At 50.0% G+C, this 241637-nt stretch overlaps 11 protein-coding genes across 22 annotated transcripts; 5 read left to right on the forward strand and 6 right to left on the reverse strand.

Annotated features, from left to right (window-relative positions):
• The first annotated feature begins 428 nt into the window (after positions 1 to 428).
• On the forward strand, positions 429 to 17855 carry PSMD11 (proteasome 26S subunit, non-ATPase 11). Its single transcript, XM_034070101.1, has 14 exons — positions 429 to 571; positions 2498 to 2599; positions 7616 to 7740; positions 9841 to 9912; positions 10383 to 10440; positions 11457 to 11651; positions 12149 to 12293; positions 12506 to 12566; positions 14191 to 14253; positions 14820 to 14945; positions 15443 to 15478; positions 16613 to 16664; positions 17343 to 17485; positions 17564 to 17855. The coding sequence occupies exons 1-13, from the start codon at positions 481 to 483 to the stop codon at positions 17483 to 17485; spliced, it is 1269 nt and encodes a 422-aa protein (XP_033925992.1). The 5' UTR covers positions 429 to 480; the 3' UTR covers positions 17564 to 17855.
• Positions 17856 to 21064: 3209 nt separating this feature from the next.
• On the forward strand, positions 21065 to 23357 carry CDK5R1 (cyclin dependent kinase 5 regulatory subunit 1). Of its 3 annotated transcripts, none has more exons than XR_004550366.1 (3): positions 21065 to 22055; positions 22486 to 22640; positions 22739 to 23357. XR_004550366.1 is itself a non-coding variant. In XM_034070356.1 (2 exons), exons 1-2 carry the CDS (start codon positions 21172 to 21174, stop codon positions 22547 to 22549), a joined length of 948 nt encoding a protein of 315 aa, XP_033926247.1. In that variant the 5' UTR covers positions 21065 to 21171; the 3' UTR covers positions 22550 to 23357. The 3 variants fall into 3 exon arrangements, 1 of the variants encoding a protein (XP_033926247.1); XR_004550367.1 differs by having other exon boundaries at positions 23014 to 23357; XM_034070356.1 differs by having other exon boundaries at positions 22486 to 23357.
• Positions 23358 to 24116: 759 nt separating this feature from the next.
• MYO1D (myosin ID) lies at positions 24117 to 122885 on the reverse strand. 2 transcript variants are annotated; one of them, XM_034070197.1, is made up of 22 exons: positions 122764 to 122885; positions 99515 to 99723; positions 98569 to 98662; positions 97715 to 97880; positions 96158 to 96211; positions 95134 to 95229; positions 94671 to 94787; positions 93284 to 93487; positions 92061 to 92206; positions 91868 to 91982; positions 91018 to 91188; positions 87792 to 87862; positions 87045 to 87119; positions 85422 to 85554; positions 79655 to 79821; positions 75675 to 75882; positions 67951 to 68174; positions 66687 to 66831; positions 65858 to 65962; positions 65261 to 65374; positions 61470 to 61624; positions 24117 to 26221 (listed from the first exon to the last, which is right to left on the reverse strand). In XM_034070197.1, exons 1-22 carry the CDS (start codon positions 122856 to 122858, stop codon positions 26065 to 26067), a joined length of 3021 nt encoding a protein of 1006 aa, XP_033926088.1. In that variant the 5' UTR covers positions 122859 to 122885; the 3' UTR covers positions 24117 to 26064. The 2 variants fall into 2 exon arrangements, with proteins under 2 accessions (XP_033926088.1, XP_033926089.1); XM_034070198.1 differs by lacking the exons at positions 24117 to 26221; positions 61470 to 61624; positions 65261 to 65374; ... (1 more) ...; positions 66687 to 66831; positions 67951 to 68174 and adding an exon at positions 74403 to 74446.
• Positions 122886 to 138862: 15977 nt separating this feature from the next.
• Positions 138863 to 162887, forward strand: MAP3K14 (mitogen-activated protein kinase kinase kinase 14). 4 transcript variants are annotated; one of them, XM_031042389.2, is made up of 17 exons: positions 138863 to 138925; positions 139163 to 139267; positions 146337 to 146609; positions 147168 to 147237; positions 148133 to 148346; positions 148474 to 149085; positions 150102 to 150239; positions 151787 to 151916; positions 152644 to 152775; positions 153182 to 153286; positions 153942 to 154105; positions 154486 to 154636; positions 155233 to 155568; positions 156670 to 156776; positions 158123 to 158267; positions 158742 to 158842; positions 159676 to 162887. In XM_031042389.2, exons 3-17 carry the CDS (start codon positions 146357 to 146359, stop codon positions 159838 to 159840), a joined length of 2823 nt encoding a protein of 940 aa, XP_030898249.1. In that variant the 5' UTR covers positions 138863 to 138925; positions 139163 to 139267; positions 146337 to 146356; the 3' UTR covers positions 159841 to 162887. The 4 variants fall into 4 exon arrangements, with proteins under 4 accessions (XP_030898249.1, XP_030898248.1, XP_005141667.1 ...); XM_031042388.2 differs by lacking the exon at positions 139163 to 139267; XM_005141610.3 differs by lacking the exon at positions 139163 to 139267 and having other exon boundaries at positions 148136 to 148346.
• Positions 162888 to 163820: 933 nt separating this feature from the next.
• Positions 163821 to 180653, reverse strand: FMNL1 (formin like 1). Its single transcript, XM_034070295.1, has 27 exons — positions 180572 to 180653; positions 174956 to 175039; positions 174648 to 174731; positions 174494 to 174567; positions 173860 to 173943; positions 173509 to 173649; positions 172295 to 172403; positions 172013 to 172089; positions 171842 to 171935; positions 171513 to 171587; positions 170761 to 170871; positions 170505 to 170654; positions 170310 to 170411; positions 169991 to 170207; positions 169725 to 169780; positions 169456 to 169593; positions 169220 to 169351; positions 168585 to 168787; positions 168102 to 168336; positions 167942 to 168010; positions 167736 to 167816; positions 167086 to 167215; positions 166830 to 166993; positions 166513 to 166614; positions 166242 to 166334; positions 165928 to 166051; positions 163821 to 165238 (listed from the first exon to the last, which is right to left on the reverse strand). The coding sequence occupies exons 1-27, from the start codon at positions 180614 to 180616 to the stop codon at positions 165135 to 165137; spliced, it is 3078 nt and encodes a 1025-aa protein (XP_033926186.1). The 5' UTR covers positions 180617 to 180653; the 3' UTR covers positions 163821 to 165134.
• A 4336-nt stretch (positions 180654 to 184989) lies between these two features.
• LOC101881229 (myosin light chain kinase, smooth muscle-like) lies at positions 184990 to 188808 on the reverse strand. Its single transcript, XM_013130808.3, has 10 exons — positions 188629 to 188808; positions 188073 to 188234; positions 187614 to 187704; positions 187288 to 187491; positions 186880 to 187097; positions 186372 to 186495; positions 186143 to 186295; positions 185863 to 185983; positions 185693 to 185783; positions 184990 to 185384 (listed from the first exon to the last, which is right to left on the reverse strand). Exons 2-10 carry the CDS (start codon positions 188086 to 188088, stop codon positions 185149 to 185151), a joined length of 1254 nt encoding a protein of 417 aa, XP_012986262.3. The 5' UTR covers positions 188089 to 188234; positions 188629 to 188808; the 3' UTR covers positions 184990 to 185148.
• Positions 188809 to 197672: 8864 nt separating this feature from the next.
• LOC101879903 (HEXIM P-TEFb complex subunit 1) lies at positions 197673 to 198973 on the reverse strand. Its single transcript, XM_005141609.3, has one exon. The coding sequence runs from the start codon at positions 198789 to 198791 to the stop codon at positions 197874 to 197876; it is 918 nt and encodes a 305-aa protein (XP_005141666.3). The 5' UTR covers positions 198792 to 198973; the 3' UTR covers positions 197673 to 197873.
• Positions 198974 to 200187: 1214 nt separating this feature from the next.
• On the reverse strand, positions 200188 to 207965 carry ACBD4 (acyl-CoA binding domain containing 4). Its single transcript, XM_031042400.2, has 11 exons — positions 207838 to 207965; positions 207619 to 207739; positions 207450 to 207534; positions 207252 to 207372; positions 204576 to 204668; positions 203725 to 203831; positions 202782 to 202932; positions 201417 to 201586; positions 201008 to 201052; positions 200620 to 200726; positions 200188 to 200515 (listed from the first exon to the last, which is right to left on the reverse strand). The coding sequence occupies exons 1-11, from the start codon at positions 207905 to 207907 to the stop codon at positions 200494 to 200496; spliced, it is 1092 nt and encodes a 363-aa protein (XP_030898260.2). The 5' UTR covers positions 207908 to 207965; the 3' UTR covers positions 200188 to 200493.
• Positions 207966 to 214372: 6407 nt separating this feature from the next.
• NMT1 (N-myristoyltransferase 1) lies at positions 214373 to 228784 on the reverse strand. Its single transcript, XM_005141608.4, has 12 exons — positions 228598 to 228784; positions 224284 to 224395; positions 222837 to 222981; positions 220500 to 220618; positions 219864 to 219955; positions 219126 to 219242; positions 218489 to 218659; positions 218020 to 218128; positions 216771 to 216941; positions 216349 to 216516; positions 215835 to 215972; positions 214373 to 214675 (listed from the first exon to the last, which is right to left on the reverse strand). The coding sequence occupies exons 1-12, from the start codon at positions 228723 to 228725 to the stop codon at positions 214655 to 214657; spliced, it is 1491 nt and encodes a 496-aa protein (XP_005141665.1). The 5' UTR covers positions 228726 to 228784; the 3' UTR covers positions 214373 to 214654.
• Positions 228785 to 232337: 3553 nt separating this feature from the next.
• RNF212B (ring finger protein 212B) lies at positions 232338 to 236709 on the forward strand. 5 transcript variants are annotated; one of them, XM_034070185.1, is made up of 10 exons: positions 232338 to 232439; positions 233207 to 233259; positions 233363 to 233437; positions 233510 to 233625; positions 233945 to 233993; positions 234100 to 234128; positions 234209 to 234255; positions 234326 to 234368; positions 234475 to 235263; positions 236214 to 236709. In XM_034070185.1, exons 1-9 carry the CDS (start codon positions 232340 to 232342, stop codon positions 234641 to 234643), a joined length of 681 nt encoding a protein of 226 aa, XP_033926076.1. In that variant the 5' UTR covers positions 232338 to 232339; the 3' UTR covers positions 234644 to 235263; positions 236214 to 236709. The 5 variants fall into 5 exon arrangements, 1 of the variants encoding a protein (XP_033926076.1); XR_004550362.1 differs by lacking the exons at positions 232338 to 232439; positions 233207 to 233259; positions 233363 to 233437; positions 234326 to 234368 and having other exon boundaries at positions 233486 to 233625; positions 234100 to 234255; XR_004550361.1 differs by lacking the exons at positions 232338 to 232439; positions 233207 to 233259; positions 233363 to 233437; positions 233945 to 233993 and having other exon boundaries at positions 233486 to 233625; positions 234326 to 235263.
• Positions 236710 to 236921: 212 nt separating this feature from the next.
• On the forward strand, positions 236922 to 240242 carry HAUS4 (HAUS augmin like complex subunit 4). Of its 2 annotated transcripts, XM_031042392.2 has the most exons (9): positions 236922 to 236931; positions 237587 to 237627; positions 237710 to 237849; positions 238238 to 238342; positions 238474 to 238539; positions 238633 to 238899; positions 239493 to 239623; positions 239866 to 239934; positions 240010 to 240242. In XM_031042392.2, the coding sequence occupies exons 2-9, from the start codon at positions 237597 to 237599 to the stop codon at positions 240191 to 240193; spliced, it is 993 nt and encodes a 330-aa protein (XP_030898252.1). In that variant the 5' UTR covers positions 236922 to 236931; positions 237587 to 237596; the 3' UTR covers positions 240194 to 240242. The 2 variants fall into 2 exon arrangements, with proteins under 2 accessions (XP_030898252.1, XP_030898254.2); XM_031042394.2 differs by lacking the exon at positions 236922 to 236931 and having other exon boundaries at positions 237336 to 237627; positions 239476 to 239623; positions 240010 to 240151.
• The last annotated feature ends 1395 nt before the right edge of the window (positions 240243 to 241637 follow it).

The following is a 241637-nucleotide window of genomic DNA, read 5'->3' on the forward strand; positions in this document are numbered from 1 at the left end:
GTGGGAAGGGGAGGTGCGAACGGCGGCAATGGGGGGGGAGACGCTCCAAGGCCTCTGCCACCGTGTGCTGCCCACCAGGACCGGTGTCGGTGCCCACCCTGTCCGCAGCGCCCCCGCCTCGGGGGGAGCACTCACTGCAGCCCCCCCGGGGCCGCGTGGGGCAGTTCGGGCCCCGGGTGCGGGTGTCCGGATGGATCCTCCCCCCCCCCGTGCCCGGGGTCTGCACCGACAGCTAGCGGAGCCGCCCGCCCGTCGCTAGAGGCTCCAGGCCACGCCCCCCAAAACAGACCACGCCCCCAAAGCACAGACCACGCCCCCTCACTCCATGTCTCCGCCCCCAGGGCCCCGCCCCCTCCTTCCCGAGCTCCCTGCTGCCAGGACTACGACTCCCGTCATGCCTCGGGACTCTCCCCCGGAAGGGGCTTCCTCTCTCCGGCTGCTTCCGGTGTGGCGCCGAGGAGGGAGTGAGGGAGCGGTAAGATGGCGGCAGCGGCGGTGCTGGAGTTCCAGCGCGCCCAGTCCCTGCTCTCCACGGACCGCGAGGCCTCCATCGGCATCCTGCACTCCATAGGTGAGCGCCGCCGCCGCTGCCCCCTCGCCCGCCGCCGCCGCCCGCCTGCCGCCGCCTGCTGCCCGGCGCCGCCGCCGGCTGCTGACTCACCGTGCGAGCCGGACGAGAGCGAGGCCTGGGCCCGGCTCCACCGGCACCGGCCTGGCCCAGCGCGCTCCACCGACGCGGGGCCTGCACCCGCAGCACGGGGCCGCGCCGCTGCCCGCCGCCGCTGGGAGCTGCCGGGTGGAGCGGGCGGCCGAGCCCGGAGCCTGTCAGCGGAGCCCCGCGGCTCGGGCCGGCTTCTGCTCCCGTTCAGCGCGGTGTGTCCCCGGCGCAGCGGTGTGTGAGCCCGTGAGCCCGGGGAGCGGCGGAGCGGTGCGGGCAGGAGACGGCCGCTGCCGGCTCTTTGCTGAGTGGCTTGCGCTGCTCCAGCGTCCGGGGTTTGCGGCAGGCCCTCAGCGTGCTGGAGGGGGAGAAAGCTCTGCTGGGAGCGATGTTCCCTCTGCTAACGCTAAAATCCACCCGGTTGTTAAATTACCTTCTCGGCGCCGTGCGGGAAGTTTTGGGGAGTTTCTGTTGTGCTGTGTCTGGAATTTTAACCTGTGTTTGTTTCGAGACCGATGCTGTTGGCATCAGTCACCTTGTTGGGATGTCCCAGACATTAGTGGTGCCAAGGTGTTGGTGCTGCCCAGTGGGTTGTAGGCATGGTGTGGGTATCCCTCTTTATCAGTGTGTACAGGGCAGGGAGAGGGGCTGCGTTCGAAACTGATGTTGGAAAGAGAGATTCTTGCTTCTCACATGTGGTGACTGTGGTGAAAGGGTGTTGTGAGCTGCTGTCACCCCAATGCGGTGGGCAAATGAGTGGTTCCTGATGTCTGTGCTACACCGTGAAATGGGAATGACTCTATGGTCCGTGCAAGTTGCTCACCCCTCTCGGTGTTTGGCTGGTTAATTAGTAGTTGGTGTTCCTGAGCCTGTCAACACACCTACAACCGGCCAGGCTCAGGAGTGAATCAGCTTGTGCTGCTGGGCAGTGGGAGTTGGAGCAGGCCCGAGAATCCCTCAGTGCTGGGGTGCTCTTCTTGAGAGCAAAGTTATTGTGTTGTTGACACCTCATGTGTTTGGTTACAGGGTTGAAAGCTGCAGCCTGCACTCAGCGGATCCTGGCTCCCTTTGGAGAGGGGGGCAGTGGAGTTGAGCGTTGTTTGTGGACAGGTTAGATGGTGGAGATGAATTTTTCCATGGTAGTAGGTGGCAGGGAAGAAAGTGGTGTTTTGTGGCTCACTTACATGAAAATCCTGTTGTATAAACACAGGTTTGGTGCTGATGTGTGTCATTTGGGGCGTACTTCAGAGGCAGTTACATTGGTACCCGGTGCTGATCAGATTGTTGGAGTTCAGTGTGGAAGGGAGTGCTGCCTCCTGCTGCAGTTGTAACACATGATCCGCTCCTGAGCGAGGAGCACAGACTCACCCAGCTCACAGAGCTGAGGTTGTTCTTGTGCTGCATTTGCACCACGGGATCACAGCTTGATACACAAAGCAGCAACATGAGGAATGGCCAGACCAGCACACCCGGCCCTGGAAATCCCATTGCATTTCTTCCATTGGGTTTTGTGCCTTCAGCAGGGAGGGTCTGTTGCGTGGTGATGCTTTTTAAATGAAACTTGACTAGCTGGACAAGCTTAATGAGAATACTTCAAAACCTAAGTTATATTCAAGTTGGAGCTTGCAGCTGTATCTGTCAGATGGATTAAAGCCTTTGTGCAGTGCAGATGAAGCACTCGGAGTTACACCTTTAAACTTTTCACATAATCTGCTTTCCAGATCTCACTCTAGCCTGTTGTAACAGTTACTTTTGCTGGTGCCTTTCATGGAGCTGATGGGTAATGGTTATCATTTAACTGAAACAGCATTAAAAGTAGCTTCTCAACTCTTTTCCTAGTGAAACGTGATGTCCAGGAGAATGATGAAGAAGCGGTGCAAGTCAAGGAGCAGAGCATCCTGGAGCTGGGCTCGCTTTTGGCCAAGACTGGGCAGGCAGAAGGTGAGAGTGAAATAAGTAACTGAGGTAATGGGTAAGAGATGCATACATTCAGATGAATGTAGTCTCCTTATTTGATAAGATGGAAATAAAAGCAGGTTTTGGCAGGGAGTGTTCTCTTTGAGACAGGACTAGATAAACAACATAAAATACTGTCCTGGGTTCAGCAGTAGCAGTCATTTTTTCTCCTTGGTAGCTGGTGCAGTGCTGTGGTTTGACTTTCAGGCTGGGAACGGTTGCTGATAGCAAGTATGTTTTGAGTTACTGCTCAAATGTTTGGTTTGTCCAAGGCCTTTTCTGAGCTCATGCTCTGCCAGGGAGGAGGGGAGGCCGGGAGGAAGCAGAGACAGGACACCTGACCCAGGCTAGCCAAAGAGGTATTCCATACCATAGCACATCATACCCAGGATGTAACTGGGAGAGACCCGGAAGGGCTGGAGCTCTGGGGGGATGGAGGAGGTATAGGTCGGTGCTCAGTTGGGCAGGGTGGGGTGAGTTATGGTTGGTGGCTGGTGAGGTGTTGTATTCTCTTCACTTGTTGTTTGCTTTATCATTATTATTATTAGTAGCAGTAGTGATTTGTGTTATACCTTAGTTATTAAACTGTTCTTATCTCAACCCGTGGGGGCTACATTCTTTGGATTCTCCTTCCTAACTCTCTGGGGGTTGGGGGAGCAAGGGGGGGAGTGAATGAATGAGCTGTGCAGCTTTGTGTTTAAACCACAATAAATACTAATCACATGTTACTTGTCCTGGTTTTCCAAAAGATTTCTCATGCATTGGGCAGTGTAGTTCCTGACTGTTTGATATGTGACCATTTTAATACAGGTGGATAAAGTTTTGTTATGTTTGAGATGAGAAGTTTTTCAAGGCCTTGTTTCAAATTAGAAGGTTTGTCTCAAAACATCCTTACTCACCAGCAGCTTGCTTCTTGATTGAATTGATGTGAGACCCCCCCTGCAGTCCTGATCCAGCTCTGGGGCAACAACACCAGAGGGATGTGGAGCTGCTGGAGCAAGTCCAGAGGAGGCCATGGAGCAGCTGCGAGGGCTGGAGCAGCTGTGCTCTGGAGCCAGGCTGAGAGAGCTGGGCTGGGGCAGCCTGGACAGGAGAAGGCTCCTGAAGGGGAGACCTGAGAGCAGCTCCAGTGCCTAAAGGGGCTGCAGGAAAGCTGGAGAGGGGCTTGGGACAAGGGCCTGTAAGGACAGGCCAAGGGGAATGGCTTTAACCTGCCAGAACAGGGGAGACTGAGCTGAGCTCTGAGGCAGAAGCTGTTCCCTGTGAGGGTGCTGAGGCGCTGGCACAGGGTGCCCAGAGAAGCTGTGGCTGCCCCATCCCTGGCAGTGCTCAAGGCCAGGTTGGACACAGGGGCTTGGAGCAGCTGCTCCAGTGGAAGGGGTCTCTGCCCATGGCAGGGGTTGGAACTGGAGGAGCTCTAAGGTCCTTTCCAACCCAGACAACTCTGTGATTCTGTGATTTATCTGCTGAAACATTGCATCCTTGCCCAGTTGTACACGAGAGCAAGACTCTATAGTCCTCTTTGTGAATGTATGAAAGGACAGAAATGGAGTAGAGTTTCCTATTCCACAGTTTTTCTTATTGGAATCTGTTCATGTCTCCTGTTTCCTGGAAGGCACACACAGGGCAGTGTGTGTGTTCTCTTGTACTCAGCAGGTTGGTTTTGTTTCTTTTGCTGCCCTTTTCTGATCTTTTCTGCAGCACCTTTCACCTCGAGCGCTACAGAAGCTGTTACACCACATCTGTACAAAGTGTGTCTGCCCATGGCAGGCAGTTTGCTATAGTATAGCCCTGATGTTTTCTAACCATGCACAACAGTGATTCAGAATGTGAAGCATGTATGTGTTTAACAGTCTGAAACTGGTTGAGGAAAACAGGCAGCAGAAGGTTTAATCAAACTGAGGTTCAACTGGGAGATGAGAACTAATGTTGGAGTAGTTTATGGAGAGCAGTGTGAGGTCTCTGATACCCAGTGATCAAGATCTTAGTTTTACCTTTCTTCTGAAATGCACACTTGGTGTCCTGCTGTCTTTGTAAACATCTGTTTTGACCTGGCCATTCATCTGCCCATGTCTGCGTGTGTTTGAGCATTCTGGACACTGATCCCCTTGCGATTTGCAGTTGAACAGAGCCTGTGACAAAGTAGATGACTTGCACTTAGATTAGTGCTGGAAACAGAGATGCTATTCATCTCACCTAACTATAGCTGTCCACGTTTGGTTTCCTTTTGTGACCTCCTTATATAGTCGATGGAGCAAAATAAGCCTTTCCAGCACACAGTTCGTCTCTTCCTACAGTTAGAATTTGGAGCAAATAAAGCTTGCTGTGCAAGTGCCAATTTCTCTAATTGAATATTAATTGACTTGAGGTCTTTTAACTCAGTAATAGGTGTCTGTGCTGTACAAGTGCCCTTTGCACTCTCATGTTTGTTTCTGTAGAGATAACTAAACTTGGCTTTACTCCTGCACCAGGGAAGATGAGTGTGTTTGGTCTAAAAAGGGGGAAATCAACAGAAGTATCTTCAAGTAAATGTGTGGATGTGCTGCTGGTGTGGAGAAGCCCCAGATAAGAGTTGTTACTGTTGCAGAACTTGGAATAGTTTTGAGATTAAGCCAAAGTTTTACATGAGTATAAAGACCTTCAGTGTATTCTCATAGCTAGCTAATAGATTATTTCTTTTTCTTAAGGTGAAGGCTAAATAATTGAAAATGTCAAATGTTAATTCATGAAATCCAGGTTTATGAAGAAGCAAATGTGAAATATGCTGGAAATCTATTAAAGGCAGCACTAAGCTGCAGATACGCTGAAGAAAAGGAATTTGGCAGTGCTGAGAAGCCAGTTGTGTGTGTGTAGATCAGAGTGGGATGACCAGGTTGTGCTTTCTGGAAACACATGGTGAGGATATGGGATGAAGAAAGAGGTTACCACAGCTCAGAGATGTGGGAAAGACTGTCACCTTTCCTTTCTGTGTGCTTTCTAGGATGAAGCAGGCTGTAGGAGTGAGGAGCAGTCAGGGGCAGCAGCATCCTCAGCAGGTACAACCCTTCCCAAAGATGCTAGCTCCAGGCAGACACACAGAGCTCAGATCCAATGGGAGTGAATCCAGCGCTGCTCAACCTCACAAAGAAGTGACTGAGACAGAGCAGTTTCTGGCCCAAATGAAGCAGGTCCACTCATTGTATCTCTTGCTGCATGCGGTTTAGTTGTAGTGAGTGGAATTTCTTTGATGGATCTGAGGTGTTGCAGTGCCTCATCGGCTGTTCTCAAGTGATAACTGCTCAGAGATGAAGGGATCTGGGAGAAAATCAGCTGCACTCTGGTGGGGTTTGAAAGTTCAAACTGACTGGCTGAGAGTGGGAAATGAACGTGTAGTTTTTAGAGGACTAACCTCTATTGATCTACTGGCTTTATTTAACAACAGTAATACAAGTGGCCTCTTTATCATCTGCTTGGTAGAGATAAAGGGTTGAACTTGTAAATTAGTTATGTCTTTTAGGACAGTTCTAGATTTTTATAGCATTGCTTAAAACAATAGGATTGGAAAAACTTGGAGCAGGGATCTGGGTTCATGGCATGTTAGCTGTGGAAGCACTTTCTATGAGGGTGAGCAGCAGAGCTGCTGCTCATCACTTCTCTGGAGCTGTCAATCACATCCCTTTACCAAGCAAGTAAAAAAAAACAAGAATCCTAAAAATAGTTGACAGTTACATTGGTGGGAAAGAGAAATTTCTATGGGAACTTGGAGCTTGCATGGCTAAATGTGCAGATATATTCTAGCTGTTGACATCAGATCTGTTTTCCAGTGAATTCTTGGGCAAGTGTTGAGCGAGTCAACAGAAAGGGAGGTACTGCACTATAGGCTTTTCTTTTCCTGAAGTTCCTTTCCTGTAGGGAAGAATGTATTTGGCACTAAAAACATGATGTGGTTGATTCTGAGGAGCGGGTGTAGTGCAGCCATGTGCTGTAGGAAGTTTGTACCTCGCAGTAGTTGAGAGTTGTTAGATCTCGTCGAGAGTCTCTCTGCTTTGATGACAGACTGAGAACTGGCAGATGCTTACTTAGAGCTCAAAGCTGTAAGGATATGGTGCTGTGACCTGACAAGAAGCCAACCTGTTCCCTGTGCTAAGTGCAGTGTTTTCAAGTGTTTGTGTTACTTGCATCAGGGAAGAGCACAAGAACCAGCTTCTGGGCAACTCCAGCTTTAGGGCTGCTTCTGTTCCAAGCCCAGTAAGACTACAGGGGGGACGGGTCCTCCCCAGAGCGCTGCAGAGGGGGACAGTCACCTCCCTTGACCTGCTGGAGAAGGAGAAAACTTCTAACTTGTGCTGTGTGATTCCAAGAAGTAACTCACTTCTGCTCCAATGGATGTGGAGTCCTGAAACTGCCAAGACGTTGACTGCTGCGTTCCTCTGCTCTGTAGGAATGACACTTTAAGTGTGTTTCTTCATAAGGAAAGACTTTTCCTTTGTGGGCTTGAGACTAGCTTTGTAACTGTAAGCTATTAACGGGAGTAGGAGAAACAGCAATCTAGTTAAGTAAGATCTAACAGGATGATGGGGGTAGTTGCAGTGTTAAGAACTGCCATTTGCTCAGCAGCAGAGCGCAGGGTGTATTGGACTTTGTAGGGCTCGCTGGTATGGCAGAGTGAAACATCATGCTGTGAGTCAGTAAAAACATACTTAAGCTATAAACTCCATTTTATAGAAAAATTTCAAAGTATTTAACAGATTCCTCCATTTTTAAAGCACGCCTGAGGCAAGTGTAGTTACAAATGGTGTTATAATTGGGTGAAATGAAGTAACGGGAAATGTGTGCTGTGCGGGTGAGACAGGAGCTCAGCACTCACCTCTCAGTTGCTCCTTTCCTGTGAATGTGTTGAGAGACTGCTTATAAACTGTTTGATGTAATAAACAGTTTAATAAATACTGCTGCGTATAGACACATCAAGTGGAACTTGTGGCTGTATGGTTGCATTTCATGATTGTATTTTGCTGTATGCAGAGCTGGGAGGACTCCTGAAGTATGTTCGACCCTTCTTGAACTCCATCAGCAAAGCAAAGGCTGCCCGCTTAGTGCGATCCCTGCTTGATCTGTTCCTTGATATGGAGGCAGCAACAGGACAGGAGGTGAGATTTATATTTCATCAGTAGTCTGTCCCTCAAAAGCCTCTAACACCATTATCTGACCCAGTTTGCTCCACACTGAAGAATTTTTCATGTCAGGAAACATTAATTTAATGCATTTGGATAGATTCTATTAATAAAACATTAGATAATTTAATTCGCTCATAATCGTGTTTCTCTGCAAGCCTTATCTTGCTTCAGGTTAGGAGTAACTCTTGCCCTGGGCAGTTTGATTTGTGTTGCTTGCTGTTAGGGACACAGCATCAGTAGTAGTTTGTAGTGTGACATTACTGTAAATGGTGACAATCTTTTGCTCCTCTTCTTTAATGGAAAAGGTTAAGGGAGGTGGGATAGGATGTACAGGGGAGAAGGGAACCACTGGAGACATTGGGAGAAAATGACTTCACACTTCTTCTAAAGGTAACTTGATAGAAATGATGGTATTTGGATACAGTCCCAAAAGGTGGCTTTTTATGGTGGGAGAAGAACTTGGAGTAACAGCAATGGAAATATGGCCAAGTTAGTAAAATTGTTTGCTTTCAAGCATATTCCGAAGCCGACCCCAAAACCTCAAGTAATTGTGACACCTAACCTGTGATGTTCTTGATGAAGCAGTCCTTAGTAGTTTCCATGCCTGTTCAGAGGGACATTTGCTTCCTCAGTGAGATGTATGTTAAGACAACTCCCAAGAGTCCAGTAAAGCAATGAAATTAGAGTTTTCTCCAGCTCCTAATGCTCCAGCTATCACTGTGCAATAAATTGAGACTTCATAATGGCTTTTCATAAAGTGTCCCCATTTAATAAGCTGTGTTGAGCAGCTGACAAGCCCTGCAGTGTGGTGCAGCTACAGAGCTGCTCCAGAAAGAGCTGTCATCCAGAGATTTGGGAAAAGGCATTCCTGAGCCTAGGACCTCAGAGTGACTTACTGTATATTACTGACCAGTACTAAATTGACACCCTCTTCTAATGGAGTGAGAACATGACTGCTTTATTCATCAAGAGAATCACAACAGTGTTAAAAGCATGAGAAGCCACTGGTGCGTTTGCTTTGAAGCAGTGGATGAAACATCCAGTGTCACTTGCTCACTGGCTCCTGGCTCTTGACTCTGCTGCAAACAGTGGAGCCTAGCACCTCTGTTGCTTAGTACTGCTAAAGGACACATGTGATATGGCATATTAAGCCCTAGAACACGTGCACTTTATTTTGTTTTATTTATAGAGCAATTGAAAATACAGTTTTTTCTATAGCTGAGTGAAATGGAGTAACACATACTGGAAGGGACCTCAAAGTCTTCTCGTCTATCCCTTGCCCTAAGGCAGAATTAGTTCTCATGTACCCAGATGGTTTTGGTTCCAACAAAAACACAGCTGCCTCAGAAATGCTGTTAGGATTTCAGCAGTCATTTTTACTGTTAAAACTTTGGAAGCCAAATCTTTATTTTCATATTCCAGTGTGGGAGGGTTGTCCCTGGTGGCCAGAGAAAGTTGTTGGAAGCCAAACACATTAGAAAAGGAGTTGAAGAAGGTGGTCTGTTGGGTTTTGTGACTGCTAAAGCTTAAATTCGACCTTAGTTTGCTTTCTGAACTTTACTTCCTCTTGCAGTATGTGTTATAAGTGGTGTCATACCGTGAGTGTTGCTACAAAGTGCAGGAAGTTAATCTAGCAAATGGAATATGAAAATCCATAGCACAATTTAGCTGGTCTGTGTCATTTTGCACAACATTTCTGTGAGTTTAAACTCTGGTTTCAATGCGATGCAGCCTGAGGCTGTAGTGTTCCATGTGTGGTTACCAGTGAGTCTTTGGTGAGAAACCCGTTAACCTTGCACTAGTGAACTGCAGTTCTCATCAGTGATGAACTATAAAACCACACTTACCTTGCTAGTATTGAAAGAGGTGTTTTAGGTAGGCACTAATGCTGAAGGTTGCCAGCCCAGGATAGTGCAGCATTTGAGCAGGGAGTGATTTTGCTTCCTTAAACTACATTGTGGAGATACAGGCTTTGTTGTATTTCTGTTGCTTTGTAGGAAGTGATTGAAGCATACTGCTGTTTTAAAGAGGGGCAGCAGAAGGCTTTACACATTTCTTTCTTCTCCCTTTAAGGTTGACCTGTGTTTAGAGTGTATTGAATGGGCCAAATCAGAGAAGAGGACTTTCCTACGTCAGGCTCTGGAGGTATGTTACATTGTGGATCCCAAACCTGTGTAATAGGGTCTTCCCTTTATCACATTTAATACCTGTAAAACTTGTAGTGTGTTGTCCAGGTCTTTGTACATGTAATGGATGGGTGCTAAGGCCAGGCTGGATGGGGCCTTGAGTAACCTGTTTAGGGTGAGATGCCCTTGCCCATGGCAGGGGGCTGGAACTGGTTGATCTTAAGGTCCCTTTGAACCCAAACCATTCTATTGTTCTCTGATAAGTGATAAGTTAGTGACTCTTCTTGAAGAGGCAGGATTTTACCCGTTGTCTTTAGACTGGCTGATCTTGCAAATGGTAGATCTTGCAGAACTGGACCATATAATTTAATGAACACAAACGAATTTATTGAAGTCTGTGAGATAAGAATATGAAGTTTCATTTTACAAAATAAATCTGTGCTACCTCTCTTTGGCTTCCCTCACAGCAGTTCCTTTTCTGTTCTCCAGGCGAGGCTGGTCTCTTTGTACTTCGATACCAAGAGGTATCAAGAAGCACTGCAACTAGGTGAGTCTTCCACTAGGTGGTGGTAGTAGATCTTGGCTTTGAGGTTTGTCTTGAGGCTGACAAGGGAAATAATGCATCGTGCCTCTTAAGTTTTGTAGGACTCGACCATTGATTTTTTTCAGAACTGTACCTGTTCTGCCATGTTTTGCTGTAGCTTGATGATAACAGCTTTTAGACATCTTTTTATTCTCAGCATTTGTTCATTTCCAATGATTTTGGAAGCAGAGACAAGCTGTATCCTGTTAAAGGCCATCAAATTTGTCTCCTGCTGGAACATACATAGCACAATGCTGTGGTCAGAGAGTTTTGCTCAACTACACAGTAAAAGCAGTAGTAATGCAAGGAAATGGCAAGCCTCTAAGGATGTAATTAGACAAGCTCTTGTGCAGTAGTGTAAAGGCTTCAAGAATTTGCTTCTGCACTACCTGAGATGGGGTAATTAACCCTCCTGTTCTGCTGCAAGGCAGAGTGAAGCAGGTCAGCTGTATGTCCCAGCTCCCTTCAGTGTTGTTTAGATGCTCATTTTGCACATGACTGTGGTATTGTAAGATGAGGTTTAAGCTGGCTTGTACAGACAGCTCTGCCAGCTCAGTATGTGGGTGAGCACTGACATGTACAGAAGTGTTCACCCATCTCACCAGGGACTTGTAACTTCTTAAACACTGTGGTGACAAGAGTGTGTTGTGTCCAGAGTCCTGTGGGTGACTTGGATCTGATCAAGTTATGTGAAGTGCACAGAATTAACTATCAAGTTAGAATTGGTTTGCATACAGATGTGTCATGAACTCAGGTTTAAACTGATCAGACTCCACACTCCAAAGCTGTGCTTCAGTAAATTAATCACTTGGATTATGGGAGTACAGCATAGGGAGCTGTGAAGGCTTGCCATAGGACAGCCTCCCTTCCTGAAAGCCTGCCCTGCTGGGGAAGAAGGGTGTCATCTGGAAAGACTTGGCTTGTGTTGTTGTTGATACAGAGCAGATTACAAAGGTAATCTTGTTCTTTCCCATTGCTAGGCTCTCAGCTTCTTCGGGAATTGAAAAAGATGGATGACAAGGCATTGCTGGTGGAAGTGCAGCTGCTAGAAAGTAAGACTTACCATGCCCTGAGCAATCTGCCAAAAGCAAGAGCAGCCTTAACCTCTGCACGAACCACAGCCAACGCAATCTACTGTCCACCCAAGCTGCAAGCAGCGTTAGACATGCAGTCAGGTAAAGCCTTTCAGGAGGAGGGCAGGTTCTGGGCCTCGTCATGATGCATTGGTTGATTGATATTTGTTCTTTTCCTGAGTGAATCATAGAAAATGATGCTAGGTGGGACCTGAATACCCACAAGTCTGCCCAGCTGCCTTTGGGCAGGATGAGCTGTAATTACATTGCTCCTGACAAATGTTTTTTTCAGCCTGTTCTTGAAAGTATCCAGTGACAGAGGGTCCATAATCTCGCTGTGCATTCACAGTACACTCTGTTAGTACAACTGTAACATTGTTTTTGACCTAATTTGCAGGCACTTACCTGGAGTGCTTTCAACTGTCCCCTTAAGAGAGGGCATAGATGTTCTCCTGGTAGAGATAAGGTAAAGGGAAGCACAGAGGGAAAGATTCCCTCTACTGAAGTACCAGATAAAGCACTGGGTATCCAAATTGTTCTGTCTTTTTCCTCACATTCAGAATTAACTCTGATGCCTGCCTTTTTGTTCTTCTCTACAGGTATTATCCATGCAGCAGAAGAGAAAGACTGGAAAACAGCTTATTCATATTTTTATGAGGCGTTTGAGGGATATGATTCAATTGACAACCCAAAAGCCATCACTGCGCTCAAATACATGTTGCTGTGCAAAATCATGCTGAACATGTACGTGGCAAATGGTTCTGTGAAGAATACTTCTTACATCTAAATAGGAAACGCTTTTTGCTTAAGACTCTAATTGTCTTTATGACCTAATCAGTGCTTCTGATACAATGTTACTTGAATTGTAGTAATCTGCTGTCAGTCGGGAATTTTGGAGACACCCTTAGGTTAAAGCTGTGTTGTTGAATAAGTGCTCTCTTCCCTCCCCTCTCTAGCCCAGAAGATGTGCAAGCATTAGTGAGTGGGAAGCTCGCTCTGCGGTATGCGGGAAGACAGGTACAGAAACTTCATCCTTTCTATCTTCCTGTTATCTCTGACAATATGATGTCATGCTGTTTGCCAAAAACATTGGTCTTTTCATCCCAAAATACCCTTTGCTTCTGAGTGTCCTGAATGAGATCCAGAACTGATTAAATTACCAGGAGTGATTACCATAAGTCAGTTGCCTTCAAAGGGAATACAGTGATTCTCACAACCTGGCCTGCTGTTTTCTGTTTTTCTCCTCCCTGCTTTCTTCATGAGCTACGAAATGCCTAATGCTCTGAGGTACTCGTGTCTCAACCATCGCCAGCTCTGCAGCCATGGAGCTGATGGATTTAAATCCAAGTTACTCATTGTTTTTACTTGTGTTGTAGCAAGTCCTGAAAACCCATTCATAGCAGCATAACTGAGCAGCTTGAGACCTAGATGACTGCAAGCTGGAAGCCAAGCAGCTGGGGAGCTGTTAAATCAAGTGTTTATTCTAACATGTTAACTTGCCAGTCTGTGAAGTTGTCTCCGTATTAAATCCAGGGATACTTAAGTAAGTACAGGGCCAAAAGCCAAGCGTGCCAGGGTCTGAGCCAGGCTTACACACTGATGCCCTCGGTGGCTTTGGCCAGCCAGTTATTTACTTTGACGCAGGAGCTTATACTCATCTACTTCACAGAGGACCAGGGAAGCTCTTTAGTAGAGGTCGGTGAGCATATGTGCTAGAAAAGAGTCTGGAGTGGGGATATCCCTGCATTATCCCTGCTAGATCGTGTAGGGCAGCTCTGGTCCTGCTTCATCTGCTTCCCCTGGGTGGCAGCTGGGTTGGAGGCATCTTTTCAGAGCATGAGGGCAGTGCTGTACAGGAAATCTCATCTGGTCCCTGCCCTGGCCTCCTGATTCAGCACTGATGGCAAGTTCCTGCAGCAGCTGTGGAAATGGAGCTGGGGGAGCAGAGGCAAAGTGGGCAGCCTTGGGGAAGCTTGCTGGGAGAGGTGGTGGCAGAAGCCTGGGCCTGGTGCACCACAGCCACTGGGCTGTCCTGCTTGTCTCGTGAGCTTGTGCCTCTCACCACTTGGACACTGTTCTTCTAGAGGTGTTCCTGTTCTGTTCAGTATAAATATGGTAGTTTGGTTGAGGCTAAATTTTGCTTTCTTTCAGCAGCTGTAGGGTAGACAAGAAACACTTTCTGATGCTGTCCATGACAGGGTGTCCAGAGGACTTCTGCCATGCTTCTGCTTCTCAGCAGGGGAAGTGGGACATGCTGAAGGAGACACAGCTTATGAGCTGAAAACAGCCATGTTCATTAAGCAAGTGCCAGAATGTTCACTTTACTGCAGAACTGGATCAAACTTGCTCCCAACATGCAACCTGATAGGAACTGCAGCTGGTGTTCCCAAACCTTGCACAGCTCGAGGTCTTTGTTTCTGTGGAGCTGATTTCATGCTGTGTCCTGCAGCTGCTCTGCATGTTCTCCTTACGAGCAGCTGTTCTTACTCTGCCTGTGTGGAAGTCACACTGACATGGCTTTGTAGCAAGAGGAACATTCCCATTTTCCTGCTTAAGCACGTTTCCAGTGTACTGCACAGTTGGCATAATAACACTGAGAGGAGAACCCAGGAAAATAACCTCTCATTTTCTTTCTCTGCAGACAGAAGCACTAAAATGTGTGGCACAGGCCAGCAAGAACCGATCACTGGCTGATTTTGAAAAGGTGAGTCAGGAGACAGAGAATGGGGCCTGCCTGGAAATGCCACGTTTGGAGAGTGTTTGGAGCCGTTGCATTCCACAGCAGGAAACCGTAAAGACAGTCAAAGAAAGCAACAGTGCATCAACACATGCCCCACCATAGTTAACTGGCTTGTATTTTGCAGCATGGGGAGTGATAGCTGGCTGGAAACTAGGGGGGTTTATGCTTTTCTTTTTTAAAGCTTTTGGTGCTGTTCACTGGGATGTGTGTTTTCCTACTTTTTTTCCCCCTGGCTTCAGCAGGAATACCACAGAGATAAGGGGGAGCATTCCCATGTCAGGAAACAATCCTGTCTCCTGAGTGGAAAGCAGAGAGATTTTCTTGCTAAGCTTCAGCAGTGTAAAGATGAAAGATGCTTGAAAGGCTGCCAGGCTGTTGTGACCTCCTGGCCTTTTAGCTAAGCTATGGGATTGGATTAACCACTGATACTTTGCTGGGCAGGGAGAGAAGACTGTTTCAGACTTAGAGGACCTTAGGGACAGGAGACCTGTTGCTACATCAGTTATTTGATCCCATTGTGTTTTCTGCAGGCTCTGACAGACTATAAGGTGGAGCTCAGGGACGACCCCATCATTAACACTCACTTGGCTAAGCTCTACGATAACTTATTGGAACAGAACCTGATCAGAGTCATCGAACCCTTCTCCAGAGTACAGGTAAATATTCCAGCAAGCACAGCAACACACTGGCACCTCTGTTCCCTGCTGCAGGGGGTGAGGGATTTGTTCCTATGCAGAACACTTCTTATTTGGGAGTGACTCAGCAGTTCCAGAGCTCAGGGTTCATCATGTTCAGCCTAAAAATGATAAGGAGAGAGCTGAGGGGAACTTTGGAAACCCGCATTTTGGAGTCATTGCCCTTTCCACCTGTTTCACTTAGGGTCCACCCTCCACACTGAAGGTGGACAGAGTTTGGCTTTTCAGAGCTCTCGTGTGGTGTGGGTAAAGCTTCAGTAATCTTGGAGAAAACCTGTTATTTCATGTTTCAGAGTGAAATGGGTTTAGGTGTCTAGTCCATCTTCAGTTAAAATTGGATGTGAAAGCCTAAGAACATTAAGCTGCAAAGCTATTGGATATGGAAGAACCCCATAGCCGGTATTGTGTGTCAGAAATGCAGCTAAAGATTTACTTAACTCTATTGGTCTCTCTTATAGATTGAACACATATCCAGCCTCATCAAGTTGTCAAAGGTAAGAACATCACTAGAAATCGGTGGCACATCTTAAGAGGGTAAAGAAATTGAGATCAGATGGCAGTTGCCACAGGGAAATAAGTGTAGGCTACTAGGTCTGGCAGATCAGCTCCACAGCATTCGCAGGCAAATCCCACTCTTGGAAACTGAACTTTAACATGCACAGTCCCCAGGAGGCATCAGACTGGCTTCCTCCACAGTGGACTTGTTACTAGCTATAACCTCACCTTCCTTCATGTGGGTTTTACTCCTGGTGTTAGTACTTGCTTTTTACTGGAGGCAGACTTTCCTCTGCTGTAGTAACAGCTCCTGTTGTGGCCAGCTCAGTTTTCCCTGCTGACCTGTATTTAATACTGATGAGTGCACCCAGAGGAGTCTTTCTTAGGCCCTTAAGACACAGGATCCAACTAATCCCTCTACAGTTTCATTAAGGACTCCTGTGTCACACTAACTACTGCAATGACTGCTTTACAGATAATCCCAACCAGATTAAGTTTTAGGAAAAGCCACTGTAGTCCCAGCCAGTTGTATCCCAAAATGCTGTTGTCCCATGTTGGCATTAAGGCCAGAGGTGTGGAAGTATGCCAAGCTTTGCCCTTATGGTTGTTATGTCATCTGTCTTCTTTCTCTCTCTGTGCAGTCTTTCCCTAGGCTTGCCCTTGGTGTCTAACACAGCTTGAGTAAAAGCTGGACAGCAGTTTACCTGCAGAACTAGCACCCCCTCCTGCAGCGAGGCCTGGGCAAGGGGTCACCCTGCTGCTGAGTGGCATAAATGAAGCTTGGCCAACACTTGACTAAATACTTGCTGAACCAAGTGAGAATGCTCCACATTCCCTAGTGAGTGCCTGGATGAGATGGCAGATGCACCCTCTTCTGTGCAGCAGGGGGGCAAGACATCCTGGTCCTCTTGTCATTAAAAGCTACTGCTTAATTTCCTCTGTCATCTAAAGCATATGGTAGTATCAAAGCAACTTGCAAGGAGAGACTTGTCCTGACGCCATGTTTCAGGGATAAAATAGCTGGTGTTAGGTAGTGCATATATGCCACCAGGGCTGTTGAGTGTGGTGTAGTGAAATTCACATTTATTTTTCATAGTTCTGTGAGATTTTTAATGTTTCTGCTTCAATTTCAGGCTGAGGTAGAAAGGAAACTGTCACAAATGATCTTGGACAAGAAATTTCATGGTGAGTCTCTGCTTCCTTCAGTCCTGACTGCCTCACAGCTCACAGCCAGGCTGTGTGTAAGCCAACTGATGATAGACTCCTTATCACTGTACCTCTGAGCCCCATGTGTCCTCCTCAGACAGCTCTGCTCTGCTTCAGATGGGGGACGTGCAAGTTAACAGTGTGGGAAGAGTAGAGAGTGGTGGGTTTATCTGTTACTCTGTTATCATGAAGGCTGCTCCTATCACTCTATGAATTTGTTGAGCTTGAGACTTAACCAGAATTGCCTCTGCTCATGTTTGCATTGCCTCTAGTGTCAGTTTAGTAACCCCTCTTTAGTAACCAACCTGTGGCTGAAGGAAGCACATTGGTTAGTGAGCAGCTTGGGAATTGTGGAATGCAGCCGTGGGGCCCATCTGGCACCTGGAAATAGTGTAATTATCAAAGGGTTTTGTCTGAGCACCCCCTGGGCACAGGTATGGTGGCTGTTGGGGAATGTGCAGGCACAAGGCGCAAGCAGCTCCTGGTGACTTGTCAAGCTCCTCTCTGGGATGATTTAATTTCTCTGGGGAAGCTGCAGCTAATGCAGTGGTGCAGTGCAGCCAGAACTCAGCCAGGGCTGTTGGCTGGGCAGAGCCCTGCGTTCCTGCTGTGTGGAAGCTGTGATGCACTGGGATAACTGCAGCGTTGTGCCCACAGGCATCCTTGACCAAGGCGAGGGAGTCCTCATCATCTTCGACGAACCCCCTGTAGACAAAACATACGAAGCAGCCCTCGAGACTATTCAGAACATGAGTAAAGTAGTGGATTCGCTCTACAACAAAGCCAAGAAGCTAACATAGGTGAGTGGGGGCAGAGCTGTGTCCTCGAGCCTCGCTGCGTCTCCTCTGCATTGACATGGCTCTGTTTTGTCTTTGCAGAGCTGAATTTGCTGTCATGTGGAGCGTGTGTGTGACAGGAGAGTGAAACCTTTGGGAAATGTTAGGAGACTTGATTTTTTTTTTCCTTTTTTTTTTCTTTCCTTTTTCTCTTTGTTCTACTTTTCGCTCGGAAAGTTTTTAAACTTCCTCATCCAGTGCATCCTGTATCCATATGATGCGTGTTCCAGTTCCCATGTAATCTTTACTGGCCGGACTTTGTATCTGGGGGGGGAATATTGTTTAAACAAAGAGGGTATTCTAAATAAAAGGAAAAAGGCTTACGCTACCTAAACATGTGCTTTCCACTTCCTGAGGGATGCAGAGAGTTAAGCAGGGACAAAGTTTTGTTGCCAGTAGGTGCCCAGAACAAGTTTGTTTCATCTCTCCCTCTGCTCTCAAAGTTGAGACTTGCAGTGTGTAACAGCCAAGTTGATTCCATTTGTACTGAACCAAAAAAGACCCAAAATGTACAGACTGGTGGTTTGTTTTTGAATCCTGAAGGCCTCTGATCCCCTCAAAAGCAGCTCTGCAGGGATGTGCCCTATGGCTTCTGTGCCCGAGGACCGTGCTGCGGAGCTGCTGCTGCGCCAGCCCGGTCCTCTCCAGCTGCCGAGGCTGGGTTGTGCTGCAGGAACCAGCTCCTCCCCGAGGCCTGGTTTGCATGCTCCTGTTTAGACTAGACTAGAGTGTCCGTGTTTATCCTTCTCCCCACCCGCACTGGTAGGAAGAGCAGGAGTGCAGCGTTCCCAAGGCTTCACCTCCCTCCAGGAGCCAGACCCTGGTGCACATCAGCCTCCCATTGACCTCTGCTGCTGCTGGGGTTCTTTTATGTTCCCAACAGCTGATGGGAGACAGGTTGGAATGTCCCAGAGCAGCGCCCATGAGGAGCCAGGGTTGGTAGGTGGGGTGGAGCAGGGCGTGCTGCAGCATGTCACTGTCCAGTGAGGTTCAAGCTGGGTTCAATGCCATTTGGGCAGTGTAAGCTTCCACGGCTCTGTCCTGCTCATCTCCATCTCCCTCCCTCTGTCTCTCTTTCCCTCTCCACGTTTTTCTTACAAACCCCCTATTTTGTACAAGGGTTCTGTTCTGGCAGGAGCTATTTTGCCTTCACTCACTCTTTAGACTGGCTGATTCTTTTTCTGCTTTTCTGTTCACATTTTAACCTCTCCGCATCTCATGTTATGATTTTCTTCTTTGTTTCATTTCCATCTCATCCTGTCGGTCGCTGTTTGGGTTTTTGGCACCATCAATATCAAATGTACAAACGGTTCTTGCTAACCAGCACCAGGTATATCTGATGTTCAGATGAGTTCCAATAAAATACGTTTTTTTTCAAGCTTCTGTCTCCTGTCTTCAGCAGAGGCAGGAAAGGGCACGGGCAACAGGCTGGAGCTCACAGAAACAGCATTTGGGGTGTTGTTTGAGATGTAGAATGTGAGGGACCATGTTTTAAGCAGCACATTCATGGGTTGGGACCTGTTCCTGGCACGGCAAGTACAGTTATAGGATGAAGGTGTATTATAAATTATGAATTATTATTATAGCTTTGTGCTGTGGTTGACACACTGGAGGCAATGGTGGGAGCCAGAGGGACCTGGGCAGGCTGGAGTGGTGGGCTCGTGTGAATCTCATGGGGTTCAACAAGGCCAAGTGCAAGGTCTGAATTTAGGATGGGAGGAAAAGATGGATCAGGGCCTCCCCTGGTTTTCACTGCATGGCTCTGAGTGAATGCCTGGCCTGGCTCAGCACCAGCCCTGGTAGAAGCAGCAGCGTCTGCAGAGCTCGGGCCCAAAGTGAGGTTTTCTTTACTAAACCTCAAGTTCATGGTGGGCTGGGCCCAGTGGTGCCCCTGGGGTCACCGCTTACCTCGGGGGTGCGGTTGTGGCTGCGGGAAATGGGAGATGTGGAGGTTCTGAAGCCTTTGCGCCGTGTGAAGGGGACCGGCTGCCGCCTGCAGCGGCTCCCGTGCAGGGAGGGTACAGACGGGCCCTGCTTCGGCCCAGCCCCGATCAGGCGGGGGCCGGGTGAGGTTTGCCCCGTTCCGTTGCCGTTGCAGCAGCACCGACCCCGCTTCTCCCGCAGCGGCGGAAGCTGAAGCCTTGCAGCCTCCAGCGGTTGCGCTGCGGTCGGGCCTGAGCGGCCTCGGGGGGTCGCTGCGGGGGCTCCGGTGCTGCCGAGCTGGAGCGGGGCTGAACGGCGGCCCTCGGGGCCCGGCGGCGCTTTCCCTAACCCCGGTCCCAGCCTTTGAAACGCCGCAGCGGAGGCGGCGGTGCGGCCGCTGGGCCCGGTGCAGACGCTGAGGCCCGGCTCTGGCGCTGGGCCCCGGTGCTGGCGCTGGGTCCCGGTGCAGATGCTGGCCCCGGTGCAGATGCTGGGCCCCGGTGCTGGCGCTGGGCCCCGGTGCAGATGCTGGGCCCCGGTGTGGGCGCTGGGCCCGGTGCAGATGCTGGGCCCGGTGCGGGCGCTGAGCCCCGGTGCAGATGCTGGGCCCGGTGCAGATGCTGGGCCCGGTGCGGGCTCTGGGCCCCGGTGCAGATGCTGGGCCCGGTGCAGATGCTGGGCCCGGTGCGGGCTCTGGGCTCCGGTGCAGATGCTGGGCCCGGTGCGGGCTCTGGGCCCCGGTGCAGATGCTGGGCCCGGTGCGGGGGCTGGGCCCCGGTGCAGATGCTGGGCCCGGTGCGGGGCCTGGGCCCCGGTGCAGATGCTGGGCCCGGTGCAGATGCTGGGCTCCGGTGCAGATGCTCGGCCCGGTGCGGGCTCTGGGTCCCGGTGCAGATGCTGGGCCCGGAGCAGATGCTGGCCCCGGTGCAGATGCTGGGCCCCGGTGCAGATGCTGGCCCCGGTGCAGATGCTGGGCCCGGTGCGGGCTCTGGGCCCCGGTGCAGATGCTGGGCCCCGGTGCAGATGCTGGCCCCGGTGCAGATGCTGGCCCCGGTGCAGATGCTGGGCCCGGTGCGGGCTCTGGGACCCGGTGCAGATGCTGGTCCCGGTGCAGATGCTGGGCCCGGTGCAGATGCTGGGCCCCGGTGCAGATGCTGGGCCCGGTGCTGGGGCTCCCGCGGGGGCTCAGGTTTTGTTTCTGGTTTTATCTGAGCTCTTGGTTATTGTTCATCATTTCCCGTAGGGAGGCCCCGGGCAGGGTCCGCAGCCGGCGGCACCGGGAGGGCTCCTCCCGGCTGGGAACCGGCACCGGGGCCGCCCGGGGGGCGGGGCCTGCTCTCCTTGGGTGGGGTCATTGCCATTTAGGGATGCGCTTGGGGCGTGGTCTGGGCGGTGGGGGGCGTGGTCTGGGCGGCGGGGGGCGTGGTCTGGGCGGCGGGGGGCGTGGCCTGGGTTGGGGCTGCGGTCTTCCAGCGCGGCCAGCTGGGGGGCGTGGCCTCCGGGGCCTGTGGGCGGGGCCTGCCCGCCCCTTTCCCCCCGGCGCGGCGGGCGCACGTGGCGGAGAGGGGCGGGGCGGCGGGGGCGCGCACTGCGCCGGCGGGAGCGCGCGCGGCTGGGCGGGGCCAGGCGCTGAGCGGCGGCGGCGGAGCGGGCAGCGCGCGCGGGGCCGCGACGGGGCCGGGGCCGGGGCCGGGGCGGGCGGCGGGGCCCGCCGGGCGGCCGGCGCCATGGGCACGGTGCTGTCGCTGTCGCCGAGCTACCGGAAGGCCCCGCTGTTCGAGGAGGGGGCGGCCACGGTGGGGCACTACACGGCGGTGCAGAACAGCAAGAACGCGAAGGAGAAGGGCCTGAAGCGGCATTCGCTGATCTCGGTGCTGCCGTGGAAGCGCATCGCCGCCGTCTCCGCCAAGAAGAAGAGCTCCAAGAAGGTGCAGCCCAACGGCGGCTACCAGAGCAACGTGACCCACCTCAACAACGAGAACCTGAAGAAGTCGCTCTCCTGCGCCAACCTCGCCACCTTCGCCCCCCCGCCGCCCCCCGCCGCCGCCGCCCTCGCCTCGGCGCAGAAGGCTCCGCCAACCGCGCCCGCCGCCGCCGCCGCCACCCCGCGCCGGGTCGTGGTGCAGGCGTCCACCAGCGAGCTGCTGCGCTGCCTCGGCGAGTTCCTCTGCCGCCGCTGCTACCGCCTGAAGCACCTCTCGCCCACCGACCCCGTGCTCTGGCTGCGCTCCGTGGACCGCTCGCTGCTGCTGCAGGGATGGCAGGACCAGGGGTTCATCACGCCGGCCAACGTGGTCTTCCTCTACATGCTCTGCCGGGATGTCATCTCTGCCGAGGTGGGCAGCGACCACGAACTGCAGGCGGTGCTGCTCACCTGCCTGTACCTGTCCTACTCCTACATGGGCAACGAGATCTCCTACCCGCTGAAGCCCTTCCTGGTGGAGAGCTGTAAGGAGGCCTTCTGGGACCGCTGCCTCTCCATCATCGACCTCATGAGCCCCAAGATGCTGCAGGTCAACGCCGACCCGCACTTCTTCACCCAGGTCTTCGCGGACCTCAAGAAGGAGAGCGGCTCCGAGGAGAAGGGCCGGCTCCTCATCGGCCTCGACCGGTGAGCGCCCGCCCGGGCCCCGGCCCCGCTCCCCGGGGCTTATCCCAGCGGGATGGGGGGGGGGGGTGGTGGGGCCGGGAGCTGCCGCCGCTCCTGGGCCCGACCCTGGGTTGGGGGGAGCGGGAGGCTCCGCAGCCCCCTCCGAGCGTTGCCCCCTTCTCCATCCCGCTGATTGAGGGGGACCCCCCCCCACAGCCCCGGAGCGGGCGGAGCGGAGCGGGGCTCCGGCGGCCGCGTCCCCGAGACAAAGACCCGGGAGGGAAAAACGAGGGGAAAAAAGGAGAAAAAAGGAAAACAGACAAAAAAATGAATGAAATAAAAGGCGATTGCTCCGAAGGCTCCAACGGAGGCCGCGGGGGCCGAGCGGCGCTGCCGGGAACGGGACAGCGGCGGGCCCGGCCCCCCCTTCCCCTATTTATTTTCTTTGAAGAGACTCGAAATTGCCGAGCAGGGCCGGGGGGAATCACCGCAACTGTTCCGTGAGCTCAATGTGAACCGTCTCGTCCCCGTCGTGCACTGATCATGAGTATTGTGCTAAGGAGCTACTTGAGTGTGCAAGGAGAGAGCCACATGCTGCTACCCGAGGTACTTTCACAACAAAAACCCGACAAACTACTAACCTGCGGGGGGGGCACATGAAAAACCCACCCCCCTTCTTTATTCTTTCATTGTTGCTTTGCCAGTGGTATTGCGCATGCGAACAGGAGCATTTTGTGTCTTCAGAAAAAAAAAATAGAAAAAAAAACCACAAAAAGGAAAAAAAAAACACATTAAAAATAATAATAACCCGAAGAAAAGCCCTTCCTGAGCGATGGCTGTAACCAACCCCATGCACAACGCACGGCCCCGTGCCGCTGCTCCCCGATGGGGACTGACAACTCCTTCTTTTGGGTTTGATTTTCCTTTTCTCCTCCATCTGCACCGGGCTCGTTCCGTTCTGCTCCATGGGGCGCTGCAGTGGCGAGCGAGCAGGAGCAGCACCGTGCCATCTCTGACTCCTCACTTGAAGCTCTCCATCGCTGTACAGTGGGACCCCGCTAATGATACATGTGTACGTCCAGGTTGTTTTATTTTAGTGCAATCTCTTCTGTAGCTCTTTGTTGACCAAATTGGTGGGTTCTTGTTCTTAATTTATATTTGTCTCATTTTGTATGTGTGTGTATAGTGCGTTTGTACGTATGTGTGGTTTATAACCTGACCGCCTGTGTCATGGGGCTCAGTGTGCCTGTAATTTAATCCCCTCCCCTTATTTTTATTTATTTTTGTACTGTGCTGATGAAATAAAAATGCACTGACCATCCATTACACGGCAGCGGTGGTGGCCGAGTCGTTCCTGCAGCGCTCAGCGGTGATGGAAGCGGGGTTTAAGGCTGGTTTTAACATGGGTTTAAGGCCGGTTTTAACATGGGTTTTATCGTGTTCTTGGTGCTGGGGTCGCCCCTTGGCTGGGGGCTGCTGGATGTGCAGGTGAGGAGGCGCCTCCAGCGCACCAGAGGGGAACAATCAGGTTATCAGGATGCCAAAATTCCACTTCCCATTGTGCGGACGAGCTGCCGTGGCACTGGCAGCTCCGGAGCAGGATGCAGTGCATGGGGCTGCTTTATTACAGCGAATGATGTAAACAGAGCCTCAGGTCCATGAGATTTGGGTTTGCTTTGGTTTTCTTTGTCTTTTACACATTAAAACATCAGCAATTAAAAAGAAAAGGGTTCATTTCATCATCACCCCAAGCTGCAAATCAAATTCAATTTAGACATAGTTAATTTATGGGAAAACCCAGGAATATATATATATTTTATATATATTTTATATATATATATATATAAAACCAGAGCAGGAACAAATACTGTATAAAGACACATTTCATCACATACAATATTGCCATCTCATAGTCTTAGGAATCTCCCAGCCCTGCGATTTCTTGCTGTCCATCTTAGAATCATAGACTCATGATTCGATGCAACCACTTTTCTGGAGGGACAGCGACTTAAAAGTGCTGATTAAAACTCCTGCCCCTACCTTGCCTCAGGTTAGAGTTGCGGGGGGGGGGGGGGGGGGTGAGCTGGGGACTAGTAGATGTAAAAAGCAAGAAGTGCAAATAGAAAGGCACAGCAATGGTGAGGGTTTTCCTTCGGGTGCTTCTCCAGGGGGATGCAAACAGGAGCTGTGGTGGCCAAATGGGAGCTGGAGTGGCCAAACTGGAGCTGGGGTCACCCATGGCTTCAGTGTTGGCATTGCTCCTCCTGAAGGTGATGCTTCGTGCTTGTGTGCGCGGCGAGGTCTGAGGCTGCTGCATGGGTTCCTTGTCACCTCCAGGTTCCCGATGGTCCCGGTGGTGGTGGGTGAGTTGTGTTTGCAGCATCTGGAAGAGCTCAAGGGCTTTGGGCAGACCCCATGTGCAGAGCCCTCTGGAGCAGGAGTCATCCCAGAGCTGGTTACTGGTGTTTGGGATGCGGCGCTGGGATACTGGTGAGGGATCCTGTCAACCACAGGGCTCCAGTGTGGGGCCTCCCTGGTGAAGAGCACTGGGAAGCTTTAAGCTTGTCCCACTTAAATCCAGAGCTGAAGCATCTCTGTGCTCAAGGTACCCCTTAACCTCAGTCTGGGTTGTTGTGGTGTGGTACAAATGCTGCAGTGACCTGTCCCTGCACCCCACGTCCATGGCATGGCTTTGGGAAGCCGTCCATTAACAGGTCGTTGGGTGAAAAGCCTCTTCCAGTCTCTTTCCAGCTCCCTGTTTGCCTGCTGGGTGACAACACAGACCCCCTATGTCCAATGGGCTGGAAATCCTGACCTGACCAGCAGTGCCAGGACTCTGAATGTCCAATCCCAACAGCCCCTCAGTGGCACGAGGCCACCTCTGCTCCAAAGCCCCAGAGCAGCAGCAGCCTGAGACATGGTGGAAACCAAAAGCCAGTCAGAACACACATAAACACCAAGCTCAGGGTTATCTGAGCAGGGCAGACGTGGGCACCATGAGGCAGGGAAACGTGATGCCACCAGACAAGCCAAGTGATGCACGGACTCCCCAGCATCAACCCCTAAGCTGGGAACGCTCAGGGAAACAGAAGGCTGCAGCCTGGGTATCTGCAGTTGGGGTTGTGCTGCTGCCCCTCGCCTGGTGCGGACGGATGTGCCAGAGTCAGTGTTCAATAGTGCAAAGGAAGGGAGCTGCAGCTTCAGCCACCTGAGCTCCATGTGTTTCCAGACTAACCCACCTGCAGTGGGTCCTTTCAGCCCTCTCTGCACCTCAGTGCCTGGACTAACATGAAGCCACGTGGAGCATCCCAAATTCAGCAAGGCCATTTTGGTCCTAATGGGAATTCACTGGATTTTAGATCCCTGGAGAGGGCAATTAAGGCAACAGCAATGCAGGATTAAAATAAACCTCTGCATTGTGAATCCCACTCTCCTTTCTGCTGGTGGACCTTGATCCAAGTGTTCATGAACTCCAGGCAGGAAAGCAGGAAGCCAAGGGGTGTATCTCCATGTACTATCCCAGCTCCACGCGTGTGGCAGGGCTGGAAGAGTGTGGAGCGTCTCCTTGGCATGGAAAGCCAGGGGTCCTTTGAAACCTGGCTCCAGTTCCACTGGGATTTGGTCTCACAGAACCAGACTCCCTGAGCTGGTTTATCTTTGGTTCCTGCAGTGAAGGCTGCATAATATTGCAAACCAGGACACACAAAAGGGAACACAGAAGGGAACATGGGAGAGGGTTTAGGAAATCAGTGTGGGAAAGGGTGTAAGTACCTATAAATGCTTTTTCTGCAGTAATTCAGAAGCACTTTCCTGACATTCTGCCCTGTTTTAGAGGATGGATAACAGGTCACTGGCTATTTTAAGCCTTTGTTGCATGTGGTAGTAAAACCCTCTCCTGACTTTGGGTTTGCAGCTTTAGAGCTCAAGCCACAGCTGAGCATCTCGACATGAGTCCCCTTGAAAAGTCCAAGGCCAGGGAAGGGCGCTGGAAGCTCCAGCCCATGTTCCCTGCGCCAGGCAGAGGGGGATGCTAATTCCCTGGCACGCAGAGGATGAAGCCGGAACGATGCTTGGTGAAATCCGGTTGGGATTGGTTGATCCTGGTTTCCACAGAGACGGTGCATTTCCGTCCATGCAGGCTGCACTGCACCGGGTTGGTGACGCTGACTTGCAGAGTGCGCTTCTCACTGCAGTGCGAGAGGAGAGAGAGGAGTCAGGGAGGGATGTGCCCGGATCCCAGAACGGAGGGGATGTGCCCAGAGCAAGGCGGGGACAGGGGGTTTGTGTCAGGGATGCACAAGCTGAGAACGCTGTCGTTAGCCAGGGCTCAGCTCTAAGCCCAGCTTTTGGGCTTGGTTGAGCATGTGGAAGACTCCCAGGCAGGGAAATGAGCCCCCATGGACTTTGACATCGGGATGGGAGCTGATGGAGGAATAGCACTTCCTGGGAAGAGGAAAGGCCGGGTTGCAAAAGGCCTGGAGTCTGATGCCAGCTCAGCCACCTGCAGTGGAATGATCTAGTGAGCAGTCACTCCTACCTCTATAGTGACAATGACAACGTCATCCCTTGATCTGAGCTGAGAGAATAGAAATACAGCACGAAACAGCTGAAAGAATCACAGGAAGGGTTGGTTTGGTGTTTTAATTCCCCCTCCAGACACACAGACCATGAAGCCTTGTGGGGTCAGTGCAGCATCGAACAGCAGCACTGGGACAAAACTGTGTCACCAGGAGCCATTCCTCAGGTTTTTAACCCCTTAAACCCAGCTTTGGTACTAAAAATCATTCCCTTCCCAAAATCCCTCCTCACCTGCACTGCCAGTTCCTGGATTTCCAGCATTTCTTAGTATAGTAATAAATGGTATTTTCACTGCTGAAGCACCAGCCCCTCATGCAGCTCAGGTTTAGTTTCTATTTCATGAACAGTGTCCAAGACACGACACCTCACATAAGCCATGGTTTTATGCAGCTTCAAAGTGATTAAGAAGATGTTCATTGCTTCCATAAAAATGACTGGTTGGCTGGAAGGGTGCTGGCAGGGCATAGCACACAAAGCCCTCACGTTGTCTCAGGTATTTAAGGCTTATTTACTCTTGCCTTAGTGAGTTGAGGCTCCAATCCCTGCTTAGTTTGCTATTTTTACCATGTCTTAGCAAGAACGAGCTGCATACGTGGAGGAGCTTCCTGACAACTTGTGCTTGGAGAGCAGGTTTAGCATCAGGTGTCTATAACAAGGATAAGTGCCAATGACTTGGCTCCTCCTCTCCCACAGCCCTCATCAAACCACAGGTAAGAAGCTAGAGGGTCAGTAGTTAATAGTCAAACTCTGTTGACCCTTTTGCCCAAGCCAAGGGAGTGGAACGTCATTAACCTGGATTTTGACTGCAGGCTGGTGTGGGAAGCAGAAGGTCCTTGATGCACTTTGAGCAATGTGGCTGTAGGACCTTCAGCAAGAAGCTGAATCTTTCCCATCTGCTGCTGAGAGGAGCCTCAAGCTAACGCGGTCTTGGGATGGTGGCTTCTGGAGAAGATGCTCTGATCTTCACCCCATGTAACATTGTCATTAACTGAGGGCTTCACTTCCCCCACTGTTTTCCAGGTCCCACCACATCACTTCTCATTCACTCCAGGTCATGTGTTGCTTTTCTTCATGTGAGAAGAGGTTTCAGCCTCAAAACCTATTGCTGGGGGAGCAGGTCTTGAATGGCATCCAAAGAGCAATCCATGCAGGGATTTCCACATCCACATGGGGATTACAAACCCCATCCTTGGTCTTCCCTGCGAGGCAACACAACACTGAGCTTTGCCACCAGCCCCATGAGTAGCCTGACCTGCTGGGACCTTGACCCTCCTGGGTGCTGCTCCTCTGCTTGGTCAGTCTCCAGCTAGGAAGAGGTTGGAGGAAACGTCAGTTTGGATTCCAGTCCATCAGTCACATCAGCATCACACCTGATGGTGCAGCAGCACAAAGGGGAGATGACAGCTGCTGGCTGCCCTGGAGTAAGGTGGTTTATTCATTGACTGAGGGGAGAAAACAGCTGCCAACATCAGCCAATAAAACAGAACAGGAAACATTCTAAATCTCACTGCTACAAGGAGACTCTGCCAGGGAAGAAACACCAACCCCCAGCATGCAGGAGTGAAATGTAAAGGGAAAAGAGAGCTTGCTTGGGAAGCTGGGATCTACCTCAACACTGCTACAGTCCTGCCAGGAACTACAGGATCATTTCTGTATATAATAAGCCACAGGATAATTTCTGTGCATAAAGAACACCAAAGTGTTGGTGTTTGCTGAAAACACAGGGTTTTTATACAACTTTAAACAACTGTTTTTTGGTGGCAACAAAAAACCCCATCTCCTTCCATCCCAGCAGTGCAGGCACAGCCACTGAGCTCAGCTGCTCCTGTGGGCTGGGGCTTCTCTGTGCTCTTCCGGATTTCGTGGCTCAGTGAACTCTGCAAGATCAGGTGATTTCTCCTCCTTCATCTGCTCCAAGCCATCATAGCATGAAACTGCCTCTACCAGCTCATGCTGCTCATCTAGTGTGTCTAGAGGAGGTAATGGCAATAGGCAAGGTGATGGCTCCATGTGTGAGCACCTGTGTGTGCAAAGCACCATGAGCATTGTGTGAACAGTGTCTGTGTGTGAGAACCACATCCTGGAGCGAGAGCATCGTTAGATGTGGCTCAAGCTGAGGAGATATCTGGGCAAATGCTGGCAAAAGGGAAACCCACAGAGAAGAGATGACTCCAAGTGGAAGCTGACTACTGGCCCATGAAATATTACAGCTTTGACTGAGCATTTAATCTAGGACCTCAGGGAAAACACAAGCCAAGTAGCGCATAAATGGCCACAGACAGCTGTCAGCGCTGTTGATAATACAAAAGCATCTATGTCGCCAGTAAGTGGTGGGAAGCAAAACAAGGAAGAGTGGAAAAAGATCAGGGGAAGTCTGGGCAAAGACAGCAGAGCCAGACTAAAAAGTTACCTAAATGAGTTGTTAAATACATGTTAAACATATGAGAAGCTTAAGAGCCACCACTGGTGATCTGGAATACTTTGCAAGGAGCTGTAATAGGCACAAAAATACACTTGTCAATGAGATATTCCATGTCTGTAGCTGTGAGCTCCACCAGGATGCACAGTGGGCTGCGGAGAGCCAGGAACACGTAGTGCCTGGGGACAGCGGTACCCAACAGAAGCCCAGCCTGCGCTGCAGATGCAGCACCATCACTCACAGGGATGGAGCTTACTCAGATTGTCCAGGGTCTTAAAGTGCCTACGGATGCAGCGAGTGCAGCCAGGGAGCAGGGAATCAGTTGTTTCAGGAAGCAAAATTTGGGTAGAAGCAAAGCTGAGTACAGGAAGTGCCTGATTTTCATGACAACAAACCAGAGGGATTTAAATGAGGCAAAGCTTGCCGTGTGGTGTGAAAGGAGGGCTCAGAATGGGATGTATTCCAGACGGGATTTTCCTAAAGGATCAGCTCTTTCTAGAGTTTAGATCAAGGATTCTTTCTGGAAAGGCAGGCATTGCTGTGGACTGCTTGGTTAAGCCTTCAAGAAAGCATGGAGCTGCAAACAAGATGTTTGGAAGCATTAGGAGCAGGATGGAGAATACAGAGGAAATTGTAGCACCTTTTGTAAGTCTCATCTGGATACTGACCTCTGAGGGGGTTCAGTGATGGAAAAATAACAGCAAAGTGCCTCAGAGATGAAGGGAGGCTGAAAAAAGAAACCTCCAAATCAGCAGCTATGTTCTGCATGAAGGAAATATGTAAGAAGCCAGAGAGAACCTAGAGAGGCCTAAGAAAAGTCAGCTTTCAAGGCTCAGCTTCCTAACAACAGTAAAGAGACCAACAGCCACACAGAGTCTCCAGGCAGTGTGTAACCCACTGCTGTGGATCACCCCATGCTGTGGTGCTCACTGCTGGGTGGCACAGAGGTGAACAGAAGTGAGCAGGAGCTAAAAAGATATTGGATATAACAGAGGTGATAAACATTTACATGTCTGAGTTACAACAGTGTCATTTTTGGAGATGATAAGTGTCTTCTGCATGAGGATTTCAAGCACACTGGCTGTGCAGGCTGTGTGCTTGGCAAGGGAGGGATGGAGGAGATATATCTTGCCTGACCACTTGTGGTTTTCTGCTGCTTGCAGAACAATGATACCGGGGATATTTGGGCTCAAAGGAAAACAGTAAAGAGTTCTCACTGTGAAAATTAAGCCCATACTAGCTTAAATGGAGGCAAAAATGGGAATATCATCTAGTTTCTCAACATAAGCAAAACCTGCACTGAAAACCTTGTGTGTGTTTTGTGTCACCTTTGCTTCAAATGAGGAGTAAAGCACTGACTAGCTGTGCAGAGAAGCATCCCCTGCTGTGGGGAGCTGGGGCAAGTGCTGTCTCTGGGGAGCCATGGCATGAAAGGTATCCCATGTCAGTAATCCTGGGTGGATGTTTCATTCCAGGAAGAAGGATGTCCTGCTGCAGGCACTCAGAGCCCATGGCTGCTGCTGCTCCGCTTCATCCTCCCGGCTCTCTGGCTGCATGTCGGGGGGACAATAACATCTGAAGTGTGCACAGCTTCAAACACCGGATCCACTTCCAGGAAAGACTTACACACTTGGAGGGTAAATTTCCCTAAGTAAGATGCAGCTGATTCTGACAGCATCACCCCTGTGACTATGTGGTGCAATTCATCCTTCTCTGCTCCACTGTCAGAGAGAGAAAACACCTTTTTCCATCAGCTTCTATTAAAACACTGTGGCTCATGTAGCTACAGGAGGTTAAAAGCAATGATTTACCATCCTGTGTATCCAAGAAAGTAATTTAATGTCCTCTTTGCCTCTTCACACTAGCTACTGGAGTGTATTAGCCCCACCAAAGGAAATCCCCCTCCTTCCAGTGGTCCCTTTTTAGGGCTGCCCTGGAGCTGCAGCTGGCAGCACTCCTTATCCCATGGGTTTGGTTACAAGCACTGAGAAGCCCGGAGTGAGGAGATTAATCAGGATCCCTTTTCGGTGCAGATCATTCCTCACTGTTCATAACTCAAGAGCAGCTGGGTGAGCAGGAGATTAGCACTTGTGGCAGGTAGCGTGTGCCTTATTCATCATATGCTGCATTACTTACACGTGCACCAAAGGGACATGACAACATCCTAAACCACAACGGGTTTTCAGAATCCGCCTTGTGAAACCCTCTCTGAGCAGAAGCAAGAGACAAACAAGATGTTTTCCCAAACTGTTACTTGCTGTTGGCATTGTAGAGCTCTTCAATATCAGGTGGCCTTGGCAGAGATTAGACATTAAGATGGATCAAAGCTGTGGAAAAGAGACACTACAAAGAAGGCAAACACGAAGAAAGGAGATCTCAAGCCAGGATCAAAAGGCAAATTTCCATAGTGGAATGTCAGAACAAGTCCTCCAGGCATGTTAATGCCAAGAAAGGTCAGTTAAACATGGCACTGGCAGGTCCTTTCTCACTGGGTGATTTTATGATCTACAGTCAAGTGACACTTCATACTGTGAATTTCTTTTTCAGCCTTCAAACCCAGCAAATACTTGCAGCTTATTTCTAACCCAGTTTTGTACCTTGTGGTCTATGTTCAGGTGAGTCACCTCAGGAACTGGGAGAAGTGGCTTTTCAAAAGCAATTCCTTAATCTGCTAGAAAAGGACCAGGCTGCAGGTTGTAATCCTGCATCGTTCCACTGAAAACTCAACCACTCCACTTCAGAAGCGGCATTCAATCTTCTCTGGCTCAGACTTGCCCATGTACCATTTCTCTCTGCAGCTCACATTGACATCTATTTACCAGCACAAACCACAGAGCTGTTTGCCTTTGGTTTGGGAGCCACGCAGTGCCACGTATTACAACATCCTGCTTGCGACTTGCGTCAGCAGCTCTATTTTTGCCCTTGTAGAGAGAAACAAGATTTGTTAATATCGGTATGTTCCCAGTGAAAACCATTACACATATCCAATGGCATATAGCAAGGCAAGAGCAAAGTCACCTGTTAATACCCTGGTCTGCCACGTCTGGCCAGTGTATTGAGTCGGTTCCTTTTATTCACATAAAAGACACTTTCCTAAGAGGACAGCAGCTGCCACAACACTGATGTGCTTTCTTCAGGACATGCCTGTGGTAGAACCAATAGATTCCTTCCCCTCTCGCTGAGGTGTAAAGCCAGTCCATTAAACGTTTGGCTCTCTTAAAATGTGTGTATTCCAACTTGAAAGCACGGTCAGGTGGTCCCAGAGCAGCGCCAGCGAGCTGTGCTTCCTTCTTCATCTGTTTAGTAACTGGGGCATTTGTGACCCATCCTCAGCAGCCAGAGAGCACTTTCCAGAACACCAGTGAGCTGTAAAGTATCCCTGTCTCTTCCAGCAAAACTGTTTGGTTCATGTGCTTCAGGGCAAAGGAGGATCCCCAGGGCGATGGGGCAGGGGCTGCTCCTCCCCTGCCCTCTCCAGGGCTGTTCCCCTCCATCAGGAGCTTGGGATAGGAGCCAGATTTCAATAAGACACCCGAGCAGCTAAAAAGCAGACTTATGCAAAACATGTGGAAGTCAAATGCTGGGTTGCATCAAAAGGAGCATGGCCAGCACGTGGAAGGAGGGGATTGTCCCTCCCTGCTGTGCTATGGGCAGACCCCCCTGCAGTCTTGATCCAGCTCTGGGGCAACCATTCTGTGATTCTATTATTCTACGATTTACAGACTGGTGATATGCAACAGTGTTATGGAGGAAAGGAAAAGGATGGGGAGAGCCAGGCACAAGAGACACGATATCAAATACCAGACGCGGGTATTTGTGGTACCCGCTGCCGGGGTTGCACAGTGGCAGAAGGAAGGTGCCCACATCACTTCCATCCTCTCAAACACCCATGAGGTTTCAGCAATAACCTGAGAAGAAGAGTCCTGCAGGGCTAACCCAGCACATCTGCCTCTGCATAGAGCAAAACCAGCTTGGAAGCCAAAGCATGCAACAAGTGCTCTGGCTAGGTTACGAAATGCTTTCTACGGCTGTGTAACATCCTCACCACCATGGCCTGTCCTGCCCCCACGTAGTTCCTGTGTGCTTTGCAGCTCAGTTAAACAGAATTGATGATTCTATGATTTAGTTTATGAGGATGATGTTCACACACATCCAGTGACACACGCCACTTGCCTTCACTTACTCAAACCAACCCAGTTCTCAACAGCTTTCCCAGGGTGCAGCACCAATACATAAACCAGAGCTCCTGAAGCCTTCAATTAGTTGTATTTTCTCAGCTATTGAGTCCTGGCAAAGCTTTTGAGAGCCAGCTCTCATCCGGATTCTGGCATGAATTTACTGGGAGCAATTGTGGCCACAAAACACTGGAGTGTTCCATATCTTATAAAAACCACTATGCCAAAAATATGATTCAAAGTCCTTGGCTGGAGACGCAGTAAAAGCAGAACATCGGCTCATTCACAGGGTAATGCCAAGTATCCTGCATTAGAAATGCACCAGCACATAAATAAAATAAGACCACTTAGGAAGATGAGCGCAGACTTGCCTCCCATATCAGACCTTGATTCCTGCTCAGGCAGAACAGCAGCAAAAGTCCTTCCATGTCTTTCCTTTTTGGCCCTCAGAATCACCCAGGCACTGGGCTGAATTCACAGGACCCTGCCTGCTGGGGCATACACAGCCCAGTGTTCCTCCTGAAGAGATCATAGAATCAAGGAGTCATAGAATAGTTTGGGTTAGAAGGGACCTTCGAAGCTCATCTGCAGGGACACATTCAGCTGGCTGCTCTAGGCCTGCCTAACAGATGCTACTAACATTTCTGAAGTTTAATAAAAGAAGAAAACCTACTTCAAAGAGAACCAGCAGCTTCCAGTCACCTGGGATGTATTTATCCAGCTCCTGCAAGAATGCGAGGCACTGGGAGCCAATGGGGAGGACAATAAATCCGGGATTACTCAACTCTTTACCACTCCAATTTACATGAGGCAAAATTTTCTAGCATCAGACAGTGGCTGAACCAGCTGATGGGTGCGTTGTGTTGGAAAACGATGGCACAGCAAAGTGCTGCTGTCGCTCTATCACCTCCCTTTGATACAGACATAAACCAGCGTCATCCTGATGGATGAGCAGCTCTGCTCTTCCCACTGCTCTGTGCAGGGCTGGGAATTAAACAGAGTTTTAGAGTTTGGCAGAGATCTGAAAGCACAAAACAGGGGAAGCTGCCATGGAGCTTCAGAGATCCCCTAAATGATTATAAAATAACCAAAAGTGTGCACTCTTTTTGGGTTATTCTCCTCTTATATTTTTCCCTGTTATTCTTTGGGATTGATGTATGCCAGGAAGCCAACTCAGATAAGTGGAGGGCAATTTACTAAGGTGAAGCCACAAGCCTGGCTTCTGCCTGCACTGGTGGCTGTGATGCCACTGGAGCCATGGGAAATGAGTGGATCCAGGGGCTGGCAGCCATGAGGATAACGGCACCAGGGCTCTCCCCAGGCAGAAGGGCTGGGAAGATGGGCTGTGCCATTGCATCCCATCCGCAGCTCCAACAGCTTTGGTTGGATAATGCCTCCAAGGGGTGGCTGTGCCCAGGACCTGGCTGTTGTTGTCCCCAGCTGCCCTGGCTGTGCTCCTGCCCTGCAGCCAGTGACACACAAACAGCACAACTCCATTACACTGTGCACACAGCGCCGCTGAGCTCATGAAAGCTGGAGCCAGGGATTTAATAGGAGGGCTCTGACATCCCAGGAACATCCACTGCTGCTCACTCGGCCCCGCACCGCAGGGGCACAATGCACCCGGCTCCCTTGGAGTGGCGTGTGCCAGCTCGTGTATGCGTGCAGCGAGGATGGAGGTGGTGATGGAGACTCACTGCTTTCAGCACTACAGCTCTTGGTCACTATAGCAACCTGGATATTCATCATCCCATCTGATGCTTCATTTCTGCCAGCCAACCAGGGCTGATGCAGAGCAATGAGAGATGGGTTCGTTCGCTGCCTGCTCTGATGGCTGCACTGTGCACCCCGGGTAACCCCTCTAGAAGCTCATTCTGCATGAATTCCCCTTGCTGAGGGGGTTATAAGTGTACCAGGGATGGTGCTGCTCACACCACTGCAGTAGCAGAAGCACTGGTGCAGAGGACGTTTAGGCAGGGTGTCACCATGACCTACTTAGTGCAGGAAGAGGTGACATCATGTTAAATTGCTGGTGGCTTCCCAGTTCTCTGGACCACTCTGTCCAGTAGCAATGCTGAACTCATCTGACCCCTCAGGCAGGCTCTCGACACTGAGGCACATACCTCTGGCTGTCGGGATAACCTTGCTCTGTCAGCACAAGACATACCTCCCCTCCTCAGCATCTGTGACCTGGAACAGCTGTGCTTAATCCTGCCTCTATTTCCAGATCTGGTCTGAAAACCTAGATTTGTCTCCTTTTCCAATAGAAAAGAGAGCAATTAGCTACAGCTTGAGGGGATACAAAAATGCCATTAAAAAAATAAGAGGTGTTACTGGGCTGCATTCTCCTGCTGCTTTTGTCTCAGAGAGAAGCAATGTTCCTGTTCACCCTCCCTGTGTGAAGCAAGATTTTTATCACATCGTGCCTGATAAAAGGTCACATTTTCACCCACAACCACAGACACACACGAGCCTTTTCCCTATGGGTTTAGGCAGTGTCAGGGCTCTCCATCCCACATTCTCCATCTCGTTCCTGAAAGCTAACCTGTGCAGTTTTATCCAAGGGGAATGCAGAGGAGTGGGGTGTGTGCAGGTTATCACAGTGTTGTGCCAGCCAGGAGGAGGGCTCCTCCTCTCCCAGCATCCATACCATCTGAGCTGAGGAAGCTGAATCATCCTTCAGTTCATGACAGGCTTTTAACCTGATGTTGAGGAGTCTCACGGAGGACAAGAACACCTCTTCCCATGTCCAAAAGAAGAATCACTTGAACATGGTCATTTCTGCCCCCACCCCTGGGGCCATTGATGGGGCAAGACCTGGTCTTTCCTGCAAACTCATTGCCCTGCCTGGTGCCTCTCACACCAAAGGCAGGTTAAAACACCGTACAGGACCCTGAGGAACAAGGCAGGCAAGAATCATGAGGCAAAGGGTGATGGAAGGGAAGGGGAAGAGGAAGCAACAAGTCAGGGTGAGTCAGGGCACAGACATCTTAGTTGCTCCATCATCACATTCAGGTTTTAGCTAATGAACCAACTACTTCCCTCTCATTTTCTGGGACAAAAGCACACCCAGAGCCTTTGGAGGAGCCTGAAGAGATAGAATGAGTGCGCAGGGCTTAAAAAGTGGGTTTAAATACAAGAGAAAGTCAGAAGAAAGCTGAGGAGCAGGTTGTACCACAGTTGATGCTGCTGAAAAAACACTGATAAGAAGCTGGGGACTCAGGAGGAGATCCCAGATCATGGAGCAACTTGGTGCATTTGGTTCTGGCTGGTAACATCCCTGTGGGCTACTGAGATTCACAGAGGTGGATGGCATTTTAGGGATGATGCTTGCACAGGTTTACAACCAAAATACCCCAGCAAGGTTATTTGGTTTTTAAAGCCTTGAGGAAATTTGGCCTCTGTTTCCCAGCACAGTATGTCCAGAAGATGGGATTGGTTGAGCATTAAGGAGAATTTGGATTACAGACATGAGAAGACAAGAAATAACTGCAGCAGGCAATCATGAGGTGGGCAAATTAAGGAGGAAGTGAGGGATTTTGGAAACAGAAGGACGGAAGAGGATGGTTGGATTGTGCTGGGTGGTGAGCAGCCTCTGTTCCCATAACATTGCTTCTACTGCCTCAAAAACGCCACTCAGGTGGGAAAGCCCAGGTAGAACCAGTACTGACATCACCTCTGTATCAGCATTACAGCATCCCAGTGACACATTCTGAGTCTAATGGAATTTCAGGTGCGATGAAAGTCATTATGTTCTGTTTGAAAGCACCAGGGTGAATCAGGGACAGGAAGCCTGGTGAGAGCAAACAACGAGGCAGATGTTGTAAGAAAGACTTTCCTTCCATTACCAAACTTTAAAGCCATGAAACAAAGTCCTTCCAGTAGCACACAGCACCACAGAGGTATTTAAAGAGGAATCTCATTCTGGACTCCTAATGTCCTCCCCAAGGACCAAGAGCAGTCAGATTAGCCTAAACCAATGTGACAGTGACCTGCCCGGAGCTTAGTATCAGCCACAGACACTCCCTAACAAAGAACCAAGCTGAAAAATATAAGCCTATGACTAATGATTAAAGGCAGCCTGTTTCTCTGTGTTTCAATCCAGATGATTCCTAAGAGCACCAAACTTCCACCATGTTTCCTTAATATTGCAGATTCATGATGCCCTGTAAGGCATCAAGGACCTGTCGTCTCAGAACTAGGACTTGAGCTATATAGCAGGAAATCAATTGTGTATGTGATTGCAAATGACGGGCAGGATTTTAAGTGGATCTTGTGTATTCAGAGAGCCTGGGCAGGGTGTTTATTATTTCAGGAGCATTTGATGAGCTGTTCCAGAGTGGTCTCAGTATCACTTCTGCAAAGTAAAGGGCTCTGAAGCTGCAATCCTAGAATAAAAATGCTGGCACTTCTGCTTCCCTTTGTTCTCTTGCCTTTATTCACTGATACATTAGCACAATTCACATAGGCAGGAAAAAAGGCAACTTGCTGTGAAGGGACACAACCAGCTGTTATTGAAATACCTGACCTATTTCTGCTTTCCCTTTGCCTAACTTACTCAATAAGAAATTTGGATTTGCAGAAATAGCTGAAATAGGTGCACTGGATCATGTGGAAAATGCTTATAGGAATGAAAAGTCTGGAAGGGAAATTCACATTGCCGGGCTGATTCCCACTAGATTCATCACATTTTCAATGCAACAACATATCATTTTCATGTCAGAGTATTACATGACTGCTGCAGGACACCACCTATGCAAACACAATGCGGACATGTTAATCAAACCTCTCTCATCATCTACCCAACCTGAAAACACAGCAAATCCCTCCTGCCTGAAATTCAGGCTCTTGCTTGCCAGCAAGGGTGATCCCACCCTGGATCTCACAGTATCCATATCCCTGCCCTGCCCTCTTAGGTGGGGGTTTAACTGCTCTCATCACTCAGCTTTCAGCAAGGTGAGGCCAAGGGAAGGTGCAAGCATGGAACCACTGCTCATGACCCGCCAGCATGGCTGTCAGTGCCTCCATCCCTCTGGAATAAAAACGGATCTGTTCCTGAACAGGCTTAGGATGCAAGCTTTAGAGCACAGACACATTACTAGGCACAGTAAAATGCCTTTAATTACAGTCTGGCACAGTTTGCATTCTCAGCTGCAGAAGAATCAATCCTTCTTCCTATTTTCCCCTGCAGTGGAGGGTACAGTTTTTACTTAAATGCTATTTCTGTTGATGAGCCTCTGCTGCTTCATGTAGATTGGAACCAGCCAGAGGCTGAAATTCCTGGCAGTCATAGGCAGCACCACTTTGGGGACTGTAACAATGCTGCCATTATAGACAACATCCCAGGACTCTCTGTGCCTGTGGCTTCATCCTTCTCCTTTGCAAATAACCCATGCCACGATTCACTGCCATGGATGCAGGAAAATGGAGCTGGTGACCCACGGGGTTTTATGCCCCTGTATCATTTTATCCAAATACAGGCAAATTTGGCAAAACAGAGCTGTTATTTCAGTACCTAAAGGGGCTGCAGGAAACCTGGAGAGGGGCTTGGGACAAGGGTCTGCAGGGACAGGCCAAGGGGAATGGCTTGAACCTGCCCAAGAGAGGGGAGACTGAGCTGAGCTCTGAGGCAGAAGCTGTTCCCTGTGAGGGTGCTGAGGCGCTGGCACAGGGTGCCCAGAGAAGCTGTGGCTGCCCCATCCCTGGCAGTGCTCAAGGCCAGGTTGGACACAGGGGTTGGAGCAGCTGCTCCAGTGGAAGGGGTCCCTGCCCATGGCAGGGGTTGGAGCTGGATGAGATTTAAGGATCCTCCCAACTAGTCTGGGATTCTAGGAATAAGACATGGCATGATATATCCTCAGCTTTCCAGTCTAAGAGGGATACTAATGGCTTCACAGGGCTGTGATAAGGACAAATAACTACAATCCCTGAGCCATGTCAAATACCATTTGGAGGTACCAAATGATGGTAGGCTCACCATTATCTCATCCATCTTTTCTTTGGCAGAATTATCAATATTTGATGCTTCTCTATTTCAGAGTCTGTGCTAGGAGAGCTCAGCAGATTTACAGTGAGAAATTTGCTACATCAACCAAATGCCTGCAAAGCCAAAGCCATTAACAAATCAAATACCTACAGCTTGAGCACTTGCTAGTGATTTATTTTGCTGCAGTCATTCCAGCTGAGCAAAATATCTCTCCCCCTCCCCTATTTCTAATCAGCTTCCATCCTCCTCTGGGCTTACCAGAGTTAAATCTTTCCCATTGGTCTCTCTGCCAAATTGAAAAGTTGAGCTGCAAATGGGGGAAAGTGAGTTGCAAAGCAAATGCTTCCACTAGTAACAGATTAACTCTTTGTTCTGAGGCCATCACAGCATTTCAAGAGGTTTCCTGTACATCTTCTGAAGAGCCATTGCAGCGATGAGATAAGATACCACCACTGTGAAAAGAACCATTCCTCTGGTCTCCAAGGGTATCCATCCTGGGAGCCAGCTGTAGAGCTCAGTGTAGCACTACCAAAATAGCAAACTAATCCCTCATCTCAGGGCAGCACTTGCACACAGACTGTCTGATGCTCATCCTCACACTTCCAAGTATTTTCCACTAACATCCCAAACCAGGAATATTCTTCAACTTCCTTTAAAACTGCATTTTAGAATCTTGGGGTTTTCGCATGCTAAATGTTTGCTGGTGAGTGACAGAGGCAGCTGATGGGGTTTGCGTGTCTGTCGGTGAATTAAGATAAAACCAATCTTTTTGCACATGTCCTCAGTCTCGTGACTCTCCCTTCCTGCCTGCAGCAGACTGAACTGCCCTTCTTCCCCTTCACAGTGCTATAGCTTTTCTCTAGCTCCAACAGCTCTATAGACAGAACATCCTAATGGGAAAAGAGCTGACAAGATCCAGGGTACCTGTTAATGCAACAGCTAGGAAAAGAGCCACGAAGATGACAAAAGGATGACATGGCAGTCAGATCTAACGATACACGAGGTCACTGGACCATAGAGTGTGGAGATGTGTTGTTCACAAGACTAAAAATCCATTGTAAAAAGGCAGAGGGTGAAAAGGAGTGAGTGTAGGTGCAACCCTCAGCAGGAAAGTGCTAATGCTCTCCCCAGCCTCATCTGCCTTGGCACAGATCCTGCTTCTGTTGAGGCGATGTGCTGAACGATGTCTGTATGATGCCAAGAGTTCGGTATTAAGTGATCTTCACTAGTGCTGGGTGAGCTCACATAGCTTGTGCAGTGACAGCGATTAGGTTGGATGATTAGGAAGAGTCTGCCTGACCTTGGGATCAATGAAAGCCCTCCTTAAGTCATGCATGTTTCTCCAGGGCTAAAATCCTGCCATGGACAGGGAGAGCCAACAGGCTTATGCAGATCACCAAGAGACAGAGGTTACAGCAAACCTCCTGCTGCCAAGTGCGTCGCAGCACTGCATGACAGCCAGCATGAGCTGCTTAGTGAGCCCATCTGCAAGAAACCTACCTGAAAATGACCCGGCAGCTTATAAATCTCCTTTGGTGCCCTCACGAGGCACTGGAGCCCTGCTTCTACACAGTGAGGTCAGCTCATGGTGTGTTAGCGTGCCCTGGTCCTGATGCTGATGCAGGGATCAGCATTTCCCAAAGGTGATGACACTCACTTGGCTCTCTCCTGGGTGTAGGCATCTTCACATGACACATTCAAGGGAAGAGCTACCTTTAAATTGCTGCACATCATTCTCTGGAATTCCTGCAGCACAAGAGGGAAACAGCTGGAATGACTGGCTCCACATGTAAACACTTGTGACCAGGAGAAAGCAAGCTGCTGACAGGTAATGAAGTACTCCTCAGTGAGTGTAAACACTTAGGTCACTAATTGGAGCTGCTTCTTACTCTTTTGCTCTTTGTACCACTCCCACAAGGAACTGATCTGCTGCCAGCAAAATGTCAGCAGAAGGAAGGTTCTATACTCAGAAATAAACCCTGTGCAGTGATTTTTCCTATCCTGTTCACCTCTGAGCTCTCTGAAGCTGTGGCCCACATGTGCTGTTGCAAGGATGGGAGGTGAGGTTAGTTGCTGGAGGAGATGTGGTGATACAGGAGCAGAAGCAAAGCCTCAGAGAGCATCACCTCGAATGATTTGGGTCCTGACAAGTGAGGCTGCAGGCAGCACTTACCAGCCTGCACATACTGCTATGCCTTTCAAAGCTGTGGGTTTGAATGTTACCAAGTTCTGGTTTTAGCTTTATAGAGGTGGTCTTCACTGTGCACACAGGCAAAACCTCCCTGGACTGACACAAATATAGCACAACCCAGTGCCCTCACTTTTCTGGAGGTACTGCTATCCCCCAGCAGGGGCTGTATTAACTCTCCCAATAAGCACAATGCCCCGTGCCACCAACACAATCCAACTGTAACATGTACTTCAGTATTCTGGTGCCAAGCAGACAAGTCATACATCCAAACACTTACAGTTACTAGGATTAAGTGATTGAGAATGGAGGTGTGAAGTGAGAGGGAGAAAAGTTTTACCCTGTGGATTCCGCTCTGCTCCTGGGGTGAACCCTGGCTAATTATTACCTTTTCCTTTACACAGACAAACTGTAGGACTGAACCACTCTAGATCTGCTCCAGAGATAACTTCCACTGGAGATAATGGAGCAAGTGGTAACAGGAGATGATTAACAACCTAACATGGAAAGTTAAGGGACAACAGCCTGCTCCAAGACTCAGACTGCTCTCTGGAGAATGCCACAGTAGGAGCCCAGCGCTGATTGCAACAGCTGTTAGCAGTGTGAGGAAGCACATTGAAGAGGTGTATTAAATTTCAAAGGCATTCTGGATGAAACTGGCCCAGGCTCCTGTTCCCATCTCTGCCCAAGTCTCCTGCAGTCTCCTCAGAGGCAAGCACGCTAGCGCTTGTCTGTGTGAGAGAAGATGTAAGACAGTCAAAGGAATGATCAGAGGAAAGAAGTTAACTTCCTGGTGAACTCACGGCCTTTCTGCCCCCCAGAGACAAGTTTGACAGCCAGGCTCAGCAGTTCCTTCCAGCCCTCCCTAAAAATACTCACCAACAGAAGGCATGACTGGAAACCATAACTCAAAGCCATGAACAAAACACAACTCTTTGCATACAATGTCAATTTAAGAGCAGGCAGTTGCTTTTTGGAACTGAAAAAATCCTGAAGCAGATAGGAGATTAGAATGAAACCCAGAATCCCAGATTGGTTTGCGTTGGAAGGGACCTTGTAGTTCATCCACCTCCAACCCCTGCCACGGGCAGGGACCCCTTCCACTGGAGCAGCTGCTCCAAGCCCCTGTGTCCAACCTGGCCTTGAGCACTGCCAGGGATGGGGCAGCCACAGCTTCCCTGGGCACCGTGTGCCAGCGCCACAGCACCAAGTTTGGGACCAGGCATAAGCAAATCCTGTTACAGCTGATGGCTTGTGAAGGCTGCTCAGGGCCAGCAGCTCTGAAGTGCCATGGCCAGCCCTGGCTGAAGGCAGCCACCACGGTGCTCTCCAGAGACAGGGATGTGCCAGTGCTCATTCCTGAGGTCCTGACCATCTGAACCAAGAATGACACCAAAGGACGCAGGGGCAGGGTACAGCCATGTACCCCAAAGAGGGTCACCAAACTGGTTTTAAACTCGTAGGCAGAACTGAAGGCTCTAAAGGATGACCAGAGGAAGAGGGATTGCTGGCATCTCCCCTGTGAAACTCCAGCCTTGGGGCTGATCAGAAACTAATTCCTCTATTTGGTGCCTTTATCTGTTCTCTTCATCTGCAGAATCCAAAGGAGATGAAACACAAAGAGCTGGCTGCTGCCTGCTTGCACAAGGACACAGACAAAACGGAGAAGAGGGTGCTGTGCTATTTAAAGCTGCCTCCTCCTCAATTCCTAGGGGTGGAATTTTACCTCTTGAGTGTTGATTGCTTTGTAGGAAGGATTTAAAGACAACTTATACAAAAATGATCATTAAAACCTAAGCCTAGTCAATACTTCCCATTACAATTGTTCTCAAACCTCAGAATAACATCAGATTTGCCACAGAGATTTACTGCCATTTTCTGCCATTTTACTAAAGCAAAATCAAAGTGCTGGTTTTAAGCATTGTGTGTTGAAAGCCCTTTTGACAATAAGCTTCCAGCAGGATTCCTTAACTGCAGCATCAAAAGTGACTTCAAATGAAAAGAATCTGGAAGTACTGTGATTAGTTTGATGACTAAATCAACAACTTGATTTAGTAAAATCACTGGCAGCTCATAAAGTATCAGCAAGAACAATTAACAAGTGGTGGGGGGGTATGAGTTGTATTTACACACTGAACTGAGGCTGGAATAAATACAGCTGAAGTCCTCACTCCTCTCATCTTTTTAACCTGGTTTTACTTTAGCAAGCTAGCAAATGGCACAGAATAAGCAGCATATACTCCCCAGGTTAATGCTACTTACCTGTGCCAAAATGCCTTCGACAAATCAAGAGTCAGAAAAGCATTTTCCAACAAACTTGTATTTTTTTATGTCCAAGATGGCTTTTAACCCCCCAAATAGACTATTCCAGCCCATGTGTCCTCGTGCTAGGAGACAGGAGAAATTAAATCATCACTTGGATGCCTAGATTAGAAAACTGGGGGCATAAACCACAGCAGGGAAACAGCATGTTGGGAACAAAGACGCCTTCAACAAAGCACGTGCTGGTTCAGCACTTGCTCTGGTTAGTTTTAATGAGTCACTGGGTTTTGATCACGTTAAGGCAATTCAGAGTGTGCCTCTTTCTATAGTATTAAGTGTGAACAGATTTCATGAATAAGCATTTTCAAGTCATAAATGGTCTCCTTGTTAATAAAATGTGAAGTTCTAAGTTGCTGTAGCTATGGTGATTGATGGCGAATGCCACCTCTGGAGCAAGAGGACACTGGAGAGAGGGAACCACTTCCTCAACATGCTGTCCTAATGCTGTGGGACTACAGAAAAGAACTCTATGCTTTCCCACCTTTCTGTTTGATGCTGACAATTAATGTTTATCAGATTCAATGCAGAGAACATCTACGCCATGTTATGCTTCCATTCAAACAGTTGTTCTATCAGTGTCAACCACATTGCCTGCAGCTCCCTCTGGGATTACCCTGAGGATATTAGAGGTCGTCCATGCGAGTTTACGTTTCACAAGGGAAGAAGGAAAGCAAACATGATCCGTGCCACGGGGCAGAGCTGCCACTGCCAAACCCAACCCGCTGGGGGATCCTGCACAGACTCTTGTGTGCACATGAAACTCTGCTTTTCTCTTCAGCAGAAATTTCAAAGCAACAATATGAAACAAACCTCAGTCTTCTCTTCCCTGTCCGGTGTTTGTTCTGAACACTTCACTTCCCCAGCTCCTACACAGAACAATTCAGGTTGGAAAAGACCTTTAAGATCATCGAGCTCAACCATAATGCCAGGTATAAGGATTTGTAGAAGCTTCCAAGTGTTTTGGGGAAGGCAGGAGTATGAACAAACTTCCTTTGGGAAGTTCAAGGTCCTGTTTTGACCTCCTGTTTGCATCAACAAACAGGCATTCAATCACTTTCACATATTCATGCAAGACACTGCTAAGCAAACGCTTAAATAACCAAGATAAATAATCTACTGTGTGTTCACAAGTTCTACTCTACTTAAATCTGACTGTAGCAGGCAACCAACCAGAGTTTGACAACTGATCTTTTAATTGTGGAGTTTACTCAAACATGTTGATGGGAGGAGACAAACCCCAGAGCCACATGAGGGAGGATGCTCCGAAGAGCTGAAGCAACAGGTACAACCCTACCAAAATCCTTTCTGGAAATACAAACCAGAAACTAGGCAAAGCTTGGCCCAGCACTAAGGCAGAGATCACCGTGCTGGGCATAACTTCAGCACTGCCTGACAGAGAATAATAAAGCTAAAGAGAACTTGGCATAACCTCAGTCATCACAGGAAACTTGGCTGGGGAAGCACCTTCCACCGAGAGATGTTCCCTGGCACTAGCTTATCCAAAAGGCTACTGTGGCTATTCATTCAGGCAGCCCAATCCAACCAGCTCTACCTGTACTGTGTGTTACCATCCCAGCATGTGATGTGCTGTGAATTGCATCTGCAAGTGTTTCAGAGAGGAAGGATGATGCATCTGAAGCCATCGCTTCTCTTTGCCAAACCTGCCACCTGCTTTCATCCCAGCATAGTTTTATTCACAGGTCAAACCAAACAGACTGAGTTAATTGCAGGGAGAGGAAAAATCACCAGGGGAAAATACATGATTTCACCAGGCCTGGAAAGCACAGGGGTATCTGTCATCAGATGGGAAAATAATGCAGACAGACATGGTAATGTGAACAGAAGAGAAACGACAGGATAATAAAAATGTAGTATGGACTGTATAAAAATAGATTTCAGTTTACATCTGAGCATCAGTTTCCCCTTGCTAGATACGTCAGCTGAATGCAAATGTGGTCACAAAGGTAAGGGGTGTGTTTTGAGTGAGACCTTCTATGAAGATAGAATCATAGAATCCCAGACTGGTTTGGGTTGGAAGGGATGTTAAAGCTCATCCAGTTTCAACCCCTGCCATGGTCAGGGACACCTTCCATAGAGCAGGTTGCTCCAAGCCCTGTCCTACTTGGCCTTGAACACTGCCAGGGATGAGGCAGCCACAGCTTCTCTGGGCACCCTGGTCCAGGTGTACCACGAGGGGAGGCAGAGGATACTCTGCCTTTCCACTCCATACAGTTTCTATGAATATACCACAGAATTCAACCCAACAGAAGCAATTTGACAGCAAGTAAAACATTTCCACCTTGAAGCAAAAAGGACAAATACTCCTGTACGGTAACCTGCTGGTACCACTGCTATGCAGCTATGCCTGATGGCAGGCAGGGCTGGCAAAGACCTCCCCATGGGGACATGCTCCCAGAGTTCCCCAGCATTCAAGAAGCTGCACTTACAAACACACGGAAGGGAAAATCTTGTGCTCCTTAGTCTTAGGCCCAACACTGAATTCTGAAATGAAATAAGTCAATTAAATAGACTTCAAAGTATTTATTCTGTCTTCGCCTAAGCCATTGTTCTAATAATAGGTTTGCATGCCAAGAGTTTAATAGCTTCAGCAAAAATAGCTAAAACGTACAAGATGCTCTAAGCTCCTGTAGGAGCCCTGGATATCCAACCATGTTCTAATAATAAACTGGTTCAGGCTTTCATTTGCTAAATTGTCTGTGTACTTTGGAGAGAGGGTTTCTTGAACCTGCCGCGTAATGAAAGACTCCAATAAATCCTGTCAGACCAGACAAACAGACCAAAGTTTCATTTTACTTTTAAATTGCAGCTTCCTGCTCCAGCACATGTATCTTTTTCTGCCATTGCCCCAGAAGTAAAGTGGAGGAGTTGGCTTATTTTGAACAAGACAGTGGCATTGTCCTCATGTGCTAGCTCTAAAAGATGAACCTGTATAGATGCAGAACTGCATTTGTCTCCCCTGCTTGAGCTGTGGTCAGTAAGGGAGAGGAAATATTACAGGAGGAGAAGGGAGAAAAGTATTATAACAATTGGAAAGGACACTTTAGCCCCATAAGGCTCAGCATGGACAATCACTCTACATATTGCATCCTGGTGCTGCACAGCCTTACAGAGCAGCTAAAGCTTGGCTGTAGTTTGAGAAACAAGACGACTTCTGGTGTTAAATCACACACTGCAAAAGAAACAACTCAGTTCCTGGTACTTGTGAGAAACAGGCCTGTTGGTGCTGTCTCCCCATTTCTGTATGGTCTGAAGAGCCGCCATCAACTCAACACAGCTGCATCTGACGAGGGGGAGTCTGCAGAGCACTGAGTAATTTCCATGCTAAGGGTTTCTATGCACAGTGCTAAAAATAAGAGAAAATGCCCTCTCTTGCAGCCCACGGGGATGCAGACAGGCGCCTTTCTCCTCCCCATAACCGCTCGAGCCTGGCTGCCATGTGGAGAAAGGGGCAGCAGTGACCCCACAACCATAACCCACGGGCTTCATGAGCCCCACCTCTGCCACTGAGCCATCTTCATATTTGTATTGCTCTTATTATTTGTGAGGATTTGCTAATGAACCCATTAAACCACCAGAGCAGTGTGACAGCGAGTGCCTGCGATGCTGCTGCTGTTGCCATGGCAACTGTCCCCTGCTCGGGGACCTCACTGGCTCCAAAATCACCATCACCCCGAGCAGCGTGGGCAGCTTGTCCAGTGGTCAGCATACAAAGGATGATCGTGTTCCCCTCCTCTTCAACCATGGAGCCCCCCTCCACATCCGTATTCGAAGCCCAGACTTCCCCCCATCCCCCTTCCTATCCCTCCCTGCTGGCTCTGCTCCAGCTGGTTCCTAGAAAGGCTGAAACAAAAGATGCTCTGGCTGTGTGGCAAGATCCCTGCAAGGCATTGCTTTGCCTCGGCCTCTCTGCCGTGTGGCTGATGCTGGGGGTTGCTCCCCTCATGGGATGGGCAGCAGCCGTCGGAAGCACCGGGCTACCCAGAGGAAATACTCCTTTCAGAGGTGTACCTGGCATGGGCTGCACTCCTGTGCTCACAGAGTTAATAAAGACAATTAATATTCTACAATATAGAGGGCTTAAAAAGCCTCAACAAATCCACAGCTTGAATTTGTCTTTACAATTAAAGGTACTTTAATTCCCACACATCTAAATTAAACTGAGCACATGGAGAAATGCAGTGGAATGTGTTGGACATACCAACACATCCCTGCAGACAGGTACAAAAGGAATGCTTATGCTAAAGAGGGGACTGCAGGCAGGACAGGCAGATTGCAGGCAAGACAGGCAGACTGCAGGCAGGGCAGCAGCTCCTTACCAACCTCCTGCACAGCCCAGCCTCTGCCTCCATCCTGAGCTGAGTCAAGGCTGCAGAGGATCATTCAATCCAAAATATTAAAAGCCAATTCTGTATGTAAGCTCTGACAACTGGCCCATGACAAACATGAGATGGAACTAATATCATGCCACTTTACAGATAAAGATCCTCCCCAGTTAAGGTTATTAATAGCACTGAAGTAACCAGCATCTTGTTGACTAGCTCAGAAGTTTCTGGTAGTACCATCTCTGGAGCTGGGATCAGTTCAGTTCTGCTGCCATATGAGGAGGAAGTGACACATTTGCAGAAGCTAAAAATGTTCTCCTTTAACATGCAGGGATCTGAAAGTGCAGCACGCCCCCACCACCACCGGCCTCACCACGGAACATCCTCTCTCTGCTGCATCACTTCTATTTGTGCTCTACAGCACCGAGCCTGAGTCATGGCAGAATAGAACAGCTTTGCTTTGCAGAAATACATTTTTCCACCACTTGCAGTTCCAGGATGTGCCCCACTCCTCAAGTCCCCTGAATATCTTTAATGATGCTATAAAAGAACAGTTAAGCCAGGAGTTACAATTAAGATGCCCTCAAGCATCATTCTTACTTGCAGTCAGACCTTGACCTCTAATACCTTTACTCTGGAGCTCAGCTGAGAACATGCAGCAAGACCCAGCGCAGGCTGTGGCCGCTGCAGGCAGCTCCAAGGGAAGCCACCCCACCAGGAGCTCCTCAGACATTTCTCTTTAGAAGCTAGTGTTACAGCTTGACATGGCACAGCTTTAACGTGTTGCCTTCCATGGGCTGGTGAAAGCCCTCTCCAAGACAGCCACGGGAGCTGAAAGCCTGTCAGCAAGTGTGGCATGTCTCATGCTGACAAGCAGCCTCAGCTCCCTGGCTTTTCCTGCAGCAGCATTCTTGGCACTCCTTCACTGAACACTCCCAGGGCCAACCTTGCAGCAAAGTGTTGCTCACAGCCTGAGCAGAAATGCTGCAGGGCCACTCGCTGGAGGATGCTGCTGCTGCCCTGAACCTCCTGGATCTATTGGTGCCTCTCTCCCAGTTCCTGGTAGAGGATGCTCTTCAAATGAATATTTAATCAACTTGAAAGGAAATAGTTGATTCTTAGGTCAGTTCTGGACCACCACATATGTTATTCCACAACAGATGGAGGGAGCTCCCCTTTTCTGTTCCCAAGGCCTATGCCATCATCCACACCATGCAACAGCAGCAGTGCAGAGCTCTTTCCTACCCCTATTTGTCTACCAGCAGGGCCCTGATGCCATTTCCCTGCTCCTGCTCTTCCAGACAAAAGCAGCATCTTGTGTGAGTCCCACTGCAGGATCTGGCTCAGCAGCGTGGAAGCCGAAGCCATCAGCTGCAATTACTTCTGATGGAGCTGTTCCCGAGCTGCTGCTCCTCTCACAGACTGTGCTGCTGACTCTTTTCCAAGCCTGCTGAACTACCTGAGGATTTCAGGATCTTACAGCCTCCCCCCACATCCTCAGACAAAAGGTTTTCCACTCATTTTTGGTCTCCTCCCTCATCCAGCTCATCCAGTTTCTAGCTTCATCTGCAGACCATGTTATACAAAAGAGAAAGACTAAATTTAGCTTATGAGGTCGCCATGATCTGTCTGTGTTTATCGCTGCTGTATTTAATTGCCTGCATCACAGGGATCAAAGACGGATCAAGTGACAAACAAACGCCAATATAATTTGATGGGTGACTTTCTGCTCACTGCTTTATGCTCATTAACCCAATTCCTTTGAACTCCAGCAGGAGATGCAGTAACGTATCTCCCAGGGATGCCAAAAGGGATGAGTCCCAGCTGAGTTGGAGACAGACGAGTTTGATGATGGTGGAATCTCCCAGCCTACATGCAGGCAAGTGAGGGAGAACTTGAGGAGCGCTCTCTGCTCTGCAGAGGGCCACTGACACAGGGAACCATGCATGAATGCTGAGTCCCAGGCACATTCCTTTGCATCTCCTCCTCTTTCCTTAGAAATGAGCTTGGGAGTTTGATGAACAGATTTATTGTTACTCTGCAACATCACCTACAACATAGGTAAGATCAACAACTTTAGAAACATTTTCTGTATGATTTAAGAAGTGGCCCTACTGCTCTGAACCTCAGAGCAACTTCTGCAAGCCACAGCCAGGCACAACACACCTGAATTGTGCATACAATTCCACCCTAGAACGTTGTCCTTGTGCTAATGTATACATGTGGTATAAATCGGGTAACACAGATGAACAGGAACCCAAGCTGATGATAAAACTGTCCTGCATCCTACGAACACAAATGGAATCAGAGACTGGTCTTCAAGTCCACAACAGGAAACATTGCTTGGGGTGACTTCCACTGATGAGGAGGATGTGAGCTCAGCAGGATGAGAGCTGGCTGTGGCTCGCTCCATCTGATAAATGGCCACAGTGTCAGAGGTGCCAGTGTGATGGAGAAATGCAGGGAGAATGTGGCTGGATAAAGCCTAAAAACAACCCCATCTCTTCCTGGTCCCTGCCACCATCACCAGTGACAACACCCACTGCACTGGCCAGCAGGTGTTTCAGCTCACACAGCCAAAGCCATCAAACTCATTAGCAGTGAGGGTGCCTCCGAAGCTGGAGGAAAGGCAGAGCTACACATTCTTTCCTCACATTCATTTCATCACCTCCACCTCTTCCTTGGTTTGTTACCTTTGTTTAAGAATGTATACAGCTCCTGCTTAACCATTCTGGTGTGCTTTGCTTACGGGAATCTGGGAAGACGTGACCTGGGACTTTATGCATATTTAGGGATATTCCAGCTGGGCAAGTACCTTGAAAAAGCAGTTCTGAGTCTGTTGGAAATGAAACAAGGAGATGACAGAGCTTCAGATAAAACAACAAACCAAAGCCCATTAGCCCTCTTTCAACAGCACCTGGTAAAGCAATGGCACACCTCAAATGAGATGGGGCAAGCGCGTCATCCCCAGAGCCACAGCTCAAGATCCTTCACCAAGTGGCTACTTAGAGCTATAAAAACCCACCTCCGTTCACAACCTGTCTAGACACAAAGGAACTCCATTTTAATTAAACTTCTTTAGCTAATCCAGTGCAAACCCTGTGGAGGCATTCAATTCAGTAAGGCTTAGACTAAATGCAAACCTGCCCAGGAATAGCTGTCAGCAAGGGGTGGGAAGATGCACAAAGAGACTGACATGCTGCTGAAAAATACTTTTTATATAGACACAGCTGTATTGGCACAGCTCTTTGGCATGGGGGAGTGAAATGTGCTGTTCAAGACAGTTGTCCTCATAGATAAAGGGAACAAAGCATTCAGAGAGATAGATGTTGTTCCCTTCACAGCAAGTCTCATCCACTCCAGAAAGCATCAACCTTTCATCTTCCCTGACGTTTATACCTGCAAAGTAATTTGAAATCCAGTCTGGATGCCCATGTCTAGTCAGATCACTGCTCTGAGAAATGAAGATAAGCAGGCTGAGACTGAGGATGTATTCGAGGGACAGAGAAAATTATACAGCAACCCAAGAGATGGTTCTAGGAAGACCTTAGAGCAGCTCCCAGAGCCTAAATGGGCTACAGGAAACCTGGAGAGGGGCTTTGGACAAGGGCCTGCAGGGACAGGCCAAGGGGAATAGCTTGAACCTGCCAGAGAAGAGACTGAGCTGAGCTCTGAGGCAGAAGCTCTTCCCTGTGAGGGTGCTGAGGCGCTGGCACAGGGTGCCCAGAGAAGCTGTGGCTGCCCCATCCCTGGCAGTGCTCAAGGCAACTTCCAGGGATGCACCGTAAGACTCCTGTACAAACCTGTACATCAATAGAACATCTCATGCTGGCAAAGCAACCCATGCAAACACAAATATAACCTATTTCTGCAAGAAAGAGACTCCTGAGGCCTGAGTGCCTCATTTGGTGAGCAGAGCACGTGGGGATGAAGGCAGCTCTGTAAATCTGGCCTTAGTCTGCCTCATGGGACTGCTTAGCAGATACCCTGCCAGGGCAATGGAGAAGGATGAACACTTTTACCTTCTCCAATGTCAGCTCATCTTTTGAGTTCACACAAGGAAAAGCAAGAAGGGGTAAAAAAAATAAGAATCTTTTGTGCATTTAATTCAGAATCTAATTACTTTGTATAAATTAGTGAGCTGGCTTCCACCTAAGGTTTAATATGTAATAGCCTATGAATCACATCTCTGTTACAGGATATATTGTGCCATTTATATGTAAAAATGCTTTATGCAGGGCACCCTGTAGACTAGGGATATCAATTAATATAATGGGCTCTGGAAGATAAAGTGAAATCAAAGAGATAAGGAGATAAGACACAAGTGCTGATCAATGCTTCTTAACAAGGAACATGCTCTACATGCATTTTAAGGTGACATCAGCTATCAGAAGCTACGCATCCATAAGGTTATAGGAAGATGGTACATTAAAACCCCACTGGTTGTAACAAAGAATCTCTGGTCAACAAAACCAGTTTCCTCCTTCCTGCTTTGCCAGCTGCTGGCTCCGTATGCTTTTAAATACACCATTTAGTTTCCCTGGGATAACTCCCATGGACACAGACCCAGGCAGATTATTTCTCACTGGAATCTTGATTCTCTCCCTTGCAGCAAGCCACAGTTTGTGGCAAAACCTTTTCTGGCAGCTCTTCCAGTCAATCCCTACTTGTCTCCCGTCAGTGTGCGAGTGCCACAGGGAAGATGGATGAGGATTATCATGGCATGCTCCTTGTGCCTGAAAACAGGAACATGCACCCCAACTTTCCTAATGAGGAAACCTGGTGCAGGGGGGAGCAAGGCGGAACATCCTATCCTTCCTCTGAAGGAATTTGTAAAGAATAAAACCATTAGGGAGAGGTACAACATGCACAATGCTGATGATTTCCTGCAAACTCAGGTACATACCTGACATATACCAGAGTAGGGTTAAAACTGCTGTTAAATAATGATCTCTATGGGATCATTTTCATCAGCAAAAAGAAGGATGCTCAGTGTAGGCCCCAGCAGCACAGCTCAGCCTCTCTGGGACGGAGCTGGAAGCCTCATTTTCCTAAAGAATAAAAACCCCAAAGATGAAGGCATCCTGTGATTTAACAGCAGCTCTTCAAAGAGCAGCTCTGCTGCAATAGGAACACAACGGCTTCTGAGCAGGGAGAGCAAAGAACAGGAAAATCCATCACAAGTGGGGGGGTGGGAAGGAAAGTCTTAATGATGCAATAAGAAAAACAAACCACGTCTTGTCAGAAAGGGCTGTTAAACAAACGAGAGGCCACAGTCTGCCTTCATTAGCATTCTGCTACAACTCCTGGGAGACTGCGAGCCAGACACCACTTCAGCACACACACTAACTGAGGATGAGGAAAGAGGATTTTAAGTAGGTCACCAGTAAATATGACCGGGATGGGGTTTATTTCATGTTGGTTTTTTCCCTGTCAGTCACTGGAATCCTTATTTGAGAGAAATGCCAGAGAAAAAAGGAACTCACACAATTCCCCACCAGTGAGGGCAGCATCCTCAGAAGAAAATGTGTTACCTTTCTGAAACCAGCCTTGTACCTCACCACGTCCCCAGTATCGCGGCTGCCTGGCCTCCCAGTATGGAAGTAGGCATGGAAAGGATCATGGGGAAATGCAGATTTTGATTTTATGCCAAGGGATTTAATGGAATTGGAGCATTAAGCTCTTTCCTTTCTGGTTTCTTTTCCCATCTTTCAGGTTTCTTGTGCTGAACAAATGAACTTCAAAGCCCTCCTGCCCCAGTTCCCACCTGCCCAGCTCCACAGTGGGATCTGAGGGGAAAAAATCAAGGACAAAAGAGAGAAGTGGGCAGAAACCCAAAGTGTTCCAGGAGCTCTGGGGAGCATTATGTGCTTGCACGAAGATGGAAGACAGAGGAAAAGGAGGATGCGCATGCAGTAGCTGCCTCCTCTCTGACACCACTTTCTGTACTATACAGGGAAGCCAAGGCCAGGAAGGTGAACAGAGGAACATACTAAGGCCAGAAGAAGAGCTTCACCATGTAGATAGAGATCCAAACTGCAGCGGCCACTCAAAGCCCAGAAGGATGACAACCCACCAAGCCAAGCTGCAGCATCTGCCATTTTCTGACTCTTCACTGCAGAGCAGTCTGAAGTGCTCTCACACACATCCAAGTGCAGGACACTGGGCTGTGTCTGGCACAGGATCCCACTGGCTTCAAAGCCAGACCACCACCACAAGTTGCTCAGCTCCTGTGTTGTGGCTGCTTCCCCTCCAGCATATGAATACCACGCTCTACCAGCCTGCATGGGCTGACTGGGATGTCAGCTGAATGGACATGGTTGATGGATTGAGTCCAGAGGAGGCTATGGGGATGCTGCGAGGGCTGGAGCAGCTCTGCTCTGGAGCCAGGCTGAGAGAGCTGGGCTGGGGCAGCCTGGACAAGAGAAGGCTCATGAAGGGGAGACCTGAGAGCAGCTCCAGTGCCTAAAGGGGCTGCAGGAAACCTGGAGAGGGGCTTGGGACAAGGGATGTAGGGACAGGACAAATTCATCTGCATTTACCACACAGCACTGCAGCTCCCAAATGAGATCCTTGAGAGAAACTACCGGTAGAAAGGTAGAAAGAAAGAAAGAAAGAAAGAAAGAAAGAAAGAAAGAAAGAAAGAAAAAGAAAGAAAGAAAGGAAGAATCTACCCTCACTGCCCCATCACAGCCAGGCTGCAGTGGGAGAAGGGCTCTGCAGACAACCCCTCTCCCCTGGCCTGCACGGTACCAAACCCCGCACATGAAGCAGTTTCTGTTGGCTGTTGATCAAAGCAGTGAGTGTTGCAGGAAGAAAACGTGTCATTGTTTTCCTTGGGGTGCAGCCGGGGGCTCAGCATCACAGCAATGCCGCTGGCACCTCTAATTGCAGGAATTCTCATGTGAGCTCCCAAGAAAAGCCAGGTTGTGCCCAAGGGAACCTGTGGAGCTGCCCTAGGGCTGCTGGAATGCCGACTACAGCACAATTAGGCTCCAGCTCAGTGGCAAGATAAGTGCTGGAGTCACCGACTGAAGCATTAAAGGACTGTTATAGCAGATCTCCTTGCAACAATTCACACACCACTGTTGAGGTTTGAGCTCATTTAGTCCCTCCAAAGCAAAGCAGCAATTGTGCTGTGAGTTGTCTGCCACCTCTCCCCACACACACATCCCTGAGTACTTGATGTTCTGCCTCAAAAAGATGGGTTTTAAGGCAAAGCAGCATGTCACTTTGATCACTTCCAGGCTTTACAGCTTTAAGCATGACCTGCCCCATTAGCCTGTAAACAGCAGCACTTTTCCAGGCCAGGTTGTTTAAGGTGACTATTTCTAATGTGGAATAGTTGTTGATTTTTTAAAGCATCTTGAATTGATAACACAGCTCATAGCACAGCATGGTGCAGAAATGGGGAGCAACACAGCTCCTGTCAGCATTACCATTTGGAGGGTATCCACAAAGGCATAATCCACCCATCACATCTGGCAAGGAGAGCAGTCTGAACTCCAGCTGGCTCCAGGAAGCTTTCTCCAAATAGCTCTTTCTAAAACTGAAGATGTGTAGTTAAAGGGAAAAGCTGTTGATGAGCCTGAATCTGGTGCACAGAGCTGATGGACAGCAGCCACCACCAAGAACCTTCACCAGAACTAATGAGAGTCAAGGTAGAAAACCCAGGCTGCAAGTGACTCACTACAGACAAATGAAAACTGCATCAGCTTCTGATATTGTTTAAGCATTGCCTGTGAGACATTTGTAACCTCTGGAGGTTTGTAATCAGAGGTAGACACAGAGGTCTCCTGGGTGCTGAGAACCCCAAACAGTGCCATTGTCAGCAGCATCCCATGGTTCAGGGAAGGAAACAGGTTATGGCTGAGCTCTGGTGGTCAGTGGGAGAGCAGGCACCAAACGCATCAGGATTTGCACAGGTTTGAAGAAGTGCGTCCCTTTTGAGTCCAAATCTCAGGTTTTTAAAAGAAGTTCAGTAAACCACACTGATGTAGATATGCCAGACACAGGCTACAATGGAAACATAAAAGATTTCTTCTCTAGTCACTTGTTTTCTAACATAGCATCCCTTCAGTTAAGCACAGGAGGCAGATGGCATGAATTACAACCCCCTCCTCAAATAAAACCCAAATGTAAAAGTTTGATGTGCCTGAGATGTGCAAAGCAGGGAGGTTCCCAGCACACACACTGCTGCATGCCAGGACAGCTGCTTGGGGCAGATGGGTCCTTTGACAGCTTGATAATACTGACTTGCTGGTGAAACTAAGCCTGGGTAAGGCCAGCCAATGTGGGGCCATCTGTTTACTGGGGAGGAAGGGCTCCTGGAACAGCAGGCAGCCAGTGCTTTGGTTGAGAATTAAACCAACAGCAAGATCATCACTATCTACAGCCTTGTGCAACCACATACGTGTGGCTGGCAGCGGGATGCTGCCACGTCAGCCAGCTCCTGTGGTGCCATGCTCAGGTTCAAGATGTGGCTTGGGATTTTTGTATTATGGCTTGTACCACTGAAGGGTCTTCAGGAGACACTTTCTGCTTATGTTAACAGTGGGCAAGGTGGTGGCTCATGTCAAACTTTCAGTCTTGCTGAAAGCCAAGAGCTGGATGAGCTTTAAGGTCCCTTCCACCCCAAACCATTCTAATTCTATGATGATTCTACGACAACTTCTCATTCCTACCACGATCTCCATCCCAGGAGGACCCTGAACATTTGGATGGAGCTTTAGCCTCTAGCTGCTGCTCATAGAAAGAAAGAACTGAAGTTACACTGAGAGATTGGTATAAAGTGACTTGAATGTGTTTCTGCCAAAGCAGAGTCCTCCTTTCAGTGGATTTCAGACAGAATTTGTGCTGACAATGGTAGTAGGACACGGGCAGTCCAGGGAACTAAAACTGACAATAAAACCTCTTCATACTCAAAGGCGTAAGATACAATAAACTGCTACTATTCAGGTTATCAGACAAAAGAATTGACTTTTTGATGTAGAGGGCAAGTACCCAAATAAAGAATCCAAAATTGGCTGCAAAAATTAAACTCAGCCTCTTGAAAGCCCAAGCTCGAGTGTGTTTTGTTCTCAGTATCACAAATCCAGGACTGCAGGAGACAAAGGGTTTTTTCCATGCCAGGAACATATTGAGAAGTGTAACAAAAAGCTACGTGAGCTGGGGAAGGGAGCCCTGGCCAGGGAGCTCAGGACCCATTTCAGAAACAGGGAATTAGCTCTGCTGCAGCAGTAGCATCACGAAGATGGAGTTTAAGGAAATTACCTTCTACCAGGATCCTCTACAGGTTCCCCTCTAGCAGGTCAAATGTTTGGAAAGCTCAGTTGTACCAAGAGCTGAAGAAAGGGTTTCCAAAGCATAAAAGCATTAAAAAGAGAGTGGGTTTCATCAGGGGGCTGTAATTCCAGCCCTTAGTGCCCAGGAGTCACTGAAAGCAACACATCTTTACAAAACGTTTTACAAGGAAAACTCATTTCTTAGCCCAAGTAACAACTCCGAGTGACAAACCTACACAGGAAGTACCAGATTCTGAAGATCATACATTAGTCAGAAGTAAATCTCAGTGAAATCCTAGGAGATTTTTCAGGTCATTGAGACAAGCTGAGAGAATTAAGAACATTTTTCTAGTTTATGTGTTTCAAACAGTTTATTCTGTATAAGGAATCTCTTTTTCCTGTTGCCACTCCCACAGTGTAACTGGTGTGTAAAAGCCAGCAGCTACCTGTGGGTTAGGGCTCCCCCCCAAAAACACCCTGAATTTTACTGCAAATCCATGATGAAATTTGTATCAAATCAGAGCTCAAGCACTGAAAGAAATGTTAGGGAAGAGCCTGATATGAATAAAGTCTGGTCTTTTGTCAGCTCCAGCCGCTGCTAACAATGGTGTCAGCCACTGGCATGGCTGAATCAGAGCTAAACACGGGTTAGTTGGCAGCAGTGACAAAGGACAAATCCTATTAAATAGCAGTTTAGAAGCAGTTTCTGCCCAGCCTGCTTTTTCCAACTCCTTCTGATCCCGTTTAGCCTACAAGAACCCACCAGCATCAATGGAAACTTCCAGTTAAAGAGTGCTCATCACTGGTGCTGCTGACACCCACTGTCAGGTCCTGGATAATTTTCCTAACATTCCCAAAGCTGAAGTGACAGATTAATTTAATAGCAGCGGTGGTAACACCCTCCCTTTGTGCAAAGGCTTTCTGCCTGAGGAGATGGTGATTTCCTTGCAGTGGGGTCGCTCTGTGAGCACCACACTGGTGTTCTCAAAGATCAGTTTGGGCTCCTCTTTCTTTCTTTGTCCCCAGAACCCAAGAGGATGAATTCCCCATCATCTCCCTCAGATTTCACTGACTACAGACAAGATGCTTTTGTTTAAAATCACATGTAAATCTATTCATGTCAGCAGTTAACCAAGGTTTCTACAAGAAAAAGGCAAACAGCTTTAAAGGAATGATTTTAAACTGATTAAAATCAGCACAGTTTGGATGTCAAAGAGCAACTTTAGGACAAAGTGAAGGGTTTTAACCTCTTGCATGATACCTGGTTCGTTTCTTCATATCAGTGGAAGAAATTCAAACACAAAATACCAAATTGATTTTAATCAAACTGGACTCTCCTTCTTAATTATTTGTGCTCCCCTGTGCTCAGCACTGAAGAGTTTCTCCTAAACCAGCAAAACCAAAGCAGGTTGAATCACCTTTGTCATTTTCTTATGGACAGCACCAAAAAGATATAAAATCCCTGTCCTCACTGTTCCCAGTGCATTGAAAATGTGTATTTACAGAGTGTTCCTTCCCATCTGGCTGACAAACATCTCTGTGTTCATACTATTACCAAAAATCACCCCGTGGGCAGCGCTCTTGGAGCTCAACCTTAAACACCACTATTTAGATAATGGCAAATTTAACAAGCTTTCACTTAAACATGTTTGCAGGTAGCTTTGTTTGCCACAGCTGTTGCAAAGAGCAAAAACACAGAGAAAGCATTTGTGAGCTCTTCTCTCTGTACCAAATCTGTTCAGTCTCCCCAAATTGCCTGCAATTCTAGTAGGTTTATTCTGACACTTGATTTATGGAGTTCAGGGGGATTAAGGGAATACTGCACTCATCTCAAGTTTTAAGCAACTCTAGTAAAAACAGTGTTTATGGCTGAAGATGTGAATACCAAGAAAGTAGTCAGAGTGCACTTTTCCCTTCCAAATAAAGGTTTTTAGGATGCCCAAAAGCAGTCTCCCCTAGGCTGGGCATAACCCAACCCCAAGCCCAGATTTGTTCTCAAGTCCAGACCATGCAGCCTCTGCTCCCTCAGTGCAATGCAAACCCACTGCTCCCTGCCCCCCCCCCCGACTCTGAAGTCTTTGGACCAGGACCTGCTTGTTTATAGCATTTAGCATCATAAAGCTTTAATCCCAGATATATCCCCTGTGTGTATCCCCATACACTGCTGAAGGCAGGTAAAGAAACATACTGAAGGCTGCACTTCCCCATGCAAATCTTCCTTAGGTACCTTACATCAAACATTAATCATAGAGTCATAGAAAGGCTTGGGTTGGAAAGGACCGTGAGATTATACAGTTCCAACCCCCCTGACATGGGCAAGGACATCTCACACTAGATCATGTCACCCAAGGCCCTGTTCAGCCTGGCCTTGAACACTGCCAGAAATGGTTTAGGTGCCCTCAGCATAGATGACACCACCAACCTCCCCCTCATCTTTCCTACCCACTTATACAGAACACCACAGGATTCTACATGATTGCATTACACAGATAGCTGAAGTACCATTACCTATCACGCTGTACATAACCAAGAGGAGCTGTGCAGCCTTACCCTTGCTAAAACCCCATAATAGGGGCTTCAGGACTGGGATTGAGGTGGCTGGAAATTGCTTGGTATGTTGAGGAGCTCAAGTGTAACCCAAGGAAGCAGCTCCCCATGTCCTTGTGGGAGCAGAGCTCTGAAGTCCCATTACAGGGTCACACAGGTTGAACTTTGGGGCTCAAAATTTTACTGCTGAATCCATTTTCTTTTCACAGCAACAACTTTCTTACAGGCAGGACAGAGAAACCTGACACGTGCCATGAGGCACACAGTGACTTTCAGCTAATCCCATTTCATGAGGAATTCCCAAAGTGCCTCTTAAGCAAGGGGTCAGCTAATCCCATTCACTGACAGGAGATTTTCCTCTTTGAAAATGGAAAGTGGCTGAAAACCAAAAATATTTCCTTTTATTTTGATTTCCAGATACTGCTTTGAAGAGGGGAACCATTAGGAACCATGACATTTGGGTATTTGGAAAACTAATGGGAGCTGTTCCTGTATATTACCATGAAACCAGTAGTTTTTATTGGATGTTGGAGAAATATGTCCTTTTAGACCAGCTCTCCTGTTGAATGAGTTGTGCTGAGATTTGTCACTCAAAGTACTAACCCTAATATATATATTAATATTCCAACCCTAATTTTGTATGATTCTGTGATTGTTTAAAGTGAAGATTAAACAGCATGTCAGTGTACGTCTTCATTCTTCTACAGATGGGGATTAGATAAAAACTAATTCATCTTAAAGAGAAAAATGTCCTTGTTAACATCAGTATAAGAAATTGAAGATCAATAGTTTATATCCTTATAGGAAAGGTGCAATACTTTAGACTGATGGCCATACAACACAGCCCCTTAAAATGAAGAACAGGTGCCTCCCACTGGGACAAAAAAGATAAGTGCTTTGAAGGAACATCTGACCAAAAGGCACAGCAAACCAGGGCAGTCTGAACACTGAACATACAGGGTCTGGATTGTTACCAAGGGTTTTGCAGCTCTTCCCAACATTAGAGATGTGTTATAAAACACAGAGGAACATCAGCTGTCTCAAGATGATGTCACCTGGAATGAAAGGCCTCCAGCTACTTCACAGGGCTCCCCAAGGGAAGTGTGCTGCTTTACAATACCCATCATCTCCTGAGCCTTCAAGAGCAGCTACCTTTGAAATACAACTACATTTAGGTAAAAGCAAAGAATGTTTTATGTGGCTTTTCAGTACTGAATTGCCCAAAACAAATTTTGGCAATGCAGAGAATTAATTTCTAGTGAACTTGGCACCTATCTCCAGCGGGACAGACAGCAGTGAGCTTCACACGGTGACAAGTGGCTAAATCACCATGCATTCATACTGAAAATTACTCAGGGACCTAATATAACCTAAATTCATTCTCTTTGTCCTGACACTTGTAGCTTGGCATGAGTATTTACCTGTAAAGCCTCCTCTGTACAGGTCATAAAAGGAACATGACATTGTGAATGGCAAAAGGCTGCAGGTGATGCTGATCAACATCAGATCTCGTGAGGATCTGTTATGGGAAGTTTCTGCTTTGACATGTTTTACATGTTTGGGTTTTCAATAAAATCTAATCCCAACACTGACCTCTTGAAGTGACTGGCCAGGACTCCCACCAGCTCCCCAATCCTGCTGTCATTAGAGGGCTCTTTACTGAAGAGACAGACAATGAGATCCTTGTTGTCTTTCGTGTGGAAGACCACGAGCTGGTCCTTCCCATTGGAGACACTCAATCCTATCAACTGTGAAGAAAAAGCAAGAACAATGTTATATGCGTTGATAGAGCTTTGCTACTCGTCAGGTGTGGTTTTTCCTCTCCAAGATGCCCCCACTCGCTCTCAGCTTCTACTTAGACCCCAGAGCTCAGGGGACAGCAGCAGGCAGGTCCTCAGTACTGCTTCCACAAGCTGAAAGAGTCAAGGTGAAACAGCAGCAGGGTCTGCACTCTACAAAGAAGATGTGGACAGGTTGGAGAGGGTTCAGCTTGCTTTCCCAAGGGAAAACCGACAATAACCATGTATTTGGCCAACAACCACTTTCAAATTCATAAATGCAGCACTGGGAACGCAGTGACAGGCAGATAATAGAAGAGTGAGTCTTACTGAAAGCCCAGACATCTTCATGAACAGTATCAGCTGCAAACCACACAAAGCTGTGAGGATTCCAATATTTAGGCATGGATTAAGTTCCTGGGTTTTGGACAAACTAAAAAGGAGTGGGGTTTAGGTTTGGGGTTTTTGTGTGTTTGTTAGTAACTGCTCTTCGGCACATTAAAAGCTTTGTCTTCATTTCCCAAAACCAATGCAGGGAATTGAGGAGTGGCAATCCAGGTATGCAGGCTACCCACATTCTCCTAAAAGTGAGAGGCACCAACATACCATTTTGTGGGAATCAGAGTCTTATTATTCCCTTCTTTATGAAAGGAATCTTCTATGTTACCCCAATGCCTGCATTGGAAAGGATATTAGCACAAATGAAGCTGGAGACTACTCACTCCTTTCAGAGGCATGAATCATACTCAGACACAGCCCGGATCCCTGTGTTTGCTTTAGCAGTCACAGCATATTATGTCCAAGAAACCTGTTCTAGCTCTGGATGTGTAACACACACCAGACAGCAGTGTCCTCCCAGAGAAGCACAATAAAACAGCACAGAGCAGTGCAGTGGATGAAACACTACCCAAGAATCACTTATACTCAGAATCATAGAATCCCAGACAGGTTTGGGTTGAAAAGAACCTTAAAGCTCATCCAGTTCTAACCCCCTGCCACGGGGAGAGACAGCCACAGCTGCTCTGGGCACCCTGTGCCAGCGCCTCAGCACCCTCCCAGGGAACAGCTTCTGCCTAAGAGCTCAGCTCAGTCTCTTCTCTGGCAGGTTAAAGCCATTCCCCTTGGCCTGTCCCTACAGTCCCTGATGAAGAGTCCCTCTCCAGCATCCTTGCAGCTCCCTTCAGACACTGGAAGCTGCTCTGAGGTCTCCACGCAGCCTTCTCTTCTCCAGGCTCAACAGCCCCAATGTTCTCAGTCTGTATTCATATGGAGGGTGCTCCAGTCCCCAAGTAACCTCATCCTTATCATGTTGTTGGTTAATTATCACAGCACAACAGCCTGTCTGAACTACTGTAACTGCTGGTATCTGCTGTAACTAATTGGTCTCTGCAGAGACCTCCTGATGCCAGTTGCATGATATCCCCAACACAGGTGTAGTTTATTCTCTACTGTTCATGCTATTTTGAGGTTAGGAAATACTTCAAAACCAAGCTACACTTCTTGCTCACATATTAACAGCTCCCTGGGTTTATAGTGTCCCTTAAAATTAATTTGCATGCTTAAATACCATCCTGTGAGCACAACAGCACCACAGGGACTACTGCCATTGACGTTTCAAATGTGCACTGAGTGTGAAAGATGAACAAGTTGAAATGGCTGGAGTTGAAAAGCCTATTTAAACATTAATTATTCAGCAGAACTGTGTGAGGAGCCCAAGAGCCCTTGAAAATATTCCTATTTCCCCCCTCCCCATCAGACTCAAATAAACAGAACACAAAAGAAATCATTTCAGAGAAGGGGCTTATCTCAGTATTTACAAACACTCTTATTAACTCTGCTTGAAGATCAGCAGAAAATGCTCAGCAGCCACAGAACATCCTTTATTGTGCTCAGAGCAAGGGAGCCACAAGATCCTTTCTGCTGCTCAGTTGCCTTTTAATTCCTTTCTGCCATTCTCTATTTCTCTCCAGGTAAGAACAAAAAGCTAATTGTCTGTTGGTGCTTCTGAGGCAACTGCCAGAACGCTTGTACAAAGCAAACACCCCAAAGTAGCGTTGTGGTACAGTGAAATAGGGCTGAGAGGAAACCTATTGCTTTGTCATCATTTGCACAGAATTCCAAATGCCTCAGTCAGGATACAAAGCACCACAAGGCAGAGCCAGGGACCTGAGCAGCATTCCAGGCTGTGCTTAAACCATGTACATGTCCCCACAGTTGAAGTACATGGGCACTGTAGTGCGGTTTCTTCAGACGAAAACAAGTTTATGGTCCTAACATACATCAGCTGACTGTCTCCAATGAGATTTCCATGGAAACACCATCCCTAAGGATGCTGCTGTGTTGACAGGGTGCTTTTGGAATGCTGACAGTGAGCAGCACAGTGAACAGGCAGATGAATTTCAGCTGGGTTCACCTTTACATATCTTAAGGGTGATCCATCTTGTCCATCCCAGTTCCCTTTGACACTTCACAAACCCCACCCAGCCAGGAAAAGCACTCTGCTCAGAGCCTCTGGAGTTCAACAAGTCATTTTGCACAAGTGAGAATCAGCCATTTAGCACAGAATCTGCTGACGCTTCCATTTTGCACAATTAAGAGACAATGTCAGTGGAACAGAACATCAAGGATGACCTGCAGCTGCTGCCTGCCTGGCAGCAATGTCTGTTCAAAACAAGAGATGCTGCCAGGGAGAGAGATGTTGCTTTGCTAAAGGCAGTGCTCTCGCTGGGGACAAGCGCATCACCCCAGCACGCTGCGGTGGGTGACGGGTGCATGGCCACCAAGGAGAAAACCTATAAGATCAGCACTATGCATGCAGTTGGAGCAAATCCTTCACTCCACACATTTCCAGACTGGATTCTAGCATTACCCTAATCCCATCTCTGCTCTTTTAGCAACAGGGAGATGTCACATTTGTTATTTCTCCAAATGCAAATATCCCAACAAATCTGCATGCATTGCCAAGAAACTCGGCCAGGTTCTGCAGGTTTAAGATAACAGTGGCAGTGTTACCTCAGGCTGAGGAAAACAAACAAGGAGTTGAATCCACACTCCAGCATGCTGAAGAGCTAAGATGAGGTTTTCTACCATCCCCCTTCCTCCCAGTGACAATCTGATGCATTGTCACTGGCAGCTAAACTCTGCTACCCCGAAGGGCACATACCTCACTGTAATTCCAAATTTAGCTTTGACAAGATTTACATTAAACATGAACAAATACATTAAAAAAATCCAAACATGCCAGGAAGGATCAAACAAACCCCCAGAGACACAGAAACCGTGTCAGGAGATGCTGTGAAATGCTACCCCCATTATGGGGCCAGGATCTTGCAGCACACAACAAATAAAAACCAACAGAAGAATGAGCAGAAGACAGAGTAATAAATAGTTTGGGTTTTAGCTTTTATTTTATGCATTGAACTTAAAAGCTAATATGATGCATTGGTGTTGCAGTTAATTGCACTGTAACTATTCTAAAGACATTAAATATATTAAAAAACCCAAGGTCTTTTTCTGTTTTATGGGGATGAAAATGGAGCTAAGAAGTGGATGCACCCTCATGACTAAGAGAGCCCAAGTATGAGGTTCCCCACTCCTTGTACTTACATTATAGAGGGGGATGGTCTTCATCACTTTGTACTGCTTCATAGGGTCCATCTTATACAGGTGTCGGTCTGTAATGAAGATTGCTCTGTTCTCCACCTTATTAAAGCGATTGACCTGCAAAGCAGCACATCTTCAGTTCCACTGATGCAGGAACATGCAGAGTAGAGCTCTACAGCAGTAAATATAACAAACTCACACAGCAAATGCACAAAACTCCCAGAGCTCTTCAACAGGTTTTCTCCACTGATTTCCAACCAGTGAAAAAGGGAAGAGGGATCCCATTTTACAACTAGAGAAATACAGTCTTGGAGAAGCAGCATTCCCAGGGTTACCCAGCAGAGCTGTTGGCAACCTGGGAAGATCCATGTCTTCAATCAACTCAAGGACAGATGCTTTTCCCTAGCAGTGTTCAAACTGCATCTCTGTTCATCAGCAGACACCGTGCCCGGGCAGATCGCTGTTGCTCCTACATTGTGCTGCCTGTTAAAGCATCTCCAGGATTTCTCCCTCAACCTGGGCTTCCCAAGGATTCACCTTCATCACAAGAAGCTTCCCCAGACAGCCCATGTGCCTGCAGACCACACACAGGTCCATTACCTTGCGGACGTGACAGGAGAAGAGAACGTTCATGTACTTGTCCTTCCGTTTCAGCTCGTTGGCAACAGGGATGAAAGAGCCGGTGGTCTGAGGGTTGTCTGGTTTCTGGAAGAGCAAAGACAGGCACCTAACTTTTCTTGCTCACCACAAGTAATTGTGTTACATCCCTGCTGGCCTGAGGACTGCAGCTGCACTAGCTTGTCCAAAGGCTTCCTCCAGCTTCTGCCTCAGCAAATTGCTGCAGAGCATCTATTTGCTTTCTGAAAGAAAACTCTGAACAAAACAAACTGCTTAGAAGAAGGATGGAGAAAAAGAAAGCAATGCAACTTGCCTAGAGAGAACTTCTTTGTTCCTTTTCATTTTATGCTATTTCTTAACATCCCATTATATCTTATCCCTTATATCTTAGCTTTACATGGATTTCTTCCCTAGCTTTAGCCACTGAAGGGCCAGCTGATGGCATTACTCATCTTTCCATGCTGCTTGCAATGCTCTAGCTAGGCTCAGCATTCAGGAAACCCACTCCTAGTGCAGTAGAAGTCAAAGATTCTGAAACTACATAAACTCATTTACAGAGGAAATGTCAAAGTACTTCTTCCCCTTCAAGAAACCAGTAGTTACTTTTCCAAGTGGCAGCTGTGCAGTAGCAGTGGCAAGAATGGAATCCCAGAATCCCAGACTGGTTTGGGTTGGAGGTGACCTTAAAGCTCATTCAGTTCCAACACCCTGCCATGAGCAGGGACACCTTCCACTAGAGTAGGTTGCTCATTTCCACCCTTTTAGCATCCTAAGCCCCATCCACTGTATTGATCATTTCACTTGTACTCACCAGGGCGATGTAATTCCCCTCCCATGGTCTTTGTAAGCCAATATCAGCTCTGTGACCCTTCAGCACTTCCATGGCAGCAACCTTGGCCCTCAGTTGAGGTAGGACTTCTGGTGGGACGCTCCGGATGAGTTCACCCGCTCTCCACCTGCCACAGATCACTTGAATCAGTTCCACACTGTACCACACACCACAGGGACCTCTCCCAGATCAGCACAACAAGAACAGCCCCAGCCTACCAATGTCAGGAGGAAATGAAGTCCCTCCATTGCATTCATAAAGGTGGGAACGACAGCATTTTAAAGTCACATAATATCATCTCTGACTCCTAACAGATTTCGTGAGTACAGTCCCCATCCCATATCCAGAAGCCAACTACTGGCACATCTTTTTGCAATAAAGTTCTTGAAAGCCCATTTTTGGGGCTCATATACAACATCGTTCTCCTTTAATAGCTGAATGTGGCCCTGCAATCGAAACTTAACCAGCTGTAACAGGCAACAGGGCAGGGCAGCCCATCTGTTACTCCATACCATACTCCAGTCTTCAGCAGCAACACCAGATCTCCAGGATTAATGCTATGGAAAGTCTTTTAGCAACACAAAAGTTGTAGTTATGGTAATTGAGCTTATTCTGGAAGCAGATAGGCTGTGGATGGCTTTCAAGAGACAGCTGGGGGAAAAAAACAAGGCTGACTTGATCTAGTACTGGTGATAATTCCCCTTCAAGCAGATGGCTGGACTGGAGATATCTGGAGGCCCTACCCAGACAACATTTCTCCTGTTCAGCAACTTCCAGAAGTTGTCATTTCTCAAACTGGAATTGTAACTCCGTTGCCTACAACTTACCAGGGACAAAGTCACCAGCTTTCAGATATCAGGTTGCAATAAAGGCATAAAATACTTGATTTTTATAGAATGGAAAATGAGTGAAGAGGGGAATATTGCTTAATCTACTGCAGAGAAACACTGGCTTACTGTAAGAATTCTCCAGGAAGTCAAGAATCCTTTTCTGCTCCCCCTCATTTAACAGCACCAGCTCCTTTCTTTTAAAACCAATCAGAAAGGGGCCAAGGAAGGAAATACAATGCCCATCCTGACTAGATCTTTGAAACAGAGTGATTACTTGTGTGCTCAAGGGTACCAAAAGCCACTGACATCTTCATCTGTGACATCCAGTTAATGTTCTGTCATTTTTCCAGCTTTCCTGGAACAAGCAGTAGCTGTTCTCTAGGTTAGACTGAAAAGACAAGAGGTTCCCTCTGTACCTATGGTAAATGGTCTGAAGGGCCTCTTCAAACCGGCGCAGCACCTTGGGTGGGGTGGGCCATGGCACATGCTTCCCATAGTCCTTCATCTGCCTCACATTGTGGAACCGCCGCGCAACCTCCCGGATGTAGGACTTCACTTTGTAGCGGCGGTAATACTTGAGGATGGTGAGGGCAGCCTTTGTCCTCTTGTAGCGAAGGCGAGCCAAAGTGCCCCTCCAAACCTGGGATCAGGGACAAACACGTTTAGCAATGAATGGCAGGGCAATTTATCCTTTCTGTACTCCTATTCTGCTGAAATCCATCAATATATTAGTTTTATTGTCAAGAAAGTGACCTCTCTGGGTCAATCAAATGCAGTTAAAACATCACTGAAAAACCCACTGTTGTGTACCCAGAAGCAGTTTTAACTCTGATTAAAAAGAAAAATGCTTTGAACATATTTTGGGGAATATCTATTCTGGCTGTGCACTGAAAAGCATGTGCTTGCTCCCAGCTTGCTGCATGCAGTTGCTGCGGGTCATCTTTGTGTCTGGAAAGCACCACAGGCAGAGAGCACCCATGTTACAAGAACCTATAGAGACAGGACAAGAAGAATGGCTTTAACCTGCCAGAGGGGAGATTGAGATGAGCTCCAAACCCCCTCTCCAGCTTTCTTGTCAGCCCCTTTAGGTACTGGAAGGTGTGGACTGGTACTAAAAATCTCAACACTACATGCATATAAAATCATATGTAACATTTCCTTACTTATTCTTTGGAGTTATTGGACAGTTTGAGGGAAAGCAGCATCCTCTGCATCACACATACTGTTCTTAGTAGTCACTTTTAGCACACTCAATTGTAACTGTGGTTTAGTTCCATATAAGCTCCATATCATAAAGAGACACAAAAACTTTGCCATACAAAGGGCATCAGTGCTCCTGAGAAGCTCAGGGCTTCCTGAAACCACAAGCTAAAACCAATTTGCACAGGGCAAAGATTTCACCTGAAGTGCATGAGGCTGATTAAAATCTAAGCAGTTCCAGGTCTGAGGGCAGATATATAAACTGTATGAATGAGACTGAATCAGCAACTAGGACAAAATAACCTAAAGAGCACCAAAGTCATTTGTGCCCTTTTCAAAAGAAAAGGGAAAATGACTTGGATTGCATGAGACATTTGAACAGACTCAAGAGTCACTGTACCTCAAGGAAAGTGTGGTCAGTAAACAAGATAAACTGGGTAAGAACCTACCAGCTTCTCCTGTTTTCATTTATTAAGAACAGAAATGAGGAACAAAGGGTTCCAGTGGTAGCTGAGCAGTCTTCTGAACGTTACAAAGGAGCTCAAGACAAAAACTGGCACGGTGAATTTGTTTAAGCTGTTGCAGGCTTTGTAGAGCTTCACTTCTGTCCGTTCTCCCCCAGAACATTTTGAAGCATTTTATAGATATAGAACAAGGTCTTGATCTTGCTTCCTTGTGCTGGAAGCAGGCATGCTCTTAAGGAAAGGCTCTTGCTGGGGTTCTTCTTCACACCAGTCAGACCCCCAGAGAGCAAAGGCACGCTAACAGATTACCCCAATGTTGTATCAGCTGCATCACTGCAGAACTTGACTTCCCAGAGAGAAGTGTCACAGTTGCTCCAAACACCAGCCTTCCAAACCCAATTATCCAGCCGAGGCATGCTCCTTGGCTGCATGCAAGCACTGCATTGTTCACAAAAATCCTGCCCTCAAATCAAGTTGTCATAACTGGATAACCTCACTCCGAGTATGGCGCTTCCCAACCACCACAATAGCAGCACCTCCAAAAGAAAGCCAAAGAGAAGAACAAACTTTTCCTGGAGAATGGGGTACAAATACCTTTAAAATGGATTGTTTTCCTGGCTTGGAGCTTTCCTTCTGAAGCCCAGGCTCATCTGTGCCCTCACATCCCGGCCATGCCCCCTCCACACAAAATTCCCCCATGAAAACAATATAAGGGAGAATGGAAAATGAGCACGTGGGCCCTGCAGAGCACAGGGAAAACCAGCAGGCCAGCCTGGAATGCCGGGATCACCTCGCCGGACTTCTTCCACGGCAAAAGGGATAATCTACATTTGACCTAAATGCCGCAGTCTCTGCGTGTGAAGAAGAAAACCCACCCAGCATACAAGGGAAACATATGAGGGAGCAAACAAATGCCCAGGATGCAGCAAACAAACCCAGCTCATCCAAATTACAGACCAGGGTTATCTTTTCTGAGCAGTTCTGCAACAAACTAAACCTTGGAAGACTATTTCATGCTGGCTGGAACACGGCACATCTCCTCCCACTGGGCCTCCTTCACACTAGCCTGAGCTGCTGCGTGATCAATATTTCATGCTGCCCCAGCACAAGCTGCCCTCTAGGCATCCAAACTGCAAAGAATAAACCAAAACCCAGCTAGAAATCCACACAGGCGTGAACCTTCCCGCACAGCTTTAAAGGAGCTCAAACAGGAAAGGTTATGAAATATTTAAGTCAATAATGCAGGGCAGAAGCTGCACTAGGGCTGCCCCAGGCTCCTTGGAAGCACCGCACTCTTAACTGCTCAAAGCTGAAGCAGGCTTTAATCAGACTATTGCTGATTGCCTTTTGAAAGGGGTCACCTCCTTGCAGGGCACGGATAGGATGGAGCAGCATATGTTCACCCACAGCACCCACCACCCTGTCCACCCATGACTTATGATCTGTGTTTTCCCAGTTCAAACCAGTTCACATTCCAGCAAAGGTCTGAGGCAAATTGGTTTAAACCAAAGCCTCCCCATTCTCACAGATCACGTTACAGAGCACGTAAATGGCGAGTGGGAAGAGCTGTTTCATTTACTAAAATCTATTTTCTCTTTTCACATGACTCAGCTGAAAAACCTTCATTCTATAGCTCTGTTTAAGAAAAACAATATTCCATAAGCCAGGAAAGTGAGAAAGATCCCATTTGGAGATTAATTAGATTGTACTAACAGGACGTGTTCAATAACACACAAAGGAAGGTGTTGTGAGCAAGTGGCACATGTGAACCCCATGCACGCTCCCTCCATGCTTCTGCAGAGCCACTGGGCTTTCTCCTGCAGCACCTTCTGCTGCTCCACAGTGGCTGCAGCCAATGTGTTGCTGCTCCCAGCCTCCTGCCAGGCCAAATCTGAGCTGCTGCTGCAGCTCAGCCTGAAAGCCTGCAGAAAACACTTCACCACCCTACTCATGTGAGTTTCCAGGTCCATTTGATGCCCCTAGCAGTACCATGTTGGCAGTGCCCCACTGTCCTGACAAAGGGCACTCACCCCACGGCTCCATTGTGGTGGCACTCTACAGAGTATCTTGCATCTGGCAATGAACAGGGAAGGAAGATGCTGGGAGAAAAGAGGTAGCTTTAGATGAACAGATGGAGAGAACTACCAAAGCTCCTGTAATAGGGAAGCAAACGTTGCAATGACCGGAACAACACTGCTGCTATTAGAAGGCAGGAACCTTCTCTTATCCTGTGAAAACCCCAGGTACAGTTTTTCATGCTGAAGACGTCTAATACAGGTCATTTCACCATCTTCAGTGTTTACTGCTGGTAAAGACCACAAGGACAATCAGAAGCAAAGAACAAACTCCAAACATGGAGCAGTTAAGTAAGCTAGCACACTTCTCTGTGGGAAGAGAGGACTTGAGAGGGGAAGGGGCAGAAACCCATGAAGCCCTGTGTGAGGGGAGGCAAGCAGCGTGGGAGAAGCAATCCATCAGTCTGCTGAGAGATCAGCTTGGCTATAAAGCAACTGGCACTGTCAACACAGGGGATACATCCAGCTTTCCATTTTCTTGGTCCTTCACAACACCCACTGCTCCCCTGGAAGGAACAAATTCTCCCTGCCAAAACCCCTCAAGATCACAGCCTCAGTTCACACTACAAATCCACATGAAATTATATACCTATTTCCACTTATATTCAGAACTTCACAATTCCCTCAGGATGGTAAATGCCCCAAGTCTGGATGGCAAACACATTGCATCACCTTTTATTTGGGTCACTGAATGAAACCCACATCAGATTGCTACTACCCATCCATAATCTGACATGGAAACGCCTTCTTTGTCAGAGCAAAAGCTTCCCTTTGCGGTTAGTGCTTCTCCCTGCACTGTGCTTCAAGGACTCATGGGGCTGAGAAGAAAGGGCAGGTGAAACATTACATGATGACAAGCCAGCCATGGCGCTCTCCCTGCTCTTCCCTGCTGGGGCTGGAGAACGTTGCCATGGAAATCGCAGCTGCTACTGACAGCTCTTGGGATGGAAGCTGCTGCAGAGCCTGCATGGGGATGGGATGGAGATACCACTCAGCCACGGTGGGACAACCACGGCGTGTGGCTTTGTCCGGCTGCACCGCACAGACCCCTACATCTGGAAGGGCTTCTGGGACCTCTGGCAAGGAGGTACTGGGCTGCAGGGCAGGGACAAGTGCTGCTTCCTCTGCATTAGGCAGCAGAGATTTAGTGAAGCGATTACCATCCGCAGCTGTAGTGCTCTGATAAAATTACACTGAAATAGTGCACTAAATTATATTGACAAGATACATCATCTTTGCATTCTGCACGTGCTGGCTGGGCTCTTTTCCTTGAACAAAGCACTGTTCTGCAAAGCTAATGAATCTGTGGGAACGTTTCCAAGGGCAGAAAAAAGCAAAGGAGGTTTATGGCAGCTTTATTTGATTTTATTTTCATCATTAACATTAGAGCTGCTCCATTTGCATTCATGAAGGTGATCATAGAGATGGCAAGACCATAAGTATAGTAAATAAACTCAAACGCAGAACACAAAAGATGGGGATGTTCTCAGCTGGTGCTCCTAAAATGACCACTCGATTTGACTCCAGCAGTGCTGTCTCTACTGCCATATGGGTTTGCTAATAGTGGACACAGCTCTCACTTGGTAAATTCTCCCGGAGCCAGCAAGTTGCCACAGTTAAATCACATCTGCTTACTGACTGGGTTTGGTCTGAACTAAAATGACAGCCTGGAATCTCACTAACATTTGATCACAGAAGAAAAAGGAGCATTGAAGATAAATCTAAAGGAGCAGCCATTTAGGAGATGTGGAACAAAGGAAAGCAAAATTATCTCCTTCCACTGGAAGTCAGTTTTAATTCAATTTAACCAAACTCATAAGCAGCCAGCTCTTATCGTCATTAAACAAAGGAACCAGCATCATGTTAAGGGTTAAGGGTTACTCACATGGTGAAGCTCTTCAGATAATTACTGAATCTCTCTTTGAAAGGCTTGTGATTTGTATGACAGCAATAAAGCCCTTAATATATGTAATTAGAAATGAAGACGTTTAAAGAAATGTAGACATTTAAAGCTACCAAGAAACAGAACTGCTAAATGCAGAATCTTCTTCCATTTAAAATCATTCCTGTGCAGACAAACATTCCTGGAGCCCAGCCTGTGATCAGCTGCTGTGAGGGCTACGCCTTACATCTTCCCTCAGCTTTTATCACACAAGTACCTATTGTAACAACACCACATTTTATCTCCAGTTGTCTTTTTCTTTTCCTAAACTCAAATGCAACAGAAGGCTCAATTATTTCTTTTAAAGATCAATTTAAACTCTTTGCATTGAGATGGAATCACAGTTTGCCTCACTCAGCCTCTGTTGCTATAGGCAAAACTAAAGGGAAAAGCAGCAAGAATTAAATTTCCATGTGTGTTTTCAATGAACAATTGAAAGCAAGTAGTGAACAGACATGAAGATACAGGCAAAACTGCCTGGAGGTTTGCAGAGCACGGAGAAGGCCTCTTCACATCCTTACCCCGGTTTGATTTTGTATTGTGTTGATTGTTTCTTTTGCAGCACTGCCAGTCTCCAACTGCCCCATCTACTGGCAGCAGAACGTGGCGGGTGCATGAGCACAGGAGTGACCTGACACTGCTGAGAACGAGATCTAACAGTAAATCCAGAAGACCACAGAAAGTGGAAAGAAAATGGAAGCATTTTCCAGATTTAACACTGTACGAGCTCTCTAACTACATACTTCCAGACATAACCCAATGCCCACTCCTTGGTTGACGAGCTGTGTGGTCAGCATTTCCTCATTCATGAGTTTCTTGGCATTAGTTGCAAGCTCCAGGACTCTGAAGAGCTCCTCTCCATCACTCTGCAAACACTGCAGAGCCTGGCTGAAGAACGCTCAGTATGAACAGAGACACAGGTGAACCACAGCGGGCTTCAGCTCCAGAAAAGGAGCTCTGGACACCCTGCTTTCTCCAAAGTCTTCAGTATCTTGAGCACTTGCCTTTTCCCCACAGATCTTTTATCAGGCAAATTAGAATCTCTCAGAGAAAGAGGACAAAAAGATGATGCTACCTGTCCTGTTTCAATTGTTTCGGCAGAAGAGAAAGATGCTTCCATGCAGAGTTGTATTAGTCTCTCCGCTCCAGTGAGAGGAGAACAGAGGGCAAGGGGGTGTGGAAGCAACAGGACAACAGGCATCAGCAATTAAACTTTCGTCACTTTTGTTGACTGTGGAACAAGAGAAACCCCAAAAGCACTGTAGTTATTCTATATTCTATCTATAACCCAGCATGTCCGATGTCACACAAAACCACTACATCAAAGTCCCTCACAGAGCCAGAGCTGATCCATTATTCCTACCCAGGTACTTATACAGGCAAAAATCTTCAGCCCTGCTCTCCAAGGTCGCTGAGCCCAGATCACAGCCCAGACCATGCAATTCTGAAGCTGCCATCTAAAGAAGAGGCCAGATGACTCACAGAAACTGGCATGCTGCTGTTACATTGTGCCTCACACTGTTTGGTGGCTTTTAGCTGAAGGAGGAGCTCAGTGCTCACCTTGTAGCAAGCCATCATCCGTTTTACAGCACAGCCAGGCTGGGACTTTCAAATCATTCTTCAGTAAGTGCATCTTTCACTTGCAGCAAAGGTCACCTCTTAATTCCTCAGTCTTTTAATATGAAAACCAGGGTCACCTGGGAGCAAGGTGTCCCCCCTGCAGCTTTATTCAAGCAGGAACTCATTAGCTTGCTCATACCAGCACTGGAAGAATAGAGGGACTCCAGATTAATGGCATGACCCAGTGAACTTGCTGAATGAGGCAAATGAGACCAACCTGCTTAGGAAAGTGGCTGCAGATGGGGAACTCCTCCTGAGAAACCAGAGTGAGTGTGGTGGAACTGCAGCTAGCAATCCAGAAGAACGTACCAGAGGTGTTTGAGAGGGGTCCCACAGAGCAGACCCACTGCTCTCCAAAAGAATCACAGAATCCCGAGGGTTGGAAAGGACCTCAAAAGATCATCCAGTCCAACCCCCTGCAAGAGCAGGGTAACCTAGAGTACATCACACAGGAACTTGTCCAGGCGGGCCTTGGATATCTCCAATGTAGGAGACTCCACAACCCCCCTGGGCAACCTGTTCCAGTGCTCTGTCACTCACAGTAAAGAAGTTCTTCCTGATGTTAACGTGGAACCTCCTGTCCAAAGCCCTTCTCCAGGTTTCTTGTAGCCCCTTTAGGTATTGGAAGACTGAATTCCGTGTCTCTTCCCTGGAAATGGCAGCATGCTTTTCCAAAAGCTTATTCTGTTTTATTCTTTCACTCAGTAAAGAGTGAGTTTTTTAAACAGTAACTGACAAACTGATAGGCCCTACAGCCCACAGCACATCACACTACATCCAGAGACAGGCAGTTTAAGGAACTTGAACTGAGGTTTTTAAAGCAGTAAACAAAGCTTTACCTTCTGTAGGAAGAGGACAATCCTCACAAGCATCTTGGCATGCAGCTCCTCCAAGGTGAACAGAGTTCGAGGTGTGCGGATGAAGATCTTGGTCTTGCCATAAGCCACATCATGCTGAAATCCATGGCACTCTATGAGCTTCTTCACAGCATCTGTGTCTGAAGGGAGGTCATGGTTTGGCCAAGTGAATTCTGAGATCATCTTGTACCTGGAATTACAAGGTATGTTTTACAAATGTAAACCTGTCATCCAGGTTCTCAAGGCCAACCTTCAACAGATTTTAGAAATAATTATGATATAAATCCTAATAAAACTGATTACAAATAGAAGAACCTCAAGACATCCTCTGCAGGAAGTCGGGATCCTCAGAATCCAAGGAAAATGAATACAAGAGGCATGATTTTGTGAAGAGTTCACTTCATCAACACCAAACTGATGGAACATGACAGACCTTACCACTGTCTTCCTGCAGGTTTGGCAGTTCCTTTGTTCACACTCTCAGCGTTCTATTTCAATGTTATTTATTTTTGGTGAGAAGAGCAGCTTTGGTGTGCTCATACTGTGCAGTAGCAGCCAACTGCAATCAACTGCCTTGTCAGAAAGCCTACATTTAACAAGCCTGCAAAGAATTTCTCTTGTTCATCACTTTGGCAGTTCACATTTCTAACATCTTTCTCTGGTTCACCACATTTCTAACATCTGTTATTTATGAAGGTAGCAGATAGCTGACTGCCACAGTTGTGAACACCACAACTGCCTGGAATTGTTATGTCCCATCCTTACTCTCCAAGCTCCTTTTGACACTGGGAGAGGGAATGCAGATTGGAACTAAGAAAACTACAAATCAAGCATGAGATTAACTAGATCCCACTCAGCTCTGTACAATTTACCAGCCCAGCAAAGAGCTGATCAGGTGAACACTTTGGCACAAAGCAACAATGAATTTTCTAGGTAAGATTTATGGACATAATAAAAACTGTAATAGACATTTCCACTGTAATAGACATTTTCACTGTAATAGTACCCACATTCCTGTTCTAAATAAAATAAGCATGCAGCAATCTGAAGCACTCCTCTGTTTAAGAGCCCACAATCCAAGTCAATCATCAATCTCAATGGTTCAGACATGCAGAATTTTCAGCTCCTATTAAATGGGTGCAGAAATAAACCATTTTACTGGGGAGAAGGTGCACTGCAAGGAGTTACTAAATGGGCTAAAATCAGCCTGAATGGAAATAACATCACCCTGCTGCTTTCATTCATCAAATTTACCTTCTGGAATAAGCTGTTGAAGGATGTGGGGAAAAAGGAGGTGCCTATGCAGGGAACACCATCAGTGTTAGAGTTACACCACACAGATATGGGATCTTACTGGTTACTAGAACAGGAGTACTTAAAACCATTTTCAGATTCACAAAAGAGGATTTTGCATTTATACTTGGTTAGTAGAAGCATTCCTTCTCTCAAATACAGGCACACACAGGGCATCAATATTTGCCACTTGTTTCTCTTTCCTATTCTCACCAGGAATGATGTTCCTGCAATCATTAATTCACTGGGAAAATCCTCCACCTTAAGGCAGTTACACTGGGGAAAAAAAGACAAGCAGAGCAGCAGCACAAGCCCACAGGGGCCAGAAAAACATGGGGAAGATGTTAAAGACCTGACAACCTGCCCAGAAGAGATAGGAAATTCTCTTCCTCCTTCACAGGTCACAGCTAGCTGGTGTCTTTTACAGGCTATGTTCAACACAGCCTGGAAACAGGCATGTGGATGCCATGACTGTGTTGGATTACACTCGCCCGTGGCCATGGCTGCAGATGCCTCACAGGCGCTGTCCTTCCCCCTGCCCCACACACACAGACCCCTTACTGAAACCCAATCAGCTTCTTTTTGATAGTCAACTATATATTATATATACATATATGTATATATATAAAAAGAATGCAGCACATCTATTTAAGACACATGGCCCTCATGTGCATTCCACCCAATTGGAAGGTGCAGTTACCAAGTGAACACACAACATCTCCTGGTCTAACAAAAATATATGTGGGCTTTACTTACTACAAACTTGCCAGGGCAGAGTGGTGCACACAGAGCTCAAATGAAATTTGGAAAGGACATTTAGTATGGTCTTAACTGGGCTTTGCTTAGTTTCCTACTGACAGATATATCGACTACCTTACAGTATTGTAGGGCTAAATAGCAACAAACTCTTCTCACAGAAAAGAATGTTATTTTTAGTGTGATTTCACATACACAGCTACATACATATATATATATATATATATAAACGTATACATGACATATATATATATATATATCTTTTGTCTCTATATATCTTGATATGTATCTCCCTGTCTCCTCTCAGAGGAATCAGCAAAACAAAGCACAGGTACCTGCTTTGGGCTCAGACAATCTGAAAGCTTCAGGGGCCTATAAGGGAGTTAAACACATTTATTGGACTGAACTTTCACAGTACTTATGCCAATGTAAGCAAAGAGGTGACAAAGTTGTGTCCCAAAATCACCTCTCACTGAGTGACTGTGGATCTGTGTTACGATGTGCCAAAGATGCGGTGCAGGAGTCCAGAGCTGAAGGGCCTGGAGCTTCCTCCACATTCCCAGTTTCTCAGTGAGCATGTTAAATATAAAGGAACAGAGATCCCTTGTGATCCCAGTTCACAAACCACTCAGACTGTACAGCTTGTCTCACAAATCATCTCCCCCAGCCCCTGTAAGAGGGTTTCTCATCCAAAGACGAGGAACAAAGAATTCCGGTAAAAATAAACCCAATATCCAGGCCAAGAGATTGTTATTTATTGGGTTTTAACTTAGAAAAGGCAATACCATTATATGCAAATACAGTGTCTGAACCCACACACTGGAGATGATTAATCCCACTGCAGGGTCCAGTAGAACAAACACTACAATAGCCTGAAAGCTGAACCAGTTGCCATGAGCTAATTTGGTTTACGGGCTGTAAACATGACTTCTGGTCTTCGGCTTACAGGAGCTCATCAAACCTTCATTAAAAACAAAGCAGCTGTTTATATTAATAGTAATCACACAAATCTGAACAGTAAGTTTTAATGAACTCCACATGTGAGGGTGAAAGCATGCTCTAACCACTGCCTGATGTTGAAGAAAGCTGATCCACAGCCCTGCAGGCTGTATTTACTGAGCCAGACCCTTTCGTTCCACTTCAGGTATCATGAAATACCAAGGCAAATTTCCACTGTGAACAGCAAAAGATCTTTTAGCAGCATTTTGTTTCTAATGCATGACATCCCACCTGCTCAAAGAGTTTCATGTTCTTCTACACTCACAGCCTTTTTCTCACCTGACTCCACTACAGAAGTGAAAACTCAACTCACTATTTCATCAGCACAAGGTGGAATTCTCACTACTCAGGTTAATTCACTGAAGCCACAAGAAAAATTCCAACCTAAAACATTGGTCACAAGTCTGGTAGGAATTAAGAGGGCAAGAAGTATTAAAGCCACATTTTAATGGGGTCACATTGCTATTCCTCTTCTGAATTGCAGTTCTAAAGTGCAGAGGTTTTCTCCTGTGCACGTGTCACTGTGCATCATCAAGCACCTCCCAAGACACAGTGTCTGTCTGTCTCTCTGCAACAATTAAGCAATGTTCAGAGAGAAAACATAAGTTAATTAGTTCTGGTTTGAGGGTTATACTCTGGGGAAGAACTTAGTGCACTTTCCTGCTGCAGAGAGTAATACAGCAAATGGATTTTAGCAGAAGTGGAGCCTCTACATGCCTCTACACACATCTGCTGCCACAAAAGGAGAGCAGAGTCCCTGTTAGACCCATGTTATCACACTCAGTCACACAAGTTGAGAGCCCACAGGACTCAAGACTTACTCTTCACTCGAGGGGAGACAGCCAAATCCCACACCTCATTCCAACACCTGAGCTTGAGTCCTACCAAGAGCTGGATGGAGTCACCCCTCCTACCTGTGCAGAAACTTCTCGTAGGTCTGGCGGTAGGCGAAGCCGGCACGCCGCACTCGCACGTTCTCCAGGAGGCCGAGGTACTCAACCTGGTGCCTGCACCGCTCCTCATCAAACAGCTGCGGTGACTTCTTGTCGTTGGGCTTGATGCAACGGACGTAATAGGGCTCCTGAGGGGCAAATCAAAGCAGGTTCAGTGCCTGCAGGCACAGCTGCTGCGCATGGAGACAGCTGAGGTGTCAGTGCACTCGGCATCTGAGGGAGGTTTGGTCACTTAACAGGAGTTACAAGGTTAGAATGGAAAAGACACGAGTGGCACATAAAATGTTCCTCCCCTTCACACACTGCAATGCATCTGTTGATCTGAATCCATGTGTTACACATTTGAGTTTGATTGACCTTGGCTATGTATCAGAACCAGTTCCACATCCTCCTCTGCAGACAAATGATAACAAGAAGGAGCTTCATAAAAGACAGAAAGCCCAATGCAACTCATTGTCCTGACTGTCAGATATGGCTTTCCCAGTATCAACATCTAAAAGCAGCATGGATTACTCCGTAATTTTTAAACTATGCTGAGTGAAATCCTCTACAGTCTGTGCCAACAGGCTTGAATGGTGGAATTCTCTGAACACTACCATGTACAGGGCAAAGCCCATCTTACTTCCAGACCACACCTTCCACAGGACAAGCACAAGCCATCAGCATGTGAGTTCCTCTTTCTGCAACCCTTGAATTTGCAGGCAGCAAAGAACATTGGACAGGGACTGGTGGCTTTATGTCACAATTGAGAACTGAGACCCCTGGACCAGATGAAATGTGGTTGTGAAACCATCTGTAACAGTGCTCTGAGCAAACAGAGGCTCCTTCTCAAAAGGGAAACCCCTGGGTTCTCCAGTGCCTCTTCTGGTCCAGGACTGCCTGATGGTTTCAACCGTGATTCCAATGAAGCAGAACAATGTGGGTGCCAAATCTGGAGACAATACACAGCTTGAGAGTGCAAGAACCCACGACATTAACAAATGGGAGGAGTGGTTTGGGAAAGAAAAAAGGGAAAAAAGCTTAATTTGGTGAGGGCAAATGTAAAGCTCACATTTAGGCAGAAACAGTTCAATAATAAAAGAATGAAAACCTGATTTACACTCATGCTAAAGAGAGACCTACAAGTTGTAGCTCAGCATGAGCCAAGTTCATATTTTTCTAAAGAAAGGGCACAAGAAGAGGAAAACTGGAAGACAAAAAACCCAGCAAGTTTCTACGTGTGTGCACATCACCTTTGGTTTGGGGCACTGCAGCTCCAGCAAGGTGTGGATGGTGGTGAGTCAGTTGAGGGAAGAACAGGCAAGATCAGAACCCCAGAAAAAGGTGACTCAGAGAAAACACAGCTTGAGTCTCGAAGGACTGAGAAGCCACAGAAGCATCCTGATGTTAGATGTGATGTGTTTGAAGGGTAGATATGAAGAAAAGCAAACATTCAGGTTTAGGACAAAGAAGCTTTTCCTACAGTATAAAAATTCAGCTGATGCATTGGGTAAAGAAGGAATGGGAGTGAGATGCCTGTGGAAAGAGAGGGAACCTCCTGCACTAGAGAGGAACAGCCTGAACAACCTCCTGCAAAGAGAAGTGGCAGAGGTGTCTTCAAATGGGATATGAATTAGGTGCATTCCCAAAGTCCCTTTCAGCCATATTTTCTATGATTTGTCTATGATTTAGCCCTATTTTCTATTATTTTAGGTCACTTAATCTCAGGATAATATGAATGGCCCCAGAGTGCTACTTTGCCTTCGGCAGCATTGATGAAACAGGACACTCCTTGACTCTCCTGGCTAGTCCTGGGTGACCAGCACTAACAAGAGGCACACAGAGCTGTTGCTCACTAAGGAGTGTGAATAGACTGAATATGGATAAGGAACAGGCTAAGATATGGAGGCCTTGGAAAAGCAAACTCGTATCCTAGAAACCGATATGAGCCACTGGATCTTCTGGGGAAGATACTGGCCTGGAAAGTTTCCCTGCTTTTTTAAGCATGCAATCAGCATCAGGCTGTGCTTTTCTGCTGGAGGGCTGTCCTTGGGGCAGGAATATATGGCACCAAGGAGAGTGAGTAAAATCTAAGTCAACCACCCCTACAAGTGCTGGCAGCATCCCTGTCTTGCAACCATGGAGTGTGTAAGTAGGTATGGGAAATGTGTGCATAAACGGAAGTATGTGTGGACAATGTATGTTCTCACATAGCATTCCTTCTCCCCTAGTGACTTCATCTTTCCCCACAAAGTGCATCAGGGGTAGTTCTGTCACAGTCTTTTCTGGCTCCTTTCCTTATAGGGAGACTGAGGCAATGCTGGACACAGTGCAGAAAACTGCCCTGTTCCCAGAGGAGCTGAGCCTGTGGGCAGTGTGTCAGTGCTCTCTTCATCCTGCTCTGCCTTTCAGATCCTCAGAGAGTGGTGGTCTCAGGAATGGAAGGAACACTGAGGACAAGGCTTCCCCAGGGCACAGGCAGCAATGTTAGCTCTGGTCTGTGTGAGGTTTTCTATCTCACAGACAGAATGGAAAGGAAAAAACGGTGAAAAATAACATGCAGATTCAATTAAAAGAGTTTTAAGAGATTACATATTAACTTTTTGGTCTTCCTCCTGAGAATCCTCTCTGCTCTGAAGGTAAGAAGGTTCACACGGGTCTTTATTCACTTGACAGTCTCCTACCAGCTCCCAGAACGTGCCATCTGTGTGGGTGATGATTTTCCTTTCAGCTGCAGAGCTGGGCTGTGCCATGGGAACATGCTGTCATCGCCACTTTCCATGCTCTCAGACACTGGGTGTCAAGCTACGAAGGCAGAAGCAGCCCTTTCAGAACTTCACATCAGCGTTGAAGTGGTTTTGATGTGGCCATGGCAGCTATAACTGATGAAGAGTAGGAGTTTGCTGGACCTGATGCCTGCAATTTATAAACTCTGTATTTTACTCTTCAGTTGTATGGCAAAAAGTGAAGGCCAGGTTGTTAATCTGCTAGAACAAGTCTCTGATGTGATGGGGAATAAGCTATTTAGGGAAAATGCAGGATATACAGAGAACTCCCTGAATTACAACTCAGCTTAGAAGCTGTGAAAAAGGCTGCACTTGTGGAGGTGAATGGTCTGCAGTTCTGCCCATCCCCTCTTGCTAATATTCAGCTAATATCTGCCCACACATTAGTCACCCTTAAGGACAAACCTATCCCAGGTTTAGCAACAGGGTAACATCAGAATGATGCCAGACCATGCCAGATCTGCCCACAGTACTACTGTGTTGCATCTGATTCTAAGATGAAAATAATTCCTTTGATGAGAAGGATATCACAAATAATCCACATTCAATCCACAGAACTGCAACATCTTAGATGGCTGCCCCATCCCTGGCAGTGTTCAAGGTCAGGTTGGATGGGGCTTGGAGCAAGCTGCTCCAGTGGAAGGTGTCCCTGCCTGTGGCAGGGGGGTGGAACTGGAGGAGCTTTAAGGTCCCTTCCAACAGAAACCATTTGATTATTCTATGATCTTGAGAACAGATGAACCAAATCAAAGAAATCATTAGGAGCATGAAGTCAAGAAAGTACATCCCACCCCTCTGCCTCAAACGGAAATGGCATCCCCTGTTCATTACTGACATTACAGCCCCTGCTTCCCAGCTCTTCATTCCTGCTAACACAAAGTCCCTCCATCACTGCAAAGCTGCCTGATCAGGTTGTTACTCATGTCTTTGTCATGCAAAAACACAACAAGCTTCAATGCAAAAGATCTGTGACTTCCAGCTCAGCACAAAGAGGAGTCCTGCGTCTGCCTTCAATATCAAAGGCAGAAGTCAAGGTGCTGCTTTCGTTTCAGAAAACAGAAATAGGAAGTTCCTGCACAGACAGGAGATCATCTATCAGAGCAATTACAGTGTAATTAAAGCCTCTCAGCAATGACAGCTATCAGGGTAAATTCTAAAGCAGATTATTCCATGCTTACAATCCCACCAGCCTCAGCTCTTCAGGGGGATAATTATGCAGCTCCCACTATTGCACCACGAGGCTGTCAAGCCCGGGAGCAGCATTTTATAGATGGGAGAACTGAAATGCAGAGGTGTAAAGGCCCTAGCTCTGAAAGCCAGTTGGATGCCTGATGGCACACCTCAGGTTTTGGTGGTTTCTTTGGTTTTTAAATCAAGCGGAGCGATTTTTAGGTGTTTAAGTATTAAAAAGAAAATGAAGCAGTTTCAAGCCATTTCTCTCTAAACAAACTCCTCCTCAAGAGGTGTCTTCTCCTCTTGAGCTCTTTAGATGAGAGCAGGGATAGGACACATGACTGACAAATCTGTGTTGGATAAGTTCAGTCACAGTGCTGACATTATAACTTTCTAGAGATGAAGCCTGTCAAGCTGAATAGGAAGAGAGCTATGGAAGGAAGAAGAGTCAAACAAAGGGGGTTACAGAGAAGGAAAGGGGAGGTGTAAGATATGTAGGTTGAGAGAGTGTTCCTGGAGAAGTTCATCATTCACAGCCATGCCAGGCAAAGAGTTTCCTGGGTCAGTATTTAAAAGAGAAACCACCCAAAGTACCTTCCAACCCAACCCATTTCATGGTTTTATGAAACCATCAGCTTGAAATGCCACAAAATTCAGGCCTATCCTCATTGAGAAACAGCTGAGGAAAACATAAGGTGCTGTTATGTCTCCCTCTGGACCCAGAGACCACAGCAGCTCACAACACTTGTGCAATGTGGTTTGCAGAGAGCTGTTTTTGTCAGTTGTTACTGCAGGCTTCCCACAAACAGACCTGCAGGGTCCAAGCCAGTCAGACACTAGGCGTTGTTACTGTGGATTCCCAGAAATGCAGCTCTTGTCCCAGGTTAAGCACAGGAAAAACGAGCAACATGCCCTAAGGGAAGAATCTCAGTACTGGTAACTGCAGTGAGCAATGTCCCCAAAGGAGACAGTCTTTTTACCAGCCCAGGAACAGCGACTGTCACCCGCTATCCAGCCCCCAGCAGAACCTGGGACAAGTATCCAAACTGGCAATGACTCAGAGGCAGAGCAACCCAGTTATTTGTGCATAACCAGTGTCTAGCAGAGCATGGCTTCAACACCCTGTTGTTAGCTTGCTAATAACATGCACATAGTATTAACTCTCCCAAGACTCACCTCACAATGATCCTGGGGACAGAATGGCCAAGCAGAAGCACTATCTTTCTGCACTGTTTCACCATCTGAAGTACACAACGCTTATCTAAGGAATCGCTTATCTACGAACCCTTATCTAAGCAACCTCTCTTTTCTAGAACACACCAAAATTCAGATCCCTTAAGCTTGACTTCAGGACAGGTCTCACCAAATTTGGGAAGTTTTTAAGATGTAGAACAGCAAGATCTCCATTAAAAATAGCTAGAGCTCAATCACGTAAGTTAGTTTGCAAACTTCAGTACCCACAAACACTGTTTTGCAAGGAGCATTAGCCACGGAAACTTTTAAACAGCAGACTCCAAAGCGCAAACTTCACTCCCTTCATTCCAGCTCTCCAAAGGTTGGCCATAAACATCTCCTTTGCTACCACAACTCCTGAGAAGATACTCACAACACTTTGCCCTTTACCACTTCATTATTCTAACAACATATCCCACTCGTCTGGGCTCACTGTTCACGTCTCATGGACCACATACCCCTTCCACAACAGCACCAAGATGCCAGGAGTGCAGCAAGGTCACCCAGTCTCTCCACAAATCAGAAGTTGGAGCTGATTCTGCAACAGAAATATTTACCTTCGATGCCAGGTTGTCCACTAGTGCAATCATGGAGTTCTTAAAAAGAGTAGCAGCTGTCAGAGGTCTCTTGGTTACCTCAGTGATGCTCAGTTTACCTTCAGGCCACATCATCTTCAACACAGGGTTAGAGCTGCAAGGAAGTCTCTTTAATTTCACAGTCTAACAGCACTCAATTCAGAATTCAACAGCTTGCTTTTGCCCAGATCTGGTGTTTTCAGCTCAAAGCATATCAGCCAGGCCAGAATGACATTCCTGGGAAAAATATCTCTTGCTCTTGAGCAATATATGGCTCAAGCTGAATCCACTTGAAAAATGACAAGCGCATTCTCCTTCAGATAAAGATGTGTGGTAATGGGATAGTGAAAATCCTGCAGAGGTGATCTATCAAAAGCAGAGTTGGCCTTTCTGACACAAAAATAAAGGATTTAATCAAAATAGTAATGAGTAAGACCATAGCCCGCAGCGTCCTCCCTTGGAATGTACTATCTGATTTCAAGCTGTATTTCTGCACCATTCTTACTATATAAAATAATGTATACATTTTAGCCTGTATTTTCTTGAAGGGTTGAAGGTGAGGTAGAATGCCCATGATGGATGGCAAGAGCTCTGCAAGAGACAAAAGCTGAAAGCAGCTACAGCTATCTAATAGCCAATCTATCACATGCTGTAATATGGTGCAAGTCATCTTTGGGAGCAGCCTTTTACCAGGGACTTAGTGGAAAACAGAGGTTGCATTTGATGAAACCTCAGGACAGCAAATATTTTGCAAGTTTTGGTTAATGTGAAGCCTTGAAAACACAAACAGCAAAAGTGTTCAAGGGAGGACCCTGAGTAAACATAGCTGTCAACTGAGTTCACAGTTGCACCAGGTTGTAAGGGAAGTAGAGCAGTGCTGTCCATGCAGCTGCAGGTTATTTCATGCTGACTTCTGCCTCTGAGCAAAATCTTGGAAAGGTTGAGAGAGGCCACAGTTACAAAGCATGAGACCACAGCCAGTGCCAGCTGCCATGGAAAACAGCTTTCTGGGATACTGATACATCCACACACATTCTGAGAGGAATTCTCATTTGCTCCAAAGGCAACTTTGACCTCAGGAGTATTTCTAAGACGTGACTGCATAGTTTAAATTCTTCATGTCACTGCACATATGAAAATGATTCAAATCTATTTGCCTGGCTTTTCCCCTCACCCCTATACCTTCTCCTAAACCAGGAACTTGTAGCTGGGGCCAATGATGTCTGTTGCTGACTATTCGGTATCCTTAGCATTGATTAAAGAGAGCTCAGCAATGATATATCTGCAACTGCTCCAAAAAGCTGGTTAATGACAAATGAAGCAGCACAGGTAACCTCTGCACAGCTATCTTGATTGCACAATGAGTTGTTTTCAAACCAACACTTTAAATTGAGTTCAATTAAAGGTGATCAGAACAAACCCATCAGACTAAGGACTTGATCCTGAAAAATCAAACTATGCAAAGCTCAGATCCCAAACAGAGTGTTTATTCACATGCATTGCACACCCAGCAAGGGCAGTGTCAGTGCAAACATCAGCCTCTTCCAGCATCCACTCTCTGACAGCTCAGGTTTAAATTCACCTCGTTAATATTTGTATTCCTACCTGTTGTACATGAGGCGCTTGAAGTCTTGAAATAAAGTGTCCTTGTTTTTGTCAATAAATCCAGTGACTGAGTAACTAAAATAAAGGAAAAGAGAGTTAATTGTAAAGAAGCAAAGTCTGTCTTTGAGCTGCTGTATCAGTGTGGCAGCAGCATCCCTGCACTCCTACAGACACAGCAGCTGCTAATCAGGAACCCAGCTCTGTTTTCCAACCTACCACTAATTTGCTGCATGAGCACTGTTTGAGACTGAGCTCTCAGCCCGGCTTCCCACCTCCAGCACAGAACACACCCCAGCCAGGTTCAGAAAGTGACCTGAACTCTGCAGCACCATGACCCAGACACCCACCAGCACCTGAACAACTTAGAGTTACACTCACAGATTCTGCCTCCAGAAGCCAGAGCTTTATATAATCATACCAGTGTCTAGACCCGATTTTAGTAGCTCGGTACAGCTTTCTTGCATGAACAGTACTGGCTTTCCTTTCCTCCTTTTTCTTGAAGCACTGCTCTCCCCTCACCCTTCTCCCCATGTTCTTTTGTTTCCACTTCAAGTATAAAATCCCATCCTGTGTAGCAAGTAACCAGCAGAAGACTGAATTGATACTGCAACTGCTGCGCTCTGTAATTGTGTATGCCAGGTCTTCTGCTTCTACCAGCAGCAGCACTACATTAGAATGTTGTACCACTTCCAAGCTGGCTACAAGACAAAAATAGAAGGTGCAACTTCCTTTTGGAAGAAACCTTACATCACATCTCCAGCGTAGTGTTTGATCCGGAAGTCTCTGTCGAACTCCAGTGTCTTGTCAGTTGCACAAAGCTGAAATCAAGTCACATCCATTAAAACATCACCCCTGGCCTTTCATGGAAGAGCTCTATAGGATTTTTCATGGATGCATTAGAAGAATGTCTATTTGTACAGAATCAAGTTGCAAAAGGCTATAGTAGTAAATGCTCCATCCCTGGCAGTGTTCAAGGCCAGGCTGGACACAGACTTGGGCAACATGGTCTAGCGTGAGGTGGAACTGCCCATGGCAGAGGATTAGAACTAGATGGTCCAACCCAAACCAGTCTATGATTCTATGATCTTCCTTTATATTTTTTCCCATTACACCATCACTCCTCAGCAAAGAAATGAAGCAATCAAAAAATGATAGAAATGCAGCATAAATACAGTAACACACACACAGAAAAGCCAACATCTATAGTAAATGATGGGTCCAAACCTCTCCCATTCCTAACCCAACAAGTATCTTAACTACCTTCCATCTCAAAAAGGACACAGAAGAACTAGAAGAGGCTTGCTGAAGGACAAAAGCAATCAACAGTACTGACTGACTGCTACAGAAGGAAGGATGAACCAAACTAAACCTCTTCAGGTTAAGAAGGGAATGCCACGAGATGGTGGAAAATTACATGGCAATGATGTTTTTTAAGACAGCACTCCATGTTTTGCTGCTCAAGAACTAGGAGGCAAGAGATGTAACCTAAAAGGGAAGAGTAAGGAAAATGGGAAGAAGGGAGCTCTTCACGTGAACAGTGAAGCTGTGGAATTCTGTCAATTAAAAAATAAAGAACAAACCCCTTTAAGGACACCAGCTCTGATTCAGGAGGCTCCTGGACTGCAGCTCACTGGAGACTGGGAGCATAACACATCATCATCACATCTTTCTGATATCCTCTTCTCACTTTGACATTCACTATTGCCTACTACCTTGGAAGATACAGCAGGTGGACTAGAACAGACTTTCTGATAGTCTGCCCTTCACAATGAGCTTGAGATTGAAACCCTCAAGAACCTGAAGATTCAGCAATTCACAGCCTGTCTTCCTTCAAAATCTATCTGTCTATCCTTCAAAAGTATAAGATCAATTAAAAAGCTCAGAACTTAAGGAGGTTGAGAAAATGAACCTGTGATATTGAGAAGTACTATCAGAACAGTTTGCACATCTACAGATCTAGATCAGCATTAGCCAAGTCAGAGAAGGACAGCCCTCTTCTAGGAACATGAATTTTGCTTCTATTTTTCCTGGTTTACTTGGTTTTCACCAGGACAACCAAGCAGACAGCAGCAGACCAGACATACAGGACATAAACTAGGACACTACTATTTAGGGCACAGCAGCCCATCTGAGCTTATCCACATGGAGCCAGTGTGCAACATGCTCTACAGGGGAGCAGCGAAGCATTAACTCAGGCTGAAAGATGGGAGCTATTCCCATAACACATCAGCACACACTTTAACTCTTTAGGAACAGCTCTGATCTATGCTGAGCTTTATAGTAGCCAGACAGTCTACAAAAGCAATGATGAAATGAAATCAAGTCCTTTAGTTTAACTCAAGCTAGAAGAGGCTGGCTTGGAAAGCTCAGATTTCCTACAGTAGTTCTGGATGGGATGGAAGAAGACCCCTTAGATACAGTAAAAGACATCTGCAAAGACACAAGAGGGGGAAAAATAATTATGATTTAGAGAGTTTTATGGATCAATATTTTCAAGGCTGTATTGATCTGAAATTAGCAAGCCATGAAGATACATCATACCCTCCCTCACCATTACTTATAGCAGTATTCCTTGTTCCCCTGTCAGGCTGGGCAAACAGTTTTCTGACAATGCCTCCTCCTGCTGAGGGACTCTGCAACTGGCAATATTTTCTTTTAATGGTTCCTATGCTGCACAAGAACTGCTGAAGGTAAAGACTTAAACAGATTCATTAAGAATTTTCAGTTTACAGCATCCCATATGAAATTCAACCATCCCATTCAACAGCATCCCATATGAAATTCAACCCTCTTCCCCCACTGCACCAAAGGACTTCCTGCATGGTGGAACCACTTCACCTTTGCAGCCATGGAACCAAGGACAGATCAGAAACTGAACTCCTGTCTCCACCACCTTACATCTGTTGACTAAAGAGCTTCAGAAGCTGGACCACTTCCCACACGACCCCACTGGGGAGGATTTAGGACTCCATCCCCCAGGGTTCACTGTATTGAATTCACAACACACTGTGCCTAACTTATCTCCTGCTTAAGCATGCAAAACCTAAGCTAACTCTGAGCAAGGTGCCCATTTGCCAATGTCAGGTGAGATGTCAGGTGAGCTGCAGCTAAAGGGCACTTCAGGAAAGCCATAGCTGGGAGGGAACAGTGGTTATTCTATTCCCATCCCAGCTGTTACCCAAACAAGCCACATCCAGACCTATTGTTTATCCTGAGCCTCCCTGAAGCAGCCTTTAGCACAGATCTTACACAACCATGCTAATTTTGTATTTCTGACCTACATAAAACATTGTGCTGGGGTGGAAGGAAGAAGGGGGGATCAGCATTCCCAATGATGCATTTCGAATGCTTCTGAACTGAGAGACATCAATAAACTAAAGGTCTTTATTTGATTCTGTAATTAATCAGGCTGGTGACCATGATTTCAGTATGCTGCCAAGCCAGGAATAAATAAAGCCTTTTCATCTGTACATTCTACCAAAGCTAAAACAAGGCTAGGGGCCCGAATGCTCATAGCAGCAAGAGGAGACAAGTGCGTTGTGCAGCCAATGGTGCTGAACACCAACCCCTCAGTGATCCTGCAGAAGTGTGAATAATTTCACTGTCACTATGTATTAGAGCAGCCTGGGCAGAGTACCACGTGTGCTCAAGCTGCACATCCATTGGCCACAGATGACATCATGATATGTCAAGACACAAGCTCACACTGCTTTTATGCTTGGAATAAAACTGATCTCACATTGGACATGCTGGAGCTCCCTCTGCCGGGAATGGAGCTGCGAGAGGTGACCTAAACCCAGACCAGCTCCATGGGCTGGAGCTGCTGCAGCTCTCAGGCTCTGCATGATTCCAGCCTCAGATACCCTTCAAGTGGCTTTTCCTTTAAACCATTTTTACTTACTCCATTACACCTTCAAACTAGAAAAGGTACCACACAGGAAAGGAAGGCTTGATGGTACAGAGAGCAAGTTACCTTTCTGCTGGAGAAGTGAGCATGCTTCCCTAGCTTGTTGTTAAGGGCCTCGAGGAACATCTCATCTGTAACTTTTCCAACATTCATGCAGGCATCATCCAGAATGGAGATGATCCCTTTGTGCTGCTGCTCTACCAGGTCAACAATGACCTGGTTGTTGAAGTAATCAATCTGTAACAAACAAGAAATTTGTGATTTGGGTAGCAAAGAAGGAGCACAGCAGTGCTGGCCTCTGAAGAAAAAGGTACCTTGTGTCTGACTAACAGCACAGGGACACTGTTCACAGGGGAAGGAAGCAGCTTTCAGTATGCCAATCACTGATTCAGAATCAAGCCAGCCATTCTTTAACACCACAGAGCAGAGAAGGAGATTATTCAAACTCCTCACATAAATCTCAAGACCTTTGCTAAAAAACAACGGTGACAGAATGCACTTTGAGGTGTCTTTTGAAATTCAGATGTGCACAGTCACCCCAGTGAAAACTGACATTGTGAAAGGCACTTGAACAGGACAAATGAAGATCTTTACACTTTAACTTCTACAACCAGACAACATACACAAGCACTCAGAGCAGAAGCACTCAGTGACGTGTGCGGCATCACAGAGGTGCCACAAATATGCTTTAACTCAAACCTGGAGTCACTCATTTTCCCACACCACAGCAAAAAGAAGTGTGGTGAGGTAATTGTGAGCTTCTGCAGCCTGCTTTCCAGATAGCAAGTCTGACAGTGCAGCCGGCACACATGGCCTGTTGACTTCAATAGGAGCCTACATGTAGAGCAACTGTAGATCTCAGCCTTGCGCTGGTACACTGCCCTCAGACCGATCTCTCTCCTGCCAAATCACTCACATGCTTCCAGGGAATTCCCTCTCGCTGGTACTCTTCCTGCTCCTGCTTTAGAACCAGCTGAATAAAGAGCTGCTGTAGCTTTTCATTGCAGTAATTAATGCAAAACTGCTCAAAGCTGAAAAAAAAGGGAAAAAAAGGGATGAGTGTTGTGGGAAGGGGGAAGGTATCTAACTGCACCTCAGCAACAGCTCACCTGTTATTGTCAAAGATTTCAAAGCCATAGATATCCAGGACTCCAATGACTGTGTTTTTGCCATGTACTGTAGTGTCATAGTTCTTCACTTCAATCACATCATTGATGTGTGTCACGATCCAAGCAAAGAGGCGCTCGTAGATTGCCTGCCAGGGAACAGACACTGAGGAGTTCTGCTACATCTGTTGTAGCTCTTTCTGGTAAATGCAACACGTGGTGCTACAAAGCCTAATTCAAGATGCTGTCCTAACCACACAACAGCTCCAGATAACATTCTGCTCAGAGTGAACAGTACTGACATAAAGAAAGTGTTTCTTGTCTTCCCGAACTCACTTAGTTGCAGTCTCAGCCCCAGTGGGGTCGGTAGGTACAGCAGCTCCCCTCAGTTGATTCCAGTCTGCTTTTCAGCTGCCTAATAACTTCCATTCTGAGAATTACTTAACAATATTGAAGAGCAAGTGAGAGGTCAGTTACAACAGTAACAAGTGAACACAATGGCAGAAAAAATATTCCTGTTCAACTCTGAAAACGTTCTGTAGGCACAGGTATCTTTGAAGTCTCTGTGTTCAAAATGTACTGGGAAGCTGTACAAACACACGACCTTCAGAGAACAAGTTAATAACCAAGGATCTTCATCACTTCATCTAATCTTCCCTTGATTTCTTAGCAAAGGAAAGACAATTGTCACTCCTTCTCTCATCAGTATCCTCTGCAAAAACAGAAAGCACTTAGGGTTTCAATCCTGAGCTCAAGGTGTTCCACTCTCTGCTCTCTGAATTCAACTGCTAAACAAACTCCAGAATCACGTTGCACAAAACATTCAGTACAATGGGTTCCTGTTGCAGGGACCGGCAAGCCAGGCTGGCAGCTCCCTCCCCTCTGCTGGCTGGGGTCAGGCTGCCTCAGAGCCAGGGAAAGCGCTGCTCTGCAACCCTCCTATAGAATACAGAAGCACATACATTCAGGAATAAATCCACATGAAGCACAAGCTTCCCGTGTCTCAGCAAGCACTGTACTCCTTGAATCATCCAGGAGTCCTACAGGGACCTGAGCACTGAAAAATGTTCAATTCCACAGGCAATTCAATGCTGAACACCTTCCTCAAGCATCACCATTCTTTGCTGTACCAAGTACAACTCAATCAAAAGGCAAAATCAGAAGAAATGCATCTGAGTTATTATCACATACAAAACTGGATGCAGAGAAAGGAGATTTAAACTCACTTTTGCAAAGGCATCTCTGCCATAGGTGGCTTCTTGTTCAGTATGCTGTTTGTCAATGACATCCCGACCTGTAGCTACAGTTCTGTACAACAAAGCCTTCTCCACCATGTCAAATTTTGTTGACAGCAAGTCTGCAATGATGGACACAACCTTGCTGTTCTCGATCACAGGTGTGTCACCATCCACAGAAAACTTCAGGTTTCCCTGCAAGAAGCACCAAGAGACTCAGTTTCTCAATCTTGCCTTTTATTAACACAACCCAGTGCAGCCCTAGCTCACCAGCTGCTATTCAAGCCAGGAAATCTAACACATCAGAAGGGCTGGCCATGCAGAGCCACACAGAGCTCCAGCATCAGTGGGAGCAGCAAAACCTGACTCACAGCCATGCATTCCTGCTCAGGGTTTGGGAAAAACTCTTATCAAACCCTGCCTCAAAGATTCGAGTCCAGCCATGGGAATTACATGAAGTATCAAGCACTGGATGGAATGTTTCCTTTCCACTCCAGCTCATCACAGAAGCATGAGGCTGCATTGTTATTGCAGTGTTACTGCCCACCAAAGCAACGTAAATATTCCAGGGAAGCTGACCAACGAGCAGTGCTAATGGGACTGGACTGACAGCAGCTGCCATAGCAGAGCTGGTACTGCATACCTGCAGTGCCAGGAACAATTAGAAACACCACTGCACTGGGTGCTCTCACCCCCTGCCTACATGGCCTGGCTCTGCTCTGCTTCTACTCCTGCCCCAGCACTGGGGCACAACTGCCCCAAGGAGGAGGAAGAATTGGGAATTCCCTCATCTTGCCTACCTGCAGTGCCTCTCTCCTCAAGGAAGCACGAGAGCTGAGCTACAGGGACACTTCACAGAATGGGAGGCTCTGTGGGTACCAGGAGAATGCAAGTGAAGGAAGGATTTCCTCAGCATCAGAACACAGAGGATTAAGAGATCTCCTGTATCTGGCTGTGCTCAAGTTTCCATCACAGGTGAAGCACCATCTCCCCAGCAAAACCACAGTGGTGATGGTAAGCATGAGGGCAAAAGGGGACAGAAGGATTGTGAGGTGAGAGTTCCCTACCCCCTCACTGCCAAACCCACGCAAGTCGTTTTCAGAATATTTAACAGCTCCCACTACTCAATGGTATGTCTGGTTTGGGATATGGAATATGCAGGAATAAATGTCAACTTCCATCAGTACTGCAGTGCCTGTTTCGTCCAGGAGCTTCACTCACCACTGGAACAGTTCAGCTGTAAACTGTATACACTTTTCCAGTCAACAGATCTTCCAACTGCTTCTGCAGCAAGGGACCTGGAGCTGCTGGAAGCACAAGTGCCCTGACCCCTACTGAAGACCAGCCTACTCCTACCTGCAGAAGGCAGAGTGCTCACCAGGTGAAGGATGACAGCCACAATTTTGTAGACAGTCTCAATCTCCTCTTGCTTGAAGCCTATCACTTTCATGGCATCAGCTACTGCTTTGAACTCTGCACCATCATTGATGGAACACTGAGGGGAAAGAGATGTTTGGGACATGAGTGACTTAATGGAGGTCAACTGAGAGAAAGCAAAGATTTTTACAAGCCCATGAGAAATATGTACAAAGGTGATGTCTCTCCTACTACATTTTCCTGCTTTTTATAAGCAGACACAAATGCAGTATTTACATGTACACACACACTTTGTCTCTGAGGGCCAGAAACTCCATTGCAAATAGCACACTGATGTCACTTTTCCATATTTATCTTGCAAATACTGGTCTCACCTTCTGCCAGTTCAGCAGTACTTTGAGTATTCCAAGAAGCATTTACAATTTTAAGCCAGGTTACCCCTGACTCATTAACAACACCCTCACCTTTATCTGTGCTCCAGGACAGATGTATTTGTATGCAGACGCATCCTTCTGTAGATGCAGAGAACGTAACATCTGGTCAGACCCCCCCTGGAGCAGCTGCACAAAGAGCAGTTTAAGAAAAGGTGAATGAAAGAAATAAAATCCTTCCTTTTTCTCTTTCTTATTCATCTGCTTAAAAAGCAAAATCCCAAAATCATCAACTTAGTGCTATAAAAGCAGCATCTGGAGTGACAGCACAACACATGCAAAACACACAGTCTGCATCGTTGTAGGGCTCTGACCATCAGCAAGTGGTTTCCCAAATGACTGTCCTTTTGGGTGACACAACTGTTTAGAAACCCAGCCTGAACCTCTTTACAGAGCAGACACTTCTCCATCTGTGACATGCCACAGCTGTGTCTTGGCAAGCACAACTACTGCTATTCACAGGGGCTTGCCAACATGGAAAAGGCACATGAATGACAAAGGTGCTAACATGCATCCTGGAGTAAAGAGTAAGGGGGAAAATAAACAAACCTGTGTTTGCCTTACTGCAAAACTGAGAATAAAGGTTATACCAATATGTTATAGTAATAGGCCAACTATTTCCCCCAAAGGACACACAAGGGAACCACTATACAATATGAAAGACATTAAAAAGACACACACACACACACAAAAGAAGAAAGCCATCTTCGTGTCATAAAATTACTTCCATATGGACTAAAAGCCTCAAGAGAAAACAGAGGAATTAGAGTTATTACAATTAAAACATTGAGTCAAAGTCCAGTATTCTACCAGATTTGTTTAGTTAGCCGCCTTTTAAGTTTACAAATGTGTTAATATGGGACTGGAGGATAGAAGAAAATAAATCTTCCCATGCTCCTTCCCCAGACCAGGCCTTGTCAAGGAGCTCAAGAACCTCAGCTCACCCAAGATGTAACAACAAAGGAACCCTTCACAAAGGGGGTGAAGGCTTTAAATATTCTGTGTGTCGTGTGGGAAAGGTGAGGAAAGTCACTTGTGTCAGCAAACCAATACAGACCTGGTAAAAAGAGTGAAAGCTTCTCTCTCCCGCCTGCTGCACAATCACACGAGACTGTAGGGAAACAACACAGAGGTGGGTATTCCTGGACACAGGTATCCTGCCTCCCAGCCACCTTCTCCTCAGCCACCAATGCATCGCTTCACCGCTGCCAGGACACCCCCAAACTAACCTTACTTCTTGGGAAGTCTGTAACAGGCACCATTAGCTATTTGCGACCATGGAGATGGAAGTCTATGATCAAAAAGACCAGCTTGTGGAACATCTGCAATGTCCTACTTCCAGTCACATGGGGCAACTTGAATTGGATTTCACTCTTCCATGAACTGCTTTCATGGAAGAGTCAAAATGTCATTTTAGTTCAAGAGTTATTTAATTGCTGGGAATGAAAACAAAAGGACTGCAAATAAAAGCCCCATGGGACATAGGGTAACCACTTCTACAGCCCCAAGACAGGCTGGGCAGCAGCACCCAGACATTGTATGAGCAAATGCTCTCTCTACCAAAGGGCCCTGGCTTTAGGGAGGAGGCGATAGCTCCATCTTCAGAGCACTCATTCCAAATCAGTGTAAAACAGCACAAATAAGCAGCAGAAATTCAGTCAAGCAACATTACCTTATTTCGTGCTACGACTTTGAACTAGGGAGAATGACACTCTGTGTGTTCCTGCAGAGTGCAAATTCACTGCCTGGTGACTGCTGCTGCTTGGACCAGAACCTCAACTGCTTTCAAAATGGAAACCAATTTAACTTGGTAGAAGTCAAGAATATGAAATAAAAGATGAGGATTTAAGTCACTGCAGCCCTACCCCTTTTTTGCATTAGAGTATCACATGTTACATGTTTGGGTTTGTTGTTTTCTCAACATAAAGTGTTTATTCTGAATACAGACTGCAGGGAAATAAAGGGAAAAGTAAAAAAGACAACCAATCAAACAAACAAAAAAGCATGTTGTGAGCAGATGCAGTCAAAGGGATAAATGGAAGCCAGACGTGTGTCTCTCACATAAACAGAGCTGTGAATTGATCATGCCCAGCTTCTCTGGGGAGTTTTACATATTCCACTGTTTTCAGCCACCACCAAATGACATGAAAAAAACAATTATGCTCAGGATCACTGGAACAGATAGAATCAAAATCCCTAAAAGATCACACAAGGTTATTCCAGAAGAACACTCCTCACCCTGCCCTCGCTGCTTACAGCCCCACGTATCAGCTGCTTCTATTCATCACTGAGATCCCAGTGGGGGGAACTTACAAAAGAGTTTCGCAGATCTTAGGTTAATCTCAGCTTTTGTTCTGGAAACAAAGCACACAGACTTATGTGCCCATAGGCTTTCGAGGAACACTAGTCCCTTAGAAGGTTATAAAATAAGGGGGCACTGCCAGTGCTTCAGCAGCAGTTCAGTTACTCTTGAGGCAAAATGAAGCCTTAGACTGAAGGAGCTTCTCTGCTCTCATGTCACCTGCTGACACCACCTTTGGAAGGCCTGTCTATTGGCAAAACACACATTACATAGGTAATTACACAAAAGCCTCTAGAATTGAGGGTGGTTTACCTTTTCTAGTAAGTAATTATTGATATGTCCCCCTATTGGGTCTCCTTTGAAATCAAAGTTGATATCCATGTATTTCCCAAACCTGCTGGAATTGTCATTCCGGTTTGTTTTGGCATTGCCGAAGGCCTCTAACACACAGTTGGATTTCAGCAGAATGTTCTTCACTCTGAAACACAGATGGATGGAAAAAAGAACAGGGTAAGTCCAGACTTACATATCCAAATCATGGCAATCCTTTTCTGCAGCATTTCTCCAGCAGAGATGGGCTTCGATGGCAAAGTTCAAACTTTTCCATGTGATTTTAGCAATCAATGCTGCAAAATTCCCGATGACCAGGGATTTGAAGTCAGATAAATGCCATCAAAATCAGCACCTAATTAGTACAAGAGACCATCTAATAACATGGTGCTCACCATCATAGAATCCCAGACTGGTTTGGGTGGGGAGGGACATTAAAGCTCATCAGGCAGGAACACATTCCACTGGAGCAGGTTGCTCCAAGCCCCTGTGTCCAACATGACCTTGAGCACTGCCAGGGATGGGGCAGCCACAGCTTCTCTGGGCACCCTGTGCCAGCGCCTCAGCACCCTCCCAGGGAACAGCTTCTGCCTCAGAGCTCAGCTCAGTCTCCCCTCTCTTAGGCAGGTTCAAGCCATTCCCCTTGGCCTGTCCCTACAGGCCCTTGTCCCAAGCCCCTCTCCAGGTTTCCTGCAACCCCTTTAGGCACTGGAGCTGCTCTCAGGTCTCCCCTTCAGGAGCCTTCTCTTGTCCAGGCTGCCCCAGCCCAGCTCTCTCAACCACAGAAAGAGACCCACAAACAGAATAATTTAATTCTTTCTGTTCAAAGACCTTACCTTTCCACCTCAGCCCTCTGCCCTGGGTTGGTAATGGCTGCTATGTAATGCATAATATATTTACTGGCCTCAGTTTTCCCAGCCCCACTTTCACCTGAGGGCATAAACACAAAAGGTGACACAGCAAGTGGAAAACAGCAAAGCAAATGAACAGCATCTCTTAATTCTACCCCAGAGCATTTTGGGGTTTTGTGTTGCTTGGATTTTTTAAAGCAATTTTATTTGTATGCACTTTGCACACAAAGTGCACACAAATACTTTTCTAAATACAGCCATCACCTGCCTGGTTGTTGCTGCTTTGCTGACTTAGAAGCAGTTAAAATGCAAGGTTGGTAAAAGGCCTGCGGATACAAAGGATCAAAAGGAATATTGTTAGAGGAGAAGGACAGGCATGCAGAGGCTTGGCCAGCAGCAGCTCTGGGAGCTGCAGTACAAGAGGCTACTGTTGAGCACAGCAGCTCTGGTCGCTCGCTTTTCAGAGCTGCTGGAGCACAGGAACACCGAGGAAATGAAGTGCCAGGATCCAGATAGCGACCGTTCATGGTACAAGCCCTGCTCCCACTGTTTGGGCCACGACGAGTCACCAGTCTGGCCCTCGAAACAGAGAACAAAACCTCAGCTTGTCATCTAAGGAACAAAAATCAGCAGTTCTCTAAAGAGACAGGAGCCGTGCTCACACTGATCTCCATTTACCCAGGCAGGGTAAGCAGAGGATGTGCAAGTTATCGCTCTGCATGCATAGGTTAAGCTCATGACTGACACCAGCTCTTGAATTAGACCAGAAATAATTGTTAAGGTCTCCACAGACAGATTCAGATGCAAATAAGCAGTTTTAAAATTCATGAAGTTTTCTTTTATGAAATGCTGCCATTAGCCAAATCATTCTTCTGCTGCTGCCTAGAACTTCACAAAGTGTTCATCCTCATGCAAAGCTCTTTCAGCTCACCTGATATCACAATGCAGGTGTCTTTGGATCGTCTCTTCATCGCCTTGTAAGCAGCATCAGCAATGGCGAAGAGGTGAGGAGGTCTCTCATACAGCTCTCTTCCTCTGTACTGCTCAATCGTATCCCGCCCATAGATGTTCAGGTTTTTGTAAGGATTCATGGAAACTACCACCTCCCCAATGAATGTGTAAATCCGGCCTTTTTCAAACCTACCCGGGAGGAGACACAAGGGAAAAGGGAATCAGACACAGACATCAGAATATGGCTTCCAAGCAGCTGCCATCACCATCATTTCATCAGGTGAACTCTTGAATCCATCACCCCACCGAAACTTCACAATAGAGCATTTGCTATGGATATGAGCTGACCCGCTTGGCCCAGAGGGCACATTAATGTACCACATAGAGCTCTGATGTTACAAGCACTAAGAACTTGGGCTCCCTTTGAATCTTCAAGGTCTGATCACATTTGGAAGATAACAAACCAAGATACAAGCCAAAAAGGAAAGTATGGTCCTACAGCTCTAGCCATTACCTTCCACTCCACCCTCTGCACAAGAAAGCACTTTGATATCACCACTGCTGCTAAACCAGAAGATAAAGTATTGTGAGAACATGTGGAAACAACCAAAACCTACCCTTTACCTAAGCCCTACCTGGTCCTTCGTGATCCTTCTGCAAACACAACAGACAGTAACTTGACATTTGCTTTTAAAAAGGTGCTAAAAGCTGTTTCCAAATGAATTCCTATTTCAGTTAGCTATCTAGCAGGAGAGCACAGAGGGGATCTCAGATCAACGGCTGAAGGATTCATACAGCATTTGCTTCTCAGCTGGAGAAAGGATGACAGCAGATTTAGAGCTCAACAGGCAAACTGCCATTTGTACCATTAAATACCTGTCTGCGCCCTGTATTTAAATCTTACAACATTAGATGGCACCACACCACCTCTATCGAGTGCGGGGGCCTTTCTAAGCCTTAAGGGACTCCACAGTTTCTAGCGTTCCTTTATGGAATTTATTACCACCCCCATGTGGTGACAGGCTTGACATTTCCTATTGTTCACTGGAGAATTTCCTGCAGCATCTTGGCAGTGTTGGCTGTTAGCAGGTGTAATAAAACTCCAGCAATCCAATCTAGCAGCCAGTATTCCACTTCCTAAAAGTGATTTTGCTTCTAATTCCAGCTTTCTCCAGAAAGACTTCACCAAGAGACACAGCAATTGCAAAGTGTCTTTCAGTTTTACCTGCAGTCAGTCCTGATACACATGTGCCAAGACATTAGTGAGCTTCAAATACAAACGTGTTTTCTGTTTTAGCCATATATGCTGTTTGAAAGCTATAAAAACTAGTTTAGAAGACCTAAAGCCATTATAATTACCAATACTGACTGCAGCTCAGCAACTCTCCCAACAAAGGGTAGTGCACTGCACAACATGAAGCAACCAGCACAGAAGCCTGGTGTGAAATATGGAATCACAGCCCAATTCTTAAGGCAGGCTCAGGTCCCCAGAAAGTCTCACACACTCAGTCCCTGTCATCTGCCACCCCTAGTTTGAATTCTTTGAAGCACAAAGCACCTGGGAATGGTGGTAGTTGGAAGATGCCAAACAGGCAGAAGACACACGTGGTGCAGACACTGGATACCAGGCTGCTCATCTCCTGCCCTCTCTGGAGCACATGAGGAACTCTACATAGACATAGGAGAGTTCAAGGAAAACCAAACGCACACAACCCCATTTCTAATAAGGAGATCAAATCACACTGGGCCATACGTATGTAATAGAAACTGTTACAAGGACATCAAACCCAGCAGAATCCTGCCCATCTTTTTGGAGACAGGACATTCAAAAAGGGCCGCTTGCCCAGTGGAGAACATAGACTGCCCTCCAAAAGTCACTGCATAGCAAGCACATAACCGTGACCAAGGGCACTATTAGTGATGATAATAAAGTTACAGCAGCCTCTGGATGAGGTTTTAAGCCCCACCACACTGCCAGACACTTGGCTGAAGGCTCCTGGTCAGCACAGGGAGGTTGACAGGGAGTGTTTTAGCTGCTGAGAAGAAAAATATAGTAAGACCTCCCTAATGAAGTATTGTGCCAAGTCACCACCACAGTACCCAATACTTTGACCTCTTCCTTAAGTAATGAATTATGTAAACTTCCAGCAGCAGAGCACAGTTTAAGTTTCCTCCCTTGGCAGTTCAGTGGCCCCAAATGCCTCGTAAGCAGAACCTCCAGATTTGCCTCGGCCCCACGGTGGGATCCTCCTAAGAGCCCCAAGCAAGGCACAGCTTAGCTTTGGAGGGTCATTGCTGCAACACCGATATGTGCAGTGGCTTGACGTACTGCTTGCTTTCTTCCCTGACAGCTCTCTGACAACAGAGCTCACATTTGGCCTCAAAGTCAAGTTTTAGAAGGTTTTACTAGACTGACAAATTGTGGCTTCAATCTGTGGCAAAAGGCAGATGGAGATGAGGGATAAGGAGAAGAATACATTTCTGGGCTTGCAAATAGGCAGTGCTCAAGCTTGGCTATAAGGGTATAGAATTTATGAACAACCAACACCCACATTTACCTCTCTATTCATTTTTCTTTACTTCTTAGCACCGAGCTGTGCTTAGATGATCCTAAAAGGAGCTGTCGCTTCTCTCCCCTCTGTGCTGATAAAGCGTCTTTTCATCAGACAGCCCAGCTCAGCACAGCAACAGGCCAAGAACAGCAGAGGCTGTTTTCCTGGCTGCATTGCTCCGGTGTGAGATTCCTGCCCAAGAAGAGCTCATGAAAACCTAAGAAAACAACTGACAGCAGCAGTCCAAGCTGGGAGGTACAAGCTGTGTTAGACTGGCTGTTCTGCACGGCAGGATCACAAAGCCAGATGACAAAGCCACCCAGTGCTTTTGGGAAAGGCTCATCCATTGGACATCACACTCCACCAAGGGAAAGCTTATCAACATAAAGAACAGCGTAATCCTTCACATAGGACTGGATTTCTGTCATTAAAAGCAATATACAGCGCACCTGATAGAACCCCCGTACCTACTCCTGAGCGTCAATGCCCTCCTGGCCAAACCTTGCTTTGTACCTATCAGGAAAATCAGATCATCTTGTGCTGTGACACTGAGAAGACTTCCCTGCGATGATTCTATTGGAGTAACTTGTATCAGCATCTTCTGAATCTTCCACTAGCTCAGCAGCCAAAAGGAAAGTTACCATATTCAATCCTTGTGTGTTCTTTTGAGGAGGAGCAACAGCTCTTTCATGAGAAGTTTTGAATACCAGTTTTTATTACCTTGTTCAGCCATCAATTGATAATGAGAAACTACAAACCAGTAAGTCACAGAAATTATCTAAAGGGATAGAAATTGTTGCCTAAGAAGGACGACTGCCAAGGCAAGAAAAAAGGCTCTTACTTTGTTTTGTAGCTGTTATTTTTAGGGACGGGAGTTGATAAAAAAGAATGTATCCCAAAATCCAGACATCCCATGTTCACATCCAACTGCCATTGGAAAACACTGCAGAAACCAGCCAAGTGAAGCAGAGATCTTCACCACCAGAGAGCACTCACATTTAGGATTTCTCCCACCTGACAAACACTCCAGTCAAAAATAAAACTGCTCTTACCGAGGAAATGATGCAACTTCAAATGCACTCAGTACAAATAAAGAGCTAGCTGGCACCACTTGGAACCCATACTGCAAACCAACATCTGCAGCATGCAGCCCTTTGCACAGAGGCACCAACCATACGATCGCCACTCAACTGCTGCACTTCAAACCAGACAGGGAATTTCTGATTAATCATTTACATCCTAACTCCTCAGTACAGAAAGATAAACAGAAACTTATGGGGCTCACAGCAGCTCTGCTGTGTCCAGAACTAAGCTCATGCTGAGATCACCTGTGCCAGCTTCCAGGGAATCCGTCTGCAGCGAGATCCCAGGCTGGGGCATGCCACGGCGCCTTAGGAACACATTTACCATCTCTCCATCCATCTGTCTAATGTCTGAGGAGCAGAGCAACTGCTGGAAAAACCATGTCAGGTCACCAGCTGTCTCACTTGAAGGGAGCTGAAGTGTAGCTATTGGCATTGTGGGGCTGAAGTGTAGCTATTGGCATTGTGGGGCTGAAGTGTAGCTATTGGCATTGTGGGGCATTTTCTTCTGGGAAAAGACCTCTGAGCTGGAACTACCCCTTTCACCACTGCTCCCAGACTGACATCCCGTTCTGCTTTACCTGCGGGTAAACACACAAGAGCTTTCCAGCAGCAGCAGCAGGTGCTCAATAGAACTCCTTCCTCTCACCCCTCCCTGCTCCCAATGCTATACAGATGCTCCAGAAGCAGAACATCTGCGCAAGTCACAACACAGCCACGAGCTGGAGACAGCCTTCATTTCACTGTACAGCAGGGGCTTACAGGAAAGGAACTGTTCACAAGTGTAATTCCAGTCATTCAGGACAGATACAGGAGCACTACAGAGGCACCAGCCTGCACTGACAGACAACAGCAAACCCAGTACCCCTCAAATTTAACACAACTAAAGCTGATGGTTTCAAACTATTACCTGTTGCCAGCTTACTCAGTAACTCCAAAGCACAAACTGAAACATTTCCTTATGAGCATACTGCTTTTCTTTCTCCCCCCTTTGTGCATGGGAAGAAGGATCCAGCAGCTGCACACCTCTGGTGTGTGAAGAGGCACAATTCATTTTCTGGATGCAAACACCCTGTGTGGTTTGGGTTATTCCCCCAAAGGGGTGCATAGATCTTAAGTTATTTTTTACCACCATATATATATATTTAAACCCCATTTCTGCAGGCTTTGGCTCTGTTCTTATTGCAAACAGGCACAGAGACATCTAATTAAAACTCATGTTCATGGACAGTCAAGGATGGGCCTTTAGGATGTGTTAACTAAGGAAGGGAATTCAAGTAGACTTCTGGCAGTGAAACTGTATTTACCTGGGTTTAAATGTAAGACTGCATAGCCAGCTGTGCTGATGCAAAAGAACAACTACTCTACTTTGGGAACTGACTTTGCTTTAAGCATACCCTGTGCGTGTCAGACAATTGTGTCTTTTATATGCAACACCAGGTCTCTCTGCTCAGATTTCAGGGCAACATAAAGACTTTATTTTAGGTAAACTGCAATAAACTCAGCTGTCAAGTGGGAAAAAATGACTTTTAAGTCTTTCAGTAAGCTGCTCATAAACTGTATTACAGCGAATCATCCTCAGCACAAGAGAACTCAGATAAACAGGATTTGTGTTGGCAGAACTAGAGCTAAAATATTCTGCACTTGGAAAAACAGAGCAGAAAACTGTCCAGTCAGTGTTACCTCCCTGCGCTGGGAACAATCCAAGTATATCACAGCCCAGAATATGCATGTCTACAATGCTGTGATCCATCCTGAGGGACAGAAAAATGGGAAATGAACTTCATTTAGTGCGCAGGTGAAGATTTTCCTTGCATTTGTGCTGCACGGATCAAGCTTTCAGATGGTGCCAGTTGAACAAAATAGGAAATGCCATTCAGCGCATTCTGCACCACTCCTTTCCTGTGCGGAGGGAGCAGAAAGGGCAGTTTGCAGTCAGCTTTGAAAAGAAGGTTAAAAGAGTCCTTTGTAATGATGTCATGGGTTTTTTGGTTGGTTTTTTGGGGTTTTTTGAAAGAAAACAGTAAACTCTGAGTGACTGGTGCCACATCTCCTCAGCAAACCGCCATCTGAGCACACTGGAATTTGACAAGGCTGATTCAGCTCCAGCACAGCCGACCCTCAAGTTGTCCACAGAGCTTTGCAAACCCACTAGGTAAGGTGGGGGAAAGGAAAAGAAAGATGGATGCTAAGCTAGCTCTAATGAGTGCTGAGCAACAGCTAAAGCTGTGAAATGTAGTTAGAAATGGGAAGCATATTCAAATCCCGCTCCTAAAACGTAAAGTTAAACCTTGCACTGAAAAAATGCCAAACCACTAAACATGGAAGTCACTGAACTCTCACTGCTGTTTGCGTCAGACAGACCGAGCTGCCTCTCATCCAGCAGGGAAGAAGCTTTGCGTCCTCTTTTTACATGTCTACAAGGAGAGCAGAAGGCACAAGCAGCCTTGTAACAGATAATGAGACAAATGCAGTTCTTCGGAAAGCTTCCAGAGATGCATCATGTAATGCTTCGTGGTTTTATTCCCCTCCATACGAGAAAGTTGTTATTGAGCCCAGGTGGAAGGAAGCAGCTCACTCATGATTTCTGTATCGAGCAGTAAAACTCACATATTCCACATGAACACCATAAAATCCTGGTGCAGTAAATTATATTGCTCTGCTCTGAGCAGGAGGTTTCCCTGAATGACCTCCGGAGGGTGAATTATCCAGTGATCCTATATCTGACCAGGAAAGAGTAAAACAGCTTTGGGAGAGCAGCAAAGCGACTGCCATGTACCCATAACCTCTAACTTTGTAATCTGTCAAATAAAAGCACATGATCTCTAGGACAGTAAAAGAAAAGCTCAAAAGTCAGGTACCTTGTGTCCTGGGTTCAGCAGCAGCAGCCATTTTTCTGCTTCTTAGTAGCTGGTACAGTGCTGTTTGGACTTCAACCTGAGAAGAACGCTGATAACACTAATGGTTTTAGTTGTTGTATGTAACCTTTACTCCGATCAAGGACTTTCCAGTCTCATGCTCTGACCGTGAGGAGGGGCACAGGAAGCCAGGAGGAAGCAGAGACAGGACACCTGACCCAAACTAGCCAAAAGGGTATTCCATCCCACAGCACATCATGCGCAGGATAGAAACTGAGGGGAGTTAACCAGATGGGCGAGATCACTCCTCGCATATCGGTTGGTGTGTGCTGAGCACTTGTATTGTGCATCACTCGTGTTTATTGATTTATTTTCCTGTTTCCCTTTTAGTTTTATATTCTCACCCTTATTATTCCCCTTATCGTTATTATTGCTGCTGGTAGCAGCAGTGGTTTCTGTTATACCTGAGTTACTGGACTGTTGTTATCTCAACTTGTGGGAGTTGTGTTCTTTCAATTCTACTCCCCTTCCCCCTGGGCAGCAGGTGGGGGAGGGAAGAAAAGAGGGAGTGAGCCAGCAGCTGTCTGGTGTCCAGGGGAATGGCTTTAACCTGCCAGAGGAGAAACTGAGCTGAGCTCTTAGGCAGAAGCTGTTCCCTGTGAGGGTGCTGAGGCGCTGGCACAGGGTGCCCAGAGAAGCTGTGGCTGCCCCATCCCTGGCAGTGCTCAAGGCCAGGTTGGACACAGGGACTTGGAGCAACCTGCTCTAGTGCAAGGGATCCCTGCCTGTGGCAGGGGTCAGAACTGAATGAGCTTTAAAGTCCCTTCAACCCAAACCAGGCTGGGATTCTATGATTTTGGTGGCTGCCACTAATATTCATTACCTAACAAATGATACTTTACAGAAGTAGAAGCCTGCCTGGATTCTTGGGCTAATACATCGTCCGAAAAGATTCTGTTTTAAATCATTTCACAGGGCTCTGAGTTCCACTGGCCTTGAATCAAAAATAGGACAGTGTGGTCACAGTCATCTCGGCTGTGGAAGATGAACAGTAGATATTTTACAGGTTATCTACATAGGAATTGTGAGTGGTACTTGTGCTGTCTCACAGTAGTATTTGAGTTGTCTCTCAGCTGCTGAGTGGGAGCTGTCTCAACAGAACACCCATGTAAAATCAAAAGGAAGTAAATGAACAAAACCTTTCCAGTGAGAATTTAAAAGGAGAAAACCCCAGCATGTAAATCAAGTGATCTGTTTCAATAATCAAACCCTGTAAGTCCTTCTCTACATTGCTAATGTTCCCCTTGCATTATCAGGGTTTAACAGCTCATACTGTTGGCATTTAGAAATTCACTCCTTTTGCAATGGATGATGAATGCATAAATAACAGCACTCCTACTGCTCAGATGGTTTTCCATTCCAAGAATGTAAAGTGAAGTACTTAAGACTGTTGTGCAAATACATTAGCTTATCTTGCCTACTGTACCCTGCATTTCATAGGCTCATAGAATAGTTAGGGTTAGAAAGGACCTTAAGACCATCAAGTTCCAATGCCCCTGCCATGGGCAGGAACACCTCACACTAAACCATAGCACCTAACTATAACATAGCATCTAATTTTATTTGAGCTCTAATATTACCGCAGGGCTAAACAAGCCTTTGGGAGTGCTTGCAGATGCTGTGCTGTATCTTAACACTGCAAGAAGATTCTTGGGGTTTTGGAGGCCTGTATCAAAACAATGCTGTATTCAGGATACTCCAGCAGCATTCACAGCTCAGCACTGGGCACAAGCTTAACAAATGCAGAACAATGAAGCATGTGAACATCAGTATCTCAGGGCAGCTGACTGCAGATGGAGTCTCCAAGCATCTACAAAGGAAACCTGTGAAATCCCATGTTTGTACCTTGGCACCACGGCTTGTGGGATAGATCAAGGTGTAGTTAGCCATGAGTACAGAGTTCTGTTAATTGTGCAGTGTATGCAGAAAACTGGGAAGGTGCTATAGGATATCATGGATGTGTGAGAAGGGGGTAGTGCAGAAAATAAGGCTGAAAGTCATCACCATGCAGTTGCTGATGAGGCTTCAGGTTATGTTTGTTTATACAGGACATGCTGTGTCAGGGTCAGTAGCAGTGATGGGAATAGGCTTTGTTTCCTAGAATCATAGAATGCCAGACTGCTTTGGGTTAGAAAGGAACTTGAAGCTCATTCAGTTCCAACCTTTGGACACCTTCCACTGGAGCAGGTTGCTCCAAGCCCCATCCAATCTGGTCTTGAATGCTGCCAGGGATGGGGCAGCCACAGCTTCTCTGGGCACCCTGTGCCAGCGCCTCAGCACCCTCACAGGGAAGAGCTTCTGCCTAAAAGCTTATCTCAATCTCCCCTCTGGCAGGTTCAAGACATTTCCTCTTCTCAAAATACTCTGTGATTTGGAAAGCGCTGGCAATCCATGTTTAGATGTCTACTAGTGATCCACAGCAGAATACAACTGTCAACCATGATACACCATGAGTTCAGCTCTGTGAAAGCCATGTACAAATGAATGCTTACTCAGTGGGAAGCAGCAACTCTGTCAACACCTCACCCTAAAGTGTCCTTCTGTTAGCTGAAGAAATCCTGTGCAGGTCTGGCTCAGGAGTCACACCATTTACCACAGCTGTCCATAACACACTTTAAACCCTCAACATACACAACCCTTAGGACTTGAATTTTAAGCACTCAATAGATTATAATGCAACAGTCACTACTACATGGCTCTGAGTGTACACGTCTAAATCTACACTGAGTACAGTATTTCCATTATATATATATATAGGCATAAAACTTTATTTACACAAGGCTCCTCCTAGCAAATACAACACAGGCTCTTCTGGCTTGCTCTTCTAACTGAAACTGATGAATAAAGTGATCACTTATACAGTGCTGTAGGAAAATGCATCTATAGCTTTGGGATACAACTAAATGGTCTGATAGACTTGCAGATAAGGACAGGGCTCAAGTGTTTCACTCGCAGCACTTTTATGCAGTGCCAACAAAATGACTATAAATTCTGGTTTTGTCCAAAGGAGAGTGGAATGTATTTATGAAATTACTCTTTTCCTCCTAAATACATTCAAGAGAGACTTACAGGAAAAGAAATAAAGTTTAGTTATATCCTGTTTTCATCCCTGGCCTTTGAGAACAAACCACGGGGGGATGCAGAGGGACACGGGGGAATCTGAGACCGCATATCAACAAGCACCCATTCTTGAGCCTTTGAACTGGAGCAGGCTGGCATTAACAGGTAAGGAAATGGCCCTACACATAGAAAACCCAGCCAAGCAAACAACAGGAAGTAAGGACTGTTATTAACATATCTTCAGTCTCTCAAAGTCCCAGGTCAGAGTAGATAAAAACCAGCTAATTGTATTTTCACTTCTCTTGTGCAAGCAAGCTTTGACTTCTGAAGCTACTTGCTTGTGCAGTGAAATGTGTGTCTCAGGCCTAAAAGAAGTACAGTTCAGCAGTAAAAATGCCAATGGTTCCAGGAAATGGGCCATGCAAAACTCTTCTGAACTGTGCAGTAACCCGAGACAAGAAAAATTCTTTCCTCAGTCCAGATTTGTTGATGGAACCTTAAGCAAGACAGACCAGGGATCCAAACCAGTTTAACACCACTTGAAGAGGCAGTTCACCTGAAAATACCTCCCCTGGGCTATGGCTCATCCCATTCTGGAGAACAATAGGTACCCACCAGGCAGAGGTGTGCCAGGAGGAAGGATTCCTGCATGGCCTCTGGAGACACTGAGGGGAAGCCCTGAACACAGGATCAGCATGCTAAAACAAACCTGTGTCAGCATCTCAACATCCTCACAGGGAAAAGCTTCTTCCACAGCACGTATGATACCATTGTCTTCACAATATATTGACCAAATGTTAATGCACAAGCTGCAGACACACACCCTACAGCATGTTCCAAACCATGCCCCAGAATGTGGGACTGGTTATTTAAACACAGGCTCTTGCTCCACAGCACCAGTTGCTTTTGACAGTGAGTAATTATAAGGCAAAGGCTAAGAAGATGGGCAGAAGTGATGCTTTCATCACATGCTGCTCAGATCTTAGCAGTATATAACAAAACAAAGCTATCAAGGTAGGCATGGTTTAGTGTGAGGTGTCCTTGCCCATGGCAGGGGGGTTGGAACTGGATGATCTTAAGGTCCTTTCCGATCCTAACTATTCTATGATTCTATATTAAAAGCTTCTAAATTCACCAGCACACTGGCCAAGCAGTGGTACCATTTTCAAATGACAGCTTGTTGGATGCCAGTTTCTTCACCACCACTGCAATTGCTGAGGCTGTAATCTTCAGTTTGCTGAGGAGCAGCTAAGGCTTATTCATTAGGTTTTGCAACGAGTAAAATGACCCAGAGAAATAATCACAAATTCACAAGGGATCAATTCCTCCTGTTCAGACTGAAAGGACTGTCAAAATATCTAACCCGATTAAATCAATGGTATCAGCCAGTAACATACATTAGCAGATTGCAAGCCTTTACAAGTCATTGCTCATTTATAATAGCAGCTTTATTGCTGCTTCATGAACCCTGGAATTGGTTCAGGCCCCCCTCATGGTCCTGTTTCCCCTCACACGGGGGAACTAACCCACAGTGACCAGCACGTACTGTACTGTGCTGGAAAGGGCAGCCCAGGACCCAAGTGGGCCACAGCATGAGCAAAGGCAATTTCTTAGCTGTGATCATGGAAGCAGCCAGACAAGCAAGTGGGATTTCTGGCAGCACCTCTCTGCTGCCAGCTCCAGGATCAAAGTATTATTTCAGCTACTGACAGATCATTCAGTGAAGCATCCAAACAAAAGTCAGTTTTGAATAAAAAAGTCTGACATGATGGGCCTCGTGCTGCCAGAGCTGCTGCTACAGGCACTGCCTCCTTCACAGCTGACACTCACTACCTATGAGCACAATAGGACATGAAAAGGAACAAGCATCCTGGAGAGATTCGAAGGAAACAAATACAATAAAATAGCTGTAAACTAGTTCCAGTGACCTGTGGGCCACAGAACTCTCCAGCAGAAAGACCTGCACCTTCCTCCATAGCAAAATAAGTCTGTGTCAACCTGGTACCTTCAGTAAAAGGGATATAACTTTGAAACCCAACCCCTCAGCTTGTGCTGCTGCTCTGTCTGCAGCTCACTGATGTGGTTCATCCCTTTAGTGCCTGATAAACCCTAGTAAACATATGACAAGTAGTTTGACCATATGATACTAATCTGACCTTTCCCAGGTTGATGCCACCCCATGGAGTACCATAAAAGCTTTGAGCAGGAAAACCACTTATTCCAAATGATCTCCTCCAGCACTGGTAGCATCCTCTACTTTGTGTTAGAGCTGAGAAGCTGGGTGAAACTTTGACACAGGTACCAAACCAGAGCACTGCACTGCTCTTACAGAGGGATCTTTGTGCCAGAGCGTTCTCTATGACTGCTCCTGGGCAGGGAGGAAAGGCACATAGATTGAGCAGAGGGCTCAGGTGACATGAACTCAGCAACGGAGCCCCAGAACCACCTTCAGTCCCTGTTCACTGCTATGGGCATGAACACTGGAGAACACAGAGGAAACCAAAGTTTATATTCATCAGTCACAAAACATCAGCTGAACAGTTCATACAAATGACTTAAGGGGAGGAAAAGGAAGTAAGTTTCCAAACCAGGATTAGACACTAACGTGAAACTCCAAGTCACATTCACTGCTCCTGATACAGTCTAGTTCTCATCAAGCTTTGCATTCCCAGGATTTGAATGTGTGAAGAGGTCAAGAATGACCCAATCAGCAGCTGCTCTCCAGAGCCTTCCCTAGTGCTGCTCTAAGGCACAGTTTCACCAAAACTTAAAATACATCCAGGATCTTGAGAAATCCTGTGCCTACTTCAGGCAACATGGAACATTCTCAGTGCCAGACCTTTTCTCTCCTGCTACAGCTGAGCAGGATGTAAGAACAGCATTAGCCCTTAGCAGTCACCTGCCACTGTGCTGGGTACAACCCCCTCTGCCTCAGGACCTCCTCACCCCAAGAGCTGCTTCTGCTGCCCTCCTGCTGTCACCTCTCCAGAAGCAGTCCAGTTTAGGGTATTTTCTGGGTGAAGTTTTGAAGACACACGAGGTTTGTTTCATCTTCAGAAAACAAGCATTCAATATCTTTATTCTATCTGGTGTCCCCACCACTAATACCAAACAGTTTAAGGATTCCCTAAATGGAAATGCAACAACACAAGGCTTAAAGGTCATCTCATGCTGCTTTCTGTACCTGATCAGGCCAGTTTGTGCTCTCTGGGCAGCCCTCATAGCACAGTTTCCAGACTGTTTTCTCCCTAGTGCCCCATCCCATCAGCTCAGAGATCTGCACAGCCCACAAGGAACACAACTCTATGGCAGTTCACCAACACAAAACCAGGTCTTTCTGCAGGTGTAGTTTTGCAACAGTGAAACCATCTTTGCAAAGGAGATTACCCAGGGACTATCTAGGAAGTGAGAAAATGGGCCTGATGTGGCTCCCATTGACCATCAACATGCATGCTGCAAGCAGGAGGCTGAGGTCTACAGAAACCAGCCAGAAGGTAGAGGCAATGACAACAATGACACATTATTGCTTTCTGAAAGATCACCTTGGGCAACTTCCACTCCCAGTTATAAAATCAAGGCAGATGGGAGAGCAGGACAGCTGCAAAAACATTAATGGAGCCACACTCAAGCTTTAGTTGGGGTTTTGTTTGTCTTTAGATGGACAAATGGGGGAAGGAAAAGCAAGCTCACAGATAAAGGCTACCAGTTAAAGTTCAGTTTACTGCATAAAATACTAAGTAGCCTAAATAATACACATTGTAATGGCATGTCCTATTTTTGCTGTATGTGGATCTGGCAAATATGAGTCATCTTTGGAGGAAATCCCAAACTGCTCTCCTAGCACAGTCATATCTGCCCATAGAAGAGAAGGAACAAAGTCCATCATAAAAAAAGCTACCTTCATGTTAACACTGGTGTTGGCCAGATTTGTCAGGGAATTGCAGCTGGACAATGACGAAGCAAATGTTGATTGTAATCACAGGTTGTCATATTTGGAATAAAAGGAACAATCTCATGTTCTATCTTCACAAGTATGATCTAATAAGTAAGTTTTTGTGAGATCCCAAAAGAAACACTTGGTGAGATAGCAAGTCAAACCAAGACAAATAGATGCTCTGTATTTCACAGGAAAGTAATATATTATCACTATTTTATCTCCTTCTCTATGATGTAATTCCAGGCAAATCTAGCAAGAACAATCCAAGCCACACCAAGAATGGCAAGGTACACTTGCAAATGTGAAAGCCAAAAGCAAAAGAGTGACAAACGCTGCAGTGGGGTCCAGAACCACCAGAAAATGTGTGTATTGCAGAACATAACAGCAAAGACTTGCATCCGAGAAATACGAGTGATGCTTCTGTGGCTTCCAGAGGGTCAAGTGCTGGCTAAACAGCAAAGCCCTGAAGAACATTTCTGAAGGTTGACATGTATGATACCTATGCTAGAAAGAAAAAATAAACACAAAAGTGCTCAAGAAAAGAGGGTTTCCATGGACACCTTCTATGAGCTGAGTTCTTGGATGGAGCAAGGAGGATCAGCAACCGGACAGGAACCAAGTGCTGAGGGAGGCATAAGGGGGTCTGTCACCCCAAGTGAGCAGGAGTACTGGGACCCCCAGCATCACCTTGTACCATTGGTTCCCACCCTGGAAGGCTCCTGAGGATTCCAAACTGAGAAACAACAGATCCAGCCAAATCAGTTCCCAGGCTTCAGCAGCAGCACCTGCAAGTGCCAAAGGGCAGGGGCATCCCTCCTGAAAGCCCATAGCTCTTCCATCACTGTGAAGTTCCTGTGAAAGGGAATTCTGACATTATCTGCTCCACAAAATCCTTCTGTTGCCAACACCTTCTCTGTGTCCACACAACACTTCTGTGGGGCTGAAAGCTACTCCACTTTCCACCCTGAGTGCAAGATACAATTGCAAAGGCAAAATCCTTGGTGTGAAAACTCTGTGGCAGGACAAGTCAATACAAGTTAATACTGGACAATCCAAGGGGTTACCAACAGTGACAGCACCACTGAGCAGGGAGGTAAACACAGGCAAGACTACAGACAAACAATATTCACCACCAGCACTTGTGAGTTATTCCCTGTGTCTCATAACAACTATTGTTTGTCTTAAGTACATGCTCCTAGAGTAGAATGAATAGAACCATATTTATCCTTATTAAAAGAGGTTTTTAGCTTTCATCACTGTGAAGAAAAGTTTGAAAGCAACCACAGCATTAAGCCCAAAGACTTAAATGTCAGAAAGCAGGAAACAAAAGCAGTGAATGGTTGAATTTGTCAGTGCTGTTCACTCATCACTTCCATGCAGTGAGTGTCCTGACGGTTTGTACATGATATGGAGTAGCAAGTTTTTTCATGTTATTTCCTCCCCATATATTAAACAAAAGAGGACAATTTGGCACCAGAGCACCAAAAAACCCAGGTCAAAACTAGAGAAAGTCTTCAGTGTTTTTAGTTTGCAAAACATCCATTGCACTCTAAGTCGGAGAAGATAAACTGAGGGTATGGAAGGCTCCCACCATCCCTGTGGACACCCAGGGATGACCAGAGGAGTGGGCAGAATTGTGCCATTTTCCTACATACAGCTACACAGCAAATCACTTAGGATCTGGCCGGGGCTGCTATCAGTTTCCACATCAAACGTCACATTAAGATAAAGAGACTGCTCATTTATCTTACATTGTTCTGGGCTAAGACAAGCCCATAACATATCCATATGAAAGGTTAGAGGGTTGAGGGTTTTCCTCCCTCCCAAAACCTTCCCCAGATTGGTTATGGGGCTTCCCATGCTTTTGGCACTTGAGGTAAATCCCTTGGCACTGCACAAGTGATGTGAAAGTGGTGTAGGAATTACTACTAGCACAAGATTTCAGCCACATAACTGACAGGTATGGACCAGCCTTTGGAAAAGCAGCAAGTGTCTTCATACAACTAACACACAATGCTGATCCTGACTACTTGAATATATGAGCACTCCAAAGACCTCCCACATCCATAGTGAAACAAACCAGACCTACAGACCAAACCAGGCTTTCTGTAAGAACCTGTTCGTTTGTTCCATCCTGCAATGTATCTTGGTTTAATAGTGTACATTAGTCAGTGTAACCCTAGCTAGCTTTTCCTTTAATTTAATCAAGGTTTTACAACAAAGTGTCTTTAAAATACACGAAGTTACTGTATACTGGGAGCAGGAGCACTCAGCATCCAAACCCCACAACACCCAGTGCTCCAGGCTGACTGTACTGGTCATCCCTCACTACCCACAGAACTGGGGTGACAGCACCTAAAAAGAACGAAGGCAGCCAAAATACTTTAGCTAAAAGCAAGACTCATTTTGACAATAAGCAGCTACCCCCACCTTTAAGTTTCCCAAACTGTAAGCCCTAAACAGAAAACATGTTTTCTATCAACTGATTGGAAAAATTAAGCAAAATATGCCAAATTATTCCAAAATTCTTCAACTTGCCTTTGATTTCCCATCAAGTCCAGCTTGGCAGTTTTACACCAGGTTTTAAAAGGTTTCTACGTGTCTCCTTTTTCTTGGCATCTCCTCAGAGGGGTTTAAGTTCAGGACAACTAATATAGATTTGGGGAATGAGCTGCCAGAGACTGGAGATGTCTAGCTTAGGAATGTCTGCATCCTTGGAAGCCAGGATGCAGTACAGCCCAAAATCCAAGCTAAGAACAAACAAAGAGAAGATTTCTATTGTTTGCTTTGCTAGAGCCATAAATGCTACATTTAATAGGAAAGAAAGGGAGATGAACATCCTGCTTGTTCTATACTGATGCCTTCTTAGTGCTCTCTTCACCTGAAGGTCAGGAGAGAAACCACATAGAGCAAAGTTTCTTTCTTACTGCGACATAGGCAAAACTCAAAAAGGAAACACTTTATTATCAAGCAGCATTGTCCAGAGTTACACATCTATCCCTCATTCCTATTTTAGAAAGTCTCCCTGGTAATTTGCTTGTGCTTTTGCAAAGCAAGTAATGTGTTTTGAATTATAAGAGGTTACAGGGACATTTTTGTGGTGAATTTGGACTTTCATTTGCAAAAAAAAGCCCTCAGTGCTACAGAAATCCTTTCGGAAATAACATTTTTTTATCATTGCTAAGCACTTTTCAACAAAGTTTAACAGCTACTGCTCCAAGGAGCTGCTTACATCCAGCTTTAAAAGAATACTGGGGTACTTGTGCCCCTGCAAGCAAGAGGAAAAGCAGCATAGCATCTTTCCCATATTTTAGGAAGCAAAGGAGAGTATATTCTCTGTAGTATGCAGGGACAACACACGTTCACTTAGAGACTCCCAGTGCTCAGGGTCTGGGATTCTGGGATTTTGCTGGAGACCTAAATTGTACTTACAGCTCTTTCAATCTTTTTTCATTCATTCCCCTGGTCTTTACAGTCAGGATCAAGAAGGCACCAAACTCTGGTATTACGAAGTGGAAGGCACTACATCCAACCTTGGAAGTTTATAAACTCCATATCCAGTTGCTTTATAAACAGTGCAGGGGAAGAAAGGCCTCAAATGAGAGTAGCTGGATTTTCCTTTGAAGGTGAAACTTTACCATTCGTTCTTGTAAACAAAATAACCTATTTAGTGGAAGCTGAGCAATCCAAATAACAGCAAAAGTGTAGCTGTAAGCCTCTACGAGATGTCTCAGCCCATGCAAGCCCCATTGTCCTCCTGATAACCTGAGGTTTTGCAGGCTGGCACACCAGATTTTAGCACCTCAACATACCATAGAAGAGCTCTCCCTAAAGAAAGCTGTGTTATTCCTACAGTGGGAAGAGAGAACTTGTTGATTTTGTTTTTCTTTGCTATTCAGAGTGAGACAGCCATTGCTGCCATCCAGTAAGCTGTTAACATATGGGTTCTCATTACTCCTTGGTTGTTCTGCTTCCTGGGAATTGCTCGAGCTCCCTTCGGTTTTCCTACTGCAGGTTCATTCTAGGCACCATAAATAAAGTCCAGGACAATGCCCAGTCTGATGCTTCTAATGGAAGCCAGGTATTAACCTTTTCAGGAAGTTTCAGCTGGTTCCCCAAAGTGTAATCCATTTGAGGAGCTTATCATTAACAACTGTTTTATTCATGAGGTCTTTACATGCTACCCCTTCCTCCCCACTCAGCTTCTCATATCTGAGCTCTGACAGCATGTTACTTGTTGCCCATCTACACTGCTGCTCACACACAGAACTGGTCCCTGTGCAGTGCCAATGGGCTCCACACAGACCAAATGAGAACAACCGTGGCTGAAATAAACCCCAGGAACTAGGAAAATCTCATTCAAAGCAAGAGATAAAGACTATCTGAGGAACAGTTCAAGATTCAAATTTGAAAGAAAAAAGTCTTTTCAACAGGTAGATTTATCTAATGCCCCTTTTCCTCTGAAACACAGAACAGCCTCATGCTCAAACTATCCTTTTAGCATCACAATGAAAACTTACCTCTGTTTAACAGAGAGAAACATCAGTACACAACAGCAAATCTAGCCAAAAAGCCCTGAAAGGATCAGGAATCTTCCAGAAACTATATTCGAGAAGAATACAGTTTCTAAGGTCTGGAAATGAGTGTTTGCTACTCCCTCACTGAGCACTCACAGGCAAACCTGTGTTCAGACATCTGTTGTCTTTTCCCCACCTCGGAGTTTCTTCATTCCATAAAAGACTCAACCATGACCCAAGAACTGATGATGTAACAGTCAAATATCCACCCAGATCTGCATCTCCAAAAGGAATTTAAGTAAATATGAGCGAAGGGGAAATGTTCAGGTAGTGTAAAAAAAGCTTGCTCAGCCTGAAAGAAATGCAAGGGGTGGGTGAAGCAGTAGAGCAGTAAAACCACCTAAAGATGCAGATTTTTGAACCGAAGTCAATACAAAGGGCTCTTGACTAATAGAGACCACAAGACTCATTGGAAATATTAGCTAATATTTACTGTAAGACTCTGGCAGCCATCCTTTAGTTAGTGAAATTCAGAAGGCGATGATAAATGACTTCAGGTAGGAGGATGCAGGTAATACAAGCCACCTCAAAGGGACAGTAGTCAAACACAAGAGCAGGATTCTACTTCACAGCATCACAAATCACTGCCCACTCGGGGTATCTTCAGGACTCATATTACCTCATGAGACTCTACAAAAGAATTGTAGAGAAGAGGCAAGGATGAAAGCAAAAAGGTTGCTGAGGAATTCCTAAATGACCTAGTGTAGATATATTGTATATATAGATATATTGTGTAGATATATAGATATTCCTAAATGACTTTGTGTAGATATACTCTGTGCAAACAGCATACAAAATGATGCAGTGAGGAGAACCTTCTGTTGAGCTAATTCACACTAGTGCTGGTTACAAAACTGATTCTGGGGGGCTTTTTCTTCACACCTGATGCCATGCAACATGAATGTCCCTTCCCAGTTTGCTGCTTGCTCACTACCTACAATTGCATTCTGTTATCTGTGCTTTGACAAGCACCATAAATGCAGCTCAATGTCAGCTGGCAAGCCAGGACACCAGGCAGGTCTGGGGCACAGCATTCCCAGCATGAGGATTTAGAGCTGTAAGGTACCCTGAAAGACTAATCTCATTCATAAATCCAACCTAGTATATTATTCAACACCCATGTCTTAAAATGTACTAAACACTACCTCACCCACACTGCTATAAAAAGACTACTGTAAAGTTTCTCTCTGAGAACAGCAGGTATTCATAAGGCAGGGAAGGACAGACATGAAAAAGAAGATTCAGTGAAACTATATAAATTAAGAACACGTGGAGGCAAAATAAATCCCACGCCAGGTTCATCTCATTCAGTGCTTTTTGTTAGGGAATGCTGAGCCCACCTGTAGCAGCCATCGGCTCCATAAGCTGAATGTCCAGTCCCTGCAAGATCCAAAAGCTGGCCTCGAGCCTCCCTTTGCTACTGCTCTGGTTGGGATTTGTTTCTAAAGTGAGATCGATGGCCTTTTCCATTCACGAAGATCAAGCTGGCCCCCATCCAAGCCTGGAACTCTCATTTTGACGGACTAAGAGGAATTTTCATTCCATTCATTCCTAATTCTGATACAAGACAGTTCTCTGCAAGCTGAGCAGTTCAGAAGAAGCCAAGAAGAGCTTCAGAGACTTAACTGCTGACCATCAGAGCAGTGAGGAATGTCCTACAACATCTGTGGTGCAGGCACTTCTCTTCAGAAGCAAGCAGACTCCTCCCAGCCCCTTTTGAATTCACTACCACATGAACAATTCAAATATTCATACCTATTTAAAATGAGGAAATTAAAATAGCTTAAAGGCATGAAAAGCATGTTTATTAAGCATGAATATTTCATTACCAAAAGCATGAATAAAACCAAGCATTCACATATTTCCTCTGCTGGGATTAAAGACACTTCTCTACCTAGTGTGAAGCCAGACCTCTCCTACCACAACTTCAACCAGAAATCTGAGTGTTTCAGATGGTACTTGAAAGGTAAGAAAGCTGGTGTAAAATCATTACTACAACACAGACAGCCCTCCTTTGCTCCAACACTTTAAGGAAGATTAAGTCAACAGAAGAGCAGAAAGGTGCTGTACAGGTGAAGAATCTAATGCTATCAATGATCCACATCCCTGCTGAGAAAGAACTGTTTCTAATGATTTTATGGCCCTTGATCCTGTTAAGATGAAGATGGGAGCAAACTAAAGTGTTTGATCAACCCCATGTTCATGCACGTGTTGCCAGACCTCTTGAGGACAGTTGAAAGGAAAATAGTCCAGTCTCCAGATCTAGAGGAGACTGAACTGAACAAGAGTCTGGTCTTTCAGAACTGCAAGAGTGAACCTCTGTCTATTTACACACAAAATACCCTATGATGTCACCTATAAAAGGGGCCGCTAACAACTGCATTAGAGCTTCTTCTCAGCTGCTTTTGCAGGCGATTATGAAGTCTGTGCATTTTCAGCACCATCTTCAGCTCTTTGTGTCCAAAACTGCCTCCACAGGAGCTCTGAAATCACTATGTGTGCAGGTTAAGTCAAAACCACCCACTGAAATGAAAGTGTTTTAACAAGTCCTGAGCAGGATGTTCTCCCTTAGAACAGGCAAGTAACACTCAGAGTACAGCCAAATACTAACCCTTGATTGCTAGGGAGGGGACCTGAGAGCTGTTTGACTTTAAAAAGATTCCCTGTTTCAAGGAGTCCTTCAGCTAATTGTAGGTCCTCTGATAGGAACTGAAATGCCAACTGCTACTGAGGTAACCAATCTGCCCACAAAGCTCAGCAGGGCTCTGATTAAAGGCCAGACTGTGTCACTGGTACAAAGCCCACTCAGAACTAAGGAATCCAAGGAGCAGGTGACTTTAATTCACAATTAACACGTAACATGCAGTGACTGCCTGAGTGTCCACATGAAATTGCCAGTTTGTTCAGTAGTTGTAAGGCATGGCTATAAAAAAATACATACTAACACTCTGATATCCTTGCTGAATCACTACATAAACCTACAAACAACAGGCATGAAGCATAGGGACTGGGAAATTATCTAGTAAATGCACACTGCATCCATCCACCTCAACAAACCAACCACACTGATCCAGCCCAGGTCAACACCACTACATCAAATATTACAGGAATGAAAAGTGCAACTTCACTATTTCTCTTTTTCCTACTAAAGACATCCTTGGGGAAATACCCTTGCATGCACCAAAGCCAGTATGATTTCAGTTCCACCCACATCTGGTCTCACTTGGGAATTAAATCCAGCACAACCCGTCTTGGGTCAGGCAGTGACCCTGGACAAAAATAGCTATGGCAGAAAGCTGGACTTATGGAACAGGGTGTAGCTCATCCAAACCTGCCACTTGGAGTTAATGACAGAGAAGCAACAACTTCTTCATTCTGTTCAGCACATGATGAGCACAAAGGCAGCTCGTGCCATCTACACAACGTGAGATAACCAACCCTTGAACAGGTCAGAGCCTCAGCTGTGATCTGGGTCTGTGTCAGCAGCAAGTTAATGACCATCTCCAAAGCAGTAAAAGCAAGAGGAGCAAATGTTGCTGGAGCACTGCACTAACCCCCGAGCAAAGCTGGGTCAGCAGGCCAGTGCTTCAGTGCTACTGGCAGCGTTGAACAGGGCTGAGCAGGGTTCAGCACATTTACTGGAAAGCCACACTTTTAAGCTATCTAATAATGCTTTTCCAAAGCTTTAGACTTCTAGTACACATTAACCAATGAATAAAACTCCAAGAACAAACTACTACATGCAGGCTTCCTCCCAATTACACTGACTTTGGGAGCCTTCTGTAATATAATTAGAGTGTCATGGTGTGCATCAAAGAAATACAAGTTTAAGCTCTCAGAGGCACCGCAAAATGTGCTTAAATTAATTCACTTCCTTATGTTCAAAGCTCAACAGTTCACATTATGTTTTCCTTTGTACTTAAACACAAATGCCCTCCCTACCCACAGATAAATCAAAACCATGGAAGAAAACTAGTATCAAATACACCAGTTACTGTTATAACCCTGGCTGCAGGATCCCAGCCCTGACCTTGCAGCACCACAGAACAGGGGCACACTCAAATAGCCACTTCTGTAGCACAGAACTTCCAGAGCGCTCAGTGGCTGATACAGCCAAACCCCCCAAAACCTACAGATTTCATCCAGGGGAGACATCATAATCACCTGACAAAGCTCAGTTCTCCCTTTCCTCAATAGCTTCCTACCAGCTGAGGAAGTTTATCCCATTGGCTATGGCCAGAGGTGCATCCAACAACTGCACAGCTCTCACAAGTGACTGATTCCAACCTACTCCACAACAGAAGCGGCAGAAGTCAGTAAAGCCTGAGCCTAACTGGGGACACAGGCGGAGGACACAGCCAGTAAGTTGTGTTTCTATCCCAAAGGCTTCTCTTTGGTAACTATCAAATCCTTGCACAAGCAGGGGCAGAAGAACTTATCAGGAAGAGCTCCCATGAATCTTTTATAACGGAAAGTGAAAGGCAGCCGCGGAGTGAGGGTCCCCACCGGCCGCGCTCCTATCAGTGCTGCTCGGGATTTAGTTGTGCTTCCCAGAGGAAAGCAGGGATGAAACCACAGATCCTCCCGAAGCCCATTGTGGAAGGGAAATAAAACCATAACGATCACGAAACGTTAACGCAGCTCCGGGGACGGCGGCAGCAACCGTGGACCTGGGGACTCTTCCTGCCTTCCTTCCCTGCCTTCACCTCGCACGCATGGCAGCACAGCAGGCACCTGTCCCGGGTGTGCGAGGAGCAGGGCTGAGGAGCGGGACAGCAGAAGGGTTTGCCATGGGGATGACAGGCTCCGAGCGCTCCCCACCGCTCCCTCACACCCGCTTGTCTGACAGAACCCCCCTGCTTTGGGCAGGGGTGGCTCCCCTGCGGTGCTCCCTCACCTCACAGCGGGGCCGCCTCAGGTCACTAAACCGGCACCCCACACCCGGTAACCAAAGGCGTGTGGAGAACGGGGTAGACGAGGCCCCCCAAGCCCTCACACCCCTGAGGAAGCGCAAGGAACGGGGGAAGGAGGCAGGGGGCGAGGGCTCCACCGCCCTCCCCGCCTCTCGCACCGACCCGTCCCTCCCGCGCCCCGAGCACGCACCGCAGGCGGAGGTTCGCCATGAACTCGGGCATGGTGACGGCATCCATGAGGACGAAGTCGGCTTTACCGAACTCCAGGCTCTCCTGCTCCGCCATGACGATGGTGCCGCCGGGATCGCGCCCTCCAGGAGCGGAGCGGGGCGGAGGGGGCTGCCGGCCCCGCCTCACCTGAGCTGAGGCGGGCGCTGAGCGGGCACCGGGGGCGCCCCCTGGCGGCTGCAGGGAGCACAGCGGGGCCGCCCGCCCCGCCCCTCGCCCAGCGCGAAGAGAGGGAGCGAGAGAGCCACCTGCTGGAGAAGGGCTCACACTGCACCCGTCAGGGCGGGGGGGTCACATCGGGGGCTGCGCCAAACCCCACACCCCATGTCTGCATCCAAGCACCCCCCCAGAAACACCTCGAGAATGGGCCTGAACCCCGAGAGTCTCCTCTGTAGGGTGGCAGGTCCTGCACCCGGGGGATCTCCCCAGACCCCACCACGCAGCATCAGATCCTGCACCCAGCACCCCTGGGTGCCCTCCCAGACCCTGCTCGTTCTGGCTCTTAAACAATCCCCAGAAACCCTCCAAATCAATGCAGTCAAAAAACCCCTGCAGGTTCCTAAGCCCTGGTCCCCCACATTGGTCCAATCAGACTAATGGTGCTAATAAGGGCAAGGAAGGTCGAGGGCCCTGGGAGCAGTCCCAGCCTCACCAGTAAGAGCTTTGTGGGGAAGAATGGCTGACTGGGAGCAGGAGCTAGGGGTGCAGGTGTGCGATGGTGGAACCATCCCCTTCCTTGTCTCAGTCTCCATCCCTACAGCTTGGTGGGTCCGGAGGGGCTGCAGCCCACAGGTGGAAACAATGAACCCCCCTGGATATAGGCAGCGGTTCCGAGCTCTCTGCTTGCTCCTGGGAACCACAGGCCTGGAGTAGCTTTTGGAGGTCAGCTGGGAGGAAAAAGGTTTCCCCCAAGTATTCTGAGTTTCCCTATTTGTCCTTTGCTTTCCTGGTCGTTGCTCTGTTGTGGGGGGTGAGTTCTGGTCTTGTTTCATACAAGGTGCTGAATATTCATTTGTGTTAGTGCAAGTGCCTCATTTGCATGATGCTCATTAAATGCACTGGGACATCCGGGCTGAGGTGGAGGTGCTGGAGGTGAAGGCAGTGTTCTGCTCTCCCTTTCCTCAGCAGGGCCACAGCAAGAGTGGGCAGCAGCAATGGAGCCTCTGCTCCTTGTCTCCCCGAGGCAGAAGGCAGCAGTTGGGGGTGCCTGGCAGAGCCTCCTCTGCCTCCGTCCCCGCAAGCAGAAGAAGAAGGTTGCTTATTCCACCTATATCCGCAAGCTCCTAAACCAGGTACATCCTCATGAGGCTTGTGTGGAACCGCTGCTTTCCCAGCCCACGTATCCAAGCCTGCATGCCTGTGTGTTAGCTGAATCTGGGACGTTTAGCCCTAAAAGTTGTGGATGGGGCTGGGGAGCCCTGCCTGCAGCCGCACTGCCAGTGTACAGCTGCACTGATGCTCTGTGCTTGCTCTCCCCACAGACACGAGCCACCGGAGCCTCCTGCCTGGCAGCTGCTGCCCTCGCCAGCCTGGGCAGCCCCCGGCTGCTTGAGGCCGTGGCGCTGGAGGCTGCGAGGTTCTCCCGCTGGGGCAGGAGGCGTCACTTCAGCCACCGAGAGGTTGTGCTGGCCATGGAGCTGGTGCTGCTGCAGGAGCTCTGCAAGCTTCCTGCAGGGCCCTCAAGCTGTGAGCTGCTGCTGAGGGGACAGGCTTGAGAGGACATTTTAATGTGGTTTTGATAAATAAAGTATTTATTGGCATTGTTTAATGGAGACTCCTACCTGGGCTGGCAGCTGCTGGGCTTGGACCACCATGGAGCTGGTCCCTGTGTGCCCCAAGAAGGGAACAGGAGGGAAGGTTGCTCATACATTCACCTTGAGGAGTGTTTGCAGAGCAGCCTGCACGTGGGTGAATGGTCCCTGGTGGTCTGCAGGACGCTGCCTGGCCAGAGGAACCTTTCTCTGCCAGCCAAGGCTGCCTGGGGCCTGCTGGGCACCAGATTTGGCCAAGAAAGGGGAGAGGAGGAAAGATGGTTCTTACTTCATGTCTTGGGGAAACGTCAAGCTTGGAGAGCAGCAGCATCCCCTGGTGATGCTGTGTTAGGTTGTGGCACTGAGTGACTTGATTCCAGGCTCTGGAACCTCTTCACTGCAGCACTGCTGTTTAACTTCTTTAATGCCCTTAGTAATTGTGTAGATGATCTCTCCAGCCTAGAAGTAAAACTGAGCCTAGATCCATGGCCAGCTCTCTAAAGGAAAGCAGCTGGAGCAGAGGAATCACCAGGGAGGTTCCTGGAGAGCAAGCCCAGGACAGGTGAGCAGATGTTATCAGTGCAGATTTCTCTTATCTGAAAACCTACAGTCATTCACACTGATGCAGCTGTGTTGGCCCCTAATGCAGACACAAAGTGCTGATGCCAATGCAGCCTCAGTCCTAACTGAATGGATCCTCAGATCTCTAGGATCCATGCTTCAGTCCCTTATTTTGTTCTTTTTTCCCCTTTGTTTTGCCCTTATAGTCCCCCTGGGTTTAGAATTGAGAGTTCTTGTGTTAGAAATAGGGACCCAAAGCACAGGGGGAATTAAGTGACTTTCCAGGAAAATCTCCTAGGTGGTCTGGTTTGGGGGAAGAGGGAAATGTGCGACACCGAACCCATGGCAGCAGCAATTCCTCATGCATGGGTAGCCCCTTAACACAGGTTCACCCCCAGCATGGGCTTGATCCCCCTGCACCAGACCCCAGCAGCCACATGAAAAATCCCTACTGTTGGCTCTCCTGCTCTTGCACTCTATTCTCAAGTGCAACCTCCTCCTCCAATGGGAAAACATCTGGATGTGAAGCCTTGATTCAGAAGTTGAAAGCAATGAGGTGTCCTGTTGAGGCTGCACTCGCCATGTGGACACCCTTTGAAAATCCTCTGTTATCCCAAACAGCAGCTTTGGTAGAAGCAGGAAGATGAACCCCAAGTAACTGGGCCTGAAAGAGCTTCAGGATGGGTTTTTTCTTTTAAGTTCTGCTGCTGATAGAAGCCCAGACAAAGTGAAGAAATCAAAGGGTTAAACATGAGGTGCCTTTTTCAGTCTGCAGATGCAAAATCAACAGAGCAAGACTGCTCTCCTTCAAGAGTTCTGAGGGAGGACCTCAGCTTTCACAGTCTGCTACTCTAAAGGATGGACTTGTGCCATTTGAGTTGCCTTTGCTCAGGATCACAGTTGCCTTTCCAAAAACAAGATCTGAAACCAAGCCACATCTCATCTGCAAAACACAGCTGTGGGGTTTACAGCTCTGGCTGGACACTTACAAGTAGATGATCCTATATTAGGCAGCAAACAGCTTTTGATAAACACAGCAGTGGAGCTGCTTCACACTCAAGCATAGCATGGTGGTAAGGACAGGGAAAAGCCACTACAAGTTGCTGTTTCTTGTCCCACGTGTCCTGCCACTGGCTGCTGCAAGCTGAGAAACTGCAAATGGGCTTTGGAGCCTGTGCCTGGGCAGGAAACCTGTCAGAGAGCCAAAGCTTTTAGGTATTTGTTTGTGTTTGCCTAACCACAGAAATGAAGCGGGACAGGACTGGGGCTCCAGGAGCTGGAGTGAGCTGTGTGAGAGGTGTCAGCCATGTGCCTGCTCCAGGTATTGGCAAAGAGCTGTGTCGTGGCCAGCTGGTACCTGGGAACAGCAGAAGGGATGTGGCTTGATGCCACTCTGCCCATGCAGGAGTCAGGAGCAGCCAGGGCACAAGGTCCCCACGGATGAGGGGGTTGTGGGGGCTCCAGGATCCCTGCCTGCTCCTGCTTGGGTCCAGTGGGGTGAGGTCGAGGCATGCAGCTCTGCCCAGCACAGGGATATGTTCCCTGTAGGGCACATGCTGGCAGCTGTGTGCCACAGGGCAGTCGAGTGCAGTCAGTATGGTGGCCTTACAGTCCACCCAGGTGAGTCTGGACACACCAAAATCACATCTCTGGAGCACACCAGAGGCTAGGCACAGGCTGCCCTGAAAGCTCCATGAGATGGAAGGGTGGAACTGAGGCCAAAACAGATAGATACAGACATTGCTTGTAAGGATGTCCTCTGATGCCTTAACTAATCATCTGCCTTTAAAGCACAAGTTTTGCTTTTGGTAAATTATATTGATACTTCATTTCTTCCTTTTCAGCTTCCTCTGATAGTTCTTCTTCTATTTTATTCCTCCAGTCACCTTCCTCCTTCCTACAACTTCACTGCTGGTAAAGGGCCCCCATGGGCCTCTGCAGCAGTAACCATTTGTGAACGGACGCTCTTCCCTCTTCTGTATTTTTCCAGAAAGGGAAGTCGGAAAAACCCCTCCACATCTGATCAGAATTTCCAGTCTATCACAGGCACAGCAGTGTTATGGTCTCTAGCCAGTGAGGAGGATGGGAAGCTGTAAACAAAACTAAGTATTGAGTCCCCAGGCTTTGTGTAATTGTATGAAGTGGATGCTGTGTATATGGAGTTTTCCGGGAAACATTATAAAGACAGAAATGAGACTTCCCAAGTCTCTAATGTGACTGATGCACAAATAAGTAGCCATATATATTGGGAGAACATCACTGACATCCCTGATGCACAAATAAGTAGCCATTTATATTGGGAGAACATCACTGACTTCCCTTTCAGGACATCCTATAGAACAAAGCAGATAAAGGAGCCTTGGCTTTTATTAAGGGCAAATCTTTCCCAAACATCTTCCTGAGAATCCTCTTGAGGATGTTTTTCTTTCTGTGAAGAGAGGGTGGAAGAGTTGGAGAACTCAGAGGCAGCATGTTATGGGACTGCCTTGTCTCTCAGCAGCACCCAACATGTTTTCTCCTTCCTGAAGAGGAAGGAACCTGCCCTAGGGCAAACGCCTCACTATGAGCCACTTTGTACCTACATATATCCTTGTGATTCCCCAAGCTGACAAGAGATGGGAATCCAGCCCAAACCACCAGACTCATCCAAACAGAAGGGAAACCTCTTGAGGTGTCCACCAGTTCTGACTGCAGCTGATTTTCCAGCAGCCTGGGTACAAATATCATCCCTCCTTGCCTATAGATGCGGTGTGAGCCTGAACAACCAGTCCCTACAAGCACAAAAGTGATGGAAACCCAGGCTGATCACTGAAACCCCAACCTCACACAGTGTTGTGCGGGTTAGTTGTGCTGTTACCCCATTGCATGACATCCAAACAGTTTTCATCAAAGCAAGTAGAGAAGCAGAGGAAGCAGAACTGGAGGGGTGCCCCATGCCTTGATGGATTGTCTCATCACCCTGTCCCAGCACAGGACAAGTGCGACTTCATGATGGATGTTTGTCTCATCTGTCTTTTCTTCCCCCTGGAACTTTCACTAACAGAGACTTCCCATCAGACAGTCTGTTCTGGCGCATTGCTGTATTTACATGTAGCCAGTCCCCAAATGTCTAACTAAAGCTCTCTTACCGCAGCTTCATCCCGTGATCTCTCATCCTTTCCAGGCAGACAGAGAGGAGAGTTTACTCATGTCTTTTTATGGCAGCCTTTTATTTATTGGAGGGTGGTTATCACAGCAGTGCAGGAAGCACAGCTGCTGAAGGAGAGTCTGGAGGTCAGTTAGTTCACAGCTGGCTTGTCTTCCCCGAGGCTCTGCTCCTCTGCACTTAACAACTCAATCCTTTAATTCTTCCTTCATAGATCACAGTTCAATTCTCACTAATCCCTGCTGCTAACAGAAAAGGTTTTTCAAGACCAGTCATAGGAAGGAAGGAACAAGCCCCCACTCCTTGAAGGTGAGGAAAGCCTGTAGGGGGATCTGCAAAGGGACTGTAAACTCTGCATGGTATCAACATAACTCAGGGTGTCAACCACCCATTCACCATCAAACGCTCCAGCAAAAGAGCTCCTGAGGGCATGAACCTACAACTCCCAACTGCTGCAAACACAGCAGCCACCAGCCTGCAGCAACCCTGCCTGTGGGAGAATCGTCTCAGACATGAGTCAGACAGGACCAAGGCCAGCAGAGCCTGTTAGCAATGACCTTTCATCCCCCTGTGCTCCGGTTCCTGGGAAAGCTACACATGGCCATGTGGAAGAACCAAGAGAACCCCACCCAAAATCAAGAGCTAGAGCTGGGTGTAGCTTAGCAGAGATCCAAAGGAATTACAGCAGCCAGAGAGAGCTCCTGGATGTCCCCTCAGCAGCATCCAGCTCAGTCGGCACAAAAGTCTTCCCTGGGCCTTGGAGCTCAGGACTTGTCTGACTTGACTTCAGTGAATCTGTGCTGGGCTGAGGGAAGAGTTCTGTGGGTTTCAACAAGTGAAATGATTGAGTGCATGCTGTTAGTCCAAGTGACAGCCAGCCCCTTCACACAAGAGCGGGACTCAGGCACTCCAGCCCCACCAGCCATTTCCTTCATGTCTCTGTGTGCACAAGGCAGCCAAAGCTTGGTGTCAAGGACATAAAGTGTGTTATGGAAAGGATACAAGGATGCTGAGTTTGATCTAGAAGAATCCAAAGGCCAAATGGAAAGCAAAAGAGAAAAAGAGATGTTGAACTGCACTCAGTTCCTGCCAGCACATTTCTCCAGGTCCCTCTGGATGGCAGCACGACCCTCTGGTGTATGAGCTACTCGACCGGTTTTGTGTGGTTCGTAAACACTGTGCCCCATCATCCAGAACATTAATGAAGGGTTTTTTCCCTGCAGGAAGCTCTAGGGAAGAGCAGGAGCTCTTGTTAACGTTAGTAGGAGTCAAGAAGAGGGTACGGGTTTGTCGTGCTCCAAAATCAGCCACAATCACCTGAGTGTCACTGAACGAGTCCTGCCAATTGCTCAGCCAGGGACTCCTACAGTCTAACACTGCTCTTGTTCCTGCTACAGGCATCTGCTTCCCAGTGTCCCCATCCCTCTGGATTGCCTTCTACTCAGGGACCTGGCACCATGCAGATGTTGTCTTTACACTGGCCACCATGCGGGACTGTGTTCAACCACAGTAAATGGGAAAGCATTTATCCTTCCTTGGTAAGAAAGGTGGGAAAACCAAAACATACTTGATGTTTCAGGGATGCTGCACTCCCCCTGCCCGGGGTGTTTCTAGTTAACAGCTTCTTTGTGAGCACGACCATCAAAACTGGCAACCAGGGAGGGGAACCGCAGCTCCGGCTCCAACACCCTGTGCCAGTGCCAAGAGCCTGCACCTTGCCAAGTGTTTACAGTAACCGTTGGCAGGTACCCAGGGCTTCAACAAAGACATCTGCTGATCCACAGAAATGAGCTTTCAGGGAAGAGAAGCTGGAAGGTTTCAGGAAAGCCGCTCCCACCAGCCTCTGCGTGCTGCAAACCTGCCTGTCGCAGCCAGGGAAGCACACCTGAGGCTCTCAGCACTGGGATTTGTGTCAGACAACAGTTCCCAGTAGGTTTCCTCACTTGGATTAGTTATTCTGCAACACCTGTGGCTTCTGTCCTTGTTTCCGCAGCCTCCTCGCTGTGCCGGGATCAGAGGTGATCCTTGTGAGTTGTTCACGTGGGATGCCAATTGGGCCAGGCCTCAAGGCATGAGCAGAGCTGCTTCCCCCTGGCACGTCTGTCCCCTCAATCATGAGGCTGTAGGAACATGGGACAAGGAATGTTGGTGCTGGCAAGAACCTGGGTGCAGAGGAGAGCCTCATCCTGCTGCTATAGGCCTCAGTGGCACTATTTGCCCCATAGGTCTGTAGCTGTATGTCCTGAGGTGTATGAAGTTTAGCAACCTGAGGTGTCCTTGCATCCCTGTGCCTCAACACACTAAACCAGGAAGGTGCATCCGCTCTGCTACAATCCAAACTGTCTCTTTGGAAACGTAAATCAATACTTTTTATGGCTCCAAGAGAAATAAGCTGACTTCCCAGGAAATGTGCTCAAAATCTAAAGACAGACCAAGTTTGAAGTGTTTTCCCTCTCAAAGTCTGCAGCCTGCCTTCCTGCACTGGGCTGTAGAGGTCACATCTCCTGTGGCAGGGATCCTGCTTGAGCACAGCCTCCTCAGAGAGCAGATAGAGCCTTTCCTTCTGAATCCCAGCTGGCTTTTGCACAGCATCCCTCCCTCTCCTGGAGAGGGGCTCCTTTCAGTTTCAGGGCTGGAAAATCACATGCTTGATGGCTTCAACCTGCTCTAATAGTTTTGGGAAGACACCCGAGCAATGGTTAGGTTTGCTTGTTTTCCAGCACGCACAGAGGCAGGAAAGGGGCAGATGGTGGGGCTGTGACCAACCTGGGCTCCCTTCCTGCACCCCAGCACAGCCAGTGCTCTTTGGAGTTTCTAAAGCAGCCTGTGCAGCCCACTGGTGACTCGGGCAGAGGAACACTGCTTTCTGCTTGAAGGATGGGGAAGAACTGGTATAGCTCCAGGAGATGCAGCCCTGGCCTGGCTGGCAGCACAGGCTCCATTACCCAAGAATGAGTGTCCTGTGGCTAGGAGGGGACAAACGATGCTTTATATTCACCTCAGACCTGATTTTCTTAAGAAAGACATCGGTGACTTTTAAAGTTGTGCATTTCCATTACAAAAGAACCACCCATTTCTTACCTTCACAGGGTAGAAGCTGCTTTCTATCTAATACAGGACTTGCTGCTCTTATCTGTAATAATTCTTTGATCAGTAAGACATGTCTGAGCCTGCACAGGTGGAGAACAGAATCAGGCTGCCATCCAAACTTGGCAATGTAACAGGTTTTCCCCATGATGTCTGTTGCAAGAGCATCTTGGGATCCCATCAATGAATAAGGTCTTTCCACATCTGGTGTTACAAGACCTGAAACAGTTTGTCTCTGAGTCAAACCATGTATAGCATAACAGGACACAAGGCAAGGAGAGGATATTACAGTTTTACCTTTTGCTACAATTCCATACTGTGGCAAGAGCCACTGATTTCAATGTAGGAATTACTACAGGAGATGGTCAAGCCTGTAGCTTGTACACATGCTGCATTGGATTTGAGGACTTCACTGAAGCTTCCATTTGCCTCCTTCCTCCTCCTGGCTGTTGGTATATGTGATTCTTTTATTTGCTAAAATAAATATCCTCTAACATCAGAATCTTCAGTGGAGACTGTGACTGAGTCACTCCTTAACAAACTCCATATAGTGCTGCTTTAGCCTGGCAGGGGCTTTGTCACACCCCCAGTCATTCTTGGGCCTTTTCCAGTTTTGTGGCAGTGGCACCATAAGACCTGCATCCTCATTCCCATTTCCCTGTGAGCAGGTCTGGAGAGATCTCTTCTGATTGCATTCAAGGGTCAGGCTGAAACTGGTTTAAACACCTGACAGTATTAGAAGTTCACTACTGAACATACCCTATCCTCTTGTGGTCCTGAGTCCACCTGCAAAAGCGACCTGCCGTTCTACACAAGTACAGCTACAGGCTGGGCAGAGACTGGGTTGAGTGGCCCTGAGATGGACTTGGGGTGTTCGGTGAGGAGAAACTCTCCATGACCCATCTTCAGTATGAGCTTGAGCCCAAACCCCCCCCTGCCATGTGCTGGGCTGCACCCCCAGAGCATGAGCAGCAGGTCAAGGAAGGGATTCTTCCCCCCGGTGCACTCTGGAGAGACCTGAGAGCAGCTCCGGTGCCTAAAGTGGCTGCAGGAAACCTGGAGAGGGGCTTGGGACAAGGGCCTGTAGGGACAGGCCAAGGGGAATGGCTTGAACCTGTCCGAGGGGAGACTGAGCTGAGCTCTGAGGCAGAAGCTCTTCCCTGGGAGGGTGCTGAGGCGCTGGCACAGAGGGATGGGACCCCAGTGGGATGGGATAGGAGCATTCTCATCTGAGAATGAAGTCCTCTTGATACACACAAAACCTGCAGAGTATCAGCTCTGGCTCCTTCTTCTGCTGAAACACTTCAGGCCTGATCTCCACAGCAGCTGCTACAAGAGGCATCTCTATCAGCTCCTCTGTCACTGACTTCTCATCAGTGAAGACAAAGTCCCTCTTAGGAGCCAATCTGAAAACCTAGCACAATCTCCCCCCCACCCAAGAAAGCACTGGATGTGGATCTAGGTGCTGCTGGGATGTACTTTTGACAAATGGCTACAATGGGTTGAATTAGAGCCAGTTCCCTGAGAGGAGCCTGCTGCTCACTTTGGGTTAAGGAGTTACCAGTTAAGCAAAGAGTATTCAGTCAAAGTAGTACTGTCAGCCTCTCCATTGCTTAGAATTCATGAGCTTGATCTCTCCAAATTAGATGGAATTTCTTTGAGGAAAATGATGTTTGAATTTTTGATTTACTGCTTAAAAAAGAAAACCCCACATTGATATTGTAATGTTCTGACTAAGATTTTGTGCTTATTTTCTAATACGTCCCTAAACATCTGAGCTGCTGTAAGGCTTTGGTGAGTGGCATCTCTGCTTCTGCTGCAACCTGGCACTCTCAGAAAGTCATTTTTAGAGAGCTGAGGTTGGAGAGCTTTTAAGCCTCCTGCCAGAAAGAAGTCAGCACTACAAAAGTAGTTCTGTAACCTACAGGAAAAAGAATGCACAAATTCCCTTGAACTGAGCAGCCAAGTCCCAAAATCAGAGTCTGCTTTTAATAATCTTGGCTTTATCTTTCCAGTGCTCATTTCCTCTTTTGATACACTACTGCCAGTGCCTCTGCAGAAGAATATGACAAAGATTCAGCTTCACAAAGTCATTTGGTGAAGTGCTGAAATCCTCAGCTGACCTCCCCAGCAGAGAGGCAAATAGCAGTGTTTACCTGCTACTCCTACCCGTAAATGGGCAACTGCTGGCTTGCCTCAGCCTGGCTCCCTGCGCTCCAGCATTCGTGGAGCTCACTCCCAGCAGCACACATGGCTGTTCAGCTGCTGACATGTGTTTCCTGATGATAGACTGGAGCCAAAAGCAGACCTTGTTCAGAAAGACAAGCAATTGAATCATATTTTGGCAAAGATAAAGAGGAAGCTGTACAGAAGCATATTCCCTGCAGAGGCCAAACTCCAATTCATTGGAACTGCTCCTTATTCAAAAGAGCTGATGTAAATCTTCTGAACACCATTGAGGTTGGTTTCACTGGCACAAGACAGGAAGACACCAGTCAGTTGAAAGGAATTTCATCAACATTGTGTAACCGGGAGCAGCATCTGACCCACTCAACAAAGGCCTAAATTTGCTCTCATCTCTCCCACCCCAGTGAGGTAACAAGCCCTTAAACCCAGCCTGTTTCCAGCATAAGGACTCATTTCTGCAGACCTCTTCTGCAGTCTTTTAGCACCAGAGAAACAACCATGTGCCAACATTATACAAATAAGGGCTTTTCACAGCCTGGGTTGGGTTGGAAGGGAGCTTAAAGCTCCTCCAGCTCCAACCCCTGCCACAGGCAGGGACCCCTTCCACTGGAGCAGCTGCTCCAAGCCCCTGTGTCCAACCTGGCCTTGAGCACTGCCAGGGATGGGGCAGCCACAGCTTCTCTGGGCAAATCTGGGGCTTCCTTCCTGTCAGAGGTAGGGCTTTGCTAGCCTTGCTCAAGTTCAAGTCTGGGTATGATGAAGGGTGTGCTTAGTTAGCTTATGAAAGAAGATAGGATAAGATGATTTTTAAATCTACCCATCTAGGTGTCTTCATCTCTTTCTCAGTAAGAAAGGGATATTATAAACCTACTGCCATCAAGCTATATATGTATATATTTATGTATTTATAAAGGATACTCATGAAATATCAGCACCTAAGCACTTTCACCAGTGAACCCTACAAAGCCAGATCCCAATTTCTGGTATATTCATATACACAACGTCTAAAGAATGAGAGAAAAGCAGTAGCATCTGGTTTACATGGGACTGAAACCAAGGAGCTAAGAAATTTGTCAAGGATCATAAATCAGTAGCAGAATTGAAAATTAAAGCAAACTCCCTTAAGCACTTCTTTTGGCTTGGGCAGGAAAATGTTCTGAGATCTGTTGATAAGGCCCATACAAAGCACTGTTATTCCTAAGGCAACATCTTGAGCCATGTGATATCCAAAGAGCTTGAAGAAAGGACTTTTTCCATACTAAGGGAAATCATTCTGGGTGCAATTCTACTCCTGTTTAGAGCAATTCACACCAATTCACAGGCTGCAGCATGAGTCTGTCCCTAGAAGAGGCAAGTTCCTTGCCTTGTGTTTAATCAAAGACAGCTCAAGGGTTAAGGCCCAGAGCATAGAAGCTACAAAGCATGTTATGTCTCATGTGTGGGAGTAAACATCATATCCCACTGCACAGGGTATTTATAGAACAGCACTATTTGGGAAGTGAAACTTTTCAATCGTGAAATTTTCAAGCAGTTGCTTCAGGTTTAAGTTCTGAAGAATGAAACAGCAGAGAACCCTGTTCTATACTTTCTGGCTCTAGTTGGCTCTGAACCTTACAAGGAAACAAGCAGGGTCTGAGGCTAGTTACCTCAGGTTTAAAAGCTCCAGGATCCACACTCAGGGAGTGTTTCTGCAGCTGACACATCAATCCTGTGCCCCCATCAAAGGACAGACACTGCTTTGTCACTGTTACCCGCACTACCTGCTGGAGGAGCCATTCCCACACGAGGCACACTACAGTCCCCAAAGGGTCACGCATCTGCAGGCGTGCAGCTCCCAGCAATCTGTCTGGCTGACACCCACAAACCACTCCACACAGGTTCTCCAGTGCTGCTGTCCATGGCCAGACACCAAACTTCACCGCAAACTGAAGGTGACCCTCTTTTCTAGGAGAGACCTTGACCTTCTTCCCTTTGAGGGTGCTGAGGCGCTGGCACAGGGTGCCCAGAGAAGCTGTGGCTGCCCCATCCCTGGCAGTGCTCAAGGCCAGGTTGGACACGGGCTTGGAGCAGCTGCTCCAGTGGAAGGGGTCCCTGCCCATGACAGGGGGTTGGAACTGAAGGAGCTTTAAAGTCCCTTCCAACCCAAAGCAGTCTATGATTCTATGATCCAAGAGCAGCAGCTCTGGGAAAGCCAGCAGTGACACAAGGCAGCTCAGCAAGGCACAGGAGGCTGCATCTAGGTTTCTAGAAGAGGGATTTAGATGCAAGAGCACAAACTGAAGCTGCACAAAGCCAGGGGTGGTGGGGGGAGGTAAAGTGGTCCAAATTCTCCTTTATTATAATGGCATCATACTACCACAGGGCTGAAGCTGAGTTGGTGGGATGAGGCTGAAGATGAGCCAGGGTGCTACAAGCCATTCTCATCTCTAGGTCCAATATAAAGCTCACACTGCCAAGAGTCCACCTGATGTAACTTCTTATAAAACTCCCTACTTGTAACACTCTGCTCATGGTTCACACACAGAGTGAGGACCAAACATGGAATAATAGATGGGAAACACCAAGTTAAAAGCTTTTCTTGATCAGTAGTCCCAGAGCAGATCACTGTGACTAGGGCAGGCAGAAATAAAAGGCCTTTTGTGAAACTGTGGTCTCTGAGCTATAACCATAATCACAGCACATATTCCAAGAAGTAGGTCCTGACATTACTGGGTCACACAAAGGCAGGGCTATGCGTATTTTGCACCAATTATTAATACAGCTATTTGTGTTAACTCTCCAAACTGAGTACCTGAGACACCCTGTGCAACTGACATAAATAAGAACAGAGTTATATTTGCATTAACTCTGTTTGTACTCACATTGATAACTACTTCTGGGTTTTCTTGCCACAACAGAAACCATAGCTTGGCTGTACATGACCCTGTGACCACAGAGAAGGTACAGAACACAGGCTGCACAGCCCAGGCCTGTCCTCCAGCCGTGCCTTCCCTAGGTGGGGTGCTTCTGCTCTGCCAGGTCAGACACAGTGCTCTCACCCTCCTCCCAACACTCTCCTGCAGAGGTATCAGAAGCACTCTGACAGATCAGTACATGCTTGTATTATTTCCAACAAATGGACTCTTTGCATCTCTGAGCTATTACTGTACCCCAGGAACACTGCTTGCTTGCTGGAACACTCATCATTACATTTTTTTACACTTTCTATGTGCTTTTAAGACATTCTTTGCAGCTTCAAGAGTGGCATACCTCTGCTAGTAAGCTGAGTGACACCATTGATTCATTTCACATAACCACAAGAGGAAAGCGGTATTCTGGATTTTAGTATTGGACTTGGGCTTGTTACAAGTTCCATGTGTGCTTCTCAGACTCAGTCCTGCACATCCCCTATCCACCCTCTTCAGACAACAGTTACAGACCACAACTTCAGTGCAAGGTGTGGCTTGTTCCAAGCTCACAGAACCAGTACTAAGGTCCACTACATTTTGTCAAAAGCTCTGTTTGATCTTTCCACTGTGAGAAAAACGCCGAGGTCACAAATACCTCTAAATGCAAAATTCCAAGTGCCTCAACTGCTCTGGCAGAAATAACCTAAAAAAAACTTACTCAGATTTTTAAAGGCAGAATTGGTGTAAGATTCTTTCAGCTTTTGAAGAGCATTGCCTTGTAAAGATCTCTCCAATTGTTCTTTATCTCCACCAGCAGACACCCCACATTCCTTAAGCGAGCATAAAACAGCAAGGTTGAAGAAGACATGACCAGTCATGACCAGAACTCATTCTTCACTTGAGGCTTTCCTGCTACTTGAACAAAAGGATGATGCTTTACTCAGGGGACATTAATGTAGATCCTGAGTTCTGTGAGCTTAACACACACTGCCAAAGCTTAGGAGCACCCAGAAACACAAATCCAGCCCTGAAGCTCAGTACAGCTGCTCAGAGTTGATCACAGCTCAGTTTCTCCTGGAAGGACTGAAAGCTACCTGTTCATTACCAGCTACTTCCTCACAAGGGCTGACCTGATCATAGCCATCCCATTCCCAGCATTTGCTATTCTCACTTCAATCATTATCAAGCTGGTGTAATCGGCAGCACAGCCCATTGACCAGAGCACACCGTGTTCCACAGTGACCTACAGTGGCAAGTTCATTTAACTCTGTTTCATACTGTAAATGGGCAACAGGGGATTATTCTGCAACATAATCCCAGTCTTTTAGGAAAAAGCTTTCAGGACTGGAAAGCTCTTTCAAAACTCGTGTTGTGATTGGGGATAAAAGGCTCATCCCGTCTCTCACATGGACTTGGCGCAGCCGAGGTCAGACGCAGAAATCCCTTCTTGCAGCCCTTCCCTTGGTGTTTGACTGGTAAAAGCTAAGAAGGGAAGAAAAAATAAAGCAGTCAATAGCCTCAGCGCCCTGCGCCCAAACCAGTTCAATGTGTACATCTCTGAAGTAGCAGCTTACAGACAGACTGCTGCTGCAGCAGCCCCGGCCTCCTCATCCGGAGCTCCTCCAGTACCGGCGTAGGCAAACCCCACCGAGTTCCCTTGGGAGAACTCGTAGACCCGCTACAGCATCGCACCGTGCGGAACAGCCGCACAGAGGCAGCCGGCGGCTCCGGCAGCACCGGCAGCACCGGCAGCACCGGCAGCACCGGCAGCTCCGGCAGCACCGGCAGCACCGGCAGCACCGGCAGCACCGGCAGCTCCGGCAGCACCGGCAGCACCGGCAGCACCGGCAGCACCGGCAGCTCCGGCAGCTCCGGCAGCTCCGGCAGCTCCGGCAGCACCGGCAGCACCGGCAGCACCGGCAGCTCCGGCAGCACCGGCAGCACCGGCAGCTCCGGCGGCTCCGGCAGCACCGGCAGCTCCGGCAGCTCCGGCAGCACCGGCAGCTCCGGCAGCTCCGGCAGCTCCGGCAGCACCGGCAGCTCCGCCTCCCCTCCTGAGGCGAACGGGACCGGAGGGCCGGGTCCCGAACGCGGCTGAGACCGGACCGAACCACAGGGCGGCCAACAGCCGCTTACCACACACACCTCCCCGCGCCTGCGCACCGAGCGCTCCGCCTTCCCCCCTCCCACCGCGCCGCCTCAGGCGCATGCGCAGCTCCGCCCAGGGGGAAGCGGAGGACGCGGGTGGGCGGGGAACCCTTGGCAGGAAGCCCCGCCCACTTCTGGGAAGCCCGCCCCGCCCCCTGCCCTTCCGGCCCCTCTGGGCGGTGGTTGGGCTCTCGCGGGCGGCTGGGCGGGGCGAGGCGGGGCGGACGCGGCGGTGATTGGCTGGCGCGGCGGCTCGGGGGCGGGGCGGGCTCCGGCCATCGCTTTGCAGTGAGCAGGGCGCCGTGGAGGAGGCTTGAGGTGTTGCACGCACCGGGCTCCGCTGGCCGGGCCGTACCGGTAGGTGGGATCCGAGATCCGGGGCCGGGGTCTGCTGCGGGAGCCCCGGAGCGCATGGTCCGGTGTGGCCAACCCCCGGAGGAGGGTGTGAGGGAGCGTGCTGGCCGGCCCAGCCGGTGCCTCCGCGGGGAGGGCTCTGAGAACACCGGCCAGATTGGAGCGGCTCCTCCCGCCGTCCTGCGGCCGTGCTCCCCGTGTGCTCTGTAGCAGCCCCGATGTCCCTTCTCTGCCCCGCAGCTCCGCTCCCCGACCCCGCAGCTCCCGGAGCGAGAGGTGATGCCGCAGCCTTTGCCGTGTCCAGGGGTGCCGCTCTCAAGAGCCGCTTCCTGCCCGGGAGAACGGGTGGGTGATCCCAGGCTGGGAGCAGCTAATAACAACGTACAGCTAAAACGTGAGACTCGCTGGCCGTTCGCCTCTCGCATGCAGCCGAGGCGCTCCTCTTTGACGCGATTCTGCTTTTCTTTCTCTGCAAAAGGTTAAACCGCTTCTTTAGTGATTAGTAAGTTGCTGCTGTGGTTGATCTCAGTTGTTTCCTGTCTCCTTGAATTGGTTGCATTAGGAACCAATGTGTTCGGCGCTTTGCGCATGTAAGAGGCAGCAGTCTGAAACCAGCATCCATAAACAATGTCTACATTTCTTTTTCAGCTGGCTCTCTGAACTCTTTGATGAGTAATAACTCGCACCTTCTTTGCTGTAACATTAGTGATAAGAATAATCGAATCAGGCTTTAAAATCCGTGTCTGGTGTGCTGCTTTATTGCATTTTAACTGAGTTAAAATTTCGTATTGGCACAGCCACCAGATTCCTTTGGAATGAATCATTTGCTATTAACTATTAAATTTTAACTGTGTAAGAGAGGGAATCTTTGTATAGAAGCTGTGAAGAAGGAGCAGAGCAAACAAACATCTAACAGCCAAAAAACCTTAAGGATTTCTGGGACCTGATTTGACATCATTGGAGTTAATGAACTTTGCTGCTGTCCTGAGTCTTATTTCAGTCTTAAACTGTGAAGGTCGAGCTGAGCCTTAGTGGTACCAGAGATGTGGTCCCTGCTGCTAAGAGGATGGAGGCACACATGACTGTGTTGCCTCTGACTTTCGAAGTTTGCTGGCAAGTGTCAGTCAAATGTGTTGGTAGAGACAGAGGGACAGCGATCTGGAAGACACAAAGATTTCCAGGTTCCAGGAAGAGCAGCTGACGGAGAGTAAATGAGACTGGAATGAGGGAACAGTTTGGTGATGCTAGAGGTCAGGAGGGTGCATGGGGGGACCAGGAGAAGGCCTGTGAGGACTAGATATGTCAGACTTAAGCCTGTGGGAAACTGAGCTTTGCTGCTCATTCCTTAGTGGCATCAGGACCCTGAAGAGTATGGCCCTTGTCTCATCTAAAAGGTAGTTCTCTTCTGCAGTTAATATGGAAGTTTATCTTGTGGAAGTTTGCTCAGGATGGAGAATAAGAAACTACTCTGGTCAGTTCATATTTCTGTAGTATAAAATCATCGCATTTGAATCCACAGGACCAACTGTAAATTAAGATTACATAGAAATACTCGTGTCTGTACTGAATTGAACTAAACTTTTGGTTTTGGCAAACATTGCAGCCTTACTGCTTATATGCTATTTTATAAATGTGATTGAACATTTAAAGCTGCAAAGCAGTTTGTAGCAGCAATAACTGCTGAAAATTCAGTCATGCCAACTTGGGCAAAATTGATTTGAATGCACATTTGTGGTTCATAGAACCATAGCCTGTTTTGGGTCAAAAGGGACCTTACAGCTCCTTCAGTTCCAAACTGCTGCCATGAGCAGGGACACCTTCCACTAGAGCAGGCTACTCCGAGGCCCTGTGTCCAGCCTGGCCTTGAGCACTGCCAGGGATGGGGCAGCCACAGCTGCTCTGGGCACCCTGTGCCAGCGCCTCAGCACCCTCACAGGGAACAGCTTCTGCCTAAGAGCTCAGCTCAGTCTCCCCTCTCTTGGGCAGGTTCAAGCCATTCCCCTTGGCCTGTCCCTACAGGCCCTTGTCCCAAGCCCCTCTCCAGGTTTCCTGCAGCCCCTTTAGGCACTGGAGCTGCTCTCAGGTCTCCCCTTCAGGAGCCTTCTCTTGTCCAGGCTGCCCCAGCCCAGCTCTCTCAGCCTGGCTCCATAGGACAGGCTCATATTTAGGAAACAGTTTCATTCCACAAGTAGGTCTTAAGACTTAGGATGTCCTGAAATCTGTGTATGATCATCTAAGCCAGTCGGAGAGCAGAACCTCATCCAGGTGAGGTTTGTTCTGATGCTTTTTCTGTTATTCTTGTTTACAAAGCAGTTAGGAAAAATTAGCCACTTCTTTTCCTGAACAGGGTTTCACTGGTGTTTAGGAACTCTGGGCAAATGGTGTTATTCCCATCTTTGTTCAACAGCATGAAAAGAGCTGTTCCAGGGTGAGTTGTTTCCCAGCTCTTGCTTGAGGACATGGAGAGGTGTGTTTAGATGCTTGCAAAAGTTCTCCTGATGATTAAACCTAGTCGAATATTTTCTTCCATAGTTTGTAACCAAACCACTGCAATATACTGATGTCAGGCAACTAAAGAGACAGTTAAAGCTCATTATCCTGATGTTTACAGTAAGCAATACAAATGGGTGAAACAGGATTTTGAAGTATTTACTATCAAACCACTTTAAAGACTGTGTTTACATACTTGCTGTTTCTTGTAACAACTCCTGAACAGAAGGCTGATAGTGAAATCCTTCAAGCAGGCAGTTCTGTGGTGGTTTGGGTAGAAGGTTTCACTTTACCTGCTGATCTTCAGGTAAACCTGTGTGCAGCAGCACTTGACAACACACCAGGGGCTGAGAGGAGCCCAACATGACTATACAGGAGCCTCTTGCACACACAAGTGGCTAAAACTGGTTAAAGAGGAGGAGGTTGAAGGCTGTGAGCATCCTGGAATAGCAACTGGTGGTCTGACTCACCAGTATTTTAATCAGTCAGGCATTCTATTTATTTTTACTTTGGAACTCTTAGATACTCAAGGGAAATCTGGTTTTTTTCTCTCTCTCTCTTAAGCATGTTAACTTCAAATGGCATTCAGTGGTTTAAGGTGAAGGTGTGTGTTGAGTGCTACAACTGGGGTTTTTTTTGTCCCTTCTGACACAAACTGAAAGTTCTCCTTGCTAACAGCACCCAGCGTGTTCAGATAACCACTCCAGGCCCATGCTCAATAATATACCTTAAACTGACATGGCTGAAAGCAGAGGCAGCTTCATTCCAGTTCCATCTGAAACACGGGCAGGCAGGAGAGCTCATCGGTAGCATGGAGTAGAGCAGGGCAGCAGCAAAGAGGCAGGGGCAAGGAGAAGTGGTGCCTGGGGGCTGAAGGGGTTCTACACATATATCTGCTCCTTGGACCCCAAACCAGATCTTTAGTTCATTTTTTAACAAGTGTCTTTTTCCCTTTGTGTTTTGCCAAGCTGGGATGTCTTTGTGTGGTGCTTTTGTAGCTCATATTCCAGATAGGTTCTTTTGGCTGCAGACCAGGCACTTTCTTGAATCCTTCCTGACAGTTGTTAGGACTGGGAGGTCCCCAAAAGGTGTATGTTCTTCTCAGCTGACATTCCCTGTTCAGTGATGCATAAATTCCTGGCTCCTCCCAGCTGTTGCTTTGTTGTAGTGCTCAGCAAAGCAGCATTGCTGAAATGCTACTCGTGTTGTTTTAATAAAGCAGTAGCAGCTGCAGAAGAGGAGGCTGCCTAAGTTAATGTATTGTTCATCAAACTCTGCTCAGTAAGGAAGTGGGAAACCTCACTGAGACAACATGACTTTTTTTTTGTCTTCAGACTAAATGTCAATGTGAAACTGCTGCTGAACACTCACACTCAGACCAGGAGAAGCACTTGGCATGCTTCATTAGCTGACTTTGGAAGTCTTATTTATATTTTAGAGCTCTTTCCCAAGTCTTTTTTAACCAAATTTATGGGCTACTCCACACTGAAATTCTCCAAGAAGTCATTGACAAAGGAGATCTGAGCCATGCAGACCAGGCAAGATGTCATATGAATGTGTACTGCAGGGTGGGTTAGTGCTGGAGAGGTATTTGCATTCCTATTTTACAGGTACAAGTCTTTCTTTCTATATGCATAGTAACTTCATGAAACAAAAGAAATGTTCTTTTAAGGTCCCTGCTACGCAGATAGCTTCCAGTTGAGATGGAAGAGCTGAAGAGGGACTTGTTTAGAGAAGGGAAGGAGGAGGAGGCTTTAAAGGAGTAGAAAGCACACGGTTATCTTTTCATTAATAATATTTGAGTGTCTTCTGAATTCTGACTCCCTTTAAGTCCCAAATCTTTTATACAGTAGGTTAGCTTCTCACAGGCACTGTTTGAAGGAGGAGTTGCCCCTGCCTCCACAAACAACTAATAAGGTGCTTGGCTTTCATTCTGTAAAAACTCACTTTCTTTTTTACAACAGTGAAGTCTGACATCAGTTAACCAGAGGGGAGTGTCAAACCTTTGTGAAGATGAGGAGGAAGTCGTCTTTACCACTGCTAGCAAAGACCCATTGTAGGTTAGGTGTGTCGTATTCACTTTTATCTACTGCATCATTACCCATCTTCCCCATTTCTCCTTGAAAATAATAAGCCCATAGACACATCTACAGAAGGAAGAAAGGGACATTGAAATCAAGAATTACAGTTGGATCTAAGTGACGTGGATGAGGAAGAGAAGGTTTGAAAATCAGAGAAGCAGTTTGGGGTATGAAACAACCACCCTCCAGCTCAAGAACTTGAAGCTATGTTGCACATACATAACTTGTGTCTGTACAGGAAGCTGTGCTCATCCTGGAGTGGTGGCAAGTAAATAGGCAGCTGAAACCACAGCTCCAACATGTCTTATGTGGGTAAATCCTGTTCTTAGTGGAACCTCAGGTACCCATTTACTGCTCCGAAGGCTCCCTTTCATCTAGAACTTCCCTGAGAAGGGCTGAGCACAAGGCCTGGGCCTGAGAGACCAAGTGCCTGCATCCACATTAATGGGGCTTATGAATGCTTTGTGCCACCCCTCCAAGTCCATTGTGCTGAGTCTGCCCTGGTCAGTTCTGAATACATAGCTTCAAGGGAAGAGATGCTTCCAAATGGATCACAAAGTTCTGATCATTGCTTTTAATCTGCCAACTATGCTTTGTCATGTGTGCTGTAAAAACAGCTGGCATTTTGATTCTTCTAAGGACCTGAAAATTGTGCAGCAACACTTAAACTGGGCTGGGCTTGCAGCTTCTGTGCCTACACAGCCTTGTCTACCTGAATCACACATTCAACTGTCTGAGTGCTGGTGGCTGCTCTGTTAGAGGACGTTGCTTACAATAGCTACCTCTTATTTTTGTTTCAGTCAGCAAGTGAGGTATGTGCTTTGTTGACTTTAATCTCAGTAATGTTTCCTTGTTACTCTTTTCCATTTCAGAGGGTGACCAAGGACACACAGTTTTGCTTCTCCCCTTCTCCCTCTGTTGTCTTTTAACTAAGCTGAGGAGTGACTGGTAGAATTACGTATTCTTTGGCGATGGGGATGGGTTTGTGCTGCAGACCTTGAAGGTCCTTGAAGGGGAGGGGAGGGCAAGGAGAGAGAGAGTTAATGAACATCAGGAGAGAGTGAGTATAAAAATAGCTCTCAACTTGTCAGTTTGGTCACTGGTGGCTTGGGTTAGTCATCTGGCAGGCTCTCTTTCTGCTGCTCCAAGGGATTATTTTACAGCACTGAGATTTGACATAATTTCTGTAGAGGAGAGGGAGTGGGACGGGTGTAGTGAGTGGGATACTGTCATCAGCACTTGTTTTGCACAGCAGCTGTTCTCTGTGGAGAATGAATGTGGTCATTGTTGACTTTCCTTGTCTACCTGCCAGGTTGTTAGGTGACTCATTTATACATCACACCAAGGTTCAGGCACTTGGCTCTCAAACAGCTCCCTTCCCCTTTTCTTGGGGGTCCTTTATGGAGCACCCATTGGTTTAGTCATTCTCCTGACTGATCTATCTGTTGCCAAGAGCCTGTTGGAGTCAGTGTCCTGTTGCCCCAGGCAGCTGTTTAAAGCAGAGGGGAAAAAAGGAAGAGGAAAATCCCTGGTGCAGATTTAAACTGATGAGCCTCAAAGATGTGCTCTTATAATAGATCTGAGATCTTGGCTTTGCTGGCCTCAGTTCAAATGTCCCTGCTCCTTGTCTTACACTGTGCTTGTGGTACTTAACACCTGTACGTGTTTACTGAGCTTGCTGAGTTTTCATGGGTGTTTAATAGTGGAAATGTTCATTGTAAGATCTTGCACCTGAGCTGTGGGAGCACTGGCTCAGGGAAGTGACCTCTGCAGGTAAAGGCCAATAGAGCATATTCTGGTTGAAAGGAAAACAACGGGTTTAACTTGTCTAGAGTCAGAGGTGAGGAGCGCAGGGGCTAAACCAGTTATACGTCCCATGGGCTCGTATTCAGTGTGGTTGTAGGGAACTCTGAACTCTCCATGTTCCTGCTTTTCACCTGCAATATCCCACAGTATCTTACTTCCTTGCTTCTTTATGCTTTTCCTTTTCCATTCCTGGCTCTCTTCCACCTTCCTCTGTGATGCCAGTTGGCCAAGATTTGGCATGTGCTAGGGCTTGTTTGGAGCTGCATCTCTGCTCAATGGTCAGCAGCCCATGCTGACTGACTTGCCATGTGCTGCCAGGCGGAGGGATCCTCTGTTCAGCCCTGTCCTCCAGCCAGCACCAACTTGCATTAATCCTGTGCCCTATAAGAGCTCTGTTTTTGTTGGGCTTGACCAAGGATTTCAAAAGCTATTGGTGATTAAGGGGAAGGAAGCGAAGGGAGGGAGGAGCTCTGTATGGGCAGGCTGCTTGTCTAGCCTGGTTTCATTGGAAGGAGAACTGAGAAAAGGATTTGAGGGTGACTAAGTACAAGGAAGAAAGCAATGAAGAGGATTTGATGGCCATTTTGTGTGGTATGAGAGCACAATGGAACTTCTCCTGGGTGCGCTTTGGGAGAAAATCCTTCATGTCTATTTTTGTCTTTATTTTTGGTGGGAATATTCTTCCTGTTCAGTGACACAGGGGTTCCCTCTTTTCTGTGGTTTCACTGTTTGTATTTAACTAAGAGAATATACCAAGAAATAAATTTCCCTTTGAAAACTGTGTGGTCTCATTTTTAGTACTGGGAATAATGTTGATTATTCAGCTCTCCAGTGATGCACGTGGGGACAGGGAGCTGACAGTCTTGGGTTCTTTCTCAGCACCATGCTCAGAGGTTGGGTAGCTCCTTGATTTGGTATAACTTACTTAGTGATATGATACCTTCAGCTGTCTCCTGCTTCGTGTGAACTTGAAGCTGCTTCTGCCTGTGAAGTGTCTTTGACAAGTGTTTTGCTCTGTTTTTTCTGTTCTTCCTCAGTGACTCTCTGAACCTGGGAAATGGCAGTGATGGGAATTACGTGCCAGGGAGCTCCTGATCCAGCCATCAAGCACAAGAAGGAGCTCACGGCTACCAAGGGGCTGAATGAGACAGTGAGTGAAAAGCAGAGCAGTGTTTGCAAAGTAGAAGAGTCAAAGAAGGTCATCTTCCACAGTCAGTGGAAAATCCTGAATGATGTAATCACCAAAGGAACAGCAAAAGAAGAAACAGGAGGAGGATGTGCATCAATTTCTATTATTGCCCAAGCAGAATGTAAGTAGGAGGGCAGTCTGCTCTTCATTGAGGAAAAGGAATGTGTAATGCAGTGTGAGATTTCACTTGCTTTGCACTCCTGGAGAGCTGAGATGAAATCTATTTGTAATCCCAAGTAGGGTGGAGTAGGTGACACATCCCAGTCTCTATTTAGGAAGCTCATGAAATCTCCTAATAATGTGACAACATCCACTGAATAAAACATAAATAACAGAATAGCGTGAGGCCACTGCACGAAGCTGCTTTGAGTATGCATCAGTGTCCTGCTGGGTCATCTGTCCTGGGCTGACTTCTGAGAGGTGTTTTAACAAAGGGGGAAAAAAGAGAAGAAAACCAAAGCTGTCAGGTGGGAAAGAGTTGAAGGATCAGGAGATCACAGTGCTGGGAAGCTAAACAGTGCTGGGGGAGGAGGGATGTAGTGTGGGTGGTGTGGCACGACTGTGGTGATTTGTCTGGATCATTGTTTCACAAGTTGGTAGGATTGTTTCTTAGTGCAGTTGTTACTAGGAGACTTTGCCTGACATTGAAGACGTGATGATCCTGTTTTCTTTCACACAGGTGAAAACAGTCAGGAGTTCAGCCCCACTTTATCAGAGAGATCCTTTATTGCTCATAGTAAGCGTTACAGGTGAGAGACCTCTTAACACGAATGCCCACCTTTACTGCTATGTCTGAGAGACCTCTTAACACGAATGCCCACCTTTACTGCTATGTCTGCTGGCTGGTTTCAAATCATGCCAGCAATGTGTGCTTACAGTATGTCTTTCCAAAAGCCCTTCTGTTTGAATGAGCTTTACTCTCTGAGGCTCAGGAAAAGGGTAGCTTTCCTAAACACCTACCTCAAAACCTTTTTGTGTTAGGAGAAAGCATAAGTTTAAACACAAGCTTTGCAGCGTCTTGTTGTCAGTTTTGTGCTGATTTACTGGCCCTTGCAGTCTTCTACCTCTGTTTCTGGGTGGTCAGATTTGTTTTGAAGTGACGGAGTGATTTGTTTTGAGGTTCATGGGCTAGAAGTTGAAGGACGCAAGGGAAAATTCTCAGTCTGTAACTGAACTGTCCATTGGAGCCAGGTTACACCATTGTCTGTGAGAGTTGTGGGAAACTTGGGCTGCTGCCAGAAGTAGTCCTGAGAAAGAGAAACTGCTTCTGGGGAGGGTAAATAAAGGGGGCTGAGAAAAGAACCTTTGTTTAATGACAGCATCAGAAATAGAGTTGTGAAGAGAAGCTAGAAGTGGTAAAGGGGGAGTAACAGTTGTGATGGAAAAATGGTGACCTGGGAACAAGCCACTTCTTCAGGAAGAACTTGTGCCCTGTTGGGGCACGTACTGGAGCTTTCTTAAGCTGCTCCAGCACTCTGAAGTGGCTGACTGAGATATTAGAAGGCAAAATGTAATGTTCTAGCTCTCTGTTCTTTAAATCTCAGGAGGCAGAATTGCTAGCTCTTGTTCTGTGGGTCAGAGTTATTAACCGGAGGTGTACTTTCACCATCAGATCTAAGAGCCTTCATGCCTTTTGGTTTCCAGTAGCCGCTCAGACAGTCTTGACCAAATCCCTAACAATGTGGCCCATGCAAGGGAGGGAAAGATGGCACCTACCTGCTGGAGGGGGAGGCAGCGCGGGAAGGCGAGAAGGAAACGTCACAAGAAAAGATCCAAGCTGAAAATACAAACAGTGGCTGCTGGCAAGCGAGGCCCCAGGACTCCAGAGCAAGAGAGCTGCACTCCAATTCCTGTCCAGGTGAGAAGCCTTAAGCCTTCCTTTTGTACTGCTGAGACCCCTGCAAGTTCCTAGCAGGTCTTGGCTAAATTTTGGGTGGCTGTATTGAGGTTCCTGCTCAGCTCTGTTGTTTGGTTTTATTTTCTAGGAGGACGAATCACACCAAAATATTCTCTACAGAAACAGTTTTTGGGTTTCAGGATTTAACAAGGACTCTATGCTCCATGATCCATTGTCTTTTGAGAAACCTGAGAAAGTTCTGTCTACAGGCCAACTCCACCCCCCAAGCAGCCAGTACAAAGCAGAACTGCACAAGTTGATAAGCCCTATTCAGTGTCTTAATCATGTTTGGAAACGGCACTATCAGAGGGACAGTGTTCCACAGCCTGAAACTCTCCGTCCTTTTCCCTACAACATACGACCCCCTCACTTCCCACATCTGGACAGTTCTCTCCATGCCATGAAATATAATGCCCTGGAGACATACTTTCATGGTGATCTCAACTATCAAGATGGTGAGCATCAACTATCTGGCCTAAACTTAGAATATAGTTTCTCCAAATGCATCAACCAGTCCATGAAAAGCAGCTCAGACAAGATTTCTGTGGAGGAATACTTGGTGGATGCCTTGAAGGGGAGCGTGAGTCTTGGTGAACCCCAGAACTTAGCCAGCCTAGCCAAGACGTGGAGAGAAGGTGGTCTGGACCTGAAGGAACAATGTCATGAAGCAGATGAAAATGAAGGCGTGCTACTTACTGAGGTGATCTTCTGACCCTACACACGAGTGTGGTGGAAGGCAGAGCTTCTCCTGGGCTTCAGAAGGGAGAGAATCTGCATCCACATGCTAGCTTTTGTAACCATCCTGAGTTTTCTGAATGGTTCATGAGATGGTGGAAGACTGCCAGTTAAAGATGTGCTTCTGGTTTTTGAAGGATATAAAGCCCTGCCTTAAACTGGTGGCCCTAATTTGTTTGCTCATTCACAAAATATTCATGCTTGTCTATGGAAGTGTTTCTGTGCTTTGTCAGTCTTCAGAGAGGTCTTCTCTGTTTCTTTGTGAAAGAACCCAATCTATTCAGGTGAACAGGCTGCAATATTTCATTGACTGTAGGTGACCTGGACTGTCACATAGACAGAAACCAGAGACATGGAGATTGTGAAGGTGCAAAAAGCATGTCTGCTGCCTGTGGCAGGAAGCCAGCAACTCACCTATTGTCCCTTGCCAAGTGCAGGGCTTGGGCCTATTAAATGCATGTAAATCTTAGAGGCATGATTTATTTCTTCTGAATTCAATTCTGTCTTGCCACCTTCAACTCCTCTTAGAGGTCTCTTTGGAATCAGTGTGACCCTGTCAGTATTGTCAGTGAAGTTCAGGCATGATATCAGTCTGCGGGCTGTAAAAAAGGTTTAGCTTACATGTTGATGTCTACATTTAGTCAGTCTTGTTTTGCTGATTGGATTTAGCTTTGTAGTTATGTCCTGCATGTGAAAGGAATAGTTTGGCCCTCCAAAGCTGTTCAGATACTGGTGGGCTTTCTTTACAGCAGTGCTGTGGACTCATTTAAATCAGAGCCCACAGAAATCAAGTAGGTTCTCCTATCTTATCTCAAGCCTGTGACGGAAGTAATTTTGACAGGGATTTTTTGAGAGGTGCAGTGCTATCTTTGTCTGAGAATGTTGGTCCTTGTGGAGCGCCAGGATTGAACTGTTCCTTTCCTTGCTTCCTCTTGTTTTCTGATCTTCAGAAACTAAATCATCTCGATTTCTGATTTCCAGAGACTAAAGCCAGTGGATTATGAGTACCGAGAAGAGGTTCATTGGACCAAATGTCATGGTTCTTTGGGCATTGGCTCTTTTGGAGAAGTGTATAAAATAGAGGACAAACAGACAGGCTTTCAGTGTGCTGCCAAAAAGGTAATTATGTGTGAGAAAGCAGGGGGGGTCCTGACACAAGAAGGCTTATGGAGAAAACCTCTCCTTCCAGCTGCCATAGACTGAAGGTAGCTTATTATACAGTCACTGTGAAATGCTGCTGTGGTTCTGCCCAAGTTAAAACTGATGGCATGGAGAGAAGCAGCAGTTGGAGAACTTGTATGTGTACGGGTGGGGGTCAAGCTTGACAGCCAGAAATGGTTCATTTGGCCTTCAGAGTGTGCTGCAGGAGATACGGGGTTGTGTGCTGAGACGTGCCAAGAGAGTCCAGCTTTCAGAAGAATTGGAAGTATGTTCCTAGTGACTGTGGGGGAGAATCAGCTGTGGGAGCTGTTTGCTTATCTAACTGTTCCCATTTAAAAACATATCTAGTGTAAATGGTGACATGGCAGGTGCTTCTTTGTTGAAAAATGAATAAAGTAGGACAAAATAAGACAGTTGGTAGGCACTTAAATTGGAGAGAGCTTTCATCTGTTCAGTAAGTGTCATATGCAGTACTGCACATTATAATGAGGTCATTCTGTTCTAGATGCAGCAGAAGATGTGTATTTTTCCAAAAGCTGGCATGATAATCTATTGTGCACCAAGATATGCAATTGTCCTACCATGTATGAAGTACATGGAACATAACTGGAGTCAGGGTATTGGTTTGTAGGCATCCATGGAGTGCCTCAGAGGTGAAGGCAGAGTGATAATGCAAGTAGATGATGAGAAAGTAAACCACTCGGTTTGAACTTAACACTTGAATAGTTTCACCACTTCTGTGACCTGATGGTTCTCACATTACTCCAATAGAAAACTTCAAGAGGTGTGTGGGAAGCGTTTGTCTCGTATAAAAATGTTCAGTGCAAAAAGAATCGGAACTTGAGTTGTTCAGTTTAAAACGTTTGCTTTTTCTTGCTTGCATTTGGGCTCAGCTTGCTGCATTGCATGTGGAGAGGTAGAAGTGGCAGGACTAAGCCAGCTTGTCCAGTATTTTAACCATTTCATTTGCCAGCTGTATAGAAGCAAACGCATTAAAAGCATACGTATTTATTTCGTATTCTGCATCCTCATGTTTTAGATGTGGGATTTTGTGGCAACGTGACCAGCTCGTTTTCTGACAGGATGTAACTACCTACATTTCTTATCTAGTTTTCCAAATACATTCTTAGGAGAAATAGCTGTATTTTCAGTAATGAGGAGTGGTTTTGTTTTAATGGAGCAGCTATCCTCAGCTCCTGCTGTCTGCCTGTGTTAGAAGGGGACTACTTCACCTTTCACCATTCTTGGTGTTGTAAGCACCTGCTCTCCAATTCTAAAGAATAAAGAAATCTAGCTAGAGCTGGATTGCTGACTCGCGTCGTCCTTGTTCAGAATCATTCTGAGTGTTCCCACATATTGTTGTAGCCACTGATTTCTGTTAATGAAGGTCATCCTTCTACCTCTGCTGTTGGCCAGTGCAGGACACTCTGACCTGAGCATCTGAGGTACAGCTCAGTCAGGATTCAACACAAAATCTGTTCAGTGCTGCTTCTTTGTTTTTGTAGGTACAAGTTGAACACTTCCGTGCAGAGGAGCTAACAACATGTGCTGCAGTAACAAGTCCTAAAGTTGTCCCCTTGTACGGAGCTGTGAAGGAAGGACCGTGGGTGACCATCTTCATGAAGCTGATGGAGGGTGAGAAAGGAACAACCACAGTGGAAGTCCCATTGTAACCACTGAATGCCGCAGACGTTGATCTCCCCTTCTGCCCCAGTTTTAAATCTGTTAATTCTTTGATGTATCCAGAGTATCCCTAGTATTCATTCCTGAATGGGTTGGGATAGGTATTGTGTAATCCTTGCTGGTATGTGGCGATTGTCTTTCTGGAGGGAGAAAAATTCCCAGTCCTGCCTCACTGCAGTACAAGATGCACATCTCTTGACCAGCAGCTGCAAGTTCTCCCTAAAACACATCGCAGGTGCTGTTTCTTGCTTTCATGTTTGTTTGCATGGCACCATGTAAAGCACATTGTACTGGAAAAGGGGATTCTGTATAAGCAAACCTCGGTGCTGCTGTTGCCTGATCCTCTTTTTCTAGCAAGGACCATGGAAAATAGAGCCTGTGAAGAGTTGGCTGGTGATCAGTAGCACCTAGAAATGTCTGATCTGCTCACAGAGTAGTTGCTGTTGATACAAAGCAACACCATTAAACTGATGCTAAGCAAAAGGCTCCATGGAGGAGGCCAGTTTCTGTGGGCAGTAAGAACTCTGGGAATAACTAAAAGGAGCAGGCCCAAGTGTAGAAGATAAGGGCTGTCAGACCTGACAGTTCTTGTTTCTTCATGAGAAACCATGAGGAGTCCTGATGATGCTGGGAAGAATTTAAAGATAAGCTAACATGGACTCTCTGGATTCCTTTCTAGGTGGCTCACTAGGCCAGCTAATTAAACAGAGTGGCTGTCTGCCAGAGGACAGAGCCCTCAGTTATTTGGGCCAGGCATTAGAAGGCTTGGAGTATCTTCATGCTCAAAACATTCTCCATGGAGATGTAAAAGGTAGGCTGGTACTTAAGGTACCCTGTTCTTCCCTATTTCTTGGTAGAGACAAACTGCTTAGAGATTAAATTCCTCAGTGGCTAAAGCTTATTTACCAGATTTTCAGCTCTGCATTTGAGGTTAGAGCTTAACTTGGTTCTCAACAGCTGAACATATCATATTTGTCACCTTTTTCTGTCATCCAGTGGGTCTGACAGGCTGTTTGCCCAGGCTGCCCACCACTGGGTAGAAGAATTTCCAGGGCACATAATTATAGTTGCATACTTGCTTAAGCCAGTGTGCTCCATAGGAGTAACAGACCTTGGTTAAGGCTCAAAAACCCTGTACTTCTGTGGGCTTTCATGCTTTTTTTCCATCTCAGTGACCGTAATACAAAGGAGACTAATTGAAAGCTTCTCATTGCCAGCGGAAAACGTGCTCTTGTCTGATGATGGAAGCAGGGCTCTTTTGTGCGACTTTGGCCACTCTGCTCACCTCCATCCAGATGGCCTGGGAAAGTACCTGGTCACAGGTAAGGGTTTTCTGCTGTGATTGTAAAGAATTGCTCTGCTGACTCATTCTTTCTTCTTTGAACATTTACATTTGGCTAATTTACAAGCAGCTGTATTTTCCAGACTCAGTGTCGCTCGTAGTGTCACATTCCTTTATCTTCCTGCGATGTAGCCCACTGACAGCTAAAATAAACTTCAAGGTTGGAAGATGGTCCTTACCTGCCAGCCTAGACCTGGTGTGGGGTTTTGTCAGCATACTGTGTGCTGTGTTTTGTCACTTCAAGAGGCCACATTGAAACTTCAAAATCTTGCGATGTAACCTCACTGAACAACTGGGGAAGGATCCTAAAGCAAACTTCCATGCTGATTTTTGGGTAAACTTTACAGTGCTGCTTAATGCAGCCGTTGAAAGAGAAGGATGTTTTCTTACAGAAGTAAAGTATCATGTTTCCCCTCACAGATTGGCTTGGAAGAGGAAATTAATACCTATTCTGTGTGTAAAGGATGGGACTGATATGGAAATGTAGCCTATAAGCTTATAAGAGCACACAGCACTTCTTTTAGGATTAAGATGACTTAACTGGAAAGACAAGGAGGCTGCCTAAGCTTCCCAGCAGTTGCATTAGAACAATTCTCTAGTTTCCATGCAGAGAGTTTTCATTTTAATTGTTTTAGGGAACTATGTGCCTGGCACAGAGACTCATATGGCTCCAGAGGTGGTCATGGGAAAGCTGTGTGACTCCAAAGTGGATGTCTGGAGCAGTTGCTGTATGATGCTGCATATGCTTAATGGGTGCCACCCTTGGACCCAGTATTACAATCACCCACTCTGTCTAAAGGTAAGTGACCTAAGATGTCTTCAGTAACAGGTACAGATGCCTGCAGATTCTCATGATACGTAGGTAGAGAGCTGTTGTTTCAGGAAGTCTGGCTGAGAGCCAGCTGGGCATCTAAATGATGCCAGCCTTGCTTTGGAAGTTAAGAATGTCTTACGCTCCTTCGGCTTCTGGGTATTACACATGCTAGGGCTGTTTCTTCTGTATCCTGCTCATTACTTGGGTTAACTTTTTAGACATTCACCTGTAATAAACCTACTGCTCAGATCTCTTGTTTAATGCTGTCAGTTCAGTTGGAAATGCTTTCAGGGTGGGAAGAACCTTTCTGAAATCAAACGAAGCTTCTCTGGTCTAACCTCTTTCACTTCCTGTTTGTTACACAGATAGCTAAAGAGCCACCTCCACTGAGGGAAATTCCACCTTCCTGCAACCCTCTCACTGCTGAGATAATTAAAATGGGTCTGGAGAAAGAGCCTGTTCAGAGAGCATCTGCGTCTGAACTGAAAACAAAAACCAGTGTTGCACTTGAAGAAGGTAGAAATGTCCTGTGTCTAAAGCTTCTTATCCACACTGGTACAGTAGCCAGTTGCTAATTATGTCAGAGTGGCCCTATGGGAAATGTCAGTGTGTTTTACTGTTCAGGATATCATTTGCACAGGCTTCAGCATTGATGGATATTTTGGGGTTCATGGCTTTTGACCACAGCCACGTGTTTCTCACCCAAAATTCCCTGTGTGCTGTCACCTGCTTGAAGCAGCCAATGTTCTGCTCCATGTGGGTTTATTAAGGTGTGTGCTGTGGCTGGGCTCATGTTCAGCTGAAGTATCACCCACTGAGCTGGAGCCTGGTATGAAGCAGAACTGAAAGCAGGGGTTTATTGCATCCTGAACTGTAACTCCTACTTGTGATCTGGTCTTGCCTCTTAAGACTATCCATCATTTATTTCAAGTTAATCCTGCTGTAAGGTTCTGCAATACAGCAAGAATTCGTAGAGGTGGTCTGGGTTTGTCTGTTGAAGATGTTGTGTATTTTATAACAAGATGCACTTCAGAAACTCTTCATGTGAAGGAAAACTTTTACCTCGTTTTGTCTTTAGTTTATAATGTTTGCGTGCTGTTTGCTTTTTGCAGTGGGAGGTGTGACAAGCCCCTGGAGAGGTGAATACAGGGAGCCTAGGCATTTGTCTCTGAACAAAGAAAACACTCCCCAGACATCCCTGTCGCCTACAGTGAGCTCAGTTTCTGAGACTGGCTCTGACCCAAAATTGGCAGTCAAAGTTTCTTATGCAAGCCCTGTGCTACCACCACCATCTCTGGACCAAAGAGAGGAGGTTGAGGGAACACCTTTGAATGTGTGCAAGGAGTTACCTGAGGCCTGGGATCCTCCACCTCTTCCCCTGAAGAGCTGCAGCCATGTGGAGAGATCAACAGCCGTTTCAGAGCAAGAGCTTCAGCAGCTGGAAATAGGTAAGCAGTGGGCTATGGAGGGAATTCAGCTTTTTGAGCATGATCAAAATCCAGCTGCTTTCTGTTGGCCTCTTGACAGTTTGTTCTGGGGTTTGAGCTTGGATGTCATTTTTGTTCATAGTTCCTCTCTCATTACACAGGTTGGCCAGTAGTAGTTCTTAACCAGTTAAATATGCCACAAAGGTAATGATCAGGATTTCCTTCTACTCTCTGAACAGTGAAGGGAACTTCTGTGAGAGGTGCAAGAACCTCAGAAAACCATCAGCACCAGACTTGTGCTCTTGTGCACCATATAAGTGGGGTCTGCATTCCAACTTCATGTGAAATTTTAGGTTTTCAAACATTATTCTTTTGATAAAAGGATAAAACTATTGGATGGGAGATGTCAAATGAAGTAGTATAGTTAAAATCAGTCTGCAGCTGTTTTGGTGCATTGGAAAAATTAGAGCCACCAGCCAATGAGTTTGATTACCAGCAGCAAACCAGAACTGGAAAACCTGCAGTTTGGAAATGGGGGAAGGAACAGTCCAGTTCCATTGCCCCAATGTGACTCAACCTTTACATTGTTTTAATTCCATATTTTCTGGTCTTTGGAAATGAATTGAAAACTTCAAGCTAGGAAAAAAGTGTCTTGAAATGTAACTTGTCATGGAACCCAGGAATGGCATTCTGGGGGGTCGCTGAGGGTTGGCTGTTGTCTCAAATGGCTTTGGATCTTCAGCAGCCTTGTAAGGTCTGGATATTATCCGTGCAAGTTACCACAGGAGTTGAATGTATAAGTTTGACCTTTCTTTGGTAAAATGTGGATGAATCTAGAGTGAAGATTCATAAGTGACATAATAGGCAAGAACCAGGAAATTCTTGGCACTAGTACTGCAAGTCGTTGCACAATTCATCTCTCATTTCTGGCTCAGTTTCCACAGCAGTGGCCATAGCCTCTGCTTAGCAGAGGAATTGTGTGCCATGTGTTTTGTGGACACCAATATCAACATTCATTCAATAATGCTGAAGAAGCTTTGGGTATTAATTGCAGTAATTAGAGAAGGGAGGCAGGAAAGGAAACAATGGAAGTGTCTTCTTCCTCTTTCCTTTTGTTTGCAGAACTGTTTTTGGACAGCCTTTCACAGCCTTACTCACTGGAAGAGCAAGAACAAATGCTTTCATGTCTCAGCATTGACAGCCCATTTGTGTCAGATGCCAGTGAGAAGGTATGTGTAGATGGATGCTGAGGGGGCTGGGGGTGGCAGGGTAACCATCTCTGGTTTATGGGGAGCTCTGACCAGTGCACATCTGGAGTTTCTCATGTTTGTTGCTGCTTTTTGACACTGAGTTTGCTGTAGAGTGCCTTGGGAAGAAGCCTTTGTCCTTGGACACTTGAGTGTTAGGATTGTGGCTGTTCCATTAGTTTATGGTCCAGCATGGATCCCTTTCCTCCAGTTGCTCTCCTGTGCTGTATACTTACAGGAAGTGTCCAGTGTGTGGATATGGAAAAATCTCAGGAGCTTTGACTCTCTCTATGCAGAAATAGGGAAATGAAGAAGCAGTGATGAACTTGGACCAGATAGGTATGCAGCCCAGTGTCAAAGGATGTTTAGGGGGAAAGACCAGAAGAATAGGGCAGATGAACAGAGACCCTGATCCCGGGTATTCATTCCCAGCCTAGGGATCTGTTCTTCATAAATTTTTTTTGACCTATTTATACTTATGATTTAAATAGTCAAAGTTACTTAAATACTAAGTGTAATGTTGTTTGCTCTATCTCTGGTGTTCATAAGGTAGGGAATATCAAGAGAAACACTGAATAAGCCTTGCTGTAACCAGGGAAGGACCTAAGCCCTTCAGTCGTTGTTTTCAAAACCAGAGTCCACAGTTGTGTAGCCTGCATCTGCAGGAATCATTTCTGCCTGTGACCATCTCTGTTTCCTATTTCTGTTCCTCTTCTCAGCCTTCTAATGCTTTTTGAGGAGGATTGAGCAGAGTCATGTCCAGTAGCTCAGCTTTGACACAGCATGGTGTGTGCAGCTGGCATGTGACTCCGGCTTGCTTTGGTTCTGTGTTTGGTTTTATTTTCCCCCAAATACCCGACCCCAATATTTAATTTTACTTGTTTTCTGGTACTCACACTCTGCTGATGATGTCAGATTGACCTCTGATGACTTGAGGGTAATACAGACTTCTCCAAGCTGTCTAGCAGTGTAGGATCCAGAGTTATGTACAGTTCACTGTTCTTCCTGTGTGTTACTTGGCACTTACTGACATTAGAAACCTATCTCACACTTTATTCTTTCACTCAGTGAGCTAAACCCCTTTTTTCTCGTCCAACTCTGCCACTGCTTATTGATTTGCCCTTTGAGTTTATCTTAGTATGTCTGCAAAATGTTTCATTGCTCTTCATGTCCTTTTCCCCATGGCAGGTAAATGTTGACTAACTCAAGGCCTGGCCTTAGATCCCTGTGGATTCCCACTTTTTTCTTCATGAGGTTATTTTAATGTTTATCTCATACAAACTCATTTTCTTTAGGAGCCTTTGCCAAACTTATGCTTACTTCTACAGAACTCCATGAAGGCCTCTCACAGCTTGAGGGACAGTATGAGCTCTGGGATTCATTCCTGGAACAGCCAGGCAGATGGACAGAGCTTCAGCTGGAACAACCTACGGAGCCGCAGTCGGCACACAGACACTCCCAGCTATTTCAATGGTGAGTCTCAAGTGCTACGTTTTTATCAGGGAGAACTTCCTCAGTGTTTAGAGGGTCTGGGGTCTTGGAGCTCTTCTTATTCTTCAGTTGGAGGCCAAGTCTGCCCCAGTGATGAATGGGTGGAAGGCACTTGACTCTGTATAGTCTAGGAAAAGCCAGAGAAGTTCCTGGCTGAGCTTTGTATGCCCTGCCTTGTGCAGCTGCCATGTGCAAGAATGTCTAGAAAGTACTTTTGAGGGCATGTTGTGTGAATCAGTACATCTCTTCAGCTGCTTTCTTGCTAAATCCAGCTCTGCCCTGTGAGTCATTGCTGTCTTCAGCAAGCCTCCATGCTCAGCGGAAGACCTACCTAAAATTAAATGCTTAAAGACAAAACTGAATGTTGATATATGTGCCTTGCTAGTCAAGTTTTCTGTGTTGGACTGAGAAGTCGTTTTGCCTGCAGAAGTTAATGACTTCTCTTGCACGTTTCAGGAGTGAAAATTCAGATCCAGTTGCTAAGTGGAGAAAATTTACACATCAGGGATTTCCACAGGACAAAGGTGGGAGACATTGCCACTGGGATAAGCAGCCAGGTGAGACACAACACAGCTTCATAATGCCTTTAAACAGTGACCTTGAAGTCCATCCCAGGATCCTAATGACACATTTAGTAGTGCAATTTCAATGCTGCTGTTAGGAATGTGATTCCCGAAGAGTTTGCTGAATCATAAACAGTTGCTAATTGTCAGAGGGACCACAGGGATCTCCATCTCAGAAGGTACCTGTGCTGCAGCTTATAGTCCTCGACTGTAAAGATAAATTCTTTCCCCTCTTCCTGTAGAAGAATCACTATATGGCTTTTTCATCAAGAGCAGTAATATCAGCTAAGGGAGATGGGCTGTGTTTGGCTGTGATGCTTCTAACTGTCAGGTTGGAGGAGATATTGGCAGACTCCATGAACCTCACTGTCAGCCTCTTTGGCAGTCTGTGAAAGAGCTCCTAAGTGTTTGTGGGACTGTGACTCATCTAAGTGCAAAATGTGGTGATCATCTCTAAACAAAGAGGTTGCAGAAGTCCAGAAGATGTTTCAGTGGTGCTGGTTGTTTTGGCATACGTTGTTCTCTTGAACATAACAGAGCCTGCAGAGGAATTCACCATGCCCAAACATAGGCACTTCAGGAACCACCAGCTCTGGTCAGAAACTCATGTGAGGCAATTTGGCAGCTGGGCGAATGAATGCTACCTAGTCCAGTTTCTGACACACTTTCTTAGGAGAGGAGGCTTGGATGTTCCTGCCAAGAACAGGCCTTTCTGCAGGAGTTGGGGTTTTTTTGATTGGGAAGTTGATTGCTGTGTTTGATAGAGGGATATCATGTTCTGAAAGAGACTTGAAATGCCACTCAAATCTACCTGTTCTGTTTCACAGATACCAGTCCCTGCTTTCAGTCTGGTTACTAAAGAAGGCCAGCCAGTTCACTACAACATGGAGGTCCCTGACTCTGGCATTGAGCTGCAGTGCACCCTTGCCCCTGACTGCAGTGTAAGCTGGACATGGCGAGTCAAGCATGGTCAACTGGAGAACAGGCCATGAAGCTGTTCCTGTTTTGGAGGTTTTTACTTTGTTGAAAGAAGGAATTGCAAAAGCTTCCAACCACCACCCCTGCCGTGGAGCACCAAGTGCAGTTGCTGGTGTTTTATGCTGAAGTAGAATAGCGGCTCAGCGGCTCAGCAGCTCACTGCTCTCGGGCCTCACTTCTGTTGTCTGTTCTGATCCAGTTCCAAGACATGTCCTGAGCTTAGGTGTTCCCCAGAACAGTGGGAATTACTTGTTTTGGGTGTGAGTGTTAGGTTGAGCTTGAGAATGGTGGGTGGAAATTCCTGCTTTTCAGAGGAATGCGATTGTGCTTTTCAGGAGCAGAGGGGGATTGGATGAGAACTTGTTGCTCAGCCTCCAAGGTGAAGCCAGTAGCTGCTGGGCTTGCCCAAAAGAGGAGGTTGGGTATCTTCAGTGCAGCTGTAGTTGGTTGTGCCAGGGGGAGCTGGCTATCTTCCCTCTAGCTGGAGAGAAAACTCAGTGTTTCTGTCAGCTTTGGGTAGCATCATCTCTACCTCAAGCCTTTCGCATGGGGAAAATCAACAGCAGTAACTGGCTGGGTTCTTGGTTTCACCTCCCACCCTTTCCTGCAGACACTTCCTTCTTGAATCAGAAAAATCTGTCTTCCCAGAAAGAGCTTTGCTTGCAGCTCTCATCTTCAAGCTTCACTCCCTGGCTTAGGAGCTGGTGCTCTCTCTGGTGTCACTTCCAACTCTGGCAGGTAGGGCAGGAGGAAGGTATGGTATGTGTTGGTGGGAAGGGTGGAGGGGTTGTATTCCTCCATCCTCTTTCTACCGCTGACTTGGGACTCCTCGTGGACTGTCCCATGCAGGCAGCTCCCCCTGGAAGGGGAAAGGGATGTCAGGTCCTCTGGCTCAGACAAGGGCTGACTTTGACTACAGCATTTATAAAAACCTCACTCCCAGTTACCACCCCATCTGGCCACTCAGCCCCAGGGTGGGAGCTCAGTGCCCCACGTGTGCATGGTGTGAGCTCAGCCTGCCCTCACCGGCACTCAGGGACTGGCACGAGGCCTCCTGTCACTGTCGTTACTGCAAGACGTGTGCATTGAGTGGGGTGGGCAGCTGGGCCCAGGATGCCTTAAGCTTTCAACTATTTTTTTACTGATGTGTCAATTGTTTTGAGTGTACTGAAGCAGCATGGGTCCCATTCTGATGGGCTGGTGTTGGTAAGCCTCCTGTAAGCCAGAACAAAGGCAGAGGGAAGTGTAAGCTAGGCTATATTTATTCAGGACTGCTCAAAGCCCTTACACACCTGGAAATCACTTGACAGGGTGCTGTTGCTCTTCCAGTGTTGTAACTGCAGTGACCTCTGAGGAGGGGCTGTCTACATCCAGGCTGAACAGAGAAAGCAAGGTAGGCTCTGCCAGATCCATGCTGGTTCTGGGGGCACAACGGGACAGGAATGTTGGCAGTTTCCTCAAGTGAAGTTCACTTAGGAAATAGCTGGGAAAGTTACAGCCTGGACCTCCCTTTCTGAGGAGCAATGCTCCTTTAGGAACTGATACTCCTTCCCTTTGGTCTCCCAGAGCACGGTTTCGATAAGCTTGGCAGTGACATTCCTCATCAACAACTAAAGTTGTGATCTAATAAACAAGTGGAACTCTTGAGGAAAAATGAAACCTGTCACCACTATGGGTACAGTTTTTATAGCACTTTTTGTTCTTGGCACTTAATATGTTGGCCAAAATAGGCACCTGATTATATCTGCAATGCCACATGAAGAGGCTTTTTAGTAAACAATTAACACACTATGCACATGTCTTCAAGGAAGGAGTGGGGGCAGTGGGTAAGTTGGCTTGATTGCTGTTTCTCAGATGCCATAAGCTACTAAGAACTGTAAGCTCTGGAGCAGGAGGATCAGAATGCCCCTCCAGGGCTCCCAGGAGCTTCCAGGTACAGAGTCAGTGCAGTGATCAAACTCCCCACATCTGGCGCCCTTCCTGGGCTTCCTGTGAGGCAGGGAGGAGAAAAACCTGTTGGTTGTTTCTAAGAAGAGTCTGTTGGTGATGTGTCAATCTGAAACACGAAAGTAGGGTCTGTTCCCAAAGGCTGCATCTCATGGCTTTCACTGCAGAATGCTTCCATGTACAGTTGTTTCGTACATGGGTGAGAGAATCAAGTTCTGCCAAGCTGTAGGGCAGGATGCAGCAGCCCTCTGTTCCCAGGACTTCTGAGCTTCACACTTCATTTATAGCATTAACATTAATATCAGGCCACCTACAGAAATAGAGGAAAGGTAGTGAACTCTCGTGAACCCGCAGTGTCTTTACTGAGTAGATGGAGACATCTGTGTTCTCCTGTACCCTCACACCAGCATTAGCCAGTATCTCCATCCTATTTGTTTTGTTCAGAACCTCCAGTCCTGTCTTGCTGCCACCTCAGGTGAGAAAGTGAGGCTGCAGACTTCCACCTCACACATCTTGTACAAGACAGGCTGTGGCATCAGCAGGCACTGCCAAGTGGGAAAGACTCTGGCTAATACCACAAACCACCGGTGCTTTCTTACTGTCCTGAATGTGGTTCTCCAGGGTTTGCATGGTTTTACTGCCAGCTTGAGATGTCCTCAACATTCTCCTGCTACCGGGACAGTTTCATTTGGCTGGTCATTTTTGCTGTGACAGGCATGAAAGTCCAGCTTCCAGATGAAGGTTTGCTGTGCAATGCTGACAGGAGACAAGCAGGAAAGCCTTTGGTTATCCACATTAAAACTGGGCTGAAAATGTGTGTAATAACAAGTGGTCTTTGGGACAGAACCCCAGGTCAGGCTACGAAGGACAAATAACAGTAGGAGTCACAGAAACAGATGGCTTTTGTTGTGTTGATCCTTCCAAAGGTATGGGAAAATCACTGTTGGAAAGCAGTATGGAGCTGATCACCTCTTTGGGATGGGCAGTACCGGTGAAGGCGATGGAATAATGAGCTTGTGTTGAACGAATGACACTTCATAAAACTGTGATTTCTTGAACATTTTTGACCTGCATTTTCACATGGAAAAAGAAATAAAGCTGGACAAAAATATTATTCATTCTCATTGCTTATGGTTGAGACCTTGTCCCAGAGAGGTGCTGAGTAACACATTTGTTAAGAAGGGAAGCCTGGTGTGACTGAACTTTGCTGTGTATTACCTTTGGGTTTGGAGGATGCAGGGAGAAGTCATTTTTGGGTGGGAAGAGGCAGCAATAACTTTGATGAATCTAAGCACAGGATTTCTTAGAATCATGGAGTCCCAGACTGGTTTTGGTTCTGGCAGGGACATTGAAGCTCATCCAGTTCCAACCCCCCTGCCACGGGCAGGGACCCCTTCCAGTGGAGCAGCTGCTCCAAGCCCCTGTGTCCAACCTGGCCTTGAGCACTGCCAGGGATGGGGCAGCCACAGCTGCTCTGGGCACCCTGTGCCAGCGCCTCAGCACCCTCCCAGGGAACAGCTTCTGCCTCAGAGCTCAGCTCAGTCTCCCCTTGGGCAGGTTAAAGCTGTTCACTGCTGTGGAGGGCAGAAGCTGTGACCTTCCTGCCCAGGGTGCCCAGCAGAGAGGGTACGTGTCTGTGCAGGTGCCTGGGGTACAGTAGCCTTCTTAGGGACACTTGCATGGTAAGAAGTGGGGCTGCTCCTTGGCAGAGTCACAAATACTGGCTTTTCCCTTGTTTCCTATAGCACTCCTATTCTGCACGTTTTCACCCATTCAACCCCACCTGCCCAGAGGTGGCCAGTACTGGCTCAGCTGCAGGGCTGAGCAGAGCCTTGAAGATCTCCTACCCCCATCTGCAGTCACGGGAAGGTCAGAACCATCTCCCACTTAAAATTACTCAGAGGAGCAGTCGCTGCTTCTGGCAGCAGCTCCTTACACAGGCCTTGTTAGTGGAGCAGTGAGCAGCTGCTCCTGCATCCCTCCCTCCATCTCTTCCTCCATCTTAGCATCTCCCCCATGTAAAACTTCACCTCTTCTCACAGACAAGTGCTTTATCCTCAGAGTCATTTTATTACCAGTTCTGCTTTAGATTAAATGGACCTTCAGTATATAAAAATAATGTATACAAATGAGCAGTTAATGTTTTACATTCCTGGCTTAAAGTCGTTTATAAGTTACATATTCATTTCCCTTCCCTTTGAGCTTGCGGGTGGTACCGAGCCGGCGCTTAGCATCTTACTTACAGCAGGAAACAGCCACTGCTCGAGCTCTGCAGCATGGCTGTACCCTGGTCTAAGAGCTGGGGCAAGCAAGGCCATTTAACAAAGTAAATGCATTAAAGGTTAATTGTGAAGTGCGTTGTCTGGAGTTACTCAGCAGCAGCAGCAGGGCAGGGGAGGAACTGAGTCCAGTGCAGTATGGGAGGCTCATGCAGCTCCTGCACCATTGCAGCAGTGACCTTGCAGTGGTTTAGGGTCATGGTGGTTGCTCAAGGGCTGGAGGCTGCCCACTGCCTGCTGCGGACCGTGGTCACTGTTGTCTCAAGATGCTCCAGCCCGGACAGCAGAGCCGGGTGACAGGGGGCAGAGCTGGAGCCACCTCACAGAGACTTGAGGACAGTAAATCCTTGCCTCTGCTGCTGATTATTGTAGCTACAGAGCCTGCTCTGTGGTGAGGAACAGCCCCGTGCTGCTCACCACAGCCTTCAGATCCCAGTGAGACCTTGTACGTGGGTATTCCAGCCTCTGCTCCACAGCACAGAGAAATTTAAAGGAAGACATATAAAATCACTGTAAAATAGCACCCCTACCAGCCTCTGGGGCACAGGATGTGCCCAGGGTGGGATCTTTGCAGCAGGCTCCTCACTGGATTGGAGCTCCTCGGCTCTGCAGCGGAGGAGAGCTTGGGTCTCAAAGGGCTCTGCAAGGCCGGGGGAGATGGAGATGTGCAGGGATTGCTGCATCCCTGGCTCCCAACCCTTGTCCCCTCTTGCGGCAGGAAATCAAAGGCACCAGCAAGCTGAAGAGCAGAGCACACCAGTGCAGTGCTGAGCCTGAGACAGGTGTGCAGCGGAGCAGCTCTGTGGTAGGGATTGGCAGCCCCTTTTCCTTCTAGAACAATTTGGGCCTCCTTTCTGTGCTCCCCTCTCCATGCCCATGGCCAGGAGGGTCCCCAGCCCTGCCTGCCTGGAGGAGAGGAGCTCAGAGGTATCACTAAGCAAGCGCCGGGGATCCGTGCGCCAGACCCAGGGGCATGCGGTGGGAGCGGTGAAGCCGGAGCAGCCGGGAGCGGGACCTGTCCCAGTGCCCTGCGGTGTCCCATGGTCGTCCCCTGGTCCTGGCCGCTGCGGCGCCGGCACCGCTCACAGGGGGATGTCCGGGGTCGCCTGCAGGCTCTGCCCCGCAGCCCGTCTCTTGGAGCTGCCGCGGGCCTTGTCTGCGCGCCGGTACGGGTTGTTCCTCAGATCTGCACCGGGAGGAGGAGCACGGAGAGCGGCTGAGCTCCGCCTGCCCACCCGTCACCCATCACTGCCCAGGAGGGTGTGAGGATGCTCAAGAGAAGCCAAACCAGCAGCACAAAGACGGGACGAGCAGCAGCTACAACCAACCAGCCCCTAGAGCCCTTTCCCTTGGCTCTCCGGTGCCCAGCACTGTCTCATGGGGCTGAGGCTGGTGCCGCAGTGCCCCGGGGGTGGCTCACGGTGTGGGGCAGTCTGGCTGATGCCGGAGATGACAAGGGGATAAGAAGTCCGGGGGGAGTGACCGAGCCTGGCCCCTGCGCCCAGCCCCGCTGCCCCACATTACCTACAGAGGACTCTCCTCATTGAAGCTCACGTCGCAGAAGAGCCGGGACGAGCGCTTGCCCGTCCGGGCTGTGAAAGGAACAGTTTTCAGAGCTGAGCAGAAACATCCAGAGAGACAGCGAGGAGGAGGAGAGAGGAGGAAGAAGCAGAAGAGGAAGAAAAGCTGTGAGACAGGGCAGGGAGCACTTGCACCACATGCAATGAGAAGGTGCTCCAGGTGGGTTCCTTTCGACAATGGTGCTTGGTGGCCCTGCAGCTCCTGGCTGTGACAGGCCCCTGCAGCCCCCCATCACCAAGGGCGTCTCTGCTGCAGGGGGTAGATGTCGAGCCACTACCTGAAATAATCTCTCACCTGAAATAATATCCTCAATGGCCCCATCTTTTCCCTCATAAATAAGTGGCTCCTTCACCATCTGCTTCTTCTTTAGCTCGGCGATCATGTCCATCTGCTGCCGCTTGGCTTTCTGGATGGGCAGCTGCAGTGGGGACAGTGCAGGGTGAACAGCACAGCCCCCACTGCACCCCAAAGGGGATGGGGTGCCTTCACCTTCCCTCCCTCTCCTCCTCTCCCTCCCCAGGACCTGCTTTGCCCATCCCCACCCCACAGCCTGCATGGGGCTGGAGCCTGGTACCCCACCAGGACAGAGGCACTTGGGGCACTATCACCTCAGGCTGGTTATCGCTGCCAGGGGAGACGGATTCTGCCTCTTTGGCTGCGGCCTCTTGTTTCTTCCACATCTCAATGTCCTGCTCTGCTTTCTGGGGAGACACAGGGAAGGTGTGCTGAGCTGGGGAGTCCTGCTGTGGATCTGCAGCCCTCCCAGTCCCAACCAAGCTCCAGCATCTCCAACTCCCCCAAAAGGCATCAGTGAACGCCATCAACTAGGGTCAGATCCCTCCCAGGCCCAGAAACGGGTCAAACCCCATCCTCTCCTACCTTGTAGGCTTTGATGAATCGCATGAACATGGGGAAGAAGGTGGTGGGGGGACTGGTCTTGGGGTTCTCCCCAAAATACTCCACAGCTGACTCATATGCCTCCTGTGAGCAGAAACACCTTGATCTGGGGGGGTGGGCAGTGGAGCCTCATTGCCCACCTCCTCCTCCCAGCATCTCCCACCTCACCATCCCCTTCTGCATCCCCCCCAGCTCCTGCTTCTCCTACTGGGGCAGAGGTGGGAGCACCTTGGATGTCTGCATGTAGAAATGAGGGGCTCAGTCCTGCCCCACAACCCTGCATTACCCCCAGTACCCACCTTGGCAGTTTTGCTGTCAGCCTGCAGTTTCTCCATCACCTCCGAGTTGACCTTGAGGAAGTCCTTGAGCACGGGGCTGTCATCCTGCCTCATGAACTCCTTGCGGGTGAGCTCCATGCCCTGCTGCAGGCCCCGCACATCCTGCAGCACACTGTCCAGGGACACTGCAGGGAGGGCAGCGGTGCTGGGCTCAGGGCAGGCTCAGGAACACCCCGTGCTCAGGCTACAGCCCCAGCCTGGTGCCCACAGGTGCTACCTGTGCCTGCCTTGTCGAGGAAGTGCAGCTCAGTGTGGAAGCCGGTCAGCCCAGGGTACTTCTCTGTGATCACCCGCACAAGGTAATGCAGCAGCGTCTGCTTGCGGTCAGTCGACTTCATCTCCAGGAGCTGGGAGAGCAGGGTCAGCCCCAATCCACATCCACCATCCTGCCTAGGGCAGGTTCTGGTGGCCCTTCATCCCCATAGCTAAGTCTGCACCCCTTCATCCCCATGGCTGGTTCTGCATCCCTTCATCCCCATGGCTGGTTCTGCATCCCTCCATCCCCGTGGCTGCTCGGCATCCTTCCATCCCCATAGCTGATTCAGCATCCCTCAATCTCTCCACAGCTAGGTCCTGTGTATCTCCATCCTTTTGTCTTTTCCCCATGCCTCTCCAACCATACGAGATGGTCTCTTCATCCCTCTGTTCCCACAGATTCCTATGTTATTCCATCCCCACAGCTGGTCCCTGCATCCATAGAGCTGTTCCCAATGCCTCTGCAAACCCTATAGCTGGTCCCTGCATCCCTCCATCCCCATAGCTGAATCCTGTGTCCTTCCACCCCTATGGCTGGGTCCTTGCATCCTTCCATCCCCACACCAGGTTCCCATGTCCCTCCCTCCCCAAGTGTCCCTGTGCTGACCCTACCGCATCAAGGCTCTGCAGTCGGAAGCCATAGGCTGCCCCACGCTTGCTGCTGTTCATGTAGTTCCCGAAGGCCAGGACAATCTGTGGGACACAGCCCAGCACAGATGGGGCACCCCAGAGGGAGCACAGTGCCTACGGGCACCCTGTGTGCACCCATCCCACCCCAATGTCCCCCCATCAGGGCCACCACACCCCGAACTCCTCACCTCAAGGATGTTGCGTAGTTTGCTGGAGGACTTGAGGGACATGGATGCAGCAATGATGGCGTTGAGTTGCTGTAGGTGGAAGGAGAAGCGTGTGACCCCTGCTGCAGGCTTGCAGCCTCTCCCAGCACCCACAGCCCCCCTCTCCCTCCCCAGCACCCACAGGCATGAGCAGCTGGGCCGTGTCACTGAAGTTGCCCAGGAAGATCATGATGTTCATGCGCTCGGCCAGGCGAGGGATCTTGCTGAAGCGGATCATGAACTGGTCCTCGTCTGAGAGCTCTTCTGGTGGCTGCTGCTCCTGCTCGAACTTCCCAATGAGCGTCCGTTCATGCTCAGTGGGCAGGAAGCGCAGCAGCAGCTCCAGGAAGTCGAGGCTCAGGGCTTGCTGGTCATACCTGTGGGTAGTGGGAAGCCCTCAGCGCAGTCAGACCCTGCAGCAGGTCCCTCAATCCCCCTATCACCCATGGCTGGTTCCCATCTTCCCTCCATCCCCATGGCTGGTCCCTGCATCCCTCTATCTCTCTCTATCTGGTGCCATCACGCCTCCAACCCCAGCACACCCCACATCACTCCGACCCTTTGGTATAGCTGGGCTTGCACCCAACCACATCCTGACCTTCTCCCATCGAAGGGGGACACTCACGTCTCAATAGCTGTGCAGATGTCCTGGATGCTGCAGCCACCCTTGCGGAGGGTGATGGCCAGGTTCTTGGCTCGGTTGGACTCCATGAGAGTGACCTTGTTGGGAGCCTTCTGTGTGGCCTTCACCTTGAGGGCACTGATGTCCAAGCCAGGGCCCTGCGCCTTGGTCTTGAACTGCTCTTCAAAGTCACTCATGTCCAGCTCCTGTGGGGAGACACGGCTGAGGGCTTGGCAGGAGGTGACACAGAACATCTGAGATGAGGATGGGGACAAAGGACCTGGGCAAGGGGGAAAGGAGAACAAAGGTGGGGGAAAGGGATGAGGTTGGGCTGAAGGGGTGAGGATGGAGCAAGGAAACAAGGACAGCAACAAGACAAGGGGGTGAGGAGGGGATGAGGGGACCAGAGGACGAAGATGCAAAAGAAGACATGGGCAGGATGTGAGGATGAGGATGGAGCAAGGGGTGACAGAAGGATGGCAGATCCCAAGTTGTCCCTCTCCACGGTGTCAAGGAGCTGCTTCAGCCTCCAGCAGCCACATCTCATCATGGATGGGTGCAAGGGCAACACAGGAGCAGCCTCAGCATGTATGCAGCACGGACTGGGACACCAGTCCCCCAAGCCCCCATGTCCTCACCTGCAGCACCTTCTCATCGTTGAGCTCATTGAAGACAGTGCCATCGATCTGGCTTGGCTTCAGCGCCACCCAGTTGAAGACGGGCATGCGGAACTTGGTCTGGATTGGCTTCTTCACCTTCACTGCACGGTGATGGGGAGGGGGGACATGTCATGGGGTGGGGGTTCCCAAACCCACCCCAGGGTGCTCCCAACCCTCTCCTGGTGACATCCCCACCACTGCTAGGTCACACTCACCTGAACCAGAGCCAGCACTGGGGGCACCCAGCCCCGCTGGGAGGGCCCCCCCCCCGAGGGGTAGCAGTGGTGGAGGGGGGGGGACATCCCTCTCCAGGGCCCCCGGGAGTGGTGGCGGTGGGGGTGGCACTTGGGTGCCTGGGAGAGGAGGGGCCTGGGTGGAGCTGGTGCCTGTGGGCAGGGGGGGTGCAGGGGGCACCGGGGGGCTGTGAGCAGCCCCCGGCAGTGGAGGTGGCGGTGGAGGTGGGGGGGGGGGGCGGGGGGGCGGCAGGTGCTGGAGGGGGAGATGGGGCTGGAGCTGGGGCTGGATCCAGAGCTGGAGCATCTGCAATGGAAAGAAGAGGTGGGTGCGATGGTGGCAGTGCAGGACACGGTGCCACCACCACATTCCCTCTGCCAGTAAGCGACCCCTCATCCCTGCGCACATCCCCAGACCCCTGCCTCAGCCTCCCTGCACAGAGGTACGCTGCCACCCTTCCTCTGGCCACTGGAAGGGACATCCTAGGCTGCTGCTACCTCCCCGCATCCATGGTACCTGTGCCGGTGGTGGCCTCTTGGGTAACCACGGGGGCTGCTGTTGTTTCTATGACAACGGGGACAATTTGGATGGCGACGTCTCCGTCAGGCCCACGCAGGATCTGCACTAAGCCCTTCTCCTCCAGCTCCACCAGACGCCTCTCCAGCGCCAGCCGGTAGCACTCCTGGGGCTGTGGGGCTGGCGGGCTGGATGGCTGCGGTGGGCTCAGCTGCTCCTGCAGTGGTGACAAGCCCCAGCTCATCACTGGTGTCCTGCTAGACCCCTCCAACCCCAGTCCTCTGGGCACCCATCCCTTCCTCCAGCACCGGGTGCTCACCCGCAGCGCCTCCAGCTCCTGCCGCGCCTGGCTCAGCTGCTTCTCCAGCTCCGCTATCTTGGCCATGGAGTCGTTCTCTGCATCCTGCAGCTTCTCCGTCAACTGCAGGGAGATGAGACGATGTCGCTCAGCACCAGCCCCAGCCCTCCCTCGGGATTTGCGTCAGCAGCTCCTGCCCACATGCCCACATCCCACCTGGTTGACGTGCTCCTGCAGCTCTTCCATGTGCTCCAGCACAGATGTCTTGGTCTCCGAGTCCTCCAGCATGGCTCCCACATCAAAGACATTGTCCAGGTAAGCTTGGATCTGCACCTGCAGCTTTTCGCTCTCCGTGAGACGGAGGCTCTGCCAAGGGACAGCCGGTGGCACTGTCACTGCTGGTGGTACCCCCCCAGCACCCACCCACCTCTGGCACCAGTGCTCAGCACGGGGGTGGTGCAGGATCACCCACCTCCAAGTACTGGTCCAGCCCCAGATGGGTGAACTCGTACTGCAGGAAAACACGGAAGTTCATGTTCTCCACCGAGTGGACCACAATGTTGATGAACTGCATGCAGGCCACCTGCAGGACAGGCACCACTCAGCACGGCAGTCATAGAGTCACAGAATGGGCTGGGTTGGAAGAGACCTTAGAGTTCCAAACCCTCCCACAGGCAGGGACCCCTTCCACTGGAGCAGCTGCTCCAAGCCCCTGTGTCCAACCTGGCCTTGAGCACTGCCAGGGATGGGGCAGCCACAGCTTCTCTGGGCACCCTGTGCCAGCGCCTCAGCACCCTCACGGGGAAGAACTTCCTTATATCTAACCCAAACTTCCCCTGTTTCAGTGTGAACCTATCACCTTGTGTCCTATCACTACAGTCCCCAAGGAAGAGTCCCTCTCCAGCATCCTTGTAGCCCCCTTCAGACACTGGAAGCTGCTATGAGGTCTCCACACAGCTTCTCTTCTCCAGGCTGAATAGCCCCACTGTTCTCAGCTTGTCCTTGGGGACATAGTGCCTGGGGACTGCACAGTGGGTCGGTGGCCCATAAGGACATGGTGCCCATGGTGGTTTTGCTGCCCTGGGTCCATGGGGACCTGGAGAAGGACCAGTGGCTCAACAGCCCTTGGGGACACAGTGCCCTGGGGACAGCATGACAGCTTGGCACCCACAGGACAGCACCGTGGCTGGGGACAGCAGAGCACCGGCCCCACCAGCCACTCACCATGAAGTCAATGTTGGTGTCCTCGTTCCGGAAATACTCCATCAGCTTCTCAAAGCGGTTCTTCTCCCCGCAGACCTGGGGTGGGAGCAGAGGGATGAGGACCCAGAGGGACACTGCCAGGGTGGGCACCTGAGGCTGTGGCAGGGCACCCAGTCCAGCTGGGATGTGGCCCTGGAAACATGCACTTGGCACTGGGACGTCAAGCCCAAAGGCTGGAGCATCAAGATGGGCATTTTCAGGGCTCTGCCACACATAGGGAAACTGAGGCACAAACCCAGCCGGAGCACAGGTGCCAGTGTGGGGACTGTGTGTCCCTGCTGGGGACTCACCTCCTTGAAGTTGTCAAAGGCAGCCAGGATGATGTCGTGGCCACCTCGGACCAGGCAGACAGCAGCCAGCAGCTCCAGCACCAGCGCTTTGGTCCTGTGGAGACATGGGGTGTGAGAGGCTCGGGCTTTGGAGTGGACAATGGGTGAGGGGGAACAGGGAACAGGTCCTGCCTGGCATTCTTGTTGTTGAGGCTCAGGGTGATCTCGTTGACACAGGCTGGGTGGTTCATCACCAGGCTGAAGCCAGACTTGGGGGAAAAGGAGCATTAATGGAGTCGAATATCCTGTCCCTGCCTCAGGGATGCTCTGGGATCTTGGGACATCCCCATTCCACATCCCCACTAGATGTGAGGAAATCTCAGAGCAAGGGGATGAAGAATGGGTCCCATCCCAAACCATGACCCTGAAGATGGACCTGCAGTGGCTGGAGACTTCTGGGGAGCTGTCTCCCACCTGGTAGTTCATGATGGCGCGGAGACACATAATGCAGACATGGACATCGTCCTTCTGGCTGACCAGGCGGGAGTTCCTCAGCGTCTTCCTGCTGTGCGAGGGGTTCAGCCTGGGAGGCAAGGGGGCAGCTGAGCGTGGCCAGGGCTAGGGGGGCACAGTGCAAAGCAGGGTGGGGACAGAGCGCAGATGGGTGGCAGCAGGGATGGGGGAACACCAGGGAACCCAGGAGGTTGCATCCCCACAGGAAAGACCCCCATAGCCCTGCCCATCTCCAAGCCCTTGGGCTGGTGGTGTGATGGGGGTGGGATGAAGGCCGGGTGGTCCTGGAGGCTCACCAGAGCGGATAGGAGCTGCCGGGTGACCTGGGGCTACTGTCCCCATCACCGCCCAGGGCACTGCAGGGAACGCTGGGGTGGATGTGGCGGAGGAGGGTGTGGATGTGCTGGTTCGAGAGGCAGCAGCTGGAGGCGCATTAGAGCCTGCAGGACAGGAGGAAGAGACAGGGCTTCCTTGTCACCACCCCCTCCCCTGGCTTGGGGTCACAGGTGGGGGACAAGGGTTGGGACCCACTGAGGGTGCCACGTCACTCCTGACTCCCCTGGAGCTGCTGGCAGGCAGCAAGGGACCCCCATGGTCCCCACGGTGCCATGTTAATGGCTCCCAATGTGACTGTGGTGGGGTGTCCTCTGGCCCCCCATCCGCTGGTGACCAGCACTGGGGTTCCACTGGGGTGTCCCTGTCCCACCAGTACACCCTGGCCCCATCACCTACCGTCAGTGCATCCCCAGGCAGCATGCAAGAGAAGAGCAGGTTAAAGGGGGCTGTGGGGCAAGAGGTGCCAAGTAAAAGCCAGCAGCCACCAGGACCAGCTATGGGGGCACAGGCCTGTTCCTCTGTACTGGTTTTAAACCAGGAGGGTGCAATTTGCTCCCCCAAAGTCTCAGTTTTTTACTCGTTCATAGTTGTTTCCCAGAACATGCCACAATGGTTCCACTAGGGGATTGATCCAGGCCAGCTCCCAGCAGGGTTTATCCTGGGTATGTGGCTTTGTCCCCTCCAAACCAGCCCTGGGGACCCATTGTTAGGACCAAGCCTGCGTCCCCCAGCCAAGCCCCTCTCCAAGCACAGCGCAGCCGGGGTGCAGCAAAGCGGGGAGCAGGGAGGGATACGGCGCAGGGACTGGGGGGACAGCTGGGGCTGGGACCAGGCATTACCTTACAGTGAGGTGCCGCGCTTTGGAGGAGCCCTGAGTGGGGGGCGAGGAGTTGCTTTTGTTCAGGTCCTCCAGTGACTGCTCCAGGACCTTGCCCTTGTCAGAGCCTGGGCTGCCGTTCTCGGAGCTCTCCATGTCATACCTGGTGGCCCATGGGAACACAGGGACCAGTGAGATGTGGCACCCCAATAGGGGTCCCCGGGGCTGGGGATGCTGGGAATGCTCTGCTCAAACCCAGCCATAGGTCCATCACTCCAGTGATGAAGGAGAGCACGCCAGGGTCCCCACTCTGTGTCCCAGGGGGTCTGATCCCGCTCTTGGGAAGGGGCAGCTGGTGGGCAGCCAGACATACGCAACAGAGCACTGGGCGAAGGCGAGATACTCCAGCAGCACGTCCAGCCCCTTGTTCTCCTCGTTGAGGAACTCTTGGACCCAGCTGTGGGATGCAGAGGATGAGTTGGCTCCACCAGCCCTTCTCATCCTCCCTTTTTACCCCTCCAGAACCTCAGCAGAGCCCCTGGTCAGAGGACCCCAGCAAGGGTGGGGACACACTGGGGACATGAGGTGGTGCCTCTCGGAGGCAGGTGGGTGCCACACAGACCCCCATTCGTCCTGCACAGGGACACAGACCAAGGGCTCTGCTGCCACCGCTGCCACCAAGACAGGACAGCCTGACCGTCAGTGGTGAGACCATGGGCACCCCTGGCTCAGCAACCACCACACAACAAGGGGTCAGGGCACAAAGGCTGGGGGCCAAGGTCTGTTCCAGCATCCAGGGAGTACCAGAAAGCCAAGATGAGGCTGAGGCCCTACAGCACCCATGGTACAGCTAGCTGCTTCAGCACCCGCATCCTGCCATTGGGGTCACCCCAGACAGGTGAGATGAGGTAACATACCCACAGCCAGAAGCAGATGCCTGTCCCTGTCCCAGTGACACTGGGGACAGCAGCAATGGCTGGTGACAACAAGGACACTTCCATTCTTACCCAATGTAGTTGGTCCTCAAGGAAATCTCCAGCTCTCGGAGCACCTGTGTTGACTCCTGCACTCGCCTCTTGAACTATGGGATATGGAGAGCTGTTGGCACTGTCTCTACATCCGAGCCGGGTGGCAACAAGGGGTGCAAGGGGGAGCACTCACCTTCCTGCTTACGCCACCCGTGTCCAAGTAGCTCTTCAGTTTCTGGATGTAAGCAGACGGTGGGTTCTTCACCTGGAAACGCTCCTACGAGCCCCAGAGAGAAGCTGAAACCACCCAGCCATGGCACAGGAACGTGCCACCATCCCACAGCAGCCACTGTGTCCCTGTCCCCACCCTGCACTGATCAGTGTTTAATCAGGTTCATGAGGCACTGAATCACTAATGGAGATGGATGCCGGTGCTTGCCACTGTGAGTGGCACTGGGGGACAGGGAGGGCATGGAGGATGCTGTGACATCCAGACCTCACCTGGTCACAGATGAGCTCCCACTTCTTCTCATTGTCATACTGGTTGAGCAGCTTCATCTTGTCCGGGGGCAGGTTCATGGACTTCTGTGGGGTGATGTGTGTCAGGGTTGAGGGTACCCCCAGAAACACCCCCTGGGGCTGTAGCACCCACTGCTTGACCAGCACTGGGTGTCTTTGCTCAGCAGTGCGATAATAGGGACATCAATGGAAGGATGGGGACACCAGTGGGATGATGGGGATGCTGGTGAGGACACTGGTGGGATGATAGGGACACTGGAAGGGATACCAGCATGATGATGAGGGCAGTGGCTCAGGGCACTGGTATCAGGGGATAGGGATACCACCATTCCCAGGATGTTAGCATGTCACCAGACATGGACCCACCAGCAACAACCCCATCTGGGGTCCCAAAGAGGGAGGACAGAGGGTGTTAGTGGTGGACAGGAAAAAAAAGTGGACCTATCCATCTGTGTCATGATGCTCAATGCTCCCAGCCTCATCCAGCTCAGTCCTGACAGAGCTACTCGGGGTGACGGATGGGGACACAGGCTGGTGACACACTGAAGCAGGCAGGAGTTAAGCCCTGCTCAAGGGTGATGGCCACCCCTGAGCCCCCCCCCAACTGGCACATGGTGAGCCCAGCTGGTGAAATAAGTGGTCCTTTAGAGACCTGGTGTCAGGGCAGGGTCTGGAGCATCACCACGTCCCTCTGTGCCACCATGGCACAACCCTGGCCCCCGCCGGCAGGATGCATCGTGGTTTCCGCTCTCCAAACGGCAGCGGGCGGCTGCCAAACCTGCTCCACAGCTCAGCGAGGCCCAGGGGCAGCTCCTGCCCCTGCAGTGAGCGGGGACACCAACAAAGCCTTTAATGGGGCACCCACCATGGCCTGGGCCATGTCGGGAGCTCAGCCCATTTCTTGGTGACCCAGCCCCTAGAGAAAAGCAGGAGTTGGGACTTGCCTTGGGCAAGAAGCGCATGTGGGGACAATGTGCAGCCCTTAACAACCTGAATGTCACCCTTAACTACCATCTTTGGGGTGCCCTGATGAGGTGGTTGAGGATGGGGCTGGCGACACCCATGTTCTTGGGGGAAAAAAGGCATCTCACAGGGGTTTAGTTGCCCACAGAGGAGCAGGTTCAAGAGGTGCCACAGTGGTGGGCAGGAACCCCACTGCCTGCCTCCACTGTGGACCTGTCAAGCTGCTTTTGCAGGAAGCCAAAACCATGAGATGTGGGTGGAGAGGAGCCCAGGGGACGGATTGCACATGGAGAGTGAAATTAGGCTGCAGGGTCAGAAATAGCCTCTTTGCAAAGCTACCAGGGCTGGACTTAAGCTGCTAGGTGGGTCCCAGGCTGAATGAGGTGCCAGCTGAGCCCCATCCCTGTGGTCCCCTTGGGGTGGGTAAGACCTTCCAGGAGGGTCAGACCAAGGCACAGGGCTGTGCCAAGAGTGACCATGCACCCAAACACCCCACCCAGGGCTCTGGCAGCACTCGTGGCACCCTCAGTGGGGCACTGTCAAGTGTCCTTAGCAGAGAGGGGATGGTGGCACTTGCCACATGGACCATCTCCTCTAGTGTCCATGTGTGGGACCTGGAAAAGCCAGGACCAAGTGCCAGCTGTGAGGCAGGAACTCTGGTGGGTTCCCTACCACAGGGATGCAGGCAGGGCAAGAGGATGCTGGGGATGTCCCCATGGAGGTGGCTCTGCCACCAAGTCTTGTGGTCCCTTCCTTGCCAGCAGGGCTGGGTGCAGGATGTGGCAGGGTTTGGGTACAAACTGGGTGGTGGCTGCATCCCACCAGGGCCCGGGCACAGTCACATGGTGCTGGGGGAAGGAAGTGGCTCCTCTGTGGTCCCCAGCACTGCGAAGAAACCAGTTCTCATTTCCTGCTGTGGGGGGAGGGGGAACTGGTGCTGTGGGAGGTGTGGGGCAGGGCAGGTGATGTGGGGCAGGGCAGGTGATGTGGGGCAGGGCAGGGTGGGAGACACGGGACAGGGCAGCAGCAGAGCACCCTGCAGGTGTCATTGGAAAGACTTAGTCCTCCTCGGGCAACAAAGATGGTGGGGCCATGGGGACTTGCCACCAGCAATCATGTCCCACCTCTAGTCATCCAGCATCTCCCATCTGGCACCAGCAGTCTCATCCCACCTTGGTGTGGGGCTTCCTGAGCCTGGCAGCAGCATCATGCAACAGATGCCACCAAATGCATCCCATCAACTCTGCTGGGACACACAGCGTGCCATGGAGCCCACAGTGCCATCCCACCCATACCCAGCACCAGGATGCTGCTGGCTGGGACCTTCTACCTCAGCCAACACTGGCTGCAGACCAGAGCTGGGCTATACCCCACACCTTAAACTAAAACTAAGGGGAGGCAAACCAGCACATTCATCATTTTCGGGTATGGAAAGTCCTTTCTGTGTCACAGCACCCGCACGGGGCAGCCACTGGGGTGGGGATGGAGCTATTTTGGGTGTCAGACACCTTCCTTTGTTCCACACGCAAGCGGGTAGAGCTGAGATGGGCTCTGCACCAAACCCCAGCACAAAAACAGTTCAAAGCATCCTTCACAGAAGTGTTTGCTCAGTAAACCACTAATGGGCTGGAGTGAAAACCAGGCTGAGGACAGGGAGCAGCGTTTCTGGGGCATGTGGAAGATGTGCATCCATAGGGGTGGAAAGCCTCAATAGCATGTGGCATGTGAGAAAATCCCAGTCCAGACACTGGGTAACAACCAGCCCACCATGGGGAAGGAGCTGGAGCATCCTGAGATGGTGATTTAGGGGTTGTAAAGGACCAATGTCACCAGGTACCTGGGCTGGTGGCCACTGGAGCACACCACTCCAGGATGCTCCCTCCATCCCTCATGGCCACAGAGCACAATGCTCTCATCCAAGGGGGTTTGGGACATGTTCAGCCCAACAGCACCAACCACCCCATGGTGTCCCCTTTGGTGACTCCAACTGCCATCAGACTCATCTTACTGCCTCTTCCCAAGACACAACACTGGGCATGCAGCAGGATGAGGCTCATCAAGGGCTTTTCTGGCCCCCAGCGTGAAGCTTGCAGGACCAGCTCATCCTGCCAGGGATCCCTATATCCATCCAGGTTTATCTATCCAGGTTGAAACCTGCTAAGTGCCAGGCAGGGACAAGCCAGTGGAGGAGCAGAGGATGGCCAGATCCTGCTGCGAGGGTGGTGAAGAGCAGGATGGGGGTAGGGGGGCAGGTGGCAGCTGCTGCTGCTTCCAGCTCTAAGAGCAAGCAGAAGCTGCTCCCCGCACATTGGAGAGGCAAGCCTGATCCAGCCACCTTGCCCACACTCCCACTGGCTGCCTGCCTGCCCACCCGGTGCAGGGATGCCCTCTGATCCAGCACCATGGAGGTGATCCCTGCACCAGAACACCCTCTTCCATCAACCAGACCTTGATCTAGCCACATACAACAGCTCTCTTCCTATCCAGAGCCCACATCCCCCATGGAGACATCCCACAGCACCCAGCTGGACTTGGCCACCATGCTGGGACCGAGCTGGGGAGGGATCCAGTGGAATGCTGAGCATCAGTCAGCTGAGAACGACACTGCAGCCAGGGTTCACTGGTGACCAGTCCCACTGGTGGGGCCAACAGCACATCTGCACACATCTGCACACATCTGCAGTGGTGACGTTTACCATGTTCTCCCTGGGAGAAGAGGCAGCAAAGCCCTCACCAGCAAACCCTCCTGGCCAGAGGCAGTCCCCATCCCCGTTAGCCGCCAGCCCCAACACTCCAGCCAAACCCTCTGAGATGTTTTCAGCCTCACCTCCACCACCCCCTTGACTCACAGTTTGATTTGTATGTTCCCATTTGCTACCTCTTGACACGCAAAAAAGGGGGAAATCCTGACTGCTCCAAGCAGGAGCATATCCATCCCATGCTCTCTTTCCTCCACTCCATCCCAAAATGCCACCTTGGCACACCCCAAACCACCTGGCACAGAGACAGCCCTCCTGTTGCTCTGCCAAAGAGGCATCTGCCACAGTGCCTTAGCTGGGAAGAAGTCAGTTTTGGGGGAATAAAACTGAATTCCCCATTTCTTGGCATGTGGTGGGTTTATCCATCCCCTTCCTGGTGGCAGTTTAGATTCCCCTGGGCCCCAGTGTTGACCGTTCTGCCAGCTCTCCCAGTCTGGGATGTCCAGCCCAAAGCTGGTTTACACCAATATGCTCTCACAACACTGTAACTGGGGCAATGGGTTCAATCTGGATCATACTCCACTGAGGGATTCCCAACCCATCACATCCTGCCCCATCACTGATCTCACAAGCTCCGGAGGTGGAGAGATGCCATCCTGAGTTAAGGAACGTGGTTGGGGTGAATGAAGGGATCCCCCAGCCCCCGTCCCCCCGGGGGTTCCGCTGCCTCCCCCATTAGCAAGAAGGAGGAAGGGAACCTGCTGAGGGAGGAAGCGAGACTGGGACAGCGATTTCACAAGAGACCCAGTTCCCATCTAGCCAGACCCCAGCCCCATGGGTGTCCCCAGTTCTCCTTTGGGATGGAGGCAGTGCAGGTGGTGCTGAGGTCCTGGGGCAGATCTGCTGCCATCCGGCCAGGGGGGAAACGCCATTTTCTGAGGCCTCGCAGCAGCAGCGGAAGCACCCAAGGTCCCCACTGCTGTCCCCTCCTGTCACCGCAGCTGCAGCACCCGGGAGCCACCACCAGTGCCACCACCAGCCACCCTCCAGCGATGGGTGTCCCACAGCACATCCCTCTCCATGGGGATTCTGGGGTTCCCATGTGGATCCCCACCCTGCAAAGCCCTTCACCATCATCCCCCATAGCTGGAGCTGCTGCTGCTGGGGGCAGTTCCAGCTGCAATTCCCACCCCCAAATAATCCTCCTATAAACACCACAAGATTAAAAAGCTCCACAATAATTAGCACCTGGGGCTGGGAAGATCCCACCCAGCAGATCCTGGCATACAGGTATCTGTGGAGCTTTTGCCTGTGGCTGCTCCTGGCACAGCTCTGTCTCCCAACAGGGGATCAAGGGAGCAAAGCAGCATATTTTTTCCCCTGCTCCCAGCCCGACCCTCCGCTACAGAGCATCCTTGGGGAGGGCAGGGATACGGGATGGAGCATGTCCTGGCTCCCATGGAGGGACCGCAGCCTGCTTGACGCGAAGGTCACGGCCGGCTGCCCCGCTCAAGGACGGAGAAGAGGCAGAAGCTTATCCCCTGCAGCTGCCATCCCAGAGGAACGCGGCTCCGGCATCACCCGTCGCTCACCCCGGAGCTGGGAAGGCTGGGAGCGATGCCGGTGGGTTTTCCAAGGGGATAACAGCATCAGCAATGAGGATGAGGCTTTTCCACCCGCAGCACCCGCTGCCTGCAGCACGCTGCCGGGCCCAGCCGCTGCCGGCTCCAGCCATGGAGACCTGGGATCACCCCAGATATTCCAGGCTGGATCCCCAGCCTCTATGAGCGGCAGCCCCGCTGCGGGGCAGGGCGAGCATCCCCAGCAGTGACAGAGGAACAATCACTATTAACCCTAGGGATCAGCGCCCGGATCCAGTGCTGACTGTGCTAACGGGACTGTCGCAGCTCTAAGGGTCCCCCCGGTCCCCGCTCACCAGGACGCGGCCGAAGCGCTCCTCCAGCTCGGCTGCTGCGGGCATGGGCTGCCGGGCGGGCGGCGCGGCGGCGCTCGGTGGGGCGGCGGGGGGCCGGGGGTCGCGGCTCTCCCGGCCCGCCGGCCCCCCCTCCATGCCCCCGGCCGCATTGCCCATGGCCGGGCTGGGCTCGGGGGTGCTGCTGCTCCTCCCCCCTCCGAGGCTGCTCCTCGCCGTTTGCAACTTCGCCGGGGCGTTATCGCTCTGTTAACGCCTCCCCCCCCCCCCACCCCGCCCCAGCGGGCAGGGCTTCACCGGCCCTGCCCCGGGAGCAGGAACCGATCCCGGCCCTCGGACCGCAGCGTGGGGCTGCACCGCTGCCTCCTGCCCTGTCCCAGCTGATGTCCCCTCCTGCGACCTTGGCATTTGATTTGTTAATTTAATGTTTAAGTTTATTATTTTATGTCACTCCGTTTCATTTTCTTATTTTTTAATCTTATTATTTTATTCTATTGTTAGATGTAACTTTCATTTTCTATATTTTATTTTACATTTAGTTGGCTTTATTTTTAATTTTTGCATTTATTTTATTTAATTCTTTTTATTCTGGCTTATTTTATTTTTATTTCGTGTTATTTTATTTTTTATTTTATTATTTTTTCTTTATTCTTTACCTTTCTTATATCACGTTACTTTATTACTAATTTAATTTAATTATTTTATTTACTTTTAAAACGTTTATTATTAATTTTGTTGTTTTATTTCCTTATCCTGTCTTTTTCTTATTCATTTTATGCTATTCTTTATTTTATGCCATTTACTTTCAAATTTTATTCTATTCTTTCATTTTCTAGGGTGACAGTTGGAGCGAGGGGTGCAGCTGGGAGGTGTCAGGCTCTCTCCTTCCCCACTTCAGCCTCCACAGGAGGGAGAGCTGAGGCCAAGGCAGCTCATTGCACCTTTGGGCTGCCCACCCTGGGCAGGGGCTCCCAGGTGCCAGGTTGGCATGGTGTGGGCAGATCCTGCAGCCTGGGATGCTGCTGGGCCAAAGGTGGATGAGCAGAACCACCTCACCCGACGGTGCTGTGGGCAGGCGGTGATGGCAATCCCTGGAGAGCTGCAGCACCCATCACCTTCAGCAGAGCACCCACCACACATGTGCGGGGCTGCGGCAGCTGGTGTCACCCCATCCACATGCAATTCCTGCTGGCTGCATGCTGGCACAGAGCAAGGCATTTCCCCATGGCATCAATGACTGGAGCTCCCAACCACTGCTGGGGCATGAAGCAAGTTGTTGTACTAAGATCTGGTGAGATTTACTGAGATTTGGTGAAATTAAAGACTTGAGGATAGATGTCCTGAGGATGGATCCAGGTCTCCTGGAACCCTCCGTGGGGCTGCATCCTTCCAGCTCTCTTGGCATGTCCTGTTTGGCAAAACCTGCTGAGGTGCTGGGACAGGCGCTGGGCACCACAGAGACCAGGGGAACGCGCTGGACCTGTTCTGTCAACCTCTGCAAACCCCAGATCCCAACCAGGGGATGCACAACCTGATTAGGAGCTGCCATGGATTCCTGAGCTCCCTTTGGCATGATGCTGCATCCTCTCTGTCATCTCTGGGGCTCTGGGAGGCCAGAGGGGAGCAGCAGGCAGGCAGCTCAGTGGCACCAAAATTGGGGTCACCCACATTTTGGTTTGTTCCACTTTTCCAAAGCTCAATTTTGCAGTTAAAATCTCTTTGCTTCATTAAATATTTCAGCATCTTGTTAAATATCTTGCAATTAATACTCTCATCCTGGTTTTCAAGGGACAGGGATGGTAACCGCGACACAGCCCCAGGAGGGCAGATATCAGCAGGACTATGTACGAAGACCAAGGTTTTCACCCAGAGGTCCACACTGGGGACAGACTCTGCTATGGGGCAGGGTTCCTGTGAGCACCCCAAGGGACATCTTGCACTAGACCAGGTTGCTCAAAGCCCCATCAGAGTCCTCTCTTTTCACCACTTTTCTGGGGTTTGATTTGCATTACGTGAAAGTCTTTGTTTGACAACCCTAATGACATGGGAGCTGCTTGCTTCCTGCTGTAATGATCCCTACAAATATGCTAGAAACCATATTCCAATAATCATCTCCCATATGTGCCCAGGGCTAATTTAGTAGGTTTTTACATTAAGGCTGACTTCAGACTTCAGTTTGTTTCTCGATTAAGTTCAACTCACTGAGAAAGCCTCCAGCTGGACATCAGACCCTTTGGTTATCTCCCCTGGATTTGCAGCTCCACAAAATGATATTGTTTTCTTGATGTTAAAGGCAATATTTGCTCATCCAAAGACTCATTCCTAGACCCACATTGTACAGCCCAGAATAAACCCAAGCTTAGCATGATAACTTGGCACTGAAGGATTAAGCTCCAGAAGCTTGACAGTATTTGGAGAGCTGACCCCACCTCACATACGCTCAAGGAGCTGGACCTAGAGGTACCTGAACCAGGGAGGGAACCATTCCTCAAGGCTGCCCAAGGACATGGCTCTTCCTTTCTGCCTTGGTGAGGATCTCTCATGGTTTGAGGACTCCTCTGAAGCTGTGTGGCTGAAGTGAAGGTCGACCCAAGGTGCTCTCTTGGTGGAAGTATCAACATCTTAATTCCTCTGCTTCTGAAGTGCTGAGCTTGGATTTCTGTTTTCCATGCTGCTGAATTTCTTAGTGGCTGTAATGAGTTCCAGGTATAATGCCACTCTCCATTTAGCCCATCGCCTTCTCAAGTGCACATTTTAATGTGTTAAGCCATGAGAAGCAGTGGAAGGAGAAGAAATGTGTCTCTTCTGTTGGTAAATCAGCTTCTTCTACAGGTTTTTACAGCATAGAATAGAGGAATTTAGGGGAAAAGCTCATGGCTGAGTCCTGGGACATGGAGGTTCAGGGCTGCAAAGTGCTTGACAAAGAGATGAAGGTAAAAACATCGTTCCCAACCAAAAATATTTTGGTGTCACATCACAAATAGCTCATCCAAGGATTAATTACATGTCACTTGATGTTTGCTTATCAGCTGCAGCTTGAACACGGTTGGCTTGGCTCCCAAGGGATGTGCGTGTGTTCAGAATCTAAGGAGGAAAACATGGAATAGATAATGGGCAAAAGTGGTGATATGTGTGTGTGAGAAGTAAGGGAAGAGCTGTGGGTGAGACGGGGGCTCCTCAGCCTCTCTGTGCTCTGGGGAGGGAAAATAAAAGTCATGGATAGAATATAAGGTAATATTGTATTGGTTTCTAAGGAGCTGCTCTTCCAACTCAGAGCAGTGAATCCACTTCTGCTGAACACAGGGGAGGAACAGGAAGCAGGCAAGCTCTGTCCGGAGACATCTCACCCAGCTACTGAAGAGCCATGGTTGGACCCTGGAGGAATCATGGAGCCATTTAGGTTGGAAAAGACCTTTAACATCATCACATCCAATCATTAACCTGGCTCCAGCGATGGGACAGCTGCCAGCTCTCTGGACAACCTGTGCCAGTGTTCTAACACCCTCATTGTGAAGAATCTCTTCCTCACATCCAACCTGAATCTCCCTCTTTTAGTTCCAAACCATCACCCCTCATCCTGTCACAACAGGCCAAGTCTTTCCTCATCTTCCTTGTAAGCCCCAATAAGGTTTCCCTGGAGTCTTCTCCAGGCTGAACAATACCAGCTCTCTCAGCCTTTGTTCATAGGTGAAGTGCTCCAGTCCCTCCACCATCCTTCACTGTGCCCACGTCTCTTTTACTGGGGCCGCAGAACATGACATAGTCTCTAGGCATGGCCTCCCCAGTGCTGAGTAACTGGAAGAGTCATCTCCCTCCACCTACCGGCAGCACATTGTCAGAACGCAGCCCAGCGGTACTCACCTCTGCAGCGAGGGCATCTGCTGGTTCACAGTCAACCCGGCATTCACCAGCACCCCCAGACCAAGCTCCATCCTAGCTGGGTATCCCCCAGCAGCCTCCAGTGCCTGGGGCTGTTCTGCCCCAGGATCAGGGCTGTGAACTTCATGGAAAAGGAAAGGGGCCCCTAAACACCAGTGTCTGCCCCAGGCTGCCTCCTTAGGAGGGGGTTGTAGGTCACACAGCAGGGTCTGGGCCCCTTCCAGCCCTGCTGGTCCCAAAGTTGCCCCAGAAATGGAGAGACCAGAGGCTCCAGGGCTCACCCTGGTTCCTGCTGCCTGTGTGCTTTGGGCCATGATGCCAGCTCTGCTTTGTGATGAGGAAAGACTCCTACAAACAAAGGATGGCAAGGGCTGCTGCTAGAGCTGTCCTCAGGGCCAGCATCTCTCCTGGAGAAGACAAGGGTGATGGCCCAAGTAGGGGGAGAACACAGTGCCAGCTCCCAAAGAGCGAGCACAGCTCAGGCAGCTCTTTCCCACCCCTCCAGTGATCTTGGGTGGAAACAAAAAGGATCACACAGGGAGTACAGAGATTCTCAGTGCTTTATTGTGACAGCTCAAGCCCAGGGGGCCATGCAGACAGGAGTACCAGTTCCTTGCTGAACAGGAACACCATGGGACCCCAGATCTCACCCATGGGAGAGGAGCCCTGGGCTCTGGGTCCACCCCAGGCTGGCCAGGTCATCATGAGCTGCTGGAGGAGGTTTCACCCCCATTGGTCCCTTCTCTTCTCCCAGCAGCAGCTCTAGGTGGTCTAGGTCTGGGTGGCACGGCCACACTGGAAGCACTCTCTGCCTCCCCTGTGGCTGCAGTGCTCCCTTCTTCCTCCTCCTTTTTGTCTGGCAGCAGCTCCAATACGCTGGAACCTTGTTGGAGCTGAGGCCCAGAGGTTTGGTCCTCCTCTGGGCTGCAGCCCAGGTCTGTGGGCAGATGGAGAGAGGGAATGGTGAGGAGCTGGCAGTGTTCAGGCTCTACCCTCTGCTAGAGGAACACATGTGGCACCTGTGGGGGTCAGCTCTGGATTCCAGAGACCTGATCACACACAGATCCCAGCCTTGCAATGATGAGGATGGAGGGACTGAAGCTGGCTTGGAGCAGAAATGCCACAGCAGGAACATGGATGGGTGTTTAGTGACACTACGAGAGGGAAACAGCCCAGTTGGGGATGGCAAAGCAGAGAGAATGGGTTGATGGGGTGCACTGGGGATAACACTTCAAGGGCCATCACCTTCCTCATCCTGAGTCTCCAAGACTTTCCTTTCCAGGCTCCGGGACAGCAGGGTCAGCCTGTTGAGGGCCAGCAGGGCTTTGCCTGTTTTCTGGAGAGAAGAGCAGGAGCACTGAGCCCCAGCACCAGATCTGTCCCCATCTCCACATCCTCACCAGCCCTCCAGATACCTGCCACTTCTGATGGGTCAGGAATTGCTTGATCCTCTCCTTGGGCAGCACCTTCGTGCTGCAGGGCTGGGGCTGCTGCAGCCAGGGGTGCAGCAGGGCCTCCGCACTGGAGAGCCGGCTCCTTGGGGGCACATGGGGCAGTCACAGAGGGACCTTCATCTGCTGGCATGGCCCCATGGAGCATCCCTTCCATTAACCACAGTCGATGCTTTCCCCTGCCCATCCCCTTGGCACCCCAAAACCCAACCAGCTCCAGCTTAGCTTCCCCCCCAGGTCCTACCAGGGGTCCTTCTGCAGCAGTTGGCTGATGAAGTCCTTGGCTAGCTGGGAGATCTCTGAGAAGGTCTCCTCCTCAAAGTCCCACTGGGCAGCTGTGATGTTGCTTAGTGTCTCCATGTCATTGTCCCCCTGGAAGGGGAACTCCCCACTCAGCCTGGAGAGGTGGCACAAGGACATCAGTGACAGCCCAGCCCTCCATCCCAACCTGCTGTTCCCAAGAGGCCACTCACAGGATGTAACAAATGACACCAACACTCCACATGTCTGTGGAGAAGCCCACGGGCTCAAAGGCGACCACTTCTGGAGCCATGAACTCAGGGGTGCCGTGTAACACTTTCACAGGGGTGTCTGGAGCTGCAGAGAAGATGCATGGGGCAGGTTTCCAGCTGGGATCTCCCCAAGGCAGCCCAGCTACACACCAACACATGCTGGGTGGATGCCACATTCCAGAACCCATTTCAGGTCTTGGTGCTTTCCTAGAGTGTCTCTAGGTGCTGGGCACCCAGAGGCACAGGGGTCTTGGTGGTCTCCATATCAGAGGCAGGGCTGGGGATATGCAGGTTTCCCCACAGCAACTTAAGGTCACCAGGAGGGGCCCTGATCTAATGCCATAACATTGCCTGTCCCAGAGGTGCAGGCAGGAGGCTGACAAGCTCCTTGCTGACGTGCGCAGCCGGATCAGGTCTTGTGATGGTGACAGTCCCTGCCCTGGTTCCCCAGACCCCCCATTCTTCTCACCCAGCTTCCGTGCCAAGCCAAAGTCAATGATCTTGAGGCAGTGGCTGCTGGGGCTGACACACATGATGTTCTCAGGCTTGAGGTCGAGGTGGACGATGGCCTGACCGTGCATGAACTGCAACCCCTCCAGGATCTGCCGCAGGTACTGGGTGCAGCTGGGCTCTGTGTGCTCAAAGTCATCAGCCACGATGCGCTCAAAGAGCTCCCCACCTGCCATGCTGGGGGAGGACAAGGACCTGCTGGGGACCACCAGCCCCACTGCAAAAGATCTCACTAGCCTTATCCCCAGGGGCTGCAGGTTCCCCAGCCATCCATGGTGCAGGGACCTTTTCCCACCTTCACGTTCTCCCTGGCAAAGCCCAGCATTGTCCTCTCTACCCCCAAACTTAGCTCTGTGCCCCCACTCACTACTCCATCACCATCACCAGCTCGGTGGGGCCCTGGAAGGCAGCAAGGCACTGCACGAGGCGCGGGTGATGCAGCAGGTTCATGAGCTCCACCTCGTCCCAAGCCGCCTGCTTCTCCTTTGCTGTGCGTGTCCGGAAGTATTTCCCAGCCCGGATTTTGCCAGTGGCTTTTTCCTGCAGGCGGAACACCATCCCGAACTTCCCTCTGGGGCAAAGCAAGGGTGAGGCATGGAGGAGCCATCCCCACCAATCTACATCCCAGCCAGAGCTGCACATGGACAGCCATGGACCGTCCCTGAGTGGTGGGGATGTTGGACTTCCACTTACTCTCCCAGCTTCTCCAGCTGCATATACACATCCGAAACCTGCTCCTGGCTGTTGATGACCACATCACAGTATTCAAACATCTCCTCACCTCCTGGGAGGGATGGAGCAGAGCAGTAAATGTATGGATCTCTCATGCTTTGGGGACCAGCTGCCTGCACTCCCACTCAGTGCTTCTTTCTGTACCCCCAACTCCATCCAGGTTCTACCCCCCTCCCCATGGGAGGTGATGAGACCCAGGGGGGCACATGGGGACAGGAGCTGCTACCATGAGAACTCCTGGAGCAGCCCAGATCATGGTTTGGGGGGAAAACATGCGTTTAGGATCAAAAACTCAAGAAAAACAGGGCCATTAAACAGGATGGCATGGAGACTGGTGTTGACTGGGAGCATCACACGAGCACTGGGGTCCCCATGCAAAGCCTGAGCCTCCCCCAGGACAAACCAAGGGCTCAGCCATACCTTCTGCCTGGGACATGGTGGCAACACCAGTTCCTCCCTAGGTGCTGGTGCAGTCAGGACGGGTGCTGGATGTGGCCTTGAGGTTCCCAGCAGCCCTGTGCTGGGGTTGAGGTGCTGAGGCAATGCACACGTGTCCGCTCCGGCTGTTGGGACACCTTCTCCCTGCCATGGGAGACCTCCAGCATCTATCCACCCCTGCCTGCATTCCCCATCCTACACACCTCTGATGGCAGATACAGACACACTTTCAGTCCATAAGAGCTGATGTCCTGAGGGAATCAAAGAGACCCAGCAAGGGGACAAACACGCTAAAGCAAAGTCCCTGCTTAGGGACAACCTCTTTGCAGCAGCACCTTGGCTCAAGGACAAGGTTTTTCTCAAGCCCAGTCTTGTATCAGCCAGGAAATCCCCAGAAAGTCCCATTCCTAGGGCAAAGGACCTGTATCCGTATGCATATCACCTCCCCACTCTGTCTACACTAAGGTTAGGAAGACAGGATGATAACACCCAAGGGTGCAATGTAGCAGCACCCAAGTCCCAACCCCACAGCACTGACCTGTCACTGTCCAGTTCTGTCCCAAGCCACCAGCAGGTCCCTGATCCTTCTGGTCACCACAGAGCCACCACGGAGCTGGAGGGGGAATGAAGAGGTGGTGTTGTGGGTCAAGGACAATTGGGCCTATGTATATGGGGACACACTGGGGCTCTCTCTGGGTACAGCCAAGAATATCCCTCCTGCTTCAGTGCTGGAACAGCCCCAGCTCTCCCCTCCCTTTCCTTCCCAGTGAGTTTCCGGACTTGAGGGATAAACAACCAGCATCAGTATCACTGAGTCCTCCTGCAAACCATGCCCAGCACCACAGTCCCAAACCCCCTGACACCCCATTTGGCAGCATGGAGGGTCATAGGTCTGAAGTATAGGGGCTTGGGCAGGGAAACCCCAAAGGGAAGCTGCAGAGACCTGACATACCTCATTACACATCAGAGAGCTCAGCCCTGTGCTGCCCTCAGAGCATGGATCCAGACTCACAGCCACATGGAGCCCTGACCCAGCACACCCCCACCTCCTGTCCCACCCATGGGTGGGTTCCTGAAGAGCACCCTCAAGTGCTGTCCCATTCCCAGCCCCACCTGCAGCCAATATCCTACCAGAGCCATCACTCTCCCCAGCTACCATCTTGGACTTTGAGCTTCCCTAGCTAAGCTCAGCCCCAGGCTCGGGGTATGCGGATGAAGGTGAATGGGATGTTGCAAAACTCTTCTGAGCGTCTGAGCCCAGTGGTTTGGAGGAAAAATGGGGTTTTCCAGCTTTATTCCCTGGAATGAAGGCAGCACAGCCATTTGGAACTACCATACCTCAGTTCCCCTGCTTTAAAATGGGAATAACACCATGATTTCCTCCTGGAGCTGACCCCAGGTTTGTGGATGGGGCAGCAGCACCATCCTCCCCAGGAACCCCATGTCACAGCATCACCCTGAGCAGAGGGGATGTCACCCTGGTGTTACCTGCGGTCTGAAGCCAGATCTCACGGTGCCATGGGGCTCTGCCAGCCACGGCAGACGTGGCACCACTGCCACTTCCGCACTCTGCACAAAGTCCATGGCTGCTGCAGGGAGTCAAGGACAAGTGTCCCCAGCGGTGGCAGGGCCACCTGACCTCACCGTGACCTTGCCACCTGCAAGGATGGGGATGCCACGTGCAGGGGATCCCCACCAGCACCCCGGGGGTGAGGAATGCAGCAGATGCTCTGTGCTTGGTTCGACCCCGCTGGGACTGTGGCCGGGCCTGCTGGGGCAGGAGTAGGACAATGGGGATGGTCCTGCTGGGGCAGCAGTGGGGTGGTGATGGAGTCCAGCTGCCTGCATCCTGCCTGCGTGACAATGGGTGATGGAGACCTGGCCACGGTTCCTGACCCTGCTCCGGACCCCTCTCCCCGGCAGGATGAGGCCACGCGGGTGACGTTAGGCTGCTCCCAGCACAGGGAGAGGCAGGATACGGCCCAGGCGTGAGAGGGATCCCAGCAGCCACTTGATGTCAGTGTTGGCCTGATGCTGGTCCTGGGGATGGGCAGCAAAAATAAGTAGGAACAGGCCAGGAGCGGAGAAAAGAGCAGTTTCCCAGACCTAACATCACCAGTGGGAAAAGACAAAGGATTTTAAGGAGCAAGGAGAAATGGGCTGGCCCAGGGATGGATAAGCAGATCCATCCATCCATCCTGCCATAGCTTCCAGCCTCGTTACTGACAGTTCTTCGTTTAACAGCCACTGACCCCTGGCCCCTTCTCACACCTGTGCTTTCAGGTTTGGGAAGGTGGTTCCTCCAGAGAGTGCACTCACCACAGACATCCTCTTCTTGTGCCTTATACAATCAATTAATTCATAACATTCATTAATGAATCATTATCACTCTCCCCCAGGCATCCATGGCTTGGATCATCAGGTTTTTCCCATCTGCCCAGAGGAGCTCCTGGCAAAGCTGGGATGGGTTTTCCAGGTGACCCCCCGATTCCAAACCTGCTCATTTTCCCCCTGGGACCCCTCCCCAACACTCCCAGCCTCTTGTGTAGTCCCCCCAGCCTTTGGGCTGAGTCAAGGTCCCCGTTTGTGCAGGGAACTAGGCAGATTTAGCTATCTTTGCTTTTTTTGTAGGCCCTACAATAAATGGTGCCACCACAGGGTTCAGCTGGTGGACCTTGACACTGTGTGACAGAGTGGCTTGTGGGGACGGGGTCAGCTCTCTGAGTCTGGGATCTGTCTGTGATCCCAGTGTGCCTGAGGGATGAGTTGATGATCCTGGGGGTTCACAGCCCCTGCTCCCCATCACCCGGGGGGAGGACACAGCCCCTATTCTGTATCACCTGTGGGAGTGTCCTGGGGGATGGGTGCTGGGACCATGGTGTGGGGTGCTGGGGTGCCAAGTGCTGGGAGCTGGATGATGTGATTGATGGGTGCAGGGGTGCCAGGTGCTGGGAGCTGGAGATCTGGATGGTGGGAACTGAATGGTCAGACTGTGGGAAGTGAGTGGGAAAGCCAAGCTGGTGCTGGGAGATGTTCCACATCAGCTTTGGCTTCAAGAGAAAAGGAGAGCAAAGCAAACAGGGGGGGTGCCAGGCTGTGCTTTGGGATGCCCTGGGGACAGCATAGGGCTCTCAACAACAGTGTTTAAGCAGGGCAGGCAGCACCAGTTCCATGAGGGGCTCGGCTGGGAGCAGGGCTGGGGCGGGGAGGGCTCTCTGCAGAGCTCAGTCAACAGCATTGAGCTCCCCTTGCTCAACACCTACCCCAGCCACTGGACGCTTTGCTCAAGCTCAGTCTGGTCCCAACAAGCAGCTCGTCCCTCATCCAGGGGAGTGCTATCCCGAGGCTATGGTGTGATAAACCTCCATTCCACTGCAAATCCAGACCCAAAACTGCTCTGGAAGAAGAAATCCCCCTCATCACTGGTTTAAATTCAGTCCCCTGCAAAGTCTGCCCAGAGGTTTGGGGCAAAGCCAGCAGGGCCTGCGGTCCTGCAGAGGCCAATTTTGCATGACTGGGGTTATAAAATATCCAGTGTCCTCCCAGAATACTTCTGAGAAGTGTGGAAAGGGTCAGAGCACCCAAGTTTTTGGGTAGCACGATGGGCGGGAGGACACATGGATGGCAGACAGGGTGATGGCTGTGCTCAAACCTGGCTGGTTGTGGTCAGCTGCACACCCCCGGGGTGTGGAGAAGGCTAAAACATGGCTGGAAAAGACCTAAATCCATGAAGTCTGGAGCTATAAACCACAAAAGCCTCTGGCATCAGCAGCTCAGGTATCAGCCTGTCACTGTTCCCCATATCGACAGCAGTGTCATGCTTGGCTGGGCAGGGGGCAAGATGTGGCTCTGTCCACTTCCTCCCCAACCACATCCCAAGATTTGGACCATTTAACATCTCCCCATCTCCCTTTCCATTCAGGAACAGGGAGACCAAAACCAACCATACAGCAGGAAACATTCAACATAATTAACCCCCATCAATTAACATCTTAAAGGAAGGGGGGGGGAGGGGTAGAAGAGTTTTGATTTTGGGGTTTAAAGGCCAGGAAAAAACCCTCTTTGTCTGATTCCCTGCCTTGTTCTTCCCAAATCACACAAGGACACAGCCTATGCCCTGCCTGCCCCACACCTCCCTCCAAGAAAGGAAAATCCAAAACATCTGCCTTCATATAGAAAACCTTTTAATTTGTTTTTAGCCTTTATGCAAAATTTAGTGCTTACTTTTGCCTCTTACGTATCCTGATCTCCCAACACAAACTATTCCCTTATGTACTTGCAGCCTGAGCACCACCACGGCACAGTCATTGAGGCTGCCCCTGCCAGGAGTTTTACCAGCACCAGAGGGAAGAACGGAAGCTTTGGGAAACACCCGTGTTGAACACTGGGAAAAGCCAATCAGCTTCCCTCTTGGGTCACTCCTGTCCTTGAGATCCAAGATGGAGCCAAGGCTCAACCTGGAAAGAGGTGGCAGAAGAACTGGAAACGGCAGAGCCACAATCTGGGGCTTCTCGCCAAGCTTCACCCCCGACATAGCTCAGCTCTGGCCGCGCCAGGGGCCACGCTCCCCACAGGGACCCGTGCCTGCCAAGTGCCATCCGGGAAAGGTTCTGGAGGAGGAGAAAGGCATTAAAGAGTTAAGCGCCAGATGGCTGAAGCACGAGGCCGGGCTTAGAGCTGGGTACCCCTCTGAAAACCGGGACCCCCTCTCGAAGCCAGGACAGGCCCCGTTCGGAGCTGGGATTCCCCCACCTTCGAGCCGCCCCACTCCTCCCGCCTCAGCCAGGCCTCTCCCCCCGGTGCCACCACAGCTCGGTTTCCGCTGTCTCCTCCCGGTTCCGGGGGGTCAGGGGAGCGGGGGAAGGGCCTGCGGGAGGCGGAAACCGGCCCGGCCGAGGCCCCGGTTCCTTGTCCCTGGGACCGAGGACGATCGGGGCGCGGGGCGAGGCCCAGGCCCAGGCCCAGGCCCGGCCCCCCGCGCGGCCCCGTCCCGCTCATCGCCATGGCAACGCGCCGCGCCCGGCTGCGGGGCCCCTGGGTATCATGGGAGATCGAGTCCGCGCGCTCACCGGCTCCGGCGCCTCTCTGCGCGCCTGGACTACAAAACCCATAATCCCCTTCGAGGGCGGCGCTTCCCTCCTCTTCCTCTACAACGCCCATTCCCATTGGCTCCTCCAAGCCGTCAAGTCGCGGCACGACGGCGTCTGATTGGCAGGAAGGTTGTAGCACAGAGGCGCCGGCTATGGCGGCCGAGCGGGCGGTGGGGAAGCGGCGGCCGCCATTTTGTGTGTGTGTGGAGGCAGGCTCCGGGCCTTGCTGCCGCCGCCGGGCCGTGGGTGACGCGGCGCGGTGGGGCCGGGGAGCGGCGGGGGAGCAGCGGGGGAGCAGCGGGGGTTCCTCCTCCGAGCTGGGGGCGCGGGGCAGCCCAGATCAGTGTCACTTTGCTGGGAGCGGAGCGCCGGTCTCCCCGCTGGCCCTGAGGTGGACCCGGTCAGGCCTCCGGCGACGGGCAGGGCCTCGTCTGGAGCTGGGAGAGGGGGCTCGGAGCGGAGTCCGAGGTAGTGCGGGGGAAGGCCCGGGCAGGCTCCGTGCACTGGGCTCCGGCGGTTCTCACGTCGTGGGTCAGCTCGGCAGCGGTGCCTTGGCTCCAGTACAACCGGTAGTGCTGGGGCGGGGGACTGAGCTTGGATGTTGTAGCAAAACCGTCGTTAAAACGGTATCTGATGGTTGCTGGCCAGCAGCACCCGACCTCCGTGCGGGGCTGGGCTCTGACTGACCTCCGGTGTGAGGAAACAGCAGAATTTGATGTTGGAAGTGGGATTTGGCTTAGGAATTGTGATTCCCGGAAGGAGGAAAGCCTCATGTTCCACCGTGCCACCTCACAACACAGCTCTAATACACCACGGGGGGGGGGGGGGGGAGGGGCGGAATAATCTGTCGAGTTTAATCCTTTGTGTCACACGTTTTAGCCAAAGCACAAGCAGATTCCCACAGGGATTCCCGGAGGGAGCTCTCCCTGTCGGGATCCAGTGAATCACAGTTAACATGGCCTCCCCTTGCTGCTGCTACCGGAGCCGCAGCTCAGCTGCAGCACTTGGAGAGATTCAAACACAAAAGCAGTTGCCTGTTGCCAGGGCCCAAGAGGTAACTTTGTGAGCTGGTTACAAACCTCGCCTCGGGGTTATAAAGGCCTCTCCTTGGGGCTGTGGAAACAACCAGGGGGGTTTTCCCTATGCAAAGTCACCAAAGGCTGAAACTTCCCCAAACCCCCGACCAAACAACCACCCCTCAGTACTGAGGAGTGCATGAGCTGCCCTTCCCCTCCAGGCCCAGCTCCCTAGGTTGAGTCCCTGGTTGTGCATCAGCAGTTTCCTACAGCGAGGGGCTCAGCTGTGGCTCCTTCCCTCTGCAAAAGGCAGATGATGTTGGCTCATCCCCTGGCATTGAGGGGATGTGATATAGATGGGAAGCAGTGAGATTTTGGAGGCTTTCTGGTATAAGTGCTGTCAAATTGGGACTCCTCTAGTTAAAACCCAGATGATTTTACATCTCTGCAGCTGGTGGGTTGGTTTTATTTGAAGGTGCTTCGTTGTTGTGACTCTTTGGATCATTTTTGACTCCCACGTTGCTTTATGAGGTCTTGAACCCCAAAACTTCATCTCTCTATGAACTGCTGTGTTTCCAAAGCAGGGGGTTAGTGTGGTGTGTGTCTTTGCAGGCTCATGACAGCTGAAGATCTCATTTCAAGCTGCTTTTGCCAAGCCAATGGGGGTTACACTCAGTTCAGGCCGTGTGCCTTGCACCTCTGTGCATTGTTAGAGGGGGGTTTGGAGGGTGGGAGCTGGAGGGGCTGATCCTGACACTGGGGTTTGGTGTGTTTCAGATGGACTGACAGCAGCCAGGTTTTCAGTGCTGGCCTCATCAAACAGGTTTAACGGACCTGGGGACTAATTGCCATGCTGGAAACGTGCTCCTTGAAACCTTTCCAGACCTGGAGGGACAGCAGCAGTCAGGGGCAGGATTCTGGTTTCATTTCACACCAGCATTGTGACATGAAGCTGTTCATTTGAACTGGTTCCTTTATTTCCTTGCAACAAGCAGTGTTGTCAAAGAACTGGTGTGTCCTTGCATCACTCTGCCCCTGTGCAAAGTGGAGGAATGGCCATAACCACATGTGGGATGGTTTTGAGTTCTTGCTATAATCCCAGGACAGAAATGCTGTCCTTTCCTCCAGGAAACCCTTGGGAAGGGAGCATCTTTGAAAGTCCTTTAGGCAAGAGGATCACTCCATTCCCCATGTTTCTGAGTCTGATTGCCACAAAGCTGCCTCAGCAGTGAGCCTCTTCCTGCCACTCAGCCCCCAAGTCAAGCTCCAGCAGGCAGGTTCCTGCTGCCAGAGGCCTGTTTGGAGGGTACTGCCATGCCAGCAGCACTGCTGAGCTCACCAGAGGTGCCAGAGTAAAGGCCAGTTGGCTCAAACAAGCCAGGAGAGACCAAAGTGGTAGCAGGAATGCGCTTCAAAGGCTTGGCAGGCATGGCTGCTTGCCCTCCAGCGAGGTACTTGCCCTTGACTAGTTAAGGCAGTGCTGCCTCCATGTCAGGAGGGACTAATTGCTGCCTGTGCTCCCACATCACAGCAGAGTGGCACCCTGCTCTCTGCTGAGCTCCAGGATTTGGTTTGTTCCTCTGAACCAGTGGAGCTCATATCCTGCAGCACAGCTCCCAACCCAGCTCCAGGGCCTGTGGGCAGGCTCTGCAGCAGGAGCTCACCCCTCAGCCTGCAAGGTGGAGCACAGACTTTCTTCTCAGCCATTACTGATCCACACAGAGGTTTCAAAGGTCCCTGGATGCCATCAGCGTCTGCCAGGCAGTTTGGACACAGGAGCTGGAAGGTGCCTTTGCAAGGAGACCTGTTCTGGAACACCTCTGGATGTAGGGATCTGGGTAACCTGCTTTGGATGAAGACTCAGTTTCATTTAAACTGCATGGAATAAAGCAGGATAAGTTGGTAGAGTCAAAGCAGGGGGAGAGCTGATCACTGTGGTACTTCTAAAGCTTCTATGTCCTGTGGGTTCAACATTTGCAGATAACTCTAAAGATTTATTCCTAGGAGTTAAATGGAACCAGGTTGGGGTTACATTTACACGAAGGGTGGACCCTGTGGCTGCGCTCAGTGTGGCAACACCATCATGCCTGGTTTGGGTTAGAAGGGATCTTAAAGCTCGTCCAGTTCCAACCCCCTGCCACAGGCTGGGACACCTTCCACTAGCCCAGGTTGCTCAGGGCCTGTCCAGCCTCACCATGTAACAACCATCATGCTTGACTTCACTCATTTCCTTGCATTAAGTTTTTCACATTGACGTGCCAAGGGCTGCATTTGATGGTGTGACAGCACCCACCACCGGTGCCATCTGCCATGTGCCTGCAGTTCTGCTGCCCCAAGCAGCGGATCCAGAGTGGGAATCACTCCTTGGTGGGGAAGGAATTGCGGGATAGAAGCAGCCGGGACGAGCGGGAGGACTGGGGTCTGGTACTGCCCTTCCTTGGTGCTGCCATCCCCATTAACTGCCTGTGGGCCGGGCTCAGTGCTGACAGCCCCTCCGGTCTCTGCTGGATGATGATGTCATGGCACAGGGGAAGGCAGCGTGGGCGCTACTGGCTCCTGAACAAGTCGCCCTCCGGTAGTTTCCCTTCTCCCTCCCCATGGATGCCCCAGAGCACACAGGGCTGTGCCACACTGTTATTGAATCTGGCCTGATCTATAGAACCAAAGCCCTTGGTGCAGCTGCTTTAACCCCCAGTGCTGCAAGCCCCCTGCACTGGGGACACCTTTTTCTCCCCTTCCAATCTTAACCCCTCCATTTTTGTATAAAAGGCCATTTTTCCGCTGCTGTAGCCTGGGGGGGGGGAGGGGTAAAGCACCCCCCTGCTCCCCAGGTACCAGTTTCAGTAATCCATACTCCCCATTTCAATCCCAACGGCCTTGGTTTACACCACAGCCCAAAGCAGAGCAGGCTCAGACCATTAGTTTCCCCTTGAATTTACCTGTTTTCTCCCCCAAAACCCTCTCTAGACCCCACAGCTGCCTGGAGCTTCTCCAGCTTCTTCCTCTCCTGCCCCTCTCAGGCACAGCCACAGCAGGCTGAGCATCACATTTGCCTTCCCCGCTTCCTCTTCCAGAGGGCACGCATTGACTCCCAAAACTTCCCCCTCACTTGGAGCTGAAAGTACATTTTGGGGCAAGTTTTGCCTCCCCCCCACTAACCTGACCCACATTTTTACCACCCTGAGAAGTTCACTTTGGGCAAGCCTTGAGGAGAACATGCACTTGAGCTCAGAGGTGGACACAGACCCAATGCCACACACACATCCACGGCTGTTCTCCCTCCTCCAGGTGCTTTTACTGATTTCAGCCCCACAAACAAGATCAGAACCATCAGGTGACCAACAGAAAGAGCTGAACAGGCCACTCCAGCTTCCTTTAACCCAAACCCCAACAGAACAGCATGACAATAACTCCAAGTGCATTCCTTACCAGAATGCCACCAAACGTTCCCAAGAAATCACACCAAACCCATTACAGTTACAAGTAATTAAATTTATTAGACCTATATTTTTTTAGTCAGTTTAGGCCAATTTACAGCTTCCCTGGAGGGTTTTTGTTGGTTTTTTTTTTTCCCCACTTCTTGGTTTAGACACAAAAAAATGAAAATCATAAACCCGAAACCACCAACACATCAACACCCCCGCCCCCCCCCCCCCGGCGCTCGAGGCCGGGCCCGGTCACTCCCCCGGCTTGCAGGGGCCCTTCTCGGAGCGGGGCGCGTCCTGCTCCCGCTGCAGCCGCAGGTTCTCGGTTCTCAATCTGTCCACCTCCAGCTCCAGCTGCCGCACCCGCGCCGCCTCCGCCGCCTCCCCCCCGTGTTTTTTGCTCTCCATCCTTAGTCGGTTGTTCTCCTCTTCCATACGGGAAAGGCATTTCTCCAGCTCCAGGTATTCCTTCACCAGCTCCTGCTTGCTCATGTTCTGCAGGCTCTCCACATGGTACCGCTCGTACGTCTCCGAGAAGTCCCTCTGCAGAAACTCGCTGCCGTCACCCCCCATCCCGTCGCTTCCACCGTCCTCGTCCGCCGCCTCCTCCAGGAAATCCTCCTCGCTCGTGTCGTCCGACTTGGCTGCCGCCCGCCGCGGGTACAGCCCCGTTTTCAGATCGGGCTCCTCCTGGTCGTGGTCCTCCATCAGGAACTGCGTCGTGTTGTAGGGAGCCACCGGCTGCCCCTTGGCGAACATCTCAGCCCGCAGCCGGGAGGCGCGGAGGCTCTGCCGCTCGTCGAACTGCTGCTTCTCCTCCCAGCTGAGCTTCGAGTACGGCTTCCAGCGACGCTTCTTCTTCGACGGCCGCCGACGGTGTTTCTTCTTCACCGGCCACTCCTCAGCTCGGCCCACCGCCGCCCGGTACCGCGGCCCCAGGCCGGGACGCGCCGCTCCACCCGCCGCCGGCGGCGGCCCCTCGGCGCCTCCCGCTGCCGCCGCCTCCTCCGCCCCGGGGGGAGGCAGCCGCTCGGCTTCTCCATCCTCCGCGCTGCCTCGTTGTGGCTCCGGCCGCAACTCGGGTTCGGGCTCGCAGCTGGGTTGCGGTTCGCGCTGGGGTTGCGGCTCGGGCTCGGCGAGCACCGGCTCGGCGGGCACCGTGTCAGCCATCGCGCTCCGCTCCCTCGGGGACGGGCGCTACTCGAGCCGCATGGGGCTGCCCCCGCCCCCGGCTCAGGCCGCCTGGGCCATGGCACAGGGCAGAGCCCCCGGGGATCGCCGCCGCCGGAGGCGGTCACCGGTCACGGAGGAGTTAACGCCGCTGGACCCGCCCTCCCGCGCGCATGGCACGCGCCGCCGCCGCCCCCCCCCCACCCCACACACACCGCTCTGCCGCTACAACCCGCCGCAACCACCGCCAGCTCCCGACTGGGCCCCCCGCTCTCGGCCCCGCCTTAAATAGCCGCAACTCCCCGCGCAGGCGCATTGCTTGCCACGCCTCTGCTGCGCGCCGGAGCCCCGCCCCCGCCGTGAGCCCGGCTCACCCACTCAGGCTCCCCGCCATGAGGGCGGTGCCACACACAGCCAATCAGAGGGGGAGGAGGGCGGGCACGACGGCTTGGCCACACCCCCAACGGCCGCTGCGGGAGGGGGGCCACCATTGCCCTCGCTGGATGTCCCTTGCGAGTGGCTCCGCCAATCAGAGCACAGGGAGGGCGGGGCCGTACCACGCACGGAGGGGTGCTCCTGCGACCTTCAGGGCCGCTCGGAGGGCAGCCCCCCCTGCTCCGCGGCGAGACCGTGAGGCGGCCCGAAAAGAGTCCCCGCTCCGCGGAGGGGGCGCGGGGTTCTGCTGCGCCCCAGGGACACGGGAGGTTCTGCGGCCAGGGGAGGCCGCAGGGGTGCGGAGGTGGGGGGGGGGGGGGAAGCGGAAGGATCCTGGTGCCGAGCGGTGGGAGATGTAAACAAACGGAGGAAAGAAGTCCCTTCTTAAAGGCACCACGTCCCTTTTTTGTGTCGGGGTGGTGCAGAGCTGCGCTCCCAGATCGGGGCCCTACCGGCGGGTGGGGGCGGCAGGGGCCGGGTCCTGGTACTGCCGCCCCCCCGGTGACGATATGTATTCAACACGGCCCCTGGGGCCCCACGGACAGGGTGGAGTGCTGGGGACCCGGGGCTGGGGGGACACTGGGGAAAAAGAGTGTTACCCGAGATAAGGACCTGAGGCTGCGGTGGGCAGGACACGGGGGTCCGTGGCCAAGGAGTGGGGGGCAGCGTACGGAGGGGGGTCTCTGGCCGGCCCCCCACATTGGCTGGGATCCCCGGCAGTGGCACGAGGCTCACGGGTGGCTCCGCAGGTCCCCAACAGCCCCCATACATCGAGGGCAGAAGTTGCTTTCTGCCCGTCCGGGGCCAGGAGACCTCGGGGTGCAGGATCCGGGACGGGGGCTGGTGCCAGTACTGGAGACATCCGCCCTGGAGGAGAGGCCGGGGCCAGGCAGCTGACCTGTGCCCCTGCCCAACCACCTCTCCCCGCAGCAGGCACCGGAGCTGGACTGAACAAGCAGCTTTAATTGTGGCAGGTTCAGATGTCCAAGCACTTCGTGGAACCAGTCTCTGGGGACAGGGTAAGGGGCCATCCCCTGATGCACACCCAGCACCGGGGAGGCAGCCAGATCATCTGTGTGCAGCAATGATGAGATCCAGGGGGATCCCACCTGAGGCACATGATGATCCCACACCCCAATCCCTATGGATGCTGGTGCCGGTGAGGCCCTGAGCGTGACAGTTGTGATTGGTGGAGCACGGTGGCTGCTGTCCATTGGGGCCAGGGTCCTGGCCTGCAGGAGGCCCTGGGCTGTGCCAGACGATGCCCTCATCGATTGCGTGGTGCTTCCCTGGCTCAGCAAAGCAGGATAAGGAGGGAGGGTGCTGGCACCCTGGCAGGGCTGTCCTGTGCCTCACTTGGGGCCAGTGATGGCAGTGGGGATACAATGGTCACCTCTTCCTGCCCTGCCAGCGATGCAGAAGCCACTGGGTGATGAAGGGCCAGGTGATGAGGAAGAGTAGGGTGTGTGGGGAAACGGTCAGGGGCCATGGGGATGGTGCCTGGTGAGGGGACAGAGAGAGGAGAGGTGGAGAGGAGGGCAAAGGTGTCACTGGTGTCACCAAACATCTCCCAGCCCTCTGCCAAAAGGCAGGTGGTAGCAGGCACAGAGCACTGCCTGGACCTCCTTGTCGCATCCATTACCCTGTGCACATCTGGCACCAACACCACTGGCCCCAGTGCCCAGGCACTGGGGACATGTCCCCAGGGATGTCACCTGCTCCCCAGCTGATGTACCCTTCCCTGACCTTCTTCACCACCACATCCCTTACCTCCAACTCACCTGCAAAGCAAGCAGCCGGCTGGGCTCGGTCCCAGCTGCATCCCCCTGCAAGACAAGTGATGGTATGGAGGGGCAGGTGAGGCTGGGAACCCCCTTCCAGCCCCAACATCCCCAAGAGAGGAGGGAACAGGCCAAAGCCAGCCCACTCCAGGCTCCTACGAGGGACCTGATGGTACAGCCAGGCTGGGACTCCAGGGACAATGGAAATGATGGGGGCAGTGGTTCCCTGCCTGTACTTTGGGGCAGATTAGAGCAGCACCAGCCTCTGCCTCACTGGGTTGTGTCACCAAAGCCCAAGCTCTCTCCACTCTTGGGTCACCCAGGGCTGCATGTTCAGGGATGGGCACCTATTTTGGCCCCACCACCCAGTGCTGGTGTGAAGCAGCTCCCCAGGTGTCACAGCACACACCTGAGAGGAGGTGAGTGTCTCCAGCTTGCTCAGGCGCTCCAACACTTGCTGCATGTCATCCTGCAGGGCTTGCACGGTGCTGGCTACACAGGCATCCAGCTCCACCAGCAGCCTCGGGCTGAGCTCAGGGGTGCTCTTGGTGTCCTGCTTCATCCCGGCCAGCCAGAGACCTGTGGGGTGCAGAGATGGGGGCTGCTCAGCAGCGGTGGGGCAGGGACAGTGTGTGTGCAGGCTGAGCATCCCTAGGACCTCCAAGCATATGCTGTGTGCCATCACCCAACATGAGCAACGGATCATAGAATTACAGATTGGTTTGGGTTGAAGGGACCTTAAGATCATCCAATTCCAATCCCTGCCATGGGCAGAGATACCTCACACTAGACCAGGTTGACCAAGGCCCTTGTCCAACCTGGCCTTGGACACTGCCAGGACCATGTCAGGCTGCCTGCACGCTGCCAGGCAGACAGCAGGGAGCTCCCAGTCCAGCCCTGCTGCCCACATCCCCATCCATCAGTCAGCCCTAGGCCTGTCTGCAGGCCATCATGCCCCCACCAGCATAGTGGTAGCGGGTGACCTGCAGCCCAGTGGTGCACATGGGCCACACTACACCCAGTGCAGGCAGGATGTCAAATGCTGCATTGCTGCACTGCTGCCTACCTGACAGGCCCCATGGTCAAGCAGGTCAGGAGGGTCTGCACAAACATTAATTGGGGTGAGATAATGGTGAGAGGGGTGGGCTGTGCGCAGGTGAGGTTTCAACACCACCTCTGCTGTCCCCTGGGTAAGGGTGGCATGGAGCAGAAAGACTCCAGGGTGTGTCTGGAGAGAGCTGCAGAGCTTGGCAGAAGGCTCCTTGTCCCCTCTCCACAGCAGAAGAGTGTGGGGCCTGGTTGTCCCCAGACATAAGTAGCAGCAGTGGGTGGCATTTGGTGAGTGGTACCAAAGGAGCAGGGTGTCCCCAGGACCAGTGCTTCCAGGAACACAGCCCAACATCACCCAGTCCCACCGCAGAAAAGTTGGTGGGTGCCCACCAGGGACCACAGGCAGGAGCTGAGCACAGGCAGGCAGGGCTCTGTGCAACCTCAGTGCTGCTGGGGAGGAGCCAGCAGAGCATCCTCCAAAACAGCAGCACAGGGAATGTGTCCTACAGTGGTAACAATGAACTGCTTGGAGACCAATGGCTAAGACACAGGATGCTCAGGACTTCTTGCAGCTACTGAACAACCCACCCCTGGGTGCTGGAGCCAAGGTCTGTGCCCTGTTGGGGCCTCATTTCTCTGCTCCACCCCAAACAGCCCCTGAGGTCTGACCCTGCTGGCCGGGAGGTGGGGAAGGAGCAGTGAAGGAGCTGAGGGCTACACCCACCTCTCTTGGAGCCAGGAGCTGCAAGCCCAGTGCTGCTGCTCCCCTCTAGTCTTCTGCCTTCACCCTGCTCCCCTTGCCCAGCATCAGGGGGTGTCAGGGGCTCAGGCCTGACCTGGCCACCGTTCAGGCAGAGCCCCAGAGGCTGCCCAGCCTGCACAGGGGAGAGAAGGGGCCTGAGCCTCCCGCTCCCCTCTCTGGGGGCTACGGGGCACAGAAACTGATGCCAGGGCAGTGGTGGTACCTCCCCCCATGCCCCATAGCAGCAGTTCTGGTGGTGGAGGGAGTGTGTGTGGGGTGTGAGTGAAGCCAAATCTCACTGGCAACACCAGTCAGCGCCTGGTCTGGGAGGTGACAGAGCTCTAGAGCAGCAGAGCAAAGTGAGGCACCTGGGCTTGAGGTGGCACAAGTGCTCCAGGGAGAAGCCAGGCAGCTGGGTGGCTCCCTCCCTCCTGCCCACCGAATCCACTTAGCCTCTTCACAGCACCTCGAGTGCTGAATGCTGCTGGTGTTGGCCAGGCTGCCTGGTAGCAGGGAGAAGAGAGTAAGCAGCAGGCGTGCAAGCAAGGTGCCCACACCAGCCCCGCTTGTGCTTACTGGCCTCAGTCAGCCCTAGCAGTCCACCAGTGCCACACTGGAGCCTCATCACAGGAACGAGGGTTGCTGTGAGTGATGCTGAGGCACATCAACAGCTCCTCAGCCTCCCCTCAGTGACAGGGGTTTCAAGAGGGACACAAAGCACAGATGGAGCAGTCATGTGGCCCCATAGGTTTTGGGAGTCTCACAAGGCTCGCAGGATGGAGGTGCCAAGCGGTGGCACAGCAGTGCTGTGGCAGTGGGGAGAGGCGGGGGAGCAGACAACAGAGATCTGCCTGAGGAGTACAGGCAGGGCAGGGCAGGCAGCAGAGGTTGCGCTGGACTCCAGCGCTTCCCAGCTCTCCATTACCTGCACAGGCTCCATCTGCTCCACGGTATCGCAGTACACATCCCCCTCGGAGTCACTGGTCACCTGGGTGCCCTCCAATGCTGCGGTGGCAGGAGCCAGCGCCCATCCTGGAAGGGAAGCACATGGCTCAGCCGAGGGCACAGCAATGCTTCAGCCGTGTCCAAAGGGCAGCCAAAGCTCAGTGCAGCTGCAAGGCAACAGGTCGACAAGTGGGCAAGAGGGCAGCATCTGCATGCACAAGGTGAGGCAGGAGGAGAATGACACTGAGGCACAGAGGAAGGAACTGGCTCTGTTACTACCACCCGGATCATGCCCATGACTCCAAGAACCCGATTCTCCCTCCTCCTGCCCATGGCATCAGAGAGTCCTGCTTGTGGCACGCACATCCCAACACAGTGTCCCTTCAGGGTAGGCTCCTCTGCCCATATGTGGCTCCTGCCTTGGGAGAAGGCTGCCAAAACCCTGGCACAGGGGTGAGCCCATCCAGCGGGATCCAGGGCCCTGGCTGCCCTGGCAGGGAGCATGTACCATTCCCACATCCCCTCTGGGAACCTGGACCTTCCAGGGCAACATTTTCCCAGTCCACAGGGAAACACTCTTGCCTTCTCACTGGAATTTAGCAGAATCTGGGCCCTCTACACAGGTAAGAGCAACACAGAGTCAAACCAACATGCCCAGGGTTACCCCGGCAACAAGAACAGCACCAAGAGCAGGACCAATGAACACCTCCAGTGCCTGAAACACTGGTGGGGTTGGACCAGAGGAGCCTGAAGACAAGAACCCTGTGGGCAGAGGGAGGCCAGTGATTCCTCCACGTGTCTCTGATGGGTGGTTGCCCCAGGGAGACCAACCTGGCACATGCTGCTCGTTCTGCTGCTCCATAGGCAAGGCATCTTCATGGTGCTCCGGGGCCAGGCTGCTTGCTGGGTCATCCTGGCTGGGCTCTACAGAGGGGAAGGGCAGAGTGGAGTTAAAACCTTCTGGGTGACCCTTGAGCACAGGCTCTCTGTGACCCTGCCAGCATGGCTGGAGGACACACAGACGTGGGGACACCCTCCAGGCCAGGAGCCTCCGGAGACATGCAGCAGCTGGCAGAGACAGAGACTGGCTCTGTTTGCCAGCAGCCCAGGAATCAAAGTGAGCTCCAACAGTCAGCAATGTCTACCCCATCTCACCCCACTGCAGTCCCCTGAGTCCCCACAGCAGCAGGCAGAGGGACCTGACCAACAGCTGGGTGAACACCAACAGGTGACAGCCGCTGTGCTTGGCCCCTAGCAGGGCACACAGCACACGCACGGTAGCAGAGTTTAACACAAGAAACTTTGGCTGGGAGAGCCCTGCCCAGCAGCACATGCCATCAAGAGCTTCCAGCAGGCAGCAGCACTCCAGTTTGTGCCTAGGGCAGCTCCCTGCCTGGGATCCAGCCCTACCCTTCCCACCTTAAGCCCAGCCCCATTTCCAGCACCCAGGACTTTGCTCCCTGCTCCGGGCCAGGCAGGTATGTGGTAATGCAGCTCTGCCTGCACAGCTCCACTATTCTCAACCTGCCATTCCCATCACATCAGGCCTGTGCCCGTGGGACTTCCCTAAGAGCCCAGCCCAGAGAGCTCCTCAGGGAACACGGGCAGCGGGAGCTGGCTAAGTGTTCCCTGTGCTGAAGGAACAGCAATTTTGCTGTTAATTTTGTAATTCGTTGCTACCAATTAACCTTCAGCACAGGACTTAGCACGAGGGCTGCTCTGCTCAGGGACTGTCACTGGTCCCAAATTCCTCCTTAGTGTGCACTGGGACGAACAGGTGTGGATGGGTGCAGGCGTGGTCCCATCACCTCACACATCACTGCCAGGACAAGCCTGGCTCCAGCACCAGCCCCCTGTGCCCACAGGGCTGACAGAACAGCACTAGGCCCATGTGTCATAGGCCTCATCACTGGTCCCCAGCTGCTTCAGTCCTGGCCTGTGTACAAGACGACACTGGTGAACACTCCACTGACTGGAGAGCCATTAAAACCCTGAACCACTCATGATTTGGCTTCCAAGTGCCACTTCATGGCTTGTTGACTTTGTAACTGAACAAAACCAAACCTGCTCAGGCTCCCACCGCACAGCGCCTCTGTCTCTCAAAAGTTCTGCAGCTGCTGAGGGTTCCTGTTCTGCTCTCATCTGCTGCAGCGTCTAAAATCCCCTTCTCCTCTAGATTATAAGTAACAAAAGCTGCAATTGTACAAAGTCATAAGGTGAGTTTGAGAAGCTTTAACACCAATCACTCAACAGCTTAAGAAGTTCAATGGTTTAAACCACCATTACAGGCTCCTCTGGCTCATTGGCTCCACAGATGCTACCAGGTTTAGGTTTAAGTAATAGTGTCATTTATAAGTGACACTGGGAGACAGTGACACTCCCAAGTGGGTAACGACCAGGACTTCAGACCCAGATTTTAGATTCCAGAGAAAACAATAATAAGACTGTGTGCCTTTTAAAAGGATTCAACATCAAAATAGAAAACAAAAGCACCAGGTTACCACAGGAAGGAGCAGCCACCCTGAGGCCAAACCTTCTAGCGTTCCTGTTGGATGCAGGGGGTGGCAGTAGCAGTCAGACACATGAGAGATGCCTGGGAACAGGCAAGGAGTGAGTGTAGTTGTCAGCACTCTTCCGACATTAGCAAAGCACTGATAGTTTACACATCAACTGCAAATATACCCTGAAAGCTCATCTGCTGCTGAGCTCATCTACTGGAGATGCGGCACAGCCAAACCTCAAGGCATGTGACCAGCAGGTTCATTCTGTCGTAGCCAACACCTTTTTGAACCACCACATCCAGCCCTTTGCTCCCTTGGGTGTTTCTCACAAGTGAGATACACTGAGGACTGCCCTGCTCCAGGGGTTAGACAGGTCCCCAGATGCCTCCCAGCATGAGGCAGTAGGCACAGGCATGGAAAGAGCTGAGAAGGACTCTTCTGTAGGACAAGGCAGTCCCAGCAATCCTGTTTCTCAACCCGTTTCTCCCCATCCCCTCTGCTGCTAAAACCAGCTGGCCTATTTAAGTGTTTACATCAGATGATCGGACTCCCTGTACACAGCCCACCCTGCCTGGAGGTGGGCCAGTGCCAAAAGAAAGCACAGCCTCCCTGCTGCAATGCTCCATGGGAGCCGATCCCCTGCACTGCAGCATACAGGGACTGTACGATGCCAAGGGGCATTTGGAAGCCAGATCTTAAGTTGTCACCTCAAAGTTTTGTGGAGAGAAAGCCCAGACTGAAGAGACTGTGTCACTTGAAAAGCCACTTGCTTGGTGGTGACCAAATAAGCACCTCAGGAGCAGCTGTGCCATAGCAGGGGAGTCAGTGGGATGTGGCACATACATCCTGTGTCCCCCTCAAGGAGCAGGATGAGCACAGCCCAGAGGTGATGGCCATACTGGTGCAGAAGCAGTGAACAGCAGGTGCTATGTGTCACAAGAGAAGAGTATGGCATGGAGGTGAGGGATGTGCTGGGGTCAAGCGGGGCACAGCGGCTCCCACTCACCCCCTTTCCTCTTGAAGAAGGCCTCAGGGGGCCGGGGCATGTCATGGATCACCTCATAGAGCGGCTCGAAGTACCTGAACATCTCCTCTGTTGTCTCATCCATGGGCACCGTGTCAATGACCTGGGGAGAGACAGACGCAGCTTGGGACGGGCACCCCGATCACCCAACCCCAGCCACTATATCCCCCTCTCTGTTACCTTCTGGGCCACCTTCTTCATTTCAGCCACGTAAGCCTCCATCGCCTCCTCCTTGGACATCCTCCCCAGGCTGTTCCAGGCATCCCTGCGGACAACAGCGGCAGGAGGTAGAGAGGAGTGGGCAGCACCGGGTGTAATCCGGGCCACGCGCTAGCGCCGGAGGCCTTACCATTTGTAGCGGCCGATGGGGTCCCAGAAGCCGGGCCTGGGGCCTTGGCAGCGCCCCGCTGTCGCCTGCTTGTAGTAGCTGTAGAAACGCAGCATCTCCTCGTAGGAGGGTCGGTACGAGCCTGCGACGCGACACGGCCTCAGCGGAGCCGGGAGTGGGCTCCAGGGGTTGGGGTTGGGGCTGCTGCCCGGTCCCACCCCGTTACCGGCCCCTACTCACCGCTCCGGGGGAGCCCCTGGATAACCTGAACGGCGGCGAGGAACTGCGCCCGGCAGCCAGCCTCTGCCATGGCGCCGGCACCGGTACAGGCCCCGGTGCGTGTCCTGTCTCCGTGAGGGGAGAGCGCGGGAGCCAATCAGCGCCTGCCTTCTATCGGCCCCTCCGCGTTGTGACCAATTAACTCGCCGCTTCCGAAACGGGACGTTCTGCCCCTTCCCTGCCCCTTCGGCCCGGGGCACAGGGACAGTGGTGAGCGCACGCCCCCTGCCGGATGGATGGCGAGAGTGCCGCTGACCGGGGAGAGAGGGCCCGGTCCGCCGCGGCGCCCCCCGGTGGGCTTCCTGAGGAACTGCAGCGCAGCGGGAGGTGAACGGGAACCGGAGCAGTGGGTGCGCAGGGACCGCGGGTGCGCCAGAGTAGGGCACCAGGTCAGTGCATCGGAATAGCGACCCTGGGCAAAGGAACAGTATACTGGTAGAGGGGGTGCACCAGGACTGGGACAATGCACAGGGACAGTCAGTGTACCGAGACAGTGCACGAGGGTAGTGAGTGCATGGTAACAGCGAGGGCACCAGGACGGCACACCAGGACAGTGGTGCAATGCACGTGGATAATGCACCGGTGCAGTGCTCCAGGAGAGTGCAACGAGACAGTGCACAGAGATTATGCTCCAGTATACTGGGATAGTAAAGAGTGCACTGGGCAGTGCACAGGGATAGTGAAACTGGTACAGTGCACTGGGACAGGATAGTGCACCAGGATAGTGAACCTGTGCACTGGAACAGTGCACAAGGGCAGTGTAAGGGGATAATGCATCGGGACAGTGCACCAGGACAGTGCACAGGCGCAGTGCACTTCCAAACCAAATAATCCCGTGGTTCTGTGACAATCATCCAGGAAACTGGGCCATGCATGGGGACATTGGGACCACATGCTATGACATCAGGACAATGCATGAGGACAACACACCAGGCACAGGAACAGGCATTGGGGCTGCATAGTGAGGATCTTGGGGGAATGCACTGGAGGACTGGGACATCGTGCTGGGACATGGGTGACATGGGAACATGGGTGATCTGGAGGTACGAGGTGCTCTGAGGATGTGGGATGTTATGGGGTTCCCAGGGCACCACCCTAATCCAGACTCACCCAGTGCTGGATGCTGGGATGGGGATGCAAAGCAGCTTTCAGCAGCCCCATGCCATGCTTCATCATTATCCCACACTCCTGTTTTCCTACATTTGGGGGAATTTCATTTCTTCCCACATCACAGATTACAAATCCAAGTAGGGGGACATTCCTTCCCAAACCCCCTATTTCCCATCCCATGGCCCCTGAGGCAATGTTTCCCCTACATGGAGAATGACTTTAGGAACGTGGTGCAGCTGAGTGTGCTAAGCGGACCACAAAGTGCTGGTGTAGGTGGACTGAAGAGGACAGACGACATTTCTTCCTCATGAACTGTCTAGAATAGGATGTATGAGAACAGAAGAAGTCTTCTGATTAACCACAATATAAGCATAGGAAAATGTAGCCTGCGCTATTTGATTAAGAGTGGTGATTGTTCAAGTGATAGCGGAGCTTGCTAATCTAAGGCAAATGTTAGCTAGAGGCAATAGTAAGGAAATGGTGTTTGAAAATGGTGATTGGGTGACCTTTACATGAAAGGATGTGTGGCAGTCTTTAATTGGTTATGTGCTGTAACACCCTTGAAAGACTAAAGTATATAATCATGTGGTGTGTGCTAAATAATCGATTCTGTACCTCTGTTCTCAGAGTTTGTGTCTCCATATACCACAAATGGCACCCAAACAGGGAAATGAAGATGTGAAGAGAACTGCAGACCGCAGGTAGCTGCAGAAGCCCGGTGGTGTACCCCATGTGGCTGGATGGAGGGAACCAGCTGAAGGAGAGGATCCTCGTAAGATTCACCACCAGTCGCTGGACAGCTAAGGTGAGCAGCTGTGGGTAGATAGCCTGAGGTATTGATCCTAAATATGGGTCAAGGCGCAACAAAGGAGCAACACCTCCATAACAATCTGCTGTAGTGCATTCTGCAAAGACAGGACTTGAAAGTAGCCCAGATAGGCTTAGTTAGACTATCGATCTGGATCAGACATCATTGCCCCTGGTTTCCACCAACCAGCACCTATGATTTGACTCTGTGGCAGTGAGTGGGAGAAGAGTTGCAGACAGACCAGACAGCAAAGCCTGACTCCTTAATGGAATGTTTATTGACTTAGCACTTGGTTTATTCAGCCTTGTGAGCTTTTTAGCCAGTGGAACAGGTATTGCAGAATGCGGCAGCTTCTAAGCCTGATAGGGCAGAAGTGGCGGAGGGGCTGCAGTCCTTTGAACTGCTTGGCCCTGATGAAGGCCCAGCTCCCTCACTGGTGGAAAATCCTGATGAATCATAGGATCCCTTTGATCCTGGACTGATTGACCCAGGGACAGAACGTGATCTATGCTCACCACCGATACCTGTGACAGTTTTGGCTGCTATGGCCCCCACTGCTGATGAAATCCTGCAACAGGAACGTAAATGCTTGTCCCAGTCCTCTGTGGCACGACCACTGCCAGCTGCCCCTCTGCTGCAAGGGGAAAAGGAACATGGTGCTGGTCTTTTGGACAAATGTAGAGAGGAGACATTACAGTGCAGCTAACTGCAGCTTTTGCAAGCCATGCCAGGCATCTGTAGACCCAATCAAACGCCTGAGTTTGGACACTTACCTTGTGATGTGGTGAAAGAAGTGCAGAAATCTGTGAAAGAATATGGTTTGCAAGCATCTTGATGAATTTGCTGCAAGCTGTAGGAGAATTGTACACCATGACTCCCTTAGACTGGAAATCTCTTCTGTGCCTTGTACTGTTGGCAGCACAATACTCAGTACGGTCAACTGAATATCATGATTCAGTAGTAGTACAATCAATGGATAATCTAAAGAGTGGTGTGGCAGTTGGGCAGGCGGAGCTGTTGGGGGAGCGCCAGTATGCAACAGGAGCAGCTCAAGTGGCTTTAAACTGTGATGTTTCTACCCAAGCAGCAGATCTTGCCATTAGGGCGCTCCATAGGCTGCCAGATCTGAGTAAAAGGGAGATCTCTTTTGCAACAGCCCAACAAGGGACACAACAACCCTATGTGCAATGCTTTGATTGGTTGCAAACAGCCATACAGCAACAGATTGTTTCCCCTGAAGCAGCCGACTTGTTTTCAACTTGCTATTGAAAATGCTAATGCTGACTGTAAGCGAGCAATAGCTCCATTACAGAATCAGGTTAAAACTGTGGCTGATCTCATAAAAGCTTGTCAGAATGTTGGGTCAGAGCAGCATAAAGCTGAGCTGTTGGCAGCAGCTCTAACCCAGCAGCTGACTGTTGCTAAGGCAGCAGTGGAATGTTTTCTCTGCAGACAGGAGAGACCTATCAAGAAGGACTGCCCCCATCAGAATGGAAGAGGTAGGAGTTTAAGAGGGGGAGCTCAGGCCAGAGCTCCCACTCGACTCTGCCAAAAGGGGTATCAATGGGGCAAGCAGTGTCGCTCAGAATTTGACAGATTTGGTAATACCCTGCAGGACCTGGGAAACAGCCGGAGGGGCATGAGGTCTGGTGCCCCGGGAGCAACCAACAGGGCCACCTGGCAAAGCCCACAACCCCCAGCTTGGGTAGCCAGTCTGTGAGATAAGGCATCCCAAACGGAATGCAATGTGGGACCAGCATCATGCCACAATAGGAAGTGCTGGGTTGGACCTGGCTACAAGCCAGTGTACAGCAATCATAGATCAGAGTGTACATTTGATACCCACAGGAGTGTTTGGGCCATTGCCTGATGGTCTGTTTGCCTTGCTAATTGGTAGATCCTCCAGTTCCAGAGTGGGCTTGTTCATTCTCCCAGGGGCAATCGACTCAGATTACATGGGGGAAATTAAAGTTCTGGCATGGACACCTACACCCCCTGTACAGTGTCTGCTGGGGAATGTATTGCACAATTAATCTTACTTCCTCACAGTACATCCAACACTGGCACCCCATTCTGCCAATATAGCCCAGTCCTAGTGTGACCCCCATTCTTCCAGTATAACCCATCACAGCCCCAGTATGACCCCCTTTCCCCAGTATACCCCAGCCCAGCACAAGTATCACCCCTGTTCCTCCAGTCTGCTCCAGTCCCCTTATACCCCAGTGCAGGATGGCAGCTAAGCTGGGGCAAGGGTGAGTGCTCTGGTGGGTCAAACTGGTCCCTGCATCCGGGGTGGCTCTGGTGGCCAGGGTAGCAATACCACCTCCCATCTGTAGGCTTCAACCTGCACTGAGAAGAGATGCTGAGCTTTGAGACCTGGAGCTGCTGCGCTTCATGGAGGACCACAACAGCACCTCCTGCAATGACTTCATGGGGCAGCCCACGCTGCTCATAGCCAGCCTGCAGGAAAGTGGGTGCCCTCCTGCTGCTTCCTGAGCCACCTGCTCAGCCCCTGCCTTTGTCCCCAGGGTATTGGCACATCCATCTGCTCCCCAAGGATGGCATGTCCCTGTCCCCCACCACACTCTTCATTCACATTCCATGTAAGGGCCTGTGAGATCCCAGATGGAGGGACATTGTGTCCCTGTGTAGGGGACAAACTGCTCCTCCACGGGGTGGACACCATCCTGTGCTACAGACATCCCACTTCCTGTGTGGGGACAACCTGGGGGTGTCAATTGTCTGGCCATGGGGACACAGTGGGTAGGGAACCCCCTCCATATCCCGTGTTGCCACCCCCAGACCCAAGAACATAGGGGACCCCCTCTATGTCCCCTGTGCCACCCCAGGACCCAAAGGGTATAGGGGAGCCCCTCCATCTCCCCTAATGCCACTCCATTTGCTAGCCCATGTGCCCCGCTCCTCCCCTCCCTGGCTATGACCCTGAGTGGATAGAGATGCTGTGACAAGCACAACAGGGTGGCCAGGCCACTGAAAGCTCAGAACAGCCCTTGAGGGAGGGGGTAGTGAGATGGGTGACATCAAGCCCCAAATGTCACCAAGCCCTGGATGTGCTTGATCTCAGACCCTCCTTGGCCTACAAGGACAGTGCCATCACCATGAGGTCCCCACAGCCACCATTCAGTCCATGAGGGGACCCTGCCACCACATGCCTTACTATGCCTATGACTTGGCTGGGGACTGTTCTCCAGCACCAGTGAGTCACAGACTTACAACCTGCTGTTAAGCCAGTCAAATAAAGGTTTTATTTTAACAGAGCCTGTCCTGGTGTCCCTGTCACCTCCTGCGGCCTTTTGGGCTGGGAGTGGGGAAAAACGGCTGAGGCTACCCCATACACAGCACTGCCCAGGGAGCTGCCCGGCACCCATGGATGCTCATTAGAACAGCCCCCAAACCTGCCAAGAGGACAAGGGGACACTCCCCACCCACACCCAGTCTCCCCCAGCCCAGGACACCAGGGAGACAGGAGGGGACAGAGGTACTTGCATAGGTGACACAGGTGCCAGAGCCGATGGGATGCAATGGGGTTGCTGTGGGGACATGATGGGCTCCTGGTTCCCCACAAAGGCCCTGCAGGTCCAGGCTGGGTGGGCAAAGGCCCTTGGTGTCCGTGGTGTGCCATAGGGCAGGATGGGGACACAGGGACAGGGGATGCATAGATGGGTCTTGGCCTTGGTGTGCAGCTTTAGAAACCTTTGGCTGGGAGGGCAGAAGCATCTCAGAGCCCTTCATGGACACAGTTCATTTAATGGCAGCAGGTGGCACGCTGCCTGGATGCTTGTTTCCCAAGGTATCTTGATGTGATAAAGCTTTTCCATGAAAGAAAACATCTTTACCTAGGAGGTTCCCATAGCACAAGGTAATGAGCCTGGTGGAAGAGCCAATGGGGTGTCTGGAGAGGCTGAAGCCCCAGGGCAATGCCAATTGTGCATTGGCAGGGCAGTCGCTTGCATGTGTATCCATATTTCCATGCTTCCAAAGAAAAGCAGCTGAGCAGAGAGCTCCGAGGTGTGGCAGCAGTGATGGAGCATCCCTCTGATGCCTGCAGCCCCAGCGTTATGGGGAGTGGTGAAGGGAATGAGCCCCCAGGAGTCTGAGCAGAGTGGGGTGTGCCGGATGAGCTCCAGAGGCAGCAAGCAGCTGAGTCCCACCGCAGCTTCTGGTGTTGCTGCTCCTCAGTTCAGCACTTGACTCGTTGAACAGAGAGGGTTCAGGTCTCCAAGGCTGGGGAGGAGAAGGGACAAGGCATCGCTTGCACAAATAGCCCTTAGAAAGAAACTTGGAGAAGCTCCCAAGCCTGCGTGGAGGGATGGTGCCATCCTCCCTCTCCAGGCATCCATGGGGAAGACCGAGTTTAACAAAGGATGAAGCAACCCTGGGGAAAACAGCCAAAAGAGCTCAAAGCCCCCTCCAGGAAGCCCGGCCACTGCATCCTCTAGCGCTCTAGCCACTCAGTGCACCAAGTGTCTACCTTGATGGAGAAAAGTCATGGTGCAGCACACCAGAGGTGGCCTTCAGCAGATGAATGCAACTCATGGCAGTTGGGAACAGGAAAGATTTAAAATATCTATAATATATACTTTTATTATTCACCCGTTAACTCCATTATACGCCAATCATGAGCTAGTTTCAGCAGTTACATTCCTTTGATCATGTCTTTACAAGGATGCAATTAAATCAACACAAAGAAGATGGCTGGTGCCGGCAGGACAGTGACTCCAGGCAGTAGGTGATGGGGTCAGTGCCACCGCTCCTGGTGTGGGTCTGGCTCCAGCAGAAAGGATGAGGCCGCTGGGCCTGGCTTCTTGGCAGCGCCGCACTCTCCTGGCCAGGGCTCACCTACTGCAACACCAATCCGACCTGGGGAGCCAATGGAAATGGGAGGTCAGGATGTGCTCCAGCACCAGTGTCCTCTGCCCCACATTGACACAGCTCACAGGCCCTGGCTGGGAGGGCTCAGTGTTGCCCATGTGGGTTTCTCCAAGTTTGGAATATTATGCTGAGCTGCACTCACAGAACAGCAGGTCAAAGGAGGGGATTCTCCCTCTCTGCTGTGCTCTAGGGAGATCCCCCCCCCCCCCCGCAGTCCTGATCCAGCTATGGGGCAGCAACACAAGAGGGACGTGAAGCTGTTGAAGCAAGTCCAGAAGAGGTCACAGATGCTGCGAGGGCTGGAGCAGCTCTGCTCTGGAGACAGGCTGAGAGAGCTGGGCTGGAGAAGAGAAGGCTCCTTATGGGGAGACCTTAGAGCAGCTCCCAGCCCCTAAAGGGGCTACAAGAGACAGGTTTTGGGCAAGGCAGGAATGGCTTTAACCTGCCCGAGGAGAGACTGAGCTGAGCTCTTAGGCAGAAGCTCTTCGCTGTGAGGGTGCTGAGGCGCTGGCACAGGGTGCCCAGAGAAGCTGTGGCTGCCCCATCCCTGGCAGTGCTCAAGGCCAGGTTGGACACAGGGGCTTGGAGCAAGCTGCTCCAGTGGAAGGGGTACCTGCCCCTGGCAGGGGTTGGAGCTGGAGGAGCTCTAAGGTCCCTTCCAACCCAAACTAGTCTGGGATTGTACGATTTGAAAGCAGCGAAAGACCTGGACTTGTGGCCAAATGGGCACTCGTACCCTGCCCAACTCCAGCTGGGAGATGACTGATATTTGGGGTGTGACAATCTCCAGCAGTCTGCAAGACAGCCTTGATTTACCAGCCAAGGTTGTTTCTAAGCTAACAGCCACAGATTTGGGAGAAGCTGCTTCTCAAGAGCCTGGTGTCAGGCCAGGTTGCTCTACAGGCAGCCACCACTGCTGGGTGCTCTCCGGCTGCTGCATGACAGGACATACTGGTGGCTGGTCCTGAGCTCCGATCTGCTGGAGCCACAGGCAGCCCTTTTGCACATACTGTAAGTATAGCTCCTCACCAGCACAGGGTCCTGCTAACACTGACTCAACAGCTATCACACCCATTTGTTCTCTCTAGAGCAGGGGTTTCTTGTGCACTGGCTGGGCTGGAGGACTCCACCATCCCAAGGCACTGACCTTCTCTGGTGCCATGCTGGGACACTTCCAATTGTACAGGTAATACTGCAGGTTCCCGTCCCCAATCCCAAACTTCAGCTTCTCCAGAAAGGTTTTGTTTTCCATGAGATCCAGTGCATTGAAGACGTCGAATCCCTTCTGCAAGAAAAGATTAACAAAGGCAAGACACAAAGCCATCAGTTCCTCCTGCTTACACAGATGAATTCCTCCCATCCATGAGCTACCTGACCACTCTCCTGTCCAGCTTTGTACCCCCAGAACAAGGGACTGAGGCCACCAAGACACAATTTAGCATTCCACCCTCAATTCAAGTGCTGTGGAGGTACAGCAATATCATTTGCTGTAAGAAATGAGTAGATACCCTGAGCTCAGCTCACCACTAGCTGGAAGGTTCAGGCTACCCCAGCATCCCTCTCCTGGGTGGCAGATCCTTTGGGATTTGGGTTTAGATAGCCCTGGGTATAAGCCTTGCCCCATGGCCACCCCAAAAAGAGCCAGATGAGCCATCACTCACCGACTTGGCAAGGATGAGAGCATCACTCATGAGGTCGAGGAGAGGCGTCTTTGTGTGAACATTGTAGAAGGAGTAAGCAGCTTTCAGGCTCTTGTGGGTCGGGTGGTTCATGATGGTGGAGGGCAGCGTGTAGAAGCTCAGAAAGTCGGTCACCTCCCCTGGGGTGCTCTGGAAATCAGAAGTGACACCGCAACACATCAGAGCCAGGATAAAGCCCAGCCTGAGCCTCAGAGAGGCTTTGCCAGTCTGAGTGACGTGTGGGCTCCCTGTGAGGAGACTCTTGGGCAGCCCAGGATGGAGGTACCATTCTCCAGCAGCTCAAACCTCCCAGCCTGGAAGAGGATCTCACTGACTGGGGCAGCCTCTTCCAGAGGAGGCAGAAACTGAAGAAAACACCCTCAATCTTGCTCCTGCCCCCTCACCTCCACCACAAAGGTGTCAATGATGTTCTCCTGAGGTAAGAACCAGTGTTCCACCTCCTCTCGGCTCATGACAGGTGTCAGGTGGAACTGCTTCAAGTACTTGGTCAAGAGCTTGTGCACTGCAGAGATATCTTTGTGCTCCATTGGCCGCAATCCAGAAGTCTTGGGTGTCTACAGAAAGCAGGAGAAAGCCTTTGAGCTGCTTGCACTGTGACTTTTATCACCCAAGGGCTCTCTGACAAGCAGCATAGAGATGATATCTGCTTAGATCAGCCCATTTTCTGTCCCAAACCCCAGCATTCCTGTCCCCAAGCCTTGCTTGCCTGGCAGGATGGATGTGACCAGCCATGACACTGGCACAGAGACCACAGAGAAGCACAGCAGGTCCCCAAGCCCCACGTGCCAGGTCAAGTCCCACTGGAAGTGGCCTCCTACCAGGTAACAACTCAAGATCTCTGCTTCCCTCCGGGTTTCTGGTCCCGCTTGCAGCAGGGATAGCTGGGAGATGTGCCCCAGGCACTGTAAGGAACCATCTGAAGTTATTTCCAGTTGGTCTCAATTTCTACTGTATGATTCAGGTTTCTCAGCAAAGGCCAGCTCAAGCAGCACAGACTGCTTCAGGGTTTGGGTTTCTATGCAAAACCCAGTAGCTACAACCCAGCAGCTGGTGCCTCTGCTGTGGAAGGAGGCAGGAGACAGGAGCCATGTGATGCCCAGCACTGAAGCAGCACCCTCCAACTGCAACAAGCAGCTTTGACCAACAAAATGAAGGCAACAAGGTCAGGGAAGGTGGTGGCAATTTTAATGCTTTGTTTGGCTTTTCTCTCATATCCAGCTGGGAACTTCCTAGGCAGGACAACTGCAGTGACAGAACCAATCAGTTTGACTGAAGAATGAGGGACTAACCCAGTGCATGGTCACTCCAAGGCTGTGTTTGGACAGGTGAAGGCTGTCATATCTGCATTCTTGTTTTACCAGCAGGACAGGATATGACTCACCATCAAAAAAAGCTCACAGGGTCCTCTAGCTGCAAAAATTTGCCCTTAAAATGCAGGTACCCAGGCAAAAAATATATAAAGATTAAATAAAGAGCAATGGCTTGACAGAATCATTTACTACATGAATGAAACCCCAGTTCTCCAGGCAGAAGACCTGAACTCAGTCGAGCTGTTTGTCTCTCCAGTTCCCAGCCTCACCCCCTGCTCAGCAAGGAGCAGTTCATGAGCTCACAGCCCTGCCTGGCACCCACCTCGGGCAACCGGTAAAGCTTCATGGTACGTTGCATAGTCATGTTCCTGCTCAGGTGGGAAAATTTGACCTCGATGAGTTTCCGAGGATTCAGGGACCGGTGCCAATACCTGCAGAAACACACTCATGGTGGGAGAATTGTTCCTGGAGAGCAGGGTGGCCACAAGGTTCTCAGAGGTGCCATGAGAGGGCGAGAACATCACAGCATTGGTGAAGAGGCTAACAGCTCCCATAGAGAAAAACAAGGGCAGACTGAAGCCCTTGTGCTGCAGAAAGTCTCCTGTCCTGTGATATATGAGCAGCTTAAGCAAAGCTACTGGACTTAATCCTGGAAGGATGTTGTGGGGAGGAGAAACCTGGGCTGGAATCAATCTCTCCTGCCCTGGGGAATCCCAAACATGCTACAGAAGATATCTTGGTAAGGGAAGGTCTGCAGGCAGGAATCTCTTTGGAGAACCCTAGCTACTCACCTGCAGGTTCCCACAGGCTTTGGCAGCACCACTCCTGCAGTGTAAACAGCCTGGAAGATTCCCTCCAGATGCACCCGCCGCGTGATCTCCCGGATCAGAACTGGTGCCACCCGTTTCGAACGCAGCTTTTTGTGCACACACAGGAAATTTATTTCTACCATCTTCTTCTCTCTTGGGAAAGAAACAATGCAGAGCATGAGACCTCACTGCCCTGAGCCAGGAGGATCCATCCAACACTCTGGGCAATTTTCCTCCAGCACCTTCAAGAAAAAGTGCAGTCAAAGCCTTGGTGAAGGCCAAGGAGCAAGGGCTGGGTTTGGAGAACTCCCCCTTAAGCTGTTACCCATGGTTTTCTCCATCCAGCCATTAAGGATTTATGTAAACCAGAGCTCTAAGCTGACCTCACTTGTTGAGGAAATAGCCTTCATGGTGGCTAACTACAAGATGTCCTTGCACAGAACTTCACTGCCCATCTTAAATATCCCCCACCTTCACCTCCAAGAGGCAAAGCATCCCCACGGTTGGGCAGCATAGGTCTGTCTCTTTTCGTTGGGGAGGACAATGTAGCCAGACCTCCTCAGTGCTCCCAGGAAGCCATCAGTGGGCAGAATGAGAAATGCAGCCAAGCAGCACTCACGTGTCATAGATGTGGATGGTGGCTGGAATCGCACTGATAAATCCAACCAGCTTCTTGCTGGAGACAACTCTGACTCCACAGTGCCACTGGGGCAACCAGCCTGGAGGACGCAGTGCCCTGGAGAAGAGACACGCTTCAGAAGCCACATCCCAAAGGTTTCAGAGTACCTGCTCCTGCCTCCCCATTGTGCCCTGGGACACCCTGTCCAGGCTTCCCAAGGCAGCTGTGGGTTTGCAGGCAGGATGAGAGGGTGGCAGTGATGTGACTACTGGGATCCAGAGCAATTCCTTTACTCCATGGCCAAAGCCAGTTCTCACTAGTGACATAGGAGGAAATCCATGTTCCTCGATTGACCAACACCCTGAGGAAACAGCAGCTCTGGTGCAACAGGTCTCCAAGTGTTATTCCTAGCAACACTACTTGGCAGCCACCCTCATCCTACAGCTCCAGGGCATTGAGAAGTTCCTCAGCTACTGACATTTTTACAAACACTCAGGGATCAATCCAAAGAGTTAAAAAGAGTTCCTGGTTTAGGCTCCTATCTCTCAAGGAAGCCAGAGGCAGGCAGGGCTGAGTGAGAGCTCTCATAGTGTACATGGGACACAGCACACAGTGAGAGATGGGAAGGGAGGTTTCATCAAGTGAGATGGGAAAAGCAACAGCAGCTCCACTGCTGTCACTGGGATCAAGCTCAGCAGCATCCAACCCCCTGTGCTCCATGGTCATGGTGCCACTCACCACAGCAGGAATTCGGGAGAGTAATCGAACCGGAACATGTTGTCATCATCCTCCACGTAGTTCTCGTTCAGCAGCGTGTACAGCTCTTTCAGCTGAAGCAGCAGAGACCAAGCAGGTTAAGACATTTGTTCAGCCACCACATGCCCCAGCTGCCCTGAGATGGGACCATGAGCACTTTTACTGTGGCCACAGCAATGGGTAGCATATGCAGATGTGTCCCTGTTTCTGGCACGTCCCCTGCTCTGGCCTGCTGGCTCCAGGCTCCTGAACCTGCCATTGCAGAGCTGGGTAAGCAGCAGGACACACAGGATGACACAGGTCATCTCCCAGGGAGGTAGGTCACAGTCTGGAGGGTCTTCCTAAGTGAAAACTCCTGGCTTCAGGTACCCTTACATCACCACGAAGAAACCAGGCTAACCAGGCCAACATGGGATGGGGAAGAGGTATTTGCACACTGGGAGAAGTCAGACCCAGCTAACTCCAAGGAGATGATGTGACCACTGAGTTGGGGAGTTGCTGGTATGGTGAAGGACACGTTCCTGTCCCCAAAACCATCTTTGGCAGTCCAAGCACAGAACTGCCAACTGGGCAATGAAGAAGCCCTTCCAACACATGTGCCAAGCTGCCTGTACTCACCACGCCTCTATCTCCAAGGTCCAGGGCATCCCAGGTGAAGCCCTGAGGCAAAGTGTATGGCTCCTGACGGATATTGTCTTTGTCTGGCTCAACGGGACCATGGGTGTTCACCACTTCTCCTGTGAGAGCAAGGAGCTATGAAGACACCTACTTTTGAAGCCAAGTCTCCACAACACTTCAATCTGGAAACCAATGTGCCTCATGTCTCCTACCCCAGGTTCCTGCTGAGGAGAGCCATGAATTGCTATTTCACCCACCCAGTTTGGGATGTGTAACACATCTGTTGTGATACAGGGGCAGAAAATCAAAACTCCTTCCAGGGCAACACTGCAGCAGACTGGGCAGTAGAGAGGAGATGATCGAGCTGATTAGAGCTTCAGAGCCACAGCTATGTCTTCCAGGTCCACATGTGATGTCTTACCCTTCCCCATCCCCACAATCCCAGCCTCAGTCAGCACTTTCCCATGAGCCTGCTCCAATGGGATGGTGGCTCTCCCTGCCAGCTCTGGCCCTTGCCATTTGGCAAGTGTCAGGGTTTTCTTCCCACTGCCCTTACAGAAGTGCTGCAGTGAACAGAATTACTTTTGTTAGAAAAAACACTGACTCCTAAAGCTCCTGATTCAGCCAAGAGATGCTGGTTCAAGCACTGGCTTTCTTGGGGATGTCAACACAGTGGCATCACTTGAGTGCTGTGAAGGGAAGCAAGCTGTGCGAATCAGGAATCCCCTTAAAAAGGGATTGGAAAGGTTTGCAGTTAACGTGGAGGTGATGAAAGCCCAGAGCAAAACCTGACTCTATCATACCCCTCCAGAAACGCTCACCCCTGGCTGTCCTCTCTGTTTTGAGCAGGTGCTGAACTGCTCTGGAATCCAGTCCCCAAAATCCCATGGCACTTTTGTTACCCAGCCTTCACTAGCCTGATATACATAATACTGTGTGACAGAGCATGCTCCTGAGTCAGAGCACAGCACAGCAAGTTGGTGTATGGAAGAACATGCTGTTTTGTGCTTCTCTTTCCCCTGAAGACATCTTCCACCTTTTGTCCAGAGTTTACCCAGGCAGAAATGATGGTTGCCATGCCCAGGATCCTCTGGGAAAAAAGGCTAATGCAAGATCTGGTTTTGCTGTCTCACTCAACCCCATGCCATCTCACTATGACTTTCCAAGCACAAAGCTAAGACCATTGCTATCAGAAAACAGCCTTTGAGACAAAAGAAAGCCTCGGCCTGGTGCTGACAGCATGCAAAGGGAATCAGACACAGTTTGTGTTTGCATCAGGAGGGACTTGAAGCCCTATAAAGGAAATTACTGAGGAGCAGCCAATTTGAAGCCATGACAAACTATGGGTAAAACTAGAAACTATGGGTTTGGGCTCGTTTACTAGTTCTCCTGAGCTCTACATGGATTTTGCTGGAGGAGACTAAGCAAAGCAACCCCAGGCACCTCAGGAGAACTGCAGACTTGTCCCAACTAGGCTGGGAAGAAGCAACTTCCAGCCAAGCAGATCAGCAGCAGGGCTCCCCTCTGCCTTTCAGATGCGCTCAGCTGCCAACAAGTCCTGCCACCCTGAGCAACACCTAGTACGGACAATACATCACTTCTGATGGAGCTGATAGTGTCAAGAGCAAACTGGAGAAAGGGCTGGAGCAAAGACTAGAGCTGGGAAGAACAGCCAGGCTGTTTGCAGGGGAAAGAGGGCAGGAAACAAAGGGATTTCTCATCTTTAGATGTGCATGGCAGCTTGGGCATGCACATGCTCTCAAGGTTTGTGGCTCAGCACAGCACCTACCCATGCCAGAGGCTGATGTGAGCTCAGAAAACCAAAAAATGTGGCAGCTCAACATATGGACCTGCTTCCCTGAGCAACTGGCCCTGTCTCACGCCGAGCTACTTTCCACACCAAGGACCCCTTGCTGGAAGCTTCAACCCTCAGAAAAGGCACAGCTGCAAAGTCCTTATGACTTGGCAAGAAGAAGGCTAACAATGTTGCACTTGAAACTTGGGCACAGAGGGCTCTGGAGACCCAATTCAAGGGCTAAATACAAATGAAGGGATGCCCAAACATAAGAGGCATCAAATCAGGTGTCTGAGATGTCTCCTTGTACCTCTCAACCACCCCAGCCACATGCACAGCTTTCCAGTGGCAGGGCTGAGTCCATGATTCTGAATGGGAGACAAGCATCACTGATGCCTTCAAAGCTGAGACAGGACAGCAACGAGAGGCCATCTAGGGTCATACCTTCTGGCCAGAGACCAGCTACTTCAGGCTTCTTTGAGCAGCCTGGGGACCACAAGGCTTCTCCCAAGGAGCACAAACCAGCAAGGGGCTGTACATACCTAGCTTCGGCACTGGCTGTGTGTCCCAGAACTGGTAGCTCCTTTTGCTGGCTTCCTCCATGGTTTTGGCAGGGCCTTGACCTACAGAGAAGAGCTCTATGGCTTTTTGAATCTCCTGGATCCTCTCAGCAGGTAAAGAGTTCACCTGAGGACAGAATGGCAAAATGAGTAAGCTGAGCCACCAGGTCTGTATTTCAGCTCTTCCTCTGGGGATTGCGGAGCTGACTCTGCCCAGGGACACTGCCAGGAAGGGGAAAGCAGGTAGGAGACTCACTTCCCATCCTAGATCCTTCTGTAACCCTCTACAAAATGGATGAACCCTGTCACCAGCCACCTGCTACACACCTAGACCTGATTTCTAGGTACTCCTGGATCAAGGGAGGTGGATGAACTGCCTTAAAATGCTTTAAGCTACCGTTAAGAGGGTGCTGTAAACCCCAAGAGCGAAGCTCCTTGCTCCACCTTGGCTAACACCCCGAGACTCCCTGGCTCATGCAGGGACTGACACTGCATGAGCCAGAGACTGCCTGGCTCAACCCACACCTAGCACCTGGGCCTCCTGAGGTGGCTTTTCCCTCACTGCTTCAGCCTCCTCCACCTAAGCTGGATCCATATCTGCAAATGACAGCTTCCACAGTGGAGTCCCTGGGCCCTGTGGACTAAGACAAGGTGGAGAGGCTGAATCAAGAAGAAAGATTTTCCTCCTCCTCAGACAGACCTTGGCAGGGTGGGCAGCTCCAAACCCCAACTGTTCCCTAATTCCTGAAGAACTTCAGTTTGAAAATGCAAACCCCCAAATTAATGCTCTGCACAGCCAGGAGGACAAAATATCATCACTATCTGGAGGGGAACTGGGAACTGGATAGAAAAGAGCTTCTGTTGATGTGCAGATCTGTGTGTCCCCTACCAGAGGGGATGAGGGCCAGGAGAATGCCACCCTGGCAGGGACAAGCCCTACGTGTCCCAGCCTGCTTTCTGAAGCACTGGCTGCTAGACAGGACCAGGCAAAGCCAAGAGGGGTGAGACAAACCCTGCTCTGACGTGGCTGCTGCTCTTATGAAAATGAGGCAGAAAATCAACAGTATCAGATGTCATCCAAGAAGGAGGAGAATACATTTGCCGTGGTGTATGTGGGCAGCAGGGGCAGTGGCAGCTCTCTGCCTGTGACGAGCCAGTGTGACCCTTTCATTGCTCACTAGAGTGGACTGGAATATCCAGCCAACAACCATGTTTACCCTGGAGGGCTCCACAAACACCTCCTGGACAGATGGGAATTCCTACACATAGAGCCAGGCTAGGCAATCACTTGAAAACTTCAGTTCTTTGAGCACCGAAGTGCCTAAAACCAGGATCAGGAGACTCTTTCCTTGCCCTAAGCTACACTGGGGAGGTTCAGGATGGGGTTGGATGCTGTGTGGGGCTGCAACTCTGGGAAGGGGTCAGTCACCTTCACTGGCTGGTCCTGAGCCTGGTTGGGCTGATCTCCTCCTTTCTCTTTCTTCCTTCTGGGTTTTTTTTTCTTCTTTTTGACTCCACTGTCATTTGCTGGACTCAAGCCTCTAAGGAACGAAAGAAACATCATTAGAGCCCTGAGGTTTCTTTTGGAGAACATTGATAGGGTTTCTGTTACTCTTTAAAGAAAACACAAGCTTGCTGCTCTCAGTCCAAGTTTCCAGGAGGGTGAATGCTCAGTGCACAGAGGGTGCAGTGCTGTGCCCTCTTCCCAGCATCTCTCCCAGAGCTCTGTGTTAGCTCCCAAAAGGGGGCCAGCACCAACATGATGCTGCATGAGTGCACCCTCAGCAAGTTTGCCGATGACACCAAGCTGTGTGGTTCTGTTGATAAGCTGGAGGGAAGGAATGCCATCCAGAAGGACCTTGACACGCTTGTGAGGTGGGCTGATGAAGTTTAACCATGAAGTTTAACCATGCCAAGTGCAAGGTCTTACACCTGGGTTGGAGCAATCCCAGGCACAGCTACAGGTTGGGCAGAGAAAAGATCCAGAGCAGCCCTGCAGAGAAGGACTTGGGGGTGTTGGTCAATGAGAAAATGAACATGAGCCAGCTTCAGTGTGCGCTTGTAGCCCAGAAAGCAACCGTATCCTGGGCTGCATCAAAGGAAGCGTGACCAGCAGGTTGAAGGAGGTGATCCTGCCCCTCTGCTCTGCTCTGGTGAGACCTCACCTGGAGTATTGTGTGCAGTTCTGGTGTCCCCAACATAAAAAGGACATGGAACTGTTGGAACAAGTCCAGAGGAGGCCACGAGGATGCTCAGGGGCTGGAGCACCTCCCATATGAAGACAGGCTGAGAAAGTTAGGGCTGCTCAGCCTGGAGAAGCTGCGTGGAGACCTCAGAGCAGCTTCCAGTATCTGAAGGGGGCCTACAGGGATGCTGGTGAGGGACTCTTCATTAGGGACTGTAGTGACAGGACAAGGGGTAATGGGTTGAAACTTAAACAGCAGAGGTTTAGACTGGATATAAGGAAGAAGTTCTTTACTGTAAGGGTGGTGAGGCACTGGAATGGGTTGCCCAGGGAGGTTGTGAATGCTCCATCCCTGGCAGTGTTCAAGGCCAGGCTGGACAGAGCCTTGGGTGCCATGGTTTAGTGTGAGGTGTCCCTGCCCATGGCAGGGGGTTGGAACTGGATGATCTTAAGGTCCTTTCCAGCCCTAACTATTCTATGATTCTAATTGGGTGCAGTGCTTAAACGGTAATCATCTCGGGGGCCAGGATGGGGAGGGAGGCTCTGCAGATGGCAGAGCACAGGTCCCAAAGCAGAGTGTGCCATTACTGTGCTCCTTACAACACCTAAAACTAAATCCTGCATGGTAGAGCACAGCGGATGTCCCAGAAACATCCCTTCTGAGTGCAAGTGACAGCAGGGATTGCCAAATCTGACAGCTGCCCCTCTGACAAAAGCCCCTTCTCCTCCCATGCTCCATCCAGCAACACCTCAGTTCACGCCACAGAACCCTCCCTGAACTCTTCCCACCTTCCCTGGGTGGTTTTGCCAACAACAGCCACGTTTCACAGGGCTGGGCCACTTGAATCCTTGGTCTCACCACTGCCTGTGGGCTGACAAACCCCATGGGCCGGCACCAGCTTGGGACACTAGAGCCCATGCTGGTCTCTGCTCTTCCAATGTCTTTATCTACAAGAGGAATAAACCCTCCACAGACCTGGAGACATGACAGGAGCCTTCTCTGCACAAAGGGTGACAAAAGTGGGATTTGCTTGTACTTTCTGGGAGAGGAAATCAACTTGGGACACTGCAGCAGAGAGCTGTGTAGCAGCTTCCCTGTGCTGACACAGAATGGCAGCAGGGGAAGCTCAATTCCTCTTTCCTGGCCTTAAAAGGAAAGGAAGTGTTGTTTTCACTAAGTAATAATTTTATGTTTTAAATCTCAGAGCCAAGATCCAGCAACTGTTTCTCGCAGCCCAGGAAGCCAACTGTATTCTGGGCTGCATCAAAAGAAGTGTGACCAGCAGGTTGAAGGAGGTGATCCTGCCCCTCTACTCTGCTCTCGTGAGACCTCACTTGGAGCATTGTGTGCAGTTCTGGTGCCCTCAATGTAAAAAGGACATGGAACTGTTGGAACAAGTCCAGAGGAGGCCAAGAGGATGATCAGGGGACTGGAGCAGCTCCTGTATGGAGACAGGTTGAGAAAGTTGGGGCTGTTCAGCCTGGAGAAGCTGCATGGAGACCTCATAGCAGCCTTCAAGTATCTGAAGGGGGCTTATAAGGATGCTGGTGAGGGACTCTTCATTAGGGACTGTAGTGATAGGGCAAGGGGTAACAGGTTAAAACATAAACAGGGTAAGTTTAGATTGGTTATAAGGAAGAAATTCTTTACTGTAAGGGTGGTGAGTACTTTACTGTAAGGGTGGAATGGGTTGCCCAGGAAGTTGAGAATGCTCCATCCTTGGCAGTGTTCAAGGCCAGGCTGGACAGAGCCTTGGGTGCCATGGTTTAGCGTGAGGTGTCCCTGACCATGGCAGGGAGGTTTCACTTGATCTTAAGGTCCTTTCCAACCCTAACTATGATTCTATTCTATGATTCTATAACTCTCACCATGAGCTGGGCAGAGGCAGGACTCAGAATGTTGCTCTGCAACCCCCTGGCAGCTCAAGACACTTCCCCTGCCCTTGTTTGGGGGACAGTGACAGGAAACACTCCCCCACTCCAGTATAACATGACATATGAGATCAACAGAACCAATGTGCATTGAGAAAGAAAACCACCACATTTCCTATTGCTTGGTCTTTTCTCTCCTAAGCGGATCCCCCCCGTTAGGTTTTGAGGAAACAGGAGCTTTGCCAGAACACTTGGAAGGTTCACTGCCTTGTGCTTGTGATCACTGTGCCTGTCAGCCACCCTTCCAACATTATTTCCTGAGTGATTCAAACTCTCTCTTTGTTACTGGGGCACTTCCCAGGCTGCCCAGTTAGCTTGTTGCACGTCTATGCTTGCCATAGTTCAGTCAGGAAACTGCATTTTAACTCCTCGAAGTTGCAGGAGGTGTGATACTGATCCTACAATACGAACAGGGCCCAAGAACAGACCTTTTCCTGGCAAAGGACAGGCTGAACTTCTGGACTGGGAAATAACAGTGATTAAGCACCATGTCTCCTCTCTGCTTGGCTCTGCTTTCCACAAACCTAACCATGTCAGAGGGAAACAGAATAAAAATCTCCCCAGGAACAGCTATACCTATTAGTCTGAGACACAGTGCCACACTCGGGAGGCACATACACCATAACCAAGCATCTGTGCTGTCATAAAGAAACCCTCTGTGATATTTCCTGAGTGACCTTTTATTCACTTTGGTTACTAGGCAGGTGAGATTGCCTTTGGAAAGCTGCTGATGGAGGAAGAAGAGCTCTTCAAGGCTGGGAAAGCAGCTGCTGGGGCACAAGGCGAGCAGGAAGAGGAGCATGGTGAGGCTCAGGGGCATGAAGCGCAAGGTACAAAACCTCTGGAAACACATGATGTGGCATAAGGCACACATCGACGTGCCCTTTTGCTGCATGCAAAGCCAGCAGGAATGAGGAGGAAACCAACAGGCATGGGGAGGCAGCTCTGTGTCTTATCAAATAAAGCAGCAAGTAAAGGGGTGCTTGTTGGGGATTTCAGATCTTCCCTACCTCGATAAAGCCCTTCCTTGCTATGTCCACTCACACCCAGCCTAGTTGCTACTAACTCACCATTTCATATCCCACTCCTCAAACCACAAGACAACGTTAGCTGAGATTTGCAGAACCCTGAGCTGTTTTGAGGATGGGGTCAGAATGGGTGCGCAGGAACCCGGGCTTCTTCCAGGGCAGCCTCCGGCTCCCGGGAGCTGGATAACACATCCAGTGTGTCACTGTGGTGCTGGAAGGGCCAGGAAGGGAACAGGACTTGTGCTGGGGACCAGGGGGCACGTGAGACACACCCTAACACAACAAGAGCTGCGGATTAGGCTCATTCCTACCAAAGGAAGAGGCAGTCGCGGCCCCGTCCCGGCTGCCCCCGTCCAGGCCTCGGCCGAACCCGACCCCGCTCGGCTCCAGACACACTCCTACAACTGGCATGAATGAAAGCCAGCGGATCCCCACCCCCCCCGGCAGACTGACGGGCAGCTGCACCAATCGGAGAGCGGGACGCTGCCTCGCAGCCAATCAGCAGGCCCGCAGCGCGGGGCGCCGCTCACTTCCCTGGCACCGCCCTTCTCAATGGGCCCGGGCGCCGCCGCGGAGGGCGGCCCCGGGTGCCGCTCACCCCCGGTTGGAGCCGTGCTCCGCCTCGTTCTCGCAGTCGCTGCAGTACTCGTGGTCGTTCTCCTCTGCCGGCGGCCGCGGACACCTCGCCGGTGGCCGCCTCACTGCTGTCTCACTGTCGTCCGCCATCTTGCAACGGAGCCTCGGCAGCTGCCGCACCCCCAAAACAAAGCGCGCCGCGATTGGGTGGTGGGTCGTGGGGCATGTCGGGATCGGTAGTCTGTACCGGTGCGCGGAGACCGGGCTGCGCCGGGGCCGGGACTATAGCTCCCGTCGGCCTTCGAGGGAGGCAGGGGTGGGGCTCGGTGGCTGGGGGAGGGCTCACACACACTGGCGCAGCCTTGCGGGGCCACCTTCTGTCCTACGCCGAGGTCCTCGCCCTCACTCCCTTCCTTCCTAAGGGGGCCGGCCGAATCCAATGAGGGAAGCGCTGATTGGCTGACAGGCAGCCCCTTTTCCCACCAGCCAATAGGGATGCGGCGCCGCGCACGGAGCCCGGCAGAGGTTGAATGCGCTGTGGAGGGACTTGCTGCAGCTCTCGAGTCCCGCGGCCAGGCCCGGCCTGTACCTCCGCTCCCTGGCTGGTCCCGCGGCCCCCGACCTCACCCCCAACCGTATCACGGGCTCCGCGCAGGAGCTGCGGGACCCCCCGGCTTGGGGAGGCCTAGGGAGTGGGCACGGCCCGGGACCACTGGGAACACGCCGCTTTGCAGCCAGGGCCTTGTCCGGTGGAGTCAGCGCATGGAGCTTAATTGAGCACCTACTGAGAGGCCCTTGGGTGATTCATGGCGGCTGTTCCGGTGGTGGCGTTTTCCCTACAGAGGTTACAGTGTGTTATATGAGGTTTCCCTTTAATTGCAGCCTCCTCAAGCCAAGCACCAGGGCTGTGAGTGCGGCAGAGCTGAGGGGAGCAGGAGCAGGGCTGGGGGCAGGGTGGGCTGGAGGACACGTTCACGTTTCAGTTCTCAGCCTCTATGCACTCCAGGTGAGGCTTGAGGCAAACAACTTATGCTGGAAAACCAGAAGAAGTGGGACACGGGAAAAGTTTGGACACCTCAGTGTTTAAAAGCCGCTTTTCTGGGCTCTGGGGTACATCTCTTAGGCCACCTCTTCTCACACCAGGAATAACTCACCAGGTTTTCCAGGTGCCTCTGTGGCTTTCATTTCAGCTTTCCCCACACTTGATTTAGTTGTTGCAGGCCAAAACCATGCATACACCAAATATATTTTGGGGAAAAGTGGTTCTGGCCTCTGCCTGTAACATCTGCAGGAACTCTGGTACTTTTGCGTGCACTTCAAACCTGGGCTTGTTAAATATTTATCCTTCATACCATGCATCTTCTACCTGTACAGGCCCTTTGACAGCACACGTTTTCAAGCCCCATTTGACTGTACCGTCCAAGTGCTCTTTTACCCCTACAGTAATTCTCACAGCAGCCGCCTGCCTGCAGAGGTATGTAACAGAGGGACAGAAATAGCAGAGGGGTTTGGGAGCAAGTCCCAGCTGAGGCTGGATGTCAGAGTGCGTGGTTACTGCAGCTAAAGCCTTGTTTACTCTACATGGGCAGGAGAGGTTTCCATGGAGCCTTCAGCCCTACAAGGGAGCATACCAAAGGCCTGATTCCTGTCCTGCTCTTGCAGGCTGGTGCAGAGGGCACATAAGATCATGCTGGAGAGGACAGGATTTTAACCCTGCTGTGATAAAGACACAACCCCTCTGTCACATCAAGGCCAGCATAACACCAGGAAAGGCTCCATATGGGACCAGGTGCTTGCTTGGTAGCAGAACTTGAGCTTTCCATCAGCCTCCCACAAAGCACTTCTGTTTATCAAGAGTACCCTTTCTGGTTCCCTTTTGAGTTCCCCCTTGCTGTTGCTCGAGTTAACCCCGTGTTTGCCTGCCTCTTGGGAAAGAGCATGTGGTGCTGGCATCCACAAAGTGCAGTTGCTTTGCAATACTGCTGGCAGGTTGGCTTTTGCTCTGGCTCCTGATTCCTTCCTCTGCTGAACTGCCTCCAGCTGACTTATCTCCCTCTTCTTTCCTCCCAGACTGTGGCACCCACTCAGTTTGTAGGACTGAGTTATGATGAAAGTGTCCTTTCTTACTATCAGAAGCAGCAGTGCTGTGGTTTTGCCCATTTCCAGCCATCCTGCAGGCCTGTGTTCCCAGCTGCTGCCTGCGGGGCAAAATGGCATGGTCCCTGTTCCTGGGGGACACCACTGGTTGGTTTCTCTATGTGCAGACTGACCAATTTTATGAAACATATGGTCCTGTTTTATTGGTAAGTGCAACATGAATCATGAGGCTGGGATGCTGTCACCTGTCTTAAGACGGCTGGAGGGACCATCATCTCCCTCCTGCTCCAGTGAGGATTTAGACACAGCCCTGGTGCAAAGCCCATCTACAACACTACTTCTTTTCTGCAGGCATGAGAAGTGATACCTTCCTTTGTCCTAGTGTGTGAGGGTTTTCCTGAAACTTGGTTCCATTGTACAGGGAAAGTCACTGTCTTTAGGCCTTCTACAACCTGCACTGTTGGCTAAGGCAGGGTTTGGGGTGTTATGGACCATGGAAATATGAAAGCCATGCAGCAGGGTCAGCCTGGAAGCACTACAGGCGTGTCTCAGCTGCTCCAAGTGCAGGATACCCATGCAGAGCACATCTCTCTTCCCCCCCCCACCCCCTTCTGCTGAGGAAGGCAGACAGAAGCCTCCTCTTTCTTCTTCACCCCATACTTCCATCCCGGGAACAGCCCACGGGTGCAGCTCTACCACTTAACACAGAGGAATGAGCTCTCCCCAGTGCACCCCCCACCCTGATGGGTTCCCACCCCCCACTGGCAAATGAATTTTCCCCCCTTTAATTCCTAAAACCTGAATGTTTTTTAATCACCAATTTTGGGTTATTTTACCTGAAAATTACTATTTTCCACCCTCAAAATCCCCCTTTTGACCATGATTATTCTTTGCCATCCAAAACGTTTCATTTTCTCTCCAAACTAGCTGTTTATTACCACAAATGGGGCATTTTTTTTCCCAAAATACTCCTTTTTTCCCATCAAATGCACTTTTTTTTGCCATAAAAGGGCTTTTGTGGCCAAAAAGGGGGGAAGCGGTCAAAACTTGGCAGTTGAAAGCAAGAATCAGTGGTTAATGAGGGTGAAACAGGGCAGAAAAGGGGCTTTTTGGGGCTGTTTTGGGCCGAGAAGGTTGCACAGCTGCAAATGCACTTATTAAGGGTAGACCTGGCAGCCCTGGTATGGGTAGACATGAAAGTCATAAAATGGGTACACCTGAAACCCCTAATGCAGGTAGACCTGATACGCCTATCATGTTGCCAGCAACATGTCAATCCATGCTCTGTTTCCCATATAAACAGTCCCCAGCCATAAACCTAAACCTAACTTTAACCTTATGGGGATAAACCAGTCAGCCATTAGTAGGGGTATACCTGATATCCCGAGAAAGGGAAGACCTGATAGTCCTTTGTACGGGAAGCTTTTTTGCCATAAACTAAGTGAGCTCCGCACCGGTGCCACCGGCATCGCTCTCGCTCCTCGCTTCCCCACCTCGAAGTGTATGGAACCGCACACCCTTCCGACGGCTTCAGCTCCTCTCTCCCCGGGTGGCCTCAGCTGCGCTCGGGTACCCTCGGGCGACTCCGCCCACTTCGGGTGGCTTCCGGTGCGCTCGGGCTCGGGCAGCGGCGTGGGGCCGGCAGCCGTGAGGGGGTCACCCCCGCCATGGACTGGTTCCATTGCAACAAGTGCTTCCGGCAGGAGGGAGCGCGGTTCACGGTCACTAGCTGCGGGCACGTCCTGTGCGCGGCGTGTGGGGCCGCGGGTGCGAGACAGGGAATTCACCACTTTAATGCCTTTAAATGACGGAAAAAGGGGGAATTACCTCACTTTTGCCTTATAAAGCAGTGGGGAAGAGAGAATTTAATCACTTTTACCTCATAAAATACTGGGAAAGAGGGAATTGCATCACTTTTAGCTCATAAAGTGGTGGGGAAAAAGGGAATTCCATACCTTTAACACATTAAAATGGAGAAAAGAGGAATTCCATCACTTTTACCTCATAAGGTAGTAGGAGAGAGGGTACTCCATCACTTCTACCTTATAAAGCAGTGGAAAGGAGGAAATCCCATTACTTTTACCTCATAAAGTACTGGGAAAGAGGGAATTCCATTACTTCATAAAGCAATGGAAAAGAAGGAATTCTTTCACCTTAAGGCCTTTCAATAGTGGAAAAGAGGGAATTCCTTCCCTTTTACCTTATAAAACAGTAAAAAGAAGGGTATTCCTTTACTTTTACCTCATAAAGTATTGGGAAAGAGGGGATTTCTTCACTTTAATGCCTTTCGATGCTGGAAAAAGAAGGTATTCCCTCACCTTAACACCTTTATTTGATGGAAAGAATTGTCTTTTACCTCATAAACAAGCAGAAAAGTGGGCATCCCTTTCCATTAACCCCTTTAAACAGCAGAAAAGCGGGAATTCCTGTACTTTACTACCTTTAACTGACGGAAAGAAGGGAATTCCCCCACTTTTACCTCATAAACCACCCTAAACGCATTAATCCCTTCCCTTTACCCGTTATCCCCGCAGGACCGTGCCCCTTGTGCAGCGCCGCCTGCAGCCACCTTCCCATCTCCTCGCAGGCAAGTCCCGTACCCCCCTTTAACTCCCTTTAAACGCATTTAAACCCGTTTAAAACCCCTTTAACCACCATTAAACCTCCTCCTTCACCTTCTATGGCCATAGATGCGCCCGCAGGAGAAGCTCTTCTTCGAGAGCCCCGCCGCCATCGCCCTCAAGCACTTGGCGAGCATCGCTCAGGTGCGTATGGGAGAAGAGGAAGGTGGGCTAGGGCGGTGCCATCTTGGGCTCCTCCTCCCTCCCGCCCCGCAGGTCTGGCGCTTCGAGCGCACTCAGGCGGAGCTGCTGCTGTCCTTTCACCGCCAAACCGCCCGCCGCCATAGAGCGGCCATGGAGGAGGCGAAGAGGGAGCTGGGTGTGAAGGAGAGGTGAGGCGGCGTGAGACATCGTAGTGGGAGTTCCTCATGGTGGGCTCCATCTTGAGTGCGGCTCTAGTTTGCCATGTTGGGAGTGCGAATCTGGGGGCGGCATTATTGATGAGGTGCCTCTGGCGCCAATGAATAGGCGCCATCTTGAGTGGGGCTCCTGGGGGCGGCCATGTTGGTGAGGTTAAAGCGCCATGGACGCCAATGGATAGCCGCCATCGTGGTGGGGTCCTCCCCCCATTGACTCCCCTATAGTGCCGCTCTCTTGCTGTGGGTCTGCCCCACATCTATGGGGCTCTCACTCCTTATTCCCCCCCCCCAGGGAGCTCGAGTCCCTGCGCCGGGAAAACACAGAGCTGCGTCGAGCTCAGGTGACCACATAACCCCCCCGATATACCCTCTATACACTCCCATATAGCCCTTATATACTCCCCTATCCCCTTCCCTTATGCATTAACCCCTTTCCTCTCCTCACAGCTTTCTCCCGCCTGGCGAGGGGGCAGCAGGTGACCCCCTTCCTATGGGAGCCTATGGGAGGCTATGGGGCACCACATTGCCACTCATCACCCCTCTGTGCTCCACACAGGAGCAGCACTCCCCGCCCCATCGGGGTCACATCCCCCGCACACACAGGTAAGCCCCCCCCCCCAGCACTCCCTTACGTGGGGGTTACCCTGACCCCTAACCCTGCCTGCACCTGCAGTGACCCCACAGCCCCGGCGGCAGCTCAGCTCCCAGGTGGTTAGGTAACAACAGCACAGACCTATTATACCCCATTATAGTCCATTATAACCCCATTATATCCCATAATAACTCCAGTCTACCCCCATTCTAACCCCTTCCCCCCCACAGCCGCTCAGCCCCGCAGGAGCCCCCCCCACTCCGCAATACTCCCCTATGGCACCTGGGCAGCACCTACAGGGTGGGGAGCACCCCCTCCGGATCCAGCGTAGGCGAAAGGACCCCGAATCTGCTGGATTTCTACCCAAGCCTCCACGGCTCACACAGCCCCTGGCCATAGAACACGCCCCTTTTGGCCAAGCCCCGCCCTTATCTCCACATATGATACTCATTTCCCTAAACCCCTCCCCTCATCTCCATATATAACCCCCTTCCACTAAGCCCCGTCCCTTATCTCCAGAAATAGCACACTTCCGTAAGCCCAGCCTTCATCTCCATATGTGGCCTCCCGCTAGGCCCCGTCCCTCATCTGCGTAATTCCTCCAGTCTGCTAAGCCCGGTCTCCATCTCCAAATGTGGCTTCCCTTATCTAAGCCCCGCCCCTCATGTCCATAATAGCCCCCCTTTCCGTTAAGCCCCGCCTCCTCCATATTTAGCCCAGCCCCTCTTTAAACTCCGAGTCATGCCCTAACCCATCATAGCGGCCACGTTGCCGTGGTAACGGTCGCACCACGCCTCCCCCGGCTCCATTTTGCGCTTCAAGATGGTGCGGGCGGGTGTGGTGCGGGCTGGGGCCCCGCTCCCGTCCCGTTCCTTCCACCCGGAGCTCGCAGCGCCCCGGGACCCGGCCGGGCGCTCCCCGCCGGCACCGCCGTCCTCCTTCACCGGAAGCTGCCGCCGCTGCTGCTGCTAGGGCCTGGCATCCACCTGCTTCAAAGCACCACCACCCTGGCCTTCAAGGTACGGGCACTAAGGGGGTCATAGAGACGCATGGGGACCCATAGAGAGACACTGGGGGTGCTGGGATCCATAGAGACCCCATAGAAACTCCATAGGGGCAAAATAGAGGGGGGGTATGAATATAGAGACCACATAGAGGCCCATAAAGAGCTATCTGGGGGGAGCTGAGGCCTACAGAGAGCCATGGGGGGGGGTGGAGGGGGGGCTGTGAGACAGAGACGCTATAGACTTCTATAACCCACCACAGACACTCCATAGTTCCCCATATCTCCCCATAACCCTCCATAGGCACTCGTAAGCCTCCCTTTTTACCCAGTAACCTCCCCACAGACCCCCCATATCCTCTCATGTCCTCCTATATTCCCCTATAGAACCCCATAATGGGTCTTCAGACTCCCATGTAGGGATTCCAGACCCCCATATCTCCCTTAATCCCCCCATAGGGGGATTCCCCCACAGACCCTGTAATGGGTCTTCAGAGCCCCAAATCCCTCCCCTATCCCCCAACTAGACATCATAGGACCCCATTTAGGGACTCCAGACCTCCATATCCCCCCATAGGTACTTGGGTATTGAGTCTGTATAGAGATGGGGCTTATGGTCATGGGATGATGGACATCACGGGGTTGGAGTTACGGGGCACATGGTCGAAGTTAGAGGGTAGTGGACATCATGGGGTTGATGGTATTGAGGCATGAGGTTGGGGGTTATGGGGTGAGGACCATCATGGGGGGGTGGTTATGGGGGTCATGGTTAGGGGGGTGATGGATACCATAGGGTAGGAGTTCATGGGTTGGGGTTGGTGGTTATGGGGTCAAGGACTTGGATATTGAGTTATATGGGGATGACGGCCATGGTTATGGATCTCTGTTCCTTATGGGGCTGGTGCCCACAGCCCCAGTGGCCATCTTGGTCCACCATTGACCCCATTCCCCTTCATTATCCCCTAGGCCTTTACAAAGTGGACAGCAACAGCACACACGTCCTGGGCACCACCTTTTCTGTGGGCTCGGGCTCACCTTATGCCTAATGGGTGCTGGACTGCAGTTACCACCTGGAGCTGGAGCTGTGCCCTGGTGTGCCGTGCCATCTTCCAGGCCACACACCGCAATGCCTGCTTGGCAGCTGCATCTCCATCTAGTATGTGCGGGCCAACGGCTGGTGCTGCGTCTCCTGCGACAATGTCACCAAACTGCAGGAGTGCTATGGGCCAAATGGGATGGCAATGAGTGAAGGAACAGCACAAAAACTGGCGGGGGGGTAGGGGGCGGGGGTGAAAACGGCCAAACTGGCCATTTGTGGGCTGAAAACTGCTAACGCCTGGCATTTTGGGGCTAAAAATGGCTGTTTGTGAGCCAAAATTGCCCGTTTTGGGCTGAAAATGGCCGGTTTTTGAGCTAAACCCGGTCAATTTGGGACTAAAAACATCCGTTTGTGGGCTGAAAACTGTTGGTGCCCAACGCGTGGTCGTTGCTAAAGGGGTCATTCGACTCCGGAGTGGACAGCGCCGGGGGGGTGAGGACGGAACGGGGAGCACGTACGTGACGCACGGCGCGATTCGTGCGCAGGGAAGCGAGTGCTGATTGGTTAAGGGGGTGTGGAGAGCCGCGCTGGGATTGGTGGAGAGGGGAGGGAGGGTGGGAGCTTGCTGCCGGCGGGAGCGCGGCGGTGAGGAGTGGAGCGGGACTTAGAGGGGGTTCAATGGGGGGCAAGGCTGGGCTATGGGTGGCTTTGTGGGGGCTTAATTAGGGTCTCTGGAGGGTAAATGGGGTTTAAGGGGGGGTAAATGGGGTTCGTGGGGTGTTAAATGGTGTCTATGTGGGTTAGAAGGGGTTTGGGGGCCTATATTGGGTTAAAGGGGGTTTGGAGGGGGTTAAATGGGGTCTGTACGGTGTAAAGGGGGTCTGGGGTGTCTATGGGGGTTTAAAAGTGGTCTGGGGGTTTAAATGCGGTCTATGAGGGGTTATAGGTTATGGTTACCCTTTATGGAGGTTTAAAAGGGATCTGGGGGGACCTATAGGGGGTTAAATGGGGTCTATGGGGGGTTAAAGGGGGTCGGGGGGACCTTTAGGGGTTAAATGGGGTCTATGAATGGTAAATGGGGCCTCTGTGAGGCTAAAGGGGGTATATGGAGCGTTAAATGGGATGTGGGCAGGTCTGTAGGGGGTTAAAGAGGGTCTGTGGTGGTCCGCAATGGGAATAGACCCTTTGGGGTACCCCTGGGCTGTCCCACTTCCCACTGGGGAGGGCCACCCAGCACATAGGTACTGGTTCTCCCCCACCTATACCGGTACCCCCCCCCCCCCCAAATACCGGCACATAGAGGGGTGCTGATGGCGTTGGACCCTGCTGAGCTGCTGCCAGGTACCCTGCGTGCTATTAATACCCATTAATAGCCATTAATAAGCGTTAATGAGGGTATTAATTACTTAACGCCCCCCAATAGAGGAGGAGGAGCCCTACCTGCCCTTCTTTGGGCTCCCCACCCCCGCCGAGGGAGTTGGTTTGGGCCCTCTGCTGCAGGGGCTGAGTGCGGCGCTGGGGCCGGACGGGCTCACTGCGGACCTGCGGAGGAAGCTGCGGCAGGTACCGGGGGGGCGTCATTTGGGGTGATTTAGGGTCATTTTGGGTTTTACGTTACAGGGGGATTTTGGGGGGGGGTAGGTTTTGGGGAGGTTTATAGTGATTTAGGGGGATTTTGGGGTGCTTTAGGGGGAGCTTTGGTCAGTTTGGGCTCAGGGTCATTTTGGCATGATTTAGGTTATTTGGGGGCTTTTGGGGTGATTACGGGGGGGTTGAGCGGTTTTGGGATGGTTTTGGAATGATTTTGTACTATTGGTCTATTTTGGTCCAATTTTGGACTGTTTTGCGCCATTTTTGTCCAACTTTGGACTATTCTGGGGCTGTTCGGGATTGTTTTGGGGTATTTCGGGGCTGTTTTGGGTTGTTTCGAGTGCCGGCGCTCCCCCTGCAGGCGAAGGCGACGCTGGCGCTGCACAGAAGGACGTGGCTGCAATGGGACGGGCTCTGGAGGGCGCTGCAGGAGCTGCTGTGCGACCCGCGCGGGATATTGCCCCCCGTGAGCCACGGGGTGATCCACACATGGGAGACAATGAGGGATATGGGGGGTGCCTAGAGGGGGTTTTGGTGTGAATTGGCGTGGATAAGGGGGCTTTGGGGTGATGTGGGGGCAATTTGGGTCATTTGCAGACTCGCCGGGAAGTGGAGCTGCGCTGTGGAGTGCAGGGCACGGCCCAGGCACTGCCCCCAATGGAGGTGAGAGCCCAGAACGACCCAAAACTGTCCCAAATCGCCTCAAAACCCCGTTTACACCCCCATTTCACCCCATGGCCCCCATTCTGTCTGCAGCCACCCCCTGCACCGCTGCTTCCCCTGCTGGAGCTCCGCCTGGCTGCCAAGGTCCGGGACCTTTCCATTTACCACGCGGGGGAATCCGCCCCAGAGCTGCCTTTGGCGGAGACGGTGTCGACATTGGCTGAGGCGCGGGATCCCCCCCCTGCGGTGCTGCGCCTTGGTGCGGCTCTGAGGGAGGAGGTGCAGCGGCTGCAGCGCGCCCGGTGCCGACGCCAGTACCTGCAGGGGGCGCTGCAGAGCCAGCGCAGGCGCTACCAAGAGGTGGAACAAGAGGGGGAATAGGGGGTTCTGTGGGGGTAAAGGGGGTGAATGAGGTTGAGGTCTGTGGGGGCTCAGTGTGGTTTTGGAGGGGTTAAATTAGGTTCATGGGAGTTAAATGAGATATATGGGGGGCTAAGTGAGTTTTGGGGTGTCCATGAGAAATTCCCTGGTGTCTGGGGGGGTGAAAGGGTTTGGAGGGGTCTGTGGGGGTTAAGTGGGGTTTCTTCTATGAGAAGTTCAGTGAGGGCTTAAAGGGGTTTGGAGGGGTCTGGGGGGCTCAAATGAGGTTCGGGGGGGTCTATTTGGGGGTTAAATGGGGTCTATTATGGGCTCAATAGGCTCTATGGGGATTTAAATGGGGTTTGGGGGTCTATGGGGGGTTAAATGCCATCAGTGGGGGCGTAAATGGGGTCTGTGGGCAGTTAAATAGGGTTTGGGGGTCTACTAGGGATTAAAGGGAGTTTGGAGGGGGTCTGTGCAGGGCTAAATGGGTTTATGGTTATTTAAATGGGGTCTGTAGGGTTCAGTGGGGTCTGTGAGGATTTAAATGGGGTTGGGGGGTCTGTGGGGGCTCAGGGGTCTCTATGGTGCAGGTGCTGGGCCGCTGCTGGGCCTTGCTGGCAGCTTTGGCTGGTGATGGCTGTGCTGGAGCCCTGCAGGAGCTTGACCAGCAGCACGGGTTCTACCTGGAGAGTAAAGGGGTGGCACTGCTGCTCAAGACACGGTATATGGGGGTCTATGGGGACTATAGGGGTTACAGGCAGTGGGTTACCATGTGTGCTGCAGGGGGCAGGGTCAGCGAAGGACACATCTCCTCTGCTCTATCGGAAGATATGGGGCTCTAAGTGGGGGGTTTGTAATGGGACTTGGTGGGGGCGGGATGACTGGGGAGGTTGGGGGGCTTCTAAAGGGCTTAAGGTGTGATTTGGGGATGTCGCCTCTGTTACCCCATTGCCCCCTCTGCAGGCTGGAGGAGCTTGGGCTGCTCCTTGCCTCCTACCCCCCACTGACCGTAGCTGCCCATCAATGCATCAAGTGAGTGCCATACACCCCCTCCCACTTTATTGATGACCTCACCCCTTTTATGACACTACGACAACATTACCGCAGGCACAGCATCTCATTGGCTGTGGAGGATGCAGAGAAGCGGGGCCAGGAGCTCCGAGCAGTGCTCTCAGCCTATCAGGGGCTGGGGGCAGAGCTGGAGGAGCTGGCCTCAGCCTATGGGAGGCTACAGGAGGCGGTGGAGCAGAAGAGGTGGGCCCTGCAGCAGCTACACCCTCTCAGCCCATAACATGTGACAGCAGCCAAGAAATGTGCCCAAAGGGCAGTCAATTAATGAATGAAGTCACATCTCATTTTTTTCCTTATAAGGGGAGTATGGGCCGTGGGGCCAGGTGGAGACCTGAGAGCAGCTCCAGTGCCTAAAGGGGCTGCAGGAAAGCTGGAGAGGGGCTTGGGACAAGGGCCTGTAGGGACAGGCCAAGGGGAATGTCTTGAACCTGCCCAAGGGGAGACTGAGCAGAAGCTCTTCCCCGTGAGGGTGCTGAGGCGCTGGCACAGGGTGCCCAGAGAAGCTGTGGCTGCCCCATCCCTGGCAGTGTTCAAGGCCAGGTTGGACACAGGGGCTTGGAAGAAGCTGCTCCAGTGGAAATAATGTAGACACAAGCATAGGGAGGCTGAGTGATGGTAGTCTGGTGCAGGGGAACTGGCTGAACTAAAAGAGCCTGAGGATGAAGTTTAAGTAGTGCAGGATCTGGGCTGCTGGGTGACAGGGTACAATTCCCTGCAGGTCTCTGGAAATCAATGTGGCTGAGCACAAGCACTGGAGATTTGCAAGAGCAGCTGGAGACAGTTGCCTACATTGGGCCTGTGAGATACTGAACCTGTCCAGAGCTTCACTACAGAGAAGAGCAGGTCCACTAAGGACACCATGAGGCTCCCTAGCATCCTATTTTCTAAGTGTCACATGGAATACATTTACGTAGAGGGAATGTGAATAGGAAGATCTGCATGCAGAGGGGAGTAGGAGGGTGTCTGCACTACCAGGAAGGAATATGACTATTCAGTGATGAAGGCAGTGAGTGGCAAAATGGGACACCACTTTGCAAACAGGCTTGGTTTACACAGAGCCCTGTGGATCAGGTGAACAGTGCTTTGCATAGGGTGGTAGCAGTTCACTACCTGACAGCTCTGCAGGACTGCTGAACCCAGCTCCAGGCCTTTGGGCTCCCATGAAGGCAGACAGTGGAGCATATTAACTGTGTTGTCTCCAGCCACCAGTGCATGCAGGTGGGCTTCAATCTGTACATGCCCTAAGCATCTGTACCACAAATGCAAGCAGCTCAGACGACACTGCGCATGCGCAAGATCCGAAACGCTACTGCGCATGCGCGGACCGAAAACGGGGCCGGAGGGCCAGGAGGGGGCACTGGTGCTGCGCCTGTTCAGTGCACGCCTGGCTTCGCAACGCTGCCCCCCGCCCGCCCCTCACTCTTCGGCCCCGGCCCACAGGGCCGTTGCCGTGGGCAACAAGGCCCCTCCGGCCCCAGCCGGCCGGGCCCGCCCGGCGAGCAGGCCCGCCCGAACTCCGGGCCCCAGCGCCCAGGGCCGAAGAGCCACGAGGGGGCACTGGTGCTGTGCCTCTTCAGCGCACGCCTGGCTTCGCAACGCTGCCCCCCGCCCGCCTCTGAGTATTCGCCCCCGGCCCACAGGGCCGTTGCCGTCGGCAACAAGGC

Source organism: Melopsittacus undulatus, chromosome 17 (assembly GCF_012275295.1).
Source record: "Melopsittacus undulatus isolate bMelUnd1 chromosome 17, bMelUnd1.mat.Z, whole genome shotgun sequence".
NCBI lineage: Eukaryota > Metazoa > Chordata > Aves > Psittaciformes > Psittaculidae > Melopsittacus > Melopsittacus undulatus.

What these genes read in the sequence shown, in the direction of transcription:
- PSMD11 (XM_034070101.1), top strand. Translation starts at nt 481, where the DNA reads ATGGCGGCAGCGGCGGTGCTGGAGTTCCAGCGCGCCCAGTCCCTGCTC. An exon ending in CAAGACTGGGCAGGCAGAAG is followed by an intron (nt 2,600 to 7,615) that starts GTGAGAGTGAAA and finishes TGCTGTATGCAG; the next exon opens with AGCTGGGAGGACTCCTGAAG. An exon ending in TGCGGTATGCGGGAAGACAG is followed by an intron (nt 12,567 to 14,190) that starts GTACAGAAACTT and finishes CTTTCTCTGCAG; the next exon opens with ACAGAAGCACTAAAATGTGT.
- CDK5R1 (XM_034070356.1), top strand. Translation starts at nt 21,172, where the DNA reads ATGGGCACGGTGCTGTCGCTGTCGCCGAGCTACCGGAAGGCCCCGCTG. An exon ending in CTCCTCATCGGCCTCGACCG is followed by an intron (nt 22,056 to 22,485) that starts GTGAGCGCCCGC and finishes TTTTCTTTGAAG; the next exon opens with AGACTCGAAATTGCCGAGCA.
- MYO1D (XM_034070197.1), bottom strand. Translation starts at nt 122,858, where the DNA reads ATGGCGGAGCAGGAGAGCCTGGAGTTCGGTAAAGCCGACTTCGTCCTC. An exon ending in TTGTCCTCTTCCTACAGAAG is followed by an intron (nt 68,175 to 75,674) that starts GTAAAGCTTTGT and finishes CCCTGATCCCAG; the next exon opens with GTTTGGAGGGGCACTTTGGC. An exon ending in AGGGGAATTACATCGCCCTG is followed by an intron (nt 65,963 to 66,686) that starts GTGAGTACAAGT and finishes TTGCTCTTCCAG; the next exon opens with AAACCAGACAACCCTCAGAC.
- MAP3K14 (XM_031042389.2), top strand. Translation starts at nt 146,357, where the DNA reads ATGGCAGTGATGGGAATTACGTGCCAGGGAGCTCCTGATCCAGCCATC. An exon ending in TGTCAGATGCCAGTGAGAAG is followed by an intron (nt 156,777 to 158,122) that starts GTATGTGTAGAT and finishes TTACTTCTACAG; the next exon opens with AACTCCATGAAGGCCTCTCA. An exon ending in CCACTGGGATAAGCAGCCAG is followed by an intron (nt 158,843 to 159,675) that starts GTGAGACACAAC and finishes TCTGTTTCACAG; the next exon opens with ATACCAGTCCCTGCTTTCAG.
- FMNL1 (XM_034070295.1), bottom strand. Translation starts at nt 180,616, where the DNA reads ATGCCCGCAGCAGCCGAGCTGGAGGAGCGCTTCGGCCGCGTCCTG. An exon ending in CGGCCCAGCTGCTCATGCCT is followed by an intron (nt 168,011 to 168,101) that starts GTGGGTGCTGGG and finishes TTCCACCTACAG; the next exon opens with CAACTCAACGCCATCATTGC. An exon ending in CTGACAGCAAAACTGCCAAG is followed by an intron (nt 166,615 to 166,829) that starts GTGGGTACTGGG and finishes TTCTGCTCACAG; the next exon opens with GAGGCATATGAGTCAGCTGT.
- LOC101881229 (XM_013130808.3), bottom strand. An exon ending in CTGCTGCAGAAGGACCCCTG is followed by an intron (nt 185,984 to 186,142) that starts GTAGGACCTGGG and finishes TGTGCCCCCAAG; the next exon opens with GAGCCGGCTCTCCAGTGCGG. An exon ending in GGAGACTCAGGATGAGGAAG is followed by an intron (nt 185,385 to 185,692) that starts GTGATGGCCCTT and finishes ATCTGCCCACAG; the next exon opens with ACCTGGGCTGCAGCCCAGAG.
- LOC101879903 (XM_005141609.3), bottom strand. Translation starts at nt 198,791, where the DNA reads ATGGCTGACACGGTGCCCGCCGAGCCGGTGCTCGCCGAGCCCGAGCCG.
- ACBD4 (XM_031042400.2), bottom strand. Translation starts at nt 207,907, where the DNA reads ATGGCAGAGGCTGGCTGCCGGGCGCAGTTCCTCGCCGCCGTTCAGGTT. An exon ending in CTTCTTCAAGAGGAAAGGGG is followed by an intron (nt 204,669 to 207,251) that starts GTGAGTGGGAGC and finishes TCCCCTCTGTAG; the next exon opens with AGCCCAGCCAGGATGACCCA. An exon ending in AGACACTCACCTCCTCTCAG is followed by an intron (nt 201,053 to 201,416) that starts GTGTGTGCTGTG and finishes CTTGTCTTGCAG; the next exon opens with GGGGATGCAGCTGGGACCGA.
- NMT1 (XM_005141608.4), bottom strand. Translation starts at nt 228,725, where the DNA reads ATGGCGGACGACAGTGAGACAGCAGTGAGGCGGCCACCGGCGAGGTGT. An exon ending in GAGCACGGCTCCAACCGGGG is followed by an intron (nt 224,396 to 228,597) that starts GTGAGCGGCACC and finishes TTCGTTCCTTAG; the next exon opens with AGGCTTGAGTCCAGCAAATG. An exon ending in AGCTTTACCGGTTGCCCGAG is followed by an intron (nt 216,942 to 218,019) that starts GTGGGTGCCAGG and finishes TGCTTTCTGTAG; the next exon opens with ACACCCAAGACTTCTGGATT.
- RNF212B (XM_034070185.1), top strand. Translation starts at nt 232,340, where the DNA reads ATGGACTGGTTCCATTGCAACAAGTGCTTCCGGCAGGAGGGAGCGCGG. An exon ending in CGCGGCGTGTGGGGCCGCGG is followed by an intron (nt 232,440 to 233,206) that starts GTGCGAGACAGG and finishes TTATCCCCGCAG; the next exon opens with GACCGTGCCCCTTGTGCAGC. An exon ending in GCCTGGCGAGGGGGCAGCAG is followed by an intron (nt 234,129 to 234,208) that starts GTGACCCCCTTC and finishes TGCTCCACACAG; the next exon opens with GAGCAGCACTCCCCGCCCCA.
- HAUS4 (XM_031042392.2), top strand. Translation starts at nt 237,597, where the DNA reads ATGGCGTTGGACCCTGCTGAGCTGCTGCCAG. An exon ending in AGCGCAGGCGCTACCAAGAG is followed by an intron (nt 238,900 to 239,492) that starts GTGGAACAAGAG and finishes TCTATGGTGCAG; the next exon opens with GTGCTGGGCCGCTGCTGGGC. An exon ending in GCTGCCCATCAATGCATCAA is followed by an intron (nt 239,935 to 240,009) that starts GTGAGTGCCATA and finishes ACATTACCGCAG; the next exon opens with GCACAGCATCTCATTGGCTG.